Source organism: Pollachius pollachius, assembly GCF_949987615.1.
Source record: "Pollachius pollachius genome assembly, chromosome: 7".
Taxonomy (NCBI): domain Eukaryota; kingdom Metazoa; phylum Chordata; class Actinopteri; order Gadiformes; family Gadidae; genus Pollachius; species Pollachius pollachius.
Genome location: NC_136940.1, coordinates 17,393,037 through 17,644,540, shown reverse-complemented (window position 1 = coordinate 17,644,540; position 251,504 = coordinate 17,393,037). Strand labels below are relative to the sequence as shown.

The 251,504-nt window shown below is 43.1% G+C and overlaps 5 protein-coding genes across 6 annotated transcripts; 2 read left to right on the top strand and 3 right to left on the bottom strand.

Annotated features, from left to right (window-relative positions):
* Positions 1 to 9,057: 9,057 nt before the first annotated feature.
* On the top strand, positions 9,058 to 17,559 carry LOC307078292 (uncharacterized protein). Its single transcript, XM_079740035.1, has 12 exons — positions 9,058 to 9,233; positions 9,648 to 9,743; positions 9,898 to 9,953; positions 10,199 to 10,365; positions 10,724 to 10,905; positions 14,143 to 14,227; positions 15,118 to 15,199; positions 15,667 to 15,913; positions 16,449 to 16,508; positions 16,825 to 16,889; positions 17,021 to 17,187; positions 17,364 to 17,559. Exons 1-12 carry the CDS (start codon positions 9,157 to 9,159, stop codon positions 17,553 to 17,555), a joined length of 1,476 nt encoding a protein of 491 aa, XP_079596161.1. The 5' UTR covers positions 9,058 to 9,156; the 3' UTR covers positions 17,556 to 17,559.
* A 6,363-nt stretch (positions 17,560 to 23,922) lies between these two features.
* On the top strand, positions 23,923 to 165,371 carry LOC307078640 (regulator of G-protein signaling 5-like). Of its 2 annotated transcripts, XR_013812001.1 has the most exons (6): positions 23,923 to 24,071; positions 24,202 to 24,291; positions 24,628 to 24,689; positions 24,918 to 25,084; positions 25,246 to 25,588; positions 165,362 to 165,371. XR_013812001.1 is itself a non-coding variant. In XM_079740562.1 (5 exons), exons 1-5 carry the CDS (start codon positions 23,938 to 23,940, stop codon positions 25,432 to 25,434), a joined length of 642 nt encoding a protein of 213 aa, XP_079596688.1. In that variant the 5' UTR covers positions 23,923 to 23,937; the 3' UTR covers positions 25,435 to 26,136. The 2 variants fall into 2 exon arrangements, 1 of the variants encoding a protein (XP_079596688.1); XM_079740562.1 differs by lacking the exon at positions 165,362 to 165,371 and having other exon boundaries at positions 25,246 to 26,136.
* On the bottom strand, positions 27,702 to 32,323 carry uchl5 (ubiquitin carboxyl-terminal hydrolase L5). Its single transcript, XM_079740561.1, has 11 exons — positions 32,126 to 32,323; positions 31,660 to 31,723; positions 31,466 to 31,571; positions 31,215 to 31,340; positions 30,936 to 30,997; positions 30,586 to 30,716; positions 30,380 to 30,443; positions 30,082 to 30,184; positions 29,665 to 29,778; positions 28,490 to 28,588; positions 27,702 to 28,067 (listed from the first exon to the last, which is right to left on the bottom strand). The coding sequence occupies exons 1-11, from the start codon at positions 32,199 to 32,201 to the stop codon at positions 28,023 to 28,025; spliced, it is 990 nt and encodes a 329-aa protein (XP_079596687.1). The 5' UTR covers positions 32,202 to 32,323; the 3' UTR covers positions 27,702 to 28,022.
* Positions 32,764 to 34,997, bottom strand: glrx2 (glutaredoxin 2). The gene is made up of 4 exons (XM_079740563.1): positions 34,588 to 34,997; positions 34,017 to 34,080; positions 33,554 to 33,730; positions 32,764 to 33,098 (listed from the first exon to the last, which is right to left on the bottom strand). Exons 1-4 carry the CDS (start codon positions 34,692 to 34,694, stop codon positions 32,940 to 32,942), a joined length of 507 nt encoding a protein of 168 aa, XP_079596689.1. The 5' UTR covers positions 34,695 to 34,997; the 3' UTR covers positions 32,764 to 32,939.
* b3galt2 (UDP-Gal:betaGlcNAc beta 1,3-galactosyltransferase, polypeptide 2) lies at positions 115,547 to 123,624 on the bottom strand. Its single transcript, XM_079740651.1, has 2 exons — positions 123,014 to 123,624; positions 115,547 to 117,994 (listed from the first exon to the last, which is right to left on the bottom strand). Exon 2 carries the CDS (start codon positions 117,644 to 117,646, stop codon positions 116,324 to 116,326), a length of 1,323 nt encoding a protein of 440 aa, XP_079596777.1. The 5' UTR covers positions 117,647 to 117,994; positions 123,014 to 123,624; the 3' UTR covers positions 115,547 to 116,323.
* Positions 165,372 to 251,504: the final 86,133 nt, after the last annotated feature.

The following is a 251,504-nucleotide window of genomic DNA, read 5'->3' as shown; positions in this document are numbered from 1 at the left end:
ATGTTTTTCCAGTGTGAATGGGAAAATGTGATAAATGATACATGTGAAGAGGTAATTGGTTAGTGACATGCTGGTAGTCTGTATTAAAACTGCTGGGGTCTTCAAGGCTAGACAACCACCGACACTGTGTTTTGTAAAGACGCAAGAAAACAGGAAATCACAGCTGTGAGTGTTGAAGTGGCCTTTCTCTCTCTCTCTCTCTCTCTCTCTCTCTCTCTCTCTCTCTCTCTCTCTCTCTCTCTCTCTCTCTCTCTCTCTCTCTCTCATCCGTTTACATTTTGGGTATTGGTGGTGACCATAGCATCCTGTCTGTCCAACTTCTCCGTTTGCATCATTCTCAGGCGGGGGAGCTGCTGACACATGTGCACATGCAGACAGAAAAAGGCACACACGCTCCCACTCATACACACAGTCACACACACGCGCGCGCGCGCACACACATTATTTCAGACACACTGATCCCCTTCTAATGTATAATTGTCAGTGTAGAGCTCGTAAGTACGCCCCTTCCGGTAGACCCCTCATGGGACCTCTGGGCTAGGAGAATTTGAATGAGAGTCAATGGAAAGAAATGTATTATTTTCTGATTCCAGTCATTAAATGCCTTGGATTACACATATGTTTTGTGTGGGTCCAAATAATATTTTTTCACATAAAGGGTTCGACCGTTTATTGTGCAATTGTTCAGTTAAAGGCAATAGAGAAAACACAATGAGAAAGTCTACACGTCTCGTATGTGACGTCACACTCCCTGCGACTGGTGTGGACAAGACCGACAATCTCCCTATCGGCATAACTGAAAATCTACACATGCCCCGACTCATAATGGTTTTCACCTCTTTCATTGCTGTTATCCTCCCCTTGGAAAAAAACAGTGAAGTGGAGCAGAGAGATCGCCATGTCTGTACCAAAGTGGTGGTGACGTATATCATTCGCGTCGATAGCAGCGAGGGGCTATACTTCAAAAAGCGGCCTCACACAAAACCTAACATCATCAAAATTCTTCGTGATTTTTTTTTGTTTTCTTTGCATGAAAAATAATTTAAATCCACAAACAATTTATGTGTAATCCAGGGCATATAAAGACTGGGACCAGAAAATAATTAGTTTCTCTCCATTGAAACCCATTCATATTTTTCGATCTCAGAGGTTCCATGGGGGTCTACCGGAAGGGGTAGACTTACGAGCTCTATAGAGCTCGTAAATCCGCCCATGTTATGTCCGGCTATGTTCATATGTGACTTATCCTTTTCTGCACACGCATGCTTCCATTCAGATTTTGAATTAGAGCATATTTTACCGAAGAAAGGGACAACTTCAAAAGGCCGCTTTGCTACTTTGAGAATCATTCCTTTTAGACAGGGGCTTTCATCTCGGGTAACATTTCAGTAGTGTTCAGCATTAAGTAAAACTGAATGTCACAATTTTTGTTCCGGTCCGAAAATTGAATGGACAGCCTGTACAGGATGAATGGTTGAAATAAGGAAATTGCTTGTATTGAGAGGAAATACTGTGGGTGGGGACATGCCGTTCTGTAAGATATATCATGCAACAGAGGTATTGCTACTATGAAAAAATTCCAAATGACCTTAAGGGTGAAACACCATTACGCAATTATCAATCGACAGAAAATAATTTTTCCATCAGAAATGTTATAAACTCTAAAGTCTATGGGGTTCTTATGCTAACACTATTATTATAAAGATATATTAGTGATACTTGTTTTTGTTTTTATTTATCTGATATTTTGAAGCAGATTTAAGCAAGTAATGGATTGCATAAATACTTAACATAACTATAACATACTTTGCCTTGTATACAGATAAATGTGTGTAGCTCATAGGCTACTTATCTTTGAGCTTTTGATGCTTTCTCCAGTGAGAGACAGACGGTCGTTTTTCGAGCTGGAACACATCGCTCACGCAGACACGCACACGCACACACACACACACACACAAACTTTAATTGTTTACCTTAAGAAACTAATAATTAGGGGCATTGACAGCTAATGGAACTTAAACATAACTAATGATAAAACCCATGTGATCACTATAGATTCTAGTTGCTAGCTGCTGGCTATGAAGTAGCCTTGACCGACTTTATCTGTGAAATTCAGACCTTAGAGACTAGACATTCAACATTAAAAAAAAGTCTCCATTGTTCCTCCAGGTAAACAGGGTACTAAGCTTCCTTGACAGCCCAGAACATGTTGAGCTTGTTAACCAAGATGACGCGTCCGGAAAACCAAATTATCTTTGCAAAGAGAACTTGTTTTTTTATGTGCGTGTTGAAGTGTTTGACACCTAATATGTGGAATTATATATCAAGGGAAAAGGAGAAGAATTTATCCTTCCTGATTGTCACTGTCAACAATGTGCCAATCAATATTTCAGTGCCTAAGTCAAACTTCTAGATAACCAGATGTTTGACATAATGTGATTTTACTAATAGTATTAAGGGTCTCTCTCTTTCTCTCTCTCTCTCTCTCTCTCTCTCTCTCTCTCTCTCTCTCTCTCTCTCTCTCTCTCTCTCTCTCTCTCTCTCTCTCTCTCTCCCCCTAATTCCCAGGGCTAATTACACTATAATAAACCGCAGTGCTGGGAGTTATTTCAAAGTGCCAGCCAGTCATCCATTAATGCAAACTAAAGCGAAAGGCGTATGAAGCCCTGTGTCGAATACAGTGTAAATGAGCAGATACCTTAGAGGAAGTGTTAAACAAACTCACGCCTGGCAACCAGTCAAACACTTCCCCGCTGCCCATCAGTTAAGGAAACACACATCTGCTGTTGGCACATAATATTCCCTCCACTGCTATGAAAGCTATTTTCTGTGCTCTTGTTGTGCTGTTAACAAGTCATCATAAAAAACGAAATTGAAACAATTGATTCACGTCATGGACTTTTTCTTTTGTGCTTGTGCGTGTGTCTTTGTATTTTGTTGTGCATGCCTGGTTTGTGTGGCTGTACGTACCTTACTTGTGAATGCTCACGGTTCAATAATTCCCAAAGGATGAAACAAACCTTATATGCTAACAATACAAGCACATACAACAAGAACATAGCATGTTAAATAGTCCCATATTTGGGGGGAATTTATGTTATAAAGCATGAATTACATATATTTATAAATAACACAAGCTTCTTTTTATAGCACATCATAGAATATTTTTTTGGACCAGAGCATGTGAGTGACACGTGTTGACCCATTTGTCTCTAATTAGATTCTCTACTTTCTTGACATCCGTTCTTCTCTTCCTGCATGCTTTCAGCACAGCCACCTGTCACGTGTTGGATTACTGTGCTTTAATCTGGGAATCACATCATTATTTCCACACCCTATTGTTTTATATGAATTAATGAAGAAAGGAATGAAAACCTGATCTTTGAGCAAAGCAATGCCAAGTGCATTGAGTTTATCTCAGGTATGCACAAAGGTATCATAACAATGAAACATTCAGAACAGCATTAAGGTGTGTCATGTATCAATGTCAATGTGTAAAAATATGAATAGATTAATTAACATTTATGTTTTACCATCTACTCTGTGTCTGGTCATATCAGGGGGCTGATGAACATTGACATCAGTTTACTTGGGCATATGGAAATGAATGACTCTTTGTTAGCAATTCCATTGCTGGTGTATGAGTCAGTACGTTGAAAAAACACGACGTTAAGAGAGATGAAGACTCATCCCATAATCATGGTTCAGATCCCACTCAGAAGAAAATCCTGTTATTTGCTGCGAGGTCAGACATAGCCCTGGATATGAAAACCCCACTGTCCAGCCTGTTCTCTAACCTAAATGAACCGCAACCTGAATGTGCCCTGGTCTAGCGCCCCGATCGGCTGGTTGAATGAACCAGTAATACGTCAAGTGGCAAAAAACAAAAATATCGCATTCCTTTTATTCTCTGTGGAAAAACATATGTAGCGAGAAATGTTTTTTTTTTTCAAAATCGTTGGTAGTAGTAGTAATTGTTAGGATTTGATGTTGATGTAATATTCCTGTTACGTCTCGCCCTGTTCCTTAGGTACGTCAACACTCCTTGCCCCTGCGTTTCCCACCTTTGTCCCGTTCACCGCAGGCCCCCAGGAACAGTGCATATTTCCGCAATCCACCAGTTCTCAGCGGTCAAGCCTGGTATTGCAGCTATTTAGCGGGCTGTGGACGGGTCCCTCAATTCATGGAGGTCCGGAAGTAGATATCGCCGATCACTCCAATACAAGTGGGGAACAGGAATGTGTCCCCGCAAAAAAATCTCTGGATATCAATCAAAGGCTCATAATTATCTTTATACCATGTCCTAATAAAATGTAAATTTTCTCTTATCAAAACGCTTTTATTAGCCGTTGTCTCTATTTATTATGGGGTGGGCAGCCGAAAGGAGTCGTAGTGAAACAAATGTTGTTTCTTTAATAGGTACCTGTTTCAGCCTGGCATTCCGAGAGGGCTCAGTGCCTTGGACCTATTAAAGATTAAAGTTACCTATTAGACCTGTTAAAGTTAACTTCTCGTGTCTGAGGTTGTTTTTTCCTTTTACTTAACATGAATGACGTTGATGTTTGAATGCTGAACGAGAATATTTCTACATCCGGCGGCACGTCATGCACTCATCTTTAATAGGTCCTCGCATGCACTAGGGCGTGGTTTCAGACCTCCGTGATGCGGAAGCAAATCTCTCCTTGATGTTGCCCTGCGCCATTGAGCAGTTTTCATAGGAATGAATGGGTGGCCATTTTTTAGTCCACTGTCCTTTCTTTAATATGTCCATGATTGAGGCAGCCGAAACCGAACCGCACCCTCCGGCGGAAATGCGCCATATTGCTCCCATGATTTTGGTTTGGTAGTCCATATTAATTTCTGTCTGTTCTTGTTTACACTCAGTACTTTGAGTGTAAATAGATGACACCAACAAGGTCTGCAGGAATCAAACAGCTCAGGGAGGGCTGGGAAACTAGTGGACCACCTAACCCTAGATCCTCAATTTACTTATTTTTGTCTCTTCTGACCCTTTTTTCACTTCTTTGTGTGCTGCTTGATGAGTGTATTTTCACAAATACATGAATGCAACCAGAGTAAAACATAATGGCCCTCATTTATCAAACGAGCGCACGACAGCAAAACGTGTGTAAAATGGACGTATGCTCATTTCAACGTTGAGCTTGGCATTTATCAATTTGAACATGAGCGCAGGCTGCGTTGTAGTCTCACATCAGGTCTGAGCTCGTGTACGCACGTTTTTTTGGAGCAACATACGGGTATTTCACTGATGAATAGGGCGGCACAAGTACAACCCATGTTGCAAATCTGTATTAATTACAAAATAAATTGGATTTAGCCCAGACAGCCGTTCAAACAATTACAATCAAGTCAGGCCTAATTAAAAACAGTATTGCTATGAAAATAATTAAAATGTGATAGGAGAAATGTTTATTCAGTTGTCTATATAAACAGGAGCTTTGCCAAATAGGTGGTTGAGTCTCAGCGATGGCAGATCTGGCTCTGTTAGAGGACCTTAACGCATGTCTAAGACGAGAGAGGGTTTTTCGAGACTGCACCGTTTTTTTCATGGAGAGCGATGAATGGCTCTTGAGTCGTTTTCGTCTCCCAAGGCATCTCCTGATGGAGCTATGCAATGCTTTGGAGCCACAGTTATGGCGAGAAACTAGGCGATCAAACGCAATACCTGTGCCAGTGCAGGTGTGCTCCACCTTGGGGTTTTTGGCCACCGGGACCTTTCAGCGGGAGATCGGGGACGGGTCTGGTATTTCCCAGCCAAGTATTAGCCGAACCATGCTAGCAGTTTTGGCAGCTATAATGTCCCTCTCCAAACGTTGTATTCAATTTTCATATCATAACCATCAGCAAACTGGAATCAAACGGGAATTTTATGCTATTGCTAGGTTTCCAAATGTGATTGGTGCGGTTGATTGTACCCATATGCGTATGAAGCCACCATCTATTAATGATTACGCTTACATCAACCGCAAAAGCTACCATTCAATAATGTCCAGATTATTTGCGATGCCAGAAGGTCAATCCTTAACATGGTAGCCCGATGGCCTGGGGGCACGCACGATTATTTTATTTTCCAAAATAGCAACGTTGGGCATCGTCTACATCAGGGCGCACTACATGGTTAGAGTCATCTCCTCGGTGAGTTACGCACAGTCGCACTTTTCTTTCTCCTGAAAAACGTTAAGACATCGCACTAAAAGTTTGATGTGATTCATCTAGTTGACAAAGGCTATCCCCTGTCCAATTCCCTTTTAACTCCTCTGGCTCATCCGAACACGGATCAGGAGCGCAATTTCAACAGCGCTCACACGCGCACAAGGGCAACAGTGGAGCGATGTATAGGCCTATTCAAGGGCAGGTGGATGTCCATCGGGTCAGCGAGGGGAATGTTGCTTTACAGCCCAGAAAAGACCTGTAATATTATTTTAGCATGTGGGGTTCTCCATAATATTGGGCTGGCAAATGGGGTGCCATTTGCCGACCTGCAGCCAGATGACCCGATGCCCAGAGATCCCTGGCCACAGGCGCCACATGCTGGAGCTCTAAGAAGAATGGAGGATTTAATTTGGCGCTTCTAATATTTAAAGGGTGAGCAATACGTTTATTTTTTGGTTAAAAACAAGACAGAGGTCAAAGTACAGCAAACCAATTTATTTATGTATTGCATTCTTCAGGTTCTCATTGATTTGTTTAAATGTTTTGTTAATCACTAACAGAGAGTTATTTATTTCCACAATTGACCTGCACATCTCGCTTTGTTTGTCCAGGACCTCTGCAGTCAAGACAGATGCATGCAGACCAGCACTTCGGCGGCGGCCCTTCTGTTTCTTTATCCATTTGTTTTTTCTGTAATTCAACTGGGCTTGGCTCGGTTCCCATTTTGGATGAACCTGCTTGCATTTCATCTTTAAAAATAAAAAACAATCATGAGATTATTTGTGCCATTACTTTGTAACACGCAAGCTGTAGATATATGGGCCTATATATTTTAAATAATTACTAAGGCCTTTTTACCACTTCCATGACTGGTCTGGAGTGCATCGGTGTCTCCTCCGCCACCACTTACGCTCGAAATGGAGGGAGACCCGATGAAACCAGCCACTCGCTCCTCAAATGTCGTCAGTTCAAGGCTAGGGTCCACCCGGCCTCCTCCAGTTTCTATTATGGACCGCTTCACAGCCGCAACACGTTTTTTGGTTCTGAGCTTCATATCGGACCATTTTTTCTTCACCTTATTCGGAATAAAATAACTTTAACGCAATGCAAACAATAGCATAGGTCAAATGTGAAATGTTTTAAGCTGGATCAATTTAACATCAATTTTACATTTAATTAATTATTCAAACCTCTTCCGTAGCCCGATGAACATTGGACACACTATTGACTGCAACAGTGATTTGCTTCCATATAGCGTTTTTTTGTTTGCCTTTAATGCCAGCTTTTAGGATACCAAACAAAATCAGACGGTTCGCATTACCTAGTGACACGAGTGTCTCCATTTCGGTCTCCCCGAAAAATTCCTCTCTTTTTTTTCTACCGTTGGACGTTTCTCCATGTCTTCTTCTCCTCCGCCGTATTTATCAACACCAAGCTCCTTCGTACACTGGGATTGGTGTGATACGAAGGTTTTGTGAATCTCACGTGGGTCCTATCGTTAGATGAATCATGCGTTCAGATTTGCGCTCACTTCTACGTTCGTTTGATAAATGAGGTCCAATATAACTGCATAGTTTTTTACAATTGCCAGTCTTACTCTGTGTTGAATTCAAACTTTTGTGGAATTTTGTAGATTTTTTAGCTCTGCTAACCCCATACTAGCATAGCCCCATACTAGCATAACCCCGTACTACCATAACACCATACTACCAAACTACCATAACCCCATACTGCCATCACCCCATACTATGATACTACTATAACCCCATGCTACCACAACCCCATACTAGCATAACCCCATACTACCATAACTCCATACTACCATAACCCAATACTACCATAACCACATATTAGCATTACTCCATACTACCATAACCCCATACTACTATAACCCACTACCATAACCCCATACTAGCATAACCCAATACTACAATAACCCCATACTACCATGACCCCATAGTATCATACTACTATAACCCCATGCTATCATAACCCCATACTATCACACTACTATAACCCCATACTACCAAACCACCATAACCCCATGCTACTACAACCCTATACTAGCATAACCCCATAATACCATAACCCCATACTACCATAACCCAATACTAGCATAACCCAATACTAGCATAACCCCATACTACCATAACCCCATACTACCATAACACCAGAAATTAATGCTGCCTTAACCCCATACTATCATACTACCATAAACCCATACTACCATGACCCCAAACTATTATACTACAATAACTCCATACTACAATAACCCCATAATAGCATGATTGCCAAGTATTCAACTAATCACATAAGGGCTTAATTTGGGCTTTTTTATTAAGGTGTTAGATGTTGTTGTTTTTATCACATTACAACTACACCTATTGTAAATATAGTAGCTGCATAGTTATGAAAGACAGAGGACAGAGGACATTGTCCAGCTTTCTCAACAGCTTCTCTTTATGTCTCTCTCTATCTCTCTCTAAGCTCTTTGTAACTCGCTTCTTTGTCTGCTTTACTTTGAAGATTGCCACGTAACACATAACAATCATCGAAGTTCGAAAGTTGTGTGTGTCATACAAAAATTGGACAGGATATGAAGAAAAACATTAAAAAAAAGAACTAATGTACAGTAAAGAAGCCTAAGGCCTTGGTTGACTGTATTTTCCATCTTTTCTGTATTTTATTTTGTACTTGAATCCCACATTTGACGTATCACTACGCTAGGTTTACCAATAATTCCCTTCAGGCCATCCAACAGTGTAAAAACAAAAGTCCTAGCTGCATGTTTAGACAGTGAGTCAAATGTGCAGTCAGCCAGCATGCTAGCCCCTGACATGTGCTGACAGGCCCCACCAGCGTCATTGAATGCACACCTTTCCTGCCACCCTCGATAAAGAAACGGGTTACCTAGGTGTGTTCGGACAGTTTCACATACAATATATCGGTCCAACAGCTTAGGATATCACTGGCAATGTAGAGATGCCAAAACTTTCGTTTTCAAAGATCCGGATTTATGAGTTTAAGGATTTCATTCAGAATGCAAAGCATCCCAGACGGTAGGTGGATGTGTTAGTTCAGGATCATACAGTTGTACCATGCATTTAGCATACACTTACCAGATGATATCGGCACACCTTCAAAGGGTAAAACGTCATAACATCACCTGTTATTATAAAATGTAGTGTTAAATTGTCACATTTTTTAAGGTCAAAGTGCACTTGGTCAGGGTCGTATGTCTGGTTGTCTGTTTGTCTGTCTGTTTATCTCTCTGTCTCTCCAGCTGTCAGTCTTTTCATATGTCTGTCTGTCTGTCTGTCTGTCTGTCTGTCTGTCTTTGTACATGTATATGTATACTGCCTATATATATATCTGTATATATAGATATACAGTATATCGATATATATATATATATAATTTTGATATATTCTACCTTTTGAAGCATCTTAAGAGTTGTTCTTTTGGTTTCCAAGGATGGATATCCTTCTGAGTCCCAGGAAGAGAAGGAGAGATGTTAAGTGTGTTGTGGTGAGAGACACACAGGCTAAGGCCAGTCCCTCAACACTCAGGTAGGCTCCACGGGCAAAGGAAAGCTCTCTCTCTCTATATATATCTATATATATATAGATATATATATATGAATACATAAATATACAAACAGGCTGGTATTAGTATAATATACATGCATAATATATATGTAATATATATGTCTCCTGGTGACAGCTCTCAAGAGGACAGCATACTCCATTCCAGCTTGGAGGCGATGTTAAGAGATCAGAGTAAGTGATCGTTCATGGACATGGTGCTCATGTCAGTGTGAGTGTTTGTATTTATTAGCTCAGGGGCATTCTGGAAATGCTCACAACAATATGGCAACTACGGAATAGATTTAAAGTAGAAAACAGAAGATGCACTTGAAATTATCTAAATTATTCTACTTCATTATCTTCTGCTCAAACGCTGTTGTTGAACGAAGTTTCATCACAGAATAAACAACAAATAACGTGCAACCCACCCACTACAGAACAGCTGGCTGCCTTCCGTGCCTTCCTGCGCTCGGAGTTCAGTGAGGAGAACTTGGACTTCTGGCTGGCCTGCGAGGCCTTCAGGGATACCAGCTCCTCAGGGGAACGCGGCTGGAAGGCAGAACACATCTACCAGGAGTTCCTTCACCCCAACGCACGGAGAGAGGTCAGTAGGGGGGTAGGGGGGTAGGGGGGGAGAACCAGCAACCTGCCATGAGTATAACTGTGTACGCATGTGGGAAAGTCCACCGACTGCATACTTGGTAGCAGCTTGTCTTTCCTGAGGTAGAAAGAGAACAAGAGAGAGAGTGTGTGTGTGTGTGTGTGTGTGTGTGTGTGTGTGTGTGTGTGTGTGTGTGTGTGTGTGTGTGTGTGTGTGTGTGTGTGTGTGTGTGTGTGTGTGTGTGTGTGTGTGCGTGCGTGCGTGCGTGTCTGCAAGTTCGTAAGCATATGCCAAAGAAAGTCATGCTTCAGTCATCCATAAAACTTTTATTTTATTTGATTCTACTCTATATATCTTTCAGGTCAACGTGGACCACTTGACCAGGGAGAAGATCCAGGGCCTCCTGGCAGAGCAGCGGCCCCCGGCCTGGTGCTTCGCCGAGGCCCAGAGAAACATCTACCTGCTGATGGAGAGGGACACCTGGCCCCGCTTCCTGCGCTCTGGTGCCTGTAATGGTCTGAGTCACAAGACCAGCACCGTGTGGTACATTTAACCCCCCAGGCTGAGCAATGGTGTGTGGGAAATATGACTGAAATATGGCCAGAAATGGGGAATATTATTTAAAGTTCTTGGAATATATTCTTGGAATTTATTCTTGGATTTCTATTCTTGGCATTTGTTCTTGGAATTGATTGGGCGGCCTAGTTCCAGTAAACTGTGTATCCGACAAATTATTTGGGGCATTATTATAAAGAAAAATCATTACAGTTTCTGTCTACTGTTTACATATATTTCGGTTGAGAGAAGAATAACAGGAATTAAGGAATGTGATTTTTTTATTAAATTAAATTAAACCCTAGTGACAAAATGAATACTTTGATTGAGGTCAAGATTAAGATGTCTTATCCCTTCAAGTAAAAGCTAACACTAAGGCCTTTTATTCTATAAATAAATGTATGATACATTAAAATGTGGATAGAACGATCATGAAGGGAAGGATGAGGGGGGAGACAGGTGAAAAACTGAAAAGCTTGAGTATGTGTCAGGATGGGAGATAAGTAGTACTGTGAGAGAGCACAACTTCTGAACTTACAGGAGATAGGGATGGAGATGAGCAAGGGATTTAGTGATGTTTGTTATAAGTTAAGTTTGAAGACGGTTAAAAATGTCCTGAGCTGTCGATATGTTGGGTAGGTGATCAATGAATTCTGCTAATGGCAAACAAAGAACGAGAAACAAGGAATAGCAGTTAATGTTGCAATTAGGGCTACTTTATTTTCAATCTTCATTACTTTTGTAAAATGTAGCAGATAAAACCTGGACTGACTTGTAACCCCACTTTAAAGGACTGTGTGTGAGAACGTTGTGATGGATCCTTGTTGATTAGTAATAAATCAGGAGGTCATGACTGAAATGTTAAATTTTGTCCTCTTTTATGACACAGAAAAAGATATGAGAAGTGTGTTTGTGTGCGTTCGTGCATTTGTGTGAGTGTGTCTGTATGTGTGTGTGTGTGTGTGTCCATCACACATTTCCACACTTTCACGTTTCCAGGACCTTCTGTTTTGGTCACATGTCAGACGTTTCCATGTCTTCAGCTAATAAGGGTCATGGATGACAGCAGGGGGCCAGTGACTACGGATGTGTGTGTGTGCGTGCGTGCGTGCGCGTGTGTGTGACAGAGAAATTAGAGAGCTGAAAAAACCCATCTCCATATGCCCTTGACAGGATTCTGTAAATGGCCTGATTTCAGAGAGTTAGGCCTTAACATGGACATGGTGGCTGAGCTAAGAATAACTGCAGCCAGAGTTTGACCCAGAACCCTGGCCTAGACGCCACACAGCCACCAGGCGCAGCCGCCGCCACGGACCTCTCAATGTGTTCCCTTGTTAGGTAAATACCACATCACCATCGCCAAGAATCACCAAAGGAGAAAGTATGGAGAAAACACACATCAAAAACAAATCAACAATAATAATTGTGTTGACTTGTGTTATATTACATATGTTCTGTTCCTATTATTCAACAGAAATAAAATAATGATTTATAATTCTTATCGTCATTATCATCATCCTCATCATCAGTAATACAATTAATGATAACTGAATGTTCAGTACAATTATCTACTGTTGAGTAAAATTATCTACCGTTTAGGATCTGGGGTAGAGTTGTTTAGTCATTCACAGTATTTCAATTCCAGAATTAAAGTGAAATACTGGCCTATAGCTCTAAAGCTATCACCAATTAGGTGAAGTTTACCACTTAAGATCCTCCACACATTGATTGAGTGTTACAGGAACAAATTCAACTTTATTTATGTTTGAACTTGAAAGGAGGGCCAGAGTTGGTCATAGCGTTTCCCAGAATAGGACTCTGATGTTCCCACGAGCAGCCCGGCCTCTTGTCGCAGAGACCTACTTTCAACTCTCTCTTGGTGTATAACATAGTTTTGCAGAGAAGGAACTGAAGAGAATCGGTTTGTGCTGTATCACACAGACAAAAGCATACACACACACACACACACACACACACACACACACACACACACACACACACACACTCACACTCACACTCACACACACACACGCACACACATATACTCTGCATCCCATGCAGACTGTAAGCTCCAACTTGCTGCATCACATTTCAGGAGGAAAAACGCTTGGAGCACGTGTAATCAGTAGAGGTCTCATTTATTTAAAGTGGGAATAGAGATATGGCAAAATGTTGTCGATGACGGTGGTGGATGACATACAGTAGGTAGCCATTATGTCGGCCTGGAGCATTTAATCAATCGGTTTGGTAAGCTCATCACAGCATCCAATCAGTTCTGCTTACAGTTTCCCTGATGTCTAAACATTTAGCACTTACTTAAAGTGATGGACATCAAGGTGTGTATTAGATTCCATTACAATCTCATGCACATGCTATTCACCCTCCTGACTACATAGCCAGGTAGGTGGCCAATAACCCTTCACTCACGTGGCCAGGCTGTGACCTATGGGCGTACACTCACATTACGGCCAGCTGAATAAAGCTACTGTGTTTCGGACGTCAAGGATTCAGAACACACCCCTACAATGGTAGGGATGTGGGTCTTGTAGTTTATTGGAGTCTTTGAGTTTCTTTACGGACCTAGATACGGTCATTGTGAAGTGGATGAATCCCTCTGTGATATGGTGTGGTTATTTTATGTTTTAGATCCTGTTAATGCAATTATCAAGTGTAATAAATGGCAAGGAAGAATATTTTGTTAAATAAAAGCTAAAGCTTAATAATTTCCACATTTGTATTCCTGATTAACAGCACATCCCAAAAACTTTCACAAAGGAACAAAATACTGCACAATACTATTTCAGATATCAATTTGCCACAGTACATTCTGTGGCAAATTGTGGCAAATCACACACACATTCCCATTGTACATCCCTGTTGACGAAGTGCGCACAGGCAAATTATGCTTCTTTCAATCCTAACACCCGTTTCATTTGCGTTCTCTCCGGTCGCCACATAAAACCCACGATAATGTCACATTTGGTTACTGACTACAGCATGGCATTTCCAATAAGCCGGGGCTGTCCAACATAATGACCAACGTATAGGCAAATAATTTTTTATCAAAATATCCCTATTACGCAACCATCCCGTCTGGACAAGTTTTGCCAGTGGCATGGATGTTTTCTTTGCAATGGAGCGAAGCTCTCCCCTCAACCCGTTGCATCAGACGTGTATGTGCTATTCGTCCTCACGCACAATCTGTCGCTGTGTTGTCTCTCTCAGGGCCCCGCACGGTTACCATGGCGCCCGTGCGAGGGAAGTGAGTCACGTATGTGGCGTGCTGCTGTGTCTGTGTGCCACGGTGGCGGTAATGGTTGGAGTTGCACAACAAAGACGCCACCTCGGCAAATCCGAGAAACACGTTGTCTTTGTCGTGATCTCGACAACCAGAAGAGAGTTTCAACCCCCCGGTCCCCAGCTGTTTATAGGCTATGCTGCTTTAAGCTAGTGGAGAGATGACCATGGAGGCTGTGAAACCGAGCTTGACAGATATCCCTTCCCAATGCCCCATCTCACCTCTCTCTCTCTACTCTTTTTGGGTTCACACTGTTTGGTGACTTTTTGCTATGCCCCACTGCCTCTTCCCGTCTTTGGGCAAAATACTGAAAGCTCCAGCAATGGGCTACTTCACCCGCGGTCTGCCCATGGTTGTTACCAAGGATAAATTATGTTACGTAAAATATGTTGGGGTATTCTTAACAATATGAGGACACTCCTGTAGAAGGTATTGGTGGTTCGCTTAATACATTAATACATTAATACTTAATACATGGCTCGCTTAATTTTCTACCAAGCCCATATTATCGCCACATCTGTGTTTTTGGATGAGTGAAAAAAATAAAGGCTTGGACTGAATGTTGCTCATTTCCTGTTGCCTCCATGCACTGTTGCAATCAAATTTGCCGTTTCCCCATTCGGTTCAGCTACACCATCCATGGTTGAAAGACCTACAAACACACACACACACACAAACACATGCACACACACACACACACACACACACACACACACACACACACACACACACACACACACACACAGATGACTATCAGCCCTTCAAATCTTGTGTGGCCCGCTCCCCCAAAAGAACACATGGCAGGCGGCCCGACAAAAGGTCAGAATTTGCTTATTGCAGTCAAAGTTACTTGTCATTTGCATCTGTGCAGCCGGCCCTAAAAATAAACGGCCCCTGCGCAGCACGTTATCAGTCACGGGCCACGCCGCTCCGCCAGGGGCCTCTCCGCCCGCTGGGTCCGCTCTGCGACGGAAGGGAAGGAAGGTGGGGGGGGGGGGGGGGGGAGAGACCAGGCACTTGAGATGGAGGGCGAGTGGGGACAGGGGGGCTGGGGGCAGTTGCAGATATACAGTGTGACAATAGGTTATTGTTGCTGCTGACCGAGGAGGCAGAAGGAGAGAGAAGAAAAGGGAAGCAGGGTGGGGGTGGTTGGAGGGGCTTGAGGAGGTGTAGCAGGAGTAAAGCTTGCTTCCTCTGGTGTTTTTTTCTGGGCAGCACCAACTCTTCCTCCTTTTTTCTCCTCTTCACCGCCTTTTTCTCTCTCTCTCTCTCTCTCTCTCTCTCTCTCTCTCTCTCTCTCTCTCTTCTTCTATTTGTCTCTATCCCTCTCCCTCTCTCCCTCACACTAGCCCACTCTGAGTTCAGAGTGGAGGGTTTTTCTGCCGAGGTAACCCAGAGCAGTCCCCTTGGCGACGGGGAGACCTGGGTTTAAAGAGGCTGGTCATCGTAAGGTGGGCGGGGGGAGAGGAGGGGGTTCCCTATCCGTGAGTGTGTGTTGTGTGTGTGTGTGGCGTGTGGTGTGGTGTGGTGCGGTGCGTTTCTTCGGCTGCAGCGTGAGGGGCAGCAGATAGCAGGAGAAGTGGGACAGTGCGGACGGAGGAGAACAATGCCCAGTCCAAGTGTGGGAGGAGGACCACTCGACACGGACATCTTCAACATGGACCAACATGGAGATGACAGGAGGCACAACGGGAACATGTGAGTCAATGTCACGCGTCTGTTTGATTTCTTTATTCATATTTTTACATTTTTCACACTTTATTATTGCAACATGTGTTCACTAATGTGCACTGTGTGAAATGTGTTATCCTGCCCTGGAATGACAAGAACCACCAGGAATGGTGTTAGTTTGAACATGTATCTGTCTTTTAACCATTTTTAACATGTTTTCATATCTGTTGCTGAGATAGTTGGGAACTGAATTGGCTACGATGTCCTTAAAGCTAAATAGGAACAGGCCTGTCAAATCCTGATAAAGGAACAGGAGACCTGGATGCACCCAAAAGAAAACAGAACCATGTATCAGTGGATTTATACTCCTAAAACACAGCAACTAACCCTGATACTTTCAGTACTACCTGCTGAAAATAGTCTAAAGAAAATAATGTTATCCGTCCTCACTATGCGTTCCCCTTTCTAATTACTAAATGCCCAACATACTTCCCTTGAAACTAAATATACAGCAGCAAATCCAGGAAGGATATATATTAATATAATTCTTATCTCTACACAGTGGAAAGAACTTTATGTGCCGACTGCAGTGCATGTTCTCACACACGTCAAGCTCCGAGAGGTAAAGAGACTTATTGACTGTTTTGCATACATTTCAGTGTAAAAAAAAAGCCAGAGCCTATGATTTCCATCTATGGTATTTTGTAAAGATTCAAATGAACTAGTGACACTATGTTTGCTTTGGCATGGAATGCATACACACACACTGTCATACTCAGAACATTGACTAAACCTATCTAAACCTGCCGTTTTGTTTATATATCTAGAGTATCATCCCTTATTAGAAGGTTATGGTGACATGAATTCTCATGCTGTCGGGACTACATTTTGAGGCCAAACGTGATTCTACAACTTTCTAATCCAACATTCTCCACCAGCAGGCTAAGTTTAGAGGATACCCAACAATGGTCACAGTCACTGGAAAGGCTCCTGGAATCTAAATGTAGGTTTGGTTTCTATGGGGACTAAATACTTACTTGTGAGAATTCCCAATTTTGGAGGGGAAAAAAAAATAGAATGTCTTGAAGTTTTGTTTTAATGATTCATCTTGGGTCCTTGTTTGAATTTCTGCAGATGGGCTGGCTACTTTCAGAACATTCCTCAAATCGGAATTCAGCGACGAGAACATTGAGTTTTGGCTCACCTGCGAAGACTACAAAAAGATCAAGTCTTCCTTCCGAATGTCTTCTAGGGCCAAGAAGATCTATGAGCAGTTCATCAAAGCGGAATCTCCCAAGGAGGTAACAGCGGTGAAATCTCGTAACCAAGTTTTTCGCAACAATGTGCGTAAAAGGATATGGTCACGTTTCAGTCCAAGCTTCTCTTATTTCCCATTTCCTAACCCTTCCACCCCAAACATTGTCTCCAAAGGGCCATGTCTTTCCATTGCGCTAACAGTCTCCAACTCTGCTCCTAGATCAACATCGACCACCACACCCGGGAGCAGATCAAGAGGAGCGTCAAGGCTCCCACGTTGTATTGCTTTGACGACGCCCAGAAGATTGTGTACGGACTGATGGAGAGAGACTCCTACCCACGTTTCCTCCGCTCAGACTTTTATAGAACGCTCCTGGAGAACCTTACTGCAGACGCCGGCGCCAAGGTGTGATACAACGGCAACAAGGAGGAGGTGGAGGGGGGAGGGTTGCAGGATGGGGGGGGGGGGGGGGGGGGGGGGAAGAGTGACAATAATACCACAACAAAAAAAAGACCGGAAAAGAAAGGACACATCCTAAACTGGAAAGGTGTTGTGCTCGGTCAAAAAGCTTTTTGGGGTGTGAGATGGATGGGGTCCTTGGAAATCATTGGAGGCCTCAGAATGACCACGAGCAGTCCACAAGCAGACCGCCGGTCACCCACAAGTAGAGCCCCACTGGTTAAAAGTTGAAAGACTGTCATATAAAAGGCAGCTACGTGCCGAGGCCCAGCCACATGAAGACCCCCACCCTCCCTCAGCACCCTTTGTGGCACCTGCCACAATTTCCGAGCAGCTTTTGCAGAATGCTCATGGTAGCCATCAAGCCTGCCGTCTGTGTATTTAAACTTGGTCTGACTGATGAATGAATTACCAAGGCAAGACACCGCAGCTCCTTCATGCATCTGTGACCGCCACAAACACACGCACGCACACACACAAACACTGCAGAGGTGTTTCCTGTGCAGATAAAGATAGAGGATGTAAGATGTAATGGTCACACCTTGTGAGCCTGTGTGTGTGTGTGTGTGTGTGTGTGTGTGTGTGTGTGTGTGTGTGTGTGTGTGTGTGTGTGTGTATGTGTGTGTGCGTCAATTGAAGTATTACCCTTTAAGGACCGCATCCACTATTGCTGTGTGAGCTTTTCTGTGGAGATATTTTGCGCTCACACAGCAGAAACAGACCAACCACGTGAGCAATGCTGTTTTTGTTGTGACGTAGTGGGTGTCTTCCCAGCCACTTAGGAGTAGTTGTTTTTTACCTTGGAAAAAGATAGAGATGAGCTGCGGCCGAAGTGAAATGATGTGATTAAAATGACTCTAGAATCTGGATGTTTTACATAGCATATGTTTGAAGTATGACCTCCATATGTGGTTTCTTATCTGCTTAAAAAGCATGTTGTTTGAATGTAACAATAGATTAATTTATGAGTTAACAGATGATTTATTTATTTTGAGAAGTCACTGTTTTGAGTGCAAGTTTGCTGTAGATGATATGCTTGGAAAATATAACAACCCAATAGGAATAGGATGTGATTAAATTATTGAAATAAATAGATGATTGTTTTGATAGAGATTCAACACTAACAGCCGGCCAGACCAGACCCGACAAGACCTGGCCTGATCCGACCCGGCCCGGACTGACCAGACCCGATCTGGCCCGACCCGATCCGATCAGACCAAACCCGACCCGGTCCGACCCGACCCGATCAGACCCGTTCGACCTGATGTCTCGCGTGACATCAATCAACAACCTCTCTAATGCTGCTCCTCTCTAATGATTCTTCAGAGTTGATCATTTTGTAGATGAAAGTACTTTTCAACATAAGTCTGTATGGTCCACCAGTACTCGGTGGAGCTCGATTTTCCAATCCCATGGCTGAATGCTCGATGCACTAAGCACTCAATTGCATACAGTTAACTTAAGAACAACTTGTCCAACAGAGTCACAGCAGAATTAGACGCCTCAAATGCCTTGGCAGAGCACTTTAAGTGAAATGCTCGGAGGCTGTGGCTTCCTGAGCAATTGTTTATTTTCTACATTTTTATTTTTGTATAAACTATTAATCCTCTCAAAATCGACTGTCAAAATCCGATTGTAGTCATGGTTGGACTTTTTGAAAGATCTTCGTTGATGGTGGTGCTGACCCACACCTAAAGTTGAACAAATTGTAACTTTTAAGTGCAGTTCAATTACGTCCAAAAACCTCCTTCATACTTGCTTCATAGTTACACAGCAGCTCACAATGAATTATGTCATTTCAAATACCATGCAGCGTAAGGCTTGCATCAAATAAAGTTTTGCGCTGGGTCGAGAGCATAGAACGCATTGAAAACTAAAACAAAAAGTTTCAGGTTCTTCCTTTAATTGGCTATAAGTCTTTTCAAAGCCTCCAATGATCCTGTTGGTCGTATGTATTGTTATGCCTCTTTTGCTTCTGATGCTCACTCTTGTGTCTTTTGTTTGGACCGGACGAAGTGGTCTCTTTCCTATTCCTGCCACTTTGTCCAGACATTGAAGCTACAGGAATCTACAATGTTTTTGAAATGGCCACTTTATTTATAAGACATAGTACATATGTATGGTTTGTGTAAACCAAATGTCACGGTCTGGGCATGCCTCCTGTTAATCCTTGTGTTTCCCCTTTCCTTGTTTCTCCTTAGCTCCCCTGTTTATCTCTCTCGCTCTCTCTCTCTCTCTCCCACACTCTCTCTCTGGGTGTGGCTGTGTTGTGGGAGTGGCAGTTTATTTATTCTCCCAGCACCCTGATTGCTGTTCATACCAGTTCTGCACTCCCTCATGGCTTGATAGTTATTTTAACCATTGCAGTTATTGTACGTTTCCGGCTACCTTAATTGTGAATTCGATCTTTTGATTCTGTATTTCGCTGTCTGCTCACTTGGTCTCCATGTGCCATGGGATTTTTACTTGCCCATCTGCCTGCCTGCCTTTTCATCTCTCTGCCTGCCGCTCAGTATTCCGTTTTGGCAGTCACTGGCTTCCCAGCTATTTTCTGCGGCAATGCTCTCTGGTCCTCCACGCTGCACCAGTTCCTCACCTCCGCTTACCCCTCTGCCTCTACCTCTGTCAGAATTTCCTGTCATCATCTACATTCCCTAGAATTCTGACAATAACCTGTTCCTTATTCGCTCAAAGTCTTGAATCTGTGTCAGCGTTTGGAGTTTTCCTGAGTTGATCATAACAGAAAATGTATTTTAGTTTATTAAATCATTGTGTCTTTGAGAGGCTTATTAACTTGACGCCGACATACAAACACTGAAAAAAGAAACCTCAAACTGATAACTTACAATTACCTGAAATAGGCATAGCTTTTCTTCTAATTGTGTAGTTTTTTATTTTTTCTGTAACCATATTCATCTGTACTATGAGCAAAAATACCAAGTGGATAATTTCATTGGATTGTTTTGCTGCTTGCACATGCACTTATATAATCTTTGATTTATGCTTAAATATCTTAATTTGGGAATATCTTGCTTACTACCATAATTCATACCGTAATTGCTGGATTCAGACACATTCATGTGGGTGCATATTTCAGGGTCACAAAGGGATAGACTTGTTAACGTTGCTGTGATCCACAGCAAAGAAGCTCAGAGAACAAAGAAAACAACGAACCAAAACGGAATGTTCCCTCTGACAGGTGACAGAGACCGACTGGGACCACACTAGCGCTTGACCCATGACACAAACAATGTTTCGACAAATGGAACTGATACCAAAAAAAGGGAAATGTTTACGTCTGTGTTTTCTACAGACACCTTATGGTGTCATAGATGAGAGGAGAGGTTGAAAGTATTATTCTGGATATCAAAATAACAGGAACAGATGTTGGCTTGCTCAAACTCAATTTACCCATGCAAAGAAATCCCTTTTAAGGTCAGTAAAACAACTTCCCAAACAAAAGCGTCTTCAAACTGCTCGCGTGTTGTTCCTTCTTCAATGGCAGCAAAGGGAATTTTTGCGATAAGGCTCTAAATGTTTTTTGGTTTGTTTGTTTTTGTACTTTTCCTCCCCCTACAGTGCAATTCTAGTCGTTCCTCAAACGAACAAATGAGCATGGTTGTACATGGGCATGCTAATTTGCTCCTCAACGTGATCCTAAATAGAGGCCCCAGGCGCCAGTTGTGCCTTCATTCAAAGCATTGCTGGTTATAAATACTGAAGCAAGCTACTCCACTGCAGGGCACAGGGATCCCCAGCTCTTTACAATGTGCCCCACGGTAACGTCTGGGCCCTCATTTTGTTTTGTCTTTAAGGGAAATTACTTTATATTGAAGTAACTTAACATGGGAGAGAGAGAGAGAGAGAGAGAGAGAGAGAGAGAGAGAGAGAGAGAGATAGAGACACCTGTATCTATGTTGGAGAGAGTAAGAAGGATAAATAATGATAAATTTATATATGTAATAACTTAACTCGTTACTACAGATGTAAAAGTCTCTGGCGCACTATATTTATTGTGCATTTTACCTGTTAATAATAATAGAATACAATAAACTAAAATTAAATAAATAATAATGAATGTATAAATACATCAACAAAGTGTGTTTGTGTGGTTGTGGATATTATAAAGGATAAACAATATAGGACTTATGTAAGGGATAAACTTTGATAGACTAGCCTAGATTGTTTATTGGTTAACTACAACATGTCAATGGACGTTAGCTTATGTTGCCTGAGTCCTTTGATTTACCTATCTACTCGAACTGCAAAAAGACATTTCACTGCAAAAAACGTGAATTATTATTTTATGATGCAATTGGATTAAAGACCAAAGCACTGTGTTCTATTGCTACAACCATGCAGATATGTGGGCGCTTGAGCGGACGCACAATGATAGATTGCTCTAAATGCAATACAGATGTTCTATAGACTTTAACTGGTTGAGTGAGCTTAAGGTAGATAATGCTCCACTGCTACACAGTGTGTGGTACTGGCTTGTTAGAATACCACAGCATTTTAATTCAGAATGAACTAATGCTAACTTAAGATAATATGCACCTCATATGGTGTATCTATGTCATTACAATATAGTAAACAATATTCATTGTTTTTTTATATACATATATATCAATCTATCAAAATAATGTTTTCATAGTGGTTTTGTTCTCTTCCTTCTTCCTCCATACTTCATGCTTCATATTATAGACATTATTGATAACTACCAACCAGAGATCGCTTGAGCATGCCTTTCACTCGCGCTGTGCCTGTAACGTGTGTGTGTGTGTGTGTGTGTGTGTGTGTGTGTGTGTGTGTGTGTGTGTGTGATAGTTGATGCTCATAGAAAAAGAGACAAACTCTTCTAGCAATGCTGGGAATCACCAGCCTCTACGTAAGGCATTGGTGGATGGACCGCCAGCTGCCTCAGTGGAAACTTGGCTCAGCTTCTCGTCTGCTTCCAAATAGACAGATGCTTACAAGCCGTGGGTTTCACATCATAATAAGAACTTCACCAGGGGTTTTCTCTTACGTATTTTACTGCATGGCCCTTGCCTGAGCACGGGATCAAAACACACAAGCACAGATAGTGTCTGACGCATTCGAGCTGGGCTGTTCGGTAATGTACGATAGAACACCATGTGATAACTAGCCGGGAAGAGAGCCTATGATACACCCTTCACCTGATACTGTTTGGTTTTCAGGAATGAGAGTAGAACTGTACAGTGTGCTCAATTCTTGTTGACTTGCAGCAATGAGCCAGATCCAGCATATTCAATGGTGGGAAAGGGGGCTGTGGGGAGACATATTTACTACTTAAGGCTCAGATACCGATGTCCAATTACAGGGAACAAAACATTGAAAGTTTTGGGAAAAATAAGTATGCCACGCAATAATTTTTATCCACAAATCTCCATTTGTTCCTAAATCTAATGTTGTATAACTATTTTTGGAACAATTTTGTACAATTCCTTTTGGAATAATGTTGTAGAATTGTTTGGGAACAATGTTGTAGGATGCTTTTCGCATTATATAATGGCCAACCAGCCCTACAGGTTTGCCCCAGGTGAGCACAAGCAAGAAAGTGTGTGTCAGGATTAGATGAAGAAATTGTAATAATAAACAGAAGTTGTTGCATCATGACATAGTCATATCCTAAAACTTCTTTATTACAAAATCAACTCTTTACTAAGCATTAATAATTCAATGACGGGTTAAGACAAAAGTGTTGAGTCAGAAAAAGGGAACATTATAATTTCAGGTCAGAATACTAATATATTCAGGATTGTTTTGGATTAAAACGTAATTAGCAAACATGGTTAATAACTTTATGAGAGCAAACAGCCATTTGATACATTTCAGTTTACAGTACAGTGAGTTGCTTTTATTAAGTAAGAACACATGTGTTTATTTGAATTTTTATAATAACATTTACTAAAAATGGACAGGCAGTAAATAAATGGACCACATATCAGAAGACAAAAAAGCAAAACAATGTTTTGCATAACAATTGCAAAATAAATGTCCCATGTGCCTCGGGAGTAGCTGTTTCCCCTCCCTCGGGATGGAGGAGGATACTAAACAGCGACGTCAGTTTTCCTTGACCTTAGTTTAAAAATGGAAGCGAGCAACTCAATGATACTCAGACAGGGAGGGAATGTTTATCCGTTGTCAGCCTATCAGGGCCCGGGGCTCTTTGAGGCATACCCGGGGCGAGTCAATGTTTACACAGTGTTAGCCAATCAGCGCCTACGACTGTCACTCTAGGCCCTCCCCCCCTTTGCCTGCCCTACTGTCCGGATTGTACTTAATGGGAAGCTATAAAGCAGGCTGACAGGTCATGAGTGAGAAAGAGAGAATAGCAACATTAGTTAAAGAGCGAAATATCAAGGCCGTGTATTCCCAAGGAGCAATGATACACACGGATTGGCAAGCCAAAAGTTTCAACATACTCTTAGAGACTATGGAGAAAAAGTGAGTGGTTACTTTATCTTTGAATTATCTGCATTGGCAATGTGGAAAAGTTATATTATTTGAATGATTTGTTCTACAAACGTATAATAGTAAACATATCAGAAATGCTGTTGCGTTTTATGCTCTTCAGAAAACAATGGAAAATCCCCATGGGAAACTTTTTCAAGATGAGTCCTAACCCGGGCAAAGCCAAAGGAGTGATGAAAAGCAAGTCTCACAGGTAAAGCCAAGGAGCGTCTCTCTATTGCCCAATCACCACAAGTCTCCACCTGCATGCAATACTCTTAACAGACTTTACTCATGACAAATGAAAAAAGTGTGTTGTGCAGTCTGAAACCTGCACAAAAAATGATCATTGCAGTAGTGTTTTGGGATTTTAAACAACAAATACCTATATTCTATCTATAGTTTTTCCCTTGACATGCTTATTAGTGAGTTGCGTCATATAATAGCTATTCAAAATATCTTTCAGTCTAATTTTAGCTTTAATTTGACTTGAAAGACTTGAGGAAGATAGGCATGAGGAAGCTCATGACGTATGTCTGTCGTCCCTCAGGCCAACTGTGGATGACGTGCATCAATGGGCCCAGTCACTTGACAAGTTACTCGCTCATAAATGTGAGTATTATTGTAGGCGCATGATTGGATGAAATGGTTTCAAAGGTCACACTTTCTTCTGAGGGCTATTTTTAGGAAACATTGATGATCATGAACAGAGACAAAAGAAAATGTAGAAATGAGAAAAAAGCGGCCTGCTCTTATGTTACCTTTGCATGCCTTGTGTGACTTGGCAGTTCGGTTTTAAAATGCCCTCTCTCTCTCCCTCTTTGTTGTCCCCTTCTGCAGATGGTAAAGCCGTCTATTGTGTTTTCCTGAAGTCCGAGTTCTGCGAAGAGAACATAGAGTTTTGGACGGCCTGCGAGGATTTCAAGACAAGCAAATCAAAATGGGAGATGGCGTTGAAGGCAAAACACATTGCTGAGGAGTTTGTCAAAAGTAATGCACCCAAAGAGGTATTAACCATTCAATATGACCCAGATATGAGGCAGGCAGGACAGCATTTGATGACAATATTTGAGTGGTTGAGGTGACCCTGAGACAATTTGACCATATATTAACAAGAGTTTGAGAAAAAAATGGTCTGGTTAACTTCCCTATCTTCCTCGGTTTGCAGATCAATCTGGACTACGCCACCAAGAATGGCATTCTGCAGAGCCTGGCAGAACCCAGCGGCAGCACTTTTGTGGCTGCTCAGAGGAAGGTGTACAGCCTGATGGAAAATAATTCCTACCCCCGCTTCCTCCTCTCTGACCTGTACCGAGACCTGCTGCTGGACGTCAAGACACAGGGCAAGAGGAACTAGCTGGCTGCCTGCTGGGAGCCCCAGCATTCCGCCGCTACCACTGGGACCTGATGTTGGGGAGTTTGATGTTCAATTCCAGACACTGGCCTAACAGACTCTGATGCAAATCCAAGTTAGGAGCAACACACGAACCAGCGGATGATAAAAAAAAATAGTCAAGGGTTATGTTGCTGTTGTGTAAGCTTCAATACGTCATCGGCATGAAAATGGAGAAGACAGCAATGTGAAGATGTTTATTGCCTACATTGTGGAGGACACAATTGCAATGATGCTCAAACTTTTGTTTGAAGCTTTTTGCATGTATTATAGGTTTCTGAATGATGAATGTATGCGTAGCGACACTGTCCATTCATATTTGAACGTTGTTACTTTTACCTTTCGCTTCTGGCAATGTAAAGGCTTGCAATTTTTAACTATTGACAAAAGTCAACTAACTTATTATTTTAATTGCCTGTTGTCATTTACATGGGTGTCTGTGACACCATAGGCCTATTTTGTAAAATATTACTAAAAGTTGTAATAGATGTGACATTGTGCCAGGCAGCCGGGTTGCTCCATGAAAGATATTATTTTATTTCCTCTGTGGTTAAACAGGAATTTCTGCTCAAATCAAGTTTTTTACAAATCAATCCATGACTAATTTACTTTCAAACCTTTAAAGAGGCTGAATGTATGATTTAATAGCTATCATTTTGATTGCAATTCGTGAGAAATGCTTGAAGATTATCTGTGGTGGTACACTGCACCTATGCCTCTGTATGAGACAGTTCAGATTTTAGACCACTCCTAGCTCATATCAGATTGGTATGGGGAAATCCATCTTGGTTTATCAGAGTCAAATGCAACACTTCGCGATGGCGGGCAAGGGAGGGGCCTTTTTTTCCAGTCGCTTATTTTCACAGGAACAAGTTGTAACAGGATAGGAAACATCAGGCACACTACACAACCTCAAATCTATATCTGCCGTGCTTACACACAGATACTTCTTGACCAATTTTACACTTATATTAATGTACCATTAGTAACAGTCGAACACTGTCTTTTTGCTGTGGCTCTGAACCCTACAGTATACGTACATTGGTGCAGTCAGGAGGTTAGAGGAAGAGGAAGCAGGGCTGCAGCGAAGGAGAGCAGTGTCATGGCGTTTGTGACACCACTCGCTAGACACCCCTCGGTCGCTCTGAGCTCATCGTAGAGGGGGTGAGCAGGCCAGGGCACCATCATCTATCTCCCAACTAAACCTGACGCCTTGTCTGTGGGACATTAGACCGGTGCAATAGCGCCCCCTTGTGGTGCAGTACACACATAGGCTCTCCACCCAACACCACCACCGCAGTTGTCATCCATGGCCAGCTCGCTACTGCTTTAAGGTCCATCAAAAGAGCATGGTATAATATTACAAAGGTAAAATGCCAACAGGTGATTTGAGTTCATTAATATTTTACAGAACTAACAATAGGCATACAACTATAAAAACACGTTTCTCTCTGCTACGTACAGCCTGTTCTAATGTCACCACTCAAGTGTTGCTGGTTGCCATGGGAAACTTGGCAACATCGCCGCAAATTTGAGTCAAGGCAGTACAAGAGGTGCGTATGTAAACAGGAGACAAAAATAGAACGAGCCACTGGTTTAGTTTGTGGACTACACATCTAGACTACGGTACACTACCATGTGCTATATGCAGTAAATACGCAAGACTAGCAGGTTCCCCTAGAGTTATTTAAAGCCATAGAGAGATAGCAATCTTTACAGTCTTCAGCATGAGTTATTTTGCGAGCTTCTCAATTATATCCAGCAGTCAGAGCTTTTGTACCATCAACACAGCTTCAAGACATCAAGTTCACATAGTACTTTGAATGCTGTCCACATTTAATCCAATGGTACAGAGGGAGACCATGCACAGAATCGCTGGTCTGTCTTTACATGAAAGAAAGCAATTACCTTTAACTGAAAGAAAACACCATTACATGACGTCCATGTGTGGGGTCTAGGTATCCACCGTTTGCATCTTCTCTACAAGTCCCTCTGCTAAGGGGGCTTCAATATCATCTTGCCACTGAGATGATTGAAATAAACAATGTCCTTCAGCACTCAAATGTGGTCCGTCCGTTGACTACTACATGAGCTGTGCATGGTGAAGTGCCAGACTGGCCTTATTCTTTATTTTAGTTAAATGTAACCAACACAAAGCTGGTGACCACAGCGAATAAGGAATGCATACAAAACTAGCTGCAGTTGGAAAAAATAGATTAAAAAACAAAACAAACATCTAGACATTTTATTATGAAAATAAGACAACATTTGAACACAGCTTTCCTTCAATCATGCATTGCAGCTGACAGACATATGGTCAAGTGGAAGGTATTTCCTTTGTTAATATGTACACATAGTTCAATCTTTTCAGTCTACCACGGCAACTGATGTGTCTGATAAGAAATGAGAGTTTTGATGGACTATTGACCAGGATTGTGTTTGTCCGTGCATTTGTTGAATATGCCTGCGTTTAGGCCTGCAAGTGTAGACAGGATGATGGTGGATGGGTGTGCGTGTGTTTTTTGGGGCAGCGATAATGCTGCAGCCTGATCTCACTTGGCCTCCTGTGCTTTCTTGGCACTCTGCTTCTCTTTGGCCTTCGTGGAGAAAAGACACAGAAACATCAGAGGATGTTGTTTTATGTATGAAACAGCATAATATCAGGGTTGAAAACAAGTGCAGCGCATAAGGTTATGATGCCAGGCAGAGGCCATCATTAAGGTCAAAAGATATAAATGTGGTCTCCCCTGGTAATACTCTTCTGTAATAAAGGCCCTTTCTGCCATCTAGTGGACAGCTTTAATACTGTTCCGACAATATCCTATTTTCACTATAGTCTAAGGAAAATAACGTTTATTATGGGGTCATCATTGAACAAAACCCGATTTTGTAGTCTGGTTACCATCTGTCAATGCCTTATTTGAAACAAATACCACAATGCACATACATCCCTTTTGTTAAACAGCTTAAAACTTCATTTAGACATAACAATACAAACAAAAATAATTGTATTAGTTACCTTCTCCACTAGGGGTATCAACTGTTGATGCTCTGCTAGTGTTTTTAGTAGCTCCATAATGAAAGGTAGGTAGTTATGCTTTCGTCGAATATTTTCAACCTGTTAATTGCGGGAGAAAGAGATAAGCCATTTGTTTATTATTCAGCATTTTAACTTGCTTGCAAGTAAGAAAGCCCATCCATTATACCATATGCATTTTTGTGCCAAAAATTACAAAAAACCAAACTCATATTCTTTAGAACCTATGCTTTCACACAGTAAACAGGTTCTGTTTACTGTGTGAAAGCTCAAGTGTATCACACCTTAAGTGTGATCCACTTACATTGTTAGCAAACAGTCACAAAACATTGCTTGGCGTCATCTTCACAGACACAAGAGGCCCTTTATAACATTGTCAATTTGAATTTATTGCATATTCTACGTTGAAGTTAAATCTAATCAGAAAAGCTGAGAAAAGGACATGACTGCAACTGTTCAACGATAGCTCTTGATGAGGAATACTTCTATTGCACTAATTGTTTCGGTCAATAGCTTATGGGCTGAAATGTTATGCTCTGTTGTCAAACCCTTTACATACATTAGATACAGTAGCGCAAAGTATTCCAATATATATTTTTTAAGCATGTTGTCCAACTCCTTTTTCTGAACAAATATGCCAATATTCCAAAATGAATGTTACATTTTTGTTGATGACGTTGCCGTCAACAGGACTGGAGCAGTACATTTTTTTGTTTATTTTTCTCAATTTGATTAAAGCTCTTATTTATATAATTATTCTCATGTTTATATTACTCTGTTATGTCTGCTTTATGTTACTCTATTGTATTTCAATTGTTTTAAGTTATGTGCTGGGAGCTCAGCATTCATGTGAGAAGTCTCCTATTCAGAGTATAATTACTAAGGTCCTGTGTACTGAATGTTCAAGTTTTTGCACTTCAGTTAATGTGTAGAAGATAATGTTCACAGGATTAAAGAAGGGAGTTGACCAGTATTATTTTCCTATTTTTTTGTAATACCTTTGAATAATATGAATGAATCACAATACATCGCAGAATCGAATCACAATACTTTACAATGCTGTATCGCAAAATCGCAATAATGTTGAATTGTGGCCCAAATATCGCAATACTATCGAATCGTCACATTTTTGCCATTTCCCACCCCTAATAACCAACCTTATATCTTTTGAGTTTCTGATTCTCCTCCTCAATAAGCAACTGGTATTTGGCAATCTCTGACTGGATGGAGCTGAGAAAAGTGCTACTCTGGTCCGTGTCCATTGGTTCGTCCTGTGATGGGAGACAAGACACAAGACGATGAAATCAGAGGCTTCAAGTACATGTTGAACAGGCCATGCAACTATAAATCCCCAAATTATTTACAGTATGTCCATTATTTAATTATTTTTTGGACAAAATTTACAAATTTTAGATTTTTTTTGAGATTGAGATTGTTTGAGATTTTTTTTTGAGATTGTATAGCATACATTGCATCTGTAGTTTGGGCTAGTAGTAGGGATATAATATGTCTATAAAATCAATTTTTGCACGGTTCAGAAGGCAGAACTGAGTGAGCAGCTTGACCCCACTTGCCTCTGTAAGCTGGGTCTGAAGCTCTGCTATCTTCCGCTCATACACCATCTTCCTGTCCGAAACGATGGCCATCAGGTTGAAGCGGATCTCCCCTTCACTGTACCTTTTGGTGGGGATGGCAGGGTAAAACAGGGACCACATATTAGGCACTTACAGTAATCAAACAAATAGACTTGCCTACTTAAAAACAGAAACAAAAATGACAAAAGGAAACAACATTGCGCTTTTGGACACAGTAACATTTAATATAACAGAGAATAGCATTTAGTAGTTAAACTAGACAAAGAAGGACACTCACTTCTGTATTCTCTTCTCAATCACTGGGCGAACTGCATTGATCCAGTCATCCTGGTTGCAAACACCTAAAAAGAAAAAGCATCAATATCTTTATAAAAAAATCGGTTAAAAGTCAACAACTGGCCATGGCCCAAAGACAATGTGGCATCATCACGGTTCCGGTAATTGTGTTAATTCCACAGGTATCAGGCAACATATTTCCCCTACCCAAGTCAATTGGTCCCTCCCGGAGTCCATCCAGCTCATACAGTCTACCATTGACAGGAACGTAGCTGACAAAGTGAAAGGCATCCTCATCCTTCGCTGAAGACTTTGCATCAAATTCAAACATTTGCTGTCTGATGATCACAAAAGACAACATGAATCATGGAGGACATTGTACGATACAGCAAGCTTATTTCATAAACATCAATTTGGCTTCTGATGGCCATTATCTGACATTTTATAGAGCAAATGATTGATCTAAAGAAATATCATAGATTAATTTACAGAAAAGTTTCCTGCATAACGACACCACTGTGTAATGCTTTCATAACAAGCTGCTTGCTGAAGCTTACCTGGCAAAGCCGTTGTGAACTTGTCTGATAACTTCAGAGTTGCTTAGAGCCAGGCCTTTCATCTAAAAAACATAACAAGTCAGAAGAAGTATCACACTGCTGCATAAACCAGTCACAGCATGAACAGAGTGCTTGCAACAATCGTAAAGTTGCAATGGATTCAGATTCAGGAAGCTTGATTAATGGGCAACATATTGGATGCAAATAAGATACTTAAAGTCACAAGAACAAATTAAAGAAGAATGAAGAACAAGATTTGCTATGAAAATAACTACATACTGCAGCGTCAAAACTTTGGGAGAACTCTCTGAACTCTGTCAGTGTTTCCCCCAGCAACATGTCAGAGTGGGAACAGTTCAGCAGCACACTGACTAGGGCCTGGGTGGCACAGGCATTGTTTATGACCTGGAAAAAAACACAACACAGTGAAATGAAACAGATTAATCCTTGGAACAAATATTATATAGATAACAATATAAGCAAGCAACAAAATGGAAAAACAATTTAAATATGAGAATATTCCAGCAAACCTGTTTGGCAAAGAAGATATTTTCTAGCCTCGAATCTTGTACTATCGAGCCGGCAGGCTCCTCGCCTGGCTGCCACTTGAACAGGAAAATCAATCCGTGAACTGGTCTGAAAAACAAGTGACAAACTCAATACCCCGTCGATACCGATTTGTGTCAGCAATTCAGTGGGATGAAGCTGCGTGTTGTGTTCTTACTTGAGGTTGTCAAAGTTCTCTGGCTCCATGCTCCATATCTCCTCAACCTGGGCACCTTTACAGCCTGATAAGAAAAACCACACGGTGGTAGTAAATATTTTGTATATATGAATACGTTTCATCAGATTTACAGTAAGCATTAGCAATGCACAAACGACGAGTCTTGCATCACCGCCTGGTACACTGTGGACGCTGAGTAACGCTAGCTCGCTTACATACTATGTGTTATTCGATGCTACATCTTGTGGAAAGTGGAGGAATCTGGAAAGAATGCGCTCTAGCAATCCCGTCCGATAGTCTTGTCGAGGACTAGGACTCATTAATTTCTCCCGTGACATCACAAAAACATCCTTGCTTGTGAGAGGATGACAAGTCTGCAAGCTGACAAGCTCCTGGTATGCTAACCGCTAACCTAGCTAGCCTTGTTTGTTACCACGTTAGATACAACAACATCTCGACCACGTACCGAAGCCTTTGATCAGCTCTGTGAACACTCCCGGGTCACTCTCCATCAGACACCATTCCCCTGCACTTCCAGCCATGGTTGTTTGTGATCTAACCAAACGTGCACACACACCGACAAAACAAAAAAAGTAGCTGTGATGATAGTGCTGCTAGAGGCTACACTCAGTGGCTCATTCTCTTCAGGAGACCCAGTGACGTAGACGAGTACTGAGCCGTGAGGTGGCGCGCGTTTTGCGACCTAGCGCATCGCTTTACGTTGATCAATGGAGATCGTGTTTGCACAACAGGCAGTGGAAAAACAATATTACTATTTTCTTGTTTCCGAACGTAATTAAATTTGAATCATAATTGTAATGTCCCCACCATATGAACGGTATATTTTCAGAATATGTGTCAAACAATTAATACAATGGTGCAGTAATAAATGCATATTATAGGCAGGTGTTCCAAGTCATCAATCATAAACCAGAGGGGTAAAGAAGCTCCTTTGATTGCACATTTTTGTATAGGTGCATTTATAACTCCACTTTAGCTCCAGTCAAATGTGTAGGACTATTGCAAACATGATCCAGCGTAATGACATGTAGCATCAGTATGCTATAAATTAAAACGTTGCGTAATTATTTAAAACAGCAGCTTTAATAAGACTGTACAACCATAGATAAGACGGATAAAACGGTAACGTAACATCAAGTATTCAATGTATTGCTATAAACAAATAGCATGGTAATACTTAAGCAATGTACTATGTTTAGAATACAATCAAAAGAACATTCAATAAATAGAGTTCCGGATAAAACTGCAAGAACGGTTAGTCATTTAGTCGCTTCAAAATGGCCGCTGCCCAAGCCTTCAGAGGATGTACAGCAGGGAGCACACTGTTCGATGAGGGGCAGTAGCTTCCCCTGCTGGTGGAGCTGTTGGGTGTCCGAGCCACCTCCAATGCAGTTCCCATTGATGAAGACCCTTGGAACCTAAAGAAATGGCAACTCTTTTTTAAACCACATTTGTTTCAACAAGTTCGAAATGAGTATTGCCACGATGTCTCATGCATCAATTGACACTCCTTATGGATAACAGTGTATTAATCTTGAAGGGAAAAGTGTTATAGCAGCCTAAGTGGACAGAACAATGTGGATACGATAGATTAAATTTCTCTCTCTCGGTATGTACAATGTATGTGCAATAAAAAACAGCAGCAGAAGACAATATTCTGCCAGCATATGGAAATAATATGGACAGTGCGGAGTGAGGTTGTATTAGGAAATATTAGGGTTATAATAACACATTATAGGTTTATCTGTTTGTAAGCCCTGCCTAGAGCCATATAGACATGCACTTCAATATACATACAACCTTAGTTTGCCATGGGAGAGCAAAGTATAATGTAACTTTATTATTAATAATTGAGGCACGGCTGCCTTCTTACCGTTCTGGCCCCAGTCATCTGAGCTAAGGCCTCTTGAACTCTTCTCCCATCATTATGCTCATCCAGCTCAATCACTTTGTAATTTGCACCAATTTCATTAAACACATTTTTGGCCATCCTACAATATGGGCAGGTCGTCTTGGAAAATATCACAATACAGTTATGTGACACAACCTCCTGAAATGACCAAAAGAAACCTGGTTAGAATAAATGTATAAAACAAATCTGAATTGTCCTAGTTAGTATGCCCTTGTTCAGTCCTTTGTTGTTAAGATTGCACACTCTCAAATCAAATTGATTGAAAGCAAATCCATTTTAAATCTTGGAAACGTACAGAAAGGCCCTCCTCACAACTTCATCCCAAAATACAGTTTCAGCTAATGAACATGAACAAAGGTGGTTTGTTAGGACAGCTTAAGAATATACCCTAATGGAAATACCATAACAGTCAGAAACATCTCACCTGGACGTATTGTGAACATCCTGGGCCAGGCAAACTAGCAGATGAGGATGTGAAATTCCCCATTCTGAAAAGCAAATACGTTCACCATTCACTATAGCTTACTACACCGTCGATTTTTTCAAAATTTTCAACATGATTTGTCTCAAGCCACTCAGCAATCATTGTTAATAGCAATTGACCTTCGAAACTTAAAGACATAATAGTAAGACACGGATCTTTGATTTAAAATAATACTGAACACCATCCAGAAACCTTTAGTCTGGGAATCATTGCCTCCATGATTATATGGACAGATCGTTTTAACATACACATTTGATTTTGCAATATATGTTGGTCAGTATATGGGCAGGTGCAGTTTGACTGTATAATGTGCTTAGTCAGGATTAGTGGTTGATTTAAAACTAAAATTGTCCACTTGTGTGCGCCGTGGGTCATTCAAGAGGATACTATACTAATATACCACAGGCCACACGTACCAAGTCGATATGAGTAGCCGATATAACAGTAATTAAAACATGCAGACTGTTAGTAGAACATTAAACTATATTACATATAACGTATATATGCAGACCTTCGGCAACCGTCCCTTGCGAGTCTAGAGAGACACCCCCCTCGAGCAAACATTGCTAAAAATATTAACAACACACAATAGTCAGTCTTTTGGACAAAAGGAAACATGCGGCTACTGTTTACGTGATTTTACTAGCAAAAACAAGGTGTCTGGAAAGGCTGCTAGTTGCTATCACCTCTTTGTCCCTCTGTTTACTATTATATCACGCCTTACGTGTTCCCCGGAAGTAGTTCCTTACTGTGCATTCACACCAAAAGCTGTAAAGCGTTTTGAGCGATACACGCCCATTCACTTTCTATTAGACATGAGCGATAAAGCGATAGGAGCGATAAAACGCTTGAGCGATAGCTTTAAAGCTGTAAAGCTGTAAATGAAAGTTGAAAACAGCTCAACTCTATGCAAATGAGCCAGTCGCGTTTCGGCTGTAAATGACTGCCAGCCAATCGGAATGTAGATGTCTCTCGCCGGCATGGGTCCCGGTAAACATGTGCAAGAACTTTAGTTCCTAGTTCCTACCACACATTTTGTTCCTTCATGGTGCGTGAGATTTTGAGTTGCGTGTCCCGAGCTCAAATGTCCCGGTTTCCACCAACCACTATCCCCTTTTGTCCGCGATTGCATAGCTAACGTGGTCTTATTATAGCCCGATCATTAACTAAAAACACATAGAAAGAATAAAGCATCCAACATATATTTTCATATATTTGTTGCGATGTTGCATACAGCTTTTGGTGTGAACGTACAGTTATGCATGATACCGCCGCGTCTAGGGGCCGCTAGGGGCCGCTAGTGGTACCCTTCTTCATGTTATGACTCACCCTGTTATGGTTTAGTATGCCAGAAAAATATTGAGTATGTCCCAATACATAGTATGGAAAATGTAGAATGCCAAAAATACCATGATGTTGTATTACATCCATTCACGTGTCGCATGATGCAAGCCAGCATGCTTTCTGGGCTATTCTGCCCCACAATCCTCTACGCAGCAGAAGATATGAGGGTGGCAGATGTGTGAATTGACATCACCTGCCTACGTTCCAATTGTATCCATACTGTGTGCAACAGTACGTACGTTGTAAGGTTAGCTGCTGTACGAAATACATGTCAAACTAAAAAGTATGCGATTTGGAACGCAGCCTGCTGAAAGACTGATCTTCGTGCACCTGTACACACTGATGCCAGGACCGACGCACCCTGCAGGGCCCCGCAACAATGCGCTGGACGTCTGGTAGTGCTTCATCTTGGATAATCCATGCACAACAATATGATGAGCCTAATGAAAGAAAAATTACCAAGCACATGCAATATATTTGTTGCGTTATGCAAGGGCGTAGGAACCGGGGGGGACAGGGGGGACGTGTCCCCTCCAATATTGGAGAAAGGCGCATTTGTCCCACCTAAAAATTATACCGGGGGAGAAAAATATTTTATTTTATTTTGAAAGCGCAACGCAGCGTTTTGTCACCGCTTCTTATTCTTAAAAACTGGATGTTTGAGCGTGCAATTAAAGAATTTATTTGATATCAGTTCATTACTGCCATTCAAAATGTGTTTTCCTTTACATTTACAAATGTATCTTTTTAGTAGAAAAAAATATATTTGTGAATTTTTTCAGCGTAGTTAATTTATGACATATTTCTGTTCAAACCATTAACGGATCTGTCAGGTTTCCGATATGTGTCCCCCCCAATGTTAAACTCATTCCTACGCCCCTGGCGTTATGTATTTAATTCAAGAAGCGTTACCTTTTAACGGGCTATGAAGTAGGTACAGGCAATAAAGTAGTAGTAAAGCAGGGTTGCATTTACACAGCATGTTAGCAATAGAAAGCCAGATGACTTTCAAAATGTGTTCATGACACATTCAATATGGGCTACCCCTTTTGTTTAAGATTAATGGGAACAAATTCAAGGGATGCTATAGAGAAGGTTGGTGTAACAGCTGTAGCTCTATTACGTTAGTTCCCAAGATTTGAGCAAGTTTACCCGGGCCAAGACAACAGGGGCGCAACTGCCTACTTTCTGGGGGGTAGGCAGACACATAGCAGGCGCCAACTATGGTTGTGAATATTGCTACAAGATCAATGCACCCCCCATAAATGTCCATTCTTCTGTAATGTATGTCTACAGTTTATGCTGTTAGGTGCAATGATCATGACAAGTGGCATATTTATGGGAGTAAGGAATAGAGTACAAGATTAATAGTCCTTGAATATTTCAAAGATGCGATATGGGATCTATTATGTGTGTATGTGTGTGGGGGGGTGTGTGTGTGTGTGTGTGTGTGTGTGTGTGTGTGTGTGTGTGTGTGTGTGTGAAATTTAATTACATGTATGCAAATAAGAATAACACAATCACAAAATAATGTATTTGTTGACAGTGTATAGTGTAAGTTTGCAGTTGTTTGAGTATTTATTATGAAATCAACTACAACTACCTTGTGCAGCTAAATCTGTCTGTCTCTCATCCCAGAGGGCCGCAGCCTCCTGGGATAATGGATGTGAAAAAGGAAATGGATGATGAACACTGTGGGGATCCGGAGGAAAAGGTACCGCATGAAATGGGATGAGGGCTATTCTGAACAAGAACATAATAATCATTAGCCTGCACCCATTTATTTTTTAACTGTAAGCTAAATATTTTCTTACAATGACATTGCTTTGCACAAAATATGTATTTTCACAGATCTATTGTTTTTAAATACTTCTGCATTCCTGCTGTTATGTTATTTTGATAATGTTATTTAATTCAGACGTCTGTTTCTTCCGTCACATTAGGTTTCTTTCGTAGGCCAAAGGGCTGCACGGACATCAATTTTCTTACAAGTTTGGGAAGGAAGATCCGTATAATGTTGTTTTTATTTATGTAAAATATATAAAATATATATAATTATGAAAATGTAGCAGAGAGCAAGTAAGTGGGTGTGTGGGGGGGAGTGCATGACGGTATATGACAGGGAACATAATCACTATAAACTAATGCAAAAAAGGAACACAAAGTTACTTACGCAGCCATTGACTTCTTAACATGGTCTGCAGCATTAACGCCTCCCAACCTCTTCAGATGTTTACTCTGAAAAGGAGCAACAAGAAATTAAAAATATAACCAGAAAAAGTGGTCGGTAGAGTCAAGACCTCCACAAACCAGTCACGTGATGAGGATGAGGAGTTTGTAATTAAGCCAATTGTCATAATGAAACTTTGCCAGCACTTTACAAGATTAATTACTTAACCCTTTTGTTGTCTTCGTTTTTTTATGGCACTTGTTGTCCTCTGGGGTACATTAGCTACTACTAGCATAACACACACGACCGGAGGAAAACATACTGTGCACGCTCTATAGGCCCCATGCGCCTGTAATATGTGCACCCCTCTTCGTCTAGTCTGTCTCTTCTGTTGTCTCTGATCAAAACGTAAAATGCCCCATGAAGCTGAACTTATTAGATCCGTTTGAGTGTGTTTGTCTTGTACCCAATCAGGGAGAGGCATAAGAATATCTCTACAAATCTTTAGCGTTGAAATTCAGGGCTTAATGATGAACTGAACTGAAATAATCAACATCGATAACGTGTTCGTTATGACCATTATAAAAAAAATGACACTTAAAAAAATATTTAAAATATCAATATATAGCTTTTTTTAGCAACAAAAGAAAATGCGTCTTTTAGTATTAGAGCGCCGATGACTTCACTGGCATGGTAGGACTAGGTCGTTGCTGCAGACACGCAGTCTTCTACACTCCACGGCGGAAAATAGTGATTTTAATATGGCTGGTTATGCGTTTGAGCCTGTGAGGGACATGCCTGTAGTCAGTGTTGGGAAAGTTCACTTTCTACGTGAACTAGTTCAAAGTTCAATTCACAAATTTGAAAATGAACTAGTTCAGTTAAATGTGCATAATTCAAAAATTTTAACTAGTTCATAGTTCTTTTTTTCAATATGTTTCTGTGAGCTATTCGTTTTTTCCGGTATTTTGAACATTGAGACCCTTTTGTGTTTGGTCTAGGATGAAATAGAGCAATGAAATCAAGTATCGAAGCGAAATACTGATTCTATCGTGTTTTATTGCACATTTAGCGCATTTTGTAAATCCCATTGATTTCTGTTGGAAGACTCATTGCTCGTTGGCCGGAAACGGAAAGGGGGGTTGTTCACGTTTGGTTATAGTCTTTTCGCTCGGTTCTAGCCCTACTGATGAGGGAGAACCGAGCGAAAAGACTACAACTAAACGTAAAGAGCCCCCCTTTCCGTTTCCGGCCAACAAGCAATGATTCTATGAGGTATTCTAGTCTGCTGAGCTTTGAGCCAGAGAGCTAACGTTATGGATTGTACATATTTATAATTCGAAATTCGTCTCAGCCTTTATACCACAGATACTCTAGGGTCTATAGCATATAACTGCGTTGTCTGATTACAGTTTAATTCATTTTTCACAATTTAACAGCTCTCGTTTTGAAGAATAATCAGTGCACTATTCGTTTCAATGGGAGTCGCGCCGGTCTATACTTTCAACATAAAGTGTAAATATTTATATTTTGAAATTCGTCCCAGCCTTTATACGACAGATACTATAGGGTCTATAGTATATAACCGCATTTTCTGATTACAGTTTAATGAAACAGTAAGCTGACAACACTGCAACTGCAAATTAACCACACGGAGATTACCATGGCAACCGGTCAAACAACATGGTGTTCTGCGCGCGTATCCGCCGTGTTGATAAACAAATAACCCCCATATTGAACGAAGTTAAACCAAGTGAGGGTGCCGTTCACAGACACCAGAATGAACGAGTTCTCAGTAACGTTCATCAGGCAGTAACACAGTACGTTCAGTTCGCCCAAAATATTAACGAGTTCATGAACTTCATGAACTAGACTGCCACACGGTGGAGAGGGATCAATTTCATTTACATTTACATTTACATTTAGGGCATTTAGCAGACGCTTTTATCCAAAGCGACTTACAATAAGTGCATTTGTTACAATAAGTACATTTGTCATGAGAAGTGAAACAATATATCGCTGTCGGTACAGTAAAGACGTTCATAGAACCAAGTGCAAGTATTACAATCGCTAGGCTAACCCATTCCCCGTGTAAAGCAGCGATAGCAGCTACTGTAGATGCTACACAATTAAGTACTTTGAATAAGTGCAATGTACAAGTGCCAGGACGTACAACATTCAATGGTGGCTGTGCATTGGTTTCTATGCAGAGTCGAGATGAACTCTGAACAGGTGAGTTTTGAGTCTTTTGCGGAAGCTGGTGAGCGACTCTGCGGTCCTGACATCGGTAGGGAGCTCGTTCCACCACTGAGGTCCCAAAACAGAGAAAAGTTGTGACTTTGCTGATCGATCTTTGCTTGCTCTTAGCGATGGCGGTACCAGACGTCCAGCTGAGGTAGTTGAGCGGAGGGATCGAGCTGGGGTGTGTGGCTTTACTAATGCTTGGAGGTAGGCAGGGGCAGTTCCATCGACTGCCTTGTATGCCAGTGCCATCATCTTGAATCTGATGCGAGCTATTACAGGGAGCCAGTGGAGGTCTCGGAAGAGGGGTTTACATGTGAGAACTTTGGTAGGTTGAACACGAGGCGCGCTGCCGCATTCTGGATGCGCTGCAAGGGTTTAATCGCAGAGGCAGGGAGTCCAGACAGGAGCGAGTTGCAGTAGTCGAGGCAGGAGATGACCAGTGATTGGACTAGAAGCTGAGCTGCTTCCCTTGTGAGGAAGGGCCGGATCCTGCGGATGTTGTAAAGTGCAAATCTGCAGGATCGGGCCACCGCAGTGCTGTTTGCGGTGCAGCATAACTGATTGTCCAACACTACACCAAAGTTTTTGGCAGTTGGAGAAGGAGATACAGTGATGTTCTCAACAGTGACCAGTAAGTCCATGTGTGGGCAATCTTTCCCTGGTATTAGGAGGAGCTCAGTTTTGTTGAGGTTAAGCCTCAGGTGATGGGCAGTTGTCCAGGTGCTGACTTCTGCCAGACATTCAGATATGCGTGTTGCAATCAGGGCTTTGTCAGATGAGGGAAAGGAGAGAAATAGCTGAGTGTCGTCAGCATAGCAGTGATAGGAAAAGCCGTGGGATGTAATTACAGAGCCCAGAGATCTGGTGTAGAGGGAGAACAGAAGAGGCCCCAGTACTGAGCCTTGAGGGACACCTGTATCAAGCGTGCAAGGTTTGGACAAGGAGCCATTCCATGTTACCTGATAAATGCGATTCATCAGGTAGGATGTGAACCAGGAAAGGGCAGAATCAGCTATGCCAAGCTCGGCGAGAGTGGCGAGGAGGATCTGGTGGTTCAAAGTGTCAAATGCTGCAGACAATTCAAGGAGAATGAGAACCGATGAGAGGGACGAAGCTCTGGCCGCCCGGAGGGACTCAGTCACCGCGAGGAGAGCCGTCTCAGTGGAGTGTGCTTTTTTGAAGCCTGACTGGTGAGGGTCAAGCAGGTTGCTAGATGAGAGATAGGAGGACAGTTGGTTAGCGACGGCACGTTCCAATGTTTTAGAGAGGAATGAAAGAAGAGATACCGGTCTGTAATTCTGGATGTCAGTGGTATCAAGCGTTTTTTGAGGAGAGGCTTTATTCTGGCAGTCTTGAAAGACGTTGGAACAATGCCAGAAGTGAGGGAGGAGTTAATAAGTGCGGTTAGAAATGGCAGGATGTCGTTTGACACAGCCTGGAGGAGGGAGGAAGGGATAGTGTCAAGGGGGCAGGTGGTGGCATGGTTAGATGTTATAATTCTGTTGACCTCGTCTGAGGTGAGAGGGATGAATTGGGTAAAGACAGAGGTGGGGGTCGGGGGAGGGAGGATGGTGGCAGTGATAAAAGAGGAGCTAATGTCCTTTACTTTCTGGGTAAAGAAGGTAACAAAGTCATCAGCAGTGAGGCAGGAAGGAGGAGGAGGGGAGGGAGGGTTGAGGAGGGAAGAGAACAAGGAAAACAGTTTCCTGGGGTTTGAGGCAGAGGAGTTAATTTTGGTCCGGTAGAAGGCAGATTTGGCTGTTGACACAGTGGAGGTGAAACCTGAGAGAAGAAGGAGATAGTGAGATAGATCATTAGGACAGTCTGATTTCTTCCATTTCCTCTCAGCTGCCCGCAACTCTGCTCTATGGGTCCGCAGAGATTCAGACAGCCAAGGAGGGGGGGGGGGGGGGGGGGGGGGGGGGGGGTCAAGATCGTGCCGGTCTGGAGTAGAAGGGACAGAGGGAGTCCAAAGAGGAGGAGAGGGAAGAAGGCAGGGTGTCAGAGGATTCCTCTGTGGATAGTTGAGAGAATTGTTCAATAGAAGGTAGTGAAGACAGAACAGTTGAGGCAAACGTAGAGGGAGAGAGAGTTTTGAGGTTGCGGCGGGTGGTGACAATGTGGGGACTAGAAAGGAGGGGGGGAGAGGACTTTAAGGGGAGAGAAAAAGCAACAAAATGATTGTCAGACACGGGGAGTGGGGTAACAGAGAGAGCAGAGGTGCCACAGGACCTTGTGAATATCAGGTCAAGCTGGTTCCCTGCCCTGTGTGCGGGAGGAGAAGGGGATAGTGTTAAGTCAAAGGTGGCAAAAAAGTTGGTTAATTCAGGTGAGTGCAACTTCTCTGGCAGGATGTTAAAGTCGCCAAGTATAACGAGTGGTGTGCCATTTTCAGGAAAGCAGCTGAGAAGGGCATCCATTTCGTCATAGAAGTCACGAAGGGGACCAGGGGGACGGTAGATTACCACAATGAAGAGATTAATAGGAAGGGTGACAGTGACAGCGTGGAGTTCAAATGCAGATCTGGCCAAGTGTTCTAGTGGAAGGACCTGATAGGTCCTAAACGGAGAGATGAGGAGTCTGGTCCCTCCTCCTCGCCCCGAAGGTCTAGGGGTGTGTGAGAAAGAGTAAACAGTGGAAAGGGCAGCAGGAGTGGCAGAGTTCTCTGGAGTGATCCAGGTCTCTGTCAGGGCCAGGAAATGGAGGGTATTGAGGGACGCGTAGGCCGAAATAGAGTCTGCCTTTTTGACCGCTGACTGGCAATTCCAGAGTCCTCCCATCACTTCAAGGTCAGTGATGGCGAGGGTGGGTAAATGGCATAGATTGGATGGGTTGCGACGCCGAGCAGAGGATCTATTGCGGCGTCGTCTATGAGTAGAGATTCTAACGATAATTGAATTACGACACATAGCTACTATACCGTGGCCTCTAAGGTCTTCCTCGAGGGACTCCCACAGAGAGACTCCCTTGGTCTTTGTTTCAGGCTCCAGCTCCAGCTCCACGTTCGGATCGTGTGGGTGTGACTGGTGTGCGTGTGGGTGCTGCCGGAGCATGGACACTGCCATTGAATCCGTCTGCTGCCGAGAGGTCCCGGTCAACCTTGATCATCTAATGGTGGGAATAGGTTGCATAACCATGCATAGGGCACTTCGGATGCTTTGCGGCGAGAGAGAGGTTTTGGAAGTGGCCATGCTCTCTCTAAGGGACGTCCGAGCGGAGACACTGGAGCGCCCCATGAATAGCAAACAAGGAACGAGGCGAAAACGATCATTCCCCCTCCGTTTTTCTTTGATGCGTTTCAGGAATATCTCCGTAAAGACGGACTCGTTGCGGAAACGCAACGAACTGTACAAACGCTGTAGTACCTACATATTCAAGGTGCTGGATCTCCACAGTGGAGTGCATCAAGCCTGCGCGCATCCAGCCTGCGCGCTGGATAAAAACATTCAAGTTGAGGAGGAGATAGTAGTTGTTTAACCTTTTAGATTAAGAATAAATACTTTTTAATGTACAGTTAGAAATTAAATTGAACAAGGGGCTGTATTTTAAGCTACAAAAAAAAACCTGTAACTTTCAATGCAACTCTAACTTCGCCTCAGGCGTCCACACAAATCCTAACACGCAACTGCATAGGTTCGGTTTTATTTGAAACCACCCTGAGACCATGGACCTATTAAAGAACATGGTTTATTATCTGCCTAATAACATGGTTATTAAAGACATGGTTTCACAAAGAAATCGGCTCCGGGTGGAAGGGACCTGAAAGACATGTTAGCTGCACTTTGGGAGATACACCCGCGGAAGAGCATAGATGCGAGGCGGATTCACGAGTGTCTTGTTTATTTTAGGTGGTTGTTGGAGGTTTACTTTCTGGTGGATGTTGATAGATATTGCACAGATGGATATTGCAGAGATATATCTTACTATGAAACTACTTCTTCGAGTTTAACTTCCTCTGCATCAGCAATCGGCTAGTCGGCGAACACCAGGGTGAGTAGAAAGGTAACACTTTATGGTCGGAGTGCTAGCTTGTGGAGATTGACATGACAGGGACTATCAGAGGGTTAGTCAGTTTTAAGGCTGCCAGCCATGTATTAAGGGCTGGTTTCCTATTCAAAGGTAGCCTGTGGAAATGTATGATTACCCCAGCTGCCTGGGCCCTATATAATTCATTACTGCAGCCAGTGGCAATGCAATAAGATGATCCTCCTGTAGACCTGGTTGTTTGCTTTTCCGTAGAAATTTCAGCAAGCCTCAATGCCTGACTTATTACCTGCTATGCATTCCCTCCAGAAAAACGCGATTATGCGATCGCATAATTCAACGCATAATCAGCCAAAGTCTGCATATTCATGCGGGGGCCGCATTTTTTCAAATATGCTGCACTTTCACCGCATAAACTGCCGATTTCCGCGCAAAATATGCGGGGCTTGCATGATTTCATAATCCCCGCATTTTCGTTGCAAAAAAGTCACATATATCTTAGCAGAAAGTTGAAAAATGTTGCGTTTACTTCACACAAGGGCAGCCATTTCCCCCTGTTGCCATGGGAACGTTATTAAGTGACGTAATTACGCGACGTGAACGTCATCAAAAAGCTGCATTTTTCGCAAGTTCCCGCATTTTTTCGCACGTTCCCGCATTATTTGCAAGTTCCCGCAATTTCATCGCATAAAATTGCATAAATATGCCGCATATTTCAGCGCATTTTTTATGAAAACGTGCCGCATGATCAAGGAATTTTGGCCGCAACCATCACAAAAAAACGCCGCATTTTTCTGGAGGGACTGGTATGGCTGCTAGAGCTACAGAGTAGGAGTAGGTTACCATGCCAGTGACGTAGCTGATAATCCAACATGGCGGCGCCCTGTAACACTTTCACCGTACAATTTAATCCCTTTTAGCAAGTTCAGCCATTTTTAGTTATTGTACCAATGAGAAGGCAGACAATACATCTGTTGTATCAACTAAACTTCAAATTTCAGTTCAGTTCATCTTTAAAGCAAGAAAAAATTTGAGGCCTGAAAAGTTGTCCAGGAGCAAATGTGCACAATGTATTGAATTAATTTATAACTGCTCTTTGCCTGAAATCAGGAATGGTGCCCTAGAACTTTAAGCCACATTAGCCCCATGTAAATTAGAGTTGTGAAACCATGTTTCACTAGCCTGACACTCAGACCCCAATAAAACGTACCAGTTCTGCTCCCTCATTCTTGTCCTCCAAGCGATTCTCTAAAGCTTTGAGCTCTTCTTCAGTGTTTGCCAGCTTCACTTCATAACTTGTTCCAGCAGATGAGGTGGCAACGTCAATTGTATCCTTGATTTCGACAAGGAGCTGAAGAACTCTCTTCTGGAATTCTAGCCAAAAAAGAAGCGACCGATTGTTATAATGTAGTGAGTACGCTCTACACCAGTGGTATTCACTATTTTTTTCAGGAGAGCCGCACTGACAGGACAACGTCAACAGGAGAGCCATTTTTACCGCAAAGTATCAAAAGCTATAAATCCAGTCATAAATAAGTATGCCTGCTTAATAATATGTCCTCCCTGAAGCAGTGTTTCCCACAGAATTTTGTGAAACTGTGGAGGGAACCCGGTCCTTAGCGGGGTCCGGGGGCATGCTCCCCCGGAAGAAAATTTGGTACCTTTTAACCTGGAATGCATCAATCTGGTGCACTTTGAGAGGAAAATTAAGACTTGTGTGACTGTGTGCTATTTTCTGGAATAATGTGGAGACACTGGGTCACATAACATGGAAGCTATTGAAGAATAAATTAATAAGAATAAGTCCATCCAAAGAGCACATTCTCTCTTGTTATGCAGGAAAACCGCCAATCTGGCAACCCCGCTGTCAGCGTAGAGCCGAGCAAGTTTAAAAATATTTTCTAGACGAGGCTATATTTCCACCTTTTAATGCCGCTGTTGATAAATTTTTTAAATAATTGTTTGTATTGTTTTTTTAAATATCTGTATTCACTGCATGATCATATCACTGTATATTTTTACCGCCATGCGAGCCGCAAATAGAGGCTTGGCAAGCCGCATGTGGCTTGCGAGCCGCGCAATGAGTAATGCTGCTCTACACCACAAAAATCATAGTTTTTTCATTTGCCCAATAAAAAATAAAAGTAAAAATTTTACCAAGAATATATTCTTGGTAAAAGGTTTGCAGGTTTGGCTATTATAAAATACTTGTTTCATTTTTTATATAAGCGGATATCATCTTGCATGCCAACAGTCAACAATAAACTGAGGCTATTGAATGACAATATTGTTATTTTTATTGCATATGATATTACTTTGTGCTGCAAGCCTTTTAGTGAGATCAGATAGTGTTGAGAAGGACAGTAAGAAGAGAGACCCGCAGTGAATTCAACCCGGGTCAATCGGGTCGGTGCATGACAGTGGTAGGCCTACCGTAAAACTTCAATAGCCCAGGCTTTTATTTGTTTCAATCACTGAACTTTCGAGCAAAACTGTTGCTCAGCAAAGATGGGAAATACTATAACATTTATTATTTAAACCAGTATGAATATTCCTACCGTACGTAGGCCTATACACATTACCAGGCTATTGAATAACACCTACACACACACACACACACACACACACACACACACACACGGTGGCGGAGTGGTAATCAGGAGAGTCGGGATAATTCCCGGTGGGCCGTTAACGTTTCGGGGCTGTCGGGCTGATTACTGCGGGATAACAATATTGCGTTTATAAAAGTTCCTTGCAGCGCCTTCCGGCAGCCTGAGCTTTGCGCCCGCAACCTCTCACTCACTCAACACACAGCCACAACAGAACTGAAGGCACTCCAACAACATGGGGTTGAGTTCGAAAATGGAACATTAAATGTAAAAGGGAATGTTTTCATTTGTGATGCCACAGCGAGAGCATTCCTAAAATGCATCAAGTCCCACAATGCCTATAGCAGCTGTGAGTGGTGCACCAAAGGACATTATGTAAGTCACAGGGTTATATTCAACTACCAGTCACAGGATAAGATTGATGCAAGAACAGAAGATGACTTTAGCAAACAGGCATATCCCATCCACCAAACTGGTTGTTCACCCCTGATCACTGCAGGCGTTCAGTGCATAAAACCGTTTGTGCTGGACTATATGCATTTTGTCTGCCTAGGGGTTGTCAGACGACTGCTGAACTTTGTATTGTTGCTCACTCAGAACAAAGATTCAGTAAGAATCAAGCCAAGAAAACAACGGCGTAACCACGCATTCTTTGGGGGGGTCGTGTCCCCCCCAATGTTGAGAAAATACTAACCTGTCCCCCCCAATATACAGCAGGATAAAATGTAAAATATATGACATGTTCTCTTTTTATGAACCCTGTCAATGGATCGGTCTCTTGTTATGTCTTATTTATTTTCAATTTATTTCCGTTTGTTAAGAATCCCCCCTCCTAATTGTACACTTGTGCGATTTAGTTTGAAACCACCTCGCGACTTTCTGCGTTGTCATGGTTACCCCACACTCTTTCTTCAGTGAGAGCCAAGAAAGTAAAGAGTAATGGAGGATTTGAGGTTACCGGTACGTAAAAAGCAGAAGAAACTGGACCAACAGCCAAGCATACGGAGTTTTTTTCAGACAGTAAGTAACTTGATACCGAGCTTTGAGTAAGCAAATAAAACGAGTAGCCTCGTAAAAGCAGAATATTAAATATAGCTCATGAAGGTCAGTCGCTGTTCTTTTGATAAAATGACATGGTTACGATGCAGGCAGCACAGAGAGAGAAGGAGAGAGACAGCCTAGACAGGCATGCTGAAAGCAGTGGCCAGACAGGGACGTGCTCTGAACATGCAGGTGATCAGGTGAGTCATTTGAATGTAAGTAACGTTATTTAACGTGTTGGAGAGGAGGTAACGGACAATTTAAGGTTACTTAAAAAGCGGATAAAACTGGACCAGCAGCCGAGCGTACACGTTTTTTTTTTCTCCAGACAATTAGTAGCTTGATACCGAGCTAAATGTGTGAGTAAATAAAACGAGTAGCCTAATTAAAATATGAGTCGCTGTTTTTTCTGATAAAATGACGTGGGGTCACAATGCAGGCACCACAGAGAGACAGGGAGAGAGACAGGCATGCTGAAAGCAGTGGCCAGACAGGGACATGCTCTGGACATTAGGGCTTTGACTTCGAACTTCGTGATTCGAATATAATTCGAATATCAAAAAAATAAATCAAAATTCGAACGAATATTAGGCAGCCCTTAATATTCGAACCTTTTATGGGCAGGCCAAGAGGGAGAGACGTCGGAGAACCCGATGCAGTCTATTCATAATATTGTAACGACCACGGAAGAGGCAGTGAATGAAGTATTGATTAGACAGGGATTTATTAGAAACATAATAAACCGTTGGAACACGCAAGAGGCGTTCTACGCATAGCTGTAGAAGACCATTCTAGGCGTTCTACGCATAGCTGTAGACCGTCAAGTAGTAGACATAGACACTGAACATAAATAGTATGTACTAAGTATTCGGATTCAGCCCAGGTATTACTGAAGGCATTTAATGGTCAAAATATTATTAATAAATATTCGAATATATTCGAATATTAATATTAATAAACAAACGAAATTCGAATATGATTTTTGGGCAAAAGTCAAAGCCCTACTGGACATGCAGGTGATAAGGTGAGAATTTTGAATGTGAGACTAGACAGCCTTACAACATTGTTTATAAACTGGGCCTACATGTCAGCAATACATAAAAGTAGCCTACTTCTAATACAAACAGAGTATATAGACCAAAATGATCACGAAGGTCAGCCACTGTTCTTCTGATAACATAATGACATGTGGTCACAATGCAGGCAGCACAGACAGACAGGGAGGCAGAGAGGCAGGCTGAAAGCAGTGGCCAGACAGGGGTATGCTCTGGACATGCAGATGATCAGGTGAGGAATGAATGTGAAATATAATGCAATTTAGTATTGCACAAAGACAGTCATTTTAAGTATGAAGCTAAGTAAGGCATTACAGGTACCTGCATCTTGTGTATGATAAGTGAAAATATACAGGTAATTCCAACGCTACACGTTATATTTCAGGAGACTGACAGGGAAAGAGAGACAGAGCCAGGCAGAGGAGGCAGTGGTTTAGATCAGCATAAGGAGGAGCTTGGTACCTGCCCACACCAGCCCAATACCCGCTTTATCGAAACTCAGTCCCTGAAAAATAAAACGCTCAAATTTCAGGACAGTTGGTTTAGGCAGTACAAATGGCTTCACTACAGTCCCTCACTGAAAGGTGTGCTTTGTTTTTATTGTTCCAAATATTTTGGAGAACAGAAATCCGCTTTAGCCAGTAAGGCTGATGGTGCTTTTATCAACACTGGTTTCAGTAATTGGAAAAAAGCTCTCCAAAGGTTCTCTGAACATGAAGACAGCGATTGCCATTCAGCAGCGGTGACAACATATTTGCACCAAAAACAGCCTGTCAGTACTCAACTTTCCTCTCAGTTGCAAAAGCAGCAGCAGGTGGCCAGGAATAGTTTCTTGAAGATTGTGGGGGGGGTGATGTGCTTGGCCAGACAGGGCAATGCTTTAAGGGGGCATGACAACAAAGAGGGCAACTTCCACCAGTTAATTAAGTACAAGGCAGAGGGTGATGAAGAACTTTCAAGCTGGCTTCAGCGGCACAACAATTTCACCAGCCCCAAAATTCAGAATGAGGTCCTTCAAATTGTCAGCAACACAATTGTACGCGAAATAACACAGGAAATCCACTCATTGCCAGTGGTTCAGTTTTCCCTTATAATTGATGGGACACAGGATGCAGCAGGAGTTGAGCAAGAGTCCTTCTGTCTGCGCTTTGTTGACAAAAACTTGCAGCCCAGAGAGGAATTCATAGGCCTGTATCAGGTCACATCCACAACTGGAGAAAACATAGCTAGTGTAGCTAAAGATGTTTTGATTCGCCTAAATCTCCCACTTTCACAGCTACGAGGTCAAACCTACGATGGGGCAGCCAATATGTCTGGCAGGATGCAAGGTGTGCAGGCTCATATCAAGAAAGAGCAGCCTCTTGCAGTATATGTTCATTGTGGGCCACACTGTGTCAATTTGATCACCCAAGCTGCCTGTGTATCCGCCCCCGTTATAAGAGATGCAATGCAGTTAGTGCATGAGTTGGGCGTTTTATTCAATCAGTCTGGGAAGTTCAAGGCTATCTTCACAGCTGTAGCAAAGTCAGATCGAACAGCTACGCATACATCTTTGAAGCCTCTCTGCCCCACCAGATGGACAGTCCGAACGCCAGCCATGCGCTCTGTCCTCTCACAATATGAATCTGTGCTCACAGCCACAGAAGAGATGTCTCAATCCACCACGATGGAAATGTCTGCAAGAGCCAGTGGCCTTCACAAAAGCTTTTTGAGGGGCAATACCATTCTCGGCATCATTCTGGCAGAAGATGTCATGGCTGTCATGGAGGAGCTGAACATTTCTCTGCAGCAGAGAAGCCAAACTACATCAGGGATGCTGGCTGCTGTAGACCATGTGAAAAGAGGCCTCCAGGCCAAAAGATCTGAAGTGCACTTTGACTGGCTGTACTCCAGAGGTTCTCAGATTGTCACATCTCTTAATCTGCAGCCAATCAAGATGCCTCATGTGCGGCAGCCTCCGAAGCGCTTCACTGGTCCAGCCACATCACATTCTCACTCCACTGCCCAAGCGTACTACAGAATGCAGTACTACAATACCTTGGACACTGCTGTGGTGCAATGCAATGAGCGCTTCAGCCAGGACGGGCTTCAAAGACTGCAAAAATTAGAGGATGTACTCATCTCTGGGAACATTGATGCAGTTGTGGATGAATACCCAGAGTTGGATGCCATGGCTTTAGAAGTGCAGCTGAAAATGTTCCAGGCCAACTACACTTGTACAACTTCCTCAGAGGTAGCAGACACTTTCCGGGAAATGGTGCCAGAGGTGCGACATCTTTTCAAGCAAGTCGAGATCCTTTTGAGACTGCTGATGGTTGTTCCTGCCTCCTCAGCAGAGGCAGAGCGAAGTTTCAGCGCCTTGAGACGGCTGAAGACATGGCTGAGAACCATGATGACGCAGACCCGGCTGAACAACGTTGCCATTTGCCATGTTCATCAGGAAAAGTTGGATGCTTTGGACAGGAAACAGATCTGTCAGAGCTTAGTTGAGCTTAATAATGAACGCCTCCAGGTTTTTGGGTCATTTATTTAGTTAATACTTTTCCATCTCAGTCCTATGCTGCCTTTCCTTTGGCTGTAGCACTTTTACACCTACATAGACATCCCATGTTCATTTCTCTTCTGTGTTCCAGTCAATGTAAATAATTTTCAGTGTAAATAATCAGACTTGCTTTTTATAGTAAAAATCAAGATTTTAAGTTTCATGCTTTGTGCAAGTCCCTGGAATTAAAAGTCCTCAGCAAATTTTTTTGTTAAAGTCTGTACATCACAAAAGTACATCAGTAGTTGTCCTAATTAAAATAACATTAAAAAAACATGCTTTGGGTTTGTGGTATTTTTCCATTGGAAGCTATCCTTTTTGCTACAGTACTACTGGAAGAGCATAATTGTAATTGGTAGGTGTGTTTAAGGTCAGTAAGCAACTAACCAAAACAAAGTGTGTGTGTGTATGTGTGTGTGTGTGTGTGTGGGGGGGGGGGGGGGGCGGGGCAGACATTACATGATTACACTATTCCTTTAGATGTGAATTCAAATGGTCAATGTAGTCCTCGAAACTATGTTCTAAATGTCCACATTTTCATATATAAATATAGAATTGTAGGCAATGCACTTAACAAATAATAATAAAAAATTGGACCCCCCCAATGTCTAAACCATGGTTACGCCCTTGCAAGAAAAGAATAACAAAAGTTGTGCGCGTTAAGAACACATCATTGTAGCATTTAATTCACCACCGTGGCTATGTCAGTATCAGGCCAATTAGTCACTACAGTTTAGAAAGTACTTTTTATGACTGTTGACTATTTATTACAGATGACTTTGTTCTTTCAACTCCTCCCAAAATGACGAATGCACAGTCTGGTAAATATTGCACAACTACCAACACAATGAAAAGACACCGCATCTGGCATCCTGCAAATACAAGTAATGAGAATCAAGCCAAGAAAAGACTACCAATAGGTATGCACATCCAGTGCACATCATTTGTAGCATTTTAATCACCACCGTGGCTATGTCAATTAGTCACTGCCGTCACGACTCAACACACAGCGTGCCCTCCAGGACTGCAGAGGGCACTGAGGAGTCGGCACAAGGCTAGCTCAGCTGAGCTGGTGAGGAAGTGAGCGGCTATGTTTAAATTCTACCCCACAAGGCTTGTCACTGCTCATTCATTGTTTGCATGCTACAGGTGCAACTTCTCTTGTGAACTTCTCTTGGGAATTACTTTGGAACTTTGGATACGCTAACTCTTCACTTGACCCTGCTCGCCTCGACTTCGGATTTTGCATTGCGTTTTGGACTGTTCGCGTGGACTCTCTTTGGATTACCGTATTGAACCCTGTTTGTCTCTGACCTTCCCCTTGTCTTGCCCTGTCTGGCTGCGTTGCTACGCTGATTGAACTCTGTGCTCTGAACCTGGACTGTGCCATTCACTATGCTTTGGTTCTACCTTGGAATGTACTGTAACCGAACTAACTTTACCTTTGCCCTTATCCTTGAATGAACTCTAAGTTTAACTTTAATCACTTGTTAAAGTGTTTGTGGTCCTACCTTCTGAGTTGACTTTTATTATTTGTTGACCACTGTCTAAGTTATTTATACTGAAAAATTAAACTCTGAACTGCATCTGCGACTGTGCCCGTCCTTCTAACCTGACAACTACAGTTACTAGTTAAGTACTTTTTTTATGTCTGTCGCCTATTTATTACACATGACTTTGTTCTTCCAACTCCTCAAAAAATGACAGATGCACAGTATGGTAGGTGGTTGTGTGAAACCAGTTTTGTGTTTGATTGGGTATCACATATTTTGAAGTTTAGTATGCTTTCCGGAACTGAAAGGTTACAACTTAAATTGAATGCCAAAAGATATACATTTCAATTGTCTTTTATGTTAATGTAAACTGTTAATGTTGCTTATGTTGACTAACCAAATACGTGTAAAGTAATTTTGAATTATTGACATGTTAGCTCTTCCCTTGTCTAAACATTCTAAAACCGCAGAAAGAACCCCAATGGGCATCCCCTCAAGCCCTCAATCTCGATCCTTGGCCCACAGTGGTAGCAGTAGTCCCTCTGAGTCTCTTTCTAATGGTCGAAGGTATCTAATTTAAATTTGAACAAAAGTACAATATTGTCAGTGTAACTGAAGCACTGTAAAGCTGCATAGTCTGAACTACAAGTCTTCCAGATGTAAGAAAATGTCACATGTTCATATTACTTTTTTTCTAGTAAAAATAGAAATTGCGACACGAAATGATCATTCCCACTACTTAGAATTATACTTCATTTGCAGAGAGTCTGTCCAGATCCCTTTCTCAGAGACAGCGTGGGGGTTCCTCACGGTCTTCCACTCATGGACGGAGGTATTTGATCATTAATTTGAGAATTAGACTTCATTTGCAATAACGGTCATAGCAGTTTCCTTTTTAATTCATCTATTTTTTTTAACCATATAATTTAGCTGTAGCCGAAGGACTCTGTTCAGGTCACTTTCGCAGAAACGAAGGGGGAGTTCCTCAGAGTCCTTCTCACGGAGTCAAAATGCTTCTGAACCCACAAGGAGCAGTAAGAGGTGGGGGTGTTGTTAGGAACATATTCTGGCATATGGGATATACTGGAGCTTTTTAATCTCTTTTATCTGTCTTGGGTGTATGCTTAACATGACCGTTATGGGTTGCATAGTATGCAACCCATTTTCTCCATCGGTGAGACCCCTAAAACGACTACCGACTGAAGCCTCAGGCAGCCTCCTGAGAAGTCTATGAGAGCTGATAGGGATCCCCCAAATGCAGCCAAGGTGATGTCGATGCATGCACACTCAAACAAATCAAGGAAGGAAGACTTCCCGATGTCTGAAAAAAGTAATGTTATTCTCTTATTTTTGCTGACAAATAATTAGTTTCAGTTCAATCAGACTCAGCAGTTCAATATGACACTTTGCCGATTCTTCAAACTAACCTGATTTTTCACATGAGCACATGGTAACACATGTAAGTTTTTTTTAAATTATTATTACAAGCAAATAAAAAAATTGCTCCATTGGCAGATGTTTCTACTTATTACAAGTGAAAATTTGCGTGAAACAAGTAAAAATTGTCTAAATACAAGTTGCTTTTTAGGTGTCTTACTTTAAGTGTATGCGATTTATTCATTTTTGCCAAGAAATATCACAATTGTTTTTGGTAAAATTTTTACTTTTATCTTTTATTAGGCAAATTAAAACTATGATTTTTGTGGTGTAGAGCGTACTCACAACATTATAATTATCGGTCGCTTCTTTTTTGGCTAGAATTCCAGAAGAGAGTTCTTCAGCTCCATGTCGAAATCAAGGATACAATTCACGTTGCCACTGGCAAACACTGAAGAAGAGCTTGAAGCTTTAGAGAATCGCTTGGAGGACAAGAATGAGGGAGCAGAACTGGTATGTTTTATTTGGGTCTGAGTATCAGGCTAGTGAAACATGGTTTCACAACTCAAATTTACATGGGGCTAATGGGGCTTAAAGTTCTAGGGCACCAATCCCGATTTCAGGCAAACAGCACTTTTAAATTAATTCAATACTGTGTGCACATTTGCTCCTGGACAACTTTTCAGGCCTCAAACTTTTCTTGCTTTAAAGGTGAACTGAACTGAAATTTGAAGTTTAGTTGATATAACAGATGTATTGTCTGCCTTCTCATTGGTATAATAACTAAAAATGGCTGAACTTGCTAAAAGGGATTAAATTGTAAGGTGAAAGGGTTACAGGGCACCGCCATGTTGGATTTCAACAATCAGCTACATCACTGACATTGTGGTGACCCACAACAATAATAAAGACATTCACCAAGGGACTGTTCCTTTAAGGAAAAGGGTTTTGGGATAACAGTTCGGGTTGACGACAGTTCGGGTTTACGGGTGTTCTGGTTTACGGGAGTTACGTTTTGAACTCATGCTGGAGTAACTTGTTTTGAATTTGAAGTGGAGAGTAAAGCTGACTCGACCCATCTCCGTCTCTTGTCTCGTCATTTACCGCACTCCACAATTGGTGACCCCGACGCGAGTTGGATACGGCTGGATTATGTTGCTCATCGACGGTGATAACAACGCGCCCGCTGTGGCGCCGGCCGCCGCTGGCGGCGCGGCTAACGACGTGGCTAACGTCGGCGCTATCTATGCTGCCATCGTCAAGTTACCAGACTTTTGGCAGCACTGCCCACGGTCGTGGTTCCAACACATCGAAGCCCAGTTCCAGCTGAGAGGAATAACGCAGGACGTCACGAAATATTTCCACGTGGTAGCAGCCTTAGATGCTGCGACGACGGCCAGGTCTATGGCGCGGTTGGAGGCTCCTCCAGCTGTCGGCAAGTACGACGCACTCAAGACGTTCCTCGTGGGCCTTTTTGAACTGTCGGAGCTGGAGAAGGTGGACCGCCTGCTTTCCCTGAACGGCCTGGGTGACGGCAAGCCGTCCGAGTTGATGGAGAGGATGCTGGCCGTGCTGGGCTCGGCGGATCCCTCCTTCCTTTTCGCCCACATCTTCCTGCGGCAGCTTCCAGCACCCGTGCGCACCGCACTGGCCAGCTCCCCCCTCTTTGCCTCCAAGGACTACCGGGCGGTGGCTGTGGAGGCCGACAGGATTTTCCTCGCCAGCAGGCAGCAGTTTGTCCATGCGCTGCTGCCCCCCCGGCACACGTCGGCCCCACTTCCGCCCCCGGGATACGACCCAGACACCGCAGCCGCTGTGACAGCCCACCGACAGCGTGACGACGGGTGTTGTTACTACCATGCCAGGTTTGGGGCCAAGGCCAAGCAGTGTCGCCAGCCTTGCAGTTTTGGGGCCCCGGGAAAAGCCCGGGCCAGCGCTCGTTAACAGCTGTGAGCGCTGGTCGGGACTGCAAGCTGTTGTTTGTCACTGACGCCTTGTCCGGCCGGCGGCGGCTGGTCGATTCTGGGGCTCAGCGCAGCATCCTGCCGGCGACGCCTGTAGACACTGTGGCTGGCGGCCATGGCCCCCCAATGGACGCCGCCAACGGCACACCCATTCGTACCTATGGCACGAGGTATGTGGAGGTGTGTTTCGGCGGCCGGCGTTTCGGCTGGGATTTCGTCATGGCTGCCGTGTCTACGCCACTCCTGGGGGCGGATTTCCTCTGCGCCTACAGGCTGCTGGTGGATGTAACGAACTGCCGCCTGATCGACGCCCTCTCTTTTGCTTCGTACCCCTGCACACTGGGGGCTTTGTCTCGCGAACACGTTCGCCACCGGGGACCTGTATCAACGCCTACTGGCTGAGTTTCCCGACATCACCACACCAACGTTTTCATCGGCTGTGGCTAAGCATGGTGTGGAGCACTACATCACCACGGTTGGCCCCCCGGTCTATGCACGGGCCCGGCGCCTCGACTCTGCCAAGCTCACGATCGCCAGGGAGGAGTTCGCCACCATGGAGCGCCTCGGCATCGTGCGCTGTTTCAACAGTCCGTGGGCCTCCCCCCTGCACATGGTGACCAAGGCTGATGGCGGTTGGCGGCCCTGTGGTGATTTCTGTCGCCTGAACAATGCCACCACCCCCGACCGGCACCCGGTACCGCACATTCAGGACTTCTCCGCCCACCTGGCCGGCGCCTCCATCTTTTCAAAGGTGGACCTGGTACGCGGTTACCATCAGGTGCCCGTCCGCCCGCAGGATGTCCCCAAGACGGAGGTCATCACGCCCTTTGGACTTTTTGAGTTTCTGAGGATGCCTTTCGGCCTCAAGGGCGCAGCACAGACGTTTCAGCGCCTCATGGACTCTGTGCTGCGGGACATGCCGTTCCTGTTCGTCTACTTGGACGACATTCTCGTTGCCAGTGCGTCTGCAGACGACCACCTGACGCATCTACAGCAGCTGTTCGGTCGGCTCAGTGAGCATGGTCTCATTGTCAACCCGGCCAAGTGCGAGTTTGGCCGGTCATCCATCACTTTCCTCGGCCACCACGTCACCCCACAGGTGGCGGTTCCCCTCCCGGCCAAGGTGGACGCCATCGCCAGTTTCCCACGCCCGCGCACTGTGAAGTCCCTGCAGGAGTTCCTGGGCATGGTGAACTTCTAATACCGTTTCCTCCCCCATGCAGCCCAGCTCATGCGACCCTTGTTCAACGCCTTGCGGGGTAGGAGGACGGCAGACGTGTTGGATTGGTCCACGGACATGACGGCTGCTTTCGATGCTGCCAAGACCGCGTTGGCCAACGCTGCTCTGCTGGCCCACCCGTCTCCGACCGCCCCTGTTGCTCTTACTACGGACGACTCTGATTACGCCGTAGGGGCTGTGTGTGAGCAGTGGGTGGGCGGAGCCTGGCAGCCGCTGGCCTTTTTCAGCAGGAAGCTTCGTGACACCGAGCGGAAATACAGCGCTTTCGACAGGGAGCTCTTGGCTCTTTTCCTCGCCACCTGTCATTTCCGTTTTCTGTTGGAGGGCCGTCGGTTCACGGCTTTCGTTGACCACAAGCTGCTGACGTTCGCCATAGCCAAGTCTTCGGAGCCATGGTCTTGTCGGCAGCAGCGTCAGCTCTCCGCCATCTCTGAGTACACCACGGACATTCAACATGTGGCCGGCAAGGACAATTTTGTAGCCGATTGCCTCTCTCGGGTGGTAATTGGTTCCGTCCACTTGGGCCTCGACTACGCAGCTATGGCTGGGGATCAGGCTACGGACTCTGAGATACAGGCCTACAGGGTGGCCCCCACGGTGCTCCTCATGGAGGATGTGGTATTTGGCATGGCCAACACTACGCTCCTCTGTGACGTCTCCACTGGCCAACCGCGCCCCATGGTGCCTGCTGGCTGGCGGCGTAAGGTCTTTGAAGCGATCCACGACCTTTCCCACCCGGGGGTGAAGGCCTCTGCCAAGCTGGTGGGGGCCAAGGTTGTCTGGCCGGGCCTGCGGAAGGAGGTCAGGGCCTGGGCCGCTGTCTGTGTGGCGTGCCAGCGTGCAAAGGTGACTCGGCATACCAAAGCCCCCTTGGATCTCTTCAAAGTGCCGGAGAGGCGTTTCGACCATGTGAATGTGGACCTGGTGGGCCCGCTTTCACCCTCCCGTGGTTACACCTACCTCCTCACCATGGTGGACAGGACCACCAGGTGGCCAGAAGTGGTTCCCCTGTCTTCCACTACAGAAGCTGAGGTGGCCCGGGCGTTTGTTATGGCTTGGGTGGCCCGTTTCGGCACACCGTCCGACCTTTCCTCGGACCGGGGGCCGCAGTTCACGTTGGAGCTTTGGACTGCGGCCGCCGAGGTCCTGGGGGTGAAGGTCCACCGTACCACAGCCTATAACCCACAGAGCAATGGGCTTTGCGAGCGGTTTCACCGGGACATGAAGGCCGCGCTCAGGGCCAGCCTTACGGGCAGCGACTGTGCTGACCGCCTCCCATGGGTTATGCTGGGCCTTCGCTCCGCCCACAAGGACGATCTTCAGACCTCATCGGCAGAGCTGGTGTACGGCCAGCCCCTGCGCGTCCCTGGGGAGTTTCTTCCGGACGCCACGGCCCCGTGGTCGACTGCCTCCCATCGTGCTGCGTCCCGGGACATTGCGGATGCTTTCTTCCCCATTCCAACGTCTAACCATGGTTTCCCCCGGTCCTACGTTCCCAGGGATTTGCCGTCAGCCAAGTACGTTTTCGTCTGCCACGATGGCCACCGTACCCCGCTGCGGCCCCCCCTACGATGGCCCCTTCCGCGTATTGGAGGGTGGGCCTAAGAACTTTGTTGTGGATATGGGGGGCAGGCCTGAGCGGGTGGCTATAGACCGGCTCAAGCCTGCTCATGTGGATATTGGCGAACCGCTCCAGCTGGCTCAGCCCCCGCGGCGGGGGCGCCCGCCTGCGGCAGCCTCGGCACCTGGTCCTGCGGCGGCCTCGGCACCTGCTCCTGCCTTTTGCCCTTCTTCTGTTAGGCGCAGCCGTTCGGGCCGCCTGGTCCGCCCCCCTAGGCGTTGATTTTTCTGGGGACTGTTATATGCTAGTAAGTTCTGTTTAACACTAGTGGGTGTCCGATGTTTTCTGTAGGTTCCCTGTCTGGTCTGGACCTGTTGGTTTGGGTGAATTCTGGGGGTCCTGTGTGGTGATCCACAACAATAAAGACATTCACCAAGGGACTGTTCCTTTAAGGAAAAGGGTTTTGGGATAACAGTTCGGGTTGACGACAGATCGGGTTTACGTGTGTTCTGGTTTACGGGAGTTACGTTTTGAACTCATGCAGGAGTAACTTGTTTTGAATTTGAAGTGGAGAGTAAAGCTGACTCGACCCATCTCCGTCTCTTGTCTCGTCATTTACCGCACTCCACAGCATGGTAACCTACTCCTATTCTGTGGCTCTAGCAGCCATACCAGTCCCTTCAGAAAAATGCGGCGGTTTTTTGTGATTGTTGCGGCCAAAAAACCTTGATTATGCGGCAAGTTTTCTTAAAAAATGCGATGAAATATGCGGCATATTTATAAAATTTTATGCGATGAAATTGCGGAAACTTGCAAAAATTGCGGGAACTTGTGAAAAATGCAGCTTTTCGATGACGTCCACGTCGCGTAATTACGTCACTTCATAACGTTCCCATGGCCAGAAGGGGAAATGGCTGCTCTTGTGTGAAGTTAACACATTTTTCAACTTTCTGCTAAGATATATGTGACTTTTTTGCAACGGAAATGCGGGGATTATGAAATCATGCAAGCCCCGCATATTTTGCGCGGAAATCTGCAATTTATGAGGTGAAAGTGCGGCATATTTGAAAAAATGCGGCCCCAGCATGATTATGCGGACTTTGGCTGATTATGCGTTGAATTATGCAATCGCATAATCATGTTCTTATTGCATTGCCCCTGGCTGCAGTAATGAATTATATAGGGCCAAGGCAGCTGGGGTAATCATACATTTCCACAGGCTACCTTTGAATAGGAAACCAGCCCTTAATACATGGCTGGCAGCCTTAAAACTGACTAACCCTCTGATAGCCCCTGTCATGTCAATCTCCACAAGCTAGCACTCCGACCATAAAGTGTTACCTTTCTACTCACCCTGATGTTCGCCGACTAGCCGATTGCTGATATAGAGGGAGTTAAACTCGAAGAAGTAGTTTCATAGTAAGATATGCAATGTTTTTCTTGGAAAGAGGGGTCGAATCCAAAGGAATAGCTTTAACGAGACTTTATTTGTATAAAGTATTTTCGGTATGGTAAACTGATGCTCTGAAGTAAAGAGAGATTGGAGATGTGCCTTAGCACGTGCGAGAGTGTTCTCCTAGCTGATCCTAACCACAAACCCACGTATGGTAATCGCTGCCGGGAGAGTTCTAAAGGTTTCGTGGCCAGGTGGTCTTCTTTATGGACTCAGCGAGGACCGGAAGACTCGGAGAGAAACCGGTGTGACGTAATCCTCGGTTTTCCTCGCCTGGTCTGTGATGCTGCCCTCTGTGGCTAAAGTATCTATTGTAGCCTTCAGTAATGTCCTGCTTTCCCTTGTGGCTATGTGTAGTATTTACGGCTTATATATTTGGTCCTACCCCCTATTGGTTAAGTGAGGGAAATACAGCTTGTGTTCCTAAAATACGTAACAGTCCCTCCTTGGTCATCTTAGATGACCATACAATAATATTTTAAATTATAAACACCATTTACCACACCGAAAACATAGTCAAAGTAGAATCTATCATCAACACCATCAACCGTCATGGAAGAACCTCTTGAAGAGAGGGGAAAAACCACTACGCGTCCCCATAATACTGAGACGGCATTCACGTTGTGGGTCTTGTTGAAAATACAGGTCATTATTTAACAATACAACAATGAACATGAATCTTGTTATCATACAATCACATGGCCAAACAGCACACAAACAAAACTATCAATAGAAATCCTGAGCTAATACTTTTGGTCATGTGCTACAAGGTCATAAAATATTCAACAGGTGCGAAAGTAACGTAAAAATTGATGGTCATAACACAATTTTAAAATTTCAAAATGATTGATAGACTAAAATGGATTTGGGGGGTTCAGGTGATCTTCGTGTATTGGTGCGCCGGTTCATGTGGGTGGTTTGGGCATGGATTTGGGGGTTCAGGTGATCTTCGTGTATTGGTGCGCCGGTTCATGTGGGTGGTTTGGGCATGGATTTGGGGAGTTCAAGTGATCTTTGTGTATTGGTGTGCCGGTTCCTGTGGGTGGTTTGGGCATGGATTTGGGGAGTTCAAGTGATCTTTCTGTCGCCGTCGGGTCTGTAATTCATGAACCCAAGACTCGTCCCTCCTTGTCAAGGGCTCATCTCAGAGAGGTTACTCCTACACCATGGGAGCCTCCTCACAAGTTCTCCGTCGTCGTGTCAGCAACAGGTGGCCAAACAGGTTCTCCATCCATCCAGCTATTGGGTCACCAATACCGGAGTTCTCGGCCAACTCCAACTTGAGGGATTGCAGTCCAGCCAATGCTCTGGCCACGGACCCATCTGGTGCTCCCAATATTCTTCGTGCGTCCCTCCATTTGGGTGCACTACCGGGGGTGGTGAGAGATGTGGCGCTCCTAAGGAATCATACGTCTCTCTAGATGGAAATTTATTGGGCCCGCATGCAACTCCTGATAGATGGATAACTACTTTTAGGTCTTCCCCATAAGTATCCGCCCTTAATATTAGAAAAAACAGGCCTTTGTCTGTCTTATGAGATCTGTTTTTGCTTAGGTCAGAGGTTATGCAGTCTTTAACAAAAGACTGACCAATCCCCTACCGACTTGCGCGCGAGAGAGAGAGAGAGAGAGAGAGAGAGAGAGAGAGAGAGAGAGAGAGAGAGAGAAGAGAGAGAGAGAGGGAAGAGAGAGAGAGGGGGAAGAGAGAGAGAGGGGGAAGAGAGAGAGAGGGGGAAGAGAGAGAGAGGGAGAGAGAGGGGGAGAGAGAGGGGGAGAGAGAGAGGGGGAGAGAGAGAGAGAGAGAGAGGATGTAACACTTAAGTCGAGGCCCCCTGTTGCTCTTGAGCAATGGCGTTTGTTTCAGAAAGGGCTCCGACTACAAAGACTGTGGAGGTACGAACAAAGGAAACGCACGTTTCCAAGACGCGTTGTCCCTTTAAATCGTACACCACGTGGTACATCCAAAATGCTGCAGAAACAAACTAGTTTTGGATCTCTATAAGAAGTATGAGATTCCAGCAAGTTTGTCCCCACGGCGGGTTAGCGAGGGACTTGATAGCAGATGGGTTGTACTGCGTAAGTGCTACCTCTACGGCTGCGTTTTATACTAACCAAAATTGCACATTAGATGTTACATGAACCGGGCTGTGAGGAATCAATTAGATTTGAACTCCTTGGCTAACGCCGGCCAAGCCTCCGTCCGGTTCAATATGCAACTAAGCTAGATTAACGTTAAAAACCTGACCTTTCCTCGCCCCGCCGTAAGAGTTCGGAAGTTTATGGCCGGTAATAAATATACCTTATGGTGGCCCGGCTGAACTCGAAGCTTATCACCAAATAAATAACACTTAACCACAGGTAATACGTCTCCCACGTTGGTACAAACATTTAGATCTAATCAGGATTGGATACAGTCTATCTACAAACCCATATAAAACACACTCCGAGCCCTTTACTTCGTGAGCTCGTTATTCAATTTCAATCTGTTAGCGTATCCTAGGCCGTTCGTCTAACCGGCTGTATGAATTTAAACCAGTCCGAGATTACACGTCCCCGCAACCAGTCGAAGGCAGTACAAGCTATTCACCTAATGTTACTAATCTAACTATACAGAGTTTAGTCATTGACAACAGGTTCTGTTTACCTTTCTTGTGGCGCCTGTAAGTAGCTTGTACTGCTCCCGACGGCCCCGCGGTCGCAAGTCTCGGTCCGGAACTTTCCAATCACGTCGGGGTCACCAAATTGCAATGTTTTTCTTGGAAAGAGGGGTCGAATCCAAAGGAATAGCTTTAACGAGACTTTATTTGTATAAAGTATTTTCGGTATGGTAAACTGATGCTCTGAAGTAAAGAGAGATTGGAGATGTGCCTTAGCACGTGCGAGAGTGTTCTCCTAGCTGATCCTAACCACAAACCCACGTATGGTAATCGCTGCCGGGAGAGTTCTAAAGGTTTCGTGGCCAGGTGGTCTTCTTTATGGACTCAGCGAGGACCGGAAGACTCGGAGAGAAACCGGTGTGACGTAATCCTCGGTTTTCCTCGCCTGGTCTGTGATGCTGCCCTCTGTGGCTAAAGTATCTATTGTAGCCTTCAGTAATGTCCTGCTTTCCCTTGTGGCTATGTGTAGTATTTACGGCTTATATATTTGGTCCTACCCCCTATTGGTTAAGTGAGGGAAATACAGCTTGTGTTCCTAAAATACGTAACAGATATATCTGTGCAATATCCATCTGTACAATATCCGTCAACATCCACCAGAAAGTAAACCTCCAACATCCACCTAAAGTAAACGTGACACTCGTGAATCCTTCTCGCATCTATGCTCTTCCGTGGGTATATCTCCCAAAGTGCATCTAACATGTCTTTCTGGTCCCGTCCACCCGGAGCCGATTTTTTTGTGAAACCATGTCTTTAATAACCATGTTATTAGGCAGATAATAAACCATGTTCTTTAATAGGTCCATGGTCCCAGGGTGGTTTCAAATAAAACCGGACCTATGCGGTTTCGTGTTAGGATTTGTGTGGACGCCTGAGTTGCGTTGAAAGTTACAGGGGTTTTTTTGTAGCTTAAAATACAGCCCCTTGTTCAATTTAATTTCTAACTGTACATTAAAAAGTATTTCTACTCAATCAAAAAGGTTAAACAACTACTATCTCCTCCTCAACTTCAATGTTTTTATACAGCGCGCAGGCTGGATGCGCGCAGGCTGGATGCTCGCAGGCTTGATGCACTCCACTGTGGAGATCCAGCACCTTGAATATGTAGGTACTACAGCGTTTGTACAGCTCGTTGCGTTTCCGCAACGAGTCCGTCTTAACGAAGATATTCCTGAAACGCATCAAAGAAAAACGGAGGAAGAATGATCGTTTTCACCTTGTTACTTGTTTGCTATTCATGGGGAGCTCCAGTGTCTCCGCTCGGACGTCCCTTACAGAGAGCATGGCCACTTCTAAAACCTCTCTCTCGCCGCACAGCATCCGAAGTGTCCTATGCATGGTTATGCAACCTATTCCCACCATTAGATGGTCAAGGTTGACCGGGACCTCTCGGCAGCAGACGGATTCAATGGCAGTGTCCATGCTCCGGCAGCACCCACACGCACACCAGTCACACCCACACGATCCGAAGGTGGAGCTGGAGCCTGAAATTGATCCCTCTCCACCGTGTGGCAGTCGGACACTACAGGCAGTGTTGTGCCTGAACGTGATCATTGAACGATAGTTCATGAACTCGTTCATATTTTGGGGCGAACGTGAACTGAACGTACTGTATTACTGCCTGATGAACTGAGAACTCGTTCATTCTGGTGTCTGTGAACGGCACCCTCACTTGGTTTAACTTCGTTCAATATGGGGGTTATTTGTTTATCAACACGGCGGATGCGCGCGCAGAACGCCATGTTGTTTGACCGGTTGCCATGGTAATCTCAATGTGGTTAATTTGCAGTTGCAGTGTTGTCAGCTTACTCTTTCATTAAACTGTAATCAGAAAATGCGGTTATATACTATAGACCCTATATTATCTGTCGTATAAAGGCTGGGACGAATTTCAAAATATAAATATGTACACTTTATGTTGAAAGTATAGACCGGCGCGACTCCCATTGAAATGAATAGTGCACTGATAATTCTTCAAAACGAGAGCTGTTGAATTGTGAAAAATGAATTAAACTGTAATCAGACAACGCAGTTATATGCTATAGACCCTAGAGTATCTGTGGTATAAAGGCTGAGACGAATTTCGAATTATAAATATGTACAATCCATAACGTTAGCTCTCTGGCTCAAAGCTCAGCAGACTAGAATACCTCATAGAATCATTGCTTGTTGGCCGGAAACGGAAAGGGGGGCTCTCCCTCATCAGTAGGGCTAGAACCGAGCGAAAAGACTATAACCAAACGTGAACAACCCCCCTTTCCGTTTCCAGCCAATGAGCAATGAGTCTTCCAACAGAAATCAATGGGATTTACAAAATGCGCTAAATGTGCAATAAAACACGATAGAATCAGTATTTCGCTTCGATACTTGATTTCATTACTCTATTTCATCCTAGACACAACCACAAAAGGGTCTCAATGTTCAAAATACCGAAAAAAACGAATAGCTCACAGAAACATATTGAAAAAAAGAACTATGAACTAGTTCATTTTTTGGAACTGTGAACTTAGTTAAAAATTTTGAATTATGCACATTTGACTGAACTAGTTCATTTTCAAATTTGTGAACTGAACTTTGAACTAGTTCATGTAGAAAGTGAACTTTCCCAACACTGACTACAGGCATGTCCCTCACAGGCTCAAACGCGTAACCAGCCATATTAAAATCACTATTTTCCGCCGTGGAGAAGACTGCGTGTCTGCAGCAACGACCTAGTCCTACCATGCCAGTGAAGTCATCGGCGCTCTAATACTAAAAGATGCATTTTCTTTTGTTGCTAAAAAAAGCTATAAATTGATTTTTTAAATATTTTTTTAAGTGTCGTTTTTTTTATAATGGTCATAACGAACACGTTATCGATGTTGATTATTTCAGTTCAGTTCATCTTTAAGCCTAGAATTTCAATGCTAAAAATTTGTAGAGATATTCTTATGCCTCTCCCTGATTGGGTACAAGACAAACACACTCAAACGGATCTAATAAGTTCAGCTTCATGGGGCATTTTACATTTTGATCAGAGACAACAGAAGAGACAGACTAGACGAAGAGGGGTGCACGTTTTACAGGCGCATGGGGCCTATAGAGCGTGCACAGTATGTTTTCCTCCGGTCGTGTGTGTTATGCTAGTAGTAGCTAATGTACCCCAGAGGACAACAAGTGCTATAAAAAAACGAAGACAACAAAAGGGTTAAATAATTAATCTTGTAAAGTGCTGGCAAAGTTTCATTATGACAATTGGCTTAATTACAATTCTTTTTGCAACATTTCTTGTTGCTCCTTTTCAGAGTAAACATCTGAAGAGGTTGGGAGGCGTTAATGCTGCAGACCATGTTAAGAAGTCAATGGCTGCGTAAGTAACTTTATGTTCCTTTTTTGCATTAGTTTATAGTGATTATGTTCCCTGTCATATGCTGTCATGCACTCCCCCCCACACACCCACTTACTTACTCTCTGCTACATTTTCATAATTATATATATTTTACATAAATAAAAACAACATTATACGGATCTTCCTTCCCAAACTTGTAAGAAAATTGATGTCAGCCCTTTGCCCTACGGATGAAACATAATGTGACGGAAGAAACAGACGTCTGACTTAAATAACATTATCAAAATAACATAACAGCAGGAATGCAGAGTATTTAAAAACAATAGATCTGTGAAAATAGATATTTTGTGCAAAACAATGTCATTGTAAGAAAATATTTAGCTTACAGTTAAAAAATAAATGGGTGCAGGCTAATGATTATTATGTTCTTGTTAAGAATAGCCTTCATCCCATGTCATGTGGTACCTTTTCCTCCGGATCCCCACAGTGTTCATCATCCATTTCCTTTTTCACATCCATTATCCCAGGAGGCTGCGGCCCTCTGGGATGATAGACGGACAGATTTAGCTGCACAAGGTAGTTGTAGTTGACTTCATAATAAATCCTCAAACAACTGCAATCTTACACTCTATACTGTCAAGAAATACATTATTTTGTGATTGTGTTATTCATATTTGAGTACATGTAATTCACACACACACACACACACACACACACACACACACACACACACACACACACACACACACACACACACACACACACACACACACACACACAATAGATCCCATATCGCATCTTTGAAATATTCAAGGACTATTAATTTTGTACTCTATTCCTTACTCCCATAAATATGCCACTTGTCATGATCATTGCACCTAACAACATAAACTGTAGACATACATTACAGAAGAATGGACATTTATTGGGGGCGCATAGATCTTGTAGCAGTAATCACAACCATAGTTGTTGCCAAAGAAACCCATCCGGTTTTCTATGTAATGATAGTGATGAGACACAAAGAATAGATATATATTCTTTATACATGTTTTAATAGCTTACAACTGCTTGTCCCGGCCCCACGCTGTTCAGATCACCAACAGCTGTTCTTTGCTTATTCCTTGGAGACCCCGTATCAGACAGACCTACCACATAACGGAAATTAGTTTTAACCGTCTATACACATAAACTACTTCTAATGATAATAGTGGGATAGCAATGTTAAACATGATAATAATAGAGTGATAGAGTAAACGCTATGAAATAATAACATACATGGTTGTTGGTCCGGTTGGTGGTTCACACTCCCCTCTGCATCTCTTGATATAACTAATAACATACTACGGATCATTCAGATATAAAAACATAGTCATGTCATGATTTATCTGAAATATAGCAATGGTCTAAGAAATACTTACAGCCAGTCAGCATGTTGTTGTCGGATGGGTCACCGCTTCCAAAAAAGTCTTGCTGGTATGCTAATCATTACCCCCACCCCCCCCCACCCCCCCCGAGTCATCAGGCCCTAGCCAAAAGACATAGGGATTCCCTTACCTGTGTCAGGGGTGGGTGTTCACACACCTCCCCCCCCCCCCCTCCACGATGTCATTTCCATTTACTGTTGTAATTGATCATGTTAATACCACTAAAAATAGTAGCGACCGATAAAAGATGTCTTAATTAATAGAATAGTAACCCAGTTTCATAATAGCTAATCATCTGTGATATCTATCTTTTTAAAATGTGTGCCTTTTTAAAACACGTTTCCCTCTAGACCATTGGTGAAACCACATTTACCACCTAGTCTTAGTGTTACCACCATATAGTGTTTTTTCATATCAAAATAATGTTCTCATTATGAAATAGTAGTATTGAGAGGATTCATAGAATAATATATTATGGTGAAACCACGTTTACCACATATGGATATCCCGTTTATGTGTCACTATACGGAAAATTATAGTGTTTGTCATATCAAAATAATGCTCTCATTATAAAAAAGCCGTATTAAGAGGATTCATAGAATAATATATTAGATAAAACATCCCTTTTAACACTTGAGCCTTGCATAATTGGTGGCTGCCATACCCTACTGTGACCCATGATATAACTGTTAATTGTATTGATACGTTATTTACCACAGTGTTAGTGTTACCACCAACTATAGTGTTTTTTTCATATCAAGATAATGCTCTCATTATGAAATAGACATATTAATAGGATTCATAGAATAGTATATTAGATAAAATGCCCCTTTTAACACTTTAACTTTAACTTTCATAGACATCTTGAGCCTTGCATACTTAGTGACTGTCATCCCCTACTGGAACCCCTGATATAACTGGTAATTGCAATGTCTCATTGTATTGACACATCTGACGTCTCCGTCTCTCTACACATCTGTTGACACCCCCCCCCCCCACCTGTAGATCACGTCTAGAGTTCCCCCCTTGATATAACTGTTAAATGTATTGAGACGTCTGACACCCAACGTCTCCTGTTGATTACAACACACCAACACACACACACACACTCACACTCACACACTCACACACACTCTCACACACACATCTGACACAGTGGGTAATAATGCTACTTCCGGGCCCCACCGCCCAGACCGGATGTAAGCACGGTCGTGGGGACCCCAAACAGGGATATGTGATTAACTACTGCCCTTTGCCCCAGCCCTCTCCTCTGCAACTCTCTGTTCCTGTTCCTCTTCATCGTCATCTGGACCTCTCTGTTCCTTTCCCTCATCTTCACCTCTCTGTTCAACATTCTCCTCAGTGGTGATTGACTCAACATGTCTGCCTGCACTTATTTCCCCAAACGACACAGTGAATAGGTTGGTCAGCAGAAATTAAAACCATGGGCATTTAGGTTTTTATGGCCTCACTAGTTTAATCATTCCTACCTGATGTCATCACTGGTCTCCTCTATAGCAGATGCCATCACCAACCTCATGGTTGTCTCCCTCACCCCTTGCCTGTGTTCTTATCCACTAAGTCATATTGTCAAACAAGCATTATTTAATAGCTTTGAATAAATGACACATATTGCTAATGCAATTTTTTTCAATAGAAATAATATTAAGAAATTAATCACTTGGTATCAAGTGGCTGTTCCTACACTTCCACCTAATATTAGACCAACCTGTCGCCTTCCCCTGTCCGTCCTGATTCCTTCTCTCTCTTCTTCTCTAGTTTCTCTCCATCCTCACACCTGAATGATATGAACTTTGTATTTAGGAGGTTTCAAATATACAGCAGTCAAACCACGTAAAAAAAACTTTTTTTTAAATTTTAAATTATATCCTTATTGGATACATACTATGTGGACATGTTGGACCCAAAACCAAACAAAATGTAAAAACAGAGCTTAAAATTAATATTATTTTTAATTATTACACAGCTCTTCTCAATGCCATGTAACGCTCCGTTCACTTGCATGGGCCTTCACAACTTCAGGCGGTGTCCTGACTAACGGCCGCCACATTCGAATCATCATACTTTTAAGCTCGGGAAAATTATTTTTTTGTATCAACTTTATAAATCCGTTTTAACTGGGTCTATTTACATAAAAACAAGACTGCCATAGAGATTGAAGCAAAACAAAATAACCACAAACAAGACAACAGTAACCTGTCGTTTTAAAAAGCTTTTAGGAAAAAAAATCTTGCGTAACGGTGGTCATTCGGTGAAGAACTGATGGACAACGACGTGCTTTTTATCTTCTTTATTTTTAAAGAACGCCTGGAAACAGAAGACAACGGACAAAATGTCTTCATAAAGCGTTGATCTTTACAGGCTCTCTGTCTCATGGCAAAACTGCTCTCTCTTGTTTTATCAAAATAATTATTTTTTTACCTAAAGAACACAATTATTTCTTAAACATTACAAAACAAATACATACAGTAATCATATAAAATAATAAACAACAGCATTAATATAAACTGAAATACAAGATTTCTATTTATATATTACACTTTGGAGCATACCTGGAAACAGAAGATAACAGACCAAATGTCTTCATAAAGCGTGGTGGTGTTGATCTTTACAGGCTTTTCATGCATGAAAACAAAACAAAATGCATTTACCTTCCAATGCAGTAACATTATTGTGATAGCATAACAAACTTTTAAGCTAGTTAGCATGCACATGGTCTGATGAAAATAATAATAATAAACGTTTCATTAGTTAATAAAATTATTCCAAAATCATCACATTGCATGCTACAACAAATAATACACACACTGCATTAAAATATACCACCTATATTAGCTCTTTCTCCTTAAACAAAAAACAATACAGGGAGAACTGTTACTATGCACGTACCTTTGTCTCATGGCAACAGTGTTCTAAAGAGGTATGGCAACATGAAACAGAAAAAACACACCAGACCTGTAGTACACCACAACTCCACAAGAGGCTCCATTAGAAGTAATACAATCTTAGGCTGCTTAACTCCTGCAAGACGGAGGCGTGACTTGTAGTAGGCGTAACTTGTAGTAGGAGGCGTGTCTTGTACTTTTCCAAATCGCAAGTGTGACTTGTAGTAGGCGTAACTTGTAGTAGGAGGCGTGTCTTGTACTTTTCCAAACCGCGGAAGTAGGAGGCGTGTGTAGTACTTTTCTGAATCGCTGAAGTGATCTGTATGTAGCAGTGGTGCGCGGGTACATAAATGACCGCAACTCGGACCTCAAATATTAGGCCATATATAAAAATAATGCACCCGACCCGCTCATTTAAAAATATGCTCTTGATTAGCTTAATCATAGCCTTACTGGCTTACGTGAAACTGACATCCCTGAGTCATATGCATTAAGAAATGCATACGCATATGCAACGGTAAAAAAAAAAAAGACAGCAGATTAATAATTCAAATAATTTTATTGAATACATTGCGGTGGTGCTTCTTATTCGTCCATTCTCAAAGCCTGAAACAGACAACACAAACTTGTTAGTGTTTTGTGATGCTTTGTAAAGAGCTTGCGTGGACCGCGATTTAGAAAAGTACAAGACACGCCGCCTCCTACTACAAGTTACGCCTACTACTACAAGTTACGCCTCCTACTACAAGTTACGCCTACTACAAGTTACGCCTCCATCTTGAACCACAGCATGGAAGAGAAGTGATTGTTGTTTGCGGACTCCCGGAGCTCTATATCTATATAATATTATATAATATATAATAATAATACTATAATATATAGGTGTCTATATAATATAATATCTTATATCACGGCCAAAAGCAATGTGCGCCTCAGATGATATTATGAATCATAAAGACAAGCCCTTTAAGGGCTTTTCATGGTTCCACGTTCCCGCAACACAATGAACACGCAGACGCTTCGACGCAGTCGTGAACGTTTATGGTTCTGCTTCGGGTTTTAGTAAGCGGACCAATCACAGCCCTTGCTGCTGCGTCGCCTCGACGGAAGGTTACGATTGATGGGAGGTGCACGTCCGGCCCTTGCGTTGGACGCAAGGAGGGTCCACAAGGAGGGTCCGCAAGGACGTAAGGGGTCCGTAACCCCATTGCGTTGCGGGAACATGGAACCATAAAAAGTCCTTCAAGGTCATAATTATTTTATATATTTGCTTAAATTGTTCATAGGCTGAATCCTCAAAGTCGAATTTTGTTGGACTCAATGCGTTGCTTGTGATAAAATATTAAAAGTAACCGATATAGTGGAGTTAAATGTACAATAATTGCTCTGAAGAAATATTGGAAGTGTATTAATCCTAATATGGTAATTCCAAAGTACATCTTCCTCAAAGTACTATGCATGAGTAAAAGTACATTGTTACTTTCCATCCTTATGTCCTCCCTGTATATTTCTATCTCTCTATCTTGCTCAAGTCACCTCAGAGCACAGCAAATGACGAAGCTGTGCAGGTTTGCTTCCTCAATCTCTATAGTAGGCCTCTGTATTTGATTAGAATTGATTTACTGTTGCTAGTTCCAGTTGCTTTTAAACCAAGCATTGTGATGGAAGAGAAAAATCTGTATTGTGTTCCCCATTGATCAAAGCTTGGCTCTTGGTCACAGCTTGATCGAATGCTATGAGGATTCCGCGTTACAGGCAATCGGCAAAGTGTGTAATTACTCATTTTCAGACAGACCATCAATAATCTAACAGTAAAATCAATAGCACTTACCATCCAAATAAGTAAAGTGTTTGTCATTGTGATTTTTTATCCCCTGACCGTGAGTCAGCACACAGGCTGGACTGATCCATAGCTTTCCTCTCTGCAGTAAAGTCGAAAAATCCCCCTCGCTCACATGACGGAAAGGAAAGACTTTTTGTTTAGCTGCTGGCTGTTGATTTGGCTTAAAAAAATTAAGAAACTAATGCCCACATGAAACTGTATATGTCTACTGACACAACTGACCCAATGATGAGCCTGGCTGCATTTTCAAAAACACGGCGCCTTCGAATACTTTTACGGCCACTGACCTTCGAGGCCCTCTGGCCCCCTGATGCAAAACAACAGACACCACGACGGCAATCTATTTCTCGGACGGCGCAATTTATGGGACTATCACTATTAATCATTTGATGCAGAGCATAGATTGCCCTTAACTCATCTGTTGCCCCAACCCGGTAGAAATGCAATTCCCCCCTACTGCCTGGAGTGCTTATCACGCTGAGCCACAGACGGACCGCTGCTGTCACCGCACAGGCCTGATTTAATATCTGCTTGCATCCGCATGCATATGGCTGGCACGCATAATCAACCGCCAAGGTGCTGCAAGGCACCCCTATGAATCCTGTAGCCTTGCCCCCTTTTCATAGTGTTTATCGCCTGTAGCAACATAGCATAGCTTGAATCTAAAGATGAAGATTTTGCTTCCATACTACCCGGAGAGGACGGTTTTTACATTTAGACAGTTTGCACATAAGTTGCTGTGGGCTGAATTTATTGGCCTTCTGCCCCCTGACAGACTGTCTCAGTTAGTAATGTGGATAGAAATGAATGTGGTCCATGTTAATGTCAAGTATGGATCTACCCATCATCACATTTTATGTGCATGATCCTATTGTACACGGTGGCTAGAGTTTTAGAGTTTTACTAAATAATTGAGTGTAAATAAGAGACAGTGTACAGAATTGGGTCGGATTTTAGACAGTAAAACATGGTGTCTTTGACTCAAAGTGTTCAGTGTATTCTGGGCCTTTCTTTTGTGTACTTCTTTCTGGTGTATGGGTCATCTTTGGTCATCTATTTTCTCAAAGTTTTGGACACAGTTATATTGCCACCAGTGGCTATTTGTCTAAGGAAGTTTACCACTGAGTGGGAACGAAGTGTCCTCCCTACTGCTGTCAACATGAATGGTAGTTGTTGCTGTTGTTGCTGATGTTGTTGTGTTTGTTATTTGGGGGAGCAAGTGGTGGGCTGTACCCGTTGACACAAATTGGATTGGTGGCATGTCAGATCGGTGGTAAGACGTGTAAAGCGGAGATCTCCCAATCCTTTTGACATCCCACAGGGTTGTGTGTGTGTGTGTGTGTGTGTGTGTGTGTGTGTGTGTGTGTGTGTGTGTGTGTGTGTGTGTGTGTGTGTGTGTGTGTGTGTGTGTGTGTGAGACTTTCTCGCACACACAAACCACTCAGTCCCAGGAGCAGGCGGGGTATGATATAATAGTAAACACTGGGAGAAATGTGATAGTAAGCAGGGGTGCCAGGCACGTTGTTTTACCCTAGTCTTATAACTTTGAGGGTAACAGTATGTTTCATTTCATCCAAAAGCTTGATTCTATATTTTGTTCGCCTTTATATTAATCAATGTTTGGGGTTTTACCTCATGGAACTGTAGCCGAGGATACTTTCTGCTTGCTTTATTTCTCTCTCTCTCTCTCTAAAAATAAATAATAATAAAAATAAAAAAAATAAAAAAAATAAAAATAAATAATAATAATAAATATATATATATATATATATATATATATATATATATGATTTGATTTGATTTATTTGGATTAAAATACATATTCAGGGGATATAAGAAAAACATGACACAATGCAAGCACTTATTTCCATTATGGTCCCTGTCTGATGTTACAAGACAGGACATATATCCACATAAAACAAAACATTAAACATCATGAAAAAATAGACTATGAGAGGCTAAACATATAAAATAATCTTCCTTAACCCTTACTTTCTATAATAAATTGCAAAGTGCATACATAGACAAACACCAACAGACAACAGCTCACATGGAGGAAGACATGTTAGTGTCACTAGGGATTTAAATTCACCATGAGCCAGGATTTTACCTTTTTTCTGAAACAATGATAGTTGTCTATGCTCTTAATTTCCAAAGGTAATTTATTTCAGTTCACCACACCACTATATTTGAGAGTACACTTACCAATGTTTGTTTTGAACTTTTTGCAAGTACAAGTCTATATTACTAGCTCTGGTGTGGTAAGCATGGGCATCCCTACTCCTTATGAAGTGATTTTTAAGGTATGCCGGTGACTTGTGATTGCAAACATTATGGACCATTCTGAGCTGGAGCTGAACTGCCCTAGCCTCCAGGGGGGAGCCAGCCCAGCTGGAGAACTGGAGCTTACCCACATGATCCCTTGATGTGAGCCCCAGCACTACCCTGACTAACCTATTCTGAGCAACCTGCAGTTTGTGTTTTAGGGCCATAGTAAGACCAACATACCATGAGCCAAGGCCGTAATCAAAGCAGCATAAAACCAGTGAATTAGCTAGCAGTCTGAGGCTAATGGCATTAAGGAATGGAGCTTTCCTTGCTAGGAATAGTATATATATATACTGCAAATAACTTAATTATCTACAAACTTTCGGTATGTTTTGATTATGGATAGTAATAGCTTATATATTCGACTTCGTAAACATGTGGCTTGTGATCTGTTCACTGGAATGGGAGAGCTGTCCTCTTGCTATTCAAACGCTAAGCTTTGTGTGTTTTACTGATACTGCAGGCAAACACCAGTTGTTTCAGAGGCGCGAGGGGCCGCTAGAAATTTCACAGATGCTTGAGCACAGTTATCCAGGGGACCCCCGATACAAAAAGGGGAAATAAAATAGTATTGTTGTAGGTGACTGAAACTGGAAAAGGTTTGTCAAAATGAGTAGTATATACTATACTATACTGATAGTATATTCAGATTCATGCTTTTGGTTATTATTAATATCAATGCTCTAAATATAATAATATAAATAATAATAATAATAATAATAATAATAATAATAATAATAATAATAATAATAATGATAATAATAATAATAATAATAATAATAATAATAATAATAATAATGTATAAATATATTTATTAATACATTATTATTATTATTATTATTATTATTATTATTATTATTATTATTATTATTATTATTATTATCATTAAAATAAGTAGTAGTGGTTGAAATAACAGCAGCAGCAGTGTTGCAATTTTAGTTTATATCTGAAGAGGGCAGAGTTACCTTGTTGTAGTAGTGCAAGCAGATGTAGAATGTCCTTCAGTGCCAACAAATTCCAAGTTGTTTCTTAGCAATACATGTTCCGCTGAGTTATTTTTTATAATTTAACAATAAAGACATAGATGCGCATAAACAATCATCCATTCTTGCATCCTTGGCATTCATTCAGAATTTGATGATCGGAATGCTGTCCAATATACTCTGTATTCTTTGCAATTGTCTCTTTAGGTTCCACATGAACTTGATGCTATTCGGCATGAACTGGAAATATGACATTTGTAATGAAATGTAGTATTCAACTGTATGGTTTGCAGACTTCGTGGCTCAGCATGCGGCCAGGGAGATGAATAAATATCCTGTCACTGCTGGATCTTTTTCTCTCTCTGTGTAGGCTGCCTGGGGCAGTAACGGCTGATGTCTCTCCTGCCCTTTGGAGACCCCCACTTCATGTTCCCTCTCTTTCCATCTCTTTTTCTTCTTTTCCTTATTCTTTCTCCTACTCTCCTATCACTTTTAATAATCTGTTTTATCGGCTACTGCTCCACTGGCCAAAAGGCAAGGCGTTGGTGGGTATTTTGCACTGGTTTCTCTTAAGAAGGGGATTGTGTTGACCTTGCAGCAAAAACTTCCTCACAAGTATGATAGGACCGGCACATAGATCAGAGGATACATTATGGGATATTTATTTCAGCACTTGAAGTATTGGTATTATTTAAGAGATTTAGCGTTCTACATGTATTTGTCTTGCTTCTTATAATTCAGAAGAACAGGAAATCTTCAAAAACAACGTTAATCTAGTTCAACTCCTCTAGTTGCCTCTGCTGCTTTGGTGAGTGTACCAGTCTACGACACATGAAGACAATAGTCACTCACTAAGTGTCTAAGTTCAACATTTTTTATCATTTTTTTCTCTGATAGGTTTTTCGATTAATAGCCAAGGGACTACTGCTTTTCAATAAAGCTTTTAGAATAATGAGCTTTTCCACTTTTAATGACATCCACTTCTTACGACTAAAGCAAAACCATCTTACATCAATTCATTACATTCCCTCATAATATACCAACTATTGGATGCATGAGGGGTCTCTACGGGCCCAAATATTATAAAAAGGAAATGGAATGGCCTTAAAAAACAAACACACTGATGAATATAGCCGGTCCCGAGAAAAACCCCACAGGCTCTCTCTGTGGGGGCCAGGCCAACTGAACCATTAGACGGTGCTGAGAGACAGCAGGGATTCAGCATACTGAATGTCACTGTTGACAGAGAAAGGGACCATCCTACCCTAAACACCACCTTCATAGCATAGATACTCCAACATTGGCTGGATTCAGTAGATGCAACATGGGCTGTAAAAACCTTTAAGGCATATCAAGTACCAAGCGGGAATGTTAATAAGAATAATATAAATCTTATATTCAACACAAAACCATGTATTTCTAGCTGCAGACGCAGACACATGGTAATTTTAAAGCAGAGTTTATGTAATCTTTAGTAGGATTTCATGAATTTGTAAGTTATCGTTGTAAGTAATCGTTTGGTGTGTGTTGTGTGTGTGTTTGCCCACTTATATTGATATTAAATCCCATATTGTCACAGTTATATTTAGACATTCATGGAACTACCCACATAAACCTACATACATACACAACATATGACTCAAGTATAACCATCAGCTGCCCCTAAGAATGAAACCAGTACCCCAGTATAAGCCGGTTCCTTGACTGTTGACCTCAAATAATATGGCCTCTATATCTGGCTTGCCTCATCCAAGCAAAAAGGAAAGGAGAGGGCCCCAAGTTTAGCGTTAACCGTATAGAGTTCTTTGGCAGACCAACTCCAGTTTTGTTATTACTTCTGTGCAGGTGATAATAAAGTCGGTATATACCTATCTTATTATGTTAAATAGTATTGTGTTTTATCTACGACAGTATCTACAGTATGCGAAAGAGTCTTACAGTATGTATATTAATTATGTAGTGATTATTGGGTTTCAATGTTGTTGTTGTTTTACACATTCAATAAAAGGTTGAGATGTAGCTACAATCCCTTACTTTGTATCCCTGTTCAAAAGAACTAAAGCAATCTTGATAAAGTATTTATCACCATATATTGTGTTACGTAAAGGGAGCTTTTGTGGTGTGCACCCAACAGGACATTGTGTGGGAGTACTATAGTAGGCTAACTGGATTTTACAAATGTCCTTACAACAGCCCTCTAATTGCCAGGGCCCAAATTGGATTCTTTTTATAGTGTGTCACTTTCTATTATGCCTACGTTTAATGGTTATTATGCATCTGACCCTTTCTTACCCATTTCCCTAAACATCTTTTCACTTCAAACCTTTGCTCTCTGTGATCCTTTCATTTTGCCTGCACTGGCAAAACCTTTATTTTTCTCTTTGTGATTTTGATGAATTTGTATTTATTTATTTCACTGAAACAACATGCTGAGTTCTAGCCTACTGCGCATGGCCAGGCATTTTGAAAGATTAAAGAATTTGAAATGAAATTAATTTATACCAAATTGTTTTATTAACAAACATTATTCTGATTATTTCATTTTCAAACGACAATGACTACAGTTGTGCCTCTGAGTTTCAATCTCCATACGAGTCTACGCTGAAAGGCTTCCTGAATGCTGCAGGTTGTTCAGCATATCTCACACATTTGTCACACTTTTGTCATCTCCCACTTTTGTCAAAAAGAGGAGAGGTTCAGAGGTGTCAGAGAGGAAGGCCGCAAAGCGCTGAGTGTATGTTAAGAGAAACGCTGAATTGTCTCAGCTTTTTAATTATGTAACACTGCAATGCTCCCTAGCGACTCAGCTAAGTTTCCCATGATAATAGTGTTCAGTACCCAAGGCGAACACCAACTCCGTAATCAAACGTCACCGCTCGGGCTATCGCTGTGGTGATATCACCACAGTGATTATACGGAGCATCAGCTAGGCGTTGAAACCCCTGAGCTTCCGGGACCCATCAGGGGCCTGGCAGAGGCGTTGACTAATGACAAATCCCAGTATAAAACGAAGTTGCAATAGTCCAGGCAAATTCTAACAAGTCATGGATGACCTCCTCAAGACCATTAAAAAAATTATGATAATAATGATGATACATTCAGCTTATATAGCGCTTTTCTGAATACTCAAAGTCGCTTAACAGAGTGATCACAGAATATCTAATTTAATAATAACGTATATAAGTAAAAAGATTAAAAAAAAAGATAAAAATAGGTAGCTAAAAAAATGATAGATATGTTTTTATAACTCTAGTTCTATGATTGTAGGAGTAGCCATCTAGGCTTCGCCTTATGGGCTTGTCCCGTGCGCATGCTTGCACGCGGGACAAGCCCATAAGGCGAATCCTAGACGTGTAGCCTACATGAAATAGAACTGAAATAGGTATATAAGACTAGAAATAGATAAAAGGAGGGAGGGGAGAGAGAGGAAGGGTGTTATGTGTTGAAAGCGATCTTGAAAAGGTGGGTTTTTGTGGGCCTGTTTAAATAGTGTGTGTGAGTGTGCTAGACTGTCGGTTGGAGAGGGAGTTCCAGAGGGAGGGTGTGGCAACTGAGAAGGTCTGAAGCTTGGTTCTGGGGGTTTTGAGTGTGTTTGTATATGTAGACTGGAGGAAACGGGTAGATGTGTGGTGGAGGAGGAGGTAGATAAAATAAATAGAAACAGCCCATCTGGATTAGGAGTGGTTGATAATGGAAAAAATTATAATCACGATTATTTTGGTCAATATTGAAATCACGATAATTCAAACTATTATTTTTGAGTTTGCAAATATGATGTATTTATTCAGCATGTCTCTCCCAAAACAACACATTGTAACTGAGACCTTTGAAATTTCGCCCTAAAGCTGTTCAGCTGTTCTGAACTTTATATAAAACATTTTCCAAAAAAAAATAAAATAAATTGATTATATTAGTTTTGTGATCGTGTGACGCTAAAATCAAAATCGCAATCAAAATTTGATTAATCGCCCAGCCCTAATCTGAATAGCAACAATGTTGGTTGTGCCCAAATGCCCAAATGTCTTCTGGACCTGAAACACCTACCAAAAAATTATCGAAAACAATGAACGTCACACAGAAGATGAATTCTTGTTCCGGTTATCTTTTGTCTGTTATCAGGCTACACTGGACCGCCAAAATCATTGCCTGCTGTCCCCAGAGGATCGTCGTTGTACGGTGATTGAGTTGAGTCAAATATCACATAAGGTTTTATACATTTGTGTTAACAAAGGGTGGGAAGGTTGCTGAGGCTATTGGTAATTTGATATATAGAGTAAGGAGGGACCAAAAGGACCTCTTCAGACATTTGTGCCATACAACACTTCAGAGCCTCAAGGCAGTCCATGAGTCTTTAGATTATGTTTGGTATCAAGGGGAGATTAAGCCTGTGTTTCGTCTGGAAGGAAATCTTTTGAATGATTTGACCATGGGGAAACACCTTTTATAGAACTGAATCAGACCAATGATGGAGTCCCCGCAGTGGGACCCCTCAAGCAGGACTTGCTGGAGGAGCGAGTGAATTGCCTATTGCGCCGGAGAAACTTCTATTGCTGAGGTAGGATGTGAACCAGGTCAAGGCAGTGCCACAAACACCAACCCCAAACTCGAGACGGTCAATTAAATGTTGTTATCCATTGTATTGAACGCTGCACTGAGGTTAAGAAGAATCAGGACAGCACAGTCAGCCGTGTCGATAGAGAGGGTTAGGAGCAGGTCATTGGACACTTTGAACAAGGCAGACCCACTATGTTAATTCCTAAAACCTGACTGAAATCTTCTAAGTTGTAATTTGTGTGTAAGTAGGGCAGAAAAATTGATAGAGAACTACTGTTTCAAGAATCTTTTGAGACAGTGGGACATTTAGAAATGGTATATAGTTACAGTGCAAGGGGGGTCAGTTGGCATTTTACATGAGGGGCTGGATAACTGCATGGTCGCTGGTCGTAATGCTACCAAAGACCAGAGAGCTGTTGATTAAAGAGAAGATGCTGGATCAGAGAAATCATTCAGGAGAGCAGTGGGGACAATATCAAGGGGACTTGTTTCAGATTTCATGGAATAATCAAACTCTACAAGGAAGGGTTAGCATGTTGAGTTGGAAACAGTCCAAGTTGGATCAACAGACCAGCAGGACAGCAAGGACAGTTAGGGACACATCTAAGCTGGTACTGGGGCCGAAATATTGGGACTAAGAGTAGGATGAGATGAAGTCAGACAATTATTTTGCTCTCTCACAGCTTCCTAATATTTGAAGCTGTGATTGTCCCTTGTAGCAACCAATAATGTAATAAAGGCCAATAACGTAATAACTGCCAATAACGTAATAATTTAAATTTAATAAAGCCAATAACGTAATAAATTGCTAATAATGCAATAAAGTTGTTGAGGCAATAACATAATAACTTGTTGCCAATAATGTTATAACGTATTACGTTATTGGCTGGTTATTATGTTATTGGCCTTCTATTAAAAAATTCCTTTGAAAATGTAATAACTGAGCAAATAATGTAAGAACTGAGGTATCACATTTACATTTACATGTAGGGCATTTAGCAGACGCTGCTATCCAAAGCGACTTACAATAAGTGCATTTGTTACAATAAGTACATTTGTCATCACCTTATTTTATTTTTAATTTCTGGAGAGAAACTGTCAAACTTAGCCTTAAAATTGCATCTTGCAACACATGCTTAAAGGGATACTTCACCGGTGGAGATTTGAAGGTTATATGAAGTAAATAATCATGTGTATTATAAATGTGCAAAATAAATTGAAATCGGTTCATCCTAGCCTGACAAAAGGCAGAAAGTGTCTCTCTGGCTCAAAAGTAAGAAATCCTCCAACTACCACAGTGCATTAACCTCGCTTCACCGCCTGCCTGTTTCCGTTTGGAGGGGGAAGGACCCATGGTCCTAGCGCGAGTGGTAGCGCGAGCAAACTTTGTGTAAACATATCCCTGTGATACATTGACTAGTTTAGACTTCTGCCCTCGTTTTTTCAAACGCATCATGTGTATATTACTGTACAGCATAAAAAATATTTGCTAATTACAGTAGCTCAGCATATCAAGTATTTGTACTCAACCTTTTCTCCCCAGTTGAAATAATTGTTTGTCTTATACAGTAGGCCTACTTTAGTATAACAGCACTTGGGTTAGTAAACAAATCACAACAACCAACATGAATTTGAAGTTTTATTTATGAAAAAATATGAACTATTTACAATAATAAAACCTGGAGTGTGCGTTTGCTAGAGTCAAAATAGTCACAGCTCATCTTGATCATCTACATTCTCCTGATAGCCACGGTACTGCCCTTCTTGTGCTGGGTAATTAGCTCTGATGGCCTGGACAACACAGGAAGCCAATACTGTCTAAGAAAGAAAGAGAACAACATTAGCAAAGCAAGATAAATTATGCCTTGAGTAGCCTATACAGCATTACACAGACTTCAAGCTAACGTAACGTAGGCTATGATCTGCCAATAAGATCAGCTACTTTCGGATAGCTACATTGTAACGTTCCCCGGGACTCAAAACTGTTGTAGCCAATGTATTAGTAAAAAAAACAAGCACTTACTCTATGCTCAGACGTCTATTTCTCCCGGCGGGCTTTGGCTGGCGTTTCCAGTACACTTTCTGGGTCCGGAAATATGCATCCAATACCCAACTGTTCAGATGAGGCGTAAAGCCTGGGGTTCGAAACTCGGCCAATCGACAACACACATGTCGGTGTCATCCTCCGATTCCGTGATTTCGTCCAGAAGAAATTGGCACCGCTGGAATTCTCAGCAGCAGACAGACTCTTGTTCTGTGTCCTTTGGCACACAGTGAGAGCACAGGCACCACCAATCCGCCCCAGCTCCAGCCATTGCGGGCTCCTCGTCTGCGGCAGGCAGGTTGTCTGCCTAGGCTGTAGCGGCGGCAGCTTCAGCCGCCTCGTGTTCCTCCATAGCCCTCAGCTCCTCGTCGCTATATTGTGGCTCATAAAGGTAGCCACGAACATCCGTTTCTACCATAACTTCAAAATCCCAATCCTCCATATTGTGTCCGTCTGCGTATTCAGTACCTTCGGCCATGTTTTCTGCAGGTGAAGTCTAACGCACTGGCACTGATCTGTGATAGGTCTGTTAGCGCATTAGGTCCCTAACCCTATGGGCGGGATTGAAAGGGTGGGACTAGTGCTTGTAGTCTCAATAGAAATCCCCCCTCTTGTATTTCCTTCTGGCAATGACGCAAAACGACAATTTTTGCGTCATTGCCAGAAGGAAGTGTAAGCGGTAAATACAGATTTTTCCTGTCTCAGGGGAAAATGAGAGAGTGTTGCATGACCATTCAAAAGTATGACTGGGTTTCTAACAATGCAAAGCTTAATGCAAATGGGTGGAGTGTTCCTTTAAATATCTGGTCAATTTGGATTTATATGGTTCCGTTATAGTACTCTGTGTATCCAACTCTGTGACCACGCAGACGCTTCGACAGAGTCGTGAGCCTTTCGAAGTTCTGCGTTGCAGTTTCCAATATGGTATTGCAATTCACCGCTTGAACGCTAGGGGCTGTGGGAATGAGACGTTGGCTGACCAATGACAGCCCCGCGGTCTCCATTGTTCTGAGTGGCTACGGAGAGCACTTTATGCAGTATCATAAACTAAGCTTTACTTTTTGCTCTGGGATTCTTGAATTGGCCAAAACAGCTTTGGGGCCAGCCTGATCTGCAGTGACATTAGATCGCTTTATAATGCCCATTGATTACGCGAGACTCCGGCTCCTTTTACTGATGGTTTAATGTCGCACATCTTGTAGACATCATCACACCGTAGGACTACAATACAGACATGAAATTAGCTTAACACACAAACAATTATCAAAGAGTCCTAAATCCTTCACGGCAAATAAAAAGGAAACAAAAACACTATACTAACCACTTTGCCTGCTTGTAGCCAATGGGGTTAACTTAAATCTCGCTTGAAGAAAGCTTAAAAAATAAAACCTTAGCAAATATAAAACATGGCTTGTCTGCAGCTGCAACGCTAGCTTCTGGAAGCTTCCGGATAAACAACGAAAAAGACCAAGAAATAAAACAACAGGTACATTTCCAAGAAATAATACTAGAGTCCACCTTGAGGTCAAAAACTGAATTACACATAGGACTTTACAGAGCAGGAAAACACTGCCTGCAGTTAGACGCTTGGACAACTGCTTTATGAGGGTAAGTATTGGTGAGTACTCATACTTGCATATGGCATATATTCTCTTTCCGCCACTTTCTTTAGTCGCTATATATAAACATTAACATAGAACGACAAAATATATATCTAGAGAGGGACAGACAGGCAGACTATGGATGCAGTGTGGCTCTTCAGGACTCTTGTGGTGCATGGTGCGACACTCAAGTCCAAAACATTCTACAGAAAACACAAAATGGAGGCTTTTGTAATATCTACAGTTAGTACATTTTAGGAGCTCTCATTTCCTCAACTAGTTTGCAGTTCAACACGACATAAGATCAATATAAAACTAGCCATTGCTAAGTAATAATTACAACAATACTAATTATATTCATTTAGATTCTTTATTATCATTATAATAATTGATCATATTATACGCAGTGTTGGGGGTAACGCGTTACAAAGTAACAATATTACTTTTTTGGGTAACGAAGTAAAGTAACGCATTACATTTAAAATATCGGTAACTACACTACTTTACTAGACTATATTAACCCGCTTTCCTGCGTTACCCAAGCCGTGTTTGCCTTCGTGTAAAATTCTGTTCTGTTGTGGTGCGTGCATGCGTGCTGCCTGCGTGTAAAGTTCCGTTCTGTTGTGGTGCGTGCATGCGTGCTGCCTGCGTGTAAAGTTCCGTTCTGTTGTGGTGCGTGCATGCGTGCTTCCTGTGTGTCTGCAGCGCCAGCTTGCCTCGGCACAAGGAGTGTTCAAGTGTTGGAGCGCAGAAGCAGGTGACACGGAAAGACAGGCTGGTTGCAGGGTTCACTGTAGAAGACATGCTTCCCCTGTCGACTATTGAATCGCCCAGATTTAGAAAAATACTAGATCAAATATCCGGACTCGCAAGCCAACACCTGACAGGAAAACATTTTCCCATTAGCCTACCTGAACAAGTGTTATACCAACATGGAATCGAAGCTCAAAATAATTTCCGAGTCCTTCCTGGATCATGTGTCCACCACTGCGGACATTTGGTCCGCCAACAACAAAAGTTACCTAGGAATAGGGTTGAGCACCGAAGGTTCCGACGTAAACGGTTGTAACGAGATCGAATAAGAACGCACATTTTGTTGCGTCATAAATGTGCGTTCACACCAAAAGCGAATTGAGCTGCCAAATCACCGGAAGTCATTCACTTTCTATGGGCAAGAGCGACCAAAGCGACCCAAGCGTCAAACGCTACCAGCGGCAAAAGGTGAGCGACCAGAGCGACCAAAAAAAGTTGAAGACAGCTGAACTTTATGCAAATTACTATGACGCGTTTCAGTGGCAAAACACTAACAGCCAAACGGAATGTAGACACTCTTCGCTTGCGTGGATCCCAGGGAACACCGAACACTGGCACTTTGGTTCCTACCTACTTTTTTGGTTCCTACTGACTGTACAAAATGTCGACTGAAAAATAAATCGTGGCTGTAGCTGGGCACCCGGTGTTGTAAGATCTGAGCCTTTTTCATTTCAGAGATCGCAACAAAAAGGCTCTGGCCTGGGCGGATCTGTCACACGTGGTTGGTTGGTCTGGTGTGTGAGTTAATGAAACGTTTGAGATTATTGTAAAATAGGCGCGATACATGCCTGCCAACCGAGATCCTAGCATACTAATCTTCCTTGCTCTGAATGGGACGATATCGTTTTCAAATATTGAAAATACATACGTTGTGCAAGGGAATAATACATTGTGCAAAGGAATAATGCACGCAAAATAATGCAATAATAATGCAAATGAATAATGCAAGGAACAAACGTGTTACTTCAATGCAGTTCAATAGAGGATAGACAGCTGACAAATGACCATTTAGCAGCCGCTTTTATCCAAAGGGACTTACAATAAGTACATTTGTCATAAGAAGTGAAACAATATATCACTGTCCGTGACAGTGATAATGACAGCTGTGTTTTCTGTTTTGTGTTCAATAGTTAATGAGTGTGTAACCAGTACCTGGTGTCTATGGGCCAGATCGTCAGAAGATTCTAGTGTTCGTAAGGAGAGATATGGTACTGTCTGCACAAGAATGACACACGGAAGCAATGGATATATTTCAAATATATATATATATATTTGGTTTATTGTTTATGGCCACTTTGCAACGAGGAAGCCTCTAATTATTCAAGAAAAATAAAGAAAAAGACTCTGGAAAAGAGTCCACCCTTACAAAACAAAAAAACAAAAGAAAAACGCAAAACAACAGGATTTAAAACACCTCTGACCAAATTAAAACATCCCTGAATCACACGTCTCAACAAAACAAACAGTACACAGCAACATTTAGAACAGCCTACTCCAAAGATCTAGCTTCACTCAGACCATGTGGAAAACCACTCCGGTTTGGTCCGTGCGATTAAAAAAATCAAAAAAAAAAATCAAAGTCTCTTGCCCCTACCACACTGCAGAAACAACAACACCTGCTCCTTCCGTTCAGGGTTCAAAAGGATCGCTCCGATGGGGGTAGCTCGCCAGTCTGTACACCGCTGCCGACCTCCAGGGAGGGCGAGCAGGATGCAGACGATCCAGGATCCAATCTCAATCCACACAACAAAAAAACCCGGCCTTGATAACAAAGCCAAAAGACTCAGTAATAGTCTATCTATATAATACATTTCACAGGGGTGCAAACTCATCAGGGATGAAAAAGGTGACAAGGACCCAAACCCCCTCGCGGAATATATATATATATATATATATATATATATATATACACACAATATATATATATATACACACAATATATATATATATATATACACACATATATATATATATATATTGCATATGCTTCAATGTTATTCTAGTTTAACACAAATAAGTTGCGGCTATTTAGCTTGGATGGTTATCAACTTTCACAACCCCTTTTACTCGTCCTTGATTCTTTTCCGAACAAGGGAATGAGAAATGAAGCCAGTTCTTTGTTTTTTACTTCCGTTTATTAGAATTTGACATGGGTAACTCACAGAATAAACATTTGAAATACTTCCTACTTAACTCCCTTCCCATTTGGCTCCCCCCACCCCAACCCAGCATCCCTTGACAGAAACACAACCAAATATTTAAATAAACCTTTGTATACAATATTGAACTACATACAAAACTAAATAAAATAAACATGTCAGGTACACAAAAATCTCTAATCTTTTTTGCCTTTTTTGCCTGTACCAGTACTTCCAGTGCCTTTTTCCGCTTTTGAGCGGTTATGTGCCTCAATTTGGCTTGCCTGTCCTCCTCCACTGCAGTCTTCCTGCTTTGCTCGCCACTGGTTGATGGCTGGCACTCAAACTCTTCCTGCCTCTCTTTTTTTTTCAACATGGCCTGTTGTCTGCGAGCCTTGTCCAATGTTCCTGCAGGGTGGATGTTCCTGCAGAGGACCTTATCGACCCTGGAGAGCTTCACATCATCTCTCTTAAACATCTGGATGGCCGTCTGACTCCTGGACCTGAGGGCATATTTGGTTGTCTGGATAGCATTGTAGGTTGCCATGCTCATTTTGGTGCTTTTGTTGGTTATTATGTCTCCCATGGCACTGAATGATGATTCTACCATGGGTCCGTGGAAAATGGAGAGAGCCCCTCGAACCACATGGTTTAGGCCTGGGTACCTGCCAGTGTCCATTACTTTTGCCCACCAGTTCACCATGTTGTCACCATCGCTGTACAGGGGAAGGGTAGAATCCACATTGAATTTCACCACATCCAGTGGCACGTCACACTGGGGTGGCACCAAGTGGCCCATCATCCCTGGCCCTGACAGCCGCTTCAGCAGTATTCCAGTCTCTGAGTGGCCTCTTACCAATGGGTCCAGAGCAGACAGTGTCTGTAGGGTCCTGCTGTTCAGTGGCAGCTTTTTCTGCATGTAGGCTGCTGTTGACATGTATGCAGTCTTCACTGTGTCGAGAAACTGCAGCACAATCGGATGACTTGGATTTTCTGCCTTGAGTTTCTCAGCCACCGGTCCGACATAAAACTCCCTGAGAGGCAGCATTTTGTCCCTGAACTCCATCTCCACGAGCTTCTTCGGTGTTGTGTGAAGATGCTCAGCCTTGACAAAGCATGCCATGAAGTTGGTGACCACTCCAAGCTGCTTGTCATGCAGTTTGTGGACAAGGGTTTGGCTACCCTGGAACACCATCACATACTCCTTGAGGATTGGAAGGACACCAAGGTAAGCGCTCAGCTGGAGGTTAGTGTTGAGACTCTCGAACCAGAGTTTCTTCACTACCCTCTCTTTTCTGTCCTTACCAACCTGTGTCATTCCTTTTTTGGAGAGATCCTGGTGGAAATAGTTGATCCTGGCCTTTGCCCGCTCACCAACACTATGGTCCTTGTAGATCTCCTGTAGGACTTCTTCGTAGAGGGTCTGGTCTGCCTTGCTAAGGAATCCATAGTAGAGCACCTTGTATGCCGGCAACATTCGGCGAGTGCTGATCCCCACATCATAAGCCGACAGCCACCGATGTGCCACAAACCGTTGTGGGTTCGTTCCCTGAATGCCCATAAACTCACAGATCTCAATCAGGTATTTCGACTGGTCTGAAGCCCACTGGTGGTCTGTGTGTAGGTCAGAAAAGAGCTGCTCTAGGTGGTGGCCGAAGGGGGCAGCAAACTGTTTGGCGGCATTATGGATGTGGTGGCAAGAATCTCCATCAACATCCAAGAGGTTTTGGCAGTGCGTCCCTCTGATTCTGGTCTCCAGCCCAGACTTGCTCCCACGCAATTACATTACAGGAGTCCATCATCATACTGATGAGGTTGGCAAAGGGAATGTTATGGTCATTGAAAAAGGTCACCAAGGCCGTTTCCAAATATTGAGCCGTTCGCTTTAGGACTTCAATGGAGCCAAGGTGTTCAACAACCACATGCTTAAGCTCCTGATTAAAGTAGCACACAAGAATAGACAACACCTTCTTATTTGAGTTTGATGTGCTCTCATCTAAATTAATTGAGAATGGTGTTGATCTGATGCGCTCATACGTCCTCTCGGAGAAGGTGTGCCCCAGGCCCTGGACCATCTTGTATGAGGCAGCAGTCCGGGACAGCTTCATGCCCGTCAAAGCTGGTTTATCCCGAGCCAGTGTCTGGGCAAGCTCAACAATGACAGGAGCTACAGATAGGGGGAGGGAATGTTCTGCAATGGTTCCAAGAACCAGTGCGTGAAAAAAAAAAATTCTTAGTATTTTATATGATACCACTTGCAAAGCACATTCTTTATTAAAAAAATGATTTCCTTGTCTGCTTATCTAGGCTTAATGTAATGATCTATGACAACAACTAGCACATACTGGCTAACCAACACTCACTTCTGCATTTGCTACCCTTTCAAAGAGTGGTACCGGCACCTTCACTCTTTCCCTCATCTGCTCAGGGCCTGGCATTGAGGAGCTCTGCTGTGATGGGCCGGGCATTGATGAGCTCTGTTGTGATGGGCCAGGCATTGATGGTCCCTGCTGTGACTGGCCCTGAGTTGTTGACACTAATATGCTACGTTTGGTCATAATACCCACCACCTTTTGGGTATGTTTTTCTGTTTTACAGTGTGCCAAAAGGGCATGGGAGCCCTTGGTAGAATAATTTATCTCTTTGCAGCAGAGGCTGCATCGGGCATCGCCTGGTTTGTCAATTTTTTTTGAAAAATTGAGAAAGTGGAAAAACATATTCTACTCCCTTCACATTGCTCTTAGAGTCTAGCTTCAGCCAGGACCAGGACCATTTGCACCTTACTCCTGCCTCTAGTTGAGCCACAGTAATGGCATCCTCCTCCTGAAAATCTCTCATTCTGAAAACAAACTGAAGTGGGAGAGTGGTGAATTTGCTAGCTAGGCTTTCATACTTAGAACAACTAAAACGTGCTTTACATTGCAATAAACAGGCATATTATAAAACAGTTAAGGTATAAAAAGGCATTTTAAATATTGGCTAGCTAACTACGTTGGCAAGCCAAAAGAAAAAAAACTAACTTGACAAGGTAACCTGCATAATTACTTATTGTATTGTATATAATATACAGATTGCTTACCGTAAAACGAGAGCAGCTTCCTTAAGTGTTGTAACGTTGTCTCGCTGGACAGCCGGCATGAAGGACCGTTGTGAACAATTTTTTCTATATTTTTGCTAACGGGACGTAACGGTGCGTTTCAACGCGTAATTCCGCCTCGTCATCATTAAACAAAAGTCATTATGAAACGCAAAAAACAAATAATGATCAAATAAAATACATATTAATATGTATCTACTGATCTGTGCTTTAAATGTCATTTTTATATGATTACAATGATCCCAAACATTTTAATAATCAAAATCGCTGAATTTGACCATGTCCTGTTCATACAGAGAGGAGACTCGCGAGATGAGGCAGCGACAATCCCTCACACACTGGGTTGAGCGCATGCCTTTTGCTTTCTCATTGTTTGTCATCCCTGAAATATTCGTATTTTATTTTACAATTTATATTTGTATTTTATTATGTCGTTTGTATCCATAGAATAGGTAGTGTATTTCACGTATGTGTAGAAGCTATTTAGACATAAAACCACAGTGAAAAAGCATGGAAGGCATACCTAACCTCTGCCTCACTGAAGGGGGCTGGCGAGAGCCTGGAAAATGGACTTCCCTTCCAGTGAAGGTATAAATAATGGGAGACAGATGCCAGGGCTAAAAGGTTTGCTTCAAACGACGGAACATAAAATAACTCGATCGACTCCTCACATTGAAAGACAATCTGCTTTGAAAATATTTGGAACCTCAAGAATAGATTTGACCCTGGACGAACGGAATAAATATTAGCAAGGGGAGGTAGGGGGCTTCTCACCCCTCATTCGCTAACATTACATCGATATCAGAGTAAGCCTTTGCTCCGTTGATTTTCCATTATTTATTTTTGGTTGTTTTTTTTAATGTGAAGGTATGGTAGGTACATTTAACGTTGTTTTCTCGCTTAGATTTTTCAAAGGTTCCTGAGAAATCGACACTGTACTATCCGATAACACCGTTATTGTAACCAGCAAAAATGGTTGTGATTTGCGATGCATATGTCAGCGAACTGCCTGACATTAGCACGTTAGCCTACGTTAGAAAGCCTGACATTTTTGAAGCGTACCAACGTCACTCCTGTCTAGTACGGCATCAAGGCAGCTACAGACCCAAAGATGACATGATTACACGGGTTGGCCAAACGAACAAGCTTGGAATAAATATTTATGACAGCTTGCGTTCGCCGATTACTTACTTATAATTTTGAAGATAACTTCTATAAATCACAGATTTACATATTCCTTTTCACCATAAGGCAATTTAATACAGCTAGCAGCATCACTAACCCATCAACAGACCGCAACATCACACAGTGACGAACATGCATAACCCAACGGCAAAACTACAATCTGCCCGCAGCCCCAGCAACGGGCCTCACATCCCCTCCCCCACATCAGTCACGGCACGCCAAGTGCAGCGACACCACGCGCTGTGCTAGGCAGTTAGCAAGCAGCATTAGTTGCGGCCAGTTAACGGCTTATCACGTTGTTTTCTCAACCAAAAACACAATTCAAATCCAAATGTTTACACAAGGAGACTCACCAAGGGTTTCGATTTACTGCACAGGCTTTTCGGGACTTTAAGTGGCGGGGGAATCTCTTTTCTTTAGGTTACTATAAAAAACAGTAGTCTATCGTCGAATCTCATCTGTGGCTCGTCCCGAAAAGGACGAATCTCCGTAACTGCTATCTGCTGGCGCTAAAAAGAGGCGGGTCTAATTTCTGATTGGCTAACTAAGCCAAAACAGTTGCCATGCGACTTTGTTGAGTTACAGGTGGTTTAACAAATCACGCCATACTATTTAGATTCAATAATTTAAATGCATTAATTTGCAATATTTTCCCAATATATATCTTTATCTCATTCTGTGGCACTATTTAGAACGACAATACACAAGCCATGTATTTTTTTACTGATTAGTAACAAACTTTTAAAAGGGGTTGTGATTTAAATCGAATTAAATGAAAAGGTGTCATGTAAACCTGGGTTACAAGTGCAACATCCATAGTGATTTTGTTACCAAGTGATGATAAGCGGGAGGATTTATAGAAAATATTTGCGATCTAGAACGTTCGTATTTAAGCGGGAATCATTTTCATTTGCTCTCCATACCACCAATCTAACCAACCAATCGCGTGTAGTCATGCTTTAAACTAAACACGTTTTTGAAATCGTCACATACACAAACTAATCGATTAGACGAGGGATAAATAACAAGGGATATATCTCTTGTCTTTTATCCCGCTATTCCCCACTATTCACGGAGCCTGAGGTGAATCATTTTTAATTAAATAGTCTAGATCAGTGGTTCCCAACCTTTTTGACCAGTGTACCCCTTGCGCTGGTTTCCACGTTAAAAGTACCCCCTCTCTCATGTGTGATTATTCGCCCTAATGTGTTCTTATATTTAACCCTTTGTCTTTATATCTTATCCAACTGCTCATTTAAATAATACCATATACAATTATTGTGAGTGAAAAAAAGAACTTTTATTCAGTTTAATGAGACACTTGCGCTTGCTTGTCTTTCAAAAGCTTTGACAGTTCTGGGGGCAGTGTGGCAACAGCCGCCACCAAGCTGCTCTCCACATTCAGTCGGTTTCTCTGCTTGGTTTTGATGTGAGTCAGGGCTGAGAAGGTCACTTCACACATGTAAGTTGATCCAAAAGGCAATAGTTAACCCCAGCTCAGAATATTCCTTTTCAACTTCACACCAAAACTCAGTCAGTGACTTTTCAGCATGTGCCATCTTTGCACACGATCAAAGGACGAATCCACCAGGTTTTGCTGCAGTCTGGCAGGAAGGCTGCCGCTGCCCTCAGTCCCTCTGAAGGGGTTCCTCACCCAGTCCAGTTGCTCTGACTTTTCTTCGATGTCATGGAAGTACTGGTTGAAGTCAGTTTTGAGTTTGGAGAGATGTGTTCTCATGATTTTGAATATAGGATATTTTTCAGCATCAGTGGTGGCAAGATGGGCGAGTGGAAAACGAGTGGAAAACAGCTCACATCTCCATTGTCCCTTTTCTTCTCCCACAAGGTGACTTTATGTATGAATCCATTCACTTTGTCATAAATGTTAAGTATGTGTGAGTCCTTGCCTTGAAGTGACAGGTTGAGTTCATTCAGCTTGAAGAAGACATCGGCAAGATATGCAAGGCGTGCAACCCAGCCTGCGTTCTCAAAAACAACCGCAAGAGGGTGCAAGTGCTCTTTCAAGAAAGCAGACACCTTGGCTCAAGTTTCAAAAGCCTCTGTAGGTTTTTGCCGCGAGACAACCAGCGGACGTCCGTGTGAAGCAGCAGCTGATCGTGCTCTGCCCCGCTGGCTTGACAAAGACTTTGAACAATCAGTGATTCATAGGCCTGGACTGAATGTAATTAATCACCTTAACTGCGTCATCCATAACAGCACTTAACTCAGGGCTCACCCTTTTGCTTGCGAGAGCCTCCCGGTGGATAATACAGTGATTCCACTTGATTTCAGGGTTCACCATCATGACACGCCCATGCAGCCCACGCATTTTCCCTGTCATTGCAGCCGCGCCATCAGTGCAGATGTGACTGCATGACTTCCATTCCAGATTGTTATCTTTAAAAAGGCTGTCAATCAACTGAAATATTCCTTCGCCGGTTGTCTGTCCCGTCAGCTTCTTGCAAAACAGAATATGCTCATGTATGTCCGACTCTTCTTTATAGCGCACAAAGGCCAAGAGCTGAGCCTCCCCACTCACATCTAACTGCAAAGCGAACTGACCTGGTCTGTTCATATTATTGACCACCTGCTCAACAATATTAGTGGCCATATCATCGATCCGACGACAGACTGTGTTGTTTGATAATGGAACGGTTTTCAGCGCATCTGCTGCTTTCTTGTCCAGCATAGTTTCAACCAAAAGTATAGCGGCAGGGAGAATCAGATCTTCGGCAATTGAATGTGTTTTTTTTTACTTAACCACAAGTAATGACACAGCATAGGAGGCCTCCAATGCTTTGTTTGACACATTTGCTGCTTTCTTTAGTGTAGTCTGGCTTGGCTTGAATTCAGACATTTTTCGTTTGAAAAAGTCCTCGTTCTTACCTACATTTACCTACCGCGTGTTTGGTGCTCTGGTGCCGCTGCAGATGGGCTGGTTTCATTGAATTATTTGACAGGACTTCACCGCAAAAAAAGCACTGAGGCTGAGGTGGATCAGACGATGTACAATTAAATCCATGCAAAATGTATTTCTCGTTGTGCTGCCGGTGTTTGGTAGTGGTCTCTTTATTCCTTTTTTCACTTGGCTCCCCTGTGCCCGCATCCGGGGCGACGGTAGCAGTAGCGGTAGCTGGACGTTTACTTCTGCCTAGCCATGCATCCATGTTTACAGTCGGTTTGCGGCTAAAGTTAGCTAGCTTCAACGCGCAACCGCATCAAGAACGTGAACCTTTTTTTTAAAGCGCAAACGTGAACTACAGGCGTCTGACGCATAGGTCTGACGTCGCCACTTTTCATATGATGTGCATTGTAGTGTTACAATCACTGAGGAAGAACTGTTGATCGCGGATGCGAAAGTAGACTTATGGGCTTATTAAAAATTCATAATATATATATAATTTTCTTTTGGATGCTGTAGGCTAATTTATAATCTTTCTGCGTACCCCCTGCAATACCCTCACGTACCCCTAGGGGTCCGCGTACCCCCGGTTGGGAAACACTGGTCTAGATAGATAGATAGATAGCCTAGTCAAGTCTTTATTAATACCAAACGACACAAATCGTCGGGAATTCATTTAGGTGATTCGGCTCACACAGGACAGTAGCCTACAAGACCACACAGAACAAGGGAGACAAGTCTGACTGGACATACACAAAATACATCACATTAAAACTAGACACCCGTAGATAGATAGATGGATGGATGGATGGATGGATGGATGGATAGATAAATATGTTCCATTATTTGCCTTGCGGAGCCAGCCAGTCCTGTGCACATATGCAAATTAGCCATGTGCGCCAATGTCAATTTGTTTGAGTGAGCGACGAATGAGTGCAGATCATGATTTGCAGATGCAGATCAGTAAAACATATTTTAACTAGCCTACTACAGCACGCAACGTTTTTTTGTTCTCGGTTATAATTACATTTTAGGAGGTTTATATATATATATATATTGTGGCGACCCCTCTGGAGTTGCGCAGGGGATCCTGGGAGTTAAGTGTTTTCAGTTGATGTAAGGGGTTTTTGAAGCCATGACTGTCACCACCATCACCCCAATGAACAAACATAACTGTGTCATGTTTGTTCATTGGGTGTGCTGTTTTCTCGTGCGTTTGTGTGGAATAAAAGTAGCCTGCAGTTGTGTGGTGTATGGGACGCAGAGCTACAGTTGAGTTAAAACCTGACTCTGTGTGCTTCTTGGTCGCCGCTACATTGGTGTCAGAAGTGGGATTTATTGGAACCAGGGGATGGAGAAAAACACCTTTCCCGAGTGGGATTTACCCACGGCGCGTCCTAAGGAGGAGGACACGGAGGAATGGCACGGCGCGACAGCGGCGCAATACCACCCAGCGGCCGCTGGCAGTGCTACAGGACCGGCGGCGGCCGACCGACACCCTGTAGCCAGGCTGCCGAAATCTTCCGGGGTGACGCCGCTGGAGCCCTACCTGGCGCAGTTTGACATCGCCGCTCGAGTCCGCCTCCCAGCTTGCCCTTGCGTTGGAGGGAACGGCGGTGCAGGCTCTGCTGGACCTGGCCCCAGCAGACTGACGTGACCTCTAGGCCCTGACCCGGGCCTTGGGGAGGCGTTTCAGGCAGCGGGTGGTCGTGAACCACCGCCGGGAGTTGCTGTCCAGGCGCCGCCGCTGGGAGGGGGAACGGTTGGGGGCTTATCCGGCGGACGTACAGCTGTACGCCCGGCAGGGTTATCACGATTTCCCTGCTGCGGCTAAGGATGAACTGGCCCTTCATTCGTTCCTTCAGGGACTCGCCCCGCCGCGGCTGGGTCAGCACATCCGCCTCGCCGGGCCCCCCAACCTTGAGGTGGCACTCGACGTGGCGGAACGGGCGGAGCGGGAGTCGTCCCACCTGCAGCCGTCCGGTGCCTCCCGACCTCACGTCTGGCGGGCGGACAACGGCAGGACGAAGATGGAGAGGAGTGTTTCAAGGCCTGGACTTCACCCCAGCATCCCCGACAGCGTCCACCACAGCGTCCAACACCCGACGACCGACATGAGTCCGGAGCTCACCGGCGCTGTTTCTGGTTTGGTGAGCCAGGCCACCTGGCCCGTGACTTCCCGGCACCGGCACCACGGGCTAGACCATCTCGTCCAGCGGGAAACTACCGCGGAGCGGCCCAGTGAGGGGTCCACCGCGCCGTATTCCAACCCCGCTCCACGGTTGGTGCGCTCTGGTTGGTGGTCCGGGCCGCGCCAGGGGCCTTTACCTCCGCTGCAGGATCGACGGTCGACCCTGCACGGCCTTGGTGGACACTGGGTCGACCATCTCCCTGGTGCGTCTGGGCGTTTTTCCGGGCACCACTGGCGCACTCTCGGGGGGTTGGACGGTGACCAGCGTCCGCCTGACGACCGTGACGGGACATGAGGGGGAGGAAGCGGCTGGCCGTCCGGGTGGGTGACCAGGAGATGATGCATAAGTTTTGGCGACATCCGAGACTCATGCATCATAGGCCTGGACCTGCTGACCCGTTGGGGTGCCAGGTTGGACATGGCCGGAGCAACAATCACCGTCAGCACGGAGACTGTGGTGCTCCAGTCCGGACGGGGAGAGCACGGGGGCTCTGGCGGCCAGCGGAGTAGTCGTCAGGTTGTGCCCCGGGAGCCTCGGCCTCTGCCCGGGTCCTACATTCCCTGCAGCCCTGTGTCTGCCGTCTTTCCTTCCCCCGAGACCACCGAGGCCGTCAATGCGCTTTGGCTGCGCAGTGGAGTTGGCCTCGACGTACAGAGTCGACAGCTGAGGCTCTTACTCGAGGAGTACGGGGACATTTTCGCGGCCCGGGATGAGGACTGCAGGCGGACAGGGCTGGTGCAGCATGCCATCGACACCGGCTCTGCTCGGCCCATCAGCCTGCGGCCCCACCAAACGACAGGCGGCGGAGGAGAAGGTCCGCGAGATGGCTGCCGGGGGGGTGATCGAGCCCTCGTCCAGTTCATGGGCGGCTCCAGCCGTCTTGGTGGGGAAGAAGGATGGCAGATGGAGGATCTGCGTGGACTACCGGCACCTCAACAAGGTCACTCGGAAGGACTCGTATCCGCTTCCACGGATCGACAACGCCCTGGACTACATCGGGGGGTCAAGCTGGTTCAGCTCCCTGGACTTGCGTAGCGGCTACTGGCAGGTGGAGCTGGCGCCCGAGGCCAGACCTTAGACTGTGTTGACCATCGGGCAGGGGCTGTTGCAGTTTCGGGTCATGCCGTTCAGACTATGCAACGCGCCGGCGACGTTCCAGCGGATGATGGAGAGGGTGCTGGCGAACATTAGATAAGTAAGTAGATTGGCGAACACAGAGCTTGCGTGTTGCTGATGGATGTCATAATCTCTGTGTTCATCAATCTACATATCGAGGCATAAAAACAAAATGGCGTCGACGGGTGATCTATCGATGGTATTGTGTGTATAAAATGTCCTTTTTAATTAGCAATCTGTACAATTACAAAGTTCTCAATGCCTCGTTTTATATATTAAGACCCTTATTATACCACCAAAGAAGTGTTGGGGTACTTTTAGTCTTTTAAGTGGTTTAAAATAGCGATTTAGCTTTTATCATAACCAGTGCCCCCATCGTTGCAAGTTTATAGCGTTTTGATAGAATCGGCTAAAAACAGCCAACTGAAGAAAGCGTCTATATACGGTTTCTGTGCTCCAAAACGAACGTTTCGACTCGTTATCATACAAAACATATCCCAAATCCATTTTACACCGGAATTACCCTTTAAGGGAGGGAGTCCATGTAAGGCTTGGGGGTGGGGCCAGCGTGCTGCCACATATCTCCCTTCAATCACCACTCCTCCCTGGCGTCTGCCACAACGGGTAGACTCGTTCTTTCCTTCTGGACTGGTTAAGTAAATGAATAAGTTGAGAAATACTTACCGATCACAAGAAGGGAGCTCTAGCCACTACACCTCGCATAGTCGTTGCAGCAGAGTAAAATCACTATTCTATTTCCTGCTCAACTGCAGAGGCAGAAAAAAACATATGGAACCAAGTACAATCATGATCTTGTTAATCTAAGGCAACATTTGTACCAGTTGTCTTGACAATGGGCATTAATTGAATCAGTTGATCATTGATTACTTTGTTTCCAAAGTCCTAACCCTTTCTGCATCGAATAGGCTGCTAGTATGGTGGAAAATTATTGAGGTTTCAAGGAATGTCTTGCCAGAATGTTTGATATCAGAGTGGAAAAAAAGCTGAGTCAACAGATGGCCGTGTTACAGGAGATTCCCTTTGTCATGCACAACACCTCTGCTAGGAGCCCCTTGAATAGGACCAGGCTCTAGGCTGCCCGGTGACCACTGAGACAGTTATCCCTCTGAAGTCAATGACATTCATTTATTTCTCAGCTCACTTAGATATTAAGGTTAAGTATATAAGTATATGTGGTAAATAGTGTTACAATAAATCCAAACGTTAAACAATTTATTAATATTTGCTGGTCTCTTTGAGGGGACTGTCAACAAATGACTATATCCTGAGGGACATGTGTCTCTCCTTCATCCCATTTGCATTTCAAAAGATGAACCCAAGTTACTTAGAAAAACCATAGAAAACTGGCCCCTGAGAGGGATGTCTGGCTCACGTCAATGTGAGAGGGTGAAAAGAGTTGGGCTTTGTCAAGATAAGGCCCCTCCTGCCGTTTCCCTAACCTTATGGTTCTTATTCTAACTCAGAAGTTGGATTTAACTAGTCAATACTCCAGTTAGAGTCAGACACTGCCAGCTTTATGAATATACTGTATAACACAGGCACATATAGTTGTATTATTAAGTATTTCAATGCATGTTTTATTGTTGAAACAAACACTCTTAAACACGTGGTAAGTCATGTCCGTTTAAGATCAGGTTAATAAACAGAGCAATGAGTCACATAGGATATAACTAATGTTTGATTTGTAACATCTTCACACTGTAAGATGTGTAAGATGCAACTTTTTTTCTGTCATTTTGATGCCTTTTGAGTGTGAGAATGGGAATACGGGGTGGGAAGATAAGGATGCAAATGGAAACGGGAATGCCCGCAGGATGGATCATTGTGAATGGCCAAGGGTATGTTGGGGCCACACAATGAGCCACACAATTGGGGATATAACTTGATGCGTCGGGAACTCAGATATCTTTGCGACTTTATGCAAATGGTAATAAATACTTGATCTTTCAAAGTCCTTCTCGACCTCTCATATTTTGTTGTTTATATTCTGAGTGTTAGATTGTGGATTTTTTAGCTAACGTCTCATTCCCGCAGATTTAGTGTTCCAGCGGTGAATTGCAAAACCATACTGAAAACTGCAATGCAGAACTTCGAATGGCTCACGACTCCGTCAAAACGTCTGCGTGGTCACGGAGTTTGATACACAGAGTACTATAACGGAACCCTAAGAGCTACATATGAATCCAAATTGACTAGATATTTAAGCATGTGTTGCAAAATGCAATACTTGCAATTTTGACAGTTTCTCTCAAGAAATTGAAAATAAAATGAAGTGATGCCTCAGTTATTACATTATTTGCTCAGTCATTACATTTTCTAAGGATTTTTTTAATAGAAGGCCAATAACGTAATAACCATCCAATAACGTAATATGTTATTATATTATTGCCAAAAAGTTATTACGTTATTGTCTCAACAACTTTATTACATTATAGGCAATTTATGACGTTATTGGCTTTATTACATTTAAATAATTACATTATTGGCAGTTATTACGTTATTGGCCGTTATTACATTATTGGTTGCTACATCCCTCTAAATATCAATGGGTATTTAAGGCTTATCACACATCCGCTTCCACATTGTTTTTCTGCACCCCATTCCAGAGTCCAGAACGGGGCTGGCGATAACTAGAGGTGGAAATGGGCTCAGCCCACACAAGAATGCATCTTGCCAACCCAATCAAAAGTTAAGGAAAAACAAATATTTTAGTTAAACAAAGGAAAAATAACATAAACAAGACCTGTACCGTTTTCTTCCTGATTAGATAGGCAGCCTACAGTCCGCCTCCAAAGTTGTTCTTGATCAAGCACAATCGCACAGACCTAGGCATTGGTCAGACACAGAAATAGAATGCCAGGGTTTTCCCAAAATATTGTAATGGTGGCGTTTTTCAAAATAGGGTGGTTGCAAATGAAATTGTGAAATTTCTTAAACAATATTTGGTTATAATGCATGTTTTATTTCAGTAAGGCTTCAAAAAGTGAAAGTACAACATCACATAAGTGCTGTGTGGAGGATTTCAGTGGCTTTCAGATACCATCTTCCAACTCGGTTACGACAGAGGTTAAAAAAAAAATGAAAGCGGGTCGCACACAAGACAAGCCAGGTCGTGTAGTAGAAAGGAGAACACCTGTCTGATGAATCGATTTTAAGTCTTGTTCTATCTTAAATATTATTGGTCACAATGAATGCGGTGCTTCATCTCACGCCACTTGAGGTGTTGAGGGTCCAAGAGAGATCCTGGAAATGTTCCTGCACCTTTAGCATCCATCATGATTATACGGATGGGAATGTGTTCCCTGGATAGATTGACTGGTAGATGGGCATTTCAAATACGTTCTTATGTAACAAATAGCTTCAGTCATCGAGTCAAGACGTGCAGGGTTAAATGACCCTGTTTTTATTTTTCCTCTTTGTTTCACGCCCACCATTCATTAAAAAGTTGCACCCTTAAATCATTGGACTCTGCTCAGTAGGGATGGCTCCTGAGGAGCAACAACCCTCAGTTACGCTTGTGCACACATGTGCCGTGTCTGCTGGCAACACACTGTACCTGCCTCTCACCAGTCATAGCTGTGAGGCCTCCAATGGGGCCGCTGCCCCCCTTCTCTCTGCGGCCCTCTCATCCGTAATGGCTTCTGACAGCTGTCTCGTCTGGAACCTTGCTACTGCCACACTCGGCTTCCTCTCAGCAGTGTGCAGAATGCACACAAAAATACGTGATTGGTGAGGAAATGTTTATCTTTTCCTTTATTTTTTAAAGTCCATGAGTTGCACCAGTGTTTTGTTTCCCCCTGTAGTGACAATTGCATGTGAGCATTTTACATAAGGAGCAAAACTAAAAAAGTATTATATTGCGTTTTATTATATTGTTCTGTTGTCCTTTGTGAAACAACAAAATGCAGCTGCAAGCATGAGCGTAAGGGGTGCGCACACCAAACAGGAAATGTGTTGCTCTAAGCACAAGTAGGCTTGTGCTTAGAGCACTTTTGCTTACTGCATTTTACAGATATCCCAACAACAGCCCTCTAATTGCCAGTGCCCAAAATGGATTCCCTTTATAGTGTTGTGTTTGAACCAGGATGCAAGTCTAATTGCCTCAATGCTTAAGTGCATTTTGATATGACTTAATTGCACTCGACTCTACTTTGCATTATCTAGTTGGATACTAACTACATTTTCTCAGGTTGTAAATGTGCTGTGCAAAGACAATTAATTGAAATGTAACAAAGAAGATGTAGGTCTGATTTGAGAGTTCTTAAGAGCAACAGCCAAAAACAGCAAAGAAAGCAAGAAATTGAAAATACACATATTAGAAATCGTCCCCTCCCTCTCTGTTCCCTTGCATAGATTGATCTGCTATTGGGAAAGGTTTGCATTCATGCACCTGGGATTGACGTGCAATATCTTTGTCATGAACCAATCAGCAAAGAGATGCACTGATTGGTCAGAAATTTGTCAGTATCATACAGAGGCAGGCACACTTACAAGCAGAACAGATTCTCACTGAGTAGCCTATTTCGCTAATGGGTGACGAATGGCTATAGCACAAATTACAAATTCATTTTTCAACTTACAGCTGAACAGCACCTTTTAAGTCTCATATTGTGAGCATGCCTTTGATCCTGCTTCATCTCTACTAAGCGTTATTGATTAATTCTACTAGTTGTTGGCTGTGGTGCCGAATGGAAGCTCCCAAAGTGTTTGGAAAAATACAAAGTTATACAGACTGGCCGATTTATAATTAAACCAAGAAAGATTGTTTTCTTTGTGGCAGCGGTTGACTCGATTATCTGCAAGATGGGATTCAGCAAACTGTAGCCCCAGCACATCAAAATAAGAGGGCTGACCTTGTGAAAAGGCCACCATGCAAAGAAATGAGACTTGGTCCAACATTGGACACGGTAGCCATCAACATTGAATTAGTCCCACGTCGTTTTTGTAATTGCAAGTAGTGCCGGGTGAGGAGTTGGATCTTGTTCATAAGGCACCAAGGTAGAGGATAATGGTTGTTTCTGATAAGATAAAGTTAAGTAAGACTCAAATCGTGTAACCTTGAACCTGGATCACTGAATTTGTTGAACTTTAAAACAAATCTGCATATATATACAGGCCCATACCATACAAACTGGTATGGTGCGGATCAGAGATTGTTTACCATCGGTTTAGATACACAGTTTTTGTATTTGTGATGTAAACTTTGTGGTATGCTCAACAAAACAAAATCCCACTTAACTTCTTGAAATGAGGGCTGGGGCAAGGTGGGGGCTGGGGGCATTTGAAAGATAACAAATAAAATACAATTCCCAGGCTGCCGTCCAAAGACATATTTAAGCCTCTGTTGTGCCAGACAAGTGCGATTGATGCCTTCATCACTCTTGGGGCTTATATTGCCCACACCAGGAGCCAGTCAACCCTGAATGCAATAGCTTCTGTAAGTTGGGGCTTGATGCAGCAGCCCCCAGCAGCTGTAGCAGCAGTAGCTGCACTGCACATCATCAAGTGTTACAGTGGATGGGTATTCAGTGAAGGATGTACTAAATGTAATAAAAAAAAAGACAATTTAGAGGTTGGACAGTAGAGTTTCCGAATTTGTTTTTGGAAGGAAGTGTAGATTGTGTGTATGTGAGGTCCCTGGCCTTTTTGACAGCCATTTCCCTGTCCCCTTGTTGTTGTCTTGAATTGGTAGAATAGCTCTTTCAAAGTTTGATAAAATCTTTGTCTATGCATGTGTAATTGACTTATAAATGAGACCACATTTTAATTGAATAAACAGGCATTTTTTTTATTTCCTCTTATCAGTAGATTAGATTCTCTCATTAGTAGTATTATACAGGCCTACATATTTAAATGCATTCCATCCCCAAGTAAGCATATTTTGGTACTTTGTCTGGACAGAAGTCCAGTGATTGCCATCACCGGTCAATGGATGACATCAAGAATTAGAATCAAGAAGCTAGCTGCTTCTTTGATTCTTCTGTCATCTGTGCTGTCCCTGCTGCAATTCTCCACCTATCCTCCGCACCACCACATGTTAATTATGGGCCCTGGCATGCCTACAGACCCATAATTATCTTAATGAGCTACACCTGTGTCCGCTTCAAATCACACCTCTGTTAAACGCCTTTTGCCACAGTCCAGTTCACTTTGTAACAATGTCGATATTCAATACATATGACATAAGTCTTTAACAAATATATAGAAATAAAACAAATCCACGTTTAAAACCTCAAATAAGTTGCAGAATCGGAAACATCTCATCTGTATCATCTGTGCCGTTAATCTTTAAACAAACTCCTCCCTATGGTTGGCTGAAATATCATTAATTCTTAAAGAAATGGGATGGAAATGGAGAAATTGAGTTAATACAGGCGGTCATCGAATAGAAGCAAATCACAGGCAATATGTTTTGAATTTCAAAAGCCATTACATTTTGTGTATGGAAATGTACACCTTTGAATTTGTTTCATTAAATTATCATTCTTTGAAAACAAGGTAATCTGAATTTATTTGTTTTGAATTCACCTCCTTGAGGAAGAACATGGCATTTCAAGATGTGCCATTTCAAAAACCAAAACTTTTTTCAATGTTTACTAATTTTTTAATTATGTCCCGTCGTTCTCCCTGTTCGCCATCATTGGGTTTAATTCTTGGACATACGGACAGGCAGCGCACCGATAGACACAGTTGGTTCGATTGCATTCAGTCTTGATTGCTTAGTCCTGTCCTTGGAATACCCTGCAACCTCTATTTGAATTTCGCTTGAATTTTCTGATGGGTATTTTGACCACCTGAATATTAGTAATGAATATCAATTTTTTTATATTTGCGATGGCAAACAGGCAGAACGACGGGACATACTTGACGTTGTCTGGTTTGTGTCAGTCATTTATAATCAAACTCGTAGCTCAATAAGCAGAGGTCTCAAGCGACATTAGACTGATCAGTTTTATATTTTCATGACAGATCACAGATCACGCTGTGATGGGCAGGCAGTCGGTTCAAGTACTTACAATCCCGATTGCCTTTGACCTGTCGTTTGAATACCTTGCTGCTTCAGGTTGAATTATAATAGATACATTTTTCTGATCCCCATGTTGACCACTTTACTAAGAGTAAAGAATGTAGTATTTTGAATACATGCCACTTTAATTTTTTATCTGAAAAATGTGAACTTTGAAATATATATATATATATGTAATCGTGTTTTTGAATTGGCAAAACTTGAAATGCCATATTCGAATGTCAAAGAGGTGAATTCAAAGCAAAAAACACTGATTACCTTGTTTGCAAACAATAATATTTCAATGTTATTAATTCAAAGGTGTTATGCATTATGCCAGGGATTTGCCGCAGTCAGGTTTCCTTTTTTCATAGTGGCTACATGGTACGAAACCCTAAGAAGCTAGGTCTGTCGCTTATCGTTACATTTCAACAAAAAACCATGGCCAGTTGATTTAATTATTTATGAGCCTGGTAGACAAGGCCCAACATATCCCCTTGTGTGGTTGAAATGTGTACTGAAGTGCTGCTATGGTAAATATAGAGTCAATTTGACCAATTTATATGGCAAAGTCTGTGAATGTCTGATCTATGGTATCAATTAAGAAAACAACTTTACACGGGGGGAAAGAGCATCATTCTTGTTTTTTTTTGCTTTAACTAGTTAAATTAAGGTACAGCTTGCAATTCTACTTAATAATGACCTTAAAACAGCTTTCTTTCAATTCCCACTGCTAATGAAATTCCAAAATCGACCTCTCTTTATCTAATCACATGATAGCTACTAACCATCTTTAAAACACAACAAACACGTTGCGTAATAAACAAATGACTTCAGTGCTAATTAAACCTTCTGTCATCATTTAGTATGTTTATCTCCTTTTTTAAGCCCAAACTTTCTCTATGGGCTCATTTGTTCAATTTGGAGCCACAGGATGTCTTGACATTACACATGATATTCTCCGGGCCCATGTATCCACATAATCGTGTCAGTTGAGAATGCATCAGCATTTGTGCCCATGGAGCACAGGGAGGCCAACGGGTCAATATCAAATGGCTCCTGGTTGCAGTTGAAGAAAACAAGATGTCTCCTTCAAAGGGCAGCTCCTGATGTACCCAAAGACGTTTGGAATGAGCCCCTGTTTAATCAGGGTGCCACCTTGCAAGTCCAATTCCCTCTCGGTGAAGTCTCCATCGGCCTGCTCAGCTCAAATTTGAACTCAAGCCAAATCTGGGAAATTTGGTTGCCTGGTATACATCACTTCCCACTGTTTGGATTGAAAATCGTATTCCTCTTCTTAATCAATACTTAATAATCCCTCAAAAGAGTTCACAGTAGGCTATTGAACAAAACAATGTTATAAACACAGTCTAAAGTTTCTTATTAGTATTGCACACAATAATGTGGGTGTGCAAATGATTCTCATCATTAGCTTTTGATAATGTCTGACTGGTGGGACTGTGCTAGTATCATTAGATGACTTCTTGCTTTACTCTGCCCGTTGCTGACTGTTGGCTACTTACTCAAACACAGAAAGCAACATGAGGTGGCTTGCGGGTAAGGTTACAAATATGGTTTGGACGTAATCAATATAGCCTATAGTAGCATAAAATGTGGTTGTTTTTGAAGGGCCTGTTATCGATTTTTTTTCTTTGTGTCTAACATTTTGCAAACCATAGATAGGAGAAGCAGAAGCTTTAAAGGTTGACTTGTGTTTCAAGGTAGTCAACAACTCTCAGCTCTCTGGCGGGGAAGCGTCAAAATTTGCTTCGGGCAGTTTGTTCACGACTTTTATCCTCATATTCACCTTTTGGTAGTTGGTGTTTTTTTATATCATTTACAAAGTGTGGTGGTCCCAGCATTGGCATGCCAGATGTATTACCTTCATGCAAATAACAACATTATCTTCTAATTCCTTTTGATGTAAAGGGACAATACTTCTGTAGCATTTCTGAAACAATGTAATGGCATTGACTAAAGATGACAGATAGTGAATATGAATACAATAATTATTATCTCTAGTAAAACATTGCATACTTGTTTTAATAAACGGTCGATTCATTAGAAACATATTTTTATTTTTGCCTGCCTGTCGCCACACCAATTCCCAAATACGTATCTGTGGCAGCCATCTTGCTGGTTTATGAAAATGTCTCAACGGCACTCCCATAAAGCACTCAGTGTATTATGTACAATAATTGTATTAAACACGCCGAATATTAGATTACCGATTGTGATTGGCCTGACCTGACCCTAAGTCTGATTCCCAGGCTAGGCTATCCACAAGAGTGTTTTCTTCTATTTGCTCTTGCATGCACTTAACTTATAAATACATGCCATACCCACTGCGCAATGTGTCGTCGGATTAATGTCTTTTCTGTCATTATTGGTCATCAAATTTTGGTCCACTGAAGGTTTTTTTTGTAACCCAAGGCAACGTCTTTTTTTCGACAGCTACAGAACGTCTAATGTTGACATCCGTGGGACCTCTGTGGGGCTATTTATAGTCCAAATGTGGTCGTTTGTGGACGTCTTTCAACATCAAATTTAGACTAATTTTAGACTACTTTTTTATACTATATCTATAATTGATTTATTTTTTTATTATATCTTTATGGTTATTGCCGTCGGAAAATGAGAAATGGCGATTTATTTTAATGGAGCGTCAGAGAAATGATATGGACCCGAAGGGAATTGACAATTGCAGTTGTCCAATGAGGAGCATAGTCGAACTATGGCTTTAATCAGAGCATTAGGCTGTGCATGTAAGGCTCACTGGCTCACTTTGAAAAACGCACTTAATAGGGAGCTGTCCTCGGCTCGTTTGAGATCATTGGCTCTCGCTCGCTATCTCGCTCTCTCGAGCATTGACCGGGAAATAGGTTTATTGTCCCTTTTTTGGTGAAAATCTTTCTTTGCTTTACCCAGCCAGGAGCCGGTGAACACATGCGCACCTGCATAGCGGGCAGCTGCAGTGAAGCGCCCGGGGGGGCAGGTGGGGGTTTCAGGTGCCTTGCTCGAGGGCAACTCATCCATGGATGAGGACGTAGGAGAGTGCTGCACTACTACTACCAACCGGGACACAAAAAATGTGTCCTGGTTGGTAGTAGTGCAGCAGTCCGGATTCGATCCAGCTACCCTCTGGTTACATGTCAAACTCCTTAACCAGTAAGCTACGGATGCCGACCAAAATAGCTAGCATGGCGTCACAATTTTTTAAGTCGGAAATAAGGTGGATAGACTACCATGAAATTATTTACTGAGCTTTTCCAACAAACTGCATTTCCAAATAAATAAGACGTCTAAAATTAGTTTAAATTTGACGTCGAAAAGATGTCACTCCGACGTCACATTTGGACTTTAAATAGCCCTTAAACGGAGGTCCCACGGACGTCAACATCAGACGTTTGGTAGAAGTCGAAACAACGTGACATTACAAAACAACCCCTTTCAGTGGACCGAAATTTGACATCCTATAATGAAACAGAAAATACGTCACTCCGACGACACACTGCGCAGTGGGATCAAGTGTACATTTCCTGCACCAGTCAAAGGCGTCCAAATGACGTCCAAGAAATATACCCAGTTCAAAGGTGAAATGTTGAACGTCAATATAACGTCCAAGTTGAGTCATGGTTTGACATCCAAATAGTGGACCTAGTTTGGACGTCAAATAGATGTCCAGAATTGGTCATGGACCGACGGACCAGATAAAGACATGATCTGTCTATCCAACGTCCAATGTTTAGTGGGTACATATAGAGGATACCTTGATAAATATATGCTTTATTTAAAAAAAAAAAATATATATATATATATATATATATAATATAAGTATATAATAATATGCTTTTTATTGATAATTACTGCATGATAAATTACAATTTCAGATTTGAATCCGGTTAGCCAAGTTTCCGTAGCCAAGTTTCAAGTTTCCGACAATTTAAAATTTTCTCAATGAGTCACCATATAACAAGTTTATTATATACAATACATATATAATATATAACAATTCCATAATTAATAGCAAACTAGTCATTACCTAACCCTTTGTTAATATTTGTTAATTGTTACTAAAATATCTATTTGGCACAAGTTAATAGTTTTTTCATCATAAATTAAATATTAGTTGTTTGCATAACCCTAACCTAGCCCTAACACATGGCCCTAACCCTAACCATAACACATGGCCCTAACCCTAGCACACGACCGTAACCCTAACCAGCGACACTCTGTAAAATGAAAAAAAAAAGATTAGCTCGTGCCAAATAGATATTTTAGTAACAATTAACAAACATTAACAAAGGGTTAAGTAATGACTAGTTTGCAATTTATTGTAGCACCTTTTTATAAATTGTTACCAACAATTCATAGATATAATATATATACACATATATATATATTGTTGAATAAATAAATAATGGTTAAAGCACATTACGCAGGTGTGTATTGGCGGGCATGAAAAAACAGGGATTAAAAGCCTTGTCCGGTTTTCCCCTGCATTGATTAGTCCAAAACCAACGAGAGTGGAACATCAGGAATGCACCATGAGGGTCATCTCAAGCCATACCTGAATCAAAAAGGGTGAAAAGGGTGTTTTACAAAGAATCTATCTAATTTAAAGACATTCGATTTTTCTGGATCCTGTCCTTTCTATTTTAAAGGTCCCCTAGCCTGCCTTTGATCCCCCAGTAGCTCGAAATGGTGTTAGGTGTAAAACAAGCAGTAGGGCTGTTTCCCAATGTGAATTAAGCATGCTCAACAGCTGCCTTTTTAAGGACGCTACATCATAGAACGCCGAAAAGCACTGTTCCAATGGTGAGAACACTCAAATTTGCACCCTTTTCGCGTCCTTTACTTTGAGAATTCCGAGAATTTTCAAGGATGCATCGATGGATCCTCAACGAGACAAAATACCCACAATCCTTTTGCGTTCACACGCTGCGCAGGATATTTAAAAATTGCCTAAAGAAAGCAATACACATTGCTTTAAACAAGTGAAGTTATTTGAACGTTTTCAGAAATATTTGTGCCGTATTGCTTTTTATAGATTAAACAGGAAAATGCAAAAAATGAACCTGTGCAATTTCTTTCAAACGTTTTTGCAACGTAATAATAGGCTATATTTTGCATGGATTGATTTGTTTTAATATGTAAGTAGTTGGTGATAAAACAAACCACTGTTGCCAATAACAATTTCAACAATTAAAATATTACAATATTTAACACTGTAGCAATATTAAAAAGCGGAAGCGCTTCCACACTAGCGAGTCTTTCCAAACTCTGAACGCTACAAACACTAGGCAGCACTTGCCGGCACTCTGGCCCCATCTCCATAGGACGCGAGTAGCAAGGAAGTGTTCTAGCAAGGCTGCAGCCTTCACTTTGGGAAACAGCCTAGGTATCCTGCTCCGCCTTTAAAAAAGCTCAGACGCTCTGATTTCGAATTTGGCCCCCTATGTCATCATAAGGGGCCAAGTTACCTCCCCTTTCTCTGCCATGCCCGCCCAGAGAATTTGTGGTACACTTGTACAACAAGTGTTGTACACTTGTACACATGCAAAACACGTTGGCATCGGGCGTTGCCTGCTGCCGAGGCGGTGGTGCCGAGGCAGCGGGCAGCGGGGCTCCAGCGGGAGGCAATCGCAGTCAACAATCGCGGGCAACAATCGCGGGCAACAATCCCTTTCTCCTCCATGTCGTGGTTCAGTCTAATTCAGATTGATGTGGAAGTGGAAGAGCCAGAGACGTCGGAGAACCCGAGGCAGTTGTTTGAGATTCATAATATCGTCTGGAGGCGCACACAGCTTTCGGCCATGATGATATATATGATATTGTATAGATATCTATGTATAACATGATATTATTTAGATGTAGTGCTCCAGGACTCCCGCCGGAGCACCCGGAGGGTTCTAGAATATTTACAGAACACGGCCAAAAGCTGTGTGCGCCTCGCCATTGCGATACATCCACTGTAAAAGCAAGCACATGGTACCATGGCTGCAAGCTGCTCAGGGCCACACCCCACCCTCCACCTTGACCCGCCTCTAAAAAATGGCATGTTTGTGGAAAGCTCATTGTGGGACTGGCTTGTAGTGGCTGTATTTCTGCACCAAGGCTGAATTTCTTGAACGTCTTCAAATACTGTATTAGGGGCCCGCTAACAGCTATAGAAAAGCATTCATAAAGAAGCATGCCATGGGATCTTAAATGAAAGTGGTTCAATGAAGAAAGAAGATGCTACAAGTTCATATTACTAAACTGCATCAATCTCCAGCACAGACCTAGCCAAGGATTAATATTGGTTTTGTGCTATCCTTTTTATTTTCTTCTTTATCTGTGTGAGTGCGAACACATGGATGCTCCTGTGTGTCTAGTATGATGCTTTTTGATTTTGTTCTGAACATGTACAAGTGTGTGTGTGTATGTGTGTGTGTGTGTGTGTGTGTGTGTGTGTGTGTGTGAGTGTGTGTGTGTGTGTGTGTGTGTGTGTGTGTGTGTGTGTGTGTGTGTGTGTGTGTGTGTGTGTGTGTGTGTGTGTGTGTGTGTGTGTGGTGTGGTGTGTTGTGTGTGTGTGTGTGTGTGTGTGTGTATGCACACGTGCGCAATCCCCCATCCTTGTGTGAGGCATTATAGAAGCAAAACCCATCGGAAATTCATGTCCTATAGCCGATTGGACCATGTTTCAACTCGACTGGCGCTTCTTACCTACCAATCTCAGCCAAGGTCATTGAGGCGGAATGAAGATCTAAGCCATGAGATCCTGAAGCCCGGCAACTCTCGGAATCCTTGTCACAATCTCTTTTCTCTGCCATGTTTCTGGCCCTCGCCCTCATCTGTTCCATCTGGCAATCAGTGTTCAACCCAGGCTGAAATGTGCTGCAGTATGTATGTATGTATGGATGGATGGATTGTCTGTGGGTGTGTGGGTGTGGCCGTGTGCATGATGACGTTGCAATGGAGATTTGAAGAAGATGTCTGAGCAAGAAAAGCATTATGATTATATGTGCCTGCTTGGACTTGTGTGTGTTTGTGTGCGCGTGCACCCTTGCAGGTATGTTTTTACATTTGTTGTGCGCGCCCTCTTCAGTCTCTTTGTGTGCTGTTTTAAAAAGCCAGTGAACCTACTGTTTCAGCTGGATTTCGAACCCTATGAGATTTCAAAAAGTGTGTTTTTGGTTTGAGAGTTCTGGGAAAGAGGGGGCCGTGTTATCCCCAGGGCTACGACCCACGCAAATTTTTTATATAGACTTTTTTAGAACCGTTGTTGTTAGGGTTAGAGTTAGAGTGTTATAATGAGGCAGTGTAGTACATGAAGTGGGCCACACACCGTAATGATAAACGATACACCGTGTCCAAACAGCCTAAATCTTGGACATGGGTATTAAAGAAAACACTGCTCCGACAGAGCTCCACACGCACACACAGATCATGCCGACGGTGCCCATTAGTCGTTACATCTGAGTGTCACAAAAAGAACGCCATCCGCGTTCACAGCAGAGTGGATGGTGTTTTGGGGAGAATGACAAAAACATAAGATTTTCCCCCATTTGTCTCTAAATTGGGGACATATTTCAGTAACTTCTGAAATGGCATATATTACTATGTTGGCGATCATATAAGACCAAAAAAAAAAAAGGTTTTAGGTTCACTCACTGCCTTCTTAAGTGCTTTCACACATTGATGTGAATGTGTGCTGGTGTGAGTTTTGTTGTGTGTGTGTGTGTGTGTGTGTGTGTGTGTGTGTGTGTGTGTGTGTGTGTGTGTGTGTGTGTGTGTGTGTGTGTGTGTGTGTCTTAAGGGAGAGAGGGAGACTGCGTGAACAGAAGGAATAATTTTTGGGTGTATGTGTGAGAGAGAGGGAGAGAAGAGTTGGAAAAAAGTAGTCTGCTGCCAAATTAATGTCAGCATTAGAATGTTATCTAACAGCTCTTTATCCAAGGCCTCGTGATCACTGCTTGTTTGGACTCGTTCAACACTATTCCAGTGCTGTTGTATTTCACAAATGCCTCATGGTTCCAACTCTACAATTACAAGTGTAATGTGCACGTCGGCACTCCAGTGAAATATATGATATGCTCACAATATATATTTGAGTGTTACAAGTGTGCTCATACACTCAGATGCCCCACTTAAGATGTGCAGCTTTGTTAGGAAACGCTGATAATTATTTAATGAAAGACAAATTTCTAATCACACTAAGGTTGGGGTCGGATTTTGATTGATTGCTCATCGTCTCTCAGTAAAAAAAGAATTAAATATTGGGAAATAGTAGAGCAAATAATGTCGTCGAATTTATAAAATAATATATTTCACAGATTAATCACAAGCAATCTCAAACGATAAATACAATGCACTTACAGTTCCATTCAGATAAGTATTAACTATCATTTAAATGGAACGTCTGTTATGGTTCATAATGCACATTTGTGGACAATTGCCTCAAGCTATTTCAGGTATGAAAAAATAGCAGCATTCACTGTTTTCAATTTGACAAAAAAGCTCCTGACATTACCTAAGATACAGTTTTATGTTACGTCTGCATTTTATCCAAGACATAAGCCCTCAAATAAACCCTAGTCCTGATATTTATTCCCGCTAGTCACTACTGAACCATGCCAAGAAAGGCCTGCCCAGAAACATGATCCTACTAGCTGAAGGATAGGCAGTGCCTTCCTGACGGTCTTTGGGTTTCTGATCTGCCAAGGTCTTAAGCCTTTTTAATACACTTAGATGGCCTCGCCAGAATGTTACTAAATATCTTCCCTTTCAATTGCTATACACCCCAAAAGCCAAGAATATAAAACAAAACAAAAGGAATACCAATACTGTTCACTAGACAATTTATCCATTATTTTCGGGATGGAAACTAAACACTTAGCAATACCTGGATGATATTGTAAAGAGACAATTTAAAATGAACATGTTGACCAAGTTGCCTAATATTGTGTGTAAAATCTGTATTAGGCAGGACTGTGAATAATTTTTTTAAGATCCTTAGGAATTTAGGATTTGGTGGTACCTGTCAACTCTTGCAGATATCAGCATGTCACCCCGCTGAAGGCCTTTATATGAGGGGGAGAGGAAAAAGTGTTATCGGTATGAAATGCAAAGCATGGCTGCCAGACCAGAAAAGTTGGCTGCCTCGCAAACATGGAGCAGCTGTAGAGGAAGTTAGACTGATTAGATTTGAATGTCAAAAAAAAATAGTATCGAAACATTTACCAAACATTTTGAATAGGCAATTAATATGATCTTATAAATAGACCATTATATTTAGTTTGTCGATTCCCTTCGCTTTATCTTCTAACCCCTGCTTGCTCATCTGGTTTGTTAGCCAGGACATGCATGGCCAGATGGCCCTGTTCTGATCGAAACAAATAAGTAAATTCAGGGTGCTGAGTCCTTGCAAATTCTGCAGTGTCCCTGTCGAATAACATTTATAAATAGACGTTGGCTCAATTCCTTCAAGACCATGAGCCTTGGACGGAATCTGCCTTGTATAAAGTGCTGCCTCTTCCAAGAAGAAGAATTCTTAGGAGCTTCACATCAAGGTGGAAAAACTGATCCTTCTTGATACATTTTTTGGACTTGATTTAATTGAAACCGTGTAGTTTTGATCTTCCAAACCTCCACATGCGACTTGTTATTTGTCATGCAAAAACTAAATTTGGCAGTTATTATATTTTCATTAGTTATATATTTTTGCTTAACTGTTGAAGAGATGCATGGTAATATTTTTCTATGCAACAAAATAAATGTCTGCCTTAAAACATTTGCTCAAACGATTTTCACCGCAGTTGCTGCAGTTGTATTTCACCAAGTTGGACTCTTGGCCGGTGCAGAAAGGTCTGTATATTTGTCTACTACAGAAGTGAACCTTCACTTCTCTGCTTTCCCAGAAGCGGTGAGCTGCAGTGTTAAGTCCTGGCCACAGTCCCTACTCCATCACGTTCGACATCTCAATCGCTCTTCTGTCCAACGCACGACAACCATCACCACTGCCTCCTTTTTTTCATCTACATTTACAGCTGCACAGTTCTTATACCAATCATTCATAGCCAACCTGTGCGTCATTCATCACTATAGCTTTCTCTTCATTTTTTTCCACTTCCAGACCCCACCTCCTACCCCCTCTTCCTTTACTCAGGGTCGTTCATTTTTTTTCTCATTTTTGCCTTGCCTCATTCCGTTTTTCCTGTAAGTATTTCCTGTACTTTATCTCACTCTTTCCACAGATCTGTCCGTCCCTCCCCCCTCTTATTTTCCACGATGCCCCTATATTTCCTGCAACCTGTAATTTGTTTCATCTTGTGGCCTATAGGATGCACATTTATTGGACTTGGCCAATGTTAAGTTAACATTACCAAATATTAGCAATGTAATTAATGTCAAAAACAAGACCTTTTGCTCTTTTAATTAGTGTACATTCAGATAGTTAAAACTAGTGCTGAAATTAAATTTGTGCTGCAAAGAGAAGCTAAAAAGTTTTCCCAAGTTATGACGCCACATCTATATGTGAGTACAAAATACGATGCTTATTGTTTGAAGTAGCAAGTGCAAATGGCAATATGATCCACATTACACTCTTCCTTCCTGTAGAGGTTTCTTTTTCATTTAAATAATTAACATTTTTGTGCTGTGCTGCTCCCATAAAACAGACCTCCCTATTGATGCGGTTAAAGATTATGCAAAATAACTCTTAAGTTAAGATGTTCATTGATGAATATCGAGCGATCGGACTGCAAGCCAGCGAGCCATTTTGCCTGGGGCGTAAGCAGGATATAATTATCTGACACTGCATGACTTATCTAAGAAAAACATTTCTAACCAAATCCAGATGCAAAGCAGATAAGATAAGATCTGAAGGACAGGCGTCGATAGAGGTGTATGTGGTCGCAACAGAGATATATGTTACCTGCCATAGCTCAATGAGAGTACTTTTCTTTCAAGTTGTCACCCAATTATCTATCCTCTTCTTTATTGGTGACTTTAAGAGCTGGAGTGTGTGCACAAATATTAACAATCCCCACACTGCCCTAGTTTCCCTCAAAATCATTCATACATACACACACATTGCTTTGCAATTCAAATCTACTTTACAAAAAAACAACAGAAGCCCTGTGGTTTTTCAGATAAATTCTATTCAGTGAGATCATGTAACACTACTGTGTGGAAGTGACATTGAATGTGGATGACAGAGTCAAGCTGTAAATCACTTGAGATTTTCAATGAAAAGGCACAGACAATTGCAACCCATCTTAACTCAATACATTTAATTGGAGTTCTATTCATTGCACAGTTGCTCAAGTGCAGATTCACTTGATGTAAAGCTTTAAAAAATACAATCTCATCCATCTCTGACATGTGACTGTGAGTGTATATCATAAAGAAAATACAGAATTTGACAGATAAACCCTCTCTTTACAGTCCTGATTTTCTTTCATAATTGTGTAAAATAAACATTGAGAAACAGGGCAGCATTACTGGTCCACATCAAAGATACAGTCATTCATAGTTAGGTAGTAGTAACTTTCAAGATATTACATTTATATATAGTCATATACCCCTTGAACTGTGGCAAACCATTTGTTTCATAAATGTTCTATAAAAATGTGGGTCACAGTTAGCCCCACTCTTTGTATACCATACCACCAGTATACAGGACAGCCCCCACCATGAACTGTAATGTGTTTCCCAGCGTTCTATTGGCACCTGAAACGTCACAATGACTGCTCTTAAACCTCTGTAATTTTTTTTGTGTGCATGCTTAGTATTGCACATAGACATGAACTCTCTCATCGAAACAGCTCAACAAGGTTTACAATATTCAACGGCTCTCGGAAATTAAAAAAATATCTTCAATTGTCGACTACATGATACCAAAAACATTGTGCTCTTTCACATACAGTGTATAGTGCTTACATATCCCAATATCCCAGCTGCAGCTGCCACAATGTGGCGAAACCTTGAATCCCCCTTTCCTCCCATATCTTCCCTCGACAGGAATTTGGAGAGTCCTGAGAAAGGACCTTAGTGGGGCCGCTCGCCATGGAACTTCCGGTGTCTATACCTGGACGCCTTCTCCTTAGCCATGTTCACGCAGGCGTTGGCTTTGTTGGTCTGCAGGTGGTTCCAGTACTTGATGAGTTCGTTGGGCTGAAACTGATGGGATGTGATCAGGTGGCTGTACTTGCAGCTGGAGTAGGACACCCGCCAGTGGTTAAAGAGGAACTCATTGGGGGGCGGCACCGGGTCGACGCGCAGCTTGGCCAGGCAGATCCCCACATAGACGTCCTCCAGGTGCAGCCTGCGTATGCTCAGGGATGCCTGGTATATCAGCTCTGCCATGTCCCCCGAGAACACATACCCGGTCCCCGAGCAGAAAATGGGGTAGCGCTCGCTCGGATACAGCTCTGGCGGCATGTACCACTTGCTGTCCTTATTCCGGTTGGGCGCGTAGCCCCTCATCAGGTACCCCGTGAAGAACCTCTGCCTGGGTGGCTGCTCGGGCTTCAGCAGCTTCTGGATGAGATACTCAGTGTTGACGAACATGTCGCTGTCGGTCTTCATCACATAGCGGGCCTGTGGGCAGTGAGCGGCCACCCAGTTCATACCCATCAGGGTTTTGACTGTGAGATTATAGTACGTGTCCTGGTAGTCCTGCTGGATAATGTCGTGATGGACATGGCTCTCCTCCTCGATACTGCTCTGGAGGGCACTCTCTGAGCTCTTGCCTACTCCGAGCAGGAAGAGGCGCACAAAGCCCAGCCCCATTGCCGCGCTCTCATTGCCCCACGTCTGGCGGATGGCGTTGCGGGCGACGGCCTGGCTTGGTTCGGCAGCGATGAGCAGGACGAGGAAGGGCGTGCTGTCTCGGCACAGGAAAGGCTCGTTCAAGATGTAACGGTATGGATGTGCGCTGAGCTTCCCGCCTATACCCATTTCCTTCTGTAAACTGTTGTTGGCACTCATGGAATCCTCCAGCCCCATTACCCCTGTCCGGACTGCCCCTCCTTCCCCTTCTCCCCCGGTCTCGCCCACCTCCGCCACATGCTGAGAGCTGAGGTTGAGCGAATGCTTTGGCGCCACGTACCCCATCTCCTTCCAGAGGCTCCTGATGGAGGAGCTCTGGTTGAACTCCACCTTGGGGCCACGGAAACCGTGCACGGTGTAGGACAAGGGGCTTTCGCGGGGCCCACTGCGTCCGGGCAGCCAGTCCTGATGGCTGAAGAACAGGAAGAAGGTTAAGAGCAGGGCAAGCGATAGTAGGCCTGCCACCTGGGTGCGGAACAGTGAGCGCTTGACGGTCCAGGTCATCTTAATGGGGCAGCAGTGCCTCCGTCTCCACGACATGGTGAAGATTGAGTTGGAGGGAGGCGGCGGTCACCGGGAGTCACCTCAAACATGTGGCGTCCAACAGCTAAAGAGACTGGTGAGCTTGCAGTAGTTTTAGACTTTGAGTAAAACTAGGAACTGGGGAATGCTACCCCAGGTCCTCCCCCCTACACGCCCCAACGCAGCGTGGAACACGGTTATCGGGGGTCTTAGAGGAGTTGGAAAGGTAGCGATCCTCTACCCATGGAGTTGATGCACATTTTTTCCTTTCTTTTTGCACGGCTGACAAACTCTGGGTCGTGCTCATCGTCTGGCTTCCATATGGATGTGGTAAAGGTCACCTCTGCAGCAGTTAATCTCTCTTATCTATAGAAATGAGACAAAAACAGAGATAGAAGGTAGAAAGCAGATAAAAGGTGTCTTGGCAAGTGTCCAGAATTGCAACTGCTCAAAGGCTTGAAGCGAAACGACCTAGCTGCAGAGAGAGTGTTGTGCTTGTGGGGGGACGTTTTTCATCTCGAATGGTTATATTTTCTTTGTGGTAATTCTAAATTAATCATTACATATTAAAATACCCAAATTGCTGCCTCCTGCAAGGAAGTGCTCAGTTAACCTATTTCCTTTGTTGTTGGCCAACTTAAAATATTTTGTGAACGTAGCTGTATCACTGTATTGAACAAGCGTGAGTGGTTTGAGTTAGGAAATTGTCGCAGAACAAAATGATTGCTCAGGCATTTCTGCATTTATGTGTGATATAATGTAACAATATTCACCAACTTGATCTAATTTAAATAAAAGACAGTCTGGTTTGAAATGTTATTCTATGTAATACAATGAAAAAATTATAAAGATTGAGTATATGAGGTTGCCGTCTGGTGTCGGGCATGAACGAAATGGCGGCCGGCTCACGCACGTCATTAACTGGGCAAATGCCTATGGTTGATGTATAAATTGCAGGTTTGCACAACACTGTGCTTGTTAATGCTACTCTGAACCACTTGAGCAAGTCCGTTCTATCAGACCCCCGCCGAACTGCTTCAACCTGGGAAGGGATGCATCTGTCAAAGTGAATTCTCAGGGTCCAGCAAGAATTGCAGCTATGTGCCGCCGCTGGCGACAAAAGCTTTCACCTGACATTCACCCTCCTTTGCTACCTCCTGTCTGCTGGAGACACCCCACCATCGGGGCAGCTTCGTCTTCTGAGAGCATGTAAGCACACGCACATGCAGGAACACACATACACACATGCACGCACTCATGCATGCACACACACAAGGACACACACACACACACAGGTTCACATACACACACACACACAGACACACAAACACACTCTCTCACTGGCTCAGATCGTACTATATTCTGCACATAGCCCAACAAACACACATACCCCACATACACACACATGGTCATGGACACTCACTTTCCCATAAACAGGTTCACATACACACACGCAGGCTGACAGACACACATACACTAACTCACATAAAGAAACTCACACACACACAAAGACACAAATGAAAATTCACACACCCATACAAATGCAAACTAACACACCCATACAGGATGCAAACTCATACATACACACACACTCATGGATATTAATTCAAAAGTACACACAACCCTCAACCTCAAAGGCTATATGGTTATTTCAGGTATATTAGGCTGAAGCCTCAGATAAACTTATAATTTCCAGAATATATATTCTCCTTGATTAATAATAATAATAATTGATCCGTTTTTTAAAGATTAATACATACAAACATGCATGCATACATACACAGTGATTTCATTATTATTGACTGGCATGATAAGATTCAAGTATGCAATACGATTCTCTCTAGCCGAGTCACAATGCAAACTGTGTCTACGGCAGCAGCTTCCATCAAAAGACTATCGGAGGCAAACAATTAGTTCCTCCTGGGACGAAGCCATGTATCGCTCAAAATATAAAATATAGTGCATGCGTGTGCCACGTAATATACACACATCAAATATACCCTGATTGGAATCAGTAATTTGCCTCGGGCTTGTTTTTCCAGACCATGGTGATAATGCATGATAATGATTGTTCTCTTATGACAATGACTTCTTGTTTTGTATAAGAATAGCTGGGCCAAGCCAGCCACATTCTGTTTTTGAATGCCCAGCACATTCAATGGGGAACATTTGTTTGCGTCTTTTTGTTTTTTGTGTTAGTGTGTCGATGATATCTATGTTCCATGCTCTATTTTTATTTCTAAAAAAGAAGAAGTGGCCGGTAGGCAGCTCACCATTTTTTTCTCTGAGCTCATAAGCTTACACAACACATTCAATAAAGCTAGCGAGCAAGGGGCCAAGGTGCATTTGTGTTAAAGGTTAACATGTTTTATATCAGACAATATCCTATACTCTGAGAGAGCTGCCACTGTTGTCCATACAAACACAGACTAATTATATAGATTGTGAGGTGCGAGATGAGAGTGACGTGCAGGCACGTCAATAGAAACCGACTTCCAACAAAGACACACATAGCCAGGGAGATTAGCCGGGCTGGATATGAATGGTAATATAGCAGTCAGATCCAACATCCATTTTTCTTTCCATCATTTTCTATTCCGCCAACATCTTCCTTTGTTAATTAATTTCCTTGCCTTCCCCATCAATGTCACTTCAATGCAAGCCAATTAGTTACACTTGTGCTGATTGGGGCCCCAGTGGCTCCTCAGCGATCAATAATCAGAAAGGCTGGTAAGAAGTGACAGTATAATGACGCACTGTAAGTATGGGATGCAGAGATAACTGGCAAACAAAAACAAAAAGAATAAAAACATTATGTCAAAATAACTGGTGTGTTAAAATGGTTCAAATATGTTCCTTTTAATTAGCTCTTTTCTGTCCTATTCTGTACCTGCTTTGGATAAAAACATCTCCCAACTGTTGAGCAATTCTTAACAATATGTTACATGTATTGGGCTATAGAAAATGAGACTTGCCTTAATTTGATTTCATGATCTATTGCGTTGTAGATACTTTAGATATTTGTTTGTACCAGGTTGCCTAGGCTGAAGCAATTGGTAACTTTGTGGTTTTCTTCCAGGACTTACTGAGAACTCCTAATTATACTTAACAATGACTAAGTGACAAAGTGAGTTTCATTCATACACTGTTTTAAATGTTTTTTTTTATTCTGTTAACCATACATGTATGTTCTATTTATTGTGTTCTTTTTTTTGGACAGGTAGTCAAATCCTTAGTCATGCAACAAATATGTAGGAGGTGTTTCCAGCTGAGCAACTAGGGTACATGTGTGTGCATGAAGGGAGCCACATTGAAATGAGGTTTAGCTTTATCTATAGTGCATACATTAGTGAACAGGAGTTCAAAGTCAGGGCTTTGCTATGAATGGTTCACCATTGCCACTTTACATAAAGAATTTAAGACATGCTGCTAATTCGGTTGGGAATGGCCTAACTACGGCTCTGATTCCCCACCCATGCAATGAATGTAGTCATAAAACTTATGGGTTGTTGCTATGACTCAACTCCTCTTCCGTTATGTTGTAAACGTTTCCTGGTCACTGTATTACCAGTCTGTTTACACTGTCTATGCTTTTGTAGTGCATTTAGGTCAATGCCTAGAATAGAAAACACAAGATTACCCAGAATTGCTAGCGCTTCAATGTTGAGGGACTGCGGGCCATATTCCTCCGAATAGAGACACATCCCTTTTATCTTGATTTACCTCATTATTCAAATTGAACACTTTATTAAATTAATGTTCAGTTGTTTATTGATGTACTATGGGAAGTCTTTTTGGGAAGTCCATACCTCCACTTCTGAGAAGCATTTCAATAAAGTTATTGTTTTTAACTAAGTTATTACTTAATAGTAACCTATCTAATTGCTCTAAATTGCACTAAAAGTAAGGGATTTACAATAATAACAAGGTATAACATTTTGGCGAACAGCAATAAAGTGCCTAATGTGAGGAAGTTTAAATGTATGCTGCTATTATGTGCTTTTTATTTTATTGTATTATTAAAATTTCTTTCTTTTTAACATAGCCTGTGTCATCTCATGCAACTGCAACATGCACACGACATGTCCGTGACCAGAATAAATGTTTACTGTAAATGTATAAGTTTTGAATTAGTATCAGCAAGTTAAGCGTTGATGTAGCACTGACTAAGACCTTCAAAAGGGCAAGATATAAACGTGGAGGAATTCAGTCTGTGCAACGTGACCTAAGCTGAAATGTGTATGCACACCTCCCTTACTGTGTGAGGGAGGGAGGCAAAGCAGAGCACCTCTATTGACTTCATGTTTATAATGACTGTTTTGTTGTGTCATCTGTTGCAAAGACAGCTGTTCTGAGAAATTGGACGAGGGTTTCTTTGCATGAAGCCCTTGGGGCTTCAGGCAAATGGACGCAGCCTTTGTGTGCAGAGGCTTCAGCTGCTCTTGGTATTATTTAATTGAATTGATTCAGTGTTGTGAGATGTGCAAACAGGTAAAACACCACACTTCTGTATTCCCCAAAACCGATAAGCAATAAAGGCTTTCGGTTAACTGCTGGATAACGTCCAACATTTGAAGACCTAAAATAATTCAACCACAACCCGATGGCTGTGTGAAGGTAATCCATCGATGTCACGCTAAAAGGTTAAACGACTTGGGGGTACATTGGTCCACTGGGTGGGGGATGTTGCCATGGCAAAGGATGTTGCTTTGTTCTAACATAAACAGTTGTATGAGTAGTAATGTATTTCTGCCATCAGAGACCTCTGAGTCACATATCTGTTGTGCAATATTTAGTTTTCCTTCCTATTTTTGGTACATTCCCAGTAATCTCTGATTTCTAACTCTATTTCGGAAAGCGTTACAGGAGTAAAGCCATGAGTTAAGAATCAGGCCATTGGGCCATTAGAAAATTAGAGCCTATTAAAGTTTCATAGTCTAGTGCACAAGACTGGGCATGCAGATGGGCAGAGTAAAAACAGCTGCTTTTTTTTATGTCCACCTCAGCAGTTAGATTTTTCTACGCGTGGGAGCTAAGTGCCAGCTTGCACAGATGAATGGACGCAGTGCATATATTAAAAAAAGCCAAGTTAATTGGATTAATTGAATCGAATCGCTCTTGTTTGCAACTGAGTATCGCAGCAGCAACTTGACAGGTTAGAGTATTACCGAGAGGATAGAGTCGTACGGCACCAATAAGGTTGCTACTGCTGCTGATTTGAACGCTGGAAAGGGCGGATAGGATGCATGTGCTGTATAGGCGTTCGGCCAAATCATATGACAGCTGGATGTTAATGTATGCGGGGGTCTGGGGGGGTGCATGACAGGCGTCAGTGTGTGATAAGGTGGCAGAGGGAGAGATAAAGGATTGTTGCGTCTAGCCTACCTCTTCACACTGCTGCTCTGCTGCTGCTGTTGCTGCTGCGGCGGCTGGAAGGCATGAGGTCGCGAGGATCCACTCGGAATGTCCTCCATCCCATGGCCCCTCTCGCTTTCTCTCTTTCTCCGTGATCTGTCCTTTTCTGTGGCCCCCTGTATGATCATGCAAAACACATTCCTCGCCCCGGAGAACGTAGATGGACGCGTTTATTTCTGGACGCAGCAGCTGGGCTGTGTGTTGTTGTCTCGGGTGTGTGCGAAGTAAAGCCTCCAAGCTGGAGCTCCCAGCCCGTTCATAGCGCGGTCCGCCTCGCCCGGTTCTTCTTTCCCCTCCTCCCCCCTTCCTTCCCTTTTGTCTGTTTTGGTGTTTTTCTGTAGGCTTTATTTATCCGTGTAGTACAAATTCATTTCATGAATGAAATCATGAGAATAAATAAGGACCGCAGCAGTCCGCCTCTATTGCCTGCACATACGCACACGATCCTTCGTGTTCATCTCCTCCTCCCGTGGCCCGATGATCGATGAAAAGAAGGCAGGACAGTGTTGAACCGGCGGCCAAACGGGAGGAACCGGGGGTCCGTCCACGCGTCGGGCTGCTTACGATCACATGAGCTTTGAATCAAATCAAAATAGGCCTACCCACCCCCCACCCCACCCCCACCCCCCCCCAACCAGCCCAATAAATACAAATCATGTTCCGAGTATTTAAGGCTTTATCGGAATGCAGTGAAAATAAAAATAAATAAAACCAGCTTTCGTTCGTGGTCAACAGTCCAGCACCTGTCTCTGAACACACAGTCCCGTGCGAGCTCCCTCTGACGAAAAGCGGTGCTGGGAGAATAGAAGAGCGGTTGAAGCGCTGCTGCCGCTGCTGCTGCTGCTGCCGCCGCGCGGGCTGTTGCTGGGCTGTCCGGCCGCGCGCTACACTGACGGAGCGCTCCCACGTCACTACTGTGCATACTTAGCGGAGAACCCACGTGACACCCCCCCCCCCCCCCCCCCCCCCCCCCCCCTCCCCACACACACACACACACACACACACCACCAGCACCCTTTAAGACCCCCCTCCCCTCTTGCCACACACTCCCTCGATGTGGGCGAAATGAAAGGGGGATTTAACTCCATGTGTGAGCGTCGTGGTAGAAATGTTACAGCTGGATTTTCCACCATGGCCCTTCTTTTGTTGGGGCGTTGTAATACCTTGACAATAGGCTGCCATTTGCATTTATTTACTTGTATTCATTGACAAACCAATTCATGTTTTGACACGCTTTGGGTCATAATAGATCGAGCCTCGAGCCTACATCATTGTCTCCTATATTGAGTGTGTCTATTAGGCCTTTATGGATGAAAATCGGAATTACTATTTAGTTTATATGCTGTCACTAAATTCATAGCGTATCTTTTTGTTAATGCTTAGTAGTTTTACAATGTAATCTGTTGTAGCGTGAGTCCGGTTTTGGAAGCAAATTAATGTTTTTCTGTAAGTCCTCCATGGCTTAGTACTCCACAGGGCATTACTGGGTTGAATCCAAAGCAGATGGTCAGGAAGCAGATGTGTTGAGTTGCCTCATCTGGGACATGACATAGCCCTTACATGCTCCCCAGTTGGCGAGAGGGCTCTAGCCCACACAGCCCATGGTGGAGGCAGCAGCACTGTAAATATTGTAACGTATCACCCCAGCACGGCAGCGCAGACGACTGAATAATTAATAGGAGTTCTGTCTCTGACAGAAATACTTTGGAGACCATTAGCTCTGGTACCTGGCTGCTGAAGGCATATTTATCAGACGATCGCGTTGCCCGGGCCTTGATTGATTTTGCTGTGGCTGCCAGGTTAGAGGCTGCGCCTGTGTACATTAATATCATGTGGCATCTATTAGATAGGTGACTTCCTCAACCCGTCTGGCCCGGCCGCCCGCGGAAAGGTGGCAATTCGGAATTTAAATTGTCATCACTAATTGCTGCAGTGCTCTGGGAGTATCCACTGACATCAGGCCTGTGTTCCCTCATTTTGAACACAAGCACGAAGCACACCACCGCGTCCTGTGATCTAAGGCTGTTCACCTTTATTTATGTCAACGATGTTCCAATGAGCACGGTTCTACCTGCTCTGAGAAATGTTATAACTGGTACGCATGGAAAATATATTTTTCTTTAGGGCTGTCATGCTGTGTAGGTGTAGATTTCGGCTGCCCTTTATCCTGTGTGTGTGTGTGTGTGTGTGTGTGTGTGTGTGTGTGTGTGTGCGTGTGTGTGTGTGTGTGTGTGTGTGTGTGTGCAAGTAATAAAGAAAAGTGTGTTTTCAAGAGTGAGAATATAGAAAAGAAAGTGCCAGAGACAAAGGCTAGACTTTGACGTATGAAGAAAAGTTGATCCATGGTTCCTTTGCAGCGCAATATACTCAAATAGGCTGTGACTGGGCTACATTAGCATAGTAATCTGGATCCCCTCACATTAGAATAATTTCTTATTTCTATTCTATCTGTCATAGCCGGCCTGAACTCTCAAATTCTGAAAACAAATGATACAAAGACGTTACGAAATCAGATCTTACCGTTCTTTGTATAATTAATTTGGAGCGCCCAAGGGTACATTTGAGGAAAAAACAGTTTTGCAATATGTATTGCGAGATGTCGCAATATGTTCTGCCACACTATATAACTCCCTCAAAGGCATTGTTTTGTTTTGCAGTAAAAAAGACGATAGAACATAAAGCGAATTCCAGACAAGCGGCGACATGGCCAAAGCTTTATCAAACGTGAGTATTGTCCTCTGAAGTACATTATTGGCTGGCTAAGTAAAGGGACACAGAGTGGATCCATGCTACCATCGCTGTGTGTCAGTGTGTGCTTGGACTGGTAGAGGGGCACACCTCCATTCCATATGCATGAATGCATATGGAATATGCAATAACGTAAGCTAGCAACATCTATAGCGTATGCCAACTTCAACCATATAGCAGGTGCAACAGAACAGATGTAAGGTTACAGTGAATTAACACATTGGAGAACATATTAATACCTTAAACTTTGTCGGCACCAGCAACTTGTTTCCGAACACAGACACCCAAACCCTCAACCTATTAATAGGCTAATACAATAGTACCTTAGTTAACATGAAAACTATTACCTTAGTTCACATGAACCACATTAGTATACATGAACGCATCCGTAAATGATAACTACACCATTATGTAACTCTTTATTAACTGTTAGTTAAAAAATATTACTGCATTGACTAATGTTAAGTAATGGTTAACAATGTAAGGTGATAGCACATTTATTTTCAAACCAACTAAAGCAATAATGCATGGCAGAATACCAATGATTATTTTATTAATGTATCATCAGACGATAATAAGATAAAACAAATATGGGGCGTTTCAGGAGAATTACAACTGCTGCCAGCCACTGGTCATGTCGTGTAGCCTCAGTGCTTGTAAAACTGCCTTAAAACTAGATCCTTTCACATCCCTCAATTGTGTATCAGCAAAAGTATTCACTATTACCCATAGATTTTGTTATTTACACAGCAGCAGTTAATAACCCATGCATTGATATACAGAGATTCTAATTTTACAGCATTTAGCTATTTCCCCCCCATGCATTCTATGTTGTCCAGCACACTTCCCTTGGTGCCCTAGCCTGATACTGCAGTTCATATTACAGCGAATGGGAGTGGCATAGCTCTCACTATAATAACTCTAATGGACCAGTCAGAAGGTCTTCTATTGGCAGTACAAAATAAATACAATGAAAATGTCATACAACTCCTTGCCAGACTACCTTTGAAGAGAAGCACTGGTGAAGTAGCCACACTATCTATGCACATGGCACTCTTTAGATTAAGATGCTTTCCAATCGTGTAATCCACTAATTTGAAAGTAATTGCCTCTATCTGATCTGAATCTGAATCTGAAATACTTTATTATTTACCAGTGGGATATAGTGTCACATTACATTTGCTCCTGTCCTAGAGTATAAATATATATAGGCCTAAGCACAGAAAAACATAAGGACTAGAAAATAAGAAATAAGAAGTAGGCCTATGTAAAAAAAAAAGAAGTGCTTGATACTACATTATAACAAAATAATATAAGCAATCCTAGAATATATAACAACAGTCTAAATATAAAAGCTGAGATATGGGAACCATACATTTGTTAAAATTATAGAATAGTATTAGTCTGAATATTAGTTCAAATGTACAGTATAATTAAATGTTAGTTCCATTGTATATCAATTACGCCTACATGTTAGTCAAGCTTCAAATCAGTTATAATTTTTATCTGGCAGTGGGAGGTCATGGTGTAACTTTTTTATTTAGTGCTTTAATTTTGTTAAAGCCTCTAGTGTTTGAACGTTCTCAAACAGATGCAGACCATTTCCGGCCACAGGGTTCTTTCTTTGGGGGCTTGGAAAGCCTAAACAATAGGCAAGTCGATGTGTTGAATTATTTTGGACCATAAAAGATGCAACATTATATGTCTCCACAAATCACCTACCAAGTGGCCATATATGTTCATCCATTTGAGTTCTGACCCTATAATTCCTTTATCGAAAGTTGAAAGAACCAATTATATCATACAAATTTCTAGAATGAAAATAGAAAAATAGAACAAATAAACAGCCATTTTTGTAGGGACGCTTGTGCTAGTACAACTTTAAAGGGATTGAATTAAATTTACACATTTACAAATTTACAAAGGTTCAATTTAAATAAATAAATGCTAAATCTTTGTCTTAATATATTGTGTCTGTGGTAGCTGTCTCTGAGGGTGGATGTGTATCACAGTCCTGGCTGTGTGTGTGTGTGTGTGTGTGTGTGTGTGTGTGTGTGTGTGTGTGTGTGTGTGTGTGTGTGTGTGCGCGTGTGTGTGCGTGTGTATGCGTGTGTGCGTGTGTGTGTGTGTCTGCATGTGTTACCAACTTGATTTACATGTCTGTATTTGTAAAACAGCTATTATAATTTGTTCCATGATTAACTACTTCTGTAGTACATCTAGAAGTGTATCCTGATTCTAGTCTAGATGTAGACTTGTTTTAAGTATAAAGTACTATACAAGTGTACAATAGACTGGCATGCCCCAGATCTTCTTTTGGGGCTATGTACATGCTGTACCTGCCAAAATATGAATCAAACCTATCTAGCCTGCAGTATTTGGCTGTTATTTAAATGTTCTTGCTTCTGTTTGGCTGTATCTGTAATCCTGTCAGAAAAAAAAGAACCCAAACTCACTTATAAGGCTTTCTTCGTCAGTCTTCGTGACAATCTCATGATGAAACACGTCAATCCTCGCTGTGTAATCCTTATGGAAGAGCCCAAAATTGTTTGTGTTTTTCTGCAGATCTTTTGCGATGCAAATTCTGCATAATGATTGCCAGGTTGTGAGAAAAAGACAATAAATGAAGAATAGACTTTCAAATGAATAACCACATTCATTTGGCACACCAATGAGTATGGTGTGCTAGGCAGACGGCCAATCGCACCTATAGTTGCTCCATTGCTTACAAGTCTACATCTTTCAAAGTTGAGGAGAGAACAGAACATCTATTTCAAGTTGGCCTCGTCCTGCATGTCTATTTGACCTACAGGTGCTTTTTTGTTTATTGACTTTGTGGTCGGTAATAAGGACATATTCTCCTACACAGATCCTCATTTGTAACGGAAGGAGTTAAATGCAGGATGGTGTTGTTGTCATTGAGCATCTGTATTTTTGAAAGGTTGAAAGGAATAGATGGTTCAGGAAACTTGACCCACACTGAAATGTACAAGATTGCGTTTTCTGCTGTTGGCTCTTCATATTTTCTGGTCCTGGAGCCAGCATTTTGGGTGATGGATTAAATGTATCAGTTTCCTGGAATCAGGCAAAAATCACATTTACTGTTAATAGCTAGCTTTTTTATGTGTAATTGTGTATTGTATATATACAATACATGATACAATGCAATCCTTAAACAATATATCTAGAAATCTCTCATGAGATATGATTCCGCTGTCTGCCATGCCAGAGTTGAATGGATGATGATGATCAGAAACTTCTGTTTTGCATTGTTTCTTTTTTCACTACCCTTTTGTACTACAGTATGTGTGCATGGGCTTCATCCTTATGCGACCTGAGCCATGTGATGTGCAACATATGCTGTTTATCTGCCTGATTTGGCGGGGTTCAGGTTTCCTGTATACATTAGCATATCACAAGGGGCTTTTAACTGAACTGATGAATAGACTCAGCCATAGGGCGGAAAATAAGAGCACACCATATCACATAATGACACAATGGCCTTACCCACTAACAGTCCCCATTGTATAATGTGTGTGTGTGTGTGTGTGTGTGTGTGTGTGTGTGTGTGTGTGTGTGTGTGTGTGTGTGTGTGTGTGATGTTTGTGTGTGTGTGTATGTGCACATGTGGGGGACCAAGCACCGACACCTGAGACATGAAAGGCATGCATCTGTTAGTTGTACTCACAAGTGTGGTTTATATTCGCATGATGAGGTGGCTTTTTGACAACATTGGCACGCTCTTCATTTTTCTACTTGTCTCAGAGGAACTGGTCTATTTCACTGTTCTCATAATCTAAAGTTCTATCAGATTGCCTTGTTACTTTTGCTAATTTCTTTTCACCCGCCAATGAAAATTACTCATTTATTGAAGCAACGGCCTTGTACATGGGTCTGTGTGTGTGTGTGTGTGTGTGTGTGTGTGTGTGTGTGTGTGTGTGTGTGTGTGTGTGTGTGTGTGTGTGTGTGAGAGGGTGTGTGCGTGTGTGTGTGTGTGTGTATGTGTGGCTATGAGCATGTGCATGTATGAGGGGCCGCCTGGTACAGAATTCATACTGGGTCATACACACACTATTATAATCTCGCATATACACCACTATACTCATACACACATGCTATTATACTCCTTTTACATGTATGTATGAGAGTGTATAGTCGTGTATGTGAGAGAGTATAGTAGTGTATGTGAGAGAGAATAGTAGTGTATGTGAGAGAGTATAGTAGTGTATGAGAGAGAATATAGTAGTGTGTGTGAGAGAGAATAGTAGTGTGTGTGAGAGAGTTTGACTGAAACAGAAGTGAGTTTGATTCCTCAGTTCCTGATAGAAGAGGCGGTAGCTTCTGGCCCTCAAAAGCTGGAGATTCACTCTTGAATCTCCAGCGATGTTGTAATGCTGCGTTCGCACCAAAAAAAGATTTTGTGGCATGTTCTCGTGGCCGCCTGAGTTTGAGAGAGGCTTCCCCTTGTGAACGCCAATTCATTCTCAACCATGGCCGGTCTTTATGTGTTGTGGAAGTACCAGAGACGTCAGAAAAAATGACGCAGTCGTTTTAGGATACATAATATCACCCGTTCTATAAAATATTCTAATCTAGAAACCTCCGGGAACTCCGGCGTGAGTCCAGGAGCTCTATATCTAAATAATATAAGATGATATAATATATAGATATCTTTATAATATAATATTGTATTGCACAGGGTTTGGGAGATGGGGGCGGGGCTTAGCGGGGGAGCTCTCGTGGGAATTCGGCTTCGCAGGATTTTTTGTGGTTACCGGCGTTGTCGTGGTTACCGGTCTCGTGTGTGTTCCAACGGTTAATTGACATGGAGGAGAAAGGGCGTTGTTGATGTTTGCGGACCTCCGGAGCTCCTCCGGCGCGGACCGGGAGCTCAGCTCTGGGGGCCGGCGGGACCTCCTGTACCTCCTCGCCGGAGGAGCTCCGGGAGTCCGCAAATGGCAACAATCCCTTTCTCCTCCATGTCATGGTTCAATCTGGACTTCAGATTGATGTAGAAGGACCAGAGACGTCCGAGAACCCGACGCAATCGTGAAGAGTGATAATATCATCTGGAGGCGCACACAGCTTTTGGCCGTTATATTATATATTGTAGTGTCGGAGGAAAAGGAGGACGTAGGCAGTGTAATAATAACCGTTTTAATCCAAAAAAGACACAGCAGAACAATCACTCACAGCGCATGGCTAGAACTCGTGCAACCGCATAAACCGTCCCCCTAGACCCCCGTGACTCATAGCCAGTTCCCTCCCACTCGATCAGTAAGAGGGGAACACGAACCCATAATGTAGTCACTACACCAGCCCCCCCAGTGTTCACCTCAATATTCAAAATCCCCGCGGCGAGGAGGGCGTATGGCCCGGCCCCTACGACTCTAGGCAAAGTCAGGAGGTGCGGGAGGAGGTGTGACATCGTCCATCACATCCTCTTGTCGTGCGGGGCGGGGGGCAGCGTCGACCCGAGGGCCGCAAGCTGTGGGGGCTTGTAGGGGTTGGAGGGAGGAACGGCCACGGCGTGGCAGGGGGGGTAGGACTGGGGGGCGGCCCCTGAGCGGTGGCAGAGCCAAGTCCGGGGGCAGTTCAAGGTCCAAGTGAGCCGGTATGAGGCGATCAACAGACACACACTCCGGCGTACCCCCCATATCAACCATGAAGCTCTTGGCTCCTGCCTCGATGACACGGAAGGGTCCGTCATAGGGAGGTCGTAGCGGAGCCCTGTGGCCGTCGTGGCGGATGAAAACGTAACCCGCAGACTGCAGCTCCTGGGGCACCCGCGAAGCAGGGACGCCATGCCGCGTGGTCGGGACCGGGGCGAAGGCCCTGGCGCCGTCCAGCAGGGAGGCGCGCTGAGTGGAGGCGGACCAGGGCTCCGTCGGCTTGGGGATGAAGTCACCAGGGACCCGCAGCGGCTGTCCGAACACCAGCTCAGCCGACGATGACCGGAGGTCCTCCTTGGGCGCCGTCCTGAGCCCCAGCATGACCCACGGCAGTTTGTCGAGCCAGTTGCTGTCCGTGAGGCTGGCCCGAAGGTCGGCCTTCATGGAGCGATGAAAGCGCTCCACAAGTCCGTTAGCCTGTGGGTGGTAGGCGGTAGTGTGGTGGAGCTTGACCCCCAGATTCTCTGCCACCGCCGCCCACAGCCCCGAAGTAAACTGCGGGCTGCGGTCAGAGGAGAGGTCAGCAGGAGTGCCGTAGCGGGAGACCCACACCGCGATGAACGCCCGGGCCAGGTCGGGGGCTGTCGTTGAGGAGAGTGGGACTGCTTCCGGCCAGCGGGTCGTCCTGTCCACCATGGTAAAGAGGTAGGTGAAGCCGTGCGAGGGGGGCAGGGGTCCCACCAGGTCCACGTTGACATGGTCGAACCTCCGCTCGGGCACCGCAAACTGTTCCAGGGGGGCCTTGACATGGCGATGCACCTTGGCGCGTTGACAGGCAGTGCAAGTGTCGACCCAGGACCTCACATCCCTCTTGAGCCCGTGCCAGACGAACTTCTCTGACACCAGCCGTGAGGACGGTTTCCTACCCGGGTGAGATAAGCTGTGCACCGCCTCGAAGACGGGGCGTCTCCAGTTGGCGGGGACTACTGGCCTTGGCTGACCCATGGAAACGTCGCACAGGAGCTTGGCCCCTGTGTCACTGAAGAGCACCTCCTCCAGGCGTAGCCCTGTGTTCGACGACTTTAGAGCTTGGACGGAGGGGTCGGCAGCCTGATCCACAGCCATGCGGGAGTAGTTCAAGTTCAGCTGGACCGCACCGACCACCGCCCTGGAGAGACAATCGGCGACCACGTTGGACTTCCCAGCCACGTGCTGGATGTCTGTGGTGAACTCGGAGATGTAGGAGAGTTGGCGCTGCTGGCGGTTGGACCAAGGCTCCGTGGTTTTGGACATGGCGTGTGTCTGCGGCTTGTGGTCCACGTATGCCGTAAACTCATGGCCTTCCAGCAAAAAACGGAAGTGTGTGACCGCGAGCCACAACCCAAGGAGCTCCCTGTCGAAGGTGCTGTACTTGCGCTCTCTGGGAGACAGCTGGCGGCTGAAGAATGCGAGTGGCTGCCAGGCATCCCCAACCCACTGCTCGTACACCGCCCCCACGGCAAAGTCTGATGCGTCCGTGGTGAGAGCAGTGGGCGCAGAGGGTGAGGGGTGGGCCAACATGGCCGCGCGGGCCAGGGCCGCCTTGGCGTCCTGGAAGGCCTTGACACGTTCCGCCGTCCAGTCGACCGGTTGTTTCAGAGCCTTGTCCTTCTGGGCCTCGTACAGTGGGTGCAGGATGTGAGCTATGTGGCGGAGGAAGCGATAGTAGAAAGTCACCATCCCGATGAACCCCTTGAGCTCGCTGACTGTGCAGGGGCGTGGGAAGGCTGCAACAGCTTCTACCTTCGAGGATAGGGGGGTCACATCCTCCGCGGAGACCTGATGCCCGAGAAAGTCAAGGGTGTGTCGTCCGAACTCACACTTCACCGGATTGACAATCAGCCCATGTTGGCTGAGTCGCATGAAGAGGGTCCGGAGGTGGGACAGGTGCTCCTCTTCTGTGGTGCTCGCGACGAGGATGTCATCCAAGTAGACGAAGAGGAAGGGCAGGTCCTGGAGCACCGAGTGCATGAGGCGAGGAAGGTCTGCGCCGCGATCCTCAGGCCGAAGGGCATCCGCAGAAACTCGAAGAGACCGAAGGGGGTGACGACGGCTGTCTTAGGGACGTCCTCTGGGTGCACCGGCACCTGATGGTACCCCCGTACCAGGTCCACCTTGGAGAAGAAGCGTTTGCCCGCCAGATGCGCTGAAAAGTCCTGGATATGCGGGACTGGGTAGCGGTCAGGCTTGGACGCGTCGTTGAGGCGGCGGTAGTCCCCACATGGGCGCCACCCACCGTCTGGCTTAGGGACGATGTACAGGGGAGACGCCCAGGGGCTGTTCGAGCGTCGAACAATGCCCACCTGCTCCATGTGTGCGAACTCCGCCCTGGCGACGGACAGCTTCTCTGGGTTGAGGCACCTGGCCCTGGCGTGGAGGGGAGGCCCATTGGTCTCGATGTGGTGCTCCACACCATGCTTCACCGTGGGAGCGGAGAAGGTGGGCTTAGTGAGGTCAGGGAATTCGGCGAGCAGCCGAAGGTACTGGTCGCTGTCGGCGAGCGTGTTGGACAACCCGCTGTAGATCGCCTCCCCCTGCGTACAGGCGAAGGAAGCAAAAGTCTGCGAGTTGACCAGGCGCCTGTTCCCCACGTCCACCAACAGGTTGTGGGCGCACAGAAAGTCAGTGCCCAGGAGGGGAAATGTGACAGCTGCGACGACAAAATCCCAGGTAAAGCGTTGTCCACCGAAGCAAACATCCACCACTCTAGTGCCATAGGAACGGATAGGCGTGCCGTCCGCACCCACCAACTGCGGACCGTGCTCCCCCTTCGCCACCTCTGATCCCCCTGACGGAATGATGCTCCATTGGGCACCTGTGTCACAAAGGAATCTGCGACCGGAAATGGTGTCTTTTATGAAGAGCAGCCTGTTGGTGACACCAGCGCTCAGGGCTGCTACCGAACGCCGGCCCTGCCGTTTCCCACCGGTCCAAAGGAGCAGGGCGAGCGGCATCGTTTGGCCTTGGTGCCAAAAGTGGCGTGGTAGAAACAATGGCCCGCAGCGTTACCCTGCTGGCCCGAGGGTCTGGCGTCGTCCTTCGCTCTCCTGCGATGGTCCGGCGGCGGAGCAGCCGTGGGAGCCAGCAGGTCCGGGGATCGTTGAGGCATGGCCAAGACGAACCGGTCTGCCTCCCTGGCCAGGGCGCAGGGTCCAACGATGGTGGTGTTAGCAAGCGCCATCCTGACCTGAGCTGGCAGTGTGCGCATAAACAGCTCCGTGAAGAGGATCATGGGGTCTTCTGTACCGGGCAGGTTTAGCATCCTCTCCATACGTGCAGAGCATGTCAAACAAGCGGCGCACCCTGTCTGCGGTGGACAGCTCAAATGTCTCCAGGAGCAGGTCCTTGAGGCGCTCATACTTGTTTGTCGCCGGGGGGGCGGACAGAAACCCCACCACACGCGCTGCGGTGGAGCTGCCCAACATAGCCACAGCATGGTTGTACCGGTCGTCGTCGTCGGTAGCGTCGCTTTTGTAGAAATGTGCCTCCACTATAGTGAACCATGCAGCAGGCGTTGAGTCCCAGAACTCTGGAAGCTTAAGAGTGGGGGTGCGCACGACCTGCGTCACCCTGACAGGAGACGGTGATGTCTGCCGCTGTGAACGTCTTCCTCGGGCGGACATGTTGCAGAATAGCAGTGTTCGCTTGTGCGGTTTTTGTAAACAAATAAATAACAAAAACGAACGTCGGGTCATCAATGTAGTGCCGGAGGAAAAGGAGGACGTAGGCAGCGTAATAATAACCGTTTTAATCCAAAAAAGACAGAGCAGAACAATCACTCACAGCGCATGGCTAGAACTCGTGCAACCGCATAAACCGTCCCCCTAGACCCCCGTGACTCATAGCCAGTTCCCTCCCACTCGATCAGTAAGAGGGGAACACGAACCCATAATGTAGTCACTACAATATTATATTATACAGATAGATAGAGCTCCAGGACCTCCCGCCGGAGCTCCCGGAGTGTTCTAGATTAGAATATTTTATAGAACGGATGATATATGAAACCGAAACGACTGCGTCGGTTTTCCGACTTCTCTGGTACATCCACAACACGTAGAGACCGAGAATGAATTGGCGGTCACAAGAGGAAGCCTCTCAAACTCAGGCGACCACGCAACCAATTTTTCTTTTGGTGCGAACGCAGGATAACAACATCGGTGGAGATTCAAGTGTGAAATAACGGCGCAGTATTTTGAGGGCCAGAGCTACCGCCTCTTCTGTCAGCCAATCAGGAACTGAGGAATCAAACTCACTTCCGTTTCAAACTCACTTCCTTTTCATTCAAACTCTCTTCCGTTTCATTCAAACTCACTTCCTTTTCATTCAAACTCACTTGTTTCATTCATACTCACTTCCGTTTAATTCAAACTCTCTCAAACACACAACTATACTCTCTCACACATACTACTATAGTCTATTGCATTAACAACTATACTCTCACACACTACTATATTCTCTTGCATAAACATATATACTCTCTCACACACACTACTATATTCTCTTGCATAAACATATATACCCTCTCACGCACACTAGTATACTCTCTCACATACACTACTATTCTCTCTTACACACTACTATATTCTCTTGCATAAACAACTATACTCTCTCTCACACACTACTATTCTCTCTCACATACACTACTATACTCTCTTACATACACTACTATACACTCTCATACATACATGTAAAAGGAGTATAATAGCGTGTGTGTATGAGTATAGTGGTGTATATGCAATATTATAATAGTGTGTGTAAGACCAAGTATGAATTCTGTCCCAGGCGGCTCCTCATATGCATGTGTGTGTGTAGGAAAAGTGTGTCTTTGTCATCTTGCCAGGTTCCATCACTCCTCTAGGTTCGGTTCCCCCAGTCCTTCACTCTTACCTATTTCTTTTGACAAAGATTGATGACAGAGCTGGGATTTAATGAACCGATGAGGCAGTGAAAAATAGTTTCTAACCTACCAATGTATTTTATTTGTCTGTAGTACACACTGCTGTTTTTGAGTGTCTATCTGTCTGGCTGTCTGGATGTCTGTACTGCATATGTTTAGATTTTTGAGAAGATGCATGCATCCATGCATGCAGGCATGTGTGTACTGTGTTGTGTGTCTGTCTGTCTGCATAATCATGCTGCATGCATGTGTTTGCATATGTCTGTCCTGGGTGTGTGTATTTGTTTGTGTTTTGGCATGAATGTGTGTGGGCATATGCAGACACGTGTATAAATGCGTAGGCATGTGTGTATGTGTGCATGGGTAGGCGTGTGTCTGTGTATCAGAACCTAGCCATCTTCTTCTGCCTCTGCCTTGACGTGTGAGCGCATGTGTGTATGTGTTTGTGCAAGCGTGTACAAAAAAGGGGTTTGTGTCTATGTGTGCGTGTTTGGTACACCGCGATGGCTGTGGGCGTGTATGTGATGTGATGGGTAAAACAGGGAGGTCAGCTATCACAATGAAACACGCTGGTCCTTATCGCTGTCATGAACCCTAATAGAGTAATGAATCAACGCTGCCTTCGCCTGCAACCAACACTGTCGCTGTACTTTGACTACACTTAACTGCTTCCGTAAGCATCTTCCAGCCCCTTGCCCCCCCCCCCCCAAACTTGTTTATGGAGGGGGCGGCTCAGGCATGAGGGGTGGTTTAAATTGCTACAACTGTCGGGGGTTTTCACACATGGGCGACACATTTCACACTCCTCAGCAACAGTCAACCCCCCCCCCCCCCCCCCGAGTCTTCCGAGCGTTTTTTCTGGCGGCGCAGACTGCAGATGAATGGGGAAGTGTCTTTCTCAAGGCAGAATGTAGAGAAACCAGGGGTTCATTCTGCGTTCTATGTATCAGCGCAAATACGTTCATGGTCGATTGTCATCCTCATTGTCATCCTCGTCACCTCCTTGAGAAAATGAATATAAAACAGAACTGAACAACTGAACTCATAATACGTAGCCAACATGAATCAGAAACATCTGAAAAGTGCAGCAAACACCAGAAAGTGTTCACTCAACAGTAAAAGTCTTAACACAACTTACAATAGAAACCACTCCAAGTGAACTTCATTTGAATTAATTTGCCTCTCTTACAAAAACATCTACTTGTCGTTCTATTATAATCTCTTTTGATACCCACTGTTACATGCACAATAATTTGTTAGTTAATTTAAGTTCATTCTACGTTACGCAATTGTTTTCCATCAATGTGCATAATGCAATGTGGCTTCAATATAACAGCATCCAATTGAGCAAGGCCGTTCTCCAGCAACTCAAAACATTAGAACATTACGGTTGTATTAGAAGAACCAGCATATCTACTGCTTTATTTATTTATTACCCAGGCTTTCTGTCCCCTTTGACTAAAACACAGATATTTTAGTAAATCAAACACTAATACATTTTTAGGCATTGGCCACCAAGTTAAAGGGATACTTCACCCATTCAGAACCAGCTTTCTATTATGAAAATCGCTATTGTAATATATAAAAAAGTTTTTTTTCCCTCAGTCTAACCCAGTCTTCCCTTGGCCCAGCTTTCCTGATCTAATTTTCTGCCGAGATGACGTCAATTGACGTGTTTGACCTCATCTCGGGAGAACTTTGCTTGCCTGCTAGAACGGCAGAGGACTACAAACTACTGGTATCGCAAATTCGTGAGTACTAATGTCTGCCATGTTTCTTCACCGCTTAGCTAGAGAACAAATTTGCAATGCAAAACAGCCAAAGTGGATTTTGAAAATCTATTGTTGGATTCGGACATTCAGGGCTATTTGTACAAGCCAGAATACAGCCGGGAAGAATTGACACAAATAAGGGACGAGGGTGCTGCTGCTGCAACAAGCCTTGCCTGTTGGCCAAGTCCCTGTGCTGCAGCAAATTTTAAATGTCTGAATCTGGCGAGGACCGGGCCATGTGTGTAACCTCTCACCCAGGCTTTATGCCTCATCTGAACAGTTGGGTATTGGATACATATTTCCGGAACCAGAAAGTGAACTGGAAACGCCAGCCAAAGCCTGCCGGGAGAAACAGACGTCTGAGCATAGACTAAGTGTTTGTTTTTTTACTAACACATTGGCTTCAATAGTTTTGAGTCCCGGGGAACGTGACAATGTAGTTATCTGAAAGTAGCCAATCTTATTGGCTGAGCATAGGCTACGTTACGTTAGCTTGAAGTCTGTGTAATGGTGTATAGCAGAGGTCTTCAATTAAAATCAAACAAGGTCCAGTTACTAAAAATTCCTTCAAAGATAGGTCCGAACCTCTAACCTACCACGTCCTAATAGCCTACTTTTGTCAAATACAATCAACACGGCATATTTCCTTATAATTTCAGATGTATTTATTTTTAATTTCCAAATAGCTTACTTTTAACCATGAAAAACACGCAAGACAAACTAACGCATGTTAACATTTTAAGTTAACAAAACCGGGTTGTAGGCCCGCATTTCAAGTAAACATAAAAAGTGCATAAGGCCTACATGTCAAGTAAGCAGAACAGGAACACTAGGCCTACACTTCAAATAAACACAAAGTGCATTAGGCCTACATTTCAAGTAAGCAAAAAAGGTACACCAGGCCTACATTTCAAATAAACACAAAAAGAGCATTAGGCCTACGTTTCAAGTAAGCAAAACAGGTACACCAGAACGAGGGCAGAAGTCTAAACTAGTCAACGTATCACGGGGATATGTTAACACAAGGTTTGCTCATGCTACCACTCGAGCTAGGCCTTCCCCCTCCAAACGGAAACAGGCAGGCGGTGAAGCGAGGGTAATGCACTGTGGTAGTTGGAGGATTTCTTACTTTTGAGCCAGAGAGACACTTTCTGCCTTTTCTCAGGCTACTATGAACCGATTTCAATTTTTTTTGAACATTTATAATACATAGAATAATTTACTTCATATAAGCTTCATATCTCCATCGGTGAAGTATCCCATTAAGGCTTTTTTTTTTGGGCAGAAAATACTTAACTTACTTTTCCAATGCGAGTTATTGGAATGTCTGTTAGTACTAAAAGTACTACTTCGAGGAGTAAGTAGTACTTGCCTGACGTAGTAGACATCAAGTAGTAGACATTAAGTGTTAACCATCAAGATACTTTTTTATTGTTAGTTTATTTAATGAGGAGTAAAGGATCCCCATCAGCTAATCTTCCAGGGGACCCCACCTGACATAGTGTAAATAACACACTACAGGCAAAAAAATTAAATTGCTTTAATAAACATTCATTTACATCAATATACATAAATATGAAAAAGTGCAAAGCTTAAATTGTTATGAAAAAATTATGCATTCATATTCAGAGCCACACTGATCACATACAATATGGTAGAATACTATTATAGAAAAGGGAAATATAATGATGATTGTAACGTGAGCGTTTGGCTGAACCCAAGTGCACAGACTGGCGAAGAGCGTGGAACAGTGTCAATTGTTTATTCGGATTCAGGATCGGCAGGCAGAATAGTCAGACAGGCGGGGATCAGGAGCAGGCAGGATAGTCAGACAGGCGGGGATCAGGAGCAGGCAGGATAGTCGGACAGGCGGGGATCAGGAACCGGCAGAATAGTCAGACAGGCGGGGGTCAGGAGCAGGCAGGATAGTCAGACAGGCGGGGATCAGGAACCGGCAGAATAGTCAGACAGGCGGGGATCAGGAGCAGGCAGGATAGTCAGACAGGCGGGGATCAGAGAGCAGGCAGGATAGGTGGTAGGTCAGGATTCGAATCGCGGGAAAGCACTGTGAAACACAAGAGACAATCTGGCAGGGAATGTTCGGAAGGAAAGGACTGATATAGGGGAAACACAGGTGAAGGTGGTTGGGTTAATTGGGAGTGATCAGGGTGGCAGGCAGGTGAATGGGAAAACCAGGGGCGGATCATGACAGATGATATTTAAGATTTTTTTAAAATTTGAATAATTAATCTCATATGAGGCAAAACATGTACATTACAAACCAGCCCAAAGTTCTTACTTCTACCATTCAGTCTTCTGCATGCCAATATATGTCTCTGCTTATTATTTTTAAAGGATTATTTATTTTTTATAAGGCGGATATTAAGGGGGAAATTATTCCAGTTTGTTTAGTTCTGTAAATAACCTTTTTTTTTAGACAAGTTAGTCCTGAGGCTGGGGACCACAATGTGACTGTTACTGGAAAATCTGTTTTTGTGTTTGTGTGTGTTATAGCAACAAATTATTTGGTCAAATAAAAATTTCGGGGCTTTGAGATAATGGCACAGCTGAATAATGTGGCCATGCTTGAAGAATTCCTTTGCCCAATGGTGAGTCATGAGCAACTTGTGCAACTTTCCAGTGCTAGTTATAATAGAGCATCCCAGAACAAGTATAGCAGCCCTGTTTTGTGGTACCCTGTTCTGTGAGATTTATTTTGGAAGCAGACGACCATACTGTTGAGCAATAGTCCAAGTGGCACAAGTTTCTAAATTAATGATTTAGAAACTTGACCCAGCATGTATTCAACTTTCATGTTCCACAAGTACCAACAAATGTAAGTTATGAATTGCACCATGTATAATTCCAATAATACATTAACAAGCTAGTTATTAAGACTAAATTCGATTTTAGCCTGATTCCAGGAAACCAATGCATTTAATCCAGCACCCAAAATGCTGACTCCAGGACCAGCAAAAATGAAAAGCCAACAGCAGTAAACGCTGTCAGGTGCTTTTCAGTGTGGGGCAAGTTTCCTCAACAATCTATTAATTTTTATGTTAGGGAAGATCCATATGCTCAATGTAAACAGCTATAATTGTTTGTGTTATCTTTTTAACAGCTCTCAAATGCTTTAGGGCCAGAGGTCATGGCCCAATCCAATGCAGTGACAGAGAGGTGGCATCTCATGGGTCATGTCCCATTCCAATTCAGTGACAGAGGTGTAGGAGAACATGTGGGTCAGCAATTTCCTGTAGTTTGCTTCAGTACTACTTTGCGCAGACAAACTGACCCGGGATACTCAGCAGCCAAGGATAGTGCACATCACAATAACCTGCATGACCTGAAAGAAGTCTGAGGACTGAGATCATAGACGTGATAAAATACTTATCAACATATTTATCATCCCTCTGATGGATATCCATAGGAGCCTCCCTTTTCCACCCAGAGTGGGCGATAATATCCCATGCAACAAAAAATACAGGATTATGTGGGATTTATTCAGTTTAGTGTGAATCTTGGTCGTGAACATCGACAAAAAAAAATTATATCGCTATAGACACAATGGAGAACTTGCGGTGGAAAGGACGTTAGTGATTCCACTAGCATTCAAAATTATAATAAATGCTAATGGATTTATAGCAGCAATAATTGATTTCCGAACACTTCAGGAAATTAAAGTACACTTCAAAGCAATCTTGAAAGCAATCTCTTCAGCTCTCTTCACCCCTCCCCACCTTTTCCCCACAAACGTAACTTCTCTGCACTACTTCGGCCTAAGTAGGACTGGATAAGTGGCAGTGTTATCCATCTATCTATCTATCTATCTATCTATCTATCTATCTATCTATCTATCTATCTATCTATATCTATCTATCTATCTATCTATCTATCTATCTATCTATCTATCTATCTATCTATCTATCTATCTATCTATCTATCTATCTATCTATTTATCTATCTATCTATCTATCTATCTACAACCAATCATCAATCAATCTATTTATCTTTCTATCTATATCGATTTCTATGTCTATCTATCAATCTATTTCGATCTATCTATCTTTCTATCTATCTATCTAACCATCTACAACAATTCATTTATTGATCTACACCAAAAGATCAATCTATCCCCATCCATCTATCTATCTATCCATCCATCTAAACCCAACCATCGATCTTTCTAACCATCTACCCATCTACAACCATCCATCTATTGATCTCCACCCATCCATCCTTCTATCTATCCATGTTCTTACATTATTCATAACAGAAGCCCTTCGAAAATAGCATGTCATGGCTAGCAATCCTAAATATTTGATGTGCATATGCATAATTTAGCCTGGATGGTTTCATCATTGCTAACAACTAAGTCAATCTACACAGAAAACATTGTCTTCCTTATACTGCTCGATGCTCATTGATGTATATTGTTTGTGTTTTTGCCTTATTGTATTCTATTCAACACAAGTTCAAAGAAAAAACATGCATTAATGCATTGATTGTGGCAAAAGGCACTCCATTGTTAGTTTTTTGGTTTCTTTCGTTTCATATAATTTACCGCTGTTTGATGTAATAAGCCTGGCCTTGTTCCCATTTCAATCTACATGTGTCATGGGTACTTTTACAGTACAGCCTTGTATCTAAAAGTAGATCTCTGGTGCAAATTGCCCACACGAGCACGCTTGAAAGGGGATACATTAATCAATTTGGCGTCAGCTTTGAAATGGCCATTCTCTGGGCGGGATTCAGAGTGGGTCTCTGAGTCCGTGGACGGTACTGTACATTCGAAGCTGTCCAACATTACCCTCCCCCTCTATCTGGATAATTTAATATTCTCAAAGAGAAGTTTATATGGCCATCATTCCTTGTCTCCTCCTCCGCTCATTTTAATCCCCTGTCTCTCTTCGCTCTCCCTTTATAATGCAGTGCAGCCAGTCAGCATTTCCTTTCATGTCTCTGTGGCATGTTGCTACTGTATAATACAGGTAGTAATATTGTCCTATATTTCTTTTGCCACAATTGTTCTTTACTAAACAGAATTGTATTTAAGTCGGGGGGGCCCTTCATCAGTCAGCATGCATGTGTAAATAGAACATGATTCTAATCAAACACTCGTCCAATAAGCACGCAATAAGTGTTATTGTGCGAGATGCAGAAGAATCCTCCTTTATCTCAGAGGAGACGCGCTTCAGCAAGGAAGATGGGCGGTGTCTATAATAAGCACATTGCACATTACACGGTCAGAAACCCACACGCACTAAGGTCATTACAGTGAGCACAACCTTTCCCTGAGGGCTACTTTGGAACGAGTGTACAGAAGACGCTGTGGCGCGCTCATTGCCTGTCAGGACTGGGCTTGCAGTGTCAACTCATCTCCTCTTTACTCCCCCCCTCTCCCCGCCCCCCCCCAGAGCTGTTGTGTCTGAGACTCAATAATATCTGTGAGGGTTGAAAGAGAATTGTTCTCATTTGATTTGGATAATCTTGTGTGTGTGTGTGTGTGTGTGTGCGTGTGTGTGTGTGTGTGTGTGTGTGTGTGTGTGTGTGTCTTTGTGGAGCCCGGCGTGCTCCACGTCGAGTTTGGCTGGCGAGCATGCTACCCACTCCATGCAAGCAGACATGTTGAAATCCTTTTATACGCCATTCCGCTTAGCAACCCCTGTAGGCAGGCTTTTGCATTCGGAAACGTACAATTAGCTATTCCTGTTGGGCCCGGGACAAGATGTCTCCAGAACATCAGGCCTGAGGGCCCGGGACCGTTGAGCTTGACGCATCATCCTGCACCCCCCCTCCCAGCCTCAGTATGTTTGTGTGTGTGTGTGTGTGTGTGTGTGTGTGTGTGTGTGTGCGTGTGCGTGTGCGTGTGCGTGCGTGTGTGTGTGTGTGTGTGATGTTTTGTGGTTGCAATTTGTCATTTTGTGTTCCTTTCTCCCTCCCTTTTTCCCCCTGCTTCCCTTATCCCATGATGCACCAGGAACCGTGAGGCATCATCGCCCTCACTGGGGATTTTAATTAGCCATGTCAGACACTGTCGTCTATTTTGGCCATGGTTTTCGTTTGGCATTTTGCCGTTTGTGTGTGTGTGTGCGTGTGTGTGTGTGTGTGTGTGTGTGTATGTGTGTCTGCGTGGGTTGCGTCTGTGTGTATGTAGGTGGATAAAAAAGGCAAGGTGCTTCATCAAAATCACTGGGTCCGGGGAGGTGCGCTACAATGCCAGCTGTTAGATCCAGGGCAGATCCAGGAGAGGAAGAGATGCTTGTAGAGACTGTTTCCCAACGTGACCCAAGAGACTTGCCCCCTCACTGTGACTAATCTACAAAGACATTATTACATGCAGAGCTGGCCCACTACAACCATGTTTGTGAGTGTACAATTTTGTGAGTTTTTTATTTATTAACTTTTTTTGATCTTGCTAAGCGTTCTGCTGGCAAATGGAAAACATCTTCATCTGTGTGGTAACATCCCGTGAAGGATTAAAATGAAGTTTAACATTTTAATGGATAAGTAATAGGAAATTTAATTTTTGCCTTTTGCTGCGGATGGATTTACTTAGCGCGTTCTGCCTGCTTAGAGAGGGCATCTTGGTGAATGGGTATTACGAAAGTCTTAAAGTAGGGCCTATAAAAATGTTGATGAAAGGTTTAATGGTCGCCACTTGGGGTTGACTCTTAATGGGTATTTCCTTTAACAACATCTAGGCGATTGAGCATAGCCAACGTTAGCTAGCGTTTATGTTATCCCTGACACCATATATTCTCAATTCCGGGAGAAGAAAAGCAAAATCAGAATGCTATTGTATAATTTAGGTCAGTGAAGGAGCATGAGGTGTTGTGTTTGCCCTATGGCACTGTTCACAATGAATAAATAGACATGTCTACGTGGTATTTGGCAAAGCAGCGGTTTAATCAACAAGCTGGAATGCCGCCAGCTGAAAAAGGGTTACGATACAATTTAACTCTCCTTTCACGCCTTGAGAACATGTCAGAGTCAAAACCTTTGCTTTTGCTTAAGTGCCCCGGGAAGTCTGACCTCAAACGAGTTTCATATTTTGCTCTCTATTGGCCTTTTTTCATTATACTATACTGACCTGGCTCGATACGCTTTGAATCACTTGGATTTGCGTCTCCACACCAACAGGGCTACCCGCTCGAAGGTGTGTTTTTAACTGATGACACGGTTGTCTGGAGTCGATGACACACACACTTATTATAGCCTATTTAGTTTTATATTATATCCTACCGTATAATGGTGTTGATGTGTTTAGGAGAAATAGGGTTGTTCCAGACAGATGGAACACAGTGAATTATATCTGCCATGATGAATTCAGGAAAAAACGGATGAATGTCAATATCAGTGATCTAATAATGTGAAATATTGTCCCAAGGTCTAGTCTTTAGACCAAGACTAATCCGAAATAAATCCTTTATATTTCAAGTAGCGACAAGCAATTTATACCCTTTTTGATAAGGATAATATATATATCTATATATATATCTTGTTTCAACTGAAAATGGAAAAGCAAATCAACATAACATGGCATCAACTCGGCAGCCAAAAAGGACAGCAAATGGAAAAAGGCCAGCGGTCTCTCTCTGGCTTTCTCTCTCACAATGTAACAACATATGCCTATAGTTGATACTCTCCACACTTCCTGTTGCGATCTCATCCCCCCCCCCCCTCAGCCTGCTCTGATTGGTGGAAGGACTTCCTCCTAAGGGAACAAAAAGACACAAAACAAAAAAGTTAACTAGGAATCAGAAAGAAATTGAAAGCAGCTGAAAAATAAGTTCCTTATCTCTTATCAACAGCTTACAATGGGGAGAGCCATCGAGCAAAGGCCTTCTTTTATTTTGGACCAACAGCGCTTGAGCACTTCAGCACTGATCCTGCCAAGCGTATGACCGACCAAGACATAGATATTAAATATTATTGAATCTTTCCCCCAAAAAAGTCCCTGACGGCAAGGTTTCTTGAAATTTGATACAGATGATGAAAGCCCCAAATGAAAATTGGGAAGGACGATTTCTTTGGGATGCTGAAATTGAGGCTGGTTTTGTCGGCTTCACTGGACCACTACCACTGCAATCAGGAAAGCGGCTTTCTTAAAAAAAAGAAAAGAATAATATCAAAGCACCAAATAAGATCACAGCAAGATGTGGCTGCATAGAGAACCATTTCAAAGAATTCCCATTTTGATTTTATTTGAAAGGCTATGGTTGAACTGTAGTGTACGTTATGGGAAGTCTAGGGGTACTATCATTTAATCGTTTCACTCGTATTTAATAGGCACCATGTGTGTGGGAAAGAGAGAGAGAGTTTGAAAATGTGAAGAGAAAAAGCTGGAGCGAGACATAGAATTATAATTGGTCTGAGGTTGAAAGAAAACAAGTCCAAAGGCAGGCACACAATGTCATATTAATGAATCAGAAGTGATGAAAGGCAAGCACATTTTCAAAGACACACACACACATCCCGCCCAACACACGCACGCATACACAATAACAGTAATTGGTAGTCTTAGAAGTAGGCTTCATGCGGCTCCCTATTCGTAGTTTCTATTGTGTCTACACCAGGGTGTCTAAGTAGTATTTCACCATAAGTTTATTGTTGATTGTATTTCATTTCCATATAAGAACTGTCATTTAGGCTTGGAGTTTTGATATTTAATGCTGTCATATTCTTATCACTGAAACCCTTTCAATATGCAGTTTGATATTACTGTTTAATATTAATTGTAATTTACACAACAGACATGATGATTTTTTGTGTGTGTGTGGTTTTCATAATTGATTCATTCCATTGAGGTTCCAAATATGTGTTTGTGTGTGTGTGTGAGTGTAAAAATGGCATGAGACAGCCATCACAGTTTCATACACCATTTTTCTTGTTCCATGTTCTCTGAATACCAATTCATTTCCTCAATTATTGCCTATTTTAGTAACTTTTCATTTTGTAAAACGACCACGTCCCTGTTCGTTCAAAATCCATGCGGATAACACTACATTATAGAGAGATGTAATTGTGGGGGAAATTGCTCTTCGCTGATGTATAATTAAGGAGAAAGCATTGCTTTTGTGTAAGTCATATTGTTGAAATGACACAGGGAATGTAGATTTGGTTAGACTCTTTGAAAGTCATTTTAATGTACTTTGATTTGAGTATGAGTGGACAAGCAAGATTGCCTGACATTGCCAGACCAATTCGTAAATACATGCATATCACTCCTTAACGTCTGGGTACAATTTTTATTTTCAGGGGTTGTATTCAACAGGCGCGATTCATTTTTTAAACGCGAATATCATGCTTATATTGTCATTTTACCATAGCACGTAATTTAACATGAGCCAAGACTATAAACTTTCGGAGTAGATGTTCATGGTTGCTGTACAAAATATTTCATACCTTGGCTTCAACACACGTCAAAAATATAAAATGAAAAGAAAGTTCAAAAACATTCAGTTGTTACTGAATTTACAAAAATAAACCAAAATGCCCTGTTAGTTATGATCCTCTAACCTGAGGTCTCTTAAATGTATGGCCAACACTGCCATGCCCATACAAACAAAAAAACGAAAGCCAGAACCTGGCGTTTGATTCATGTTGTTCATGAGAAATGTATTATTCAATCAGGGTCATGTTTGGAATATTTTTTTCTGACATATACATATAATATTAACATAGAAAAATCATGATCACGTTAAAGTAAGTTAAAAAAACATTAATACTGATAATTCCTTAGAACAATTATGTTATTTTTTTAAATGATATGATGTAGTATGTATAAGGAGCTTAGATTGTATAAATAGATGATCCTATACACAGGAAAAATAGTGTAATTAGTGATTTATAAATAGTGAGAAATATGATTTTGAAATATGATACGAATACAATTACATGACTCAAAGGGGGAAGCATGGCTATAGTGGAATATAGCTATCTTGTCTGCAGTTAGTTGTTTGTGTGGACATGACCCAGGTCTGGAAGTTCTCTCCTCAGCCCCTTTGTAATGCACTTACTCATAACCAGCAAAGTGCACTTATCACCTAAGTGCTTGAAGGGCAGCTGTAAAAACATGTCCAGTGACTTTGAAATATACACCTCTCAAACAGTGATATGTGTAGAAATTTGGCAAGCAGTCACAAAACCGTACAGATGTAGCATGGTGTGTGTGTGTGTGTGTGTGTGTGTGTGTGTGTGTGTGTGTGTGCGTGTGTGCGTGTGTGTGTGTGTGTTTGTCTGTATTTGTTTGCATGTGTAACCCTTCTCCCCCCCCCAACAATAATCATTCACTTCTCTGATTGAGCTCTATCAGATGGATGTTGTTTCCAGCATCTTGTTGTGTGCTTGAAAACTGTCCCTCCCACAGTTCTTTAGAAAGAGGTCAATAAGTGGATCATGAATGTGTGTTCCATTACAGGTATTAGCCTGGACTCTCTCAATGTGCCGGTGGAAATGCAGGATGTGAAACAATCCACTCTCACTGCACGACATTCTTACTACTCTAGTGAGGCTGGACACCTTCAGACACATGCTGATGGCACTCCAGTGACATACAAATAATTATATTATTTTACCTATACCAGCCTCTTGAGACCATCAAGGTAGTCAAGATTGCATTTTGCATTGAATATCAGTCGGGCCTAGCCAGGGTTAGTTGATTTTGATCGTTGATTTTTTTTTATTGGCGCAGCCTCATATTGGTCTAAAAATTTCCAGCCTCAGAAAATCAAAAACAACTTGTCTTCCGAGAAATCTTTTTATATTTCTATTCAGTCTATTCCAAATTAAACAGTTTTGATTGCTCCACCGAGTGCAACACTTTCCCTGGGCGCCGTTATTGTTTTTATTCAGCAGACTGCAGCATTCCTTGTTCTTCATGAACTGAATCCCCCCCTGAAGATGATTGGTCTTATTCATTTTAATTTTGGGACTCTTCCCAAAATTAAAATTTCAAGGGCCGTGAGGCCATACTGATCTGCAGAGGATTCAGAATGTGAACTCGCAAGATCAGGATGGTTTCCCGAGGCTAGTTACCTACTCTCACAGAGCCAGACTTCTTTGTGCCTCAAGAACTATGGGCACACACTTGGAAGAGGGAGAAAGAGTTTGCCTGCAGTAATACTCAAACAAATCACGAAGCAGATGTTCTATTTTGGAAGGCTGGTGTTCCCGGACTTGCATCCAATCACATAGCTGTGCTCCGTGTCACCCAGTGGTTCTCAACCTGAGGTACACGTACCATGAGATCATTAAAATGGGGTTAAAAATAATATTTGCTTTACCTGTAATATTTTTGTTTCAATATCAGCCTGTTTCGTAGACATCCACTATTAAAAGCTAAATGGATGGCAAGATATAAGCTCTAAAATTATGTATGAAAAAAAAAACACTGCGATTCTGGCTCCCAGCGAATTTGTTTGGAAGTGAGGTGAAGACGTGAGGAGAATATTTCAACAGAACTGTAAAAAACTGTGACAGTGAACCAATCACAGGTGGTATGCGGTGGTATGTGGTGATGTTCTTAGAAATGAATCCATGAAACCATCGCATCTCAAATCAAACAACAAAACGATTGTTGTTTTTTTATGTTTTTTTTCTCAGGAATAACATTATTGTGCACGGCATCTCGCTCGGACAACAGTTCCGCCAATAATTTGCAGTGACGGCCGAAGCGAACGACTGTTATTCTTGATGTTCTCATTTGCTGTGTATGTGTGTCTGTTTGTGTCAGTTCTAGTGCTACCAATTTGTACAGCTGACAACAGTTAACAATAAATAATATAATTTTTAAGAATAAATGTGCCTCCTGCCTGAACTATGCGTAGCTTTATAAAGCAAGCCTACGCTGCAGTATTTTTATTTCAGTATTATATTTTATAACATTGTTCATAATGGTTGTAAAAATATTTTCTGAGGTGGTACGCAGTATAAAAAGTTTGAGAACCACTGGTGTAGCCTATTAATATATTGGATGGTTCTGGATTTCTCAACTGGCAGAGCATGGCATCAAACCTGCCAGTGTTAGCTTTAAAAAATATATAACAATGTTAATATTTTTTGTCTTTTATTGTTGACTCTCACTGTATACTTTTTTTAATTTATTCAATTCAATGTTTTGGATCTCTCCACTCAGTCTCAGCGGTAACTACATAGCTCATAATTTTACAAGCATATGGTTATGTATATTAACACATTTTGCCTAGTGGCAAGGGCCATATACTAAGTTTTTTTTATATATGACTAAGGTCTCTGGGGGGGAATACATAATGAAAATGATTCAGTATTGATAAAAGCTTTGATTCCCAATCAGAAGATACTTTTTTCAACCGGTAATCGCTATGTTTTGCTTCAGATGCGGTTTGGCTTCGATCTGAACAACAGATCTACAAATGTGCATCCCATCCAAGAAATGTGGTGGCTGCTCATGGCTCAATCATTTCCAGGACAGATGACATGAGCTAGGTGGCCATTCCAATAACCAAGATAATAACACAGCTGATTCCCACTATGATACAATGTCAGCCACCAATGAAACACCTAATAAAATGTATCTCAGGCTCAAAAACCAATTGGTTTTCTCTGCAAGCAAAGGTAGCAAATGGTACCTGAGTGTTGAATCACTGCGCAGAGCCTCTCTGTGTTGTGATTAAATAACATTGACATTGGAAATAAACTTTGTAACCATACATTCGTACATCAACAGTGCAGGAATGATTAATCTAATTTAAAACAGATTGAACAAATTGAAATAGCACAAAATAAAAATTCTGTCTCTCCGTCTCTCTCTCTCTCTCTCTCTCTCTCTCTCTCTCTCTCATGGGCAATATTGGCATTAGAACTCAGATGCAATAGCATGCTTTTAAGTACACTTATTGGATGATGCCTCAGCTCTTCCAAATGAAAGCCGCACACAATCACACAGACAAAACACACTTTATATGTTTGTGGGTGAGCGAGGGGCTGTGACCAATGGACGGCACTACAAAACCATGATTCATCATTAATGATGAATTTGTATTTCAATTAACAATTCCTGCTCTTTTTTTTGTCCGCAACAAGGACAAACACAACAACAACGTTTCAGATTTGTCGGAAGTCCTCGGGCAAACCAGGACAAGAGAGCCCCAGAGCAGGGAGCGCAGTCGCCCTGGTCTGCTGCGAGGCGCTTTTTAATGGCCCCACCCCATTTGTGGCTCTGACAGCTAAGACAGACGCAATTGGGGTTGCGTGTTTGCGTGTCTGGCTCTGACACGGGGGGAGGGGGGTGCGGAGGTGTAGATCGTTGAACTGGAGCTGTGACTCATCGTTGAGCTTTCGACCAGGCGCCGCTCAGCAGCTAATTGCGGCGACTTTGCAGCCTCCATCACTGAGCTGCTGCGTTACACCACCAGCCACTTTCCCCCTGTCTTGTCCAAGGCTCATCCCGCTACAGTCCTGCTGGACTCATGCATTGACTGCGGGGGAGGAATGTTGTGTGATGGGGAGGGCGGTCTACAGTATTTTGCAACAAATACTTAATATGTTGTTATTTTTTTACATATATTTACAGAATGTGTGAGTTCCAAGCGCTAATTCAAACTATTTAAAACATTTAGTTAAATAGGATAAAAGTATTTGATCTTTGGGTGACTTCCAGAATGGTTCTGGCGCTATTTGATTTTGGGATTAAACGAAAAAGCTTCCATGGTTAGTTTTCACATTGAACATCCCGCTTTGCTATTTGTATTGTTCACTAGACGACTAAATGTGGATTAGTCTAGATATGATGTTTGTTGGCATTTGACCACACAGTCTGTATTCAAATAACGATGGCAATTTATTCCCGATCCTAGGGCTTAATTAGAATGATACTTTTATTTATGCATTTTTATCATTTGTCTTTCGGTTTTGTTGTGTTGCTACTTCCTGGCGCATGTGGGATGTGGTAGATGGTTTAGATATTTGGATTTTTTTCCAAGCTATAGATGTAAATTAGCAGGAGTTAAGGTCTCACAAAGATTAGAAATGCCTTAATTATTTATGATTTATGGCAAAGCTATGTGTGTTTAACTAAAGAATGGCTGTAAAACTAAGCCACTAAATGTCAATTGACATTTTCGTTTTTTACACATCGGACCAATAAAGATCAGGGAGGTGCTGTAGCGCATACCAAAATAAGACTGTTTAAAAGCCAAGCTTGGTAAATCCAAAATGACACATTTTCCAATTAATTACCATGCAGTATAAATTGTCATGAATCTCAACTTGTTTAAACCATTCAGTGGAAGTTAATGAATGGAAAGCTGGCTGTTACCATCATGCTGTTATGACTCAGAAGGGACAATTAGGCCTTGGCGGCATGCTGTGAAAAACAATGTTTTTATATCTAGGAGTGAGTGTATCGCTAAGCCACCTGCCCAGCCCACACTGAAGCTTTAATCCTTTGAAAGGCTTTGTGTGTTGTGTTCCACCAAACTGAACAATGAAAGGAGATGAATCCACTGTAAAATGTGGTCACAGCCATCTACGTCATACATTTTTATAAGCATTTTGAATAGGTTATTTGACAGAATAACCAAAGTTTAAAGTCAAGTCTACCTAGCAAAAAAAATAATAAACAATATATCGGCCCATGGAGAGAGCAGCTATCCTCAATATTTCACAGTAGGACAACTGATATTCAGAAATGATATCGAGTCCATTTATTATTCCCAGGTTTTCAAGGGAAACCTAGATAATAGTGAAGAGACAAATCCTCAGCTTTGGCCCCCTCCCACCTTCTCCTCCTCATCTGCCATACACCTGAACCGCATCAACAACAGATTCTCCTTGAACTTTGATACAGCCACACAGGGACTAACACTAGCGCTAGGAGCGGTGTAGCGCTGGTGGCGTGTCTGCTATATTCATGCTAGGTGGCTCCATATTGTGACCTGCTCTCCACTCACCTCCTGGATCTGCATGGTGCCGAGAGGAAGATTGTTCTGATGGGGCTTTTTATGTTGGTTTTTGTTTAACCTTTTAGTGTTTTATTCCAGATAAGATCCGGCAGAGACCGTCAGCCTTTTGTTGAAAATGACAACATGAAAAAATGAAAGTGTGAATTGAATCAAGTCGAACATTTATGAGCAAAGGTTGAAAGTTGAATCTGTTTTACTTACTTCATACATTCTTGTTGTATAAATTCATACGTATGCTTACATATTATATATTTGTTGATACAAACATAATTACATACCTATGATGCATTCGTATATTCATACAAACATACATTCATACATGCATACATACTGTACATACCTAAAAACAGATCCTTAATTTCTTGTAACAATATAAAAACATAATTAATAAACATGTTTGTATAACCAAGCTAAACATTTATAAGATGATCTAAAAATATACTAAACTAATCTATACTAATCTATCTGATTTCATATATTCCTGCCAGTATAAGTTCATCCGCACACATCATACATACATACGTACATATACACATGCATACATATTATACATGTGTTCATACAAACACATAATTACAAACAAATTATGCTTTTGTATATATACATCAAAACATACATTCATACATGCATCCCATACAATCACACATTCATACATACATACATACAAATATACATACATACATACATACATACATATATACATACATACATACATACATACATACATACATACATACATACATACATACATACATACATACATACATACATACATTATGCTTATGTGTGTATTTGTTTAATTTGTGTTCTTTAACCGATAAAAATAGATTTATTTCGCAGACATGTGCATTCTAAGACTCACCAGATCCCAAAGCTGCAGTAAGCCTTGGCCAAACCAACCAAGCCCAACTCCAGTCATTTGTAGAAGGTGCCATCCCGTTTGCCAGGCTCGTCGTTGCATGCAGGCGTTCCGGAGAGGAATCATCTGTCCCCATCCCCTACACCATATGCGGCTCACACATAGCCCACCATCCTCTGACGAATCTGATGCTGGCTAGTGGGAGAAGAGTGGCAGAGGGAGAGAGGGAGTCAGGGAGTGTACTGTGGCGACGGTGAGGGAAATGTTCTGCAACCGCTTGCACCATGACAAGCTGTTGTGGCTTGCTTCTCTCGGGGTTGTCCAAAAGGAGAAAGCGGGCCAGCAGATTGCACGCCAATGGTGATTGTAAGAACCCCAGTTAATGTGAGGAAGATATCACAATTCACCACAATACAACATAGAGCATGCATTTCACTTAGCAACGTCAATTGGCAGGACTGTGTCATGCTGTATTTAGTATCAACAGCGCTGATAGCCCTGAATATTCCTCTTTTTAAAATATTGTTTTTTTGTAGTTTATTGGAATCTGCTGATTCTGCTACTGAAGATGATGATGGTGACAAGTCTTTGTTTCCTCACTAAGTAAAGACTGAGGGGGGATTCATTCAGGCGCCCTTTATAGAAATGGCAGCACAGCAGCATAACTAAGATCAGTGCATTGAGACTATACCCCATACAGTTCTTATCATAGGGCTCTTCCACTTCTAATAATAAGGAAGAAAATTAAATAGACCGTTCATGCCCACAGGAAATGGACAGAAGCTTGGCTCAACCCAGTATCTGACTCACAGTGATAATAATTATTTCAATTTTCTTTGCTTGAAGTCCACTAACGGCTTCATGTTTTTTCTACTTCAAAGCAAAATGAGCTGGAGTCCCCTTATTTAGGGTGGGTTGAATAACAGGGTAATGCAGGTCATTCAACGGTCGTGGGCGGATGCTAAAAGCACATCCAAGGCGTTCCTGAGCGATTGACACACAGGAACACCGGATTTCATAATTGCCGTCAAAGGGAACTAAGTTTACATCTCTCTGATTTGTCTCATCACTGAGGTAAGGATATGGGACTACCAATTTGGATTGCAAATTGCACAGGTCAATATCATTTCCCTTACATTTTCATTTTAGTTATTTTCATTTAAAATAAAATAAAATCTATGAGACCAGAAACAGTGAGATACAAAAATATCCCCTATATCCATTTGTTATTTTATTAATGAGCTCCCGAGATTGAAAATGCAGGGAAAAGCATCCCAGACTAATGATACCAGGTGCTTTTAATTTAGAATATTTGATATCCTCCTTTTAATATCCTCCCAAGCCTCAGGGGACAGAGAAGTAGAACACTGCTGTGTGATTGTTCATCAATCCATCCATCTGTCTATCGGCTTGTCTGTGTATCCATCTGTATGTCTGTCCGTCTCCATCCATCTTTCTGTCTGTCTGTGTGTCCATCCATCTGTCTATCCGTCTATCTGTCTGTGTATCAGTCTGTCCGTGTATCTGTCTGTGTATCCATATATCTGTCTATCTTTCTGTCTATCAATCTTTCTGTCTGTCTATCGATCTGTCTGACTATCTCTCTGTCCATCTGTATATATATATATATATATATATTCACATCTATCCATCAATTCATCTATCCATCTGTCTATCTGTGTTTGAGCCAAATGATTATTTTTGTGTCTATCGAGATTTATATCACACTTCATTATAATACGTAGGTGCGCTATTGTGCTGTTGAATGAAATAATTGTTTGAAGGCCCCTTGTGACCTGGGCCAGTACTTTGAGAATAGGAAGTTATTTAGGGCGGATGTCCTACGTACGAAGAAGCAGTATCATATTTTTGACTGCAACCCTCCCACCAGTAACACACCACCGAAACAACCCTCTCTTCAACCCGCACAGTGGTCATAAGGAAAATAGGCCATGGCAGTCTGTCTGTCTGTCTGTCTGTCTGTCTGTCTGTCTGTCTGTCTGTCTGTCCGTCTGTCCAGTTTATTCAGATATGAGACATGCACATTACAACTTATGTTGTGGTGTCACGTGTCAACACAAGGCAACCATGCAATTGTCGCTAATGGCATGTCTGTGTCGTGGCTTTAGTCGTTTGGTCTGCAACTTGACTAATGCCTAGCAACAACAGAGCTGGTAATCGGGGCGGAAAGGGCCATTGGCTGAGGAGAGCATGGTCTCTCTCCTGGATTCAATATAGTTATGTGCTGTGACATAATTAGGGGTCAACAATTACTTCGTTAGACGTGGGCTGTGGTCGCCTAGACAATCAAAGCAAGAAATGTAAATATGTCTGCATAAATAAACATGTAGCGAATACAGATTCCTCTGTTGTTGTATGTTTATTTTATACGGGATGTCAATTTCCATGTTTGACATATTCATTTTGTATAGCTTTTTTGGGTGAAAAATGTTGTATCTTGATATCAGACTTTGAGTACAAAAACAAGATCACAATGTACAGAACAACGACATGCTCGACATTCCTAACACTTGAAATAAAACAGCACATCCAGGCCGCAGGTAGTGAGGTTTTGGCAATGAAGATAAAAATGTGGAATCCTTTTGATACTGAAGGCCATATTCTCCTATGTTCTCATTGTTCTGTCTTGTTTTATGCAAAATAGCATGGCAAAACAACCCAGTCTCTTTTCAAAAAAATTGTATTTGTTCAATGGCCTAAATAAGATTCCATTTTATCCATATTTTTCAGCCCTTTATTTTTAAATTACTTGAAGAGGGCGCAAGGAGGGGGCTGCCAGTCTGTTAACATTTTAAATGTTATTTAGTGTGACAATGATAAAAGCATCTAAAAATACATTCCCCAGCTCTCACCTTTGTGCTCTCTTTTTCCACATGCATCATCATTTATTTTCTGAGGCGATAGAAGGCGGGGGATGGCATAGGCGGTTTTCAGCATGTCCGTCCTTCAAAGTGTAAGACTTCAAACTAAATCAGTAACAGTTGCAGCAGCGCAGCATCACGCGTCATATGGATGTAGATCAATCAAATTAGATGGATGATTGAAATAAATGGAGGCCAGTCTACATACCAAAGGCTATGGATGGTAAAGTGTGTAACCTTCCTCTTCTTTTCTGAGGTGTGTAGGTTCTGGCAGCCCTTCAGTTCCTACTCTTTCATTAGGCTAACAGTCACTCGTCTTTTGTGGTTGAGACGTGGATGAGTTGGTTTCCACTCCTCTCTGTCTCCATCCTCAGGCAAGGTCTTCGACCATCTGCTGGGGTTTATGAAACGTTTGCCTCTCAGTCATTGATGGAAAAACCAAAAGACCTCTTGCCCAATTTGTGATGTTATTTTAACTTCAAAGTGAAAGTTTGACAGTTATTTAAGACTACAACTTGTTCATTTGCAAGTAACCAATAATGTTACACACTGTAAAACTTGTTTTTGCAGCTTTACTCATCGAACGCCTCACCCTTTCCTCACGCATCTCCCAAGAGCATTTCACAGGGGATGTAGATGTGAAAGACTTATATCTTGCTATCTGCTCTCTGAGATCATATCAGATTTGAGGACCTCAGACGGGGCGACCTCTGGTATCTGTTGGCAGGTGTTTTCCAATCTTGCCAAGACCAACCAGGAAAACATGCTTAGAAGATGTCGGTTTGATTCAAGATGATCCACACGAGACAGAACCCTTCTAGCCAACTTGGCAGGTGTCAGTAGGCGGTTGTTTGGCTGTGTGTGTGTGTGTGTGTTTGTGTGTGTTTGTGTGTGTGTGTGTGTGTGTGTGTGTGTGTGTGTGTGTGTGTGTGTGTGTGTGTGTGTGTGTGTGTGTGTGTGTGTGAGTGTGTGTGTGTGTGTGTGTGTGTGTGCGCGCGCATGTGCATTTCTGTTTGGATACGTGTGTGTCTCTGGCTATACTCAGTCTTTTTCAGACTTGTGGCAGATTGTCAGTCTCGGTAGAAGACTGACAAACATAACACATGCTTCGATGCTCTGGCCTGCACCTCCCTTCTGTTCGAAAAATAGTAAATATAGTTTTCATGTGTATTGCATTGCCAAAAAAAATAGTTTTCATTTGTACTGCATTGCCAAAATATTATTCTTAGGGATCTCAATAGATACTTTCTCTAAATTTAAAACACCTGGTTTGGCTTCAAAACACCCAATCAGAAGAAACTGTAGATAAATTATATGCAACGTACATTGGGGAACGATAAACCAGTTGGTTAATATTAGGAGTCCCAGGGAGCCCAAATTTACATCATGTTTGTTTGGAGCTGTACCCAACTTGGCCTGATTTCGTATTCTACTCTGAGATTATGAATAATTAGAAACTTAGAAAGGTACATGAATATGCGATTGCACACAAGTTATCTGGCCTGCAGTCCTCTGGCATAAATGCATATTATCATTGAGCATAATTCTGCAGAGGCAGTAGTGTTATGGGCCAAAGAATATGGCTGTGGTATTTGGTGTACAGAAGAAGCGCATCATAAGGTACTCATTCGGTAATGTGCTTGAAGTGGATGGAGGAAATTAATCAAAAGTCTGAACTCAACAAGGGAGAAACCTGGTATGGTGTAGCCCAGGAACATGCACATTCATCCCTCTTGAGGAAAATATAAATCCAGAGCTTTATAATTTTGAATGTACACGGGAGCACACTCTAAACGGATAGGCACTCTAAACAGACACACATTTTTTGCTGTGGATGTGGAGGGTTCACATGTGTCAGGACCACTTGGCTCAATGCATGTTTAAGAGGCAAGGCTCCTGCTTGCTTGTCTGATGCAAAGTATCGATCTATTACATGTACAACGTGCACATAGTATTCTCAAATTAATCACAGCATTAAAAAGAATACTACAGTCAACAAAGAGTATTGCGACCCATTCACCCTTTATTCCTTGTATAGAGGTGATCCGGTGCTTGATATTAACTATGAGTCGCGCACCCATATCCATGTGACCCAGCCCTCTCTCACACCGCCATCTCAAAAGAATACATTAAATTATTAATTTTAAAACATTACAAACACTAACGAAATGAAAATACCAAAAATATAAACCATCACAAATCATATTAATATTACTATGAAATCATTCCCGGCTCCGACAACAACATCAACACTCTTTGTATTAGATTGAGTACATGCTTTGTGGGTTTGCTGCACTCAAAACGAGATACATTCCTGCCTCTTCTATTTGTCTGGGCCAACGTGTGGCTGCCATTTGAAAGTGAGTGCCTCGTTGCTACAGCTTGCTACAGTTTGCCTCTGAACAAAATAGTCCAGAGTACTATGCCCTAATCAATTTTATCCCAGAGCATCCTCCAAAAAAGGTCCAATAATTAATCTTCCACATTGAGCCATATACCATTGAGACAATGGGGGAAGTGTACCCCACTTGCTCAATGTGGACAGAAGGGACTCTGCATTGATTTTTTTTATCCTTGTTGTTCAAAGACCGACCGTTGGCTGAAGGCCATGCAGGGCTTCAAGTTTGTCCATTCTTTTGTGCATCAATATGACACCAACCTGCTGTAATGAGGCAGCACAAGGCCTGTACATCATAATACATCATCGGATATTTTGTTGACGATATGCCGCCATATTAAGAGGACCCAAGAGTGTTCTAGAACTGTACAACTCTAATTCAACGTAAATATACTATTATCCAGGCCAATGAAAAATTTGTCTTGCCACGCATCGCATGACAAACGCTTGTTTCAAACACAACATTGTCTCCCCAAATAACAAAACCTTTTAAGATTAATTACAGAGAAATTACCAAAATAAAAATAGTTCTAAAAAAATAACTAACATCCAAGATAACTAATGATCCTTCGCTGCAAAAATGGATGTGATCATTGTGATGAGGGGTTGCAATGTAGAAGCCCTATTTTCTTTTGTGTCCTAGGCCCTGAAATATGTGGGCCAAAATTAAGACTGGTTTATGCAAATGTCCAGGGACATGTCTTTATAAATGACATACATATTGCTGTGGTTTGTAAAAGTGAAATTGTTAGTTAATAGTCACTCACAGCAATGACTCACAGTACATTTCATGACACTTTTCATTTCGATACATTTTGATATGCTTAATAGCAACTTCTTGTCTCAGGTCTGAAGTGTCCTGTAATTATTATCATTTAATTATATATTCAGCAGCTACAAACTAAAAAAAATAGCGATAATTTTTTTAAATCAAAATATGTTTTTACATAGAGTAGAATAAAACCTTAGTCCTATGCAATGTTGGTTTGATATTGATAAAGCTAGCTTTGTATCACAGGCTTGTTCAGGTTTGATTGACAGCATATATTTAATTTCTAATTAAAGATCTTGCTGACAGTATTGACTTCCTTCTGCTCTTTCTCTTATGCATAAACCATATGCATTATACACTCATTACACTATAAACAGAGAAATAGGTTTACTACAGTCCAACAAGATTGCATACAAACAGTGTCTGGGGAAGGTAGACGATACATTGTCCTATATACACTTATATATTTTACAGAAAAAAACAATATGTCACAGGGACAGTTGCGTGGTTCAGCATGAGGTGAATGGGATGAGATAATGTGCGGACAAAGTGGCAGGTAGGCCGGGGACTCTTGTTTTTTTGCCTTTGAAACAACTGTGGAGGCTACGTCCGTTGCCTTGACCAAGGGTATTTGTTGAGCTTAAGAACAACCGTCACTTCTATTATTGCACGTGGTGGTGGTGGTGGTGGTGGTGTGGGCACATTGCATGGTGGTGTCATTGGTGAAGACACGCAAACTTTCTTAGAAGGAGGAGAACTTTTGAAGTAACTAGGTTAGAGCGAGGGAGCTCTGAGGAGATAACAAATAAAATATGATCTAAAGACATATCCAGGAATAGAGCGCATAATATGCCTTTGCTTCCACTGCTGTGGCGATAAAGGAAAGGGAGGAAGAAAAAAACGATCGATGCTGAATGAATCTTGGATCACTGACTCTGTGTCTGCTTGACCAGCTTTCTGGTGTGGCTAGGGGGACCTCGGCCGGACAGTCACTTCCAGGCAGAAGTGGAACACAGGATAACGCAGTGTCTCTGGTCCCCCGCCACCAAGGAGCTTCATCTGACTTACACATAGATACACACACACACGCGCAAACACACCATATATACCATCTCAAACATGAAGACAGGGGTCTTCACGTTTGAGATCCTACCAAGGTGGATCAATAATTACTTGAAATAGTTTCAATTACTCTGCTCAGTCCACCTGCTCAGGCGTACCCTTGGAAGCACACTACGCAGAGGTTAACACTCTGCAGCACCCAGGGTCAATGGGTTTCCCTGCACCCAGTAAAACTGTACAGACAGAAAGGGGTAATTTAATCCATTTCCAGTATGTGTCGTTTGCCACACTGTATGTCTGGAGACTGTAAAGCGCTGCTGTTATAGTAAGTGGCTGGCTTCCTCCAATTGGATTCTCTTACCTATACTTGACAAAAGTCATTATAATAATGTTCAGTGATGTGCTGATGTGTATGATCAGGTGCAGACTTTTAGAAGATGCTTGTTTTTTGTAATGCATAGCTTTTGTTGAAGTTGTCAAAACTTTGCTAATGAAATGATGCAGCAATATAGCAAGGTTTTACCCAAGATTCATTAACAGAAAATATGTTTGTGCTTGTGTGTCCGGACACATGTATGTGACAACACCAACACCTATATACCTCTCTATGTATTAGTGTATATGTATACTGCACTTTAAATATTCTATGTATCTTCTAGTAGAGAAGTGAGGTTTGACAGAATATTAACCATATGTTGTAAATGAGCAATTGCCATTCATTAATCTATAAAAGTGCACTCTTAACAGTTGTATTCATTTTCCCCTCCCTTCATTCCTCCACTTAATACAGTAATCTCCAAGTGGGCCTCACTTTCCTCCTTTTAACGATGTATCCAGAAAGCTATCTGGAACGCATTCTCACACACTTAAAGAGGTGGCCACTGGCAGCGAGGTGTCATCCCCGATCACATTTCTCTCTTTATTTCTCCTTATAAAATTTGTCAGCCTCTCTCTCTCTACCCTTTCTTTTATATTATTTTATAATCTTTGCATGTCTAAGGCCTCTAGTCTCCACCACCTTGTGCCATGGCCTCGCTCACCTTTGCCTAAACACAATCACAAACAGTTCAACTCAAATCCCACTTAAGATTCTGAGCTCAGGCTGCCACTTAGTTTCCAGAGGACCGGATCACGAAAGGCCAAGGGCTGCACACAGCGAAGAGGCATTGCTTTCCCAATATTTGGCATTGACAAAAAAATGAAACAATTATCCACAGCGGCCACATCCGTCCTTAAAGTGAGGACCTTGGAAATATAATAGAAAATAAAAATGAATATTTTTCATTTGCTCTTGTGGATGCGTTGTGTTGTGCATACAACCACACCTTAGGTATGTCTAGATGATCCTTATATCTTGTCATTGCTGACTTCCAAAAGCTCTGTGAGCTGGTTCTTAAATAAATACTGCCTGCCGCCAACGTTGATAGGAAATAAAGGAAGGACGGAAGAAATGTGCAAGACTTTCCATTGCTAATGATGAGCATTTATCTAATCAAGTCTCAAACCTATTTCATCCTCTCCATACAAGGCTGGTAGAAAAAAAATAATGAGTTACATTTTCACTTCCTTTTAATATCAGGGAATTATACACCTTCTATGTGATTGCTAAAGTCAGTGTAAAGCCAACCAGTGTCCTTATTATGATTAAACTTTTGACTATTCTCCATGGTAAAAGCTTGTTATTATGTTATGTAAAATGTTCCACTGATGAGGTTCATCGCTGACTGAAACATTATTAGTAGTAATAAACGTTAATGTAATGAAAAATGTTTTGCAACTGCAGCATCAGTGACTGAACAATGATGTGGTCTGCTACTTCCTGGGTTATTACCTCCAAGGCTGCATGCTATATGAAGTAAGAAATGGATATGGATTTACCTGACTGATATTACAGAGAGTATGAGAAGCAGTACTAAAATATTATGCACACGCTCTCATACGGCAACACAAAAAGACAAGCAAAGGCTGCAGACATTTTTGAATTGGCCTATTGATGTTCTTTATGCAGAATAAAAAGGAATTACAAAATCAAGGTTAAACATCTCATCATTTCCGCACACACTCGTGAGTGTGTTCTGTATAGCTCACCCAACGCATGTATTTATTTTATTAGTGCTTGATTGCAAGCATTTGCCAGGATTGTGATTTGTTTCTATTGCTTTATCGCCTTCTCTGCAATTGGCATCACAGGAAACCTTTAGAGGCGCTTATTAAGCAAAAAAACAAGACAAACCAGACAGGAAAAAAAGGAACATTCACGCTCCAAGACTGCCTTCGGCCTTCCTTCCCCAATCCTGTAACCGCTGAGTCATGGAGAAAACGCTGTAAGGGCCTCTGTTGTAATGATTGCTGATATCAGCTGAACATGAATCCATCCCAACAGTCATTTATTACCTGCTTTTTTTTTTTTTGGCAACTTCATTTAGTGGTCAAAATGACCCGACATTTACTTCAGTGTCCCGATGGGGCAAGCTGTGCAGCATCGCTGCACCACTCAGCATGCCCAGCCGGAAGCTCCCGCTGCTGTTATCACTGGGGGGGAGACGTGATGCGGATGATGCTCCTCTCTCACTGTGTCTTCCCTCTGTTTTTTGTGCTGCTCTCCTCCCTCCTCTGCTCTCCTCTCTCTACCTTTATCCTCCGTTTTCTATCCAGTCTCGCTCTATTTCTCTTAGTTTTGGTCCTTATACTTTCTCCTCCTCTCTTCTCTCTCTATCCTCCTGGCTCTCACTTGTCTTTCTCCTCCACTCATCTCTTTCTCCCCTCCTCTCTCTCTGCTTTTATCATCTTGTCTTCAATCTCTCTCTTCCTCACTGTCTTTAGCGTCCTCTCCCATCACCTCACTCTCTCTTTGTATTTATCGTCCTCTCCCCTCACTCTCCTCTCCTCTATCCCCACCTTTATCGTTGTTTCAGCACTCTGATCAACCCACCTGTTTTTAAATGCACTCTTCAAATGAATGTGACCTATGGGAGAAAAAAACAAAAATGACAAATAGAAGCAGAATTTAAGCCAGATCTTTTGTTGAAGAAAAGCGAGCAACAGAAACAGAGAGAGCCTTTAGCTAGCGCTAGCATGTCCTCCCCAGTGCGGATGCTATGCCATCGGTAAGGCCCACATATTTGACTCAGGCTCTTGGACAGGCAGGTGTCTGTTCTTGCTGCACTCGATCACACGCCATACCACAATTGGAATGCTAGTTATTCTCATAGTTTAGTTCGGAAAGAGATTAGTCCTTATGGGGAGACATTGATGTGTTTGAAACAGCCACAGCATTTCTCATGCAAGACCTGCACAAAATAAAGTTTTCACTAGCATAGGTTACAGTATATTTACATGATTTAGGAATTTACAGGACCCTCACTAAGTCCCCTCCATATTGTGGAGTATCCTCAACGAAAATCACATGATGCATTCTAGTGTACAAGCCCTATACCTCACCAATTGTAACTTTAAACCTAAACTTCTCTGAGCTCATAGATGACCTTCTTAATGGCCTCATTCTATCCTCTCAGCGCTTTTCCTCCCTGGCGTTTTCCCACCCCTTTATCTGTAACACTTGATCTCTCCCTATCTCCTGGCCTCTATTCTCTTTCCCGCTTGCTCTGTCACTGCTAGCACTAACATACACACATGAGCACACACAAGCATGTGTACACACACACACACACGCAATCATAAACCAAACACACACAGACATACACACACACAATCACTAACATTCCTAACACACACCTCATCAACCCTCACACAGACACACATATACATGCACAAATGTACACACACACACATACACAAACAGACACACACATGTGCACACCCATAGACAAACACATACACTCACAAACAATTTCACACACACATACACACACATACCCAAAACACCCAAGCAGACACACTCATACACGCACATACCTAAAACACACACAAGCACTCACGCCTCCCTCACTGCAGTCTCCCCTCTCGGCCCTGCTATGTCTGCACTGAGCGTGGAGGGTTGCCATGTGTGTGCTGTCAGGAGGTGGTTGCCCTTCACTCCCTCGGCTCTCTCAAGGCTAGCTCTCTGGACCGGCTGCTGCTGGTGCCGTGGCTCCAGCTGCCGTGCCTGCGTTCCTCAAGGCTAAATAGTATGGCCTTTCCTCTGTGTGTTTCCCCTCGTCCTTCGCTGCAACAGGCGCACACACACGCAGCCCAGGAGTGGCTTCACTTTTTTTAACCTTTTGTTATTTGGGGGTTTTCCTCTCCCCAGAGCTGCAGCAGCCCCAGCAGAGCTCGTCTGCATGATATACACAGCAGGCTGAAGGATGTCGTTTTTTGGGCATTTGGTAATCCGAGCTAAGAAGCCCTGGTTCTGGTTTTAATGGCACGCCCCACTAGACTTGTTTTAATGTTCCGCATACGTAAAAGATGTGGACATATGTTGGTTTCACTTGCAATGTCAAATTAAGATGCTTTTACTTTCATGCCAGTCTGTTTCATCTACATACACGATCAACCAAACTGTTTATCCTCCAATAATATGAATATTTTGCAAAAGGGGAACACAAGCAAGGTTGTTTTGATATTATTTAAAGTGATTCACTGAGATAAAACAACAAATTAGGTTTTCTAATTCTGCTTTGTTTGAACTGCAAGCCTTTTTTTGTTCAAATTATTTTGGAAATGTGGCCGATAACAGATTACGGTTTCACCTTGATATATACTTTTTATACCCTGTGTTCACCCAAGATGTCTGCCAACTCTACCAACTCTGTCTGTGTCACTTCCTTTAGCACCACGGAGATGGCTGCTTCTTCACCTGTGCTTCCCCGCCCACATCCATAATTCTGCTTGCCTGATCCCTTGCCTGACTACCGGTTTAACGATTTCTGCCTTATGGTGTGCCCTTTGGTTTTGTCTGCCTGATCTGCAAGCATGATTTGTTACCTCTTCCTGTAATTGGTTCAAATAATTTGGACATTTGCTTCCTGCCACGGAATTTGTGCGTTTTTGTTTTTGGATTTCTGAGTACAATCTTACCAGAAAGATAAACCCAGCTGATTCCAATCCAGTGCAGCAAGAGTTTACTGCTGAAGTCGCTGAGCTCATCACAAACAGAGTTTAGGTGCTATCCAAGAGCATTACAGCAGCTGTCCCTGTTAGTAGGAGCATCCATGCTCGGGCCTCACCTCCCGCCTTCCGATCGATATTCCGGTGAGCCAGGAACGTGTCAGCCCTCAAGCTCCGGCCTTTCATCCTGCCACGATAATCCCGGCAGATTATTCCATTGAACCTCACACTATACAGGCTAAGAGTAAATGGAACACTGCTTCTCGATGCCTTGTATCACGGCCTCTCTGACGTCATTAATCCTGCTACGGACCTGGACACACTGATCGCACTCGCCATTTGCATTGACTGGCGCCTCAGAAAGCGGAGAAATGTGCAAGCCTGGTCAGTTTACCCCAGGGGTCAACCATGCCCGCCTCCCGTCGATCCCGTGTCAGCCCCACCCTCTGCTTCCAGCGTCTGACTCTCCGGAGCCTATGCAATTTGGGCGGACTCGTCTCTCCTTGGCAGAACGTCAGCGCCGCCTACGGGAGGCGTATGTACTGTGGTCAGGTCGGGCATTTGGTTGATTACTGAAAACTTCCTTCAACACACCCCGGGGAAATTGTCTGGTCATGCCTATGGGCCTCACTGATGACGTCCTCAGGGACCTGCTGAATACCTGTGTTTTTGCATCTTGAGGACATCAACATTTTGTGCAGGAAAAAATGTAAAGCCTGTGCCATGTGTTCTCCAGAGGCTTCTGGAGAATTAAATGCACAATAAGTCAGAGAAGTGTGAGTTTCACTTTTCTTTGGTGTCATTCCTTGGCTTTATCATGAAGCAGGGGAGCATCCAGGTGGACAACACCAAGGTCGGTGCTGTCCTTGGTGTGTAGAAGCTGCAGCTCTTTCTGGGTTTCACTCATTTCTACCGGCGGTTTATGAGGAATGACATCACTCAAGTCCCTTTCCGCTTGGTCCCCCTTAGCAGAGATGGTTTTTGAGTTCAAATGTTTGTTCACCTTTTGCCCAATATTCACCTTCCCTGACTCCTCACCTCAATTTGTTGTGGAAGTGAATGCCTCTGATTCTGGACCAGGGCCATCTTGTCTAAGCAGTCTGCTAAGAATTAGAAGCTTTGTCCTTCAATCGCTTCAACTTCAACATCTCCTACGGCCTGAGAGTCAAGAAACAAAACACCCGATGTCCTGTCATAACTGTTCCAGCTTGAGGGCGCTATGGACAAACCAGTGGGGATACTTCTGTCCACCTGGGTGGTTGTTGGCGTCACCTGGCCTTTGGAGGACACAGTAAAAGTGGCTGATCCCAGATTCCTGGTCAAAGTGCTGGCCCGTCTTCCAGCCAGCAGCGGTTCTGGTGGGTCTTCCTGGAGATGGATACTAGGGAGTTTGTCATTGCAGTCAGGTTTGTTTTTAGAATATGAGTCTTTGTCAAGCCCCTGCTGTTCTGTTACAACCTCTGCCAGTGCCTCAGCCTTGCTCTCACATCTCACTTGACTTTGTCACCGGACTTCCCCCCTCTGATGACAGAAAATCTCTCTGTGGTTTGTTTTTTCCAAGGCTGCTTGCTTCATTCCATTAGCCAAGATACCTTACACTAAAGAAACTGCTGGACTAATTTTGAACAACTTTTCTCTCTACAAGGCCTCCTGAGAGATATTGTCCCTGGTCAGGGACACCAACACTGACCTCCTGTTTTCTTCCTTTCATGTTCCTCCATCAGCCTTTCATCAGGCTTCCATCTGCAGTCAAGCAATGTCATCCTGGTCTAAACCACTATTCAAGGGTTGAATACGCCCGTACCACCCTATCCTGTTCAGCAACTGGACTCTTCCCTTTGCAGCGCTCCCAGGGGTATCACCCTCCACTATTTCAGACACAGAAACTGGAGGCCAGGGTTCCATCTGTCCAGGCTTTCATCTGTCGATGCCAACACACCTGGTGGCAGGCTCGCTCCACTCTGACCAGTACCGAAGAGACACTTATCGGCTGCGCAGCCCTGCTCCTCACCACACCTCTGGCCAGAAGGTATGGCTTTCCGCCCGAGACCTGCCAATAAGAGTGGCATCCAGAAAGCTGGTTTGTGGGTCCTTTCTCCATCACCAGGGTTATTAACCCTGCAGCGGTCCGCTTCCTCTCCCTCATTCTGGACAATTTGGTCCATCCTACATTCCATGTGTCTCGCTTCATACCGTTATACCCGCTTTTACCGTGAGATGCCTTCTCAAGTGTCATTGGAGTGGGAGAGGCAACAGTACCTGGTGGACCGGAGGGAAAAGTTCCAGAGGAATTTTCTTGGCATCCTGCCAGGGCCATCCTAGATCCATCCCTTATTAGGGAGTTCTGCCGTGAACATCCTGATCAACCTGGTGGGACATCAGGAGCCGTCCCTGGAGGGGGGGTTCTGTCCCTGGTTTGACTTGATATAGACTGTTTTACCAGTCACTTCCTGTAATACACCAGTCACAAGTCCTGTTGAGTTCTTACTTGTGTTTACCCGATTATGACCCTCCATTTATACGTGCTGACTGTTTCTCAAGCCTGGAAGGCCGAACTTGCCTCTAGACCCGGTGAGATCTTTCCATTTTGGATCATACCTTATTTTAAGAGTTTTTGCGTGGGACTATTTTCGCAGAAGACTATTTTCCCACATACATTTTTGCAAATTTAATAAATAGAAAGAAATCCTTTCATTGCAATGAATCTCATGAACTCTTGTAGCTGTTAAGTTTGATAATATTAAGCTGATTGTTGCAATATTGTTGACACGGTGTGGACAATTTTAAACTGTTGGACGTTCTTCTTGTTATCAACAGTTTTTTTGTTTTCATTTCTAAAGTGGTTAAATTCATTAAAAGAAAACATTTGTTTTTATTAATGCAAAAAGCGACAATCTACAAGCAACAATATCACGTAGGATCGCTGGGTGAACGACACAGGCTTTCAGTTCCACTCATCATTCCGAATCCGACTCGCTTACGGGCAGAGCTTCAGTAAAGCTTTAACATTTACCAAAACACACGGCTTCCTAATAGCACAAATAAGGTGGATTTTATATTTAATGAAAGTGCACAGCATGACTATCGCTTTTCAAGAGAAAACACACAGGAGCTATTGTGGAAGACGTATCACCATTAATAGCCTAACCCTAACCAACATTACTGCTATTTTCACTGTCCCTCTAATTAATACCTCCATCGCAGCTGTCATTCACGTTTGTATTCTCAGAGTGACACTCGCCAGTACAGAATTGGGAAAAATGTTGATATACAGTGTTGTAAAAGACACATATATTCTGATATGACTATTCAGATTGAGGTTGCATTGCAAAAATCCAACCTCTAGTTGATTTCTGAAAAGCTAAAAGATTAGATTCCATGTGATTTGTGCTGTTGACACTCTCGGATATGAGTCTTAGTAGTCTTTTTTCGCATGATGACGTTAATGTTAAATAAAGATAAAAGTACTGCTAGTATGGAAACCGCAGCAGATAATAAGAATATGTGCTATCTGATCATATATTGATTGCGAGGACTATTATGTTTTCCTAATGTGAGTGGCCCTCGGATATAATTGCAACAGTAGTGCATAATTGTGCACTTTTCATGACTGATGGAGGTGCAACTAATGAAGCTTTAATGTTTCCCTCCTTCGATTTCCAGTAGACAGGTGAATTGCTCTTCTATTGTTTGTTTGTACCTCTCTTTCTCTCCAATCTGTCTCTCTCTCCAGCCTGTCTCTCTCAACTGTCTCTCTGTCCACTGTCTGTCTCTCTCCACTCTGTCCCTCTCTCCAATCTGTCTCTCTCCCTCTCTCTCTCAATTCGGTATGTCTCTCTCCACTCTGTCTACCTACCTCTGTACTTCTCTCCATCGATCTCCTTTTCTGTCTCTTTTTCCACGTATCTTTATATTTTTTTCCTCCATGTATCTTTCCCTCCCCGGCCATATCCCTATGGCTATCTCTCCACCCATATGTCTATCTCTCTGTCTTCAGCTATTGGCTTATATGTCTCTCAAAACACATGGGGTAGTGGGTATATTCATATTTTGATCACACTTGAACACCACAGGATGCATTTATATCTCGCTTTCTCTCTCTCCCCCCCCCCCCCCCCCCCCAAATTGCAGTTGGGCTCAAAGCGGTGGTTGAAAAGATGCATTCAGCGGGTGTTGTGTTCAGCGCAGAGACCTCTCTACGTTCAATAACTCTGAATGATGGGCAGGATCATCGATGGCTTGCCTGTGGGTAGCCGCTTTCTGCACGCAGGGGCTGTTTGTTGACGTGCCCTCCGAGGCTCTCTGTCTTGTCCATCTTCATCCGAACAATCCGCATGCAAATATTGATTGGGAGCCTCCTAAGCCTCGCTGGCAGCTAAGGGACACTGTGGAAATGGACTAAGGCGGCAGAATGCTTCCTCTCTGAATTATTTTTCTGAGTTGCTCGTATTTCGTCTCACTCTCCCTTTGTTGTCATTGTTAGGTCCATGCTCCCGCACACCCCTCATCTCTCTCATTCATTCACACATGTTGTGAATGGGGGGGGGGGGGGGGGGGGGGGGATATTCTGTTTACTAAACGGGATTAAAAGGGAGAAAATGGCCAGTGGACTTTCTCCTTTGTCAGCCTTGCTCTCGGGCGTGTTGACTTATCGATCCGAGAGTGCTCAACAGCTAGGGCAAATGATGTCTGTGTTCCCTTCATTCCCTTTGCTGTGCTTCTCCGTTCCCATGGCAACACTCGGCCCTGCATGTTTACCTTTGTAAGCAGGCTGCTTTTTTGTTTTGAGTCCTTGATATTATTCTCTCTCTCTCTCTCTCTCTCTCTCTCTCTCTCTCTCTCTCGTTCCCTGGTGAGTCACATCCTTCCCATCTCTCCAGGTCTTCATGTTTCTATTCACGGTCAGATTTAATATGATCTTTCTTTTCTGTGTGCAATTGTCATTAAAGCAATAGCACACCAATAGGTTTTACAACACACATATAGTCTGAATCATAAAACAATATAATAGTTATATTTAAAAAGTAAAACAGAGCTGAATTCTTATATGTCATATCAGAGTATAGGCTTTAGCCTCTTGAGACCATCCAGATATGGACGTTTGTTAGTGATATGTGATAGGGTTATACAATTAAGAAAAAAACAATGGTGGGCCTCTTCATAACTAATTTATATACTTTTGTAATTCAATAATGTATATATATATTTTTTAGACCTTAATTTTTGGTGCCCCCCCAGGTACTTGGTGCCCTACACACTCTGCATACTCTGCGTATAGGGAGCGGCGGGCCTGACTGCTTTTGGATTTATGTTTGCACCTTTTCCTTATTGATAAAGCTCCAAACATATTTGCTGTAGTATATAGTATAAAAAAATTGAAATTGGTTCATCTTAGCCTGAGAAAAAGCAGAAAGTGTCTCTCTGGCTCAAAAGTAAGAAATCCTCCAACTACCACGTTGCATTGCACTCGCTGCACCATCCGCCTGTTTCCGTTTGGAGGGGGAAGGACCCATTATAGAGTGGCAAAGTCACCCCCCTTCCGGTAGAGCCCATGGGACCTATGAGATCGAAAAATATGAATGGGTTTCAATTAATGTTGTTTTTGGCGGCCTGTTTTATTTTTGTTTTAGTCTAGTCTTTGTGTCAAGCTGTAGTTTTTATTAGTCTGAGTCAAGTTCATAATCTTTTCAGTCTAGTCAAGTTTCAGTCGACTAAAAGTCTGAGCATTTTAGTCTTATTTTAGTCAGAATTATCCATGACTATTTTAGTCTTGTTTTAGTGAAAGTAAATTGTATTAGTCACTTTTTTGTAATGCAATTCTATTTAACTCAGTCAATATAGTTTAAGTAGGCTACCTAGTAGTGTTGACAAAACCAACATTTTATTTTTGCCAAACCAATTTCACAATTCAAACAAGGTTGTCTTATTATTATATTATTGTTACCTTATAGACTCAAGAATACATCCAATCCAGGGGAATGCGGAAGGCACTCTGATATGAATTTACAACGTATTTATTTTACCAACCAAACATGTTCCGTCTACATTAGAACGACGAATTCTGACACTGAAAACAATGCTTTTTAAAAACGATGGCTGAGGTGGATAAATGTGAAAACGCTGGGTTCGCGTTTTAGTGTGGTCAGGGTAGACGGAGGCTTTCAGATACGATGGCGTTCGGTTGCAACGATACTGCCATGCCGCTGCCACAAGCTTGCGCCCATCTAAATAAAAATGGCAGGTGAAATGGAAATGATGATTTCTCTGTGCAATGTACTATGTATCTTCAGTTACAAGTTACAACTCAATCGTTACTCCAACGCCGAAGGCGAGCACTGTACTTGGTGCTTAAGCGATGGGAAAAAAAACGCTAAGACACCAGTTCAAACCGTACCTCGAACGGCGTTTCTAAAAAAAACAACTCGCCTTTCTACTTTTGATTAGAGACATATTTTTGCTTGTGAGAGAAAACGATTAATCAGCTGATCGCGTGCCTTTAATCTAAACAGAGAGGCATGGCAGGAGTTGCGTAACCATGACAGCAATGGTTTATCAAAATCTTATCAGTGTGGAATGTGGATGCAAAACATTCCGTAAACAATATGAAAACGATAGTGTGGACAGAGATCATTTTCATTGCGAATGTACGTTTTTATATTTACCCGGATTAGTGTGGACAAGGCCTAAGTTATCATTAACGCTACCATCACAGCTGCGTCTTCTGAATCTAAATAATGCTGCGACGAGCGGGGATTCAGGAAGTAACTCAACTAGTGATACGGCCCCAGAAATGAATAAAATAAACAATTTTTCTCAAGTAGTTTTGGTCAACGAAAATTAAGAGACATTTTAGCAGTTTTATTTTGTAAAACACATTTAGTATCGTTTTTATTCGTCAACAATATTGCATTATGTATTTAATTATAGTTATTGTCACATGACCAGCATTTACGTTGCGTCTCGTCTCGTTTTCCTTACGTGATAAAGGTTTGTTGACGACGATATTTAGTCATACTTTTCGTTGACAAAAACAACACTAGTTTCAATGGAGAGAAAGTAATTATTTTCTGGTCCCAGTCTTTATATGCTCTGGATTACACATATGTTGTTTGTGGATTTATATGATAATTTTTCATGCAAAGAAAACTAAACATTTTCGTGAAGAAGTTTGATATTGTTAGGTTTTGTGTGAGGCCGCTTTGTGAACTACAGCTCTTCGCTGCTCTCGACGCGAATGATAAACGTCACCACCCACACTTGGAATTCCGGTGCAGACATAGCAATCTCTCTGCTCCACTTCACCGCTTTTTTCCAAGAGGAGGATAAAAGCATCGAAAGAGGTGAAAACCATTATAAGTCGGGGCATGTGGAGAGTTTCAGTTATGCCAATGGGGAGATTGTCGGTCTTGTCCACACCAGTCGCAGGAAGCGTGACGTCACATACGAGACATATAGTCTTTCTCATTGTGTTTTCTCTACAGCCATTAACTGAACAATTGCACAATAAACGGTCAAACTCTTGACAGGAAAAATGATCATTTAAATCCAGAAACAACATATGTGTAATCCGGGGCATATAAAGACTGGGACCAGAAAATAATTTCTTTCTCTCCATTGAAACCCATTCATATTTTTCGATCTCACATAGGTCCCATGGGTTCTACCGGAAGGGGCGTGACTTCGCCGCTCTATACTAGCTTGAGTGGTAGCGAGAGCAAATTTTGTGTAAACATATCCCTGTGATACATTGACTGGTTTAGACTTCTGCTCTCGTTTTTTCAAACGCATCATTTGTAAAGAACTTGTGGCAACCCGATCCCAAACCCTCAGGCCAGGCTGCCTGAGGGAGAGGTGGTGGAAGGCGTATACCGCCGATATCCACCAGTCGGAGCCAGAGAGCGTCCATTGCGTCACTCTAATCGGCGCAATGGAGAACACCTGCGGCAGAGGACGAGGAAGACCAGGAACCCTTTAAAAAGGCTGTTTGATGTTTTCCCAGGAAGGAGAACCGGGAGTCTGAGCGGAGCAGAGTTCCTCCAAGACCCGATACGGACAGCGGCCATGGGAACGGAGAAGCACAGCAAAGGGAATGCAGACTTTCCCCCAGCGGCCCCGAGGGAACCCACACGCCCAGACGACGCACATCGACACGGAACACATCGTTGGGACAGCACTACCGACGGGAGTGACCTCCCTTTCCAGGGACGAGACCGGCCCAGCCGGAGAGACAATCCCCTGGACTCACAGAGTCAACAGTCAGATTTTTGGTTTCCCCGCATTGGGCACCGACCAACGCGGCTTTCCGTTGTTTAATGAATAAACGCCTTATTGGGCTTTGAACGGACCTTGGCCTGTAGTGATTTCCTGCATGAGAGAGACATTCTTGGGGCCGGGTCACCACATATGGTGGAGAATGCAGGCAACCTGACCACGCCACGGATCACTCAGGTTTACCAACCCACCCGCCATGCAGAACCCGGATGGAGCCGGCGTCGCGGCTGCCGCCCAGCGTCAGCAGCGGGATCAAGCCCTGGCCGCCACCACCCAGAGGGACACCGCCGAGAGCCTCGTCCTCCTCCGGGAGGCGGTACTACGCCTCATGCAACAGGCAGTTTGTGAGCCCTCGACCTCCGCACCGACCAGCCGCCTCCGGAGGACCAGTGGGCCCACATCCTGTCCCCCTTTCTCGCCGGACCCGCCTAGCAGGCAAGCCAGGACCTGGCGCCGGAGCGTGCCAGCCAGTACCCGGCCTAGAAACAGGCGATATTGGCCAACTATGGACATAGCCTTGCCGCCAGGGCCCAGCGCTTCCACGAATGGCGATTTGACTTCCGAGGCGCCGTGCGGACTCAAATCTCCCAACACAGGAGGCTGATATGCAGATGGCTCACTGACGGAGAGGGACCCAGCCTCCTGGACAGGGTTTTGAAGGACAATACCGTCGGTCAGCTCCCCCCTAACGCCCGTAGAGCCCTCGCCACCAACGACCCCGACACGGTAGATGAGCTGGTCCGGCAATTGGAAAATTGGCAGGTGGCTCAACAGCTGAGTTTTAGCATCCGGAACCCCTCGTGACCCACCGACACGCACCGGGGCCAATGAGGACCGAATCCCTTGCCACGGGCCCCCACACCAGGACCGCCAACCCTCTCCCAGGAGCCCCAAGAGGACAGACGGTGCTTCAGCTGCGGACGGACCGGACATCTAGCCCGACAGTGCCCCGGAAACTGGGACGTATCCATGCCGTCGGCCTTCGCCGACGAGGGACGGTCAGGACCGTGTCTCCTGACCACCTGCTGGGTGCACCAGAAGCCCGGGGCCCCAACCCTCCCAGTGCGGGTAGGGAATCAGGACACTCAGGCCCTCCTGGATACCGGCAGTGTCGTGACCCTCCTACACCCAGACCTAGCTGGGGGACGGCGAGGGGAACCCATCGAGGTCGCCTGTGTGCACGGGGAAACCCGCACATACAAGACCTGCCATGTGGTAGTGCGGACACCCCGAGGGATGTACACGGCACGGGCCGGGATCGTGCCACACCTCCCTGTGCCCCTATTAATTGGGAGAGACTGCCCCATATTCTCCAGACTATGGATCCCCGAACCGGGTTACCGACCACTGCGGGATCCGCCACGACGGCACGGACGAACCGGCAGACCCGCTTACGGGGTAAGGGTGGCCCACTCAACCCCAGCAGAATCGTCTAGAGAGGACGACGGACCCGAGGGAGATGGCCCCACCCCACCGGGCACCCCAGACCACTCGACGTAAGGAACCCCCGGAGTGGGACCCACGGGACCCCCCCTTGACACTCCGGACACCCTGGCGGCCACTGAGCATGACCGGCCCACCAGGAGAAGCCGAGAAGATGCCTCTCACTGAGTTCTGCGATTTTTTTCTGACGGGGGGGGAGAAACGGATCGACCCGGACAGTTCGCCAGCGCCCAGCTGCAGGATGACGCCCTGAAGCACACCTGGAGTCACGTCCTCGCCCACGACGGCCAAGCAAGGGAGTCGGTGAGTTGCCTGCCACACCCTCACTTCAGCACAAGAGGAGGTATGCTGTATCGGGTAGTAGAGCGGGGGGGGGTGGTGACCGAACAACTGGTGCTACCCCAACCTTATGTCAGCAAAATGCTGTTCATGGCACACTCCCATCTATTAGGAGCCCACCTAGGCATGGACAAAACCAGAGATCAGAGTTTAGACCGTTTTTATTGGCCTGGGGTGGAAAAAGACATTGTCCAATACTGTCAGATCCGCCCCGACTACCAGCGTACTGCCCCGAGACCCTCGGTTCGGAACCCTTTAATCCCCATGCCCATAATTGCAGTACCGTTCGACCAGTTAGCTCTGGACATTGTCAGGCCTCTCCCGAAGACCAGCCGGGGATATAGGTACATTCTAGTGTTAGTGAACTACGCTACCAGGTATCCGGAAGCCCTACCACTCCGCGCCGCCACTGCCAAGGCAGTAAGGAGCTGATGCTCCTGTTCAGTCGGTTAGGGATAGCCAGGGAGGTACTCACAGACCAGGGATTTTGTTTCATGTCACGGGTGATGAAAGAACTGCTTAGTCTCCTTCAGGTGAAGCAGCTCTGTGTACCACCCCCAGACTGACGGGCTCGTGGAACGTTTTAACAAAACACTAAAATAAATGCTTAAGAAAGCCATGGACACAGACGGGAAAAATTGGAACCAGCTCCTGCCCCATGTCCTGTTCGCAGTCCGTGAAGTGCCCCAAGCCTCCACGGGTTTCTCCCCCTTCGAGCTGCTGTACGGGAGAAGACCAAGGGGACTCCTCGACCTCGCCAAGGAGGCGTGGGAGAGTCGGCCATCCCCCCATCGCACTATGGTGGACCACGTGGAGCAGGTGAGGGACCGCATGGCGCAGGTCTGGCCCATCATCAGGAACCATCTCCGACAGGCCCAGCAAGCTCAAGCCCGGGTCTACAACCGGGGAGCCCAGCTACGCATATTCCAACCCAGCGACAAGGTTCTGGTACTCATATCGACGGCAGAGTGCAAGTTCTTGGCCAAGTGGCAGGGGTCCTACGAGGTGGTCGACCGGGTTGGGGAGATGAACTACAGGGTATAGCAGCCCGGGAGACGCAAACCCACCCAACTCTACCACATCAACCTGCTGAAACAGTGGCGAGCTGGAGCTAACCCACCGGCACCAGCACCCCTGGGTCTGGCCGCCCGACGCGACATACCGGTAGTTCCTATGGGAGAGGTCCTCAGCCCAGCCCAGAAGCAAGACCTCGAGGAAGTCGTCCTGCAACACCAGGATGTCTTTTCAGAAGTACCCCTCGGAGGACCACGGTGGCCCAACATGACATCAAGAAGGCGCCAGGCGTCACGGTGTGCCGTGACGCCGGACCTTCAGATCCCGGAGGCCCGTAAGAACATGATCCGGGAGGAGGTCACCAGGATGCTCCAGCTCCGAGTCATCGAGGAGTCATGCAGCGCCTGGTCCAGCCCCATCGTCCTGGTCCCCAAACCCCCAAACCCAGATTGTGTAACGACTTCCGGAGACTCAATGAGGTCTCAGAATTTGACGCCTATCCCATACCCAGGGTCAATGACCTGATTGAGCGACTCGGTCCCGCCCGTTACCTCACCACCCTGGACCTCACCAAGGGGTACTGGCAGGTGCCGCTCAACAGAACCGCTCGGGAGAAGACAGCGTTTGGGACCCCGGTGGGTTTAAACCAGTATACGGTCCTCCCGTTCGGCGTCCACGGCGCTCCCGCCACAATCCAGCAGATGATGGACCAGCTCCTTCGACCTCACAAGGCGTACACAGCAGCCTATATCGATGACATTATCATCCACAGCGCCAGCTGGGATGTCCAACTCCGACAGTTGTGGGCGGTCCTGGGAGGGTTGAGGAGGGCCGGACTCACAGCCAACCCCGCCAAGTGCCGCCTGGGACTGGAGGAGACATCCTACCTGGGGTACCAAGTCGGACGGGGGAACGTCCAACCCCAAGAGAGCAAGGTCGCAGCCATCAGGGACTGGCCCCGCCCCACCTCCAAAAAACAGGTGAAGTCGTTTCTTGGTCTGATAGGGTACTACCAGAGGTTTATCCTTGGCTTCGCCACCCTGGCCAGTCCCCTAAATTACCTGACATGGAAGGCCCTGCCAGACCGGGTAACGTGGTCGGAGGCAGCTGAGAGAGCATTCGGTGACCTCAGACGAGCCCACTGCTCGGAGCCCGTCCTGGTAACCTCTGATTTCTCTCAGCCCCTCAGTCCACACCGACGCATCGGAAGTGGGTCTGGGAGCAGTTCTCTCCCAGGTCCAGGTGGGAGAGGAACACCCAGTGACTTACATCAGCAGAAAGCTCCTCCCCAACGAGAAGAACTACTCTACTGTGGAGAAAGAGGCCCTGGCCATCAAGTGGGCACTGGACAAGCTGAGGTACTATCTCCTGGGCTGGGAGTTCACGCTCGTCACCGACCATGTACCACTCAAGTGGATGGCCAGCGTGAAGGACTCAAATGCACGGGTGATGAGGTGGTTCCTGGCCCTCCAGGATTTCAGGCTCCAGGTGGACTACAGGCCGGGCAGGGAACACGCCAACGCTGACGCTCTGTCCCACCGAGATGCCTGTCTCTGGTCACTCAGAGACGAACCGAGGCAGGTGTAGCAACCCGGTCCCAAACCCTCAGGCCAGGCGGCCCGAGAGAGGTGGTGGATGGCGTATACCGCCGATATCCACCAGTCCACCAGATAGCGTCCATTGCGTCACTCTAATTGGCGCAATGGAGAACACCTGCGGCAGAGGACGAGGAAGACCAGGGGTGTGTAAAAGGGCTGTTTGATGTTCTCCCAGGAAGAAGAACCGGGAGTCCGAGCAGAGCAGAGTGCCTCCAGGACCCGATACGGACAGGCAGACTCATGGATCTAGCGGACTTTCCCCCAGCGGCCCCGAGGGAACCCACACGCCCGGACGACGCGCGCCGACACGGAACTCATCATTGGGCAGCACTACCGACGGGAGTGACCTCCCTTTCCAGGGACGAGACCGGCCCGGCCGGACAGACAATCCCCTGGACTCTACCGTGGCTCACGGAGTCATCAGTATGATTTTTGGTTTCCCCGCATTGGGCACCGACCCACACGGTCTTCCATTGTTTAATGAATAAACGCACTATTGGGCTTTGAATGGACCTTGGCATGTAGTGATTTCCTGCGTGAGAGAGACATTCCTGGGGCCACCACAAACTGAACAGCATTAAAACATTTTCTAATTACAGTAGCTCAGCATATCAAGTATTTGTACTCAACCTTTTCTCCCCATTTGAAATAAGTGTTTATCTTATACAGTAGGCCTACTTTAGTATAACAGCACTTGGATTAGTAAACCAATCACAACAACCAACATGAATTTGAAGTTTTATTCATGAAAAAATATTTTGTAAATAATAACTATTTACAAAAATATAAGGTTGGGTGCGTTTGCTAGAGTCAAAATAGTTACAGCCCATCTTGAGCATCTAATGTCTGCTGGTAGCCACGGTACTGCCCATCTTGTGCTGGGTAATTAGCTCAGATGGCCTGGACAACACAGGAAGCCGATACTGTCTAAGAAAGAAAGAGGACAACATTAGCAAAGCAAGATACATTTTGCCCTGAATAGCCTATACAGCATTACACAGACTTCGTAGACCATGCTCTGCCAATAAGATCGGCTACTTTCAGATAACTACACTGTCGCGTTCCCCGGGACTCAAAACTATTGTAGCCAATGTGATTGTAAAAATAACACCTAGGCTACTCTATGCTCAGACGTCTGTTTCTCCCGGCTGGCTTTGGCTAGCGTTTTCAGTTCACTTTCTGGGTCCGGAAATATGTAGTCTATCCAATACCAAACTCTTCAGAGCGGGGTGAAATTGGTTTTATATTCGACATTCGTCTATTTTCCGGGGTTGTATCTGTAATTGCGTCACGAAAACCGCACCCATTCCCTCCAGGATGGTATTATTTTGTACAAAAATCTAAGACTGACATTTCACAGGCTTGATCAACTCACCAAAATCAGCGAGTCTGGCAAAAGATCAAAGAAACCGCGCCGAATATACTTCCTAGTCATACGGCAGCGGAGTGCTTAGGGACGTCTTTTTTTTGTAAATTCTTAATAACTCACTGGAAATTCATCCTATCAACACCAAACCACTTCTGATGTGTTTATGAACTCATTTTGTAGTTCCCACAACCCTTTGTTTTAAAGAAAAACCTTTTAATTGTTTAAAAAAAAAAAGGCTAAAGTAGTCAGTGCATATATTGCATCCATGTTTAAGGCTTTCTTCAGGCCCGCTGCTCCCTATACGCAGAGTACGCAGAGTGCGTAGGGCACCAAGTACCTGGGGGGGGGGGGCACGAACAATTATGGTTTGTAAAAAAAATAAATAATAATAATTATTACATTATTGAATTAAAAAAATATATAAATTAGTTATGAAGAGGCCCACCGTTGTTTTTTCTTAATTGCATAACCAATCACTCAATTTCAGCAATTATATGTTTTTACCTAATATATAAAAAGAGGCTCCCCTTCCCCCCCCCAACTCTTTATTTTCCAGAAAAACCTTTTAAATTTTTTTTAAAGGCAAAAGTGGGCAGTGCATGTATAGCATCCATATTTAAGGCTTTTTTTAATAGCTCACTTGTTTTTATAGATATCAACACCAAACCACTTTTGATGTGTTCAAGAACTCATTTTGGAGTTCCATTTATTTTCAAGAAAAACCTTTTCAATTTTTTTTAAAGGCAAAAGTAGTCAGTGCATATATTGCATCCATGTGTATGGCTATTTCTTTAAATAGCTCAATGGTTTGTATAGCTATCAACACCAAACCAACTCTGATGTGTTCATGAACTCACTGTGGAGTTCCCACAACCCTTTATGTTAAAGAAAAACCTTTACATTTTTTTTTTATAAAAGGCAAAAGTAGTTAGTACATATACAGTACATTGCATCCATATTTAAGGCTTTTTTAATTCCTCACTTTTTTTATAGATATCAACACCAAACGACTTCTGATGTGTTCATGAACTCACTGTGGATTTCCCATATATTGCATCCATATTTAAGGCTTCTTTTTAATAGCTCAATGGTTTTTATAGATAACAACACCAAAGCATATATTGCAATAATCAATGTGTAGTTCATTGATATTTAAATCAATTATTTTGTAATAGCTCACTTGTTTTTACAGATATCAACACTAAACCACTTCTGATGTGTTCATGAACTATTTGTGGAGTTCCGACAATCCTTTATTTTCTAGAAAAACTTTTTAATCCTTTTTAAAAGGCATACGTAATCATTGTGTATAGTTAGGCTAATTCATATGCAAGGCTTTTATTTTGTAATAGCTCACTTGTTTTTACAGATATTAACACTAAACCACTTATGATGTGTTCATGAACTCACTGTGGATTTCCCACAACCCTTTATTTTCCAGAAAAACCTTTTCAATATTTTTTAAAGGCAAAAGTAGGCAGTGCATATATTGCATCCGTAGTTAAGGCTTTTTTTAATAGCTCACTTGTTTTTATAGATATCAACACCAAACCACGTTTGATGTGTTCAATAACTCATTTTGGAGTTCCCAGAACACTTTCTTTTCAAGAGAAACCTTTCCTATTTTTTTTAAAGACAAAAGTTGTCAGTGCGTACAATGCATTCATATTTAAGGCATTTATTTTGTAATAACTCACTTGTTTTTATAGATACCAACACCAAACCACTTTCGTTCTTGAACTAATTGTGTAGTTCTGACAATCCTTTATTTTCTAGAAAAACATTTTAACCCTTTCTAAAAGGAATACGTAATCATTGTGTATAGTTAGGCTAATTCATATGCAAGGCTTTTATTTTGTAATAGCTCACTTGTTTTTATAGATATCCACACCAAACTGCTTCTGATGTGTTCATGAACTCCCTGTGGATTTCCCAAAACCATTTATTTTCAAGAAAAACCTTTTCAATTTTTTTTAAAGGCAAAAGTAGGCAGTGCACATAATGCAGTAATTAGTGTGTAGTTGATTGATATTTAAATCACTTATTTTGTAGTAGCTCCTTTGTTTTTAAAGATATCAACATCCTTCCCTTTAAAACACTTTCAATATACTTGGAAAGAATAATAACAGTGAGCCTCATTTACATGCATTTCTCATTTTTTATGTTGACTTATTTTTCTTCCAAATTTGCTGCTGTTAATTTAGATCAAGCATGCAAATATTTATTTTAGCATGAAACATACAACCTTTCAGGTAGTTTAGTATTAATTGTGAGGTGCTAAAGCAAAGTGATTAAACTAAAATATGAATTTTACAGCCAAAAGGTATGCATCTGTAATTGACCTTAAGCTAGGGAAGCTTTCCAAAACAGAGAATTTAGAACATTATAGTAAGCAATAGTGAGGAGTTAGAATACTAAGAACAGTCTTTGTCTTTTGTTGGACATAGTAGTCATATATAAATTGGGCTGCGCAATAATTAAATATGTAAATTACATTTTCATTCATTTTTTTTCATCATATGATTGGCGATCCATTGGAAGGAATTCTATCTGTTTAGTTTATACATTACACACATATCAGGCACATTCAAAGTTATTTATATAACGTAGACACCTTGTATGGTAAATCAGCAAAGGCCACAGTTCCATTTCAATGTTACTTCCTTTTTTTTTTATATTACAATAGCGATTTTATAATGATAGAATGCCAGTTCTGAATCGGTGAAGTATCAGTTCAAGTAATAACAATTATTTAACACGTATTTAAATTAGGCAGGTTTGTTGACAATCAAATGCTGTTTTTCAGCTAAGTTTCCCGATATACATGCATCTAGAGATTGAAGATGGGTAGGTATGCCGAGTACTAGCCCATTTTGTTTACAAGGGTGATTCGTATGTGCTCTGGAAGATGCTAGTGCGATCTGCACATATATGTCCTTTTTTGCCCGCCAGGATAGTTGATTAATTGAAGGTGCAACACACTATTAAATCAATAAAATATCCCAAAACATAGTTGGTTGTTCTTCTCGCTCCAATCCCAGCTCTTGCCTTGAGGTACCATTGGAAACCATTGTGCCGCTGGGGCTCCTACACTCTAAGTATATTTTCTCCCAAAAAAAATGATGGTTACCTAGTGCTGGTTACAAACACAGGTGACAATTCGTCATTTTTTGAGTGAATCTATCATCTTTAGATAAATGATGTAGCTTCACCTCTAATGGAGTGCCACCATTATCCCAGCAGTATGAGATGCAAAAAAAGATTCAGTTAATGTGACGTGACCAAACCACTTGTGTTGCAATTATTGTCTTGTTTAATTAGTTCGTCTCACCTGGGGGCCGCAAGCCTCGCACATTAATCACAGGAAATTGGCTGTCCAATGTTACAGCGATGGCAGGGTGGCATGCAGAGAATTAGTTGAATCTACCGAGCACACAATCATATGCGCTCTCCTCGTTCCAACAAAGCCACACACACTTACAGATTTTTTTATTTACCTCATCATTTCTCTTTTGTTTATTCTAATTGTAAAATATGCAATTTGCCTTTTCAAAGAAACCTGTTGTTTGCCTTCATTCCAGAGTAAAACATCTAATTAGAGCGGAAAAAAACAAAGGAGGAGTGTAATTTGATTCTTCAGGGCTTAATTGGATCGTGCCTATGTTACAAAACATGTGTGTAGAGTTGTTTCTGGCTTTATATGTTGTGGAAAGCAAACAGGGTATAACATTGGTTATTGATCATGTACAGTATATGGCCACAATATATAGTTGTGTATAGTTAAGTTTCTTAAGTTGTCACATAATACACATTTTTCATTGTTAAAGATCTCCTATTATGTTACTTTTTTGCTCTTAATTGCTTATTAATGACTCCTATAGAGCAACCTGACACGAATCACAGCACAAAAAACTATGTAGATTTTCGGGAAACTCTTCCTCTCATCTGGGTGCTTTCAGCATTCTCTGTCAACACTCGGCTTCGTCCTTCTCTGCCCTCTCGCCCCCCTCCTGCCAACCCCACTCCATTGTGATTGGTTACCTTCCGGAAGAGCATGTTGCAGCATTACCATACATGGAAAATCCGGATTGTTCTACGTAGATAAATCCCGGAAATTTGAATGAGTGAATCGCGACCGGCGTCCCTAGTGTTTAGCGCCCCACCCCAGAGGGTAAGCAGGGAGTACGTCTAAATGCATGTACGTCATTATTTGACACTTTAGTATGGTTAAACATGACAATAAATCATTATAACAACATTTATAGGTCATAAAAGTCGAAAAAGCATAATAGGTGCTCTTTAAGGAAGATCATGAGATGGATGTAAAATTACTATCAATGTGCTGTGGAAATGAGCAAATAAGGGTTTTCATCAGCACTGGTGCACTGGTGCACTTTAATAATATACAGGATTTGAACCAATCTATTTTGACCAGTATTCTGTTTCATCGCACTGCCCAGGAGGCCTTATCATTTTTAATTATTGTTCTTCCTAGACACAATGCAACATGGAACTTGTAGAAGTGGTGTTGACTTTGGAAGACCCCACAAAGCCGTGTTGAATCCCAAGTCTCTCGTCTTTGTTGGGTAGTGACACGCCTACCTACTCCTGCCAGCCCGCACCCCCCCACGGTCGGCCTTAATGTAAACCACTCCAGGTGAAGTGGGTTGCTTCCATCTCCTATTGATTTCTCGCTGCCGTGTACGAATAATAATGACTATAACTTCAGGCCGTGAAGACGGTTCATTCAATGAGGCCCATGATTAAGATAAATCTACAGGATAAAGGACAGACTGAGGATTTTTAAAGCAATCCATCGTTGTTTTTTTCTAGTATAACTTGCTAAAATATTATGCAATTAATAACAATCTAAAATAAACTGTGATAAGTAAATGAAAATAAAGGGTTCAATGTTGCATCCTTTCTAGCATCTGCTGCACACAGCTATGTTTGGCTCTGTATATTCAGCATGGCAAATAATTAGTTTTCATACTGTGCCAACCATCAGAAGCTCAAATATACCCACCACCTCACTGCCTCCCCCCCCCCACCACCACCCTCCTCCTCCATCCTCATCTCCTCCTCCATGCGGAGAGAGACACATCATGTTGTTGTTGTTCTTTTGGTTTTTCACGACATCTCTATGAGTGGTGTTCACTTGGACGGCTTGTGCAAGAGAGGAAGTCTCCAGGAAGAGACGGAGCAAAAGTAAACACGCCCCCCCCCCCCCCGCAAGGTAGTCAATCAGCTTTACTTTTTGTCTTTTTTGTTTTCTCCCCTTGCCCATCGAATCAATTGAGTGCTGGCCTTCAGAGCAGCCCTTAAAATAGATCAGGGTTGTTCTTCTCTGTGCGTGATGAGAGAGTGCACTTAACCATGTGGATATAATGGGTAGCATATTTTTTCCTTCTCCAGTGTCCACAAATGTGCATTGAGTGGTGGAGTATATTCATATTTTGGTCACACTTGAACACCACAGGATGCGGTTATTGGTCTGTCTGCCTGTCTGCATGCTTCTGCCATATCATATGCTGGGATAGTGAAACCCGGTATCACGCGATTTCGTGCTCATGCGCACAAACGTTAATCTATTGAATAGTGTCCCAGAGCACAATTGTCCGACTTTTTTCTTGCAAAATGTAAACCGATGCATTTTCAATGGGATAATTTTTCAGATATGAGAGAGAGAGAGAGAGAGAGAGAGAGAGAGAGAGAGAGAGAGAGAGAGAGCGCAGACAGTACAGTGCACCCTCTAGTAACGTTATATATGTCAATATTTCCGATTTTTTAAGCAGACCTCCTCAAAAACTGAAACGAATGTGCTCCACAGAACGAAATGTTATCCAATGCATTTTGAACGGGAGCATTTCAGACAATTTTCGTGCTCCACAGAACGAAACGAGAGATAGAGAGAGAGAGAGAGAGAGAGAGAGAGAGAGAGAGAGAGACTTCAGAAGGGGTGTGCGCAGGTAGTACAGATCTACTTATGTTTGTGTCAAAACAATAAATGCATCAAAGGGTAAATGTAGTGTACTTGGGATACTCTGATTTCCCCGTTTTTTACAGCAGACCACCTCAAAAACATTTCCTTCTCATGCTCACGAAAAGTAATCTATTGAACGTGCCCCAGAGCATGATTGTCTGACTTATTTTGTGCTACACAGAACGAAATTCAAACCATTGCCTTTCAATTTGGACATTTTCTTCGACCACAGAAGGGGTTTGCGCACATAGTACAGTTCACCGTCTACTTATGTATGTGTCAAAACAACAAATGCATTAAAGGGTAAATATCCTTTCTCTCTGGTATCAGATCATGTATCTTTCTGGTAAAAATAGAAAATAAAGGGAAAGTTAAAAAGGCATTTTAGTAATAAAATAGAAAATAAAGGCAAAGTTAAAAAAGCTTTTTAGAAAGTGCAATGTATTTAAGATTTGGCAGAAACCTGAAACAAACAAAAGTCTTCAGTCTTGTTTTAAAGGTGCTCAGAGGTGGGGCAAGTCTTAAATCCTTAGGGAGTTCGTTCCAGCTATTTGTTGTATAGTAACTAAATCCTGCTTTCCCATGTTTCGCGTTTACTCTGGGAATAATTAACAGATTGGTCTCAGAAGATCTTAGTGGTCTAGAAGGTTTATGTAGTGGAAGCATATCAGTTAAATATTTTGGGCCTAAACCATGTAGGGATTTATAGGTTAGCAGCATGATTTTAAGATCAATTCTCTGACCTACAGAAAGCCAATGTAACGATTTAAAGATGAACTGAACTGAAATTTGAAGTTGAGTAGATATAACAGATGTATTGTCTGCCTTCTCATTGGTACAATAACTAAAAATGGCTGAACTTGCTAAAAGGGATTAAATTGTACGGTGAAAGTTACAGGGCGCCGCCATGTTGGATTTCAACAATCAGCTACGTCACTGGCATAGTAACCTACTCCTACTCTGTGGCTCTCCTACTCATTACCTGCTAGCAGCCAAAGCAGGTAATGAGTCAGGCTCTGAGGCTCGCTGAAATGGCTACGGAAAAGCAAACAACCAGGTCTACAGTAGGATCATCTTATTGCATTGCCCCTGGCTGCAGTAATGAATTATATAGGGCCAAGGCAGCTGGGGTAATCATACATTTCCACAGGCTACCTTTGAATATGAAACCAGCTCTTAATACATGGCTGGCAGCCTTAAAACTGACTAACCCTCCGATTGCCCCTGTTATGTCAATCTCCACAAGCTAGCCCTCCTACCATAAAGTGTATAAACTATTACTCTGACGATGTCCCTTTCTACTCACCCTGATGTTCGCCGACTAGCCGAATGCTGATGCAGAAGGAGTTAAACTCAAAGAAGTAGTTTCATAGTAAGATGTATCTGTGCAATATCCATCTGTGCAATATCCATCAACATCCACAAGAAAGTAAACCTCCAACACCTACCTAAACGTAAACGTGACACTCGTGAATCCGCCTCGCATCTATGCTCATCCGCGGGTGTCTCTCCCAAAGTGCATCTAACATGTCTTTCAGGTCCCGTCCACCCGGAGCCGATTTAATAGCCATGTTATTAGGCAGATAATAAACCATGTTCTTTAATAGGTCCATGGTCCCGGGGTGGTTTCAAATAAAACCGGACCTATGCGGTTTTGTGTTAGGATTCGTGTGGACGCCTGAAGCGATGTTAGAGTTGCGTTGAAAGTTAAAGGGTTTTTTTGTATTATGTTTGTAGCTTTAAATACAGCACCTTGGTCAATTTAATTACTAACTGTACATTAAAAAGTATTTCTACTCAATCTAAAAGGTTAAACAACTTATATCTCCTCCTCAACTTGAATGCTTTTATACAGCGCGCAGGCTGGATGCGCGCCGGCTTGATGCGCTCCAGCATGTGGAGGTACTACAGCGTTTGTACAGCTCGTTGCGTTTCCGCAATGAGTCCGTCTTTACGGAGATATTCCTGAGACGCATCAAAGGAAAATGAAGGGGGAATGATCATTTTCGCCTTGTTACTTGGTTGCTATTTATGGGGCGCTCCAGTGTCTCCGCTCGGACGTATCTTAGAGAGAGCATGGCCACTTCCAAAACCTCTCTCTCGCCGCACAACATCCAAAATGCCCTATGCATGGTTATGCAACCTAATCCCACCATTAGACGGTCAAGGTTGACCGGGACCTCTCGGCAGCAGACGGATTCAATGGCAGTGTCCATGCTCCGGAAGCACCCACACGATCCGAAGGTGGAGCTAGAGCCTGAAATTAATCCCTCTCCACCGGGTGGCAATCGGACACTACAGGCATGTCCCTCACAGGCTCAATCCCGTAACCAGCCATATTAAAAATCACTATTTTCGAGCGTAGAAGACGTTTGCGTGTCTGCTGCAACGACCTAGTCCTACCATGCCAGTGACCAGTGTTTGGAAAGTTCACTTTCTATGTGAACTAGTTCAAAGTTCAGTTCACAAATTTTAAAATGAACTAGTTCAGTTAAACGTTCATAATTCAAAATTTTGAACTAAGTTCACAGTCCCAAAAAATGAACTCGTTCATAGCTCTTTTTTTCAATATGTTGCTTCGACCTATTGTTTTTTTTCCGGTATTTTGAACATTGAGCGCCCTTTGTGGTTTGTCTAGGAGGAAATAGAGTGGTTGAATCAAGTATCATAGCGAAATAAAGTTTCTATTGTGTTTTATTGCACATTTAGCGCATTTTGTAAATCCCATTGATTTATTTTGGAAGACTCATTGCTCGCTAACCGGAAACGGAAAAGGGGGGGTGTTCACGTTTGGTTGTAGTCTTTTCGCTCGGTTCTAGCCCTACTGTTGGGACGGAGAACCGAGCGAAAAGACTACAACAAAACATAAACAGCCCCCCTTTCCATTTCCGGCCAACAAGCAATGATTCTAGGAGGTATTCTAGTCTGCTGAGCTATGAGCCAGAGAGTTAACGTTATGGATTGTACATATTTATAATTGGTCTCAGCTTTTATACCACAGATACTCTAGGGTCTATATCATATAACCGCGTTGTCTGATTAGTTTAATTAATTTTTCACAATTTAACAGCTCTCGTTTTGAAGAATAATCACCTCACCATTCGTTTCAATGGGAATCGCGACGGTCTATACTTTCAACATAAAGTGTACATACTGTATTTATAATTTGAAATTCGTCCCAGCCTTTATACAACAGATAATATAGGGTCTATAGCATATAACCGCATTTTCTGATTACAGTTTAAAGGCAGGTTAACCGGAAATTTTGATAAATGGGTACATAAAGCACTCAAAATATGTGTATCATTTATAAAACGTCTCCAAAATAGTGTTAAAGTCCAGTTTTTGTCTTTTTTGGCAGTAACGGGTGTTTTCTAACGCCATTCGGCAATGACGTCATGTTGGGGAGAGTGATGGAAGGTAGCCTGAGCCTAGTACTAGAACTATGGCGTCTTAGAGGTGGCAAGAACCACAAATAACATGTATGATGGCCCACAGCAGCATAATTTCGAACCTGTCAGACGTGAGAGGGCGAATGAGGAATTGCCGAGAACTGATGGCGGTCAAAGCCAATTAAATGCATGGTCAGGGGAGAATGAGTGGAGATAGGGTTGCCACCTTTCAGAAATGAAAATAAGGGACACCACCACGGGCCCGACTCCTGTGGGGCAGGGCACCCGCAGCAGTGGTATGTTTTATTTTGTGCTGGTGTTTTTAGTAAAGGGGTGATCAAGAAAGCAATTAGTCATACTTAAAGGTTGAAATGCTTTATTACCAATTAACATTCTCTCATAAAGTGCATGAATGAATGAATGAAATCTTTGTGTGGCGTGTGCAACAATGAACTTTTAAAATATAAACTAAATAAACTGAGAACTTCATGTAACTTTTTAAGTGCATAACTGTAGGGACTCTGAGCATTTTTACGAAAAAAAAACAGTACAAAAAAAACAAGTGCAAAACATTACTCCTTCCCTCAACATTACTCCTTCCCTCAAAACTGTTACTCATTTTTCCAGGTGTACTTCTTGTTACTCCTTGCAGCACTGAGTAACTCTTTGTCTTTCAAAGCGCTGTTGTAAAACTCTGAACAGGACTGCTCAAAGTTGAGAGTGATCAGAAGCTCACTTCTCATGAGCTCTGTGGAGCACCTGTTCCTGCAGTCACTCCATTTGTTGGCCATTCTGGAGAAGATCCTTTCCACATATCCAGTGGATGCTGGCATGCTCAGGATGTGGCTAGTGATAGACAGCATGTTAGGCAGGTCAGCTACTTGAAAGAGAGCCACCCACCTGGCAGCCACACCTTTGGACTTCCATTCACCTTCAGCATCTTCTTTGAGCCTCTTCAGAATGGGTTTTGCTGTGGAGCATTCATCATAAAGTTAATCCATGTTGACTTTATGGATGAGGTTGAGCTTGGTGGTCACCCTCTCAATGTCACTTAAGGTCATGGTGCCATGGTGCAGAGAGAGAGGTTGCAGTGAGAACAACCAGTTGTCTTCAGAAAAGTTGAACCATTTCTCATCATATGAGAGTGCTGTGTTGAGAAATGCAGTAAAATCTGCCCTTGCCATGTCTGCATCACGTGGACGGAGACGCTGCAGCTTCACTTTAGTTAAGTAGCCATAGAACTGGTCATCTCGTCTCTGTGTGAGTTTTTGCTTGAAGTTATCCATGATGGAATATAACTCAACACAGGTGGTTTCATCACTCTCCAGCTTCTTTACAACTTCCTCAAAGAGAAAGAGGATATTATTGCAGAAAAGAAGGTAAACCTCGACAATATCTCCATCTTCCTCAGTTGAGTCCTCACTGAGCTTTAACAATGCTCAAAGTTGTTTGGGACACTCCTCCACCAGGCTGATGAAGTATGATTTCAGTGCAATCCAGGTTTGCATTAGCCGGGTGATGGCTGGATTAAGGGAGAGCCACCTGGTTGAGACATGTCGCAGAATTTCCTGGAACTCAACATCACAAAACCTACAAAACTCTTTGAGTGATTATCTTTGTTTGGCAGATGTGGAAAAGAAGGCATAGACCTTCAGCACAACATTTTCCACATCTACAGTGAGCTGGTCAAGAGCATGCTTCACTGTGTTGTGCACAATATGGGCATGGCAGTTTCCGTGCAGCAGATTTTTGTTTCTTCTTCAAGTTGGTGAAGACAGAGTTGTGAATTCCGTGATTCACATTTGTATTGTCTGCATTAAATGCTGTCACTTGATCAAACGATAAGCCACATTTGTCAAGCGACTGCTCTATGAGAGCTACAATCCCAGCAGCGGGCTCATCTGCATTTTCAATGAAATCCAGCATTTTGTTGGTGACCCCGCATTCTGGACTTAAGTATTGAACAGCAAGGGGGAACATCTTCCTGTTGCCTTTATTTGATGCATCTGTCTGAATGGAAAATGGGAGGGGTTTATCTGATGTTAGGGCCTTGAGAACATCAGCCACTGCCTTTAGAGCAAGGACATCTTTAACCACTGCCTCTGCCTTTGTTCTCCCGATAGTCTTTTTTTTTTTTTTTTACAATTTTTGAATCCGGGAGAATCTTTTGATTTAGTTTATGTGCACAGTCAGCACTGTTGTAGCTGAGGTTGTGTCTGACTGTGTGGTACACCTGTGTCACCTCAGCTGCGGTAACCTAGAGGGGAGGAGTGGGATGAAATATTGTTGATTAAATTGAACAGTATTTGTCTGCTGCCTGACTTATGACTTGAAAGGAAGTCAGGTCATCCAAACAGTTAAAACACACTAATAATATAATTTATGTAATGATCACTGAACAAAAATATTAACATTTTGACACAGAATACACAGAAAGCTCTATAAACATTTTTAATCTAGGAAATGTATATATATTAAAGAATAAACGTTTTCTTTTAACTAATGTATTTATTTATTTATTTATTAACTTTTAATCCATTAGTATGATTTGTTCTTTAAATGGCCATATATAATATTTAAATTGGTTAATACTACTGTATATTCAATAATTTATCGTTCATTTGACTTTAAAAACTCAACATCCTAAACAATTAATCAAAGCACAACAGTTTACTAAAATAGGCTCTGCCCATGCATTGCCATCTTCTGGCAAAAGCACAACCAGATAGGAAATCAATCACAACATAATGTCCCATACCGTATCAATCTCAGGAGATGATTGGGGTATGAAGAACTGTGACACTGACGCTTGGGTCTTCTGTGATCTTTCGTGTCTGCAGTGTTGCTCTCCTGTTGCATGCTGTCTGATGTCAGATAGCCCACCGTGCGCCACTGAAAACACTCGCCGACATATTTTACAATTTGCCTTGTAAACATCTCCACTGGCGCTGTCCAGCCAAGGATGTGCCTCTTCCCACTCACGTCTGTACTTCTGCAAGCGTTTCCGCTTTTGAGGACGTGGTGGAGTATCGGGTGTAGTGGACATTTTTAAAAGGCGCGGGTTTTGTGAGCAGCGCCAGTGTGGGTGTCTGTCGCTAGGCAACCGTGAACACCACACGCATGCGCAGACACACAGAGGACCGGAGCGGGTCCTGCGTAAATCCCGCCGCAACAATTTTGCTGGCCTTGGTATTCCCTGTGTTTTTTTTTTTTTTTCATTATTGTTAGATTTAGTGTTTGTGTGTGTGACAGACATGTGTATTGGACATTTATGGAAATACAGAACAAATCGCGTCCCGTATTGGTTCAATACGGGACGCAACATTTAATTGCCAAATAAAGAACGATTCTGTGGAGTGCGGTAAATGACGAGACAAGAGACGGAGATGGGTCGAGTCAGCTTTACTCTCCACTTCAAAACTAAACAAGTTACTCCAGCATGAGTTCAAACGTAACAGCCGTAAACCAGAACACCCGTCAACCCGAACTGTCGTAAACCCTTTTCTTAAAGGAACAGTCCCTTGGTGAATGTCTTTATTATGTTGTTGTGGGTCACCACAATTCCGTATTTTACGGGACGGGTGGCAACCCTAAGTGGTAGTCTAGGTCCTGGGGAAGATTTGTATGCGCTTCATTTAGCGGAGAATATCTCAAATGTTATAGACTAATATTACCCCACTGAACAATGTGTGATGTGTGCCAAAATCTCTATCCGGGACGAAAGTCCTGAAAATGACCACTATAGGTGACACTTTTATCACAATACAGGTGAATGGGACTTTTTTTTTTCCCTTTATAGATATCCTAATCAATTTCTACCAGATTTATCTTCAACTTAATAGAAATACTTTTTGTATTACACTTTGTCTCAAAAATAAATAAAATATGAAAATTAGGCAATCTCTCATTAAATATGCGTACATATAAACTCTTGAAGCTACAGATTTTCTTAGGTGATCACAATGTTTACAGTGTAAGAATTCTGGGTTGATAGTTCTAATTGTGTCTCCAGGGTGGATGCTGTGTGTGTGTTTGGGGTGGGGGTGGGGTTATAAATACAATTGTATACAAACACAGGACTTTTGTAAAAAACAAGCATTTTATTGATATACAGACATTTTATATCCAACCTTGCTGATATCATAAGAACGTTAACTTAAAGTGAAAACTACAAAGCAGCAGGTTAATTCCCTGTGTTGCAAGGTAACACGTCAAGTCCAGGTACTGATGGAATCCAGGTAAGGCGATGATGATGAGAGCTCATTCAGTGATAGGATTTTTACAACTATTGCCTCCCTTGCATTTGCAGTACTTGCAGCAACGGATACCAGCTACCCGACAGGGACATCCATTCTTGTGTGCACATTTGGCACATGAGCAGGGATCTGGCAACCCTTCAGGTTTTGAGATTACAATCTCAGGGACTAATAAACTGCCCTTTCTTATAAAACCATAAGCATCTGCATTTAAGATTGAGGTGGCGTCTGTAAATGGTGCTTGGACCCAAAGCTGCTGTTGATAATAGGCTCTTTGTATATGTTTTCCTGCATTAGTTGAGGTGCAAGCAGTTCTCTCAAAGTCCATCTTGAGGACATTACTATCGAACGCAGCAATGCGCAGGTCGTCAAATGTCTCCATGTCTGTTGATGGTTTGAGACATTTGACCAAGAATCTTTCAGCCATTTGTATTGCACTCTCTGTTAGCTGTGGACAGTTGAAATTGAGAATCAGAGAAGAGTTGTCTGGTTTGCGGACAGTGTTCAGAGCTGCAAGTTTAGTTGAAATTTTGCTAGTTGTATCACACCCAGTCAGCGCATGTAGTGCTGGGAGGCACTGTGTGAGCTCGTCTCCCAGTGCTTTGCAGATATCATGAAGTGGTAATATTGATCTTTTCACTCCTGAGTTACGGATAAGCCAGAGCTCTTGGAGGCCAAGACTTCTCCAATTGACTGTTATGTGGTATAATAGGCACACAAAGACATCTGTGTCACCCGATGACAGTGTCAGTGATGTAGATCCTGTGCGGTGACTTAAAATGTCCTGCACATGGAACATCATCCTGTCATCAGCTTCCTCGTGTGTGCAGTTGAGCCGAGGGAATGGAGTAGCACTCGCTGCTGACACAATCCATGCCTGTGGTGATATACCAAGGTATAGTGGTTTGGTGCCTTTGTAATTGGTGGTCAGTCACTCAACATAGAATGCCTGAAAAGCAGTTTTGCTAATGGAGGATGACCAAAAGTTCTCTAATACCACTGGAACATTTTGGTTTGGTGATACCACATCAAGGACAACCATGTTTTTTGATTTTCCTCTTCTCTCCCTCTCTCCATGTTTGATGCTGTCCTCTCGGTAAGTGTCGAAAACTACATGGATCTCATCACAGTCGCCTCCAGCTTTGGTGACCATAAATGTCAAAGCATTAGCAAAGTCGTGGAATGTATTGATGGGTGGATCAAGTTTCTTTAAGGAGACCTTTCTCACCAATGCCATGAAGTCGATAATGATGGCGTGTGTTTGCGGGGGGGTAACTGGACCTTTTACATCCATTTGTGGACACAACTTCAACAGCTCAGAGTTGGTGATCTCATGCTGGAGTAGCTCCTCAACTGTGAATCCCCGGTGACACCCGTACTCAATAAACATGAGAGCTTTGATTGTCTCATCTTTGATGTCTGCTTTGGAAGCCAAGTTCAAGGTGGTCTTTGGCAAAGTAAACTTGACTTTACTAATAGTCGAGTGTATCGATATCGACTTATTTCTGAGTCGATCATCGGTAAATTTAGCACAAGTAGCACTGCCCTCTGTGATGCAGCACAACAACTTGTCGACATTTACCTTGGTCACAATTTCTCCAGTGAGAACATTCTTAAGCATGCCCTGATCTCTTAAAGGACTGCATACATTGAGGAGATATTCCTCTATGTCTTGCACCATCTTAACTACTTTAGTTGTAGTGCTCGGGTTGAAGTCATGATGAAGCGAGACTTCTCCTACAACATCATCCCTCATCTCAAGGAGATCAACATACTGGTCCTTTTAATGCTTGATGATTCCCCAAAGAGCTACTGCTTCCTTCTTCCTGGTGACCCCAATTATCCCTCCTCTCACTTTGGCAGGCCGGTTGTAACACTGCTCTAGTGCCTGGTCAAATGGCACTCCACTACCTTTCTTGGTGGTGTTCACAACAAATCCACCATGTATGTATGAGTCAGAGGAGTGGGAACTTCTCCTTCAGTTGATAGCAGTCTTGCAGGAATAATGGTGTCCATCGACAATAGTTTGTTCTCCCAAAAAAGAAGAACAGTGAAGTTGCCCTCTCTATTGCACTGAGGTAGAGAATCCAGTCTCCAGAGCGCAGAGAGTTGGTCAGATCCCTCAATATTGGGAACAAGTCAGAAACATATGTGCTCCAGTAATTAAAGGACTGGGACTGCAATGCCTGTTCCTTAAGGTAGACTTGAAAGGCTGCATTGATGATGTTAGAAAGCTCCTTTTTGGTGTTCCACTCTTAATTTGAAGGCTCTTGGGACTTCCAGTTGACCTGCAGTGCCTTTATCTCTGTTTTTCTGTCAGGGTATTTGGAGAGGAATGCTTCCAAGATCATGGATGTGAGGACCTCGTGTATCATTGAATGGGCAGTGCGGGCCCTAGCATAGTGAGAACCAGCGATCACGGTCTTAATGACATCAGTACCGTAGCACTCTGTTTCAACTAGAACATCAAAAATTCCAGAGGGTTCCAGGTATGTACCAAGACAGGCCAACACAATTTTCTCCATATGAAACCCACCTAGACCAAGGAATATATTATTAAACTGGCCTGGTTTCATAAGTTGGATTTCCTTGGCAATACGGTACACACCTTCGTCGGCCCACAAACCACCAAAGGCATCTCCCTTCTGTTTAAGCACATCCTGAAAGTTAATCATTGTGGTGAAGATTGCATCAAATGTTGTTGCGGGATAAGGAAGGATGGGGGTAAGAATTTTGGTGGTAGGATGAAAGTTGGCATTCACAGTTGCGCTTCTTAGAGCTGTAAATCCTGGGACACTGTCACTGACATGTGTAACTTTTTTGGAGAAGCAATTGGCCATCCACAAAAAATAGTCTGAATTTATTGACTTGGTGGACTCGGTTGCTTTAGCATAGCCGTCAGTTGTTGTGGAAGAGGGGTCTCTCGACATATCTAAGACTTCTGATGCTTCAATGGTGGAGCTCTTTGTGTTTGGAGTAGGCTCTGATACCTTATAGTCAAGGTGTATCTCCCCGCGCTCTTTTACTGGCCCCATCCTGATAATCTTTTGGCAAAGGACTTTAGACCTAAGCTTTACTGTGGTCCGGCTCTGAGTATCAACGGACCTTGCAGAGATCTCACTTTCCGCTGATGGTTTCTCTACACTGATTGGAACATTTTGGAAGATAACAAGGATGGTATCATGTGTGGAGCCTGTTCCTGCCAGGGTGCTTTCATTGTGGTCAAAGTTATCCATTGCCCCATTTAATGGGCTTGTTGCTTCTAGGACAGCAGGGAGAGGTACTCTGTTGTTACCTGCTGTAGTGATGATACGTTCAGCGAGGTCAACATCAATCCTCTTGACCGTGTTGTAACTGACACATATTCCGTGATGGTTAAGAGCAGTCACCAGCTCTTTTGATCGTGTCAGACTGTGCACTCCTTGAGCCACCATAACATGAAAAGGTGTTGGTTCCTTGCCCTCGGTAAGGATGTTATGCAGAATTTGAAAGACTACATCAGTCTTCAGGTGGAAAGTTGTTTTCCCCTTAAACATATAGGAGAAAAACTCCTGCCATCTTTTTGGTCGGTTCTTAATGAAAATGTCATTTGACAGTTGGAGGTCTTGTGGTTCACAGAAGCTCTTCTGTAGTCCAAAGCTGTATTCCTTCAACTCCTGCGCCAGCTCAGTTGCCACCTGTCTGACAGGTGAAACTCTCAGGGACTCTACCAAGACCTCTGGAGAACTGTTGGTGGAAAGTACCATCTGAGATGCTCGTTTGTTACCTGGGTATGTAAATCAGACATTGTCTCCATACAGCTCAATGATTAGCTGCTTTGCAGCTCGGTTTGACACTACTTGAGTTGAACCTTCATTGAGTCTGTCTCTGATGGAAGTCAGACTGTATGACGTTTTGCTCATATCAAGCCCAAGAGCCAAAATTCTAGCCTTCAATGAGTTGTCCTCAGCTGTTATTGAATCCTCCTTTTCAAGATTTTTTAGTGCGTTTAGTAATTTCTGGGCCATCGGTTTTTCACAGATTCTGAACAATTTGTGTATTTTCTTCTGTTTAACTGTTTTGCAATCTGAACCACAAAAGATACATACATTTGTAGTTACACTGGTCTTAAATCTTCCGCTTCGACGCTCAGTTGGATCATTAATAGGTCTCTGCTGAGATGGCTCAGACTGTTCTAATGGCTGGGTTGTGTGATCAGCCTTAGCCATATCCCTTTGAAAAGTTCTGTAGCAGGATTTGGTGTGGTATTTTATGATCCCTTGCTCCTGCACTCAGTCAGTTGAAGAACCCTAGCAGTTCGAGTATCACATATCTTAGTTTGTTTGGCAAGCGAAACAATAACACCCCTGCCAATTTCACCACTAGAGAGGTACTCAGATTGCTTCTTCTTCTGACATAGGATGCACTCGTCTAATTTGATTGGTTTAGGTGAAGCACAAGGAGCTGTGAGAGGTACTTCATCCTGAAAATAAACAATTATATACTGTTAGGTTGCTCAAAAAAGCTAGACTATTTTTTTTCTACCATAAAATATTTCCTACTTCAATCAAAAGTTGTATTACGCATGGCATGTCACTTTTCTATTTTATAACCCCCAAAATAAAATAAATGAATTAAAGCTTATCTTACCATGTTTCCCGCTATAGCCAAGTCCAATTTTATTATTATCTATATGAGTTGTTCTCTCACTCTCGCCAGATCTTTTGGAATTTTGTAAAATAAGGTTTCAAATATGAGTTATTGGTATGTACCAACATATCTGTTCTTTGTGAGGGATAACTTCATGATATGAAGACACTGAAACTTCATCAACTTGTCTGAGACTATTTGATCACAAGTTCTGATTTACTGGTGATGACATTTTCCCCATTTTGCAAAAAAACTAAACAAAACACTAGCAGCTAGCAGCTAGCTAGGTAACAAGCTGTAGTTAGCTAGCTACAATACACACCACATTAGATATAATACACTAGACATTAATAGGAAGCACACTCAGGAGGAGGAATGACCTCTCACACATATTAAATTAATTGTTTCAAATAACCCTGCCTCGTTAAATCAATGAGCTTGGTGTTTTGCTTTCAAGAATAGGTTATAGGCTGTGTCACTATAAAATCTGTCCATGCGCGTCTCTCAGAGTGACGTAACAAGCCACCAGAAAGAGAAAAAAAAAACGAGTCAAGTTAATTCAAGAAGTAACTTATTAATTAAAAGTCTAAACTGCGGAAAATAGAAACATCCAAGGTGCCTTTTGAAGGAAACCTTGGAATATCTGTATATTTCCTAAACAGCGGACCCTAGTTTACGCAAAAGCACAATTGACGGCTCCGTTGCCGCCCTTAACCAACGTGGTTTGGAGCCATGTAAGGAGCAGAGGGGGCAGTCGATGACAACAACCATAGCAACCATGAGAGTCACGTGACGCTGACGCAGGCCCATTGAAAAGAAAAGGCCAAAAAACGTAGGCATGTCACATGTTTAAAGCCGTTATTGTATCTAATTAATTAAATATTACAATATATATTATATATATATATACAATTATTTAGTTATAATATTATAAGTAGACCATAGCTTTTATTCAATTATCATTATACCAAGATCTGTATCTGACCATTGACCAGCCTGAATGAAATTCATATGGACAGTATGGCACTATATCCCTATTCTCGCACACCCATCTTGAATTGAATAGGCCCTTCTTGTTGCTTCGAGGAAGTCTGGTGGTCTCTGTATATAATGAATAAATAAATATCCTAAAAACTATCCAATAGAATAGAACGATATGGGGGGCGATATAGAGCGTGCACTGCGCCGCCCTTCTGAAGTCGAAAGAAATCTCCCGATTGAAATGCATTGGTTTAATATTGAATTCATTAAATATTAAAATATATTATATATATATATATATTTTTTTTAATTGACATATATTGACATATAAAGTTACTAGAGGGTGCACTGTACTGTCTGCGCTCTCTCTCTCTCTCTCTCTCTCTCGTCTGAAAAACGCTCCCATTCAAAATGCATTGGTTTACATTTTATTCTTTGTAGCACGAATACATCTGAGAAACGCTCCCATTCAGAATGCATTGGTTTACATTTCGTTCTGTTTAGCATGAAAAAAGTCGGACAGTCGTGCTCTGGGACACGATTCAATAGATTGTGCGCATGAGCACAAAATCGCGTGACACCGGGTTGGATAGTGACATAGCAAAATGACTGCTGGTTTATTTTTTATGGTTGAACTCTGTACTATCCTTTTTTCCATGCATTTGGGCCCTCCTGTACTGAATGGCATTGACATGATTCCCAGGAGATTAGAGGCAGGGTCGTCTTTGCATCTCTGATCGGTTCACACCATACTGTCACTGCTCTAGGTACTGAAAAGTTAAACGTCTTTCAACTGTCTTTAAAGCACTCAGTATCACTTCATGTCCACTTTTGTATTCCATGTGTGTCCAACAGAATGCTTAAAGAAGCTGTAAGCAAATGTTGTCGTTTTGGCTTAGTTCCTTTCCACTTTGCACAGTTTACACTAATGCTTCCTACTCCCCACATCACCACCTGGATGTGGGATTTGAAAGACTCCTGTCTCTTTTTCATTGCAGCTTTCTATTCTTCTTTCTTTTCTCAAGCCTTTTTTTCACTTGGTGTGTTCGGTTGTCATCCTGGGAGTGCTGGTATCGATAGCTTTGCCTGTTTGCCACCATTGTCAGTCAACACTGAAATCCTGCTGCCTGCTCCTGAACAGGCAATAGTAGGACCACCTCTTTGCAGAGTTCTCTCTCATGATTAGATAAAGTGGGAACGGGATACCAGAAAAAGTAACTGAGGGAGTGGAACTGAGAGGCCCATGTTACTGACCTAGCACTCTATTAGTAATGCATGTTGGAATACAGAGCTATTTAGCACATTGTTTCAAATAAATATTTCCCACAGCCCCTTTAAAAGGGTCATATGTGCCTTTGACAGTGAAATGGGTTAAGTGTGAATCCATTTGACCCATGTATTTAGTTTGAGATGTTTTTTATTGTTGGTATATTTTGTGTGGTTGGTACTTTACTCATTTTTATGTTTTTTCTTTGTTGTATTTATTGTTCTTCTGCTGGATTTGAAGATTTCTATTAGGTTGGTTGCTCCCTGGACAAGATTTATGTCAACTTGGAGTCGTCCATTTCTTTACAATATGTGTTTACGTATGGGTGACCAACACAGTTTTCTGACTTGGGGATAAATACAACTTGGCCTGGTTGAGTTTACAACGTTATTTATGTTTCTGTACTGTCATGGTACTGTCGTAGAAAAGGCGTGAGAAGCTCTGTAGTTCCCCTGAATTGGAGATCAGCGATCCTTTATGGCCAGCCTCAATCTGTTGTTCCAACCTGCTGGCATTTTGTGTACCACAATATTCACAATGTAATATGCAGGTACGTGTTGCGAGTTCAAAGGAACTGTTTTTTCAAGCATACTTTATGTAAAAAAAATCTGTCTGTTTATTATGAATCAGTGTGATATACCGCCCCTATTCTTTCCTGCTCCACGGACAGCTTTGACTCAGTGTTAAAAGGTTTAACGATAGGGGAAAGAAACAATCCAGAAATAATTATGATTTAAAGCTGTAGTTTGGATGTTAGCCTACATATTTAAAACAAATCTTAGTCCTAATCCTGACATTTGCTAGCTTGTTGTCTAATTTTCTAGCAAGCAAGTTCGGTTCTCACAAAAAAAATCTGTGCATAGTGGTTAAAAAACAAGCGCTGGTAGGTTTTATGACCGATATTATATAGTCCAAGGTTAGCAGGTATGGGTTGGACAAAAATGGAACAGCTAAAAGACGGTTTTTGTTTTTTAAACAGTAAATAATAATCTAGCCTCATGAAACCAAGTAAGCATTTTGCAACAAATATCAATCCTGCCTTGGCTGGGCAGGAATGTTTTTCCACATATGGGCGCAGCATGGGAACCAGACAAATCAGCAAGGTCACATTTTATTTGCTCTGGAATATGTGTCTAGCCCCTTCCCATTCAGAGCCATCAGATTACTATAAGCCCTCTTGCTCACGGTTGCTCTTGCTTAATCTGGCCACACTTTGCTAAAGACTTTAAGTAGTAATTCTTTGCAAATGTAGCATCATCACAACACAATTGAAATGTGTATAGGCCTACTCATCTTCAGGTCACTCATGACAAAACAACCACACAGAAACACACACACACACACAAGTTCAACATACAGTCAAAGGTACAGTCAAAATTATGAAATTGTAGGACTATTGTTCTTATCGCAGAGGATATTCCTCGTATCCTCCTCCAGCCATTTTCATAGCCATGTGCTTTCAGTCAAAACCATCTCTGCATTGTGCACCACAAAAAAAAAGGCTCTATTCCATCTCTCCTTTAAGATAAAGATTTTCACAGAGAGAGATTGACCTCAAGGTTATGTCTTGTCTCTCTTTGGAGATTTGAAGCCTTGAGTAATTAAAAAGGAGCGCCTGAGCGGTTGATGAAGGCCGTTGGTGCTGCTGGTTCAGCAGCACAACCCTCCCCTCCATCACATGTTCAATGGAGGGGATAGGGGTTTTAGGGCTATAAGGACTGACACAGAGACGGCCCCCAGCGAACATAATTGCTCGCCCGGGGAGGACGCGTCGTGGCTGGTGGCCTTACGGATGCCTGAGGTGCCCGAGCCTGTCAAGATGATGAAGCTCTTCCCTGTTACCCCTCCCACTACCCTTATGCTACTTATTCTCTCTCTCCGCCCCCCCCCCCCCCCGCCCCAACACACACACACACACACACACACACATACGTGAAGTCTAGAATGGACGTAATTTCTCGCCTGTAATACATTTTTAATCAGTAAAATATAATGGGGGGGGGGGATTTGTATGTTATCTGTATCTTATTTGAATGTCCTCCATTTTTTTCATTTATTGCAAGGGGTTTCTTTGCTTGGCTGTCCTGGAGCTCAGTTTTAGAACAGGTACATCTCAGTGTCACTGGGATACAGACGAAAAGTAACTTGGTATTTAGAAATATTTCTCAGAGCTTGGTGATTTAGCACATTTAGCAAGCAGGAAAGCTAATCGGGATTTATGGCAAAGCCTCCAGGTTTTTGGAATGTACTATACAGGTACCATATTTCCAATTGAACAATAGCAATGGACTTCATGCAGCCATTTACTTGGACTCGGATCTTGCAGGTTTTTGCTTCTCCCAGTAGCTTTTTCAATCAACTCTGAGGTAATCACAAAGCACAGAGCACTGGCACCTTATTCAACGTTTCAACGTGAGCACAGAGTTGAAAAGAGACAACGGGATGACTGAGCCAGACTTAGAAAATAACCTCAGTATTCTCATTTGGCATGGGCAGAGGCCAACCATTTTTTTATAAAGAAGAGCAGATTAGAGTAAGAGTGATGTTAGAAGAATGAGAAAGATTAATCAAATCTATCTCTTGAGTAGGCGCTCAAAATCAGGTGACAAATGACCCAGAGTACGACAAAGCAGGGCATTATTTTAATCTCTTTTAGTTCATTTGTCCAGGACCTGAACGCCAACCCGTTAAAATTCTGTTATATTGTCACCATACCCAAGGCGCCAGCCTACATATAAAGAGGATTTAAATAGAATCAAGCCGACAGGAAAAGGCTTGTAGGAGGACTTCGGCACAAGTCCTACACAACGAATTAATGAACAGATGTAACGCCATAATTGCACACAGGGGCCCCCCGAGCCAGAGTTGTCTCAGGTCATTTCAGAGACAGGCCTTGGCCTCGACGAGAGGTTTCCACGTTGCATCAATCCAGAGGAGGTGCCAGGGGCCCCCCTGTCCCGGCATGATTAGAGGAGGGCCCTCTCTCAATAACATCTGTTTAGCCCACAGACATGTTGTCATCCATAGGAAAGACACATCTCAGGAGATCAGCATCTGTGTTCTCCATTTAGTGGAAATGCATCTTCCTGTCTCTGCTCGCGTCACTTTCTTGTTCACAGAAAAGATTTCCCACACTTTTTGCTATTTTATTAGCCACTCAATCTGAACTTTCAGTTGAAGATTTAACACATTGTTTACTTTTAACATTTAGCTTGATGACCTCATGATAATAACATTATCGACTTGTCGTGCGATAAACGGACATGGCATAGATCTTTTTTTTTTGATTAGAAACAACATGCTTTGTTTGTTCATTGTGGTTTCGTTTTCCACGGGCAAAAATACAACGCAATTACAACATTCTTTTTGATCGTACCTACGTCGACAATTTATGGCATAGTCATCACCATGGTAAGCTGTAGGAAATGCCGGAGGTAACATTCTCTCTCTCTCTTTACGTTTCTCCATACACACTATATTGTATCCTTATCTATATGCATAGACCTTTAATTATCGCTATCTGTTATATATTGATTATTAATCTCGCTTGCATTTTCCATTTAGCTTTTTTGTGTTTATTTGTTATGTGCATGATGTAAATGGACCTTAAGAATAAATGGCACCAACATTTTAGCCAGCCGTGCTGCTTCTGTCCTCTTGTCTGCTCTCTTTGTTGGACACACACAGATTTGACAGCAACAGGTGATTCTAACATGTTACTCTGCATAATTCCAGCCAGAAAGTTATAACATTCCAGCAAAAAAATAATCTGACATTCTAAGTCTTGGTATTTTTAGGAATTAGAAGTTTATAGTAGTCTAATGTTATAATTTAGACTACAGTCTTTGCTTATCATCCGAATATATTTCTCATTGATGTGGAAATAGAATGAAATGTTTGTGTGTATGGAATTGTATTAACAAAATCTGATTCTAACGTGGCCTTAAGAATGTAACCTCTACGATGTTGAGATTACCGTATGTAATCAACCTGAATGATTATAATGATTTTGGCATGATTAAAACTGTTCACTGTTATTTTATTCACTGTTTGCAGAAAGCCTAAGAAGGTTATTTTGGATGTTGCTAGACCAGACCTGGAGGGGAAGGGGGGGAGAGAGCAGTATTATGAGAGGGTGAAAGCTTAATGGGAATAAGGGAGTTTATTGCTGGGAGAATAGGCTGTGGTAATTACATTAAAAATGATAACAATTCTTAATGCTTCATGTTCTTCTTTGCCACAGTGTTCCTCCTGATAACATTCCCCTGGGAGAAAAATGCAAAGCAAGCTCTCCAACCCCACTCTGGTGATTGGCACCATGAGTTCAGCCTTCACACTGTCTCATGCATGCAGATAGCTGGAGATTAAGGGGAGAAATATGATATCACCTGCACTTAATATTCATCTCTGGTAGGACCTGATCTGTCTCACTGTTAAAGGCTATAACAGGGAGGGGTTTGGCGATAGCAGTGGGGAAGGTCTTTATGGCTATTTGAGGGATAAAAAAAACACACCTGAAAGATTTGAGGTCCATGAGGGGATCTGGGGATCAGCTTCTGCGTCACCGCGGCCACATAAATAAGTGAAATCAAGAAAAGTGATTTTATATTTTCCCCTTCACACTGGACAAGGTTGGCTTCCTGGTGTGTCCGGTAAAGTTTCCATTTTTTCGGAGCATGGCAGATATGCCTGGATTAGGATCAGCACTCATGAGGCCGTTAAGAATGATTGCGTTCAGGAAAAGCGCTTTGGTTTATTGAACACAGGGATTTATCTGATCCTCTCAGTCTGAGCAGATCGTTTAATGCTGCCTGGCTTTTCCCAAATGAATTCCTGTGATTAGACAAGGCATAGCCTAGTCCATCACCTCCCTTAAAGCAACAGAGGCCATAGAGACTCAGGTTTCTTGGTGTCTGAAAGGGACTTTTCATATTCTATTATTTAGAGTATGGAAAATGAATGGGCCAACCGGTATGGCCTTGTGGGTGTTCTGTGGTTTAGATATTTCACTCTTTTTTTTTTTAAACCAAAACACAGATAGCGAGATAACCTTGCTGGTTTGGGTTATCAGATCGATCGGGGCAAAAAAAAAGGAGGAGGGATTCCCAGCTCTGAATCCATCAAAAAGCTATCTTTATGGAGGCGTATCAAAGGATGAATCACCCTCTATCTCCATGACATCCTTTTGTAATGTGGGACCATCACACAACCATCATCTCGCCTAGTCTGTCCCAATGAGGCCTTTCCGCAGAGTGTTGAGGACCGTGTTGGTTTGAATACGATATGGTTTATAATCGCTGTTAAACAGCTTCCTACCTCATGAGCTTGCCCTTTATTCTCCAGTTTCCCCGTATTCTTGTTATCTCAGGTCTTTTGGAACCAGCAGCCCACTGCGCTGGTAGGCCCTTTACAGGAAGTTTTTTTAGGGGGGGGGGATGGATTATATAAAAAAAAGAGAAATGTGGTAAAGTGTAAGCCCTTGTTCCATTCATTTAATGAGCACACCCATTACCCGTTTCACTTTTTCTTCCTGGTAACTTTATCTTTAGTAGATTCTAGCTGTGTTTTTTGGAAGAGGATATTAAGAGAGCAGTTCACAAGGGTCACGCCGTTGTCAGTCTACTGTGAAAGGAAAAATAAGAAGAAAAGAGGACAATTTGGTCAGGTTGGGCTTTTTCTCAGTAATTCATCTGCTATGGAACAGGTTTTGAGGCAGGAGTTGAGAAAGTTATGTGTTCCTTTGAAGCTGCAGCCAGGCGTAGCATAGCCGAATGCCACGTCTTTGATGAGTCTGGCGCTTTAATGACTTTATTTCTGCTGGTAAAATATGCAAGAGAGACAAACTGTTCTCTAGCCACTGATGTTAAAAAAATAGTTTTGTCACCCCGTAGTGTCATCTAGGCCAAAGTCACAGAATGTAAAATATTAATTATACCCTGCATATTGTGGTGTGTTCGCGATAACTGCTTGTAAAGTTCATACATAGTCATAAGTTATTATCAAAGTGTGTTTACACAGAGTGCTTGCACAGTTCATTCCTGCATTTGGATCATCAAAATGTAATCAAGGGAAAAAAAACATAGGCTACCTTCAAGTTGTTATCGCAAAATAAATGTTAGTAATAAAAAACAAACTTTAAATAAAATTTAAATAAAAGATTGGTGGAGATTTAAATGAAGGACCTGAAGAATGGAAAACGTGTCTGATTCACGCCGTATACTGAGATCCATTTAATGTTTTCGATGCAGACTCCCAACTTTATTACACTTCAAAGAAATGTCCACTCTCTTTAACAGTCGGCAGTCACACTCAATTGTGACTGTGCAGCAATACTTTAACCTCAAAATGGCTGAACGAATTTAAGAAGATGTTTCCTCTATCTCAGGTCAGAACAAATAAAAAGTCTGATTTAAAAGCTTTGGGGCTGTTTTTTTTTTTTTCGCCCTTATGTGTGAGGCATCCTTGACACGCCTGAACGCAATCTCATTGTCTTGCTTGGCTAGCGTAAATGCTGAGCTAACACACAGGCTGTAATCTATCAACGCAGAGATTGCACTTGTTTCAGCATTGTTCTACAAGCTGCTGAGGACTAGGCTAGATAAGCTTTATCCTGCCCTCTCTTTCTATGGGAGCCTTTGAAATCCATCTGTCAATAAGAATGAAATGGCGTGGAATTAAATACCATGTTTTGGCGCAACGACAACAAGCCAGTGTTGCGGTTTGGTTTTGGGAATTAAAGTCTAATCCTGATGCAACCCTCTTGTAGCTTTTCCTACCACTTGTCTTGCATTGGACAATGACTATTGTCGCAACATTTTCATATATTTCATTTTTTCTTCAGAACTTTTTAGCATTTTAGACATAATCAGATTCTACTTAGATGAAAAAGCCACACTGTTATTACTGTTATACTTGATACAACCACTTCGTACGGCTGTTCTATGAAAGACAAAATTATGCAGACCGTCCGCACTACGTACGTTTTGTTCACTCTTAACCAAGAGCAGGGCTGTACCTGAAATGTACATTGCACATAGTGTACTTTCTCTCCAAAATGTTGAAAAAAATGATTTGCTCCAAATACATCACAATACAGGTTGAGGTTTTTCTTTGTTTTTATCTTATATCTTTTTTAGTATATGGACATTTTAGTATATGTGGACAGGATTGCAAGCCAAGGCTGTATTTAGCTTGCTGGCTCATTGCGTGACTGAAACCCTCAGTAGTAGCAATCTCTCTCCTGGCCATATGCTGGCCCAAGGCCTTTATCGGCAGCTCAGAAGCTAGCTCCAAGACGGACAGGAGTTCAAAGAGAATGGAAGTTCACTCTGGATAGGCAAGCCTTTTCAGCAGGCTCTGAAGGATATATATTGGGTTAACAAAGGAACAGGAAAAAAAACAAGTAGAGTTGAAGTTGAGGCCGCGTTTCAGAAAGGGGTTAGAGAGAGGTTTTGGTGTGAGTGTGTTGCTCTGATGTGTCAAGAGATCATCCACTGTCAAGGCAGGATAGAAAGTGTTAATTTTGATCTGACATTTCTAACCCAAATATGACCATGGTTTTTCCAGGGGAGGTATTTTTTTTTGTGCTTGTGCTATTCAGGGACATTAAAGTGTCCATGGCCTCAGTGAGAATGCGATCGTAGCAGATGGCTGGGGCCAGAATGGACACATGCTTCTATAGAATTTAAAAAAGGAATTTGCATAAGCAATGCAGATAAGTGAGAGTCAATAAGCACCTTTATAAATGTGGTGTAAACAGCCATGGCCTCCACCGTCCGACTTAGCCTACAGCTCAGTAATATATTGTGTGATTGATTATTGAGACAATCATGTCTTTCATACAAAAAACTACACACTACTCGTGAAGACTGAAATTAATGTTGCTATAAAAGCTTGGTAGAGTGCAATATCATTCTCTTAGTGTGTGTGTGTGTGGTTTAGTGGGTTTTAATATTGCTGTCGCCTAACTAGGATTTCTCTCCTTTTATTGTGGTTAAGAAAGCCTGCACTGCTTGTGATGTGTTGTGTCTGTCTGGAAGCAGGTCTTCTAAGGCTGCACGTAGCACATGCACACCTGATGTCTGAGCTATGGGATATGGATTGCCTTGCCTTTGTTATTGCTTGCAAAAGCTGGGCTGATAAACAATAAGAATGTCAGCGATTGCGGTAGCCTTTGCTTACTGGAAATGCCATATTCATCTGAGCTTCTGAGCTATAGAGTTTGTCTGACCTGCTTGTGAAATACAGCGGTCGAGAATTAATGACTGCTCTGCCGTTGGCTTAGTTCTGTTCTTCAAAAGTTAGGAGAAAATGGTAATGCAGAGATAGAGCTATGCAGGTGCAGCATAAAACAAGGTCACCATCATGCAACCTCAATAACAATTCTGGAGAGGAATGTTTCTGTTTCGAGGTTAATCCAACATATTGTGTTTGATATAACAGGCACAAACAATAATTACTGGAATGATATAACAGTCAGACACTTTCCAGAGAATTGTCACAGCAGTAGTACACTGAACTTCAAATTTAAACTTCAGGACTGATCTAGTTGGCTGTGCTATTGTGCTTGCATGTACAATACATAATGAATGTAACTATTCCTTCAGTGCCTTGGAACTCATCGCATGTTTTTTTTTAAATAAAACAGATGTGATATTAATATCAGGAGCTGCACCTCTGTGTTATCTGCTGTTATGGTCATGCAAAAATAAAAAGTCCACTGTGAAGGCAAAACTGCAGGGCAAGTCTGTAACTGAGATAATAAATACTTCACTTTTCCCACTGATCGATCCCCTAACCACATTATGTTCCCTGGGCCGAGTGAAGACGAGCTACATCCGTCCCTGTGAAAAATACAGCAATGCAGTGTTGTGATTTACTGTCTGTTGTGAGAGGGCCACTCAACATAAACCTAATCAAGCAGCCAATGGTCTACAGAATATTGAGTAGATTACTGTTTGGAGCATATATGGCTTATGAGTTTCTGTTGTTGTTCTGGGCTAAACATCCATCTATCTATCTATTAAAACCCAGTAAAAGCTCACTCACAAAGCGATGCTGCCACGGCATAGCATGGAGCCATCTTTGTTCGAGGATATATATATATATATATATATATATATATATATATATATATATATATATATATATATATATATAAAGTAGAGTAAAAGTAAAACGTTTTCATCTAAATCAATTTGACTATTGATGGTGCATCCCCTTCGAGCACCTTGGTATCCATCACGGTGGAGCCATCACTTCCCCTCAACCTGTTAAGGGCTCCGGGTGGCTCCCCAACATCTGCTGCTGGAGAAGGAGGTCTGGCCTCAAATGTTCTGAGACCCATGTTATAATGAGTCACTTAGCAGGGCCCGCTTAATCAATCTGGAAATTACTCTCTGGCTCTGATTAAAGCACTGCTTTACAAGGTTAAAGGTGTTTTGCCTTGGTAATTGGAAATAATCAAGAGATCTGCAGAATCCGTGTGGAGAGAGGGTTGATTTGATTATCGTGTGAATGAAGCATCATACTAGACATGTGTCCGCACTTTAGCTTGCAAGGTTTCATGAATTAAGCTAAGACTCATTTCTTTACTTTTTTTAATATATACAGAATCTGAATCAAACTCCATATACAAAACATAAATTAAATGTATGTTTTCCCATTTCCCCTAGACGGCCTTTGATTCATATTACTTTGCTACATGGATTGCCACAAAATTGCCTCTTTTGTGTAGACTGATTCATTCTCCATCGTTCTGTGTAGGATGACAGCCAGCTCCCACATCCGTCCATGGATACATCATGTTGGAAGAAAATACCTTGAGGGACAAATGTGTTCCTGGCACCATCACACACTTAATTGCCAAATGAAAATAAAAAAATAATAAAATTTCTGTAATTTTTAGTGTTTAAGTGTGTCTCAAAATAGGGTTTTGGAATTGATTTGGCCTGGTATACCACTGAAAGATGCCAGATCTCGTATTATTCTTTAGCTTGATTGCCTTCATTCAAATGTTTGACAATTGAGAACATATACTATTCAAACCCTCACATACATTCAGACACCAACAGTGTGTCAAAATTGCTCACTGAATTGCTTTAAACATGGTTTCTAGACACGTAAACGCTATTTTATGAAACCAGTGTGCACAAGAATACAGTGTATGAGATTGTTTTTTCTTTTTTGTAGGCATCTGAAAAGTTTTGAGAAAGCCCCCAAGTCTACGACACGGTTTCTGACTCTCAGAGATATAGTTTTTATTTAAAAAAAACAATTTGCCTTTCCTCTATCCTTCCCTATCTTCCCCCATTTTCCTCGTCTCCTCTTCACTGGCCACAATGAGTTTGATCGGGACATCTTGCTCTCCCTCAGTTGAAGCTAACGCTGTGCATGTGGGTGCTTACACTGGTGCGGCTCTAGCCATGGTCCTGGGGTGGGGTGTGCTTCTGCTCTGTGTGGTAATGGGTTTGGACACAGCTGTGTGCATGAGCAACTCCCTGGCAGTGTGAGTGCCTTATCTCCCCAGAGGAGATTGTGTTTTAAAGGCAGGGAGCCAGGTTGTCTCTACCAGGAGACGAGGCTGTTTAGGACCTTCTTCTAAGAAATGAACTAAATGATTTAAATTGAACTCAACTCTAACAATAGTGAATGAGCTCAACACTAATAGCATAATCAAGCAATGCACAATTGCAGGTTTAGGTAAGCATCCCAATATACAAGTTAATTTATGTGAATTTAAAGATTTGTCTTACCATTTTTAAACCTGTCAATTCAATATATACGCAAAATGGTTTAGCCCCTAACTAATGGGATTCTTAGTTCAGTCATTTCCAGATAACTGGGTTAGACATGGATGCCAATTTAGTACTTTTTGGACCATGGCTTTTGCTTTCTTTTGCCCATGAGAAATAAATAGGGCAGAGAAAACAAGTGTGAAACCAATGCCAAGTTATCAAACTGAAGCCCCCCCATTGTTAATTAGACTTTAAAATGTGCTTTCCTCATCCACAGGATCCTCACACTGTAATGGTAGGCAGTACTAAGTATCTCTCAAATAGATATTAAGCCAAGCAGCCGCCAACCTGATGAACCAGCAAAACCTAATAGTGTGAATTCCAGGTCCCTCTATAAATGACAAACGTTTTACGTTTCAAGGCAAATTACATACATTCACATTTCCAGACCAAAAGACCTATAATTACCTGAGTTACGTACTATTAAGTGTTGGGAACCTAGTTATGACAGAATCTCGAGCTGTTGTGTAATTCCCTATATGTTCTTATAAAGACACAATTACAATGTGATCAAGGCAACACATTTTATTAATCAGTTTTGCTTTATTATACATTTATTAAAGATAATGCTTGACAGATATGTTTTTAGTACACATAGAAGCGGTAATGCAAGAACCGGTCAGTTCCCATATGCTTAATTCTGACGTTATTTATGCATGGGAAAATGTTTTTTATTGGTATTTTCCTCCATACTTTCCTGTTCTCTTACTGGATATATGTACAATTGAATGTATATATTGAATTGTTATTAAGTTGTCAATGTAATTCCATATCCGTTTGATTGTGTGGTTATTTATTGAAAAAGGTAAGTTTAAGTATTTAACTTAATAAATTCCACATCTGTGCAAGAAGGCTTGAGCATAATTGCAAAATATGTATTAATTCACATACATTTTAAAATTGTGAATTTAAATGAGCAATCATAATAAAAAAGCATGGGAGTTAAAAATAGTCTTCAAAAGTGATAGAGACTGATCGTTTTGAAAGTGTTTGTTTTCTGATTTATAATGTGTTTTGTTGATCATTTAAATTGAGGTTTGTGAAATTTGCATAAATAAATGAAGATGAACAGGATCGACCAGACCAGTAGCAATTACATGGATAGACATTTTCAGCTGAATGTAAAATGGTGACATTGAAGAAATACTTTATGACATTATTTGCTATTTTCAAAATTGTATTTGGCCAAAACAAATCTGCCACGCATTGAATTGTAATAGTTAATGCAAAGCATAACTGATTCATAAAATGTGTCAAATTCTCTTGATCACATTGTAATAGTTTATTTTAACCAACATTTATATGAAAATACTCAACAACTCGACAGTCCTGAGTAGCCACTTAATATTACGTAACTCATGGATGTCATTATACGTTGTTTGGTCTGGTAATTTTAATATATGTAGTTTTCATTGAAACCTCTAAAGGGACCTCTAAAGTTTTGGTGTTTTTTCAGGTTTGTGAAGACCATTCGGAAGCAGCTGACATTCACCTCATCCAATGGCCTTTAGATGGCCAGAGGTGGTTGGAAACACAAAGGCAAGTCCTAATTCAATGGTATCATTGTGATTTCATTAACATAATATAAGGCAAATAAATGTGGTCTTCAATCGGTTATAATCTCAGTAGCTAGTTCATCTCCATATTATTTATTTTGAATGGTGTCATTTGACAGTTTTATTGAATTCAAATGTTTAAGCAAAAAATGACTGCAAGACGGCCATCAATTTCTGCCCTCAAGTGCCAAATGTGGATAGTTTTCAATACTGGTTACAAAAAATCAGGCAATGGTGGTGAACATAAAATGAAATCTGAGAGTTAATAACGCTTGGGAAACACAAACACAGCTTCCTTGAATTTTTATATTATTTTAACCAAGCTCAAATTTTCTTTATTTGGCATCAACAATCACACTTATTCAGATGGCTCAGGAAAATAAATGCTAATTTGAGAAACATTTTACGTGAAAGTGTGTGAAGGGAGTAGTTCCAAATGGCAATGGTAATTTCATTTAATTCCCTTGAAAAATTGCATCAACAAGCAATTTAGGATTGGCTACCTGAATTCCCCCCCCCCCACACACACACACACACATTGCTTTCACTTAATTTTGAGGGAACATAGAGTGTGGCAGATGACAATATTTTGCTTTTAATGGTTTGCTCCGGCAGCAGTATGTCCACAGTTTTAAAGCCTCAAAAAGAGCGTTAGGGACTTTTGAGATATTTCAAGTTAGTTCACCCCTTTGGGAAGTCTTAATGATGGAAAACGGTTACCTCCATTTCTTTTGAAATAACAAGTGTTGAATCGCTCTTGCTGTCAGACTTATTTTATTTCAGTTTATTCCTTTCTCTTTTTTTGTCTGGATCATTGTTTTTGTTTTGAGAATGCATTGAGCTGTGCATGTTAATTACCTGCAAGAGGGGCTCAAGATGGTGTGGGAGAGATTGGATGAATGTTACAGAGCACCCAAAGATATTGAGAACTCGCTACTGAAGAGATTGGATAGCTTCCCAAGATTTCAAATAAGAACCACCAGATGCTCAGCGAGCTAGGCAGATAACAGAGATAAAAGGGGTCCAGATAAAAGGAAGACCACGTCTATTTCCCACAATTCTCTTTCTTTGTATGCATTATCTCCCAGCAGGTGAAGATGAGAAACAACCAAGCTTTGCCATCTCTCCATTTGCTACAGAGCAGCCAAGAGGAGAAAAGCACACTTTCAAGCACACCGATCACACAACACCCATATCAGTCCATTAGACTGAAGTCTCTCCAGCTACCTTCACGCCTGTTTATGCCACACAGTCAAAAACAGGTGATCCCGAAGTCATCCCTATGCATAACAAGCCCCACCCCCGTTACAAATGCTGTGGATTCAGGGAGGAGCCTAGCCTGGCTCCGCACGTCTGCATACTCATTTTCATTCCCTTCAGTACTACGTCTGGGTTTGCGGTATAATCGCGGGTTTTCTCCGGCCAAATTTGGCTGGTCCAATCAGCGAACAGAGGGATTGGCTGAGAGCAATGACGTTGAGGTTGTGCGCTAGTTTCAGTTGTAGTCAAACGTTTGATTATAGCAATTGATTATAGCAGATCCAGAGTGGCACTGAGCAGATCCAATAGTTTTAAACTCCAACAGACACAAGCCTTCAAGTGAGTTAACGTTTGTCAAGGGAGAGTGGCCAGACTCTGTTCAAATTAAATGAAGTATGAGAGTCTGGTAGAACCAGGCTAGGAGGAGCCCCTTAAAGAGAGTAAAGACTTTCTGAAACAAAAGAAAAACTAGCAAAGAACTTTGAGAAGAGATTTAAATGCACTTAGGGTTAGTAGGGCAAATACAAGACAATTCTGCACCCAAGACCGGCTCCATGGTCAAAGGCATACACACAAGAATGGGGGGGAGGAAGAGTGTCACTGAATACATTCCCATGATAAAAAGTGCACCGAGGTCTGTGGAAGAGTCTTCACTGGTAGATACTGCTGGAAAATATGTTTGGTCAAGGTCTTCCCCACTGGTCAACAAGAGAAGGCAGTCTTGCTATATGCCCTCCTAGATTACCAAAGTAAAGGGGGCACTGGTGAGAACAGAGTAATTCAACCTTTTCAATATGAAAGGCCACAGCTCTCTATTTATTCACTCAGGAAATGTGCCAGTGTAGTCTTTTTTCCCGGCCAGGAGAAGAGTGGGTGACATTCAAATGGACACGATGGTCACTTTGTGTGCAACAAAATCCCTGAAACCCTGAAAACCCTGAAATTTCAACCCCGAAAGACGCTACCATGCACACCTAAGACCCATCACATCTCAGAGCAGATCCCAGGACTATATCCTCAAGTGCCCACCATGCTTCTGCTTGGAAGAGACAATATGAGGATCCACAAGGTGCGTGAACAGACCAACAGCCCACATGACTCTCCATGTGTAAATGTTTTTATGTGCTGTTTTTATGTCTTGCTATGAGGATTGAAGAGATGTGTAATGCAATGCACTCAAACTGGATCTCGGCTGAGTGATGGTTGGTAACAGCTGTCTCAGCAATGTTCACAAACCAGAAAAAGCACCTTCTACACCAACATACTAGAGCAAGGATGACAGCCTTTAAGCCATGACCCGCCCACTATGTTGTGAAGGGAGACAGTGTGATGACAGTGTGATGAAGAGAAACTTCTTTTTAGAACACGTCGGCCAGCAAAATATTTGATTTAATATTAGAGCATGATCATGGGAAAGTACAGGCAGAAAGTTAACCAAGGATACATTCAGTGAGACAATGGGTGAACATGATTCTTATAGGGGAACGTTTGCATTGTGGGTAGGGAATACAAAGGTAAAACAGGTGAGTGGGAGTGGCCATCATGGAGAGATTGAGATTGGCGGGAGAGGCCAAGTTAAACCACAATACACTATGGGGGAAGAGTATATGTCTGCAAGGGCAAACATGCAAGACAGTTAAAGGAATCTACACAACAAAGAAGCCAGTCGATTGGCATGCCCTGAGTATCAGACTTTGTGGCTACAATGGGAATGCAAATCTAAACTAACATCTCTCAGTTAGAGAGAGAAAGGGAGGTATCTTTAGGTCCAAAGAGAATGCAAGCAGTTCATTTTAGATTGACTAGCAATTACATAAACAAGGTTAATGCAATGTTTATAATTGTATTTTATAGTTGTGATTAATATTTCCACAACAGTTGTCAAGCCCTCAAGTTCCCACACATCAATCTGTGAAGAGAGACCGACATGTGGAAATGACAAAGAACAGACAAACAAATTACGATAAAATTGCTCCTTCATTTGAAGATGTGGCCTTTCTGAAGTAAATAGAGCAAGGGTATTACAAAGATGAGGAAAACAGCTGGACAGCTCCTCTGCCTTTCAGGATGCAAAGACATTTGCCCAACTACAAAGCCCAGGCGTTGGACCATTTCAGGACGCTCCTTCAAAAGGTAAACCGGAGATGAAAGAAGATTTATTCTCAATTATGGAAATATATTCCAAAATGGCAATTCAGAGGTGGCTATAAGACAGGAAGAAGAGGGCTGATACCTGCCTGTCTTTGGAGTGTACCACCCAAAGAAACCTACCAAGATCAGGGTCGTTTTTGATTCAAGCGCCCAACATGATGGAGTTTCCTTGAACAATGTCCTTTTAAAGGGCCCTGATCTAAACAGAAGCCTTTATGGATGGCTTATCCAGCAGATGTTTCACATAAAAGTCTTGTGATTGCTTCCTGTGGAACGAAGGCAATGACTACAACAAGGATGTCATGGAATATAGGTTGAGGGTACATGTCTTTAGCAAGAGCCAGTCCCAAGCTGTTGCCATTTATGGCCTCAGAATAGCAGCACCAGAGGAAGAAAAATACTTTGGCTAAGATGCTAGAAGATGCGTGGAGAGAGACTTGTACGTTGGTGATGGACTGTAGTCTTTAACTCATGCTGATGCTGCTCTCAATCAGCTCAAAAGGACTCAAGAGATGGAGGCATGCTTGAACCTCAGGCTGCACAAAATAACCTGTAACTATGGAGATGTCATGGCAGCGTTTCCTACCAAGGATAATGCCGATGACCTGAAATACTTGGATCTGGGAAATGACAAACTTCCCATTCAAAGCAGTCTGTGTGTTAGCTGGAACATGAGAAAAGATGTCCATATTTGAGGTTTGAACAGTGAACAGTCTGTATGATCACCTGGGATTTGGGTAATTCAAGGAAAGGAAATACTCCAGGACCTCACTATTGACTCTCTAGACTGGGACACACCTGTACCCCAGAGAAAGAACAGCTATGCGAATTGTGGAGAGGCTCTCTCCACACTTTCCAGAACCTGCAGTTTCCAAGGTCTTATGCGAGAGTAGGCAATTTTACACTGACAAGCCGGTTCGGTCGTGGCTTGGCATGCCCGGCAATTTCACAGTCTTACCTGTGTTAAACCAAGGGGCTAAAATCCCCCGTCGTCATGGAGCCAGCTTTCTTGGTTCACTGGAGAAGGGCGGGCTACGCATGGAGAGTAGACCTGTTTAGAATAATTTGCATACTATGAATGTTTTTACTTTTTATGATTCAAGAGACTCACATGCAAGAATGAGTATATATCTGAGTGTAGGCTACAAATGCGATTAACTATTTTCAAGTGCAAAAACGCCACACATTCTTTATTTTGCTGACCACTTGTTTTTTATCCCGACAAAAGTCTTGTAAGGAAAGTTCCTCTGCTTCTTTCTCGTAGATCGCAACATCTTTACCTGTCTTGGTTTAATACGACTGCATCACTTTCTCTCACATGATCAGCAGCTCGCGGATTTCACTTTCTCTCCAGTAGAACAACTAGTGTTGATATCGCTGCATTGTCTCTGTTGTACGGACTACAGACAACGCAGCAGCATCTCTACCCAAGTCCCGCCCCTAGAACCACAGAGGCGTCTATTTACATTTACAACAAAATGAAACCGCCAATATGTATTGGGTCCGGTATTGTAAATTGCGGTGCAAACCTGGGCCTGAATATTACCTCAGTCAGTGTAAACGCATGGAACATGCCAGGAAAAATGCATATTTGGCAGTGTTAAAACGTTTAGTGACACATTCTACAGCCCTGCACAGATACCTTCACCGTCCGGCATTCTTGTCACAGCCTGAGTGGACATTCAATGGAGCCTGCCATGAGCTGCAGATTCCATCCAACAATGATAACAACATCCAAATAGACTTCTCACACCAGTGACTACAGACCCAGAGGATCCTGTCCTACTCACCACTGCAGCATTTCTTACCCAAGTCGGCTCCTCGCTTGCTCCTCTTGGTGAATGCAAGGATTTGTACAACCACCAACGGAGACAAGTGCAGAGCCTCGCCAACACCTTTTGAGACAGGTGGCGAAACAATACCAGTCTACTATCCTGACACAATGGAAATGGAAGACAAACTTCACTGAAGGGAGCATTGCGCTCATCAAATCTTTCAAATTAAACTGAATAACCTGTTGGATAGATAAACCTACAAGTAAGTATTTCCAAGGAAGGACGAAAGGGCTTGAAAGGTTGATGTCAAGTAAAAGTATTTATATAAGGTTAATACCATTTGCCAGTTCTATGTTTATATTGTAGCGCCGGTCAGGGAGAGACGGAAGAATGAGACGGGAGACAGGTTTCAACCGCTTAGTACCACTCTCGCGCCCCTTACACCGCATGACTGCGACAGTTGGTTCTTTATTTTAACAACGAACATAACAGAAACACGGGACACCTGACCAACACACACAACACTCTCACTAATGGTCCCGATCACACAACAATGGAACAACGCACAATTAATAAAGACCCCAAACCCGTTAACCCCACTTAACTCCAACAACAGAACAAATCAACAAAACCCCTTTTGTCAACTGACAATCCCAACCCCAACTCCCAGAATCCCCCGCGGCTCCGGAACATGGCGCCCACACCCGTGGTCGCCACACAGCCCCCACCTCAGGGGTCAGACGTCCCGACGACCCCGTGATCCGTCACATAGTCCCTTAAGTGTTCAGGGGGCCGGCGCCGCCGGTTCGGCCGCTGAAACCCCCCAGAGGCGGCAGCCGCAGGGCCAACGGCCCCACCCGGGGAGCCGGCAGGGACAGAGGAGCCGCCAGGGGAACCGCGAGGCGTTCCTCCTTCCTCACCAGCAACAACCGGGGCGAGGGGGCGGTACGGCGAGAGTCTGTCCTGGTGCAACACCACCACCCGCCCCCGAGCGCCCGGCATCCGCAGCCGGTACACCACCTCGGACACTCTGTCGAGGATTTCTCCCGGCCCCTGCCAGTGGCTCCGCAGTTTGGGGCAGACCCCCCTCTTTCTGACGGGGCAGTACACCCACACCCTGTCCCCGGGTGTGAACGCTCGTCCCCGGCAGCGAGTGTCATAGCCCCTCTTCTGCCTCACCCCTGAGGCAGCCTGAGTAGTCGTGGACCACCAGCAGGCGTCCCTCAGCCTGCGGAAATAGTCCATAGCCGCACCCCCGGCGAGCTCAGGCTCGGGCGGGGACCCGAACACCAAGTCCACCGGTGTCCGGAGCTCCCGCCCGAACATGAGGGCAGCCGGCGTGCAGTGACTGGATTCCTGCACCGCCGTCCGATAGGACCACAGGACCAGGGGCAGGTGACGGTCCCAGTCCCGCTGGTGCTGGCTGGTGAGGATGGCGAGCTGGGTGGCCAGGGTGCGGTTAAACCGCTCCACCAACCCGTCACTCTGGGGATGGACCGGCGTCGTCCTCGTCTTGTGCACCCCCAGCCGCCGGCAGACCTCTCCAAAGACCTGGGACTCGAAGTTCCGCCCCTGGTCGCTGTGGAGCTCAGCAGGGACCCTGAAACGGGCAAACATCTCCTCCACCAGCCTCTCCGCGGTGGTGGCAGCGCTCTGATCCGGCACCGCATACGCCTCTGGCCATTTGGTGAAGTAGTCCATGGCCACGAGGACATAGCGGTTGCCAGAGTCGGTGACTGGAAACGGCCCCAGGACGTCGACCCCCACCCGTTCCATCGGTGCTCCCACCAGGTACTGCTGGAGCGGGGCGTGGGAACGCTGGGCAGGTCCTTTCTGCGCCGTGCAGGTGTCACAGCAGTGGACGTGCAGCTCAACGTCCCGTCGACAGCCCGGCCAGTAGAACAGCCCCCGCAGGCGATGCAGGGTCTTGGCGTTTCCGTAGTGCCCCACCCCCACCGAGCCGTGGACCAGCTGCAGCACCTGGGGACGAAGCACACGGGGCACCAACAGCTGCAGGATGTCGCCCTTCCCCCTAGGGTCCCGCCAGCGGCGGTGGACCAGCCCGTTGTGGAGCTGGAAGCATCCCCACTGGGAGTGGTAGGCCTTCACCTCAGGCCCTCGTGCCGACACCTCCGGCCAGCTGGGGCGCTGCCCCGCCTCCAGCCAGTCCCTCACCAACGCCAGGGTCTCGTCGGCCCGCTGCTGCTGCTCCAGCTGACTTGCCGTCAGCAGGAGCCACCCCTCCGCCTCCCCGATAGTCTGGTCAGCCTCGGTGGTCTGGAGAGCCGCCACTATCGGAGACTCGAGGGCCCGCTCCTCCTGGCGCAGGCAGTAGCGACACTTCAGGACTGCACAGGGCCGTCGGGAGAGTGCGTCAGCATTTCTGTGGAGCCGCCCTGCCCGATACTGGATCTCGAAGTCGTACTCCTGCAAAACTTCCAGCCATCGAGCCACCTGGCCCTCAGGGTTCTTAAAACTGAGGAGCCAGGTGAGGGACGCGTGGTCGGTGCGGATCAGGAAGCGCCTGCCATGCAGGTACGGCCTGAAATGCCGCACGGCCAGAACCACAGCCAACAGCTCCCGTCGGGTCACGCAGTAATTGCGCTCCGCCCGACTGAGAGTGCGGCTGAAGTAGGCGACGGGACGTTCCCCCTCCCCCACTCCCTGGGAGAGGACCGCACCGACCCCCACGTTACTGGCATCGGTGTCGAGGACGAAAGGCCGACCAGCGTCGGGGTAAGCCAGGACCGGGGCCTCGGTGAGCACCGCCTGGAGTCAGGCGAAGGCCGTGGCGCAGGCGTTGTCCCAGACGTACGGCCGGCCCACCTCGGTTAAACGGTGGAGGGGGCTGGCGACCGTAGCAAAGTGCCGGACGAACCGGCGGTAGTACCCCGCCAGGCCCAGAAAACTCTGCAGTTCGCCGGCGTTGGTGGGGGTCGGCCAGTCCCGGACCGCAGCCGCCTTGGCCGGGTTAGTGGCTACGCCATGCTTGTTCACCACGTGCCCCAAGAACAGCGTTTCCCTGGACAGCAGGGAACATTTGGCAGGGTTCAGCCGCAACCCGGCCCGGCGGATGGCCCCAAGAACCTCCCGTAGGTTCGCCAGCGCCCCGCCGAAATCGCGTGCGTGCACCAACAGGTCGTCCAGGTACACGACACAACGACTCCGAGGGACGTTCGCCAGGACCCTCTCCATCATCCGCTCGAACGTCGCCGGCGCGTTGCATAGTCCGAATGGCATGACGCGAAACTGCCACAGCCCCTGTCCGATGGTGAACGCAGTCTTAGGTCTGGCCTCGGGCGCCAACTCCACCTGTCAGTAGCCGCTACGCAGGTCCAGGGAGCTGAACCAGCTAGACCCCCCGATGTAGTCCAGGGCGTCGTCGATCCGTGGAAGCGGGTACGAGTCCTTCCGAGTGACCTCGTTAAGGCGCCGGTAGTCCACACAGAATCTCCAGCTACCGTCCCTTTTTTTTACCATGACGGCCGGGGCCGCCCATGGGCTGGACGAGGGCTCGATCACTCCCCCGGCAGCCATCTCGCGGACCTTGTCCTCCGCCGCCTGGCGCTTGGCTAGTGCTAATCGGTGGGGCCGCAGGCGGATGGGCCGGGCAGAGCCGGTGTCGATGGTATGCTGCACCAGCCCTGTCCGCCTGCAGTCCTCATCCCGAGCCGCGAAAATGTCCCCGTACTCCTCGAGTAACAGCCTCAGCTGCCGACTCTGCTGTACGTCGAGGCCAGCTCCACTGCGCAGCCACAGCGCATTGACGGCCTCGGCGGTCTCAGGGGAAGGAAAAACGGCAGACACAGAGCCGCGGGGAACGCAGGGACCGGGCAGAGGCTGAGGCTCCCGGGGCATAACCTGGCGACTACTCCGCTGTCCGCCAGAGCCCCCTTGCCCCCCCCGTCCGGACTGGAGCGCCACAGTCTCCGCGCCGACGGTGATGGTCGCTCCAGCCATGTCCAACCTGGCACCCCAACGGTTCAGTAGGTCCAGGCCGATTATGCACGAGTCCCGGATGTCGGCGAGCCAAAACTCGTGCATGACCTCCCAGTCACCCACTCGGACGGCCAGCCGCTTCCTTCCCCTCATTCCGGTCTCCTGTCCCATAACGGTCGTCAGGCGGACGCTGGTCGCCGTCCACCCCCCCGAGAGTGCGCCGGCGGTGCCCGGAAAAACGCCCGGACGCACCAGGGAGATGGTCGACCCAGTGTCCACCAGGGCCGTGCAGGGTTGGCCGTTGATCCTGCAGCTGAGGTAAAGGCCCCTGGCGCGGCCTGGGCCGCCAACCAGAGCGCACCGACCGTGGAGAGGGGCAGGAACCCGGAACGGCGTTCCCCTCACTGGGCCGCTCCGCCGCAGTTTTCCGCCGGACGAGATGGTCTAGCCCGTGGTGCCGGTGCCGGGCAGTCACGGGCCAGATGGCCTGGTTCACCGCACCGGAAACAGCGCCGGTCAGCTCCGGACCCTCGTCTGTCGTCGGGTGGTGAACGCTACGGTGGACGCTGTCGGGGACGCTGGGGCGTCCATGCCTGAAAACACTCCTCCCCGACGTCGTCCTCGTCCCGCTCGTAGTCCGCCTGCCGGACGTGAGGTCGGGAGGCACTGGACGGTTGCAGGTCGGACAGCTCCCGCTCCGCCCGTTCCGCCACCTCAAGAGCCACCTCAAGGTTCGGGGGCCCGGTGAGGCGGACGTGCCGTCCCAGCCGCGGCGGGGCAAGCCCTTGGAGGAACGACTGAAGGGCTAGTTCCTCCTTAGCCGCAGCAGGGAAGTCGGGGTAGCCCCGCTGGGCGTAGAGCAGTACATCGGCATCGTAGGCCCCCAACCGTTCCCCCTCCCGGCGGCGGCGGCTGGTCAGCAACTCCCGGATGTGGCCCACGACCCCCCGCTGTCCGAAACGCCTCTCCAAGGCTAGGGTCAGGGCCCGGAGGTCCTGCTGGTCTGCTGGGGCCAGGTCCAGCAGAACCTGCAACGCCGTTCCCTCCAAGGCTAGGGCAAGCTGGGCGGCGGACTCGTACATAGCCAAGCCGTAGTACTGCGCGGCGATCCTCAGCTGCGCCAGGTAAGGCTCCAGCGGTGTCGCCCCGGAAAATTTGGGCAGCCTGGCCACCAGGTGGCGGCCGATCGCCGCCGATCCTGTGGCATCACCAACGGCCGCTGTGTGGCACTGCGCCGCCGTCAAGCCGGGCCATTCTGAGTCTTCCTCCTTCGGACGCTCCAGTTTGAATAATGTGTTCTCCATAATCCCACTTCTGACACCAATGTAGCGCCGGTCAGGGAGAGACGGAAGAATGAGACGGCAGACAGGTTTCAACCGCTTAGTACCACTCTCGCGCCCCTTACACCGCACGACTGCGACAGTTGGTTCTTTATTTTAACAACGAACATAACAGAAACACGGGACACCTGACCAACACACACAACACTCTCACTAATGGTCCCGATCACACAACAATGGAACAACACACAATCAATAAAGACCCCAAACCCGTTAACCCCACTTAACCCCAACAACAGAACAAATCAACAAAACCCCTTTTGTCAACTGACAACCCCAACCCCAACTCCCAGAATCCCCCGCGGCTCCGGAACATGGCGCACACACCCGTGGTCGCCACAATATAATTAATGAAAATGATACATGTATTTATTGTGACGAATTTTATGTTTTTTGTACCTCATATGACATGGACATTGTGTTGTTTTTTTCTGCAGTTAACCGTATCCATATCCTGAATTAAACAATCAAACAGTAAAATAAGTTGTCCAGACTCTCTGAGTCAAGCTTGAAGATTTAAGGGAACAGTTCAGCAAACTGCCTGTTAAGGTTTATAAATGATTACAGTAAGGACAGAACCGACTGACTTTTGTCAGTCGGTTAAATTTTGAGGTGGGTCTTGCAAGTCACATAGGCATATCAATTACGATCAGAACACTAAGTCATGCATTGTAGCATATTAGCTCTGAAAAGTTTAGTATATATTATGCCCGAGCTGTAGTGTTTTAGTTTTACAGTTATGAGGCCCTTTTTTTTAATGGGAAATAATTTAGTATATAATAATAATGACAGCAATCAACCTTTTTTTTTTATGCATAATTGTATGAAATATCAAATAACAATGAATCACGCAGATGAGAACTCTACTCTGTGCGCATGCCGATATTTAATGATATCAATAATTAATATTTGTTTGAGTGACAAGTCAACACTGGCTTTATATTATATGCAAGAACGAAATCATAACTAATTAAGCAGTTGATAACCCAACTCTGCGCGCATAGCCTTGTCATACCGACACAACAACACACTATCCTATTGTACAATTGGATTGATTTGTTTAAGACACATTTAATATATTTGGGTTGTTTCAGACAGACAGAACACACACAATTATATCCAAGATGATGAATTTGGTTTGATGTTCAATATTCTCAGTTTTTGCTTCCTAATCATAGTAGCTCATTGAGGGATGATTTATTTCAGATTAGTCTAGTTTACACCCTGGACAATGTTTCACACATATTTCCCCTGAGTGCCACACGATGTCCTTGATATTGTGAAAAAACTGTTGAATATTAATATCAATGATCTAATAGTGTGAAATATTAAAGACTAATCTGAAAGAAATCTATTATTTACCAACAATCTTTTGTTTTGCAAGCAAATATCGGGCGCTGCAGTAATACAGCCCTATCTCACTCTATCTTTCTGACTGGGATGTTGACTGTCAGCTGTGGATATAAAGTGCATCGATGTCAAAGCCCTCACTCCCGCACAGCCTGCTGCATTATTTAATAATGAATAAGGTATAATTCTAGATGATGATAATAATAGAGAGAAAAAATCAAAGGCTAAATGACCTGTTCTGTCAAAACATTTCTTTAACTCATCAAGAATGCGTTGCACCTAACGCACCAAGCTTAAGATATAAGTACATAAATGACAAACCAAGAAATAAAGGACGAACGAAAGAAGGAAGGAAGAAAACAAACAGGTGGGCAGGGATAGTGAAGGTGGGGTTAAAAACAGACAGAGATTGAGGTGGTGAGAGAGGGGGAGGAAGAGGAGAGGTGATGTTTAGAAGGTAGGCAGCATACTGAGATTTGCAGAGAGAGATGGCAGATATTCACAGCTGTCAGAACATGACAGGTGCCTCACAGCTGAGTGGCATGCCCAAACAGCGGGGGGCCAACGCCTACTCCACTGAAAGATACAATATAAACCTGTTCAGCTGGTATCATGAAACATTGTGTGGAAGATAAGGAGAAATTACTTCTGCAAATCCGCAACCTAATTTAAAGTAGCTCTGTTTTATTACCATATGTTTTTCTAAAAAAGGAGCAAGCAAAAGCTAATTTGAGTTATCTTTTTGTTTACTACCATTAATAACCCTAATAACCATTTTCTTGATTTTTTTTCACGTGACAGAGGGGGTAGCCTTTGAAAGAGAACCAAACCCCTGTTTCCAACTTTAAAAACTGGGATGCGGAAGGATCATTACCTAACACGGAAGTCTTTCTTTGGTATGGGAGGAAACCGAAGCACCCGGCGGAAACCCACCTGAACATTCAGACTCAACACAAACATGCCACCCCCCCAACAATGTTCTTCTTGAACCAAGGTCCTTTGCGTTGTGAGGCAACAGTTCTAACCGCTGTGCCACCGTGTCAATGTAATACAAACCAATGTACGCCTGGTGTTGGGGTTGGGTTCACCTTCAAAAGATGCTGCTGGCATCTTCCTGTTATTGCTGACGCCCCCATGAAAAAACAATGGACAAATAATGGATGCCTAGCATCATTTACAAATGACGCTGTTGCTTTGATGCACAGCAAGCTTTCCTTGCGAGTTGCGAGTCTTTCCCCTTTGTGTTCACTCATAAAATCTGGGTATCAGCAGTAGCTTTGTTGCTAACCACCAAAATAGGTGGTTTTTATTATGGGATTTATATAACAACAAATAATAAAATAAAGAGTAACGGCCGCCTGGTCTCTTAAAGAATCTTTAAAGCCATGTTGTTCACACTAAACACAATGTCGGTAGTTAATGGGATGTCTGGGTTCAGGCACATCGGAATGGAAAGAAACAATGAAGCGTTTTCTTTCCTTCGGTTGTCACATGCATTTATTATTCACTGTATTACTTACTTCATGTATTTGTCTTTAGAGGGTTTTTTCTATGTAAGGGAAAAGGGGGTTGTTTGCATATATTTGTAATTGATTTTCTGTTTCAGCTCAAATGAACCTGTGTCTTCGTTACATTTGCTCCAGAACAGGACGGTGAACCCGGGGCTATAGGGTATTGGCCGCTAACTGTTTGCAGCACCATTTAGACTCTCCTCTCCCGAGCAACTGGGTCTTTCGCTGGAGCGCCTCATCCATAATCTACTTTGTATCCTGCAATAAGCCTGAAAGGGAGCCAGTCTCGAAGGGGTTGCAAGGCTTATTTATTTATATATATATATCATTTTTGGCCTGATGCCTTCAGTCATAACGCCCCATGTTAGAGTTACAGAGCCCAGGCTTTTGGATTGGCGAAGGAGGGGGTGGACCATTATGTGAAAGTGGTGGCAAGCAGAGGGGGCGACTTCCAGGCTGGGAAGCGCTGGTGTCTAATGGAATTGAGCAGTGACTGGGGGGCCCCTGTGGGAGATTAAGCCTTAGCCTCTCCATAATGAGCAGCTTAATGGCATGATTACAGCTGCGCCTAATGACTCCAAAACGGGCCGCCCAGCCGTCCATCGGTTGCATTGGACACCTTCTGCCGCTCGCTCCCCCTCGTTAGGTCACACCTTTTAATTACCGCACAATTTATGAGTGGTGGCTGGGCACATGAAGCAAACACCCATCGCTTTTCCTTTCCTTGCCCGTTCTCCATCGCTTTAGCCACATGGCTTTGAGTCTGACCACTGACCTATGAAAAATTTACACAGCCAGCCCATTACATTCCCATTGCGAGGGCGAAACCTTGTTGTATGCTAAATGGCTCAGGCTGTTCTCACCGCAACGCTTAACTGCCTCATCATTAGATGGGATGGCCAACAGTGTTGGGGTAGTTACTCAAAAAAAGTAATTAGTAACTTATTACTAGTTACTTCTGTAAATTGTAATGACATTACTTTACTATATACTGCATTTGAAAAGTAACTTCACTACTTATTACCTTACTTTCCCGTATCTTAATTTACTGTAGATACATGGACAAACATCGTAGCCCTATCATCACTTAGTGTTTATAGTATAAATCTATACAAAATAGCATATAAAACCATATGAAAGGCAAGGCAAGGCAACTTTATTTCTTTAGCACTTTTCATACACAAGGCAGAGTCAAACTGCTTCACATATAAACATTGTCATACAATAAAATGAATTAAAAATTAATTAATAGAAAAGATGAAAGAACGATATCACTGTCTGCACAGCCTCACTGTAAAATCCACAAACAACAGGATCAATTAGGCTATGGTGAGGTCAATCAGTAGCAACACACAAGTTTCAAAACACAGGCTTTGGTAAACATGAGAACAAAAATTAAGTGGTCAATGAAAAATATAAAAAAGTCACTTTATCCCATACAATTAAAACAGAAATGCACTTAAGTGGCGGTGACACATGTTGTTACTTTATGTTGTCCAAAGGCTGAATGAACCTGATCTATTTCGCAAGCTATGACATCGTAAGTGTGTCTTCCTCTCACCCTCTTGCAGGCAAGAGCAGCCTTCTCAAGTTTTAAAGTAAGTCTATCCAGTGCACCGTCATTCCTAAGTAACTTTTGTTGTTGGCGGAACAAATGTCCGCAGTGGTGGACACGTGATCCAGGGAGGACTCGAAAATTATTTAGAGCTTCGATTCCATGTAGGTATAACACTTGTTCAGGTAATGGGAAAATGTCTTCCCGTCGGATGTTGGCTTGCGAGTCGCGGGTATTTTATGTAGTATTTTTCTAAATCTCGGCGATTCAATAGTCAACAGGGGAAGCATGTTTTTTACATTGAACCCTGCAACCAACCGGTCTTTCTGTGTCACCTGCTTCTGCGCTCCAACACTTGAACACTCCTTCGCACAAGCAGCTACGTCACTCAAATCGATCGCTATGGCAACGTGCCGAGGCAAGCAGGCGCTGCAGACACAGAGGCAGCACGCGTGCACACACCCCAACAGATCAGGCAAACACGGCTTGGGTAACGCAGGAAAGCGCGTTACTATAGTCTAGTAAAGTAGTGTAGTTACTGATATTTTAAATGTAATGCATTACTTTACTTCGTTGCCCAAAAAAGTAATATCGTTACTGTAACACGTTACTTTGTAACGCCTACAGTATACTCTTTAACGCGTTACCCCCAACACTGATGGCCAATATATCCAAGCAGTACTTGGTATCAGGCGATGGTTGTCCATCACCAACAATTCAGCGTGCGCTAGCTTTAAGGGACAATGGTGGGCCAGGGTAGGAACTAACCAACTTACTATATCTGAAAAAAACAATGAATTTTGGTAATTCATTGTTGTCATGTTGGTAATTAGTACAATCTCAAAGTGTGAAGGCTTTCGTCAATCATATTGTTCTATCTGAACTCTAAACTACTGCTAGAAGCCTAGTGGATGTCTAAGTAATTTTAGCTGGATGGTCAAGTATTAACAAGCCTTTACGGGCTTGTATGAGAGGCTCTTCATGCTGCCCTGGGTCTGACCTTCTCTATCGCTCTTTGCAGCATACGTACAGTTATATGCATGTTGTGTTCATGACCGTTTAGTTTGTCAGCTACTGCTGATTATAAAAGATAAAACTTGCAAATCTGCATCTGCGAGCATAAAAACCTTGCCAATAATATGAAAACCATTGCTTACATCATAATTTACTCTTGCAATTTTTATATTATGTAAAATCTGATTGCAGGAATAATGCTCTTTGGAGGGGCTACTTGGACACAATTCTCTTGAATTATAAGTGCAACAACACAACGCAACCCATTTCTGCAGCTACAAGCTGTGTTTCTTTCCTAAATTGTATGTAATCATTGCTCGCCTATAAAGTTAGATCACAAGGTTGATGAACACAAAAGACACAAGGAAATATATATTTGGTGTTACAACAATAGACAAACATTTCAAACCTCTCAAAGGATTCACAGTATTCAACTCTTCTATGATTCCATTTCAAAACCATGAAACCAATTTGACATGGCCATGGTGCAAGCACATTCTCGGTTTGGTTTCATTTCACACATCTCATGTAAAAAAATGAATGAATCGATGTGTGATTGGAGTTTCAGTTGACGGAAGGGCATACAAGTCCCAAACCACCCCCTCTGGGACTTGAAGTAGACAAAACATTGTGTTTCAGTCCTCGCTGAAATTTCCGCTTTTGTGCAACGTCGTGAATGGTAGATCCCAACAATATAAAAATAAGTATTCCGATTGAGCGGGGGGTGGGTGAGATTGAGCCCATATTTTTATTTCAGCTGGCTGCAACCCGACACTGTCTAACACGATCAGATGTTTTGTCAAGCAACCGTGCAATTACCATTAACCTCTGACCGCGACGGGGTTTGAATGCAGCAGCCTTGCAATTACTTGATTCTGATTGACTGACATAGTAAATACAAATATTCTGCTCCTTGTCTCGGTCTGTAAGAGAAAAAGGCCACAACTCAACGTATATTATTTAATTACTTTTTTTTGAAAAATATGTAATGTGATATTTATATTTACACACCTTTGGGATACTGGCAGCTTTTTATCCAAGAAATCTGTTTTAAATTTGTTGCATTGAGATGCTCGCACTCACATCAAAACATGGCATCTGCGTGTTTAAGCTGTAATTAAAGTGGTCTCCAACTACGGCGACAAACATCTGGGCTTTTTATTTTCCCTCCATGAAATTTTCAATGCTATCCATCTGAAAATGGAAGGGATTTAAACAGATATATTAGCAAGCAAGAAGGTAATACTGATTAAACTGAAGGCACTGCACCAAAGTCTTTAATTAAATTGAGAACATTCATCAGTTGAAATGTGGCATCAAGGAGTCCATGAAGGTGTTGGCCATTTCTCTGGGTCTTCCCTCACATGTTATTTGCAGATTTGAGTAACTATTCTTTTGTAAAAATGTAAACCAACACTTTACAGCTTGATTCAATACAATGAACAAAAGCTGTCTCTTCAATCTGAAATTATTCTTTATTTTTTTATTTGTGTTGTATCAATTTAATTTGAAGAGTCATTACTTTTCAATTCTCTCCCTTTAAACTATTTTCGTGTTTTATGTATTGAGCTTGTTTATCTAGTGCACAACCTAAGCTATTGCAGCATTGTTGGGGACATGTATGCTATTTGTAGTTCCGGCCAGTTCCTGTTGAGCTGTACAGCGGCGTTATCTGAAATGTCTGAATTGTAAGAAATATCCCAAATATTCCCCAAGATTGCAAAATCAGAGGCAGTGCCAGGTTGATTCATAAATTAAGCCTTCCATTCCTTCAAAGGTTGGTGAAATTGTGGCCTGAATTAGGATTGGCTGTCATTGTAATTAAAATTAACAAAAAAATAAATAAATGACTGTTGGTATTGAACAAAACTATTTCTGGAGCCAAAATCTTTTAAATGTATTGTTGAATCCTACTGGAGGAAATTCAGAGAAGTGGGGCATGAAGCTTATGCAATGGCAAACAAACGTAATAAGACTTGTTTTTCAAAAGTTTGCCTAAATATCTTCTCCGTCTATATATATATAAGGCCTTGTCGAGCGTCCCCTACCCCCCCATGGTGAAAATATTCATTGTTCTTACAAACTCAAACAGTATTTTGGATTTGACTCAAAATATATTGCACAGTGGTGTTTGGCTAAATATATGTGCTAAACTCTGTTTATCAAATTGCAGAGATCTAGAAAGTAACAGCACAGCATGAAGCTGACATTTATTTCATTTTTCAATAAAAGCTGTTTTTGCCTCTACCAAACTTCCAAGATGCCTCTGATCTAATACATTTTCCAAATCTCTATTTCTTTATTTGTGAGTTTCCTAAGGCTTTCAAATTGTGTTCACACTAATGCATCACAACCATTTGGACTGTCTGCATCATCTCTGCCTGGTGAGAGATATTCTCCAAATATGTGATATTGCAGTCGGCACAGAGAGTTTGCTATTCTCTTTGTTCAGTCTTTTTGAAATTCTCTCTCTCTCTCTCTCTCTCTCTCTCTCTCTCTCTCTTGCTCTCTGAGGGCTGCAGCACTCGCATTGGGTTGTCATGCCTTTTGATCCGTCATCTATTTTTAAAACCGTCTCTTTTCTGACTCTTCCTCTTTCTTTAGATATGGGGGCGGGAGGGAGGAAAAACAAATGTCTTCAACAACCGCCTGTCGGATGAACCACAGAAACGTCAAAGGAGAACTGAGGCTAACCATCTTGGGAAGGTGACAAAAAGAATAAATTCAGCATCATGACATATTTTTCAAAATGGCTATCCCACGTCCGCCAAATTGCTCAAAGATACAGTGTCCCAGTCCTCACTGTGGCTGGTCTAACAATTTTCCATTAAGATCTATGTGTTAGGAAATCATAGCGATGTGGTCCTAACACAACAGGCCAGTGTTGGAATATAATGTAGGATTCTGGTTTGGAAAAAGTCTGGACTCTTTCTTTGGAGACATGTTTGTGACTGTACCCTGCATGACTCCCTGACAGTGATACATTCTGATTGAAGCAACCATAATGTTAGCAACCTCAATGTGTCTTTTTCTTCTGTGACCAGGTCATCACAGCACAACCACATTATCTCAATTATTATGAAAAGAAAATGGTGAACAAAGCAATAACGTCGTAGCCTAATGGGTCACTCTGGAACTGGAAGCAATTGCTGTCCATTTTCATTTGATTTAGTGTGGATTTTTCCATTGACAAATGTGTTGTTGGATTTACCATCAGGTCATATCATGCAGGAAGGTTTGAAAACAGACTTGTCCCACATATTTTTTACAGTACATTCTCAGGCCCCGTTTACACGAGGATGCTTGTGGTTAAAAACAACAAAATATTTCATTGGAAGTGCCTTTCGTTTAGATAATGACAGCGTTTTCAGGGCTTAGAAACGCAAAAATCTGAAACCACCCTCCAGAGTGGAAAACTTGAATACGCTCAGCCATAGCGTTTTCCGTCTACACTGTCAAAACGCAAAACTCAGATCTGCTCTTGTCGCGTACGCGTTTACGTCACATACATGCACCAGTACAGGGAAATAAACAAACATGTTGGATTATTTCCATGCGTCGGACCATCAAGCTGCTCTGGCAGCTCTAAATTGAGTTAAATTGTAAACGCGGGCATAAGTCTTGTTTTTGATCTTTTGTGATATTGGGCTTTTCACTAATGGCATTGCGTAACTGTTCCACCTATCCGGTTCCCTTTGTTATGTTTAAATTATCCATGGGTTTGAGTCAGTGTAGCACTATGGCAAAATAGAGGCTACTTCCAACGAGTCTATAGGTATGGCATGTGTTTGGAGAAAAATGCAGCTAATTATAATTTATCCACTCTGCAGTTCTGTAAGGAAAATGGTGTGAACTCAGGCAGTGTGTAGAATCTTTTAACGCCTCTCATCCGCAACAGCACAGCCTCTCTGTCTCCTTCTCTCTCTTTCTCTCTCTTCTTTTGGGTAGTGCCGTCTCATCCATCTTTCCACTCTGCCATCTGTAATGAGCTAAGCAGCCGAGTGTAAGCAGCTTCATAGATAATGAGGCCCGATTCCCCTAGTGCGCGTCCAACGGAGCCCTGCGACTTTAATACCGTGCCATAGCTACTGTCTGGAAATGGAAGCCAACAGGAAATGAAAACAAGTGGGGGAGAGATGGGGGGGGGGGGGGGGTTGGGAGAGAGACTGAGGCCTCTTGTCATATTCAACACAGATCACATTGCATCCAAACAATCCGATTCAGAAAATGACTTGATTCAGGGAAAACTTACCACTGCTTTGACAAACACCTAAAGCAAGACTTTTATCCAAAGAAGCAGTACTGTGTGCACATAAATACAAACAAATGTATTTGAATGGCTGCAGATAGGAGGCTGCTGGTTGGTTGCGTAGGCCTCTGTGCCTGTTTTTCTTCTTGGAGGATATCTCCTTAATAGCCTCATTATTCAACACCACGGCCTGGCTTGAGCGCCCAGCAGGCCAACGTAATGAGGCCATGACTATATACTGGAATATCATTTCACCATGCTACTGGCTTCATGTACTTATTTATTCATGCTTTGGATTCTATTGTTATTATTCAGTGCAATTCTAAATTATGTATTTGTTCTGAATTAATATTAAACAGCTTTTTAGGACAAATCTGCTTGACTGTGAGGGTTGAGCTGTTAATTAATAAGGGTAAGGAGAAGGCAGCATTAAAAATCTCTCTCTCTCTCTCTCTCTTGCTCTCTCCTATTAGTTCTTTGCTCATTGCTTACACTAAAACCTGTAATGCTTCTTCAGGTTCTTCCTTTGTTTTGGTGGTTGTCGTTGTTTCCTGTTCTATTTCGTTACTGTGAAGCTCATCAAGTGAGCTCATCGGGTGGGGGGAATGTCTCATAGATCAGCGAGTCTGCCGTCCTTTCCAGATCTCATCTCTGAGAGCGCAGTACTGGGAGAAACATTTACTTATTCTGTTTGCAGCAAAAAGGAATCTCTCTCTCTCTCTCTCTCTCCACTCTAAGTGTGTGTAATGCGTGGTATATAATTCATGCTCTGACTGCATTCGCCAGAGAGGTGATGAGCAGAGACTCGCTAGGACTGTGACATTATGGGATGTATTTCCCTCTGACTGATTTGACTGGCCACATTAATGAGAGGTTTATGGAGAGAAGTGCTCACAATAGAACACGCACTGTCTTTGTTTTATGTTTTGGATTTATTGTGGGGAGGGGGGTGAAGGTGAGACTATCACTGTCTTACCTTCACCCTCTCTTGTCTGTCTGTCCTTCCATCTCGGAGCCTGTCTACCTCTACAGCCTACTACAATCCCCACGGTGTAATCACAGCACGCAAAATTATATCAGTATTGCACCCCCCAACACTCTTTTCGTTTCACCCCCCCACACACTTTCACACTGACACATCAGACACGTACCGTTCGACCCTCCTGTCTATAAGTGTCATCCATTTACATACCCTGGCTCCGGCGTACGTCGCCATTAGCGTGCGAGCGTGTCAGTGTGAGGAGCGTGGGGGCCCTGGCTGTCGCTGGCACTCCAATGGCGTCAACAAAAAAACAGGAAAAAAACGGGGAAACGCCATCTGCCACCTGTTTGTGCTGCTGTTGTTATGGCAATGTGACAGATAACATGGCTGTCAAGCACCCGGATCTCTTCTGAAACAGACGTAGATCAGCTCAAAGACCAACCCCCCCCCCCCCCTCCATCCGCTATTCTCGGCTGACGCGGAAATAAAACAGGAAACTAATTTCAGTAAATCGTGATCAGGCTCTCAGGCTAGGGATGGTGTGTGTGTGTGTGTGTGTGTGTGTGTGTGTGTGTGTGTGTGTGTGTGTGTGTGTGTGTGTGTGTGTGTTTGTGTGTGTATGTTTGTTTGTGTGGGTGTGTGTCTGTGTTTGTGAGTGTTGCACCCTGGGTTGACAAAATAAAAGAATGCTGCTCACTACTAATGGGTGTTTTGAAGTATGAGTGTTCTTTTTGTTAGTCTTTTTGCGTGTTTTGAGAGACTCAAGGTTATAATCACGTACATGTGTTAAAAAACGCATGAATGTTTCATGACTTTGTTAGTGTTACACATACACACACTCCCACCGGATGCCCCATGTGTCTCGCGGTGGGAGTGCATGCTTCACGGGCCCCCCCGTCATCTCTTGAGAGACACCTCCTTTCCTCCGTCCCTCCCTCTCTCCTTCCTTCACTCTGTAGCTACCTTCATGCCTCCCTCCTTCCCTCCCTCTTGCTGTGCAGAACAGCATTTCACCCTCGCTGTATTGATCCGTAGAGGAAGGAGACAAAAGAGTGTGTGTGGATGCTGTGTTGGGGGTGGGGTGGACGGACTTTAATGTGGATATCACAATCAAGAAGGTGGTAAAGATGGGAGCATTCCCTCGCTGTCACTAAGCTATCAAATTTGAACATAACCGCGATGACCCCAACAAAAGATGCCATTGAACTGCTGTTGTGTTATCGTTTGTTTGTTGGATGGAAATATTTGTACGGATTTAATAAAGTAGAGGGACAAACCATTTAACGTTTCCGGCTCAATTTTAAACAGGAAAATCCAAGGTGCGTGTCAAGGGACACATTTTTTCACCTGGATCAGTATGAAAAACCTTCCTTGCAAGGGCGTAGATATGCATGGGGACCAGGGGTCGTGTCCCCACCAATGTCAAATGAGGACTGAATTGTCCCCACCAATATTCAGGTTGAAACGAAAAAAAAGCACGTCATGCGGTACACAAGGGGTTAAATTCCCACTTCGGTACCGCCTCCCAACATACGTCTTCCTTTTTACACTGCCCAGCCGGTTCGGTCGCGGCTTCTCGTAAGGAAAGTTCCTCTGCGTCTTTCTCGCATATCGCATCATCTCTCCCCGTCTTCGTTTAATGCGCCTGCATCACCTTCTCTCCCATGATGGTCAGCAGCTTGCGGCTTTCACTGTCTTATCTGGTTATCACTGGTTATCACTTGCTTGCTACATCCTATATAATCCAGATAACCCAACAGACACACCCACGCACGCACAACCAGGTCACTATTCAGCACATGAATTTGAGGAAAATAGTTAAAAAATTAAACTATAAAAACAACAATAGTAGGCTATCGCTTGTCTCTGTCTAGACAACGCAGCAACACCTCTACCCATGCCCCCCCCCCCCCCACCGCGGAGCGTCTAATCGCATTTACATCAAAATGAAACCGCCAATGTGTGTAGGGTCCGGGAGGGTAAATTGGGGTGCTAGCTCTAGATGGCAATTTACCTCGGGCAGTGTAAACGCGCGGAAAAGGCGCGCATAAGACAGGCATATTTAGCAGTGTAAAAACGTCTTTTGAGACAGATCTGTTTTATAATTTAACAGTTGGACGGAATCTTTGTCTATGCTTACCAAGCAGATGTGTATGATTGGAATGGTGCTATGCTAAAAGTTTTACTGCATATGCATCAGCAGATAATGCATCAAACAAAGTTAAAGTCAGGCGTGCATCATACGTTATCTAATTTAGTGTGTGTGTGTGTGTGTGTGTGTGGGGGGAGTCTGGGTAGTTTCCCCAACAAAGCTCAGACCAAACCTACGCCCTTGCTTCCTTGTGAGAGACAAAGAACGAAGAAAGCACAAGTGATAATAACGTTGAATTTAAGACTAAAGAGACAAACTATCTGATGGCTGTCTGTTGGCTTGAAGTGTGGCAAATTAAATTTCAACTGCTCAAAGCCCCCAGGCTAGCAGCACGTATGTGAAATGCTTCTTTGCTTAGGCTGCAAGGTTCGTAATTCAACTTTCTTCATCATTATTTCAATTGTATCCCCATCATTCAAAAGAAGGGGGTATAATCTGTTTAACCCCCTCCCTCACACATATTCCTGGGCTAGCCTTCTTCAGTTTTTTCCAGATGCTTTTAGGTGTTAGCTAAAGCCAAACGCTTCCATTAGTGTGTTTCAGCGTAATATGTTAAAATTGGGGCCTGCACAGTGAGGTGATTCCTTATAACAAATGCATCAGGGAAATCTCTGAAGGGGGGGAAATCGCTGTATCTGTGTCACAGTTCTGTGGAAATTGTGACAGATGGAAGCAATTTCTTTAGGTTTCTGAGAAACCATTTTTTACTCCTGGGATGGAGGAAATACAATTACTGCCTCTAGTACACAGCCAATTCCTGGTAATGTGGAAATATTGCGTAAGACACACTCCATTTCAATCTCCCACATGCAAGCGTATCTGTGTGACAATACACACATTAGGTTGTACTTTGTTTCAACACATGTGGAGTTTTCAATATTAGGATGTTGTTGCCTCAGAAAAGACATATGTGTCTGTTAATGCTCTTGAATTTCATGCCTAGGCCATGCATGTTCTGGATCATAGGCAAAGCAACTAAACCATATGGAAACGCAACCAACTCCACATGGAATTATCGAAACAAGGTCTAATACATCATGCTATTTTAGGGCACAGATATATCACACAAAGCAAATGATACATAGGGCCCACACGAAAATTCCCAATTATGCCACTGCTTTTCAAGCCGGATATGGACAATGTTTGCTTCCTTCTCCTTTTAAACCTACACCAGCCATCTGCCTACATATTTGACATGCAGTACTCTGTTTCAACAACTTATGCGCGACTCATGCTCCAGGTCAACTGCCTCTTTGGACCCAACTCCAAAGAGGAGTTGGGTCCAAAGAGTATTAACCTGAAAACCTCCAAGGGAATCGTAAGGTTTCGGAGTTTCTATTGTTCATGCATTTTTTTATCATTTATTTGCCATCCCTCTTTAATATTCAAAGCGTGCCACGTATCAAGAGTCCTTACCGGTAGCTGGAGCTGTACTGTGGGTCAAGACACTACAGGTTGGACTGTACATCATTATCTATTGATGCATGCCTGGCCTGACTGAAAACTGCTTCTCACTGCGGCTTTCCTTATCGGTGCTGCCCAACATAGTTTGGGTGTCGACCGGGACAGAGCACCCAAACACCCATTAAAGACTTTCACAACTGCACCCAAATCCTCAGTGGCTCTTATTTGGACAGTTACAGATGACCATGCATTCAGAGGCCGATGCAGATGATGAATGTACAGCCAGAACGTTATGTTTTAGGTCTCTCTCCCTCTCTCTTTCCAGATCTCTGAGAGTGCAGTGTGGGGAGAAACATTTACTCATTCTGTTTGCAGCAAAATGGGTTATATCACGCTCTCTCTCTCTCTCTCTCTCTCTCTCTCTCTCTCTCTCTCTCTCTCTCTCTCTCTCTCTCTCTCTCTCTCTCTCTCTCTCTCTCTCTTGCACTCTCTATCCTCTCTCTCTCTCTCTGCCTTTGATTGTAATCCTATCTAGGCCAGCAGAAGACACTGGAGATTTGGCTCCCTCATCTTGGTATGCATGGGTAAACATGAAGACAAGGCGGGCAGTGGTACAAGAAGCAGGTTCCCCCCTGCACACCTTTTTGAATGACTGCATCGCTGCACACCGCAAAACCCTTACACCATATTTTGTTTCTTTGACGAACTTACAGCTTGTCAATTTAAGTGCTGCAGCATGCAGAAAAAAGTTATTTTTCTCTTGTCCAAATGGAAAGGACTGTTCCCAGGGCCTTATGTTCCCAGGGCCCTATGTTCCCAGGGTCCTAGGTTGTGATTACCGGTCAGCGGAGCTCCCATTTGGCTGTCCTTGGGGTTCCAACAGAAAATAGGTAATTTTTATATTAATGCATTTTTTATCAGTTTGCAGATTGTCCGAACACAGTAATTCCACTTTATGGTTATTTAGTGTTCATTCAACCAAAGATATCAAAGGTAAATGTTCTCGCTGGATATAGCTCTAACGCTGATATATTAGAACTGTTCAACATTAGGACATGAGTGCAGCAAGGAATGATTCATGTCAGACTTATTTCTAAGTTAATTATAGAAGTTGTCATTCCAGCCATTCGTTCACGTGAGTGCAATCGCCGTAGTTTGCATCTTGTCATGCTCACACAAGGTGTGTCTTGTGGTGGATGTACTTTTTCTGCTCTGACTTAGCCCCCCACTTGGGAGGTTTTTTGTTTTTTTCTTCACATAACTTTGGCATCGCAGTGCCATTCAGGGCTATGAAAAGGATCTTCCATTTTAATCACCTCACACAACTAGAGAGGAAAATCTTCCAGAACATCCTGAAGAGGAGTTGCAATAAAGCATATTGAACACTATGTCTGCAAAAAAGATTAGAGGATTTACATAAAGCTTTTTATAAGCAATGGTATAACAATGTTTTTTAGTAAGTAGACAAATTCTAACAAAGCTTTTTTGGAAAGTTTGGTTTGAGATCTTTTATTTTTGGTCTCATAAATGTATCCATGTTTTCAAAATGATATGATGATCATGTATATCATGTTACAATTTAAGATTTTGATTATTCCACTTCATGCAATCTTTGCCTTTGTGGGCACGGACATTTTTGGCTATTCAAAATTATTGAAAACAAAATGTAGGCTGTTACAAAACTAAAATGTCAATAAAAATGTATGTAAATGTAAATACATTTGTAAAGCACATTTAAAAAACAACAACAGTTGGACAAAGTGCTAAAAAAAAACAAGATAAAACAAACAAACAACAATAAAACAAGTAACATTCATACATTTGAGATGACGATAATAACAGTAACTATAGTAATAATAATAATGACAGTAATAACAATGATAATGTTGGCTAAACGTTTCCACAATGCAATAAATCAATGTGCCATCAGGATCAAAAGACTAAAAGATCAGGTAAAAGAAAGGTTATACTGAATTAAAGGCAATAGAGTAGAGATGAGTTTTATGATTTTATATAAAAATAGCTACAGATGGGGACAATTTAATATGCAGTGGCAAGCTTTTCCATAGTTTATGGGCAACAGCAGCAAATGCCCTATCTCCTCTACACTTGTGTTTAGGTTTGGGAACAGCCAGTAAGTGCAGGTCAGAGGATCTGTAACTAAGGACAGCCACAGTCAGGAAAGGAGGGCAAACAAAATGCTAAGTAGCATCATCAGTATGAACAAAGGCAGTGATTTGGTTCCCTGCTGTGACCCACATTTCCCTTTAGTGGGTGTATTCAGATACGAGACAAATAACAACGAAAAGTTTTGTTTTGAAGGTTTTTTTGTTTTTGTTTTACATGGTGTGCAATATCTTTACATTTTTGGATGTAAAAAAAATATTTTGCTAGTTTTTGCTAGTTCAAAACTAGATCATTAATGCTTCATGTCTTAGTCTGACTAATGTGGTGTCATGCGTTTCACATCAAACACTGAATAATAGCATGAGTCACATGCTTATATACTGGTAAATGGTTTGCAGCGGTTTTGTTCACGTTGCTGTATATGTCAGAGAAGGATATTAACTCCCAAATTAGTTTAAAGCCATCTACAGGGAGTCGACAGATTAACACATCTTTGTGTGGATGGGTGTGTGTGTCTCTGTGCTTGCTTCTTTCCACCTTCTTGTGACTGCTTGACTGCTAATCGATATCTCCCCCGCCAGCACTTAAAACATTAATATCACTCCTGGTGTCGTGTTGCTGGGGCAAAAATTGAGGCGAGGTGTAAGAGTTGCATGCTTGCTGGTTTAACGGCTGGGTCGGGGTAACACATGCGCAAGGTGTCATGCATTGAAATTATATCACAGAGCTGTTACTGGGTATATCTCGTTGACCTGAGGCCATGTTAATACCATTATTCCTTGGCTGGTACTTCCTTCTTCATTCCGTCGCAGAATTGTGTGTTCGGCACTCGTGTTTGTAACGTAAGAAAGACTACATTGAACCTCTCGATAACAAATGGCTAGACCAAAGTAAAAGAAAGAGAAACAGTATACTTAAGTGTCAGCGTGTGACTATGTGCGCAATCACAAATTAGAAAATGTGTGTGAAGTGATATTTTGTATGCGTGCATTGGTTAGGGAGTGAGAGCAACGAGTATGTGTTTAACGTAGGTCTGCCCAATTTGGGGCCCGCTGGCCAAACTTGGCCCGCAACCGATTTTATTTGGCCCGCGCCTTACCCACTGTATATATTATTGTTTTCCGCCATCAGCGCTTGGAATCTGTGCTCGCTCTCATTGAATATTATTTATTGGTGCACTTCCATTCCTGACCCTAGAATAACACTGTGATACATTGGTGGCGCTGTTGACCTCCTATCCTGTTAAGCCGCCTCCCACATATTTGACTAAATTTACTGAAAATTTTAAATTTTTGCCCACGAGCCTCCCCACGATTACATTTTGGCCCTCCACTAGGAAGAATTTGGGCCCCCCTGGTTTAAGGCATTGCGAAACCGCATCGAGCTGTAGAAACGCTGTGGTAAGTATTCAAGGCGCTGGTTCTCCACAGAAAAAAGTGGAGCGCATCAAACCTGCGCACATACAGCCTGCGCGCTGTAAACAAACATTCAGCCACGAGGAGATTCAACCTTTTAAATTGAGCTGAAATACTTTTTAATGTACAGTTAGCAATTACATTTATCAAGGGGCTTCATTTAAAGCCACAAAAAGAATACAAATAAAATAATAAATAAAAAATTCAACGCAACTCTGACGTCGCCCAGCTGGTGTGGGGCTAATGACGTCATCGTTTGCGTTTCATGCGTCCACACCAATCCTAACACGAAACCGCATAGGTCCGGATAGATTTGAAACCACCTCCGAGGTTGGTTTCAGAAATGTGCGGTTTCGGACACCGGATTAGCCGACTCCGTCTGGACGGTCGGCCGAAACGCACAAGACTTATGCGGTTTCACCAAAAAATCGGCTCTGTGTGGTCGGGGCCTAAATGAGAGTTAATGTGTGAGTCTGTTTCTGTGTGTGATAGTGAGAGCGGTGTGTGTGTGTGTGTGTGTGTGTGTGTGCGTGTGTGTGTGTGTGTGTGTGTGTGTGTGTGTGTGTGTGTGTGTGTGTGTGTGTGTGTGTGCGTGTGCGCGTGCGTGCTCCCGAATGCTGAAACCATCGAATCCAGCTTCTGTATTCCTCCATCAGCGATATTTACAGAATGAATGCAAGTAAACAACAGAGGGAGACGGACGTCCTCCAGCTCTGATTAACCTTTACGTTATGATGCCTCTGCCCTATAAACAATAGCAACATTGGGCATATCACATACACATACCGCAATGTTTCTGCCTTTTTTTCCTTTAATTTCAACACACACACACACAAACACACACACACAGGCATGCACACTCATATTCCTTCTGTTATAGACTTATTGATAAAAATGTGTAGAGTAGGTGTAGAGGGCTATAAATCAGCGAGAGATGATCGCCGAGGCAGGAGAGCTCGGTGCATAGCTGGGCGGCTCATCGGGGATGGCTGATTGTGGTTCCAGACAGCCAACGTCTTGATCCCCCTCACATTGTGTGAGGGCACCTGGCGCCGCCTCACTCGAATATGCTCAGATACCGCTAAATGAGCCTTTTTCCCCCCTTCTCCAGCAATACAAAGAGGGGCCTGCCCATGGCAGGCAATTTCCCCGGGAATGCAGCTTAGTATTATTACCAGACAACCGTCCCTGAGCCCGGGCCAACGGGATGGTTATCGGCTCCAGCAGCTTCTTGTTTTGAGTATTATTCATTCTGATTATTTTGCAGCAGAGTTTGGATTAAAGTAGGGCTTTTATTGTCAGCTGGGGAGGGGGGAGCAGTGGATTTACCACATCTAGCCATCTCTCTCTCTCTGTCTCTTTCTCTACTTCTCCTTTCCGTCCCTCGATCTCTCATCAATGAGAGCCGTGCGCATGTCAAGTTGAAATCAGAGCATCAACGTCCCGCTGCCCAAAAAAAAGGCACCAGATTTGTTCGACTGTGCCGCACCGCGCCACTGATTGCAACCCCATCTGTGTGGCAGCTCGGCCCCCACTATTCAAGCTAATCACCATGACTGGCGGCGCCGCACGGCCAGAAGGGGGCGATCTGCAAGGCCTCAGACCGGGATGGAGGAACAGATGTGAAGCCTTAGCTTGGACGACAAGGGGATAGAAAGGAGCAAGGAGGCTGCTTACACCAAAAGTGTTGTGACAAATAGAGTCAAAGAAAAGCTGTGTAAAAGTTACAAAGATGGTAGTTACAGACGGGGGTGGGCTGTTACTCTTGGGCTTAATTAGGTTTTGCTGGCTGTTTGTTTAGATGATGATCGTTAGATTTGGCACAATTGCATCTGTATGAAGGCAAATTCATTTGCCCCCGTTATAATGCACATGGCTCTACTGAAGCATATTCACAGTTTGTGCGGGTTCAGAAATTCCCGTTGGCATCTTATAGTAACTAAATGATACAAAACGTAGACTGTCTTCGCAAAGATATTCCACGTTTAGTGGCGTTGGAGTTATTGGGTTGTGGTACAACGTAAAATTTAATGACTTGGAAAAAGAGTAATTTTATATTCATTATGGGGAATGATGAAATGTGCTTTGTCAAAAAACGTATCTCTAACAAAGTATCCCACTGTGAAAATACACTTAAAGAAGGATTTATCAGGCTTCAACATTACACTGTCTACACTGGATTATACAAACAGTTGCTCATTTATTTAACTGATGACAAACAGTGCAGAACAACATGGAGCATTTAGCTCATCTCAAAAACGTAGGTTTTAAGAATAGGCTGAGCCATTGAAATGTTGGCGAAACAAGGAAAAGAGAAAATAAACGTCCTTGTAACGACAGAGTTTGAGTTTTTTTCAAATATTTCTCATCTCGACGGCGCACATTACACCATTGTTCCTCCTCTTATCTGTCAGGTCTTCTGTCAAATTGTAATCCTTGTATCTGTCCAAGGACAGCTAAATGGCTTTCTTCCAAAGGCTTTGATGTCATTCCTGCCCTTTACAGATGTGTGTGTGTGTGTGTTGGGGGGGGGTGACTTCCGGAAGCAGACTGAGGCGGGGAGGAACATAAAACATGATTGTGAGTACGATTGATGCATCAGAGCCCAGCCCTATATCCTTTCATCAACCCCACCCTGGCCTTTTATTTTTACGTTTCACTCACCCTCCTGCTATAGGTGTGCTTGAACAACCTCCACCTGAAGATGGACACAAACACACACACACACACACACACACACACACACACACACACACACACACACACACACACAAACACACACAGCAGTCCCTCTCTATCTCAATATCTCAAGAGACAGCATGGCCACCCTGTACTATTTAAAGCATTTTCATCTGAGCAGGGGTATGCAGAGGTATGGTCTACCAGCAACACATCTGATTAAGAGCAAGGAATAGAACGGAGAAGAAGGGGTTGAATTAGTGTTCCATTAGTGAGAATTCATTCCATGGCTGTGTCATGGGCTTGAGGGGGACCAGAGTCTGGAGGTTTTAGAAGGACTAGAGTCTGGGGGTTGTAGGAGAACTAAAGTCTGGAGGTTGTAGGGGATCTAGATTATGGAGGTTGTAGGGGGAATAGTCTGGAGGTTGGAAGGGACTATAGCAGAGGTTAATTGGAATCAAGAGTCTAGACTTGTAGGGGGACTAGAGTCTGGAGGTTATAAGGGACTAGAGCAGAGGTTATAAGGGACTAGATCAGGTGTTGTGGGGGGACTAGAGCAGAGGTTATAAGGGACTAGAGCAGAGGGTATAAGGGACTAGAGCAGATGTTGTAGGGAGACTAGAGCAGAGGTTATAATGGACTAGAGCAGAGGTTATAGGGGACTAAAGCAGAGGCTTAGGGTACTAGAGCAGAGGCTATAAGGGACTAGAGCACAGGTTATAGAGGGACTAGAGCAGAGGTTATAGGGGGACTAGAGCAGAGGTTGTAGGGGACTAGAGCAGCCCCCTACAACCTCTAGACATTTTCATAAACATTTTTTTCAGAGCAAAGCCTTTCATGTTAGATATGAATCATGGTAGCCTGCCAAACATTGAATTACACCATTGCCTAAATAATATCATTTACTTTCATCTAGTTTCCCCGAATATCTAATCATTTATCGAATTTGGCTATTTAATAAAAATCTGGTTCACAATTATCCCCAGAGCTGTAAACCCCAGTCAGTAAATGCAGTCAGGTGCACAACCGTTCACGATAAATGTCTCTCTTCGATGACTTCTTTGAGTACCTTGTTTTAATTAGATAGGCCTATAGAATAATTACCATGGCTGTATGGACGAGCTAGCGCTTCTGCTGAAGGATTGATCTCTAAAGCTGCGCACACACTGGCTGGCGGCGCACAGCTCATCCTGCTCTAGTCGCTCCAGAGGGGCATCGTTGAAATGTCAATAATTTCAGTCTGTTTCACAGTAAAGACACCACGATCTGCCTGATTGTATTTACTTAAGTCTTAACTTTCTTTACTTAATTTGAGCGAACAGCGGCTCACTTACCCCAAAGTTATCAGTGAGCGGATCAATAAAATAAATCTAAAGACCAACGTCCATTGCTATGTCTTGACAGATGATGATTTATTTTGGGATTATTATTTAGATTTAAACTTCCAATACTTCCAATAACTCCTAACTGTTTTGTCTCTGAAGAACAACTAGAAAATGCATTTCCTGCAGAAAATGTGGTGAGTGCTGTAGTCCAAAGTGAGGTTGAAAATATTTTTTATTTTTTATTATTTATATATCATATTTCGACAAAGTAGGCAAATACGGTGACAAATACGGCAGTGTTGGAAATTATGGATGAGGATGAGAGTGAGAAAACATTGCCTCAAAATGTGCCTACAGATGACAGTTTCTTATCACTTTTACATGTAGCGCTGAGAATTCGTCAAGAGTTGATAGAAACCCCAGGCCATAAAGGTTTCTCTGTAAGTGAGGATCACGCTATTGCATGTGTCCCAGATAGTTTATATATGCTACTGAGACTAATCGTTGGTGGTCAAGAGGCAGTTGAAAATGACAATTCTGAAAAGAATGAAGACCTTCTCCGTAGAAGAGTGCTGAGCATAGCACAGGACATAGCACAGGACTGTCAGTCGCGGCAGAAAATGGACACCCAAACATATCGGACTGGCAACTACACTACATCAGGCTACACGATCAAAACAGCCGGTAGAGTTATTCAACAAGGCCGGCCACTGTTTGAACTATGAGCAGGTGATGAAGGTAGACAATGCCTTAGCTGAGAGTACCTTAAAATCTATGGACCCAGCAACCGGTGCCATTATTCCACCAAATATGGTAGCAAATCGATTAATCCACTACACTGCTGACAACATTGACATCCTTGATGAGTCCTTAGATGGAAAGAACACCCTTCATGAAAGCCAAATGGCATCATGGCAACGGGGAAAAAAAGATATAGAACTTGACATGCTGAAGCCCTCCACTAGCAGTACACTGGTAGTGCCAGATGTCCTGGAGAACCTGCACCACGTCAATGTACATTCTGCCACAAGCAAGCCAGTATTCACATCACATGTTAACAAGACCTGGTTTACAAAACCTAAAGGAGACAGTGAGTGTGTGAAACAGGCACAAACAACAGACATGGCTTTCTTCCTGCGACGTCAGGATTCTGAACCTAAACCTGCTTGGACCGTATTCAATCAGTCAGTCTCGTCAAAGGAACCACAGCAGACAGCAGTAGGATATTTGCCAATAGTCCTTGCTCCAGCTCATGAGTATGATATGCTCTATACAGTTGTGAAGAGGTGCATGGCAATATCATCACATTTTGGCCAGAAGCATACTGTCATAACAGTTGACCAAGCTCTTTACTGCAAGCTCATGGAACTGAAGTGGTGTGTTGAGTTAATCCCTTGGCTTGGTGGACTTCATATTGCAATGAACTTCCTGAAGACTATCGGAGATCACATGGCTGGGTCTGGTCTAGCTGAAGTGTGGCTGGAGAGTGGATTGCTGGGGGAGGGTGCCGTGCAGCTTGTCATGTCAGGGAAAGCATACAACAAGGGTATGAGAGCTCACAAACTGACCTTGCAGGCCCTATAGCAGCTTTTGTTGCCAACATTCCTCACGTTTGCTGCAGACACAAACAAGGAATGCCATGATGAGATCCCTGCTATGGCTGCTGATGACAATCCTGAAATTATTCCTCAGTTGCTAACATATCTAAAGCAGAAACCCTTTGACAGTCTCCTCAAAGATTTCATTGCAAGTAAATCTGAAGATGTCAACTTTGTCTTCTGGTGGAACTACATGTATATGGTCTCAACACTGTTGCAGTTTACACAAGCTTAGCGTGATAGACTCTGGGAGCTTCATCTTCACTCCTTCAGCTGGATGTTGCCGTACTTCATGCAATATGACCACCTTAACTACGCAAGATGGGGGCCAGTGTATATTGCTGAGATGCACCAACTCCCAGAACCTGTACTATCGGAGTTCCAAAGGGGCAACATTGTTGTAAAGCAGTCCGATCAACGATTCAACCAGGTACATCCAGGCCAAGCAACGGAGTGGATCAATGGTACAGTGAATAAAGGAGGGGGGATCATTGGCATTACTAAGACACCTTCAACCCTTTCCAGATGGACACTCTGCTACAACATGAGGTCCCATGTAGCAGAAGAGACACATTTGATGTTCAGCAACACATCTGAGAAAACCTACGTCCACAATGAAGCTACCAAATCCCGTGAAAAGAGAGACAACAGAGACGAAATGGCATTGGTTTTAGTCTTCAAAGGAATCAAGATGTTTAATTCAGTCTCACCAGGCTCATTGCAAAATCTCGCCACGAAAGACGTTTCCACAGAGGCTGTCCAAAGCGCATTACTTTCTGCCAAAGACCTAGGACAAGAAAAAGTGAATTCATTCATTGAGAAAAGGATGATTTTTCCTGAGGACAAAGATAAGCCAGATTTCCCAATCCATGTAACCCTAGATAAGAGCAAAGCTAAAACATTTGCCTCTCTGTATGAAGTGACCAAAAATCCTAAAATCAAAGAAAACAGAACCGTCATAAAGGCTGACCAAAATGTCCTCAAACACCTTGTTTCGGCCTATGAGGCAGGTCGTCCAGTTGACTTACCAGCTGTCCTAAAACACGAGCTTCTGCCAGTTCCCATATCCCTTGCTGAAATGAATGGGACACTTTGCACTGGAAACAAGTCTGTATTGGTAAATAAGTTAACTGAAGACATAGTCTGTCCTGAGGCTATGGAACTTCCCAACATGTCATCTTGCCTCATCATAGATGGACAGGCACTGGTGGTTGCCGTAGGGAAGCCAGACAAAGCAGTAACATTTGGGGATTTGGCCGACACATTTGTCAGAGCAGTATTGAAAGCAGGAGGTTCCTATAAACTGATAGACGTTGTGTTTGACAGATACAGAGAAGAGACCATCAGGGGTGCTACCAGGACACGACGCACAAAAGCAGCTCAACCAATCAGACGACTTGTTGAGGGTCGTGATGTGCCTCTTCCGAAAAACTGGACCAACTTCCTGTTCCTTCCTGACAACAAATCTGATCTTGCTAATCTACTCTCTGAGGAACTAGATGATAAAGAGATAGTAGTTGCTGGTGGGTTCAGAGACAAAGAGATGGAGGTTAGGTCATCAAAAGCGACAACTAACCTGACTCATCTGAGAGCCACACACGAAGAGGCAGATACCCGATTGGTATTACATGCAGTGCACTGCCAGTCAGACACAGTAGTCGTGTCATCTAGAGACACTGATTTGCTTGTGATTCTGGTTTCCAATTTCCTGCACGTAGCATGTAAAAAACTCTGGCTGTTGTCTGGTACCACAAGGAAGCCACAACATATACCCATTGATGCTGTTTTTAACAAACTGCCAAAGGATTCAGCACCAAGCCTTGTAGCATTTCATGCACTAACTGGCTGTGATACCACATCATACATTGCAAGTCACACCAAAAGTACATTGTGGAAAGTCTGGAAAATGCACCATCAATTGCTCAGCAACCTTGGAATTGGTGATCTCAAGGCGGAGACTCAAAGATCTTCAGAGGCTTTTGTCTGCAGAATATATGATGTACATAAAACAGACTCTGTTGATGCAGCAAGGCATATACTTTTCTCCAGGACAGGTAAACCAGAAGCAATGCCGCCGACAAGCGATGCGCTCCACTCCCATCTGCTGAGAGTACACTACCAGGCAATGGTTTGGAGAAATGCTCACTATGCCACACCTGAGCTTCCTTCACCCTTGGACATGGGATGGAAACATGGCGATTAAGAACTACAGCCCATTCTTATGTCACAGAATCCAATACCTGAAAGTTGCCTGGAAGTGATCCTGTGTAACTGTAAAAAACAATGCACAACATGCCAGTGCAAATGCACTGTAATGTGTGCATAACAAATGTCCTTGTTTAAATGTGGAGTTGTAGTCTTCAAGCATACCAAGGCAAGGGGTAACCAACAAACTTTGAAAAAGGACAGCAGAAAGAAATACTAACCAAAATGAAATTCCAAAGACAAATGGCACACAAGCAAACTAGAAAGGTATAAAAACAATTTACTGAGCGATTGAACTACAGAACTAAAAATCTAACAGAAGAAAGCGAAAGCTAGACTCTGAAGGAAATATACAGAAATGCGGAGTGACCTATGGAACTTACAGAAGAAGACAGATGAAAGCAAAGCAATTAAGCTACAAACATGAAAGAAAATATACAAAACCAATATGTGATCTCTAAAACTGTTCAAGGGAAGTTTCATGGTGTTTTTTTCCCTATTCACTTGGGTTTTTTGCTGTTTGAATTAAGAGCATAAATGCTTTGTTTGCATAAAAAAATGAAATCTCAGACAACTTGCAATGGTGTTTTTCTTAGTTATTATGTAATATGGAATACATCACATATCATATATACACTGGGAAAATTAAGAGTGATATTGATTGAATATTTATATCGGCCTTAAAAAATGACACAAATAATGCCTAATTTCACATATATATATGTATATATATATATATATATATATACATATATATACAAATACATAAAAAAGGCACTGAGCCGCCACTATATCCTTGCTCTCACCCTAGACTATAGATTTAGAAACTTAATTTCCTCATCTTTGTTTGCCTACTTACAAAAAAACTAGGGGAAACTGGTCCAACGACTGAGCAATTTGGCGGCCATTTTGATATGCAAATTAGAATTTCGCTTGGGTACCAGTTTTTTTGGATTCAGTAGTTCACTTGTACCCATAAATGCTCCTCACTTTCACTTTTTGGGTACATCCCGTCTAGATGGAAAGATAAGGTTGTATGGGTAAGAGAGTAGAGGTTATAGGGAACTAGAGCAGATGTTGTAGGGGACTAGAGTAGAGGTTGTATGGGACTAGAGTATAGGTTGTAGGGGACTAGAGTGGAGGTTGTGTGGCATTTGCGCGCTGACCTGACACACTGGCTTTCACAAATTCTAGATGGTGAACTGATAACCTTGTATGTAAGCAATGAATAATTGTGTATACAATAATGTACCTTTCCATCACAAATATGCACGCATGCACTCACGCACACACACACTCACAGATATGGTAGTAAGTAAAGCAAGGTATTATGTGGGACTAGCTCATATGACATGAAACTATGGGTCCATAAATCTTACAACACAATTGCTTCCATTTCGCCTGGTAGGGTAAGAGCAGATTTTATTTTATTCATTATACTGGCAAGTATCCTAGCAATATTTCTCTTGTCAACATGTGCATTGCATATAGTTTCTTCGTGATCATTTGCATGAACCTTGGGGCTGTGTTAAAATTCAAAAGGTTATCTGCACCTAGATTGGCAGAGCGGTAATGCATATTTTATTACTATTTGCATTTATTACCTTTTGCCATTTGTAGCTGCAAGGGAAATTGAACATCAGATCCTTTTAGTGACTGAGAACAAATGCCTGTGCATTCAAATGTCATTCGCACATAACCCAAATGGCAATATGATGAACAACTACTGTGTGTCATTTAGTTATTGTTACTGTGTGTGTGCGTGTGTGTGTGTGTGTGTGTGTGTGTGTGTGTGTGTGTGTGTGTGTGTGTGTGTGTGTGTGTCTGTGTGTGTGTGTGTGTCTGTGTGTGTGTGTGTGTGTGTGTGTGTGTGTGTGTGTGTGTGTGTGTGTGTGTGTGTGTGTGTGTGTGTGTGTGTGTGCGTGCGTGCGTGCATGCGTGGGTCTGTGTGTGTGGGTGTTTTAAGTGGCCAATATCCCAGGAGAGAGTATCAGGTTGTTTTTACTATATAATGGCATATATATCTACCAAATGGATAGCATTTTAGGTGTCTCTTAGAGACTTTTCTTCTTGATCATCTTATCATTACAAAGTCAAAGAAATGGTTAATCTTAAGTATGTGAGAATGATACACCATAAGGACAGTCATAAGCTAAACTCTTTTGGCAGAAAGCATTTGGATTTATCTAACTTGGATTGAATTCTTCGTTTTGGCTGTCATACAACTATCATTTTTTGTATTTATTTTCTAATGTACCCTTTTTTATGTTTGGCACTCTATTCCTTTTTTGTCACACTGATATTTTCTACTCTTATAAAAGCTGCGACCTGTCTGGCAGCTGCAATCAGCATTTGTTTGTGCTTGATACAGCAAGATGGCGGCACGCAGGAGGCAGCATTTCTGACGGCTCCCGACAAACTATGCCATTGCCAGTGCCTTGCACATTAGCCTGACCCACCAGGGTCATAAATACACATATATCCGGAAGCTGATCATAGATTAC

Excerpts from the sequence above, each read along its gene's own strand:
- LOC307078640 (XM_079740562.1), top strand. The coding sequence starts at position 23,938 with ATGAGTGAGAAAGAGAGAATAGCAACATTAGTTAAAGAGCGAAATATC. Across the intron at positions 24,690-24,917 it reads CAAGTTACTCGCTCATAAAT|ATGGTAAAGCCGTCTATTGT; the intron begins GTGAGTATTATT and ends CCCCTTCTGCAG. Across the intron at positions 25,085-25,245 it reads AAAGTAATGCACCCAAAGAG|ATCAATCTGGACTACGCCAC; the intron begins GTATTAACCATT and ends CTCGGTTTGCAG.
- uchl5 (XM_079740561.1), bottom strand. The coding sequence starts at position 32,201 with ATGGCTGGAAGTGCAGGGGAATGGTGTCTGATGGAGAGTGACCCGGGA. Across the intron at positions 31,724-32,125 it reads AGAGCTGATCAAAGGCTTCG|GCTGTAAAGGTGCCCAGGTT; the intron begins GTACGTGGTCGA and ends TTTTCTTATCAG. Across the intron at positions 29,779-30,081 it reads TTCAGACCCAGCTTACAGAG|GACGAACCAATGGACACGGA; the intron begins GCAAGTGGGGTC and ends CTCCCATCACAG.
- glrx2 (XM_079740563.1), bottom strand. The coding sequence starts at position 34,694 with ATGTTTCCTTTTGTCCAAAAGACTGACTATTGTGTGTTGTTAATATTT. Across the intron at positions 34,081-34,587 it reads GCAAGGGACGGTTGCCGAAG|AATGGGGAATTTCACATCCT; the intron begins GTCTGCATATAT and ends TTTGCTTTTCAG. Across the intron at positions 33,099-33,553 it reads AGATGACTGGGGCCAGAACG|GTTCCAAGGGTCTTCATCAA; the intron begins GTAAGAAGGCAG and ends CCATTTCTTTAG.
- LOC307078292 (XM_079740035.1), top strand. The coding sequence starts at position 9,157 with ATGCCAAAACTTTCGTTTTCAAAGATCCGGATTTATGAGTTTAAGGAT. Across the intron at positions 15,914-16,448 it reads AGGAGGCACAACGGGAACAT|TGGAAAGAACTTTATGTGCC; the intron begins GTGAGTCAATGT and ends ATCTCTACACAG. Across the intron at positions 16,509-16,824 it reads CACACGTCAAGCTCCGAGAG|CAGGCTAAGTTTAGAGGATA; the intron begins GTAAAGAGACTT and ends ATTCTCCACCAG.
- b3galt2 (XM_079740651.1), bottom strand. The coding sequence starts at position 117,646 with ATGTCGTGGAGACGGAGGCACTGCTGCCCCATTAAGATGACCTGGACC.